This window comes from Rutilus rutilus (assembly GCF_951802725.1).
Source record: "Rutilus rutilus genome assembly, chromosome: 17".
Lineage (NCBI taxonomy): Eukaryota > Metazoa > Chordata > Actinopteri > Cypriniformes > Leuciscidae > Rutilus > Rutilus rutilus.
Genome location: NC_140230.1, coordinates 24,402,321 through 24,614,759, shown reverse-complemented (window position 1 = coordinate 24,614,759; position 212,439 = coordinate 24,402,321). Strand labels below are relative to the sequence as shown.

At 37.8% G+C, this 212,439-nt stretch overlaps 15 protein-coding genes and 1 long non-coding RNA gene across 28 annotated transcripts; 7 read left to right on the top strand and 9 right to left on the bottom strand.

Annotated features, from left to right (window-relative positions):
* Window positions 1-7,736: 7,736 nt before the first annotated feature.
* Window positions 7,737-18,921, bottom strand: sphk2 (sphingosine kinase 2). 2 transcript variants are annotated; one of them, XM_084386155.1, is made up of 8 exons: window positions 18,824-18,915; window positions 16,055-16,229; window positions 14,694-15,367; window positions 12,739-12,888; window positions 12,515-12,609; window positions 12,022-12,137; window positions 9,713-11,444; window positions 7,737-9,458 (listed from the first exon to the last, which is right to left on the bottom strand). In XM_084386155.1, exons 3-8 carry the CDS (start codon window positions 15,145-15,147, stop codon window positions 9,396-9,398), a joined length of 2,610 nt encoding a protein of 869 aa, XP_084242281.1. In that variant the 5' UTR covers window positions 15,148-15,367; window positions 16,055-16,229; window positions 18,824-18,915; the 3' UTR covers window positions 7,737-9,395. The 2 variants fall into 2 exon arrangements, with proteins under 2 accessions (XP_084242281.1, XP_084242280.1); XM_084386154.1 differs by having other exon boundaries at window positions 14,694-16,229; window positions 18,824-18,921.
* A 1,355-nt stretch (window positions 18,922-20,276) lies between these two features.
* cnot3a (CCR4-NOT transcription complex, subunit 3a) lies at window positions 20,277-29,096 on the top strand. Of its 4 annotated transcripts, none has more exons than XM_084385217.1 (19): window positions 20,277-20,425; window positions 21,040-21,100; window positions 21,254-21,321; window positions 21,439-21,513; window positions 21,763-21,852; window positions 22,052-22,180; window positions 22,275-22,370; window positions 22,528-22,741; window positions 22,860-22,987; window positions 23,132-23,182; window positions 23,443-23,493; window positions 23,580-24,495; window positions 24,880-24,985; window positions 25,082-25,223; window positions 25,398-25,482; window positions 25,746-25,944; window positions 27,267-27,399; window positions 27,485-27,610; window positions 28,262-29,096. In XM_084385217.1, exons 2-19 carry the CDS (start codon window positions 21,076-21,078, stop codon window positions 28,358-28,360), a joined length of 2,733 nt encoding a protein of 910 aa, XP_084241343.1. In that variant the 5' UTR covers window positions 20,277-20,425; window positions 21,040-21,075; the 3' UTR covers window positions 28,361-29,096. The 4 variants fall into 4 exon arrangements, with proteins under 4 accessions (XP_084241343.1, XP_084241342.1, XP_084241345.1 ...); XM_084385216.1 differs by having other exon boundaries at window positions 22,522-22,741; XM_084385219.1 differs by lacking the exon at window positions 23,443-23,493.
* Window positions 29,097-39,624: 10,528 nt separating this feature from the next.
* Window positions 39,625-45,613, bottom strand: prpf31 (PRP31 pre-mRNA processing factor 31 homolog (yeast)). The gene is made up of 14 exons (XM_084385220.1): window positions 45,476-45,613; window positions 45,160-45,369; window positions 45,008-45,068; window positions 44,841-44,924; window positions 44,635-44,732; window positions 44,383-44,489; window positions 42,809-42,978; window positions 42,412-42,569; window positions 42,246-42,335; window positions 41,344-41,471; window positions 41,140-41,212; window positions 40,891-41,019; window positions 40,229-40,327; window positions 39,625-40,066 (listed from the first exon to the last, which is right to left on the bottom strand). Exons 2-14 carry the CDS (start codon window positions 45,367-45,369, stop codon window positions 39,947-39,949), a joined length of 1,527 nt encoding a protein of 508 aa, XP_084241346.1. The 5' UTR covers window positions 45,476-45,613; the 3' UTR covers window positions 39,625-39,946.
* A 785-nt stretch (window positions 45,614-46,398) lies between these two features.
* Window positions 46,399-66,949, bottom strand: lmtk3 (lemur tyrosine kinase 3). Of its 4 annotated transcripts, none has more exons than XM_084385626.1 (16): window positions 66,482-66,949; window positions 64,149-64,282; window positions 63,805-63,943; window positions 63,624-63,694; window positions 62,917-63,035; window positions 60,724-60,811; window positions 60,146-60,294; window positions 59,928-60,012; window positions 59,555-59,676; window positions 59,211-59,360; window positions 52,495-58,819; window positions 52,242-52,405; window positions 51,787-51,923; window positions 50,748-51,082; window positions 50,554-50,632; window positions 46,399-47,741 (listed from the first exon to the last, which is right to left on the bottom strand). In XM_084385626.1, the coding sequence occupies exons 1-16, from the start codon at window positions 66,567-66,569 to the stop codon at window positions 47,614-47,616; spliced, it is 8,313 nt and encodes a 2,770-aa protein (XP_084241752.1). In that variant the 5' UTR covers window positions 66,570-66,949; the 3' UTR covers window positions 46,399-47,613. The 4 variants fall into 4 exon arrangements, with proteins under 4 accessions (XP_084241752.1, XP_084241749.1, XP_084241751.1 ...); XM_084385623.1 differs by having other exon boundaries at window positions 63,799-63,943; window positions 66,482-66,925; XM_084385625.1 differs by having other exon boundaries at window positions 51,787-51,920; window positions 63,799-63,943; window positions 66,482-66,925.
* A 1,010-nt stretch (window positions 66,950-67,959) lies between these two features.
* Window positions 67,960-70,826, bottom strand: leng1 (leukocyte receptor cluster (LRC) member 1). Its single transcript, XM_084385049.1, has 4 exons — window positions 70,348-70,826; window positions 69,911-70,102; window positions 69,240-69,541; window positions 67,960-68,478 (listed from the first exon to the last, which is right to left on the bottom strand). The coding sequence occupies exons 1-4, from the start codon at window positions 70,477-70,479 to the stop codon at window positions 68,265-68,267; spliced, it is 840 nt and encodes a 279-aa protein (XP_084241175.1). The 5' UTR covers window positions 70,480-70,826; the 3' UTR covers window positions 67,960-68,264.
* A 269-nt stretch (window positions 70,827-71,095) lies between these two features.
* tmc4 (transmembrane channel-like 4) lies at window positions 71,096-82,127 on the bottom strand. Its single transcript, XM_084384968.1, has 16 exons — window positions 81,794-82,127; window positions 78,337-78,505; window positions 78,010-78,152; window positions 77,658-77,819; window positions 76,882-76,967; window positions 76,032-76,177; window positions 75,793-75,940; window positions 75,465-75,623; window positions 74,364-74,524; window positions 73,932-74,058; window positions 73,350-73,447; window positions 73,083-73,266; window positions 72,871-73,001; window positions 72,629-72,784; window positions 72,342-72,420; window positions 71,096-72,084 (listed from the first exon to the last, which is right to left on the bottom strand). The coding sequence occupies exons 1-16, from the start codon at window positions 81,834-81,836 to the stop codon at window positions 71,914-71,916; spliced, it is 2,163 nt and encodes a 720-aa protein (XP_084241094.1). The 5' UTR covers window positions 81,837-82,127; the 3' UTR covers window positions 71,096-71,913.
* Window positions 82,128-82,980: 853 nt separating this feature from the next.
* mboat7 (membrane bound O-acyltransferase domain containing 7) lies at window positions 82,981-89,832 on the bottom strand. The gene is made up of 9 exons (XM_084384721.1): window positions 89,693-89,832; window positions 89,147-89,226; window positions 88,869-88,998; window positions 88,660-88,786; window positions 88,419-88,575; window positions 87,805-88,000; window positions 87,511-87,663; window positions 84,606-84,782; window positions 82,981-84,497 (listed from the first exon to the last, which is right to left on the bottom strand). Exons 2-9 carry the CDS (start codon window positions 89,220-89,222, stop codon window positions 84,110-84,112), a joined length of 1,404 nt encoding a protein of 467 aa, XP_084240847.1. The 5' UTR covers window positions 89,223-89,226; window positions 89,693-89,832; the 3' UTR covers window positions 82,981-84,109.
* A 564-nt stretch (window positions 89,833-90,396) lies between these two features.
* LOC311276395 (uncharacterized protein) lies at window positions 90,397-108,064 on the top strand. The gene is made up of 15 exons (XM_084386030.1): window positions 90,397-90,441; window positions 91,571-91,680; window positions 91,768-91,849; window positions 94,303-94,431; window positions 94,587-94,732; window positions 95,061-95,177; window positions 95,264-95,357; window positions 95,546-95,592; window positions 103,134-103,205; window positions 103,297-103,378; window positions 103,594-103,710; window positions 106,403-106,548; window positions 106,967-107,083; window positions 107,180-107,273; window positions 107,970-108,064. The coding sequence occupies exons 1-15, from the start codon at window positions 90,405-90,407 to the stop codon at window positions 108,017-108,019; spliced, it is 1,440 nt and encodes a 479-aa protein (XP_084242156.1). The 5' UTR covers window positions 90,397-90,404; the 3' UTR covers window positions 108,020-108,064.
* A 4,996-nt stretch (window positions 108,065-113,060) lies between these two features.
* Window positions 113,061-119,094, top strand: styk1b (serine/threonine/tyrosine kinase 1b). The gene is made up of 10 exons (XM_084384615.1): window positions 113,061-113,274; window positions 114,776-114,834; window positions 114,966-115,139; window positions 115,584-115,916; window positions 116,009-116,190; window positions 116,935-117,015; window positions 117,209-117,417; window positions 117,514-117,554; window positions 118,343-118,439; window positions 118,575-119,094. Exons 2-10 carry the CDS (start codon window positions 114,777-114,779, stop codon window positions 118,768-118,770), a joined length of 1,371 nt encoding a protein of 456 aa, XP_084240741.1. The 5' UTR covers window positions 113,061-113,274; window position 114,776; the 3' UTR covers window positions 118,771-119,094.
* A 1,834-nt stretch (window positions 119,095-120,928) lies between these two features.
* Window positions 120,929-131,478, bottom strand: phc1 (polyhomeotic homolog 1). The gene is made up of 15 exons (XM_084384614.1): window positions 131,263-131,478; window positions 130,622-130,771; window positions 130,365-130,475; window positions 129,272-129,349; window positions 128,465-128,608; window positions 128,147-128,308; window positions 127,441-127,525; window positions 125,887-126,830; window positions 125,668-125,806; window positions 124,592-124,761; window positions 124,360-124,429; window positions 124,051-124,138; window positions 123,730-123,901; window positions 122,902-123,133; window positions 120,929-122,803 (listed from the first exon to the last, which is right to left on the bottom strand). Exons 2-15 carry the CDS (start codon window positions 130,739-130,741, stop codon window positions 122,652-122,654), a joined length of 2,667 nt encoding a protein of 888 aa, XP_084240740.1. The 5' UTR covers window positions 130,742-130,771; window positions 131,263-131,478; the 3' UTR covers window positions 120,929-122,651.
* Window positions 131,479-135,985: 4,507 nt separating this feature from the next.
* Window positions 135,986-143,599, top strand: rap1gapl (RAP1 GTPase activating protein-like). Its single transcript, XM_084435647.1, has 19 exons — window positions 135,986-136,104; window positions 136,208-136,240; window positions 136,335-136,428; window positions 136,623-136,658; window positions 136,773-136,820; window positions 138,655-138,852; window positions 138,956-139,053; window positions 139,176-139,254; window positions 139,347-139,400; window positions 139,560-139,643; window positions 139,818-139,918; window positions 140,372-140,501; window positions 141,083-141,253; window positions 141,684-141,755; window positions 141,988-142,074; window positions 142,176-142,331; window positions 142,453-142,536; window positions 142,674-142,684; window positions 142,797-143,599. Exons 1-19 carry the CDS (start codon window positions 136,040-136,042, stop codon window positions 142,861-142,863), a joined length of 1,668 nt encoding a protein of 555 aa, XP_084291773.1. The 5' UTR covers window positions 135,986-136,039; the 3' UTR covers window positions 142,864-143,599.
* A 147-nt stretch (window positions 143,600-143,746) lies between these two features.
* On the bottom strand, window positions 143,747-145,655 carry rps9 (ribosomal protein S9). 2 transcript variants are annotated; one of them, XM_084435649.1, is made up of 5 exons: window positions 145,613-145,655; window positions 145,061-145,173; window positions 144,854-144,976; window positions 144,496-144,682; window positions 143,747-144,382 (listed from the first exon to the last, which is right to left on the bottom strand). In XM_084435649.1, exons 2-5 carry the CDS (start codon window positions 145,155-145,157, stop codon window positions 144,379-144,381), a joined length of 411 nt encoding a protein of 136 aa, XP_084291775.1. In that variant the 5' UTR covers window positions 145,158-145,173; window positions 145,613-145,655; the 3' UTR covers window positions 143,747-144,378. The 2 variants fall into 2 exon arrangements, with proteins under 2 accessions (XP_084291775.1, XP_084291774.1); XM_084435648.1 differs by having other exon boundaries at window positions 143,747-144,017.
* Window positions 145,656-147,059: 1,404 nt separating this feature from the next.
* rbfox1l (RNA binding fox-1 homolog 1, like) lies at window positions 147,060-159,366 on the top strand. The gene is made up of 12 exons (XM_084435646.1): window positions 147,060-147,515; window positions 151,708-151,944; window positions 155,860-156,033; window positions 156,481-156,534; window positions 156,623-156,715; window positions 156,783-156,840; window positions 156,952-157,011; window positions 157,155-157,296; window positions 157,502-157,541; window positions 158,098-158,168; window positions 158,408-158,489; window positions 158,577-159,366. Exons 1-12 carry the CDS (start codon window positions 147,429-147,431, stop codon window positions 158,619-158,621), a joined length of 1,143 nt encoding a protein of 380 aa, XP_084291772.1. The 5' UTR covers window positions 147,060-147,428; the 3' UTR covers window positions 158,622-159,366.
* Window positions 159,367-168,168: 8,802 nt separating this feature from the next.
* LOC311276167 lies at window positions 168,169-169,687 on the top strand. Its single transcript, XR_014625036.1, has 3 exons — window positions 168,169-168,345; window positions 168,744-168,816; window positions 168,985-169,687. It is a non-coding gene; the product is annotated as an uncharacterized lncRNA (long non-coding RNA).
* A 992-nt stretch (window positions 169,688-170,679) lies between these two features.
* On the top strand, window positions 170,680-177,755 carry LOC311275828 (uncharacterized protein). Of its 2 annotated transcripts, none has more exons than XM_084385080.1 (7): window positions 170,680-170,818; window positions 172,016-172,161; window positions 174,067-174,207; window positions 174,322-174,346; window positions 176,301-176,339; window positions 177,026-177,161; window positions 177,631-177,755. In XM_084385080.1, the coding sequence occupies exons 1-7, from the start codon at window positions 170,791-170,793 to the stop codon at window positions 177,674-177,676; spliced, it is 561 nt and encodes a 186-aa protein (XP_084241206.1). In that variant the 5' UTR covers window positions 170,680-170,790; the 3' UTR covers window positions 177,677-177,755. The 2 variants fall into 2 exon arrangements, with proteins under 2 accessions (XP_084241206.1, XP_084241207.1); XM_084385081.1 differs by having other exon boundaries at window positions 170,695-170,818; window positions 177,026-177,149.
* Window positions 177,756-195,242: 17,487 nt separating this feature from the next.
* atn1 (atrophin 1) lies at window positions 195,243-209,466 on the bottom strand. Of its 4 annotated transcripts, none has more exons than XM_084385045.1 (10): window positions 209,110-209,466; window positions 205,681-205,824; window positions 205,044-205,145; window positions 204,587-204,706; window positions 201,820-204,506; window positions 200,934-201,150; window positions 199,089-200,580; window positions 197,434-197,577; window positions 197,165-197,345; window positions 195,243-196,034 (listed from the first exon to the last, which is right to left on the bottom strand). In XM_084385045.1, the coding sequence occupies exons 2-10, from the start codon at window positions 205,705-205,707 to the stop codon at window positions 196,001-196,003; spliced, it is 5,004 nt and encodes a 1,667-aa protein (XP_084241171.1). In that variant the 5' UTR covers window positions 205,708-205,824; window positions 209,110-209,466; the 3' UTR covers window positions 195,243-196,000. The 4 variants fall into 4 exon arrangements, with proteins under 4 accessions (XP_084241171.1, XP_084241172.1, XP_084241173.1 ...); XM_084385046.1 differs by having other exon boundaries at window positions 204,587-204,703; XM_084385047.1 differs by lacking the exon at window positions 205,681-205,824 and having other exon boundaries at window positions 209,110-209,349.
* Window positions 209,467-212,439: the final 2,973 nt, after the last annotated feature.

The following is a 212,439-nucleotide window of genomic DNA, read 5'->3' as shown; positions in this document are numbered from 1 at the left end:
TTGTAGGCCTATAATTGTCACTTTTCTCAAAAATGTTCTCATTTTCATTTAGTTTAACTTTGTTGTACCACAATATCTTAAACTGAAATAAAAATTCATAAACTATATACACATTAAAAACAAAAAAGAGACAAATACATACAATCAACCACACTACAAAAACTTTAACTAAAATTAAATTGAAAAATAAAGACTAATTTAAAAGATTAACAAAAACTGTAATAGTAGGCTATTTCAAAGATACCAAAATAACACTTATCCAAACTGATTTGAAACCTTAGATATACATTTTTCAGAGCATCTTAACATAACTTTAACTATAACATAAGTGGTGATGCTCACTTTGTTTTTGTCTCAGGGGGAAAAGAATAAGTTAAAGTGTGGGGAACTGCTAATACAGGGGTCAAAAGAAACTGTTAAGACAAAAGAACCACGAAAAATATTATATTAAAAATATAATTCAATAATAAATATAATTATTTTTAATAAATAATATTAAAAATAATTAAATAAAAATGAAAATTAATAAAATTCATGCAAATTGAAAAATGTACACTAAACAACGACCTACAAAAACCAAGACAAAACAAGAGAAATGTTAAGTAGTGCATCAATCATTATTAACACCATTCATCACAGTAGACTATCGGCTATATACAAAAAAATTATTAAGTGGCTTGTTCACGCCACCTTGTGGTGAAGCAGTCAGATACTTCCATTATTGAAATAATAACTGGTAATTACCACAAAATACTCTCCTTCAAATAAAAAATAAAAATAAAAATCGTCAAATTTGAGATATAAAATTAGCAACTGAAAGATATGAAGTCACAATTTAGAGATGTGGGCCTAGTTTCACAGACAGAGATCTTAGATTAAGCCAGGATCAGGTTTTAGTTCAAATAGGACATTTAAGTAGCGTTTATACACGTTCTTTAGAAAAAAAACATTACTGGCGTCCATCTTGAGACAAAATGGCACTGACGTATTTTAAAGTCCCCCTGTAGTTAATAATTGTATCCCTTAAAACTCATCTTTGATCACCAAAATTAAATATTTAAATGTTTTTCCTGTGGTCATGCCTTAAAAGCTTAATGTAGCCTACACCCTTGCTTCATTTAGTATACGGACTAGCCCGCTCCATCACACCAGCTCAGAAAACTTCCTGATTCACACGGTCAACTTTTAGTTGCAGAACGCTGCACAATGGCAAGTGGAAATACAATTCAGCCATATTTGAACAGAACAGACAGCTGCCTGAAAATCAGCATCCTTAAAAAACGCTTCGAACAAACCATGAAATTTTACATTTCAATACAGGATTTAAAGGAGGTGGATCTCTGACCGTCCCTCTGAAGCAAGGTGTCCCCCAGGGATCCGTTCTCCATTAGGCTACTACTGAATTTACATAGGCCTACTACCTGGTTCAGATCTTACATCGACATGGTTTTAATTATCATATAAGGCAGGCTACGCTGCAGCGTAGATAGGCTACATCAAATATTGTGTAAGCCTAGTACTCAAGTTGATAAAATCTTCACCTGTTATTGTAACTAGTGCAAAATGCCCGTGCAAAATCAGTTTTTGTGTGTGTTTTTAGTAATTGTTGGTTAGTAATATAAATAGTGGTTGAAAACCACTATTTTCAGTTTAAAACTTTCACATAGCATCTTTAGGTTATAATAACGTAAAAAATTCAAATCCAGATTGGGATTTTCAAAGATCTATTATAAAAACGGATTATTTTCCCCAAAAAATGCAATAAATTCATGACACTTTTTTTTTCAAAATGCTATCATATTGAAACTGTTGAAATCAGCCATCATCACTAAGAAATATCTCCTGAACTTTTTTGACGGCTATCAGCTCACAAAAACTGATTTTTGCACGGGCACTTTGCACTGCTCCCTGAATCGACGCGCTTATTCATTTGTGGATGTTAACTGAATCTGTAAGTCAGCTATGCTGTTTACTTCTGAATATTATATTTCATTCTGGTGCGCTTAAAGTTATCGCTACTGTGTAAAAGTAGCCTATGCTATTCACCAACTAAACATATCCTATTCAATGCGTTCACAGTCTCTTTCACGGCCATCATTTGTAGTAGCCTATTCACAAAGCTGTTTCCTCAAGCATAGCGTTTTCTCAGAGTTCACTGTGTGCTTTCTACCATGCACAAATGAAATGTCACTGAACTTTTGCTGTGTAATTGTAACAATGAGCACTCAAACACACCAAACCAACAATTACTAAAAACACACTCAAAAACTGATTTTGCGCGGGCATTTTGCATTAGCACTTAGAAGGTTGTGGTAAACATAAACACTCAGTCAGCTACACTGTTTACTTCTGAATATTATAGTTTATTCACAGCCATCATTTGTAGTAACCTAGCCTGCTTCCTGAATTCAATGCGTTCACAGTCTCTTTCACGGGCACCAAACCAACAATTACTAAAAACACACACAAAAACTGATTTTGCACGGGCATTTTGCACTAGTTAACACTAAAACACCTAACACACTCTCAGAGAATCAATCACTCTGCTCATTATATTAATTTGGAATGGGCATGGTATTTGTGGGATAATTTTGATGTCTGATTGCCAGTTCGAATCCTATTATTTATTCATAAACAACAGAATAAAGGGTTAATTTAGGCAAATTAAGCTACTATATAGTTTTAATCAAATAAGGCTGGATTATTTCTATGTCGTGCTGCCTGTTCATGAAGCTGAAAGTGCACGTAATAAAATAATATACCATTGATGCAAACCAACAGGAATCCTTGCTTTTTCTGCTCTATTATGTTTATGTTTTATGTGGGTAGGGCCCCATATTAGTTATTGAAACGGGCCCCCAGATGCTTAAGGCCGCCGCTGCTACTCAAGTTGATAAAATCTTCACCTGTTATTGTAACTAGTGCAAAATGCCCGTGCAAAATCAGTTTTTGTGTGTGTTTTTAGTAATTGTTGGTTAGTAATATAAATAGTGGTTGAAAACCACTATTTTCTGTTTAAAACTTTCACATAGCATCTTTAGGTTATAATAACATAAAAAATTCAAATCCAGATTGGGATTTTCAAAGATCTATTATAAAAACTGATTATTTTCCCCCAAAAGTGCAATAAATTCATGACACTTTTTTTTTCAAAATGCTATCATATTGAAACTGTTGAAATCAGCCATCATCACTAAGAAATATCTCCTGAACTTTTTTCACGGCGATCAGCTCACAAAAACTGATTTTTGCACGGGCACTTTGCACTGCTCCCTGAATCGACGCGCTTATTCATTTGTGGATGTTAACTGAATCTGTAAGTCAGCTATGCTGTTTACTTCTGAATATTATATTTCATTCTGGTGCGCTTAAAGTTATTGCTACTGTGTAAAAGTAGCCTATGCTATTCACCAACTAAACATATCCTATTCAATGCGTTCACACTTCACAGTCTCTTTCACGGCCATCATTTGTAGTAGCCTATTCACAAAGCTGTTTCCTCAAGCATAGCGTTTTCTCAGAGTTCACTGTGTGCTTTCTACCATGCACAAATGAAATGTCACTGAACTTTTGCTGTGTAATTGTAACAATGAGCACTCAAACATTTTGCACTAGCACTTAGAAGGTTGTGGTATACATAAACACTCAGTCAGCTACACTGTTTACTTCTGAATATTATAGTTTATTCACAGCCATCATTTTTAGTAACCTAGCCTGCTTCCTGAATTCAATGCGTTCACAGTCTCTTTCACGGGCACCAAACCAACAATTACTAAAAACACACACAAAAACTGATTTTGCACGGGCATTTTGCACTAGTTAACACTAAAACACCTAACACACTCTCAGAGAATCAATCACTCTGCTCATTATATTAATTTGGAATGGGTATGGTATTTGTGGTATAATTTTGATGTCTGATTGCCAGTTTGAATCCTATTATTTATTCTTAAACAACAGAATAAAGGGTTAATTTAGGCAAATTAAGCTACTATATAGTTTTAATCAAATAAGGTTGGATTATTTCTATGTCGTGCTGCCTGTTCATGAAGCTGAAAGTGCACTTAATAAAATAATATACCATTGATGCAAACCAACAGGAATCCTTGCTTTTTCTGCTCTATTATGTTTATGTTTTATGTGGGTAGGGCCCCATATTAGTTATTGAAACGGGCCCCCAGATGCTTAAGGCCGCCGCTGCTACTCAAGTTGATAAAATCTTCACCTGTTATTGTAACTAGTGCAAAATGCCCGTGCAAAATCAGTTTTTGTGTGTGTTTTTAGTAATTGTTGGTTTGGTGCCCGTGAAAGAGACTGTGAACGCATTGAATTCAGGAAGCAGGCTAGGTTACTACAAATGATGGCTGTGAATAAACTATAATATTCAGAAGTAAACAGTGTAGCTGACTGTGTTTTTAGTAATTGTTGGTTTGGTGTGTTTGAGTGCTCATTGTTACAATTACACAGCAAAAGTTCAGTGACATTTTATTTGTGCATGGTAGAAAGCACACAGTGAACTCTGAGAAAACGCTATGCTTGAGGAAACAGTTTGTGAATAGGCTACTACAAATGATGCCCGTGAAAGAGACTGTGAACGCATTGAATAGGATATGTTTAGTTGGTGAATAGCTTAGGCTACTATTACACAGTAGCGATAACTTTAAGCGCACCAGAATGAAATATAATATTCAGAAGTAAACAGCATAGCTGACTTACAGATTCAGTTAACATCCACAAATGAATAAGCGCGTCGATTCAGGGAGCAGTGCAAAGTGCCCGTGCAAAAATCTGTTTTTGTGAGCTGATCGCCGTGAAAAAAGTTCAGGAGATATTTCTTAGTGATGATGGCTGATTTCAACAGTTTCAATATGATAGCATTTTGGGGAAAAAAGTGTCATGAATTTATTGCATTTTTGGGGGAAAATAATCGGTTTTTATAATAGATCTTTGAAAATCCAAATCTGGATTTGAATTTTTTATGTTATTATAACCTAAAGATGCTATGTGAAAGTTTGAAACAGAAAATAGTGTTTTTCATCTTGCCACTTTCTTGGTAAAGAAAACACATTTTTACTCAAATTAATCAAAATGGATTTATCACGTTCTGGAACCAAACTATAATATTCAGAAGTAAACAGTGTAGCTGACAGAGTGTTTATGTCAGAATGTTTATTTTTAAACCACAACCTTCTTGGGGCTTCTTTGACCGATACGACCCTCTAATGTCAGAATGTTTATTTTTAAACCACAACCTTTTAAAAATGATATATTTAACGATATCTTTAGCATTTCTCATCCGAACAACGTCAAACTTGGCACTGCACTTACTCGTGCCCGTAGCGAGACACCTGTCGAGTTTGAAATCCATCGGACTAACGGTTCGAGAGATATGCGGTTAACAGACACACACACACACAGACAGACAGACACACAGACAGACAGACAGACGTTTCTGTAATTTATAGATAGATCATCCAAACAACATCAAACTTGGCACTGCACTTACTCGTGCCCGTAGCGAGACACCTGTCGCGTTTGAAATCCATCGGACTAACGGTTCGAGAGATATGCGGTTAACAGACACACACACAGACAGACAGACACACAGACAGACAGACAGACGTTTCTGTAATTTATAGATAGACTAGTGCAAAATGCCCGTGCAAAATCAGTTTTTGTGTGTGTTTTTAGTAATTGTTGGTTTGGTGCCCGTGAAAGAGACTGTGAACGCATTGAATAGGATATGTTTAGTTGGTGAATAGCATAGGCTACTATTACACAGTAGCGATAATGTTAAGCGCACCAGAATGAAATATAATATTCAGAAGTAAACAGCATAGCTGACTTACAGATTCAGTTAACATCCACAAATGAATAAGCGCGTCGATTCAGGGAGCAGTGCAAAGTGCCCGTGCAAAATCAGTTTTTTGTGTGTGTTTTTAGTAATTGTTGGTTTGGTGTATTTGAGTACTCATTGTTACAATAACACAGCAAAAGTTCAGTGCCATTTTTATTTGTGCATGGTAGAAAGCAAATACTGATACTGACATAATGACATACAATAAATGTGGAAATTTGAACTACACGATTCAGGGAGCAGGCTACACAGTGAACTCTGAGAAAACGCTACTTAAGCTCCGTTGCTTTCTTTTTTGCTTTTTTTTTTGCTTTTCTGGTCCTGGGCTGTGCTCACTCAGTGTGCAGTGTGAGAGGCGGAGTGGCCAGCGGCTAGAGTGGCAAAAGCCAGTGTGTGCTTCTTTTATCGATATATATTTACCGATATTTTTTGCATTTCTAATCCAAACAATGTCAAACTTGGCACTGCACTTACTCATGCCCGTAGCGAGACACCTGTCAAGTTTGAAATCCATCGGACTAACGGTTCGAGAGATATGCGGTTAACAGACACACACACACACACACACACACACACAGACAGACGTTGCTGTAATTTATAGATAGATATAATTCACCCACTATATTGCTAAATGAATACGATTTTTATAGAAAAATATAGCCTACCGGGATAACCTGGCTTCAGTTGAGACTCCCCTTCGCAGCATATAGCCCGCCCGCACATTGACATGATTGGTTTCGAGGTAGAAATCGCGTTTTTGATTCACTGCAGTTTGAAGGAGAAAATACTCAGCAATGGTTTTGACTTATGAATTTGCACATGATTTGTCTTAAAGCATATTAAAACATAACATAGAGGAAAAAAACAACATTAAAATCTTAATTTTCACCACAGGGGATCTTTAAGACATGTCAGTGCAAATTGCTTTCAGTTAAAACAGTTGAAACATGCATTTAGTCTGGGACTAGGCTTAAGCCTTGTCTGTGAAACCAGGGGATGAAGTTTTTATTTAAACTAATACTGAAACAAGCCTTTATAGCTTAATGTTGGGAAAAACATCATTAAACGTGGTCACAATGGAGAGTAAGCAACAGGGAAGTCGGCCTCCAATTGCATATGAACAGTTAAGGCATGGTGTAGGCCACAGTTGAGCCACTCATGAAGACAAAAGAGCACTAAAACAATGTATCGCTTCTAAGGGAAAAGGAGAGAAGGAGAGGAGGCGAGTGGAGGGAGAGGGCAATGCTGACTAACTGTAATCTACAAGGGCAAAAGGGCAATGTAATACTAAACATGGGGAAAATAAACCGCTCAATAAGCTGATAGGAAGGCGGAGACACTACAACAAAACAAGATTGTCGCTGAACCGTGTAGTGGTATGTGGAGATTAGTAGACTGAATAGAAAGATGAAGAGCTGAAAGAAAGAGAGGAAAAGAGTCAGAGACGACGACTTCCTTGTTTACCAACTCATGCAATCCTGATAACCAGCAGGAGACAGAGAGAAGTGAAACACTGCATCAGCCCACTGGTGCCTTACTCATCTTGTCTGAGAGGAACTTGCATTGTTTTCCACCTCGGAATCAGTTTTGTATTAATTACAACAGTGATTGTGCAAAATTGTCACATGTTTTTCATAGTTCAAGCTCCTTTTTGTTCTCGTCTACCCTTGAGAATGTGCTAATCGAAGAGGAAAAAACATTCCTAAATGGACATTAAACCGGAAGAAAACATTTATCCTCAGTGTTCATAGAGTTACCTCTAAAGCAAGAGCAAAAGACAGGAGAACAAACATGCAAGGTTTCATAGTTAAATTTTATCTGAAACTAAACTTTTAAACCATACATAACTAGGAACTGTAAATAATATGTATACATGTTTAATATAATATTCTTTTAATAGTAATTACAATCTTAATACAAGCATTGTAGAATGAAGAGACATCTTAAACTGCCATTTTCAAGGTGAACAGCAGCTAGATACCAAATTTATTAGATCACTCTAAAGCATGGTACAACAAAAAGGAAGGAAATATAGGGAATGAATAACAAAAACAAATAACTGGCCATTTGATTGGAGCTGAAAATCATTTTGAGAGCGCAGACTCACAAACAAAACAACAAGATTTACACATCAGCCGATGCTTAAAAGCTGAGGACAGTCGTGATCAACAGAAGCTGAAATTATTGCACTAGAAAGAACTAAACAGCCGTTCGGAAATACCTGTCGAGTAATTAGAGTTAAAATATTATTTACTAATCATTGCAAATTCAGAAATGAGAGCAAAAAGAGGTTGCAATTGTCAAATTGTGTTCCTTTGTAAAATGAAAAGGATAGAAGAAATGCAAATAGGGCATTTCTCCAATAAATATTTAGGTAAAATTCAAAAGCACTGGAAAGGCTCCTTTGCGATCGTAATCACCTCAACAGCTGGACTTTCAACAGTTCCTCTTGCTCAAGTGACTCAGTGTTAAACATTGTTTTGAGAGAAATAGACTAAAATGTTATCAAGTTACTGATCACTAAGCATTCTTCAGGAAAAGGATTTAAAAGATGCATTGGCAGTTGATCCCTAACTTCCAGTTCTTTCTTCATTTCTCTGAATAAAAGCAAACACTATGCAAATTTGTCTTAACTCAGAAGACATGATAGCATAATGCTTCGATAATAACGTGGAACTGAAAGTTTTCCAAGCTTTCATTCTATGTTCGCTATATAGCTAGTTATCAATTAACGTCATCACCATGATTGTTGCATGCTTTTTTTTTTTTACACAGTCTAGCAATGCAATATATATCATAACAGTCCATGTTTAAAGGTTCCGTTCAATCCACACTGATTGTGTCTTAAAAATACCTGCAAAAATTGATGCAAGATGCAAGAACTGATAACATTTCTGATCAGTCTCATTAAACAACGGTTTCCAGAGCTGGACGGAGACTTAGTTCAGTGTAGAATGAACTGAATTGCTAAATGAGGATTCAGATTAAGTGTGAAACTAAGCAATTATGTAAATTACGGAGGGTTGCACTTAAAGTTCAGAGATGGATAAGGCATTCCAGGGGTACCTATTATGCAAAATGGGTGGAGCCATATTTGAATGTGGGTGTGGCAACCTAAAAGACAGCTTTTGTTTTTAGTGTTTGTCTGTGTATTTTTATCACTCTCTGAAATAAGGCAAGAGCACTATTGAGAATCTATGCACAAATGCATACTAAAATGTATACACCATTTGGACACATTCAGTTTTGCCATTTCCTTTTTATGTAGACATTGCTGCATTCTCTCTCTGACTACAGTGAGGGTAATTCAAGTGTAATCCTACAGTCATGCAATAGGCCGCAAGTTTTCATCCCTTCGTTAAATTCAAAAATACTCCTTGCATATGCAGCTTGAATAAGCAATCCCTTAGTTAATCCCAGTAAAAGCCGTGATTGCAACTGCTGGCTTTCTGTTTCTCTCTCCCCCAATTTGCGGATGGCAAAATGTTATATAATCCAGAGCGTCACGCTAATCCTTGCCCGTTTAGTTCCAAACAGGTCAGAATCTTGTAATCTTCATTCCAGAGTCTCCAACAATCAAACGGGCTATGGAGGGATGAACCTGGGACAAAAGAATGTGCAATCAGAAAAGTAAAAAAAAAAAAAAAAATTCATTTTAAATGCTTAAAGAGAATGTAGGCATCACAACATTGTTAAATCTTTATAATATATTGATTATGAGATTTGCTAGTGTTATTAAATTATCAGTCTTTAACATTGTTAATCAATGAAATATCAACATCAACTATATCTTTAATATCAGCTGATAAACTAATGTGGTACTGATATATTGTGCATCCCTATACTTCCACTTACCTGTGCCTGCAGTGGCCCATAGGGCACCAGCTCTCCATCTACAGTGAGGGTTCCTCGTGGTGAAAGAGGCTGAAGGCGGAATGCCCGGGCAGAAACATGACTGACGTAGGGAGAGCTTAGGGACATATGAGCTCCTCTCTCCATTGCTAGAAACAGTCTGAGCAGCGTTGCCCGGGAGATACCAGCCCGCACAAATGTCAGATGGATCAACCCATCATCAAATTGAGCCTGCGGCGCAGCGAGAAGATCTGCTCCCAAGTGGGACTGGTAGATGGCAAGCACTAAGACAAAATCACCCTCAATAGTGACCCAGTCACGTGTAGGGAGAGGCTGGTCCAGAGGAGGTAGCAGATCATCCTCTGGCAAGTTGATGGATGTCAAGTGATGACGGTTCTTCAAGGGTCCTGCAGGCTCTGCAAGGTCAAAGTTAAATGAAGGGGTCGGTGAATGAAAAGAAGGCGATGGGGAAGACGAGCTGGGAGTGTTGGGACGCGGTGCGAGATAAGAAGAGTGGGGAGAGGCGCAAGATGGAGACGAAGGAGGGGTCGGCGAAAGGGACAGAGAAAGGGATGGAAATTTTGGAGGGAGAGAGTTTGAATGTGATTGTTGGAGAAGGGAGAGGGGCCGTGGTCGTGAGGGGTTCTGGTTCTGGTCCATAGTTTTAGTTTTGAAAGCTTTGAAAGGAGACTGGCGGAATGGAGAGGAAGAGATGGTGAGGGCTCGCTCGCGAGACTTGTCCAGAGGAAAGGCCTCTCTCTGAAAGTAGGTGCCATTAATGTCTTCGTCTTCCTTCCCATAAGCTGCCACCTCCATGTCTTGGTCAGTGTCAGCACCAATTGGCTGGCTGAAGAAGGCATTAATAATCTGACTAGAGGGAAGCGAGTTTTTACGTAATGTGTGTTGGATGTCAGGTGGCGTTGTCTGATAACTCTCGTCACACTCATTTTCCTCATCTCTGTCACTCAAATCTCTTGCTTTCATCACTCCTTGTTCATCTATATCATCCCCACTTGATTTATTATCTTCTTTTCCATTCCCATTATTTCTGGCTATGTTGTCACACTCTTCCCTTTCGGCTGATTCAGAGCTGGTTTCTGACGTCTCTTCCATCTTTTCTTCTGCTTCCACCTCTCTCTCTCTGTCTTCTGCGAGACTGCTTGCTCTCACTACCCCAACCCCTCTTGCCCTCTCTCTCCTCCTCTCCCTCTCCCTCTCTCTCTCCTGCCTCTCCAGTTCTCGTTCCCTCTCTCTTTCTCCATCTCCTTTACGGAGACTTCTTTGTTCACTCAGGCCCATGTCAGAGCAGGTGCGGTGGATGGGCGTGCGACAAACTCCCTCCAATCCTTCGGTAATGCTGCGTGAAAGCGGCCTTCGGGGCAGCTGAGGCATGGCATCGGGGAAGGAGTTGACCATACCGGGTGGCAAATAGGAAAGACGACCCTTATAGGACCGCAGAGAAGCCAATCTCACCAGTGTTCCCAGAGTAAACCGTGCTGAGCCCAGCCCTCTGTAGCGCTCACTCTCTATGTCCACGTCAGACACAAAACCCCAGGCCACAGAAAGGAAAGAGAAAAGCCTCTTGGGAGCAGGTGGGTGCCCATTCTGATTGGATGTGGATGAAGAAGCACATGGGCTGGTTGTAACAGAGACCAAGTCCATCGGTTTAACCCCACCCCGGCACAGCAGAAAACAGCAGTTGAGGAGGAGAGGCTCCCGAAGGCACATGTCATATCTGAGAGACAAACAAGAAAATAAATAGATTCAATCACATTTAGAACACACACACACACACACACAAAAACATGGCTCAAAAAATTATTCAAATATGGAAGTGAATCAGCACAACAGATTTTTTTTGAGAGTGTAAAAGTAGGTACATTGTTACCAATACACCTACACATAGAGCAAAGCAAACAACTACTGAGAAAATTTATGAAACTCATCTTAGTAAAAGGAAAGGAGTTTTCTTTAACTGACACAAAGATTGTTTTCCTTTTAAGTAATAGCAAGCTTCAAAAGTAAGCAAATACCCATAATATGTTGCAGCATGTACATTTTTTCACAAAGCATTTTGCAGGCTTGCAAACATGCCTGAAAAACAGGATTTAAACGGATTCTCAAAAATAAAACCTCTGTCATTACACACCGTTTTTTTTTTTTTTTACAACATACGTGTTTGGAATGTGGGTGAGTAGATGTCAAATTTTACAATTTTTGTCACACAGTTCCTTAAAAAATAAGGGAGGCTCTCTGAAGAACTACAGATTTTCACACAATGTGTCCCAGGTGAGCTTAAGTACATTTCGTACCCTGCGTGGTGGTTTATGGAACCAGAAAGTGCATTTCCAGAGCCACAAGGCAGAATTCCCACTGGAGTTTTTATTGCTTGTTCCCAATCTGGCCTTTCCATAAGGCCATTTATTACCTGCAGAAAAAGGGAAACAGATTAATACGTAAATAATCTTATTTTTACATACAAAGCCAGTGGTAGATCAGTCAGCTACTACAGAAATCAAACTTGTGTCATTCAGAATGTTCTACACATCCCCGGCCCATTCATTTATTTAACATTTTGGTAAATGTTAGCATGTTTTCAGCTACCAATAGAGTATTGTTCTCAGCTATCAATAGTGTATTGTTCTCAACCATTTAATGTATTTTACCATGTTTTAATCCATTACACAGGATTCCAAAGACTTTCCAGAAAAAATACCAAACAAATTTCCTGCAAAAAGTCAATAGATTCCATCTGGGATTTGTACTAAGTTAATATATAATGTGACAGAGCCACATGATATCCACCTCGTGCAACAGTCCATCTCCAGATACAATGATTATTCCGTCCCATTCTTGTAGTGAGATCTCTCTGATAAGCTCACGTGCATGATTCTGACGCTCTGCACAACAACAAAAATACATGCATCACATCAGTTCAATGCAATAATTCAGATTCTGATAACTGTTGGTGTGAACGCTTTTATTCTGAACCATTTATAGTCAACAGCATGTGTGTGTGTTGTTCTTACCTGTCTGTATGAGGTTGTAGCTGATGTTGGCTTCTCTTATCATTGGAAGTATGTGCGTTTGACACCATTGCATTGCCTGACCCCGGCCACTGAATGGGTTCACCAGCAGCAACAGTCGACGGGGACGGGGCAACATGCTTTTGCAAAATTCTGCACAAACAAAAACAAGCAAGTGAGGATAAGACCTTCATTCTAAGGATTAATACTAACACTAAGCCAGTCATAACCCATCTGAAAGTAGACATCATGATGTTTTAGTGGATGTGAAAAATAAGTTAACACATATCTGACCATCATTTCAAAAATACTGATAAAATTCTTAATGGATCATTTCAATTCTATTTTTTACAGTATTTTTGACATTTTTCCAAAAACAGAATCACTTCTTACATTAACGGTTCAACTGTGTGGTCTCTGAGAACATTTCATTATGTTCTGGGATTTGAGAATTTGGGATAGGTCTCATCTATCCAGAGCACAGTGCATGTATAGTCCTGATCTTAACCTAGATGTTATGTTTGTTTTTTTAAGACTGAAGGCTTCTTCCTTCACACCTTCCCATCATGTGGGGCAAAGTGATGCTGTTTTCTTTTATTCAGATGACGATTCATGTATTTTGAAATTAAACTGAGGCAAGACTTTCCTGTCAAATTCCTTGATGTTAACTTTTCCCAAAAATGTAAAATTTGTTTCTCTTGATTTAAACAGCTGATTGTGAAATGTTGTGTTTCAGTTTTGCTTTAATTATAGTTTAACCAATCAGTATAACTGAAATGATTAAATGTCCTTATATTCAAAACAAAATGAACAAAATACCCAGTTTTAAAGGGATTGTTCACAAAAAAAAAAAATTGTCATGATTTACTCCCCCTTAAGATTTTCCAAACCTGTATGAATTTCTTTCTTCTGCTGAACACAAAATAAGATATTTTGAAGATTGTCGGTAACCATACAGTTGGCGGTAGCCATTAACTTCCATAGTAGGAAAAAAATACTATGGAAGTCAATGGCTACCATCAACTGTCTGGTTACAGAAATCTTTTGTGTTCAGCAGAAGAAAGAAATTCATACAGATTTGGAAAAACTTAAGGGTGAGTAAATGACAGAATTAAAAATTTTGGGTCAACTATCCCTTTAATGGAGTGCACTTACATTTTCACACCACCAGACCTGCCAATCTGAATTTCTAACACAAATTACAAGCCAAAATGTATTTTTTATCATATAAAGGTATTTTAATGATATACTGAACTGCAACGACTATCACTGACAACTAACTACAGCACAGCAGTTAAAAACAGGGACACAGCAACAACACGCAGCATCTGTTTAAGTCAATAAAGCCTGGTGCATTGCTACCGAATGATCTGCACTACTGCACTAAGGCTGTATTTTCCCTGCCACAGACCCACCCATTCTCTGACCGTCAATGACAGCATGTGGTACACATTATGAGTGAAAAAACAAAGGAAAAAAGGGAAGGGACAGTTAAAATTCATACACAAATAAATGCAGACAGACATGATTCATTCTCACATAAATTTAGCTCAATATACAAGTAATCAAAGTGGCATCCTATTTACAAGACATAGCCAACTAATTAACAACATTAATGCAACAGCACTGACTCAGACGTCATGAAGAATTAACAGCATCCAGCATCCATTATTTTCCTATTATTTATATCTTCAGTTTTCAATTGAGTTTTGAGTTTAAGTTGTAGTAATGTTGTCCTTAAAATATTTCAAGTTATCTTCAATTAACTTTTTAGTTATAGTTCTTCAACTTAAATTTATTTCAGCTAGATGGCATTGTAAACGAATTGTAATGTATATTTTTTTAGCAGCATCTGAATGCATTTTTCCATCTGATAGGCTTTCCCACAAACATAAGCACAGACACACGTAACTACCTGAAGACAAAGCATCTGTGAATGATCAAACCCTGACACCCACCTGTAGAGGAGCTGACATCCATCCCCCTTAGCAGGCTCTGTATAGCAGCGTTCCATTTTTCCGCCTCAGCTCTGCTCTCTGCCAAGTACGCCCTCACCTGTCTGTGTCTGGAGACGCCCTTCCGACGTTTACCCGGAGGGTACCAGTAGAGCACCAGCAAAGGAGGAGCAGGCGATCGTGGGCAGCTGCATCCGGTCAGCTCTGCCAGTGGCAGGAGCAGCCTGGACTGCTTGCCCGCACGTGGAGACAACCGCTGGACGTGGACGTGAGTTGGTGTAAGGGTCAGGGCATAGTTGGTGGAGGCGGGGCTGGAAGGTAAAGATATGCCTCCAGGACTGTTGGGGCTGCTGTTGCTGTTACTTCCACTTCCCCCTCCGCTACTCCAACCACTGAACTGTCCGTGCAACAGGGCCTCCTCGGTCATGGACGGGCTTTCGGGGCCTGGGGAGCGCATGTTCAATGTCTGGCCTCAAAAGTATGTTTGGACTATACAGCTTGAGTGCCTCATGCAGAGGTCTTTCTTCTGTGTTGTAGTGAGATGACTTTCTGGACGGATGCACTAGACGTTTTGAGATATTTTCAAATGTCTCAGCTTTTTTAAGCCCAGTCCATGGGCTTTTGCATAAACTTAATGTTACACAAGTTATGAATGATGAAAGTGCTTCAACAGGTGTCTATTCAAAACAAAAAGAAACTTCAGCAGGCTTTTCTATCCCTGATAGTGTTAAATCTTTCCCATCAGTGCATTTTGCCTGGAAACAATGCTAAATCCTCTAACTATCATTTGATCAAAACACAATACACAAAAGAGATTTCCAGTTTAGTATCTCAACAAAAAACAAAGATGCACAATTAAGCCAGATTATTTGCTTTTCTCAAATGTGTCTGACTTCACTGGCAAAATATGAGAAAATGCATAAGTCTTTTGTCAAGATTAAACGGAATTGTGTGTGCGTCTACATAAATAATCATTAAACGACATTTCTTAAGTTACTAACAAGATACTTTCTTACAAGTTGTTTAAATAAAATTGGAAGCATAATTTCAATTAACAATGCATTGTTTTAAGGTCAGAGAACTTACAGATGACAAAAAATAAGCACACACTAAGGTTATAATAACCCTATAAATGCTACGAAAATGTTCAGTGACAAACAAGGACAAAGAGCAGAGGTAACGGCCTGGACGAAGATAGTGTTTGAGAAGAACCAAATTAAACCTTATCGAGGTGGACAACTAAAAATACAGTTCCTATCCAGAAACAACAAAGTTGAGGAAGTGATACAGATGAACTACTGGTTTTGGTCCAAAACAGCATCAGAGATTGTAGTAGTGCTGGGAAATCATGTATTCTAGCTCACCCAATAAAAAAATGCCAGAAAATCCAGGATTTGATATCCATGAACACTGAATTCAATCCTTGCAGGATAGTCCTCAAAAAGGGAAATAAATAAAACCCAGAATACAGAAAGAGGTGGAGTGCTGGAACAGGGTTTCAAGTCATAGTCATCTTCTTTATCCACTGTTATAGGCGCCCTGAGAAAAAAGAAAAAGAAAGAAAGAAAGAAAGAAAGAGAGATTACATTTTCGAAGATTAAACGCAATATTCTACATCTTACAAAGCAATATAGCTCAAGTAATAGCCTATATTATTCTGAATAGAAGTTTAGGACCTTCTGTTATACAAGATACTACCAAAAAGTTCAAATGTTTGGACTTGGTGAGATATAATATTTTTGATCATTTCATTACAATTTTACAACAACTGTTTTCTATTCTAATATATTTTACATTTTTATTGTTCCTGTGAAGGCAAAGCTGAATTTTCAGCAGCCATTACTCCACATGATCTACCAGAAATTCTGAGCTGGTGCTTAAGAAACCTCTTATTATTTTCACAGTTGAAAAAATTTGAGCTACTTAATATTTTTGTAGAAATCACGATACATTTTCCCCCCAGAATTCTTCGACAAATATAAAAGTAAAAAGAATAACATTTATTTGAAACAGTAAATACTTTTACATTGTTACAAAAGATTTCTGTCACTTTGATCAGTCCTTGCTGAGTAAAAGTATTAATTTCTTTAAAAAAAATAAAAAATAAACACACATTTACTGACCCCAAACTTTGGTGTATCTCATGTATTAGATCTCAAGATCATCAAGATCATCTTTACTGCCCTTCTAACGGAATGTGTTGTTAATTTGACCCTTGACCTGCACCTCACCTTACCAGACTTAAGTAATCAGATAACTCATACTGCAATATCTTCAAAGGCCTGACATCAGCAAAAAGGAACATGCTGAACAATACAATTATGTTTCTCAACAGAAAAGAGTGTGGCAACTGTTAGTATGGAGAAATGTGAACAGATGGATTTAGTCTAAATACAAAGTTCATAATTCAAAAAGTCCAGGTGCCTGTGGTTTGCCACTGTTAGGTAACAAATACGCAGAGCTGTGTCATTTTGACCAAAGCAGAGAGAGGAAAAAGAAAAAAAACAGTCTGGGGTGGAATTACACACATGTCCCGCATCAATCTTGGATGACACCATATATGTACATTTCGTGATTGTGCCTGAAACGCAACACCAGGAAAGTGGATGAGTTGAAATCTAATCGCAATTTCAACTCAATGGAGACCAGGAATGTCTGAAATGCGAACTGACGACATATTCAACAGATTAAGATCTCATAGTACAAGCTTATGGCGGACAGGAAACGGCTGCAGTTGAGAGGCCCAATATATCGACACATAGTCTATAAACATCTGTGACGAGACGGACGGCTGTGTAGGATGTTTTGATTATAGTTCAACATCTGCAGACTTTGTTTTGGAAGTCAGCAAGTAATGCTCAGTGCAGAAATATGTGACTCTTATCACAGCAATCACGCACTTTAATTTTCTTCCGGTCCTGCTTGTTAAGACTCATGTGAAATCAATGCCTGGCAGATTTCCATAAATGTAAAAAAAAAAAAAAAAAAAGAACAACAACCCTGTGATGTCCACTTCGCCCCCTTGTGTCCTTGCAAAGTTGGGCAGAGACACTGTCAGGAAAGCAAGATCCATAGAAGACCAAAAGTGCATTCCTCCTCTCTAAAGCTTCACCTTTCAAGAGCCAAAAGAGTATTGTTGACTGTCTGGGCTTCACAAGCATGATTGCACACTTTGTCCCTTTTATCACCAAGACTTTTTACTGCATCAATGATAAGATAATATTCTTCATTCAGATACACCAAAGCTATTTCAAGTCCTTTGACTTATAATTAGTCAGCTCCAACCTCACAGATCATAAAAAAAAGAATAAAAAAAAAAAGGGGATGACCTTTACACAGTGTAGGTCATTCTTTAGGCGACCAGTTGTGAAATTGATAAATTCACAGGCCTACAATAAAAAAAATAAAAAAATGCTTAGCAAAGGTAAAAAAATACAAAGCTCTGTTTGTCACATTACAAATATAATAGCCACCTGAAAACAAAGTGTCTCTTGAATGAGGCAGCTGTCACAGTCACACATTCATTTAAAAGTGTTGCAAGGGGGATTTTAACATCTGAGTGAACTTGTATTAAATTAGGGATTTAAATACAAAAGGCTGCTCATATGAGATTTGGGAATTATGATGCATGATCATAAGTGGATGAAAAATCAAGCTTATATGCTTTCTTAAAGGACTATCAAATGAATTGCAAGCAAAACGTGAGTTCAAAACATCAAATAAACTAATGGCAAGGAAATTAATAAGTACAACTGCAGTTTCTTAGCAACTCAGAGCCAAACTCGCATATCAACACAGTTAGCTGATGACAGGCCAACACAGGGAACTAGTATATCATGATATTGGTATGAGTGGACTTGTTTGTGCTTAACGGAAGCAGTTATAACATTAAAGCTGACAAAGATAAAACACTGTTTTATCGATGAGAACAATGTACTCAGAAAACATGTTGTTATTGTCATTTTAAACAGCCAAGCCGACGCGGAGCTCAGAGACATCAACCTGAAAAACGGATGTTTCTGTTTAATTTCTTCATCAAATGAGGTGTCCTAGAAACTTGTATGTGTCTTACGGGGTATAATGACTTTAATAAATAGTAATAAACGACAAGGCGAAAGTAATACCGGACTTACCTGTTTTTTTCTGTTCCCCCTTCATGGCGAGTTTTCCAGCTTTCCTGAGCTGTAGGGGAGGCACGAGCGTTTTCAGGAAGTCTATCGACGCGGTGGGCGGAGAAAAGCGGATGATTGACGTGATGAACGTACAATCATGAAATACAATCCGTCTGGCCAGCCCATATCTAGGCGATAACACACTCTTTTGCTCGATACTCTCCTCCAGTACTATATTCAGTGCTGGAACGCGTTTTTGCTAACGTTACATACATTGTTTCTATTTTGATTGTTGATGAGAGAGATATTTTGCATTCATTTTATTGTAAATATACAGATACTTACAGTTAATATTTCCGTTACTTTTCACATATAACAGTTACACGTTGTGCACATTTAAAGTTAAATCACAGATATAAAAAAGAAAATGCAAAATAAATAAGAATGATATATATATGATATATGTATAATTAATACATATACATATATACATACATATATTGTATGTATATATGTATATGTATTATATAGAATATATATAGAATAAGACTAAAAACGGAACATATTTTAGATCACATTTGTTAACAGATGATACCAGAATTAATTTTATAGTTACATATTTTATACGGAAACTGAATAAAATTTGTAATAAATAGTCATTTATACAGTAACAAAAATAATATAATTAATATTAATAATAATATAAAATAATATAATAATAAAATTAATAAAACCTCTATAAAGATTTTAAGTAAATTGGTAAAACCAAAATAAGCGAGGGATTGGTTCAAGGTTTCACAAAGAGAACATTATGCAAGTATCTGCATGGGTAAAACGAATGAATTAATATTAAAGATATCTATTTTAACTCATCTTCCAAATTATGTTATTAAATAGATCCAATGAGAAATGGTGGAGGGGGTAGAAATAACATATTCTAATTTTATAATTACAATTATTTCTAACAAACAAGTGGTGTGTAAAATTTGAATGTATTATTATTAGTAGTATAGTTATAAAACAAATCCCATAGGACAAGGGCACATAACTATAAACATAGTTGTATGTTTGTTGTAAACATTTTGTATGTTGACAATAAAATCTGAGTAATCAAATAAAATTCCATCATTATTACTCCCTCAACTGTCTTACAGTAATAGATTCCTTTAACAATTATTTTAAAAAATCCTATTCCTATTCAAACTGGTCCAATTGTTACAAATGAAAATATATATATATATTATTGGAAATAAAAATTGTGTTAAGACCATGCATGGACTGTAAAGTTAAGACCCCAGGATAAATCAATTTTTGTAAAGATGACGGCCTTTTTCCGTAAATATAACCTTTGACCCAATTTTTGATCCAATTGGATCAGCGGTCCAGCGGAAATTGTCACAACTTGAGAAATGATTGACAGACATTTTTAACGAATCATGAGAACGGGAAAAAGACGAGAGGCGGGAACTTTAGCAGCGAACACTGGGCGGAGTCTGCCGTCCATCTTTAATGTACTGGACAGAAGGGACTGTCGAGCTGAAAACATTACCAAATTTGAAATAAGTAATTGGCGGATATATTGGTCGTGGCTGTCACATAGAGATACTGACGCATTTGAAAAAGGTATACGCCGAATGTGCATTCAATTTAAGAGTTGAAATCCCCCACAATTTCTATTGGAAAAACTATATGTGTGTGCTAGCAGAGCGTTAGCCGTCAGCGCTGCTCGACATCACAACAACAGCAGCTTAATCCACGTTAACTGCATAAATAAGCAGTATACGGTCTATATATACTGACAGGGTGACATTTTATCAGTGCAGATGAGATATGGCGATGAAATGCTGCAGATCTAACACGTTAGCATCAGCTTGGCTAGTGCTCAGTGATCAGAGGCTGCGTAAACACTGGTTGTGTTGGCGTAACGGTATACGTGATCTAAACCATGGGAAGGATCAATTAAAATTCTTGATATTTTCTCTTATTCTGGAGGATTGGAAAGTTACGCAAATAAATTGCGTGTATTTGTTGACCCGGAAAGCACTTGAGTAAAGCATAACTTTGAAGTTATTAATCGTTTTCGGGATTCAGACAAATAGTGTAACGTCAATGAGCAGGATGTGTTGATATCATTTTCTATTGAGATGTGATTTATCTGTCAGGAGCTGTAGAAACGCTTTCCATCTGCTTCACACTGAATGCTGTGCAAGTTAACAGTCTCTCTAATGTGCTTGCAGTGACAGAAGGCATGAAGACAGTATCATAGCGAAGCCATGGCTGATAAGAGAAAACTTCAAGGTAAGACATTATGATGTGGAAAAATCGAATGTAATTTTCTCTCTACTCTAGCCTGCCATAACTGCTTGTACACAGCAGTTTCTGTTCAGAGATTTTTCTAAATCATCAAATAATCTCATGATTTATGCATAACCATATGCTTTACACAACCAGGTGAAATAGATCGATGTTTGAAAAAAGTTGCTGAAGGTGTCGAACAGTTTGAAGACATTTGGAAAAAGGTGAGACGTTAACATCACAACAACTAATGCTTAATCCAAGTAAATGAATAAGCGAACGGAATCACGCACCTGTTGTCATATTTTACATCTTATTAATTAATTCAATTTTATACTCAGCTTCACAATGCAGCCAATGCCAACCAGAAGGAAAAATATGAGGCTGATCTCAAAAAAGAGATTAAAAAGCTTCAGGTAAGAATGTGCTCATCTGACATTTAGTTTATTTTAAGGCTTTCTGGAATGGTGTGAAAATCCACAAGCGGAATAATAGAGATGCATTCCTTGCTGTTGGACTAGATATTAGCACTCTTGGAACACAAACAATTTAGAGAAGCAGAAGAAACCGTTGAATAAGAGTAATTATTGTACACTTGCTTTAGAACCCAGGGAAAATATGTGTTCTCAATCAGTATAATTGTTCTCACCTGTTTTTCTTTTTAGCGACTAAGAGATCAGATTAAGACATGGGTGGCATCCAATGAGATCAAAGACAAACGGCAGCTAGTGGAGAACCGCAAGCTTATTGAAACGGTAAAAGCACATTGTCGGATTCCTCATGGCTCTTTTATTTTAACACTCTTGTCACAGTTCCCAAAATTTCTTTTATACTTTTGATAAAAAATATGAATGCATTGTTAAGACGTTTAAATTAATTTTTAGGAAATATTTTTCCCAAGTCTGATCCGGCAAGCTTGAAGCCCTTAACCTGACTCTGTCTCTTTCTCCTCAGCAAATGGAGCGCTTTAAGGTGGTTGAAAGAGAAACAAAGACAAAGGCCTACTCTAAAGAGGGGCTGGGCTTGGCTCAGAAAGTAGACCCAGCACAGAAAGAGAAGGAGGAAACGGAACAGTGGCTCACGGTACCAGAGGGCTCACAAATAACAGTGGGGGGGTTGAAAAACTTTTAACAGGATGTAAGTAGTGCAGTAATAACATGATTTCTCTCTCTCACAGAACACAATAGACACTTTGAACATGCAGGTGGACCAGTTTGAGAGTGAAGTTGAGTCCCTCTCTGTTCAAACGCGAAAGAAGAAAGGAGACAAGGAGGTCAACATTTCTTTTTTTTATTTCCCCTCCTTTCTTTTGACCACTTTTCTAATTTATTATAGCTTGATTCATTTTTTAGCCTTCCTTCTATTTTGCAAACACTCAACATATTCTCGTATTGTTCTTTTCTGTTGTTTGTGTTTGCCTTCAGAAACAGGATCGAATTGAGGAGCTAAAGAGGTTAATCGAGAGACACAGGTACCATATTCGTATGTTAGAGACCATCTTGAGGATGCTGGATAATGATTCAATCCAGGTTGAAGCTATCCACAAGATTAAAGATGATGTGGAATACTACATTGACTCTTCACAAGACCCAGATTTTGAAGAGAATGAGTTCCTCTATGATGATCTGGACTTGGAAGATATACGTAAGTCTGTGTGTTTTTAAGAAGGGTGTGTGGACAATTGCGTTATTTTAAATGAAATGGCTAGTTGTTGACCTACTGAACAAGATAGTCACATTTACAAATATCTCTTTCTCTCTAGCGGCAGCCTTGATGGCGACATCTCCTCAGGGCCAGATGGAAGATGAAATGTTCCTTCAGTCCAGCAGCACACCGACCTCCACCACTTCCTCTTCCCCCATCCCTCCATCTCCTGCTACAGGCACAATGGTAAACTGCTTTCTTTTATTCCGCCTCATGTCTCTGTCTAGTCTGCAAAGTATCTCCATCATTCATAATCACTCCATTAATCATGCTCTCTTAGCCACAGAATTGATTGTCTTACTATATATTGTATCTGAATGTTTTGCTCAGGAGATTTCAGAGGATAAGAGAGGTCGATCAACAGACAGTGAAGTCAGTCAGGTAAGACTGCAGTATCTGTTAAAGGTTTACACTCACATGTTGTTTTAAACCTGTATGACTTTATTACAGTGAATGGGGACTGAAACTTTCACTATTAAAGTAATTGTACGGGCACTTAATATAATATGTATTTAACACACAAGTTGTAAAGACCACTTTTATGGTTATTTTCTTCCTTTTTGAAGCTTAAAATGTCCATTACATTTGCATTGAACAGAGTGACCAGAATGTTTTCAGAATGTTCTTGTTTTGTGTTTCAGAATCATACAGATTTGGAACAACATGAGGAAATGACAGAAATGTCATTTTGGGTGAACTATCCCTTTAAATTGCACGCATGCTTAATAAAAAAAAGATATTTGTGTTTCTAACCTCGTGGCTTTCTTGCTCCGCTCAGTCTCCTGTGAAGAACGGAAACCCATCTCTCTCGTCCTTTTCTTCATCTGCCTCCTCTGGCTCCTCCTCCTCCTCCTCTTCGCTGGTTTCCATGGCTACTGTTGTCGGGGCCTGCACAGCGGTCTCTGGGGGCAGCAACCTGCTGGGAAGCTTTAGCAGCGCAGTGCAGCAGCATTCTTCTCAGTCTCAACAGCAAGCACAGGTCAAACTCTCCTCAACATCTGCACCCTCAAACAACACACCTAGCCCACCTAGCCACCCCACGCTACCTGCCTCCACTACTTCCTCTCTGCCCAGTTCCAGCACATCTGGCTCAGTTACCTCCAATTCCCAGTCCCAGGTTTCAACAGTTCCTGGGGTCGAGGGCTCTAGACTGGGTTTGGGCCTGGGGAAAGGGGGTGTGACGGTCACCAGCAGCAGTAGTGTGGCTCAGATGCCGGGTCTGGGCATGGCAGGCATGTCTGGTTCTCACAGCACCATGGCAGGGCTTCTCTCAGGCTCTACCCCTGCCCCCTATGCCCAGGCAGCTGCAGGCGGAACAGTAGGTAGTGCTTCCAGTGGTCCAGTGGGGAGCGGCAGTGGTAGTTCTGGCATATCTGTACCGAGCGGAGGTGCAGGAGGTGCAAGCACAGGCGCGACCAGTAATGGTACGGGTACAGGGGCAAGTATGGGCTTGCTAGGGTCCAGTCCGGGTCATGGAGCCCTTACCGGAGGGATTTTGAACCTGGTACCGGGACAGACGGCTCTCCACGGGTCTGCGCAGGTACCCGTAAGCCCAGTGGGCACAACACCTGCAGGAGGAACTGGAGAGAGCCTATTGGGTGGGAATGGAAGCAGTTCTGTGTCGAGTGGAGGAGTAGGGACAAACGTAGCGCCTGCAAGACCTCCCAGTGGCCTCAAACAAAACGGAGCAACCAGTGAGTGCTTTTGAGTCTGGCCAACAAATGTATCTTTATATAGGCCAACAAATTTTTTTTTTTTTTTTTTACTTGTTCAGTAATGATGATAATATATTTTTTTGTAATTTATTAATAATAATAATAATAATAAAAAATACTAATAAAAAATTATAGTTATATTTTATTATTAATCTCTTAATTGTTTATCATTGTTATTTTTTTTTTAGTTTATAATAATTATTTACCTTTTTCTTGTTTTTATTATTTTAATTTATTGGTTTATTTTTAATTTATAATTTTTAAAATGTAATTTATTCATTATTATTATTATTATTATTATTATTATTATTTATCTTTAATTGTTTGTTTTTTTAATGTAGTATTTTATTTTTCTTCATACAGGTTACAGTGCTGTGGTTGCAGATAACACACCAGACTCCTCACTCAGCAGTGCCAGCCAATCACAAAACAGCCATTCCACGTCCTCAAGCTCATCAACCAATCAAACGTAAGTATACATCCACATATCTTTGAATTGTAACTAATAACAGTAAAATGATTGATTGTCACTGTCTTTCTCTCTCCTACTTTCTCTGTATTATAGTCTGGATAATGGCCCCAGTTTATTGAGTTCTATCACTCTACCCCCCTCCTCCCCATCACCTGCTTTCACTGACAGCACACCTGGTGGTGGGAGTCTGCTAAATGGCCCACACTCCTACACACCAAACACAGAAGCCATCAAGGTGTGTTTTTTCATCCTGGCTAGACTACATTCAGTCTGTCAGTGGTGCAGAACTGACACACCTTAGCTTAAAGTTTCTCAAAAGTCACCCCCATCAAATACAGTAAAATCAGCTTCCCATAGATTGAAAATGTGCTTTTTAATTTAAAATGTAATTCCATTTTGTCTTCCACAGGCTCCTGAACCACCAAGCTCTCTAAAAGCTATGGCAGAGCGAGCTGCACTAGGATTGGCACTGGATGTAGAAATCGCACCCTTAGGTACCTTGCACGCTGTGCACCTAACTAATCACTGGAAATAGTTGCTCATTTTAGCCTATTTGACTGAGATGCATTGTTGTACGTTGTGCAGCCAACTATTACGCCTCAGCATCCTTCATTATACCAAGCTTATGAGAAAAATGACTCAACAACACACAGAACACCCTGTCTAACTGCTCAGCTGCAGTTAGTGTGCAAGATTAGACGTTACGTAAGGTACAGAGCTGGTATAATCACAAACACTAAAAATGTCTTTCCTTTAGAGCTGTTCTCAACATCCTCAGCTCCACCTGGACCCACAACGGCCCCTCAGCCAGCTGTTTCAGAGGTCAACCTGCCGCCATCTTTAGGGGCGTGTCCGCTAGGCCCCACCCCCCTCACTAAAGAGCAGCTTTACCAGCAGGCAATGCAGGAGTCAGCATGGACACACATGCCTCACCCATCCGATTCAGAGAGAATCAGGTACACATGCTGCTTGCTGGTCTAAACGTAGATTGAAGAGCCCATATTATGCCTTTTTTACAAAGTCTTGATTTTGTTTTTGTGGTCTACTTCAATAGGTTTTCATGCTTGGATGTTTAAAAAAAAAAAACATAATTTTTTACATATTTTACATTGTTGCTGCTAGGGACGCACAATATATCTGCCACCATATCGTTATCGGCCCAGCAAGAAAACTTGGCCGATATATTAAAGCTGATAAATAAAGGATTATTTCCTTTAGCTGTTATATACAGGGCTTGACATTAAAGGAACACTCCACCGTTTTTTCATATTAAACTATGTTATTCCCTTAACTAAGACGAGTTGATACATACCTCTCTCGTCTCAGTGCGTGCACTCAATCGCTCTGGCGCGTGGCGACACTTTGATAGCACTTAGCTTAGCCCAGTTCATTCATTAGGGACCAAACAGAGATGAAGTTAGAAGCGACCAAACACCTCCACGTTTTCCCTATTTAAATACAGTTACACGACCAAGTATGGTGACACAAAATAAAACGTGGCACTTTTCTAAGCGGGTAAAAAGGATAAGTATAATGTATGGCGGAATAGCACTTGGGAGCACTTCGACTCGGCGCAGTAAAAAGTCACGTTGGTTCTAATGACAGAAGTGAGAGGATTTTTCAGGCGTGACTCTTTACTGCGCTGAGTCGAAGTGCTCCCCAGTGCTATGGGAGACTGAATTGGGTGACAGTACAGTGTGTAACATTGAAGTTTGGGTTGTAGCTCATTGTCTACGTTACTGTGATTGTAAATAAGTGTAATTTGTGTTTTAACAATGTTTAGCTCATGAGTTATTGATCTGGGAAGTTTGAATCTGTGATAGCTATATATAACTCCTTGAATTAAGCACTGACCGCATTTCTTTACATTTGAGTCCAAGTTCAAAAACTATGAAACACTCTATTAACGTACAGAGCTCTGAAACACTGCCAGCGGGACATTAAACAGGAGGTGTCTGTCCGAGCTCACAACACAGGTTTTGCCCTTTGGGGGTTCCATACATTTCAGCCGTGGCGTGTAGCGCAGTCACTCCTACTAGCCACTTTGGCTGGTTGAATTTTATACATGTATATAGGCCTATACACATTTCTTTTGTGGTCTTTTAAAAAGGCATCTGAAATAGTATAATATTTATAGGTATAATAGTTCCACTTTAAAGGTAGTGACAAAGTATTTTCTATCAATGTCAAGCTATTCCAAAACACAGCAGCTACTCAAGCTGAAGATGTAGGCCTAACATGACATAAATCTCTCTTCCCCCCCCCCCCCTATCTGTAGGCAGTACCTGATGAGAAACCCCTGTCCTACACCGCCATTCCACCACCAGGTGCCCCCACATCATTCGGACTCTATTGAGTTCTACCAGAGATTGTCTACTGAAACACTCTTCTTCATATTCTACTACCTGGAGGTTTGCATTTATTACTTTTTATATGCATGTCTGTTGGATGTTGCAGTCTTCCAACTCTTTTTCTTGGTCGTATTTTTTTCCTTAGGGCACAAAGGCACAGTACCTGTCGGCCAAAGCACTGAAGAAGCAATCGTGGAGGTTCCACACCAAATACATGATGTGGTTCCAACGGCACGAGGAACCCAAGACCATCACTGATGAATTTGAACAGGTACTAACCCAACACTGTTCTCATGCTCATCACTGAAGATAAACATGGCAAACTGAGTTTAAATTTCTAATGCTCAATGTAGATTTGCCACAATACCAGTTTCAGTAGTTGATACCAATACCAGTGAAAGTGAAAAATGAAAAAAAAAATTGTTTATACTCACATTAAGGCTACAAGCCATCTTTTTTTTTTACTTTTTTTTTTAAGTAGATATTTTTTAAATAAATGTACACTTGATCAAGAGTTAAAATGTTTTTTAACCAAGGCTGCATTTATTTGATCAAAATTATTGTATATAAAATATACAATTATTATATAAAATATTGTGAAAGATTACTTATTCTATTTGAATATATTTTCAAATAAAAAAATGTCTGTGGTGGCAATTCTTTGAATAAAAATTTCGAAAGAACAGCATTTATTTCAAACAAATATTTTGTAACATTATAAATGTCTTGCGGTTGAGTTTAAGTTCATGCATCATTGCTGAATAAATTATTTCTTTAAAAGTCTTATGTAATATTTACAATAATATTTATTTGGTTTATTATATCCCTAGTTCCTGTGATGTATTGCATTAATAATATGCTTTTACTTCGTTTGGAGACCTTGAACTTGCTGTTTTAATGAATATTATTTTTCTGTCTGTAGGGCACGTACATTTACTTTGACTATGAAAAGTGGGGCCAGAGAAAAAAGGAAGGATTTACGTTTGAGTACAGATACCTGGAAGACAGAGACCTGCAGTGATTGAAGGAGGACGAGACGGAGAGAGAGCGATTGCTACGACAGAGAAAACGCTGCTGTTGACATTCCGAGATGAACTCCATGTCGTGGTTAAAGTTGGATGTGAAGTTGGCCTTTTTCTTTAAAAGAGAGAGAGAGTAGGGGGTCGAGTGCCTGTTTACATGCAAACATTTGAACCTCCTTTAACGGAGTCTTTTATCCCCGTCATTTCTGTTCTAACTGAAACCCCCCACCTAGCCAAGTGACAGAAATTAAAGGAAACGATTTGGTTTAGGATGCCACAGACAAAACATTTTGCTCGTAGTTTGTGTTTGGTGGAGTGCTGCATTAGCAAGTCTTATCCTTTTAGATGACATATACTGACTATGGTGTATCTGCACTATGCGAGAACCCGAGTTTAATGCATTCATTGGTTGTTCTTAGTTCATTGAGCCCCTCTGGGAGTGTTTAGGCACTGTGACTTTGCCTTGCGAGATAACGTGTCGACCATTAAATTGCTATGCAATTGAATTCCTCTCGACCTCCCTACCTTTATCATTACCTAAATGTGGTTTTGCTTGACCGCAAAAAAGTTGGCGTTGATAGGGTAATGTTCTGTAGCATCTATCTTACATATGTTCACAAGCAAGGTGGGTTGACGTTGTCAGCCTTCAAAGTGGCGTGTGATTATTTGTCTGTTAAACATGGCATGAGTGATCTCACTTCAGAAATATCTAATAAAAAGACAAAGATTAAAATATGTACAAGTTAAAAACCTTATTTTTCTTTATTTCAGTGTCCTTTAGGTTGTCCATGGCTGAATATTTTTGTTGTGTGGAAGTGTGCATGTAAAGTAAAACAAAACCCTTCCCCAAATTTCCTGTTATTTTTGAAGTCACATCTTGAATTTATTCTCACATACTCTGCTGGACAGTTTCCCTTATTAAAAATAAAAATAAATCATTGTTCCGTTACTCCATTTATCAGGCAAAGCTTTTTGAAACACCCCACATTGTGAAACAATCCCATGCGACTTTCCATTCATTTCAGTTTCCTCTTGTTTGGGGAGAACAACGGACTTGACCAACACACAAACTGATATAAATGTGATGAGATGGAAAAGTATTTTTGATGCACAGGGCAGCTGATTGCATTTGTCTATTTCTCTCCAATAAGAAAACAAACACCATCATCCTTGTCTTTTTGACATGGACAGGACAGCATGCGATTGTGATGTCGCTTCGTAGGTTGAGAGGAAACAAAAAAAAAAAACAGAGTTGTAAACTTTCAATAAAATACTTTTGTGATGCAGTTCTTGTTCTTGTCTCCATTAACAGGTGGCTGGACCTCATACACCGTCTTCATGTAAATAATAAAATACATCCAGCAGTTGCACATCAGGTTCTAATCACTGTATCAGGGTTTATTAAGGAAAAAACTATTCTGTTTCTTAGCCACCATATTACATGGCTCCTTACCAAATACATACTTAAATGGCCATTAAATATTATTGCGTTTCAGTTTTATGTGAGAAAACAACTAGGGCTGTCACGATAACTACTTTTTGTTGTGCGATATATTGCACCAAAATTAATTGCGATAAACGATATTATTGTAATTTTCAGACCATTTTATGCCACTGATTACATAATGACAATATGACAATATAATAGCATAATAATGCAAGTACACCCTTTCAAAGAACGTTTTATTCTTCAGAATATTTAGACATTGGAATCGGAATGTGAAAAAATGTATCAAGTGCAAGGTAACAAGAACTAGATCAAAACAAAGTAACATGTTTAACAAAGTCAGTTTAGACTTTTAAAGGTGAACTAAGTAACTTTTTTACCTTAACTGAACAGCTTCGGAGTCATTGGAATGGTTACATTACTTATTTTGGGTTGAATGGTGGTCGTTTCGCACCCCCCTGGTGCCCGTGAGCGGAAAATACGCACTTGCAACTTTGAGCCGGATATCAGATATTGCAACTTTGAGCGTGATATCAGGTCTCGCGATGTAAACAATTGCTTTAAGGCCAAAAGAAATCTGCTAAAATGCTGTCATTATTGCGCTCCCTCACGCTGTTTGAACCCGAATGAAGAAGACGTTTTAAAGAATGTCCCATCTGCTTTGATGTCGTTGATCTACTAGCCTCTGGTGTCCGAGAATCGCCTATGAGTTTTTACAACAGTGTTGTCAAATATCTATTCCGAAGCTGTGGGGGGAGCTCTAGAGAGAAACCTGCGAGCAAAAAGCGAGAATGCAGCGAAGAAATCCCGAAGTTACTGAGCCCCGCTTTAAAGTGTCTCACACAAAGGCACAGGTACATCAACAGGCCATTTCTGCTGCCAGATCAGTTTTTTAATTGTTAGGCAGATTCCGAGAAAGGAACACCAACATGTTTACCTTGTGGGGCTTAAGACAGGATCTTTCTGGGGTAACAATGTTACCAGCTGTGCTGAACATTCTTTCTGAGCTAGTGCTTGTTGCACAAATGCACAAGTATTTTTGTGCTAACTTGGCTATTAGGGGAAATCTTCTATGGTTATCACGCCACCACATCAAGGGATCAAATGATGCATCAACTGCTTCTTCCTGGAGGAACTTGGTCAGCTCCGCATCAGCTTGCACTCTTTTTGGAACCGATGCCCGAGTCTGGTGACTTGTAAGTTGGGTTCTTCTGTTCTGGAGAAGGTCACACAGCCTCTTCTTCTTGGTTGCTGGAGATTCAGATTCAGATCCTTCATTTCCTCCTGCAGCTTTAACGCAGTTCTCACCACTGGCACATTCTCCTTTTCCTTCTTCCTCGTTCATGTCTAGTAGTTCTTGCACAAGATTTTCTTTGACATCATCCAAGACCTCCGCATCCTCCATGGTACCACTATACCTCTGATCCAAGATGGTGGCCTTTGTCAGAAGGTTTTGGATTTCAGATGGGCTGTTTCTCTTTCAATACCCTGCACATGTTTGCCTTTATGCTTGCTGTCAGTGCAGTGTCATTGGGGTCTGGTGATAAAAGTTCGCCTTTAAAAGTTCCAACACAGGCTTTACTGAGGACACAGTGACATATTTTTCCCCTGAGAGGACATCCGTGAAATCAGCCACTAGCTTCATTGCTGCATTAATGGATTCCAACACAGAAACATCCTGCCAGGTTGGGTTGAAGTGGCCATGTTTTCGATCTTCAACCAGGGCACATCTCTTGTTGCTCTAGCACCCTCTCTATCATTTTTTGCATGGTACCCCATCGTGTGGCGACATCCTGTGGAAAATATACATTGGTTTCAGTCTGTGCCAGCTCAGGTTGACAAGATTCCTATGGAAGTAGGAACTATATGGGACTATAAGAAGTCCCATGGCACACGCTGTGTGATCCTTGTCACTGTCCAGTCCATGGGAAACAGCCAAATGGAGGTTGTGTCCAAAGCAATTGAGCCATGGCCAGCCAAGATTAGGAGAGGCGGTATTAACATTAAGTGACATGACATCTGACGCACAGAAGCCAATGGCACATGTCACTATACGTATTGGCACATCCGGTGGCACATCCGGTCTTCATTGGCATGTGCCAGTGGATAGTGGCATGTGTCACTGACATTATTGGCATGTGACATCGCGACACACTGACATGACACCGAGTCGCGGAACATGTCACCGTGTTGCGACCACAGATCTATATAATGTCATTCTATATAGATCAGTGGTTGCGACACCTCCAGTCGTGACTGACAGATTAATGGAACACAGCCTACTGACATAATTGTGGCACAAAATCCTAAATAAATAGCCTAATTTTGTGATATTTAAAATATCAATTAAACGAATTAAAGTGCATTAATATTTTTTCAAACGTGTGGTTTGTGTCACGTCTGTATTTGATTGGTATGTGCCACTGAATGTTTTGTAATACCAGTGCTACTTTATGTTGTTTATCTCGCAAAGTCACAAACTGCCCATTCCTCAGGTCTCTCTTCTTTAGCCAGCTCAGGTTGACAAGATTCCTATGGAAGTAGGAACTATATGGGACTATAAGAAGTCCCATGGCACACGCTGTGTGATCCTTGTCACTGTCCAGTCCATGGGAAACAGCCAAATGGAGGTTGTGTCCAAAGCAATTGAGCCATGGCCAGCCAAGATTAGGAGAGGCGGTATTAACATTAAGTGACATGACATCTGACGCACAGAAGCCAATGGCACATGTCACTATACGTATTGGCACATCCGGTGGCACATCCGGTCTTCATTGGCATGTGCCAGTGCCAGTTTTGTAATACCAGTGCTATTTTATGTTGTTTATCTCGCAAAGTCACAAACTGCCCATTCCTCAGGTCTCTCTTCTTTAGCCAGCTCAGGTTGACAAGATTCCTATGGAAGTAGGAACTATATGGGACTATAAGAAGTCCCATGGCACACGCTGTGTGATCCTTGTCACTGTCCAGTCCATGGGAAACAGCCAAATGGAGGTTGTTGTGTCCAAAGCAATTGAGCCATTGGCTTCTGTGCATCAGATGTCATGTCACTTAATGTTAAAACTGCTACTGCATTTGTCACTACGAATAACGTATTAACAGTCGCGTCCGTTACTGTAAACCTTTATTTTTGCGTGATGCTGCACAGACGCACGCCAGTAGGTGTCAGTATAAGTGTGTAACACTGGCCAGCGCAAGATTCTCATCTGTGGCTTTAATATTTCAAGTACCAAAAAGTGTAAAAAAATTTATTATTAAAAATCATTTGTTTGTTAGGCTATGTATCTGAAAAGGAGTATACCGAGCTACTAGCAATATTCTTTATTTATACAAGTGCAAAAAAGTGCTCAGTGCATTTTAAAAATTCAACAAACGTTCGGTCCTTGATCAGTAGGCTATCTTTAACATTTCAAAAATAATTTTTTGGAATTATTCAATAAATAAAATGTACAAATTAACTATGTGCATATGTTACATAATCTACATTATACTCCGGCAGACAGCTGCAGGTGTCACTACAGGAGCTGCCACAACATAAAGAGACATGTCAGTTCTCTTACGAGTTCTCGTACTGCGTAAGTCTTACGCTAGGGGAAAATCTCTTTTCCGCGAGATACTGAAGCCAAAAATTATCCTTAATTTTGAAATAATGTAAAACGCGTTGTGGCAGCATGCAGACACAGGCGAGACCTGCGGCAACTGCAGCAGCCAATCGACAAGGCCCTATCGTGACGTCAGCTCCAATGGGGGCGCTTCGCGCCTAATACGTCACGTCCCGCCGAGACGGGCGTGGCCTAGGGCTATAAATGTAGCTTCGAGAGGCTGGCTCACTGATTTTTCATCTCTTCAGCGGAGCTCACGCATCGCTGGATCCTGAGAGAAGAAGCCGCGCCGTTGAGAAAGCCTTTCACCGGGACGAGCCTTGCATCTGGAGTCGCTGGCAGCGCCGCCTTCAGCTGCCGTTCCTGCGAGCTACTGCCGATGGCGACTCTGAGGACTCGCCTGGCAGTCTTCCACGAGACTGCACTCCCCGCTGTGATGCTGCGCCGTAAAAAGCGCCGTGCTCAGCGGGTCCCTGAGCCTCCTCCCACCGAGAAAAGCTCGCCGGTTCGCCCGCCAGCTTCGCCGCCTGCTTCGCCTGAGTCTCTCACCCCCGGACAGTGGCCGCCGTTGGCCGGCGCTTCCGCTGGAGATGACGAAGAAGAAGCGGTAGTTATCGAGGAGGACAGCTGTTCTATCCTGGCTGAGCTGACGCGTCTGCTCACACAGGCCACAGAGAGCCTCGGCCTCGAGTGGTCAGCGCCCAACGAGCCTGCACGCAACCGGCTGGATGGTTGTTTCCTGCAGGGGGACCGCGTTTCGACGCCTTCAGAACCCGCCCCGTTTCTTCCTGAGCTTCATGAAGAACTCGCAAAGTCTTGGAGCGCCCCCTTCTCGGCCAGGTTACGTACTTCTGCCTCAGCAGCATTCTCCGTGGTGGACGGTGCTAAAGGCAGAGGATACCTCGCTCTTCCTCTGGTGGAAGAGGCAGTAGCAGCCCATCTTTGCCCGCCTTCTGCTGGACGGCGCGCTAAGACGGCGCTACCATCAAAAGCCTGCCGCGCTACATCAGCCCTGCACAGTCGCGCTTATACGCCGCTGGACAGGCCGCTTCAGCGCTGCACACTATGGCCACACTCCAGAAATTTCCAGGCCAACCTTCTCCGAAAACTGGACGAGGAAGGCGTGGAAGCTATCAGCGTGCCGGATCTGAGGAGTGCTACTGATCTCGCACTCCGCGCTACAAAATCCGCTGCACAGGCCATAGGGCGGAACATGGCCTCTCTCACCGTTGCTGAGAGACACCTTTGGCTGACGCTCTCTGAGATGCCGGACTCGGAGCGCTCTGCGTTCCTCGACGCCCCCATCTCTTCTGCTGGCCTCTTTGGATCGTCCGTCAAAGATTTCGCGGACAGATTCGCTGAGGTACAAAAGACGTCGCAGGCCATGAAGCACTTTCTGCCGAAGCGCTCTAGCTCCGCAACGGGCCGCTCTAAGCAGCCGTCTGCTCGCAGCTCGCAGCCGCAGCCTCTGCCCCCTGCCACCGCCTCACAGCGTCGACAGGCCCGGGACCCGAGACCGCGCTCTCGCTCTGCCGGCCGTCGCCCCCCTCTGCGTGGGCCCCGGCCGAAGATTGAGATAAAGCCCGAGGCCTCAAAGTCTTCCTAGCCCGCCTAGGAAAGCGACGGTGTTCAAGTCCCGCTACGGCCGGACTTCCACCAAAACTTCTCGCTCGTTCAGTTCCATTACATGCGACTGTTCCAGTGTATTCTGCAGTAAACAAGTCGGTTACACTGCCCGCTTGCCTGCACACAAACGCCGTTTTTACGGCGACCCAGATAAATCCCATAAAGAGTATATTTTCTGTTGTTCCGGCCACGGCCGATGGTGTTATGACTGTAGTAAAAATGCCCACTGCCCAGTGCCCATGCATTCCTACACACAGACACAGCCCGCCCCACAGGGCTCACGCACATAAAATCGACTCATGTCGATTGCGCACTAAATGTAGTGAACGTGCCCACGTCCCAGTGCCCACAAACACTACACACTGCATGTCTCTCGGTTTCTGTAAAAACGAAACCAACACACATACAGTCGGCTCAGACCGACGGTGTTTTCAGTGCAAATGTGCCCGCTGTCTCGCGCCCACATTCACTCACAGACATGACGAATCCTACGGTTTTCCTCCCGCTCGCCATCTCTCAGCTACCCACCGTGAGAGAGTCGAGCGCGGGCGGACTGCCCGCTGTTATCAGCGCACCCCCCGCCTCGAACGCTGCAAGTGCGGTGTCTATATTACAGCATACCAAAGCTCTCCGACCGCCACTATGTCACGGTCAGAGCCCAGATTTCATTCAACCCCTAGCTATCCATGCAAATGCGTGGGCAAAGCTTCCCGGGGTATCAGAATGGGTGCTAAACATTATAGAAAGAGGCTATTCGCTACAGTTCGCTCGACGCCGAACGGTTCAGAATGCTCACGACCAAGAAAATCCTCTCGCATGTTCGCCAGGGGGACTGGTTTGTGTCAATAGATCTGAAAGACGCTTATTTCCAAATACAAATAGCGTCACGTCACAGGCGATTTTTGAGATTCGCCTTCGAGGGCCAGGCATATCAATACACAGTCCTACCGTTTGGCCTGTCCCTAGCACCCCGTACATTCACGATGTGAATGGACGCAGCCCTCGCTCCCCTGAAACTTCGGGGAATGCGAGTTTTGAACTACTTGGACGATTGGCTGGTTCTAGCTCAGTCACACTCAGAGCTCATAGAACACAGAACCATTTTACTCGAGCATCTCGAGAATCTGGGTCTCGAAGTCAATTGGGCGAAAAGTTCACTGTCTCCCAGTCAGAGAATATCTTTTCTGGGCACAGAACTGGACTCGCTGTCCATGACAGCGTGACTGTCGCCGCAGCACAGACTGGTTATTCAGCGCATGACGGAAACCTTCCGCCGCGGAGCTATTAGTCCCGCTCAAAAAGTTTCAAAGGATGCTGGGTCTCATGGCCGCAGCATCAGCAGTTCTTCAGCTGGGTCTGCTTCGCATGCGCCCGCTGCAGTTCTGGCTACAAGCACGAGTACCGCGCCGAGCGTGGACTTCCGGTCTTTTTCGCCTCAAGGTCGATCAAAAATGCATCTCAGCACTGATACCTTGGAGAGCGACCGACTGGTACCAGTCAGGTGTAAGCCTGGGGACTTCCTCGAGTGTGAAGGTGGTGTCTACGGATGCCTCCACATCGGGATGGGGAGCGCTGCTCGAGGGCAGACCGTTCTTCGGCCAGTGGTCAGAACGGGAAAAGCTTCTGCACATAAACTGCCTGGAAATGATGGCAGTCGACAACGCGCTGAGGCGCTTTCGTCCCCGAATAGCAGGGCACCACGTCTTGGTCCGCTCGGACAACATGTCAGTGGTAGCATACATAAATCGCCAGGGAGGCATCACATCCCGAAACCTTTACAGATTAACGTCTGGCCCCGCTGCCCGCTCTATGCTTTTCAATAGATATCAAACACTTGTCTTTCAAAACAGTGTTTCTTCTGGCTCTCGCTTCAGTAAAGCGCATAGGGGACTTACAAGCGCTCTCAGTGAGCGCGACATGTATGGAGTTTGGGCCAAATGACTCGAAAGTCATACTCAAACCGAGGCACGGGTACGTTCCTAAATCCCTCAACACACCGTTCAGGGCTCAGGTGATTTCCCTGTCTGCCCTGCCGGTCTCTAACGAGGAAAAGGACGCCAGCTTCCTTTGTCCGGTCAGGGCATTAAGGGCTTACGTGTCTCGCACGTCTGTTTTCAGACAGACAGAGCAGCTCTTTGTTTCACTCTACGGACGTCTCTAGAGAGAACCGAGGTTACGTTAGTAACCGAGTACGTTTTAGTGACACAGGCCAACTGGCATGTGCCAGTGGATATTGGCATGTGTCACTAAAACGTGAGATGTGCCAATGGATTGCGTCATATGCCACTTGCATAACAATTTGCTTTATGCTGTCAAAAAATATGATTTATAACATCGCTAAGTTAATGTGTAGCCTACAACATACATAAAAGCCACAGATGAGAATCTTGCGCTGTACACTCACTTATACTGACACCTACTGGCGTACGTCTGTGCAGCATCACGCAAAAATAAAGGTTTACAGTAACGGACGCGAATACGTTATTCGTAGTGACAAATGATAGATTTATTTCGTGTCTTTCCTAGAATGGGCAGTTTGTGACTTTGCGAGATAAACAACATAAAGTAGCACTGGTATTACAAAACAGTGGCACATACCAATCAAATACAGACGTGACACAAACCACACGTTTGAAAAAATATTAATGCACTTTAATTCGTTTAATTGATATTTTAAATATCACAAAATTAGGCTATTTATTTAGGATTTTGTGCCACAATTATGTCAGTAGGCTGTGTTCCATTAATCTGTCAGTCACGACTGGAGGTGTCGCAACCACTGATCTATATAGAATGACATTATATAGATCTGTGGTCGCAACACGGTGACATGTTCCGCTACTCGGTGTCATGTCAGTGTGTCGCGATGTCACATGCCAATAATGTCAGTGACACATGCCAATCCACTGGCACATGCCAATGAAGACCGGATGTGCCACCGGATGTGCCAATACGTATAGTGACATGTGCCATTGGCTTCTGTGCATCAGATGTCATGTCACTTAATGTTAAAACTGCTACTGGAAGATTACGTACTGCAGCCACAATGTTAGCACGGTTGTCTGCAGTTATACTGACTGCAGAGTCCATTCAGCAGTTATGCCTATGTAGTTTATGGTCAAGCTCATATAAGGCGTTATATTTGAGCTTGACCACATTACAGATCTGTAGTGGCAGAGTAAAAGGAGATGTCTTATTATCTCCTTCAGAATGTCGTCTTTTACTTTATTGTACAAGGATGGAATGGCAGTTTGGGAGATGTAGCCTACGTTTTCTTTTGGCAATTCGTACCGTTTGTCAAAAGTTAGCAGCATATTTTTCAACCGTGTTTAATGGCTGCATCTCTTTGGCCATATAGCGATATTTACGCTATCCGTGAGTGTGTGCCATTTCGAGCTGTCACGTTTATATTTGCACTGTCTGGAAAAGGCACCTATAACAGATAACTGTCTGGTCTGGAAGACCCCTAATCCTAACCCCTCCCCCACAACTAATCCTAACCTACCAATACTAGGGGGGTAATAATAATTCGGCAGGGGTCGAAATTCGGCACGACACCGGAGCTGAAGATTGCGGCTTTGAAACCAAGTCCATTTGGACTTGTTCTTCCTAACTGGCTGTAGATGTCACGGAACAGAACACTTTAAGGTTTACGCCTTCTCTTCACCTGTCGGTGTTCTGTCCGCTCTGTGTGTGTGTGGAGACGCTGCCTGAGCCCCGCCTCCGTCAGCTTTCGAGAGAGCAGACAAGATCGACTAAAATGTTGGTGACATTCAATTTTATGTAAAAATGAATAATCATTATTTTTAATTATAAAAAATGTTCAGCCGCAATATATCGCGGCACCAAAAATGATCGCGCTCATTAACATTTATTGTGCGATAAGTCGATATTGACTATCGCGACAGGCTAATGACTAATAAGAGATGTTAATAAAGCAAAAAAAAAAATCATGATTATTTACATTTTTTCATATTCAAAAATTAGTAGAGCACCACTTCCAGTCAACTCATCTCAAATGCGCTTCTCACATAAAAACAAGACATTTTTCAAATGACATTGTGTTGGTCTACTATTATGTAAGAGTTGACACTGAAAATGTAACTAAATTCAAATGTATTTCATAAACATGAAATGTTACATAACAGGATTGACAGGTCGCTTAAGATAAATGTGACACCAGAATTTCTTTCAATATACAATTTTGTTAGTTTAAACTACTTGTACACCCAGCATTTACTTGCATTACAAAAAATTGACAGAGCCTTTTGACATTAAACATTTATTTTGAAAATTAAGTATTCAGATATTAATTCATGACATACCAAAACGTTATGTGATTGCAGAAATGTACATGGGGAAGACGGGTCTCCTCTAATAGGAAAGAGATTGAAACGCTTGCATATTCAAGCCTGTTTTATGCAAACATACTAAACTAAATGAAATTCTCTTGGGAAGCGTTTCAAACCATTTTATATGTAATACAAGTTTCCTCAGGGAAAGAAAATGCATCGCACACACACAAAAAAAAAAAAAAAAACCCAGCTGGCTTTGAACTAAAATGAAAAAGGACTAGTGACAATGTTGGTACAACTAGATGAGCAACTTTATTTAATCAAAATGTTGGCCAAAGACAAAAAAAAAAAATGCTTAAAACAACTTGCATTTACTTTTGTGATTTATTTACAGCTCACAATTCCTTTGTACACATTAAAAAAAGATAAATGAACAAAAATCTAAATGTACACCAGAACATGTTGCTCTTCATATCCTCTGCACAGAAAGATCTCCAGTCACATGTCCTTGTGCTGTCCTGAGTGGGTGTGGTGTCGGGGTATAAATTAGCGGTTGAAGTGTGAATCCGTCCTCGGCTGTCGATATTTGTGGTTTCCTCCGTCTAATGCACAGCCTCACACCTTGTCCTCCTTCTCACGCTTGATTTTGAGGAACTCTGCCATGTTGGAGAAATATTTCTGATTGGCTTCACCCACCTTCTTTTCTGCAGCCTGCGGGTTCACAATCTCGAGCCCCTGAGAGACAGCAGACAGCGAACAGATCAATCAACCAAACCACAGCTGTCCGTCAGTGTTTCAGCAAGTGAACAACACGGAAACTGCAACTCTGTGCGAGAACAATTTAAATGCGAAGGATGTAACAACTTCTAGACGTGTGATTCCCACGTGTTTGTGTACCTGTAAAGGAGTGAAGGCCACACTTGAGCTGGTTCCAGATGATCGGTCTCTGACAGTGGACTTGCCACCGTACGTCATGCTCTGCTTTTGCAGTGTCCGCTGCAAAAACAAAACATTTACAAATAAATGTATCGAACGCATTAAACAACTGGAAAAAAATAATGTTCAAAATTCTGGGGTCAGTTTTTAAAAGACATCAATATTTTTCTTTAGCAAGGACATTAAATTGATGGAAAGAGACAGCAAACAATTTTATGTTACAAAAGAGCTATATTTCAAATAAATGCTGTTCTTTTGAACTTTCTATTCATCAAAGAACAATGAAATTTTTTTTACAGTTTCCACAAAAATATCATGCAGCACAACTGTTTTCAACATTGATAACAATAATAAAAGTTTCTTGAGCACCAAATCAGCATATCAGAATGATTTCTGAAGGATCATGTGACAGTAAAATTGAATTCAGCGTTTTTACTGTATTTTTGATCAAATAAAGTCTTTTAATTAAATTATTATTTTTTAAATCTTACTGGCCCCAAATTTTTGAACGGTAGTGTATAGAAATACATTTAAGATTTTAAGTTACATTAAAAAAAAATGACTTTTGAATTAGAATTTATTTCTTACAATTTTGAGATTTATGTTACAGTAAGCAGACATACCTGTAAGGATTTGGATATTCTGGCCTTGGTGGAGTCATTGACCTGAGCTTGCCTGACCCTGCCACTGCCAGACTTTCCCAGCTGACCGAGACTGAAGCCCAGATCCTCCTGATAAGCATCATCCTCGATCTTACAGGCAGAGAGACAGAAAGTTTGTAATAAACCGTTTTGAAATTTCATGGATTAATTAACAGTTATTAATACAAATCCAAAATACTAATGGACCAATATTGACAGAAATCAACTAACCTCTGCAAATGTCATTCTGTTGGCATGTTTCCTGATTTCTGTCAGACCCAGCCTCTCTTTCATTTTACGATACCTGAGCGAATGTAAAAACAGAAAAATATTGCAATGCAAAATCTCAATGTTCCTCTGAGAATTTTTTTTTTATGAAATCACATTTTCTTGGCACCACAGGGACCCATCATTCCCACCCGTTATGACCCTCACCTTCTTCCTCCTCTCTTCTTCCTCTGTCCATCCAGGGGAGCTGGAAGAGGCTTCACCTGCTTGACTGGAGGGGGCTCCTGCCATTTATCAAACTTTCGCTCGATCTCTTCCTTCAGATCATAGCCAACCTGCACACAAACAAACACACAAGTTAATCAAGAGAAGGTAATATAGTACTTCTAAACATTTTCTTACAGCAAAGATGGTCTAACTTTAACATCTGACATGAGTTAACTGTACAGTGATGCAGACAATACGTGCTTTTACATTCTGATTACAATCAGCTTAAAAGTCCAATCCGAATGAAAATGCTCCATGTAAAGACCTAAATCGGAACAAAAATGCCCAAACTGATTGAAATTCCAATCAGTTTGAAAGGGGTGGGATAAACCTGTTCTGATCCGTTCAATAATTCATGTAAACACTTGATCGGATTGAAAAACGAAACTGCGCATGTGCAATGTAAATATGGCCTAAGGGTGCATTACGCACAGAATGAGCTGATGTTGTTGTTGAATATAGTAAATGACTGTCTTGTCAATCTAAAATTCCCCTCATTGGTGAAGTAGTGCAGGACAACGTTGTACCACAAGCGCTTGCTTTGGACTCTCATCTGCAGACACCTTGTTTTGGGAAAGGGAGTTTTTACTGCTTGACTAATACAAGTATCATGGCAAAAAGCTTTGTGTGCTCGTTGTCTCCTAATTAGGACCTGAAATGGCTAAATGTTAAGTCTGCTTTTTAAAATAAAGAAAAGGAGGATGGTTAGTATGCGACAACAGTAGGAATCTCTGTGCACATCAACCCGATCACTTTATTTAGCATTCATGCAAACACTATGTTCGGATTCAACAATCGTAATGATTTCCATATAAAACGTGGCTACTGATGCGATCGCTGACCTTGCCAACAGTACTCTCGTGAAAACTGTCCACACGAGAAGCCAGAGTGCATTTAGCTGCAACCAGACGAGCTGCTTTTCTCCTCAGATCCTGGAAACATAGAAAAATGGAATCAAATAAAAGAAATGAAAAATAATTAAGTGAAAGCAAAAAGGTTGATGCTCACTGGAGGCAGAGACTGCACTACATCACAGTGGTAGATGTAGCCTGTGTGGGGCAGCAGGGACGTGCTGCTGAATCCAGACAGTGTCCTCCGCTGGGCTCCCAGCAACATCAGATTACACGCAGGCATCTTGGACAGGTTAGTCAGCCCACCAGCAACACCTGTAATGAGTGCATGTGGCCAGAAACAGATCAGAAATAGAAGGGATGAAAAGCGGTACATTGATTGCGATCAAGCATAAGCATCTTAAATGAATAGTTCTCCCCCCAAAAAACTAAAATAACATTCTTTACAATTAACTTTCTTTGTCCAAGAAGGTTTAGAACAACATGTAATGACAATTGTTATTTTTGGGTGAACTATGCACTTTATTCAGCAGCCTCCAACCTCTTGTTCTCACCCATGATTTTGGCAGCAGTTGAAGCTCCAACAATAATGGAAAGATTTGGAGCAATAAATGACATCCTGGATTCCACATATTCATAGATCCTGTGTTTTGATTGGTTGAGCTCAAGGGCCATGTCACACGCTTCCTCCAATCGCTGGAGCTCATCATCACCAAGCATCGTTCTGCAAACATCCAATATTTTAATCCGAAAATTAGCAAAATTACACTACCTATCAAAGGTTTGGGGTTGATCATTTTTTTTAAATGTTCTTGAAAGAAGTCTCTGATGCTTATCATGGCTGCAATTATTTACTTGGCATCTTCGCTTTCTTTTTCGCAAAGTATGATTTTGCTTCACTTTAGCTATGATGAAAGAGACAAACTTTTGCATTGCATGCTTGGTAGCGGAGCAATGAAGGGAGGGGTGTGTTTGTTTAGGCTGATTTCAAATATCAACAGTTTCTCTCGGAAATCGCTTACTGCACAAGAAAAGTGCCAAGAAAAATGTCAATGCAAAATTTGAAATAAAACTTATGAATTGGTCAAAAACCTTTTACAGTCATATTTAAAGAATGAATATACAATCTAAAAAAAATAAATCTTGTTTTTTTTGTACTTTAATTTTAAAATAATTACAAAGAAAATGTTATTAATCAATTTCTTTCTTTCGTTCTACCACAAACCTCAGACAAAGTCATTATGATTCTTCCCCTTTCAAATTTGTTTTGCTAATTGTCAAGAAAAATTTATATTAGTAATATTAATATATATAGTAAATAAATATTGCAATGCTTATGGCTGCAATTATTTGATCAAAATACAGTAAAACAGTAATATTATGAAATAATTGTAAAGTAACTTCTATTTGAATTTGTATTTTAAAGGCGTGATGAACTGAGAAATCAAATTTTCCTTGAGCTTTTGACATAAGAGGTCATCATACTATAAGAATATCCTGTAAGTTTCAGAACTGAAAACTTCCCTGTTAGTCCAGTAAAAGCTTTTATTGACACCAGGCACAGCGAACGACAGGTTTTCAAAGTGGGGATCTATGACAAAAGGTATCAAACACCGCCTCCGCAGAAGATCAACACTGCCTGTTTAGCCCTGCCCACGGACTCGCACATTACATGAACCTCATTATAATATGCAAAACTTATCCAATCATAGCAGTGGGCGTTTACTTCCAAGTCTTCAATGTGGCACGCCCATAAAAACCAAGCGTTTCAGGAGCTAGGCTCAAAACCAGGGTAGAAAAGAGCCTATTACTTATTCATTTTGATGTTTTTTAATGTAAAAACCAAGCGAACGTCATAAGTTGACCTCAGACAACAATATACATTTTTTTTTTAAAAGCCACTTCATGGCCCCTTTAAGATGAAATTTATTCCTGTGATGGCAAAGCTGAATTTTCAGTAGTCTTCAGTGTCACAAGATCCTTCAGCTATGCTGATTGGTGCTTAAGAAAAAAAAATTCTTACCCCAGCTTTTAAACGTTAGCAAATATCTACAATAAAAATAAATAAATAAAAAATAATAATTGTATTATCTTCCTCTAATCATACTGAATCAATCTATCCACTCACCCTTGTGTGGTTGAGGCAGTGACACTGACCACCATGATAGTAGCATTGGTCAAGATCTGCTGGAGGGTCTCGTTGTTTTTGCACTTCTCTAGATTGTTGCCCAGCTCCTGAACACACACAAACACATGAACTTATTGTTATAACACACACGTGAACTCAGATTTAAAGGCAAAACACAGATCAGAGGACATAACTAATATGATGGCTTTTTTTTTTTGCATGAACAAATGCTTGAGACTAACAGGTTTCTACCTTAACAGTTCTGATATAATCTAGTGCATTTGGCACCAGGGACTCCAGTTCAGGAAACCTTTTGGAGTACTTGTCACGAACAAACTTGTGAATAATATCTGGGGAGAAAATAAAGAGGAAGCGGTGTTATCGTGCTGGAAAATTGTTACGAATCCTGTAATTTAACATTAAAGGAAGATATTGCAGATTAAAAATAGTAAACTCACTAAGTTCATTATCTATTTCCACGGTCAGATTGTTGGCGGAGACAATGAGTCTGTACTCTGGGTCTGCTTCGACAGGTCCAGATACTGAAGAGAATGGAAAGACGTTAAATATGTCAAATCAATATCAATATTAGGCACGTTTCGTAAAGTAGAAGGACGTTGCTTACCTTCCGAATTCTTTTTTTGATTTCCAACATATTGACCGACTTTTTCCATGATTTCAGCGAACTGAGGAAAGTCAAGAAGTTTGCATTAAGTTAGTGTACCGCTTAAGCGAGAATCCAGTTATAGATAAAGATGATTAAACACAAAAACTCACTGGCTTGCTGTGTCTTAGTTTTGCTATGGATGTGACACTCTCCGTCCCACTGTAATCCACCTCCATCTCCTCGGGTATGTCCTCCAGACCTCCAGTTTGTCTCTCGCTGGGTTCCCCATCACTCTCACCCTCTTCTTCACCGGGGTACTGCCCGTCCTCTTCTTCTCTTGCCTCCTCCAAGTCGGCAAGCAGCTCGTCTGCCAAAGACATCTACGAATAAAGCGAGAAAATAAACACCAATTATGATAATAAACACTAGTTTTTAATGAACGAGGTCTTTATAATAACTTTCAGGGTCAAATGAGCTCCAACTTACATTTTCAGAGCGTCCCCTCTTCTCACTTTAAGAAACAAGATTATGAGCTAACATGCAACGACTTACTAACGCACAACACCAAACAACGCGCTGAAGTCGCAGGTTAAATGCGTCACATGTTTTACAGCAAAGGCTTCTGGGAAATGTGTTAAGGAACGCTTTTATGGCATTTTCCACGATTAAGGTATCAAATAGACCCTGAAAATCTTAGAAAATGTAGCTTTTTTTTTTTAAATGAAAGGAATAAATATAATATAAATATTTTACATAAATATTGTAACCCTGACAGCAACATCTGAGACATCTAACATAAATACACTTTAAACCCCTAATCTATTTTCTTGAATCAAATCAATTTTCTAGAAATAAACAACAAATAAACAAAAAGTAAACAAAATAATGATAAAAAAAAACTTTATTAAATGTTTGTGCATGAAATTTGTTTGTGTAAACTAAGAAACTGAGAAAATATAATGAGATCATTTTCTTGTATGTAGACAAGTCTGTGACATTCAGTAGTAGAAAGTGTCAAGATGATTTTTCTAGAGTGCCATACTTTTAGTAATGTTTTTCTCCTTTTTGGTTGTGATGGGATAAAATCATAGGGTAACAGCTGCTTGCAAAATGTGTGACAGATCTATACAATATTTCATGTTCATGATAGTTAAAAAAAAGAATTGTAGCATTTTTTCTACTAATTTTATGCTATATAATAGTTTATAAACATATCTAATAGGCCACACAACAATAGACACAGGATTTTTGCTTCATGGGATAGTGTACAGTATTGTGAAATGTGGCAGTGAGTACACATATTTAATGATACTAATCATTATTTGAATGCCAGTTTAAGTTATATTATAGAAAATGCATAATTGTAATATTATATTAAAGTTAGTAAAGCAATATTTTACACAGATATTATAAGACAGAACAATTTATTGTCATCAAACAGTTCAATAAATGTTTCACAGTTTCCATGTTATTTTCACTCCCTCAGCTTCATACAGAATATGAAACCTCTAAATGAAACAGATGCTGAACGTGATGTTATGATCTGGATTACCTCAGACATCTGAATGAATGATAAGATTGAAACCTAAAATGAATGAATAAATAAGTCAATTAATAGTCATGTATGCTGATTTCTCTTTTTTCATGCCAAGCAATAATTACTGCTTCAAAAATGAATAAAGGAAAAGCTAATGTCAAATACATTATTAGAAAATAACACCTGCAGAGAGACACATCATAGGACAACTAGGTACAGACTGACATCTAGAAATAGCTAAATTAGAGAAAACATTTCAGTGTTTATACCTATGCAAAGATATATGTTTGTTGAGGCGGTTATTAAATGCCATAAATCCAAAATAATTTGATACAAAGTAAATATCCAGTTTACTTAAACTTATAAAGTGAATTAGGCCAACAGACAAACATATATTTAAATAAAAAACAAATGCAGAATAAATAAACAAACAAGTAAACATCTGCAATAAAAAATACAGTATAAAACAACAGTTGCAGTTTAATTTTTTCGTGCATTCTAAGAATACATTTAAAATAAAGGTTTTTAAAATGAGTTTGTATTCTGTTGCAATTAAATTTTTAGTTTGTACAAATGCTAAATGAGAACTGCACTGCTGTGCTTTGGAGGGACAATTCCCCCCTCAACCACAAACTACAAGAATGCCTGACTGCAATGAGAACAAATTTACAATGTCAATATTTCTAAGCACACAAATAGACAGGTACTGGTCAGAGAAAGTGCGCCCCCTTCATTTAAGGGGAATAAAATACAAACGTACTTCAAGAAGCCATGAAAATAGAACAGTTAAGCTGGTACATAATAAGACTCCCATTGCATAGCCGAAAAGTACATGTCAGATTTTACAGAGCTCCAAGGTTTTTGGCTGTTTTGGAAGGTACTTTCTATTTGTGGATTTACCACTCCAGCTGCTGCCGTGAGTAAAACCTGGACCGCCTCCAGCCTTTTGAAACGGGAGCCCTTCTTTTTCTCGCAGTTAAAAAAATAACCTCCAGGAGTCGTCATAGTTACCGATGACAACGGGGGCCACTCATTCACTCCAGGGGGGTTCATTTTGTCCAGATGTTGTTTAGGGAACAGTTTTCTGTCACACTAAATGTGGGTCATCGGCAGGGCTTACTGTAAACCTTGATGATGAGCCAGAAGTGACTCCGGTTGGAGATCTTGACTTCACTACATGGTCTTTACTTTTTGATGCTTTCTGGCTGCCTGATCCTGGAAAAGAAAGAAAGAAAGAAAGAAAACAATCTGACAAAATGTGATCTTAGAAGTGTAATAGGTGTACTCTGAAGATTTTTATAAAAGATAGATATATGTTTATTAGTACTATTAACTGCAGCTAATATGAATTGTGCAACAGCCTCGCAGCAGGCAGTTCATCGCAACATAAAACGGTGGAGATGCAGACAGATGAGTCTGGAATGAGCAAAAAGCATTGCTGGTTTACATTTTTTTAATATAAAAATCCATGTTTGTGATACTGATATTACCAAATGATCAATCACAAGTTTTACATTTGCTTTACGCAAATCAGGCCCAAATTATCATATCTTCTGCTGAATAGACCATTTGGGGGCAGACGTCACAGTTACGTCACTGCAGCTGTGAGCGCATTGTGGTGGCAGAAAAACAGTGGTAACAAAGGAAGGAAAATGGGCGAAATCCACGGAATAAGAGAAAAATGTCTTGTTGTGCCTTTGGATGTCAGAATCGGAACGCAAAAAAAGATGGTCTTCATTAAACGGACAGACCAGACTGATGAAACCTGCGCTATTATTTACAGTATTAAAGCATGAATATGATGTAAACACTAGATCTACACAGGGCTTAAAAACGAAAAAAAAAATCAATCGGTTCACTCCGAGCAGAATCGATATTTTAACGTTTCCGTTTTTGCGTTCCTCGTTAAACATTACCGTTCCGAAACCGGTTTGATTAGATAAAATACCGGTTAATAACGTTATTTTAATTTAGCCTATACTTTAAACAAATATGTATAAATAAGACTAATTTTCACTCAAAAATAAGATAACACATGATAATTAAACTTGAACATTTATTTCATAACATTGTTAAAACCACAACAGAAATACCTGTATTAATTACAAAGCATAAACAGCTGGAAAAATATTGACCTGTTTTACTGGACCGTTAGACAATCGAAATTGGCACTCTTATGGCTAATTCTTTTCTGAAGAGTGATACAATTATTTGTACCTATTATTATTATTATTTTTATTTTTTTTGCAACACGAATTGTTTTAGAAATTACATGATATAAAAATTATATAAACTGGACAATCATTGCTCTTTTAATGCACCGTCAACTGCTAATTTCAAAGCAAACACTGCGCAACACTGCATCACATAAACAATTTCATTCTGCGAAGCACGATCACTTAATGCAATAACATTGTAAAACTACAACAAATTTTCTACTATTTTTAATACAAAGCATTAAAAGTCTACAAAGAAAACATTTACCTGTCCTGTTTTTGGCTACCTGAAAGACTATAGAAAAAAATGTGCGATAGTTGCTAGCACTTATACGAAATCCATAAACTTTTTGAGCTTAAAGTCCGTACTGCTTGTTTAAACGTACGAAAAGAATGTCCTCCAATACCTGTGCATTCATTGAAGACCTCAGTGGGGAAAGAATGTACTTGAGGCATGAAAATGCGCGCTCTACGCTGACTTGCGTTACCGGTAGTGCAATTGCAAGTTTGTACAAATCGTCAACGTCACAATTCTGAACTACTAAATTTATGATTGGTCAATGGCAAATTAAAATATTAAAGAGAACGATAAAATAACGTTATTAACCGGTTTATAGTCATTTTAAATAAACGTTTCTGTTCAGAACGATTAAAATTGATTTTGTTTTCGGTTTCGTTTTTGTTCCTGTTCAAATTTCGTTCGTTTCCGGTTTTCGTTTTCGTTCCTTGAACCGGTTCAGAGCCCTGGATCTACATAATATTTGCATATGCAGTTCATGGGGGGCATGATTGTATTAACCCTACAGTTACAGCAACCTATAACATTTTAAAGAGATTACATTTATATACCTATGACATTTTTATTTCACAATTCAGACTTTTTTGCTCGCAATTGCGAGTTTACATCTCCCAATAGGGGTTATGCGGAACGCCCAACGTTCGAACCGGAAAACAGGTATAAGCATTTCCGGTTTGCACTACCGTACGCATCTGCAGCGGTAGGTGATCTCTGAGGTAACTTATTTTTCGCTTTTTTAGAATACAATTCTTATTTCTGTTTTAATTAAAATGTCACGAATGCTTAAGTATTAGATTTTTTTTTTTTTTATAAAAAAATAAAATGCAGTCTTCATTTGATTGTTTTAATCGTCTGCAAGCAAACATAAAAGGTTAAACTACTATGATAGCATACAAGTCTAAACTAACTTACTGATAGTTAGCTAACTCTACATCGGGTGCCATTAGCAAAAGCTACATATACTAACTTACATACCTTCATAATCATGAATAAATGAGGAGGCGTAAAAACTTAAATCCTTTATCTAACGGAGTACTCGGGGCTCTGGAAGTCCGTTTGGCAATACGATGTACATCTGAAATGGATAGAATGGGTAGCTCCTGTAAACACCGGCTATAAAAGTTCGCCATTCCTACGCTGTGTTTACCTCAGAAGCTGACGACCGGAAGTAGTTTTGTAGAACCCGGAAGTATGTTGCGCATAACCCCTATTGCAAATTTATATCACAATTCTGACAAGAAAAAAGTCTTGAGTGAATTGAGTGATATAAACACAATTCTGAGGAAAAATGGCAGAATATCAAGTTCATATCTCGCAATTCAGATTTTTCTTCTCAGAATTGTGAGATATAAACTCGGAATAGTGAGAAAAAAAGTCAGAATTGTGAAATTTATTGTTTTACTCTTTAATTCCATGGCTTTCATAGACTCCTGCTACAGAACTGTAATTTTTTCCACCGCCCATAAAACACGTCATTGCTGTTTGCAAACACCCAAATGGTCTATACACTTACCAAAACCATCAGTGCTGGGGGGCTTTCCGTGGGGAGATGAACAAGTAGATCCAGAGCTAAGTTCATTGGTTGGAGTTTCCTGGCATGAAGAGTTTTAAGATACAGAATAGTAACAAAACACACAATGTTTAACAATGTGAAACCTTGTCATTGAAGGTACTTGATGCTTTTCTGTATAAATACCCTTGACATACCTGATCGAAAAGATAGACTGTGACATCGTCAAAAAATGACACATTCCTCCCACGGTCACGATTCTCTTTGTCCACGGGTTCCTTTGGCGATTTCAGCAAACTACGTAAACCCACTCTCTTGTCAACATCTGTTTCTGTGACAACGATGACACGCCTTGGAGACTCATCTTCCTGTTCCTCTTCTTCATCTTCATCTGGATCGCTACCTGCTGATGCAGTCCTTCTCCTCCCCCCTCTATGCTCCCCCCCTTCCCAGAATCCTCCTTTGGTATTCGGTGAGAGAGGAAGAGCGAGAGAAAGCGGAGGGAGGGATAAGGAGAGACGGGCCAGCTTAGCTGGAACAGGGGTTGATGGTACAGTGGAGAGGGAAAGATGAAAGATAAATATCAAAGACGGTGGTATCTATATATCTGTATTAGGGATGCACCGAATCCAGGATTCGGCTTCGGATTCGGACGAATATTGGGCCGATTTGTCTCGTGGTGGCAAGGACCCTAAACAATACACAACATCGCCGCTGTTAAAACATTTGCGAATGAAACATCCGAAAGAATACGAGTTGTATTGATTGGATCTTGAGATAGGGTAAACATAGGCCTATGGTAATTGTCAAAGTTTTTCCCACTTGTCATCCTGGCATAATGTTGCCTATACTTTTTTTTTTTTTACAGTTAAAATAAAATAAAATAAAAATGAAAAATACATGGCTGTGGACGTTGTTTACTTCATTAATGTGTTTACTTTGTTAATGGACTGAGGATGGGAGTAGGATTTGGTATTCGATTTCAGATTCAGCAGAATCTTAACCAGTGGATTCGGTATTCGGCCGAACCCAAAAAATCTGGATTTGGTGCATCCCTAATCTGTATATGTATATGTATATATATATATATATATGCTATATGTATATATATTGGTTCATTTAACATTAAAAAATTATATTTAAAATTGTAAACAGCATAAAACAGCATAAAATGCAAAACACTAAATTAACACAAATCCAAATGAAAAAATTTCGAGTGCTTTCAGTTCACAGTACCTTTCATTGCTTGATTTGCAGCAGGTAGAGAGGAAGTAACCTCAGGCTGTTCAAGCACAGTCAGTTCTTCTGTCTGTGTTTCAGCAGATTCACTCACAGACACTGAGGGAGAGGAGGGTGGGGTCTCCTCTTTGCTGCTAAGATAGATAATTTACGATGAATTTAAGATGAAGGCTGGTTTTTACCTCATTTAACCAAGAAAAGCATTCAGTTAATAATAAATCTAAAGCAAAGACTGTGGTTACATTAAAAGCCACGATGAGACTTATGCCATGAGGAGATTAAAGCTAAGATCACATTCTCTAAAGTTTACATTGATTAAATACAGAATATCTGACTAGGATTTGTTTAATAAATGTTATTTCCAGACAGTGAAAATTGCATTAAAATAGTGTTCTCTGCTCAATTCATCACTCATTTATTTTTTATTAGTGTTCCTGTAGCAATAACCACACCTCTCATTGTCTTGGAAATCTTCCCTTGAAACACTTTCTTCAGAGGACGAAGTGGTAGAGGCTCCCCAAGGGTGTAGAATTACGCTGTCACTAACCGTAGAACCCCACAGGACATTGGTTTGAACATTTTCACAAAGAGAGTACTGAAGTCTCTCCTCACAAACCTAAAAAAATGATTGCCCAAAGACAAAAGGTTTCAGAAATAGCAGAGCATCAATAGACTACAGTTAATTTTAGTGTAATTTTTACTCACCTGCATCATCAGTCCATTTTTTGTCTGCATTTTTGAGAGTGACCTCTGCCCTTTGGAACCATCTGTAGAATGGATAGAGAGAGGCGTTGGCATATGTTGCCCTGTTCCCTTCTCCACTGATTGCTGAGTTTCTCCTGGAAAATTTGGAGAAATGTTTTCATATTGCTCTGAGTGTTGCAAGACAGCCATGGTACTTTTCGATATCCCATCAACTTCCTCTTTTAGCTCTACTCTTGTCTTCCTCTCTGAATCTGCTGAGTCATCCTGGTTTATTATACCACCAGCACCACTTGTTCTTTGCTCTGGATTTCTCTTTAAAGATTCAAGCAGATCTAAGTTTCCTAAAAACAGATCTCCAAGGTTTTCTTCATCCCCAGAAATGCAGCACAGCTGCTCTAGTTTTTCAAAATCCTCCAGAGGTTCCTCATCCAAGTCCTTCCACTCAGAGATCAACAACTCTGGGATGGAATTCAGAGAACACTGGGAGAGAGGTGGATGGGCCGCTTTCTGGGACAGGCCATTTCTGTCGTCCTCCTGTAAAGCATTTGATTCTGGGTGAATGTGGTTTTCTTTCATGAGTGACATGTGCAGTTTTTGTCCCAGGTTTGCAGTGATACCTTTGCTTTGAGTGGTTGTACTAGTTGCAAGTTCTTCAAGAGACTGATCTAAACAGTTAGCATCCTCAGAACATCCCGATGGCTCCTCATGTCCTTTGGTAGATGTTTGATTTGTGGAACAGAACAGACTTGAACTTGTCTTGATTTCTATGTGGTGTACTGTATTCGGGAAACTACTTGGACCTTGACACTTACCAACTCCTGCATATGGAGAAGCAGCACATTCTGAAAGCTCCATTGAAATCAGTGCAGGGGCTGAACACTGAATGTTGCTACTGTGGATCTTACATGGCTCTGGATCAGTGCTAATGGTGAGACTTGGGAAAGATGGAGAATCTGATCTTTCTTTTTCAAAAGAAACATCACTGATCGTGGCAGAACAGTGATTACTGTCAACATCATGTCTACTGGTTTCTATACTGTGACACTCCGGATACACTGAAATGATGTGAGAATTATCAGCCAACTCCATTGTGCAGGTCTGATGGTCTTCAAGGGCTGCAACCAACATTTGGCTTGCTTCACTCTCGGGCGCCCATGAAGCTTCGGTTTGGTCTCTTGGTACACTGTTCTTGTTACTAGAAAGAGATTCTTTGTGGTCCTGCAGAAGTTCCAACTCATTGGTTGGAGCATTTGTAATAGAAAATGAGGGAGAGTGAGTTGTACAACCTCTTTCACCTACCATGTTTTCATGACTGTCAAACTCTTTATTTTCTTCATCACTAAACAATTCTACTCCCACATAATTTTGTAAACACGTCTCAGAATTCTGAGTATCAGTCACCATTTCAATAGTTTTGTGTTGTTCAGGGGCCTCCAGCTCTGGGTTTTCCAGATTCTCAACTTCCATCTTTATATTTCTAATGTAGTGCTCTGGTGATCCATTTTCAATGTCTGGATTTTCTATGTTCTCCTCTTGCTGAAAGTCCAGCCTTTCTAAAGGTGTTTGCTGAGGTGATACAGTTCCTTTTGCTTCATCAGACAGGATCAGCCTCTCAGGTGGTGGATAATCAGCCTGTCCTACCTTCTCATCATTAAATGCATCTTCACATATTCTCTGAGCAGAGGGATGAGACTCACTATCTGCAAGCTCATCATTTGCTTCAGATTCCCAGAATTCATGACTAATCATTAAGTGTTCCTCCGCTGCCCACCCCTTTTTCCCAAAACTCGGGAAGAGCTCTGATCCGAGCTCTACTTCTGGTGTCTGAGCTTCGGCTGCAGCCCACTGGTCATTTTCCACAGGCCAAAGGTGAAGTTCTCCTTGCTGAAATGTCTGGCAGTTGAATTCCCCTCTCACAGTCTCCACCGTACCGTAATCTTCCTCAAGGGCGCTCCACAACTCCTTCTCCTTTAGTTCAAGACCCATTGACGCACCTCTGCTGAACTTTTCAGAACGTTTATTTTTTGAGAGCTCCATACTGCTGACTTCTTCATCTGCAGCATTTTGAGAGGATTCCTTGATAGTAAAACAGAGTTCCCCGACAGCTAGCTGACTTTCAGACCTCTCCTTTGCCTGCTCATCCTCACTCTCCTCTGAATACGAGAGGTTTCTCAAGCCTAGTTCATTCGCATCTGTGTCTTGGATATCAAGCTCACCCCTTTCCCCTCCTGTATGTCCTTCAGGGTTTGTCTCAGACCAGATGAACTGGGTCAGGTCGCATTTGGTGTCATCATTGCTGAGCTTTATGTTTATTTCAGGGCTGCTGATGCCTTTAGAATAATCAGACTGTAAGCTGTAAAACCGTGATAACCTAGATTTACTATTGTCTGATGACTGTTCACCAATTGGGAAATCAGGTGACTTACAACGTGCCTCTTTACACTTAGCTGTTTGCAAATATGAACAATCTTCATTGAGTTCTTCTTGACAAACTGGTCCTGAAATGGGTTTTTGAGGCTCTGAGACTATATGGGCAAGCAGTGTGAGATCAATAGCACCTGAATCATGAAGCATTATTTCTTTTGAAAAAGTGTGAGAAATGACCAGCTCACTATTTTTAACTAGAGATGAGTTTTGGAAGTTAAGGGAGCTGTTGCTAAATGGAACTCCTTTATCTGGCTCATCCTCTCCATTGGAGAACAATTTGGCAATAAACTCAGCATTGTATTCGCTCTGAGAATCTACTGAGATGACAGCACCTTGTATGAGACCCTTCTCTATATCAGATGAATCATTTGAAACCCACAGTTCTTGTATGTCCTGATTTATCTTCACTTCCTTTTCAAAATGCTCCAGTAGTCTTTCATCCTCAATCTTTTCCTCAATTCCCATCAATATTCCTCGCTCTCCAGCTCTAACACCACCTGAACGAGAAGGGCCAAGTACATCGGTGCCTCTTCTGCCTAAACCCTCTCCTCCATCCAAGTCGCTGTCTGAGAAGTAGGCTGAATCCCGATGTGGTGTTTCAGTTCCAAGGGCCCTCCATCCATTGCTTCCTCCACCCAAGCAGGAGTCTCCAGGTGTGAGGCAGTCCAGTGAACTAGAGGTCGAAGGTGACAAGACAGAATCTGAGGGGGTCATGGTGGACAATGACTGATCAGAGTTGGGTTCATGCACCATAGGCGAGTGAAAAGCATCTGTGCTTGATTCATTCAAACAGAGTGAATTGTCACTTGGAAGTATTTTCTCATTTGCTATTTCCGTGTCTTTGTCATGGCACATGGTCCTTAAACTGAGTTCCTTGTCAGTTGAAGTGGTTTGCTCAAGGGTTTTAGAGGATGTCTCCATTTCCAAGTTCTGTCTGTTGTCAGTGGGGGAGTGTTGACACACATCTGAACTGTATTCCCTTGCCTTTGTAGAGCTTGTGCCTCCTGTTGAACTTCTGTTTTGTGAAAGATCATGAGAGTTTGATTCTTTTTGCATCTGTTTTGGATGTTCTGACAGTTCCTCATTTTGTGCATCTTCTTCAAATGTTACATCATTTTGATCTACACTTCTAATCTGCGTATCACCAGTGATTTGATTTTTGTCACAACTTTGTGAACCATTAACATTGTGTATATTCCTGGTTTCTACTGGACCTTGACTTACATGGTCATGCTGATTCTGAGACTCTTTTGCATCTTGTTTCTCTTTTATAACAGGAGATATTTGCTCCAATTGAGGCCCATTTTTAGGCATTACTTCTGAGGAAGGAAAATCAATAAGGGAACTCTTCTCTATCTGTATTTCAGGTGTAAAGCAACTAGCTGGAGTTAATTTCTGACTTGATTCAAGATTTTGTAACTCAGATGCAATCTGAAGTACTGGAATTTCTGGGCGCATGGCAACTTTTATTTCACTCCGTTTTGCCCGCTTGGTGACTTGAGCATAAATTGCTTCTTTTGTGTCACCTGGTGGTTTTCCTGCTCTTGCTCTTTCTGATTCAAACTGTATTGTCTGAGAAGATTCTGGGTCGATGCATATTGACTCATACTCAGGAGACAACAGAGCAGGTGACACACTCTCTTCCTTTTTACGTTGCCTTGTAATGATTTCAGTTAGAAATGTTTCAGCAGACTGAATCTCCTTTAAAAATTCCTCTCTTGTCATTTCCCCTGTTTTTGGCTCAGGTTCAACGCTCTCATTGGATATTTCAGAGAGCAGGGAATGAGACTTATTCATCCCTGATGAGAAAGCCTCCTCAGCTTCTGCATACGTTGGCAAATTTGAGTGATGTGCAAAAGGATGAGGTGTAGTTCCAAATCTTGAAACAGGGGTGCCACCTTCGCCATCATATGCATCCTCACAATCTGACACAGATGTCTCAATCTCTGTAAGGAATAAATCTCTCTTTTTGGCGTTGCCTTCATATCCAGGCAGGAAGTCTTTGTCTGAGGCCCAAGCTTGCGAGGATGAGTCAAGTTCTGTGACAAGAGACTGGGATCGCCGCATTCCTTTGTCTTTCTTTCCATCGTTTTCTCGTGCCCATGAGCTTTCTCCATCCTTCATGTCCACAGAGTCATTGGAGATCTCGGTCAGAAACAAATGTATGGGAGATTTCCTAGCGGCTGCAACTCGCTCTCGTTGCATGACTGCATCTTCCCTCCATAAGGCTGGGAGGATGGTGGCAAGACGGGATTGGGTTCGCTTCATCCCCCTTGAGAAAAGCTCGGTTGTAGCTGGGTCTGGTTTATCAGCCAGGTTGGTGTGCTGAATGGTTGTGCCACTGGTGGGTCTGTGTGGTGACATGAAAGCTGAATCATCATCATCATCATCATCATTGTCTTCTTCGTCATCATCATCCTTTGAGAACTCTGGGCTAGAGGATGATATTCTTTCAATTTTGGGAATTGTGGATTGGGATCGAGTCATTCTGGAGTAGGGATCATTGTCTGTAATATACTTATATGGACCATCTCTTGAATTATACAAAGACTGAGATCGTGTCATGCCTCTGTCAGCATACTCCTTTTCGTCAGTATGGTCACAGCTTAGTTGGTCTCTTTGTAAGTGCATCGCATTGTATCTGGAATGCATTTCCAACGAGTAATTTTGACCCTTTTGGAGTCTATGGTGGGGAGGAAGAGGTGGAGGACAGGTTGGAGGTTGGAGGAACAGGGCCTGACAACCAGAAGATGGTGGAATGGAAGGAGAGTGTGATGGAGATGGGGGCAGTGTCTGGTGAGTGCGATTTAAGCCCAAATGGTCAAAGTTGGCTTTCGACAGTGAACTCATTAGTAAAGAATCAGAGGTCTCAACTTTGCCTGTTGGATACGAGGATCCAGGGTAGACATCTATGTATGTTCTCACGTATCCTAGTGGAGGAGCAGGCAGGGGACGTGAGTGTAGATGGCTGCCAGAGGACATGGACAGTGATCGAGGTTTAGGTGGAAGAATGGGTGCTTGAGGACCAAAGAACTTTTGGGTTGTTTCTCCAATGTCTATAACAGCATAATCTGTCACTCGGTTACAGCTCTCCTTACTAAACTCAACCAAGCCAGTGTTTGGAACCAAAACCTTTACCTCACTAGATCTGACAGTCTGAGAGGTTCCTCTTTTAAAGCCATCTTGCTGCCTGAAAGATGGTCTGTCTTTTCCAGAAGTCCCTGTTTGAAGCTCTACCAGCTCCAGATCTCCAGGACACACTGAATTTGTTCTTGACGAGCACCCATTTCCTAGACTAGGGGATTTATCCTGGGGAGTATGCTCTTCCAGACGAATGTAATACTCGCTGGCCAGGGAAGGGCTGCGGGCACTGATCACAGGGACGACAGTGGGTGTGTCCAAGGTTTGCCTGTGGCCAGAATTGGGTGTTGGTATTGGTTGAGGTGGAGGAAGGGGTTTGTAGCCTCTCCTGCCATGGGCCTTTTCCCAGAAGTATTCAAAGTTTAAGCCTTTGCTGGTCTCTGTTACAGTAAGGATGTCGTCAAGCTCAGATGTAGGAGTGATCATATTGTCCACGGGGTCCAAAAGAGGGAAGGAGTTTCCGTTTCCTCTGTGGCAACCATCCTCCCTCCCGTACTCTCGCTCCCTCAGAAGTTTGTGTGCGGCTGACTGGAAAGCTGGGGGTCGGAGCGCATCCCATCGTCTTTCAAATGATTCGTCACTCTCTCCTCTCCTTCCTTGTCCACTGTCTTCCTCATAATCCTCCTCGTCCTCATCCCTTCTAGAACTCTTCTGGCTTCCCTGTTCTGCGGCGAGGAGTGAGGAGAGGAGGAGAAATACTTCGCTGACTGTTGGCCGCTGGGATGAAGGTAGCCAGCATGACTGCATGACCTCGTACCTAATGAAACATGCAAAAATATAGTTCATATATTAGTATGTCACATTTTGTATAATACACATTCGACTTTCTTTAGATTACAAATACTGTTTTAAACGAGCATTTTTGTCTAATTTTATTGTTAAAATAAAAGAACAAGATAGAAGACAAAGAACAAGAAAATCAAAAGAACAAGACTCTTAAAACAAGATAAATAAGATATATTGACTTGAGAAGCAACACTATAAGACAAAATACACTCAAGATACATTAGTTTTAAGGCCTTTTGAATATTTTTAATGGAAAAGAGTCATTTTTGGATGAATGAAACATTACTAAACATTTTGTAGGTGAATTCCAGATCTAAGTACAGATATAATTTCATCTAATTAAAGCCATTAAAAATACTGACCAATAGTCTGCATGTGCGAGTTTGAGGCGAGGTTGAGCCAGAGTGATTTGTCGTTCCCTTATGACAAAGGTAAGAACCTCTTCATCGCTCAGGTGTCTGTGCGGCTGAGCCCCAAATTCAAACAGCTCCCATATCACAACACCCAGAGACCTGTCAGTTTTCATTTGAAGGAAGAATGTCAACGTGAATAGTATTGTATGTATTATCAAAATCCCTAAAATTTAGTTTTTTTTTATAATTAAAAACATGTAATTCCATTATTGAATTTTTTCTTCTTCTGTGCAATTATTGGATTCCTTCATTTAAATACCATTAGAAATACATTTGTCCATAATTTTTCATACCACACATTGCTGATTTTGGTTTGATCAGTGACAATCAGATTGCCACGAAACTCCTCCAGAAGTTCAGGGGCAATCCAGCGGAGAGGTATCCACAGTTTTTCTGGGGTTAGATAGTAATCCTCCTGTTTGTGTTAAATATGAATAACCACATTACCTAAGTTTCAAAAAAGTGTCTAAGTTGCTCTAAAACCATTATGCAGCTAAATGCTGATTAAGCACTATGAAATACTTTTCTGAATACTGACAAATCATCTTCTATTGTGAACAGAAAAAAAACCTGTCTATACTAAAAAACCTAAGACATTGATTGATTGAGGGCCTGATCTATAAAGTCTTTTTGAAGTGAAATGCAGTTTAGTAATTGTTTAAATACCTTATATTGATTGTGCGAGAGGCCATAGTCTCCGATTCGAACAGTAAGATCTGAGGTGAGGAGGCAGTTCCTCAGTGCCAAATCACTGGAGAAAAACAGACAAATAGACAAATGTGTCAACATTTTTTTTACCTTTCTCCATTTTCACAAATGCTGTGTGTCAATGTCAGTCACATGTTCCTGAACACTTTTAGGGTTAGAGATTTAATCAATCTAACCTGTGAATGTAATTGTTCTCATGGAGATGCAAGAGACCTGAGGTGATCTCATATGCCATTCGTTGTAAGTTCAAGAGGTCTCTGTTTAACAGGTCAGGTGTCATCCCATCAGACTTCCTCTGAGCTCTTAAATACCTCTTCAGGTCACCCTGTAGATACAGACACAAAAATTTAATAAAAATCAATATTCAATACAGAATATATTACAGAATATAGGAATATACAGAAAATAGGATCAAATTCTTTGTCCTCTAAAATGTCTTATTAAAAGCGCTAAGACAATTTATGATTACATAACGCACTGGTATATTTAAATTTATTTTAGTCTTTTGAGTGCACAGTAGGCCTTGTTTATGACACATGTGCAGAATTAATGAAGTAAAATTCATGAACTATCTAATCCAATCCATCATAAATCCATTCTTATGTAAAATTGTTCCGTTAAACTCAATCTGCCAGTGTTTCATGAATAACTGTATTTCCCTGAACTACAGATAGGAGACAAACAAATTGTCCAAGGCGGTTATTTCATTTTTCTTTAAAATTGGTCTCAATGTCCGAGATTTGGGTTTTCTCACCAGTTGACAGAACTCCATGACCAGAAGATATGGAATGCTCTCACTGCACTGGCCCAAACACTGGAGGATACTCGGATGCTGAAGACTTCTGTCAGGTGTGGAAAAACAAACCAATAAATGTTAGTTTGTGTTGTCGATATTCTTGTAAACATAAGGTGTACATGGTGAGAGAAAGAGAGATCGCAAATGTAATTAAATGTAATTAAACTAAAACTTTGTAGCATTCCACGGCCCATATATATATATATATATACAGTATATATATATATATACAGACCCTTTCCAAAAAATTTGAATATCATGGAAAAGTTTATTTATTTCCATAATTCCATTCAAAACGTTAAACTTCCATAGGTTATAGATTCAGGGCCCACAACTTAAACGATTTCAAGTATTTAGTTGTTTATTAGTACATCATTTGGGCTTCCAGCTCATAAAACCCACGAAAACAGGATTTAAATTTTTTTGAATATTACATGAAATCACACAGTAATTACACAGTGATACCATGGTCATTGAACCAGGTTTTGGTTTATTTGGCAGTGTGGGCAGGTGCAAATCCTGCTGGAAAATGAAGTCAGCATCTCCATAAAGCTTGTCTGCTGAAGGAAGCATGAAGTGCTCTGAAAATGTCCTGGTAGACGGCTGCGTTGAGTGGACAGCACAGTGGACCAACACCAGCCGATGACCAACACAGACTGTGGAAACTTCACACTGGACTTCAAGCATCTTGGATTGTGTGCCTCTCCATTCTTCCTCCAGACTCTGGGACCTTGGTTTCCAAATGAGATGCAAAATTTGCTCTCATCAGAAAAGAGGACATTGGTCCACTGTGCTTTATTAAATCCAGAGTCAACGCACCCGTCTACCAGGACATTTTCAGAGCACTTCATGCTTCCTTCATTTTCCAGCAGGATTTGCACCTGCCCACACTGCCAAAAGAACCAAAACCTGCTTCAATGACCATGGTATCACTGTGTAATTACTGTGTGATTTCATGTAATATTCTCATTTTTTTAAATCCTGTTTTCGTGGGTTTTATGAGCTGGAAGCCCAAATTATGTCAACTAAATACTTGAAATCGTTTAAATTGTGGGCCCTGAATCTATAATCTATGGAAGTTTAACGTTTTGAATGGAATTATGGAAATAAATAAACTTTTCCATGATATTCTAATTTTTTGGAAAGGGTCTGTATATATATTGAGAGGAGGTATTGTATACGTCCGGAGGTATTGTATTGTATGTCCGGAGTTCAAATGAAACCTACAACATTAAAAGCTATTATAATGCAAATATACTGGCACAAAAATAGATAATTCACTGCTAACAGGAGGAATTTAAGTGTTAGATAAGTGGGAGGAAATAGCCTCAATAAAAAGCAGCAAAAATGTCCACTAATAGCATTGAAAAACTGGTAGATTGTACCAACACTAATTACATTCAGAAATAAACACTTCATGACATAGATACCATAAAAATAACCTGAAGTTCTCATTTCCAGTAGATTTCACTATGACTGATTTCTCACCTTTTCATGCACATTGACAGATGTTGGTATGTCAAAAAACACAGGTGTTTGATCAGCATTACCTATCTCTTCCAGGGGGGATATGAATGTTTTTCTTTCTTTAAGCCGATCACATAGCGCTGAAAAGACAGCAGTTTCTCCCTGAAGTCGGACAGCAAGCGCTAATCCATTACGCCGCATCATTCTTACACCGCATCAAAGCGGCCGCTTCGAGGATATTGACAGGCAAGTGTGTCAGTAAGTAGCCGAAATAAGAAATGATGGGCCTCAATGGTGGGTAAGATCAGCTTTTTGGCGATATCCTGTGCCACATGACACATTTGCCTGTCAGTTTCTTCGAAGTGGCCATTTTTACCGTGATAAGCTTTTCTTTGACTGTTAACATTTTTAAGACTGTCTTTTCAGCTCGCCCTCTTCTAACATTACATTCCGACACTATTTCTTGGCTGCTTAATGAGAGTTGTTTGATGACTCCGCTACGTTTATCAGTCCTGGGCAGAACATTCGTTTTACCCATATTTGCCGCTCCCTATTGTTGCGGGTGTATTATTGACATTTAAAAGTTTAGACCTAATTTTTTCAGATGTATTTCCAAGAAAGAAACGTTGTCTTAAATTCGGAACAATACGGTAATAGCAGCCAGAGAAACCCAGTTTGTCTGACCTGTAAGGCTCGGACTCTGCCAAAAACTTTCGCTGTTCCAGAGGACTAGCACTGACCCTCAGCTCCTTCACCACAGCCTGATAGGAGCTGCAGTCACACAGCACCTCAGCCAGTATTACCTAACAGAGACAGATCAAACAGTTACAACAACAACAAAACTATTTGCTTCACCAAACCTGCACATTATTATCAAATGAAAGAGAGGAAAAGAAGCGAAAGAGACTAACTAAAAAAAGCCTACGTTCTTATGTAAATATGTGTGCAGTGAGGATATACAGACCAGGACGACCTACACATGTCAAACAGACTACAAATTCAGGTCAGTGTAATTATAGATGGTCATCAAGTAAGTGAGCAGCGGAAAATAAGACCATGGCCTGAAATGACATATTTTAAGTATTTAAGATCAGATATAATAATTGCTTGTGTAGACTGATCAATTTCACATATATTTGGAATATTACACAGATTCAGAAGCCTCAATATTAATCCAAGTGCATATCCATACTTGAATTAATAAAAAAAACACAATAATTACTTCCTTCCAGTTTTATGTTTACCTGAAAGGGCTACGCAAATAAAATCATAATAATTTACTTTTCAGTTTTCTTAGACACGTTTAACATCCACCATGGGTTTCCCATTATTTTTAGTTATATTTCAAGCTGTTCCTGACAAGTAAAATCTTATAATTTAAACGTGTCTACCTTCCCGAACCAGCCATTTCCAATCTCCTGCAGGTAGTTGAGAGTGTGCCTTCGGAAACATTGAGAGCTGTCTGTGGGATACAACAGGAGTGTGTTCAGAAGAGTTCATAACCTTTTCACTTAGGAACAGGTTATAGAGCAAGATGTACATATTGCCTGTAGTTAGTGGGTTTACCTGTACCATTCAGTAAGATGGTGCAGTTCTTATCCCGCAGTGGGAGAGTGTAGACCTCCGGTAGTGATGGACAGGAGGACAAACTGTCCTCAGGAACAGGGCTGGATGCCGCAGAGCATTCTTCCCCTTCGGCATTATCAAACTCCTGAAAGAGAAAAGTGGAGGTGGGAATATATATATATATATATATATATATAGATAGATAGATAAAAGAAAAGAAAAAAGAAATTCAACCAACATCAAAAGAACAAGGAAATGTATGTTTCATGCTGATTCATATCAGTAACACCCACATTATGCAAAATTCACGTAAAACCCACATGTATAAACCCCACACTAAAAATACTTACATTGAATCCCACGCCTCCTCTTTTGCAGCAAAGGCAGGTGAGAAGCAACAGAACAAAAGAGACCAACCCAGAGCAGGAGATGAGAATAATCACATAAGGGGGTGGAGAGAGAAAGTCGTCCCGGGACACAGAGACTGAGGAAAAAAAGGGGGTAGAGTTTTAAATATATCCATCCTGACAAATACTAAGAGACTGATAGATAGATAGATAGATAGATAGATAGATAGATAGATAGATAGATAGATAGATAGATAGATAGATAGATAGATAGATAGATAGATAGATAGATAGATAGATAGATAGATAGATAGATAGATAGATAGAAAGAAGTGAAAGAGAACTTGTATATTTTCCTAACAGGGAAAAATTGAAAAGGGCAGCGTTACATTCAGAACATAGCACAGGAATCCAATGAAGAGTTTTCATTGCACAAAGGGTGAAAGTACAGAGAAAAGCAGAGGAACTCAGAATAGATCACCTGCATATTGGGTTTAGGGAGGGGTTCGAGAGTCAAGGTTTAAGGGAAGCAAAGGAGAGAAACCAGAGAGTCATCATACAAGACATTCCTTGTACTCGTCACTATTGAAGAAGAAGGGAAGGTATTTGGAGTTTTGTTTGGGGGGAAGGGCCTTTTTTTTTTAGGGAAGGGACTGGATCATTGAAAAAGATTCTTGTATCTGGAGGGTTGCTGGGTCAGAAGGAAAGGTGCCATACTTGATTTTGTACCTCAATTTGGCCGTTTGTTTTAGGAGAGCCATCTGTGGAGAAGAGAAGGTGGGGAGGAGGGCAAGGAGGTTAAATACCTTTGGTATTGTGATTAACCAGATGCTAAGAATGAATATCCACTAAACTAAAATAACTCGTATAATGTATTCAACTGACTTGAAACCTCATTATTTATTAATCAATGTTAAGCACACATGCCATTGCTGGAGAATTTACTGTACATCTCCCTTTTACCTCATAATTAACCAAATCACAAAATAAATAATCTCATATAATAAAATATGTTTGAATTGAAAATATTACTAAAATAGCGAGGATAATAATGCTCTCATTTCGTAATCATTCGAAAACAGTAATGTAACTTTTAAAAGTGGTGGGCCGTGGTTTTCCTAAAATAGCATAGGCACCACAAAGACATTTTTGGGCACTTCAGAACTGACAGCAAGGTCTCGACTGAGGATGTTTAAAGCTGTTTAAAAAGAGTACTAAGCAGTCATTAGGGTCTGTTGCCTGAAAACTGCAGGTCATTTGAGGTCGTGCTCATTTTAGACACTTATAGATGCCATTTTCCTGGAAAAGAACAGAAACCTAAATGTCATTAAATCCAGTTTTCGTCATCTTTTCTCAATGATAAAGCAGTATTATTATTGTATAATAGTATATCATATATAATTATTGTGATTATTATAATATTATTATTCACAAATAAATATTTATCAGTAAAACATGTAACGTTATATTCAATCAAGAACTTTGTTTTATCGAGCCAGTTGTACAGCTTTAAAATTTCTATCACATGATGTCAGAATCTTATGTTGTTAATAATTCAAATATAAAATTAAAAATAAATAAACACCCGATAAATGCATATTAAAAATACCACAAATGCCACGCTTGCAATAAACAATAGGCACACGTTCTGTATTCGAGAATCACCCCGCGGTGTTCGTCCACTTGAACTATGAAAATATAAAGGCTAATATGCAGGTAGGTGAATGAATACATGAAGGGTGTTATTATTCATCTGGTAACCTTTTATTGTTCGAAAAACAGTGGCCAGACGCTGACAGACAGGAACCTGTGTGCAATTCCCTTCTTAGACCATATGGTTACACATACTGCATACGAGAGCACACAAACAAACACGCGGGCCTGTTGGCAAATTTGTGTTCATGGTAAGCTCCTAAAATAATGCGCGAAATAAAACACTAACACCTAGCAATTATGCGAACATTAGTTAAAACAGGGACAGATAATGATTCTGGAAAAAATCGCGCTATGTAAAATTGAATAGAGAAGAGCGGTTTTGCAGGCCCACAATGAAAAATCATACATGCGTACCAGAATAACAGCCAGACACCTTTATTATCACCAGTGCATGACTGGGCTCAATAAATAGACGCATATGGTGCGTAACATATATGTCTTAGATATATAGAGATAGATATGATTGAATTATGAAATAATATTTAATGAGCGTCACCCCCAACCAGAAATGTAAAATATTCTCCTCAGACTGACAAATTCCCCTTATTTTCATAGCGTCTCATCGCCTCCTCCCCCCTCGAGCGCATCAATAACATATGCCATCTAAACGACACGCTCACCTTCCTTCTGCGGGGCTCCCAGTGCTCTCTCCGGGTTGAAGTACGACATCAGCCCGACCAGAACAATCACCCAGCACTGTAGTGACATGGTCGCGCGGTCCACGGAACCACCATCCGAGCGATACTGTCAACGTTCCCCGCCGCGCGTCTGGATCCACGCTAATAAAGAAACGTCTCCTTGTTGTGCAAGGCTGATGCTCTCTTTTAATCCGCAATTAAACACGGCGTGAACGCTCTTTTGTGTCAGCCTAATCCCGCGATCCGCATCCTCAGCAGCGCGCTGTTACTATTCCGTCCTCATCGCGTCCCAACGGTCGAAACGGGCAGAAAATACCAGTGAAGTCATTCTATTGGTTCTATATCCTATCCTATTTTACCGTGTGCCAGTATCATGTAAGTGGTCCAGCTATGTTTTCCTCCAAGAAGCCCCTCTACGTCAGACGCAACCGAGTTTGCGCTATTAAAATCTCTGTGGAGCTGCGCGCGCCTCGCGATTTTCATAGGTAGACGTTGCCTCGCAATAGAACGATTACGCGATGCCCTTCACTCAGGTACCTGCTGCTGGCCAACAAAAGCGTTTGTTTATGAGGCTGGAGGGAACGTCAACGCCCCCGTGTCGTGGCCTTGGGTATCATTGCATCAAAATCCCCCTAAATCGGACCACCTCCACGGAGCGGTGACATGATCCGTTTGGGAGGACAGGTGCACAGAGCGAGCCATTGAAATTCTCTATAGCCTTCAAGTCAATAACATGCAAATCTTTGTGTCTGGACATGGCCAAATATTTTCACCACAAATATGCCTTCAAATACCAATGAATGCAAATGGCATTAATCTCATCCTCCTAGCATACTTTATAGCATATTTTTTATGATTTGTGTCCCACAAAAAAAATATTTGCTCAGTGAAAACAGAGCATATGAATTAATTGCACTTGTTATCATTAACGGCAAAGGATAAATAACTGAGAGAAATAATTTTAGTATTTCTTTTGGTATGTAATTCTATAGCTACAGTGTCAGCTTCAGATGCCGTTCCCACATTATGTGATTGACTGATGCATATTGCACAAAACTGTATATTATACTTTTTTTTCTTTCTTAGGTATGTCTGTGAAATAATCCAGTTATTTTCTGTACTGTACATTTTCCACTATATTTACATGCATTTTAAGTACAATTGATCATAGACTGCTACACCAGTAGCATTATTTTTTATTATGGTGTATTATATTAATCAATCTCAGATAAACCTCCCACTATCTGTCATATAAAAACTAAAAATCAATCGCTTTACTTCAGGGTCAAACAGCAAGAGGGCAGCAGGTTGCCAGAATAAGCGGAAATATGGACCAGACCTTTTGCTGTTTAATCCAGCTATGCAATACAAGGGAGTAATGAAGTATTTACATGACAGGAACAAAATATTTTATGGACTCCAGTATCAGCAGCAAAGAGATGTTCTTAGTCTCACAATAATTGCTTGTCCATGTTTTAATGCTGATGTCTCATATTTGTACAGGAAAACAACTGATGCAGATCTTACAAATCAAAAGATGACATTTTTACAACAGCTTATTTGCTTCTTGTGCTGTCAGCACAAATACAGGCAAACAAGAGCTTTTCCTGTTCACCCATTTTTCCCAAGTCATCTGATGCCAATGAAAGTCATGCAGAGGCCAGATCAATGGCTTTTAGGTAGCAATCAGTCATTTTAAATGGTCTTCACACTTTGCACCTGCTAATTTCTTGTCCGATCACAAAACGGTTCTGCATTTTGTTAGCTAATAAAACCCAAACTGATCTCTGTCTCTCCTTTGCCTCTTCCGTGCCAATTCAGGAAAGTAGGCACTGTTGTATGGTCTGTCTCTATCGCCCATCACTCGCTCGTGCTCTTTTTCCTTCCCGCCTCCACTCCTCTGTTCCAGTAAAGCCTTTGTCCTTTTCCTCTCCTCTGCTTCTCTCTGCAGTCGTTCAGCCCGTAACCTCTCAATTGAACTGTCATGAGAGTAAAATAAATCATTTCAGGATGAAAAACAAGATGTTACTACTGCAGTGGGCATCTACCGTGTGTAACTTATGTAATAGTTCCTCATTTCTTTTTCTATATCCAGTAATTCTAAACTGACTGGAAAATGACATAAGGAAAATATTTGAAAGCAAATTATAAATTCATATACACTACCGTTCAAAAGTTTTGGAAAAAGTAATTCTTTTTAGTCAGCATGGACATGTTAAATTGATTAAAAGTAACAGTGAAAACATTTCTAATGTTACGAAAGATTTCTATTTAAAATAAATGCTGTTCATTTGATGCATTAATTAAAGGATTTTCAACATTGATAATCATAAGAAACGTTTCTTGAGCAGCAATATTGTAATATCAGCATTTTAGAATGATTTCTGAAGGATCATGTGACACTGAATATTGCATTAACGGCTACTAACAATTCAGCTTTGCCATTAAAGCAACTAATTACATTTTAAAATACATTATAAAGGTTTTTTATATTGTAATAATATTTTTTTACTGTATTTTTGATCAACTAAATGCAGCGATGATGAGCATAAGAGACTTCTTGCAAAAATATGAACATAATTAAATCAAATTCTTGCAGGTTGCAAATAATCATGGTCACATTTTCACTTTCAAGAAATGGCTCAGTAATCATTATGACTTGTGAAGTATGACTAAATTGTTGTGTAGTCAGGCAAGATGCTTTACTGGTGTTGACAGAAATAGAAAAATGATTTCACACCTCTCTCCACTCCTCTTCTCTCCTCTGTCTTTCTTCTCATTCTTCTTATACTTTTTCAGCTTTCTGTCTTTCACTGCCAGTGCCTTTTTCATTTCTTTGAGAGGATCCAAACTGTCTTTCAGCTTCCTGTCTTTCTTTTCTCTTTCCTCTTCAGTCATGCTTCTTTGCTTGCTTTTGCCTTTTTCTTTTTTGTCTCTCTCTTCCTCTTTGTCTTTTCCGTCTTTCAGGTACCAGGGAGTGGCTTCTGTTCCAGGAGCGGGACCTAGAGACACTAAAATACCAATAGCACGTTCCTGCTTCTCCTAGAATAAAATATAACAAAAACAGCTTTAAAAGTACAATTTTAAGTAGACTATGTCACAATGGCAGTATGGAAAGTATATAGCTAAATCTTAAAGTCAGCATGAAACGGATTGCTGTGATCTCATGTGAATGACAGGTCATCCCGCCCTCGCGCCAGTAAACACGTCATCAGAGAAAAGATGTCGTTGCAAGGGGGAGGGGAAGTAATTTTGATGCAAGATTACAAGGGCATTTGAATTTTAAAAATATGATATGCCCGGATAAATCACTTATAATACAGAAATATTCCATAAACAAATTAAGAATTGTCAATAAATAAAAAAAACATTAAAACTGTAGAAAGAAAGTTTTTAATATTTTAGTCACACCTTCTCTTCCTTCTTCTCTTTGAGGTATTCTGCATTTCCTTTCTTTTCAGACGAGTCCTCTAGAGGAAAAAGATTTAGGTGTTCTATCTCTCTGGCTCCCCGGCTTGTCTCCGCCGCCTCTCCGTCCTCTGTCAATTCCCCTGTCTGCTGCAGGCCTGCTTGAGCTTTCTTTCTCAAATACTCGGTTCGGGCCTGAGGGATTATGGGACAGACATTCAGCTCAAAATGCAAGCCATAAAATATAGAAAGCAATGTAGATGGAATATAAACTGCATTTTTAAGCATGCATTATAATTCTGATACATGCAAAACCAACAAAGACTGACAAAAAGCACGTTTTATTTTAAACATATTATTTTAATTATTTTTCATGAGGGGCTGAGAATGTAGTAAATTAACCTAGAAACAGTGGAAGGATGCTGGGTTGCTATGGTTACCTCTTGCTCTGCGCGTTCCACTCGCCTTTGAATCTCGCGTTCTTCCTCTGCTGCATGAGCCTCGTCGCGGCGCACGCGCGCAATGTTGTCCTTATTGCGCACATGCCAGCTCTTTTTTGGCAAAATGTTCATTGTGAAATACTTAAGAAAACAGTCAAACGAACAAATATAATTGCGGGTTCGTAGCGAGTGTGTCAGGCCACATACAAGATCCAACAATTGCGGAAACAACTCAGTTTATGGCTCGAAATTAACAGCCTCGTCGACCAACTACGCAACGAAATTTAAACTCGTCAGTGCATCTCGTCGGTAAATGTCAGATTCGTTTCTTTCATACTCCCTATTCACAACAAAACACATTTAAACAGCTGTCGAAAAATACACCTACTGAATTGATATGGAAAGAGCTTCGTAAACACCGGAAGTTGTCGTAGTGTGAACTACGTCACGCGTCAAATATTTGTGACGCAGTGTAGAACGTGTAGAGTGCCACACGAGGGCGCGCTTAAAAAACCCTCAAAGAAAGTCTTTTGTTTACCAGAGATGCAATTCTCAGAGCTCAATCCATGAAATACTTTCTCATGTGACTGATGTGAGGAATATTTTTGTAGTCATCATAACGCTCACCATTCTATACTGATTGTGTATTTCATTTTTTTTTAAATGTTTTCAAAATAGAAGCAGTTTGTGTAGAGGTCCTCGTTTTTTGTGTGATGTTTTCATCATCCAAATTAACAAAAACTTGAGTAAAAAAATAATTAGGATTTTATTCTTAAGGAGGTACAGCATAACAAAGCCTATGACACTAGATCATACATAAAACATAAAGTTTTGAGTGGCAAAACACTCAAGGCATTTCACACAAAGTAAGAAATGTGTACATTGCCTCATAAACATGCATATATTGTATACATAAACATTTATACACTACTGTTCAAAGGTATGGGGTTGTTAATATTATAAAATGTTTTTGAAAAAAGTCTCTTTTGTTCACCAAGGCTGCATTAATTTGATCATACTAAAACAGTAATATTGTGAAATATTACTCATAAAAAAAAAACACTATATTTGTTTTACAGTTAAAGTAAAAAATATAGCTCTGTTCTACCATATTTTAAAATGTCATTTATTCCTGTGATGACAAAGCTGAATTTTCAGCATCATTACTCCAGTCTTCAGTGTCACATGATCCTTCAGAAATCATTCTAATATGCTGATTTGGTGCTTAAGAATCATTTCTTATTATTGAAAACGGTTGTGTTTTTTAATATTTTTATAGCAACCGTGATGCTTTTTTTTAGGATTCTTTGATGAATAGAAAGTTGGAAAAAAAAACAGCATTTATTTAGAACAGAAATCTTTTGTGACATTATTCATGTCTGTCACTTTTATCCAATTTAATGCATCCTCTTGCTGAATAAAAGTATTAATTTCTTTTCAAAATATCTTACTGACCCCAAACTTTTTAACGGTAGTAAAAGTATCATTGGATGCATTTATGTAAAATAATGGAGTGCACGATTTTCAGAATTCCAGCATACACTGCTGCACTTTATCAACTAAGTCTTAATATGGCCTTGGATCTTCATCGCGGGCAAATGCATAATTGTCATGTTGATTCCACCGTGTTGCTGTGTCAGTCCCTCTCTGGGGCTGCTGTGGTTCACGTTGTTCCTTCTGCACTGTGGCATTCAGCTCTTCAATTTGTCGGACCAGGAATTGCTTGTCACGCTGTTCCTGTTACACCCAGATACATACAGATTAAATGAGGGATTAATAATGGTTCCAGTCAGAGGTTAAACTGGAAAAAAGTCTTAGTTTAGGTAGGTAATCACACCCCTTATTTTAAATGTTATATTATTTTATCGTGGCTTTCAGTGCTAATATTTATTTTTAAATAAATATTATTGTATAATACAGTTACACAAATGACACAATTTAAATAGGCATAACCATTCTAGTCTGCGGATTTGGATTAATGACCTAGCACTTACCAGCTTACACTGAGATTTCAGGAGTGCTACACTTTTCCCATGGACAGATGTTAAAGCGCTTACATAGCACAGGAGCACACTGTGTATTAAATATCAAATACATGTAATGCATAAATGTACGTTTTTATCACATTTTCATCAACAATCATATCATAAGCAGTCCTATCTTTATAGCATTTTTTATCAACCTAAATCAATGATTTAGTAAACTGATAGAATGTATGTTGAGTAAGTTTTACATTAAACCATAAGAAATTCTGAATTGACCCATGGCTGTTTATACTGACCAGGAGAAGATGAAGAGTGGGATAGAGAATTTTTGGGAGCCGATATAAAACAGGAATTCTGTACTGGTGCTGTTTAGCATTTTGGTAGCTTCTGGTACAACCTCCCACATTGTTGGGTAAAAGCGGAAAGGCCCACAGCCATAAGATGGATGGATCCTACCAACAACAAAAAAAAGATTATACTTGAATATTCTCTCTCTGTCATCAAAACCAATACATGGAGAGTGGCAGGCCTCACTCACTTAGTCACACTGTAAAGGAGAACCATGGTGGCCAACATCCATCCAAAGAGCAGAACCAACAGGAAGAAGAAGTTGGAGGTGGTGGACCGGAAGTTTCTTGTTGCTGGTTGACAGTTCTGGAAGAGAGTTGTCTGATACAAGCAAACATGGACAAAATTAGCAATTTCAATCAATTGTACGTGTCTGAGAAGGTTGTGCTCATGCAATGGTACCTTTTTGCAGTAATAAAAGAGGATGAATTTGATGGTGTTGATGAATGGCAGCAATGGACAGAAAAAAGCTCCAGTCCAAACCACTGTTTGACTGTAAACTAGAGCAAGAACATTTGGGGCAACCAGAAACTCTTGCCGTCCCACCAACTGAGTTAGTTTACATGAGCAATGATCCACCACAATCCTGAACATGCCAAAAATAAGTTAAAGACACACATTTTTAATATAGAAATATATGATATATATGACACAAATACACAAACAGACCTGCGTGGGAATTCTACCAGGATCAGTGTAGCAATGGTAATCAGGAAGTCAAAAAGAGTCAGTTTATACATTTCCTGTCCAACTCGTGTCTCCCAGCACTATGTGGATGTGAAAGAGGGATTTGAAGTAAAAAAAGAAAAGGAAATAAGCAGCATTTATATTCTTTGGGCATTAAACAGTAAGTCATTGATTAGAACTTATACTATTCTGTTCAAAAGTTTGGTCTCAGTAAGATTTTTAAACAATTCATTTTATATAGAAATTTAAGACTTACATTTTTACAAAATATTTCTATTTCAAATAAATGCTGTTCTTTTGAACTTTCTATTCATCAAAAATCCTGAAGAAAGATACATCACAGTTTACACAAAAATACTTAGCAGCACAACTGTTTTTAACATCGATAATAATGTACACAAAATGTGCACATTTTAATGATCAAATGACACTGAAGACTGATGCTGAAAATTCAGTTTCGTCATCACAGGAATAAATTACATTTAAAAATCTTACCGACCCCAAATTTTTGAACGTTAGTGTATCTGACAAATTATGAATGAGTGCATATCTCAAGTTGTTTACCTTATAATCGTTGTAATAATAATTGCAGGGTATACAGTTTCCTTTGTAGATATCTCCCTCACAGGTAATCTGTTCCCACAGAGTGTACAGCAAAACACCCAAACTCACCAAACGCAGGAAGACTGCCCTACAATGACAAATGGAGAGAATGAGTAAAATTGAGCACGCAGAATAAGTTTCTAAAAGAACAATGACAGAGATCAAATCAAAGAGAGCAGTGGATGACCAAACAATGTGTGAGTATTTAGCGAAAATGATGGTGCTTCATTTGAAATGATTCATTTTGAAAGCTATTAAATGAACAAAAGAAACTGCAGGCTAATAGCTATCAATGAGGTTTTAACCAAGGCTAAACAAGTACTGCTCTTCATCTTTCTGCTCTTTGTTCTCTTACATATCTTTATTTGGTGTGGGTGCGAGAATTGATCTAACCGCAGCAAGGCCAGGATGACCGTGGTACTGGGAGAATACTTTTCCAGTAATGCAATCTTGTCACACAGTAAAGGCACCACAAAATTGCTTGCTGTTATGACCATGGAGGGTAAGTATTGCAACAGCAGCGCCACAAAGCCTGTTGTTTCTTTTTGTTTAATCTGAAAGAAGGAGAGATTTAATCAATTCATTGTCAAAAAAATAAAGCCTAAAAAGGTAATCAGAACCTCAACCAAATAAATAAACACATTGACATTGATTTTTATAATCTTACTTGTAAATCATCTTAAAACATCCTCTAAGGAAAAAAACAGACCTATGCTGCGTCCGAAATCATATGCTGTATAGTAGGTGCTACACTTGGTTTGAAACTTACTTTGTGACTGTTAAAAAAGTGCATTCTATACAGTATTAATGTGTGTAGTATGAAGAAATTCGGACGTACTACGTCCGCCATGTTGTCACTGTCATGTGATCAGTGCTGGATAGATTACTTACAAACTGTAATCCATTACTGAATACAAATTACATGATGAAAACTTTGTATTTAGTAATTTAATCTGTTACTGTACATTTCACATTTTATTAATATAATCTGTTTACTTTTTGATTAATTTTGACCTAACTCATTTGTCAATTTGAATAGAATCATCTAGTAGCATATTGATTTAAAAAAGCAAAGAAAAAGAATAGGTATTCCACTCTTTATCACCAGCGTGAAGTGCATTCAACATATGTCAGGCTGTCTCAAACTGCCGTTTGTGTAGGAATTGCAGAGGGTTCGGAAACTGATGAAAAGCTAATAATTAATTTGATCTAAAAAATGGTAAATTGACCTAAAAATATTTTTCTTGTTTATGCTGTGTGGCCTCTCAATTTTCCATGTAATTATAGCTGCCTAACTAGCGGCTATTCTTGTGTCCGCAATTCCACAAAACTGGAAGACTTTCCGAACATATAAATAAGATGTTTATGCATGTTCTACAGTAGGGAACTATTTGATTTCAGACGCAGCGCTAGACAAATTCATCTCTTCATAAGTTTTAATGTGACTGTTTAGTTTTAGCTACTGTTTTTGGATCTTTTTTAACTTCTGCTAACCTGACTGAACTGTGTTGCCTTAGCAATGCCATAGAAAGTTGCACCGATGAGAATTAAGACAACTATGTTGAGGAAAACACGGAGCGTGTAGAGAGAGACTGTTTGGCCCAAAGTCAGGGAGGCAGCCTTTTTTTTTAGTCTTTCCTCTTCTAGATCCACCTGAGGGAAAGAGAGACAGTGAGAAAGATAAAAAATATATATGTTGTCAAGATAATGATAAACATAATTCTGCACTAGCAGTTTCCTTTTAATGATTTATTTTCCAAAAGGAACCTGCTCCTACACAATACCTGAAGGTATTTAATTTAAACTTGTTTTCCAAACAGACCTGTAACCGGTTGCGAAAATTGCTCTGTTTAAGATTTGTCGTACGGTCTCCTTGGAGACCGTGATCCCATCCTGTAAACACCAGTGTACTGTAACCACCTGTTGCTCCTCCACCCGTCACAACGGCAACACGTGCCGTGCCGCCCATTCTGTTGGTCAATCAGGGATGTCGGCTTAATACTTCAGCAATGTTCTTATAATATGCTGGTAGAACATTCTGAGAAAGCTGACAAGACTCACCTAATAATCATACAAATGAAGCAGAAGAGGAAGTAGAAGGCTGCCGTCAACAGATACGCCAGAGGGATGTTGTAAGAGAAGCCATCACTCTCAACCATTGAATTGTTATAGTAGCCATAAAACAGGTATGAATACTCCATAAATCCCTGAAGGAAGACATGACTGTGATGAGTGAAGATCATTTAGAAGATATTCACAATAAAAAAAATAGGATGTGGCAGACTAATAAACAGGGATTATTTTCTATTTGTTTTCTATTCAGAGTGGCTTCTAAGTAAGTTTCACATTATTTAAGAACAGGCTCAAAAACAAACATAATAAACCCTAAAAAAAAACATACACACAGACACGCACTGAAAATTTCAAAAACGTTTAGCCTTTTATGTTCAAACCGGAGTCAGACAAAGATGGAGAGACTCAAGAAGAAGTGACAACATGTAGAAAACATTTCTGAATGATTAGTTGGTGAATTTATGTAGCTTATGAGTAGTTATCTTCAAGTCATTGATTAGCATATTCTGTCTTGATAATCTATAAATCCTGTTCCGGGGGGGCGGGGTTTATGTAAATTTTAGGGTTTGTGATGTCACTAACATGGGAGGAATGTCGTGTAGTCCCTACCACCCGTTTGTTGTAGTCCTTAAAAAGTGATTTCTTTAAAAGAAAATATCTCCCTTTGCTTTGAACTGTGACCGTCGTAACTTTGCAGATGTTGTTTATGCTCAAACGGCAACATTACATACTAACTAAAGTTAGAAAAGTGAAATCATAATCAACCACCCCTTTAGGCTTTGTCTGTGAAACCGGGGGTAAATGTATTTAGAAATGTGTTAATTAAGTGTGTCCATACCGTTCCTGAGATCAGGTCCAGAAAGTATGTGATGAAAACCATCAGGGTATCAGGTTTTGGATCATACTGCAAGCATATTTCCACACCTGTTTCAAACAAATTAATATGAAAATTTGACTGCAGAATTTTTTTTTTTAAGTGAACTGAATTAAAACCAGTTGATTGTATTTAATGTGAACAGTATTTCAACAAAGAGGGTTATTTCCTGATAGTGTTGTGTACCCTGAATCCAATAATATTAGGAGTAGAGGGTTAGTAAAATGACAGCAAACTATTAATAACTACAGAAAACAACTTTTCCCATTAAGATAGCTGAACTGTTTCTAAAGTGATCAAAGGTTTTCTTTTAAAGGATTAGTTATTACAATGAATTATTAACCAAATCAACAAATGCATTTGAACAGCGCCTGGGGACCCACCGTCCTGCAAAGTTTAGCTCAAGCCCTATAATTAAACACAGATGAACCAGCTTATCAAGCTCTTCAGGATCTCCTGAAAATCACAGGCAGGTTGAAAATAAACTTTGAAGAACAGTGGATCTCCAGGAGCAGGGTTGAAGACCTCTGCTTATGAACATGACATCAGCACTGTTTTATTTTTTTTAGACTGTGAACGTACTAATGCTAAACATGTTGTCAGGGTCTTGCAGCTTTACCAGATATTATAAAGAGTCTCAGTCCAGAGAAAGAGGATTGTGTTATCCATTAACCAGCTAGAATGTTCTCATTCTGAAGCATGGAAATTTGTCTCTTATACTAGAGAGACAGTGTTCCTACCGGTTAGATTGACTGTAGGGATGGTGGAGTTGAAATTCATAGAGCGAAACACAATGCTGGGAATAAGGACAAATGCTGCGATTAACAAGGAGGACAGGAAGTTGAGAATCACAAGAAATCTCAGGAACAGGAAGTAGGATTGGACTCCTCCACCAAAGTGACCTACAAGAAAAACAATTTTTTTATTTTTGAATACAACGTTTCTTTCATCTCCACTAGGCTTTTATATTATCTTGTTCTTGGCGTCTTTTCTTAGATGACCAGTTGATTTACAAAAACATGTGCTGATGAGAGCAGAATGTCTATTTTATATTGTTATGTTTTTTTGTTTTTTGTATTTTTTTTATTTCACCTCCTATCATTTGGATTCCCCTTTTCCACAGAACAAAATAGCTGAGAGCATATTTGGCAACCTCACAGAAACGGCGAAATGTCTGTGACTGTTTGATGTTCCAAGAGCTAGAAACAACTGGAATTCTCATCTGTTGCACCTGCCTGGAATAAAGTGAGAGAGAAACAAGCCCTATTACGATTCAACTTTCTGAAACTAAAAGTTTCAATGGATAATTCTGTCTGAAACTTTTGGGAGCTAGTGTTAAGAGTACAGCTGAATTTTGGTAATGTAAAAATGTAAAAGTTGACACTGGTACATTTATGTAATGAGATAATGTATTTATACCATACTGCTCTCTTCAGGCCCATGTGCAGCGGCAGCTCGCGGAGATTTCGAGGCTCATTAGAGTCTTCAGCATCTTCAGTGGGGGTGGCCCAATCAAACTGAGCCGCACTGGTCTCTTGGGCTGGAACTGTCCGTAACCTCAATGAATGCTGGGAAGGACTAGGGTAGTCTTTTGGTGTTCAGAGAAAACAGATGTATTTCAGTGCAATAACAATTACAAAAGTTGGTATATTCAAATTATATATGGCAAGGAAACTATAATACTGACGTTTAACTGTACCGTGAGACATTACAGTATAAGGTACAGTAATGGTTGTGTTAAAAAATAGGACTGAGAACAAACTAGAGCAGCATTTTCCCATCAGCTCTGAAAATATTCTATGCACCACATTTCTATACATAGCCATGACCCACATATCCCTGCCAGTTCTCCTTATCACTTGTAAAATCATAGACTTCACACTGAACAGGACATACATCTTTAGTCATTGTAATAAATAAAGAACATAAAAAAGCAACAGTAAAAAGCTAATTAACTGATTAGTTACCTCACCAAATACAGTCATTGAAAAAAAGTAGTTAGTAAATAGTATGATTATTTACACACACACACACACACACACACACACACACACACACACACACACACACACACACACACACACACACACACACACACACACACACACACACACACACATATATATACAGTGGTGGTCAAAATTGATGGCACCCCTGATAAATATGATAAAAAATGGCTGTAAAAAATAAATCTGCATTGTTTATCCTTTTGATCTTTCATTCAAAAAATTCTCAAAAATCTAACCTTTCATTGAAGTAAAAGAATTGAAAGTGGGGGGGAAATCACATTATAAAATAAATGTTTTTCTCCAAAACATGCTGGCCATAATTGTTGGCACCCTGTTATTAAATACTTTTTGCAACCTCCTTTTGCCAAGATAACAGCTCCGAGTCTTCTCCTATAATGCCTGATGAGTTTGGAGATCACCTGACGAGAGATCAGAGACCATTCCTCCATACAGAATCTCTCCAGATCCTTCAGATTCCCAGATCCATGTTGGTGCTTCTTCTCTTCAGTTCACCCCACTCATCAGGTCAGGTAACTGGGACGGTCATGGCAGAAGCTTCATTTTGTGCTCAGTTACACATTTTTGTGTTGATTTTGATGTTTGTTTTGGACCGTTGTCCTGATGGAAGATCCAATCACGGCCCATTATAAGATTTCTAGCAGAGGCAGTCAGGTTTTGATTTTTTATCTGTTGGTATTTGCTAGAATCCATAATACCATGTATCTGAACAAGATGTCCAGGACCTCCAGCAAATAAATAGGCCCACAACATATAAGATCCAGCAGTATATTTAACCGTAGGCATGGGGTACTCTTCATCCCTGTTTGCACCAAACACATCTGCTGGGTTTGCTGGCAAAAATCCCTTTTTTTTTTTTTCATCTGACCACAGAATCCGGTCCCTTTTGAAGATCCAGTCGTGTCTGACAACTGAATATGCTGGAGTTTATTTTTGGAGGAGCGAGGAGGATTTTTCTTGAAACCCTCCCAAACAACATGTGGGGATGTAGGGGTTGTTTGATAAAAAATGTTTTAGGCTTTCTGACCCCCAAGACTCCAGTAATCTCTGCAATTCTCCATCTGTGATCCTTGGAGAGTCTTTGGCCACTCAAACTTTCCTCCTCACCGTCCATTAAGACAATATAGACACACGTCCTCTTCCTGGCAGATTCGTAACATCTTTAGTTTATTATAACTTCTTAATTATTGCCCTGATGGTCAAAATGGGGATTTTCAATTATTTAGATATTTTCTTACAGCCACTTTCTATTTTGTGACGCTCAACAATCTTTTGATGCACATCAGAACTATATTCTTTGGTTTTACTCATTGTGATTTGGCCTTTGTGTTTCCTCATATTTAAACTCCTGTGAAACAAGAAGTCATAGCTGGACAATTTCATGTTCCTAGTCACCCTGGTGTGCTAAAAAAGGTAAATATTAATGGGAATATACTTCAGAGATATTTTTCTCATAAAAAATTCTAGGGGTGCCAACAATTATGGCCAGCGTGTTTTGGAGAAAAACATTTATTTCATAATGTGATTTACCCCCCAATTTCAATTCTTTTACTTCAATGAAAGGTTAGATTTTTGCGAATTTTATGAAGGAAAGATCAAAAGGATAAACAATGCAGATTTATTTTTTACAGCCATTTTTTATCATGTTTATCAGGGGTGCCATTAAATGTATAGGCTTATTTTAAATACATTTTGGCATAGGTTTTTTTTTTCACTAGGGCAGACTTTGCATCCATTGCCTCTGACATGTTTTCTCACCATCACACACCTTACTCAGAAACTCCAAAGTTACCAAAACTCACTAGTTGTTCAGGAAGTAAGACAATCAGGAAGTAAGTTTTATAATTATGACCTTGACCTTTTCAATAATTTGCCTACACTTTGAATATCAGGTAGCACTTTTATTTTATATCTATAGCACTTTTCACAATTTTGCATGGTTGCAAAGCAGCTTTACATACTGTACAGAAAGTAGTTGCAAAAGTAAATATAAGTAATTATGACAAATAGGTAAAGAAACAACATATAGCCAGTTTGAAATGGTGAAAGAAATTCACGTAGGCTACCTGATCAGAATTTTTATTAGGCTACTTTAGTGTATTCTTAATACACTCAATGCACCTACTGTAATAGGCCTACACTTTTCCCATTAATGGTACTTTAATGGACCGTTGCACTTTGAAATATGGACTGCAGCCCTTTGGACTGTCAAAATATTATGAATTATTAAACAAATTATTAATATTATGGTGGCTCAACTGGTAAACCGAGTGCGACCCAGGTTCAGATCCAGTCTGTAGTGTTTCCTACATTCAATAATATATTCCCATTGTCTCACTGATGTTCTCCGGATTTGTGAGTATGGGGGTGTCAGTAAAAGGCAAATTCTTAAACTGTGCCATTATTTATAAAGATTACGTATGTATGTTCAACACTCTTACAGTGTAGGCTAACTGAATTGCAATTGTACCTAAATATATTTTAAGTTTATGCTTAGTGAATTCTGCATTTGAAAACTTAAATGCAAGACTCAAGAGTATATTTAAAGTGTACTTCCTGTACTGGAATATTTCCACTGCTTTTGGACTAAAATACATTTAGTTCGCAATTAGTTGTTCCAATTTAACAGACTTAAAGTATACCAATTTATAATGTAGGCTACCACTAATACATTTAGTTATTATAAAGTTATTAAAAATTGTACTTAAGTATAGGCTACTATTTTTACACTATAGGTTCTTTCTTGTCCTCAGGGGACTAATTGCTAGCTAACCGTAAATAAACTCTATCCACCCCTTAAGCACATATCACATTAGCTCTCAGTTGGACGTAGCTGCGTACTCTCTTACCTGGAGCTGGATGGACTTGATTGTTGAATTCTCTCAGCTCCATCAGAAATCAGATACTATAAACATAGATTCCACATAAAACAAACACGAAAACAACCAACACAATCCAAAAAAGGCAGTAGTCAGATGTGCATATCTACGTATTTTCGCAAATTCCCACTGACGGAGAAGAACACAGGTGTGTCTGGACTTTGTATCTCATGAAAATAAACTTTGGAAACACTTCCTTGTACTTTTTGCCATCTGAACACCAGCTTCACACGCTATACGACTAACTGTGACAAAGAGACAAACAAAGGCAACCGTGACAGATCCCGTTTCCATGAGTAAAGACAACAGTCTTCAATCGGAAAATTTCCTTTCTATGTGGACTGATAGCAGATTTACTAAATTTGCTGCTTTTTTTAATACTGAGTTATAATTGAATAATAAAGTTTTAAATCTGTTGAAAAATAAGACTTGCTCGTTATGAGCCTTGGTAAGCATATTCCTGTGGTGTATTGCCTGTTAATAATGTTGTCATGGAGACGAAGGGCATAACCTTTTTTGTCGGATAAACAGACTTATCAAATCTTATAACTAAATTTACACACCATTACTAAACACGAGAACTAAATAATAAAAAAATGTAATTACATATGAATATTAATTACATGTTAATGTCAGTAATAAAAAAAAGAAGAAGAAATTAATACCTTTATCCAGAAAGGCCACATTAAATTGGTCAAAAGAGACATTATAGACATTTATAGTGCTATAAAACATTTCTAATTTAAATAAATCCTGTTCTTTTGAATTTTCATCAAAGAATCCTAAAAAAATATTTCACGGTTTCCACACACACAAAAGAAAATTCGGAAGTAAAATTCAGCTTTGCATCACAGGAATAAATCACATTGTAAAATATATTAGAAAATAGTTTTATATAGTTAAATATTACAGGTTTTTTTTTTTTTATCAAATGCTTTGGATTTTTTTTAATACAATTCATGCCCGCCTTTGAAAAGTAGTGCAAGTCAAGGCAGAATGTGAGCAATTACAGCAAGAGAAAAATAGGAATAACAAAAAAAATTGAGACAATAATGAAAAATCAGGTGATAATTTTTAATATACTTTGTATCCAAACACAGAAATTACATCAGGAGAAGGAAGTTAAAAAAAAAAAAAAAAAAAAATCAAAACCAACATTTTGGGGATAAAAAACACTTTTTTTATTGAAAACACAGATTTTTCAAACAAAACCTGGAAGGATATGAGTGGTACATCCTGTGTTAAATATACTCCAGAAGGTAAACATTAGAGATAAAATATAGCAGGTAGACATTACAGGAACCAGCATACAATCTGAAATTATCAATAAACTAAACACCAGCACTATCCTCCAGTGTACAACAACAACAAAAAAAATTCAGAATGTTTTGGAATTCATTTTGCAGGAAAGATTTTACATCGGATCTTTTGAGAAGATCTTTCATACTTATTCAGACTCAACCAGACTTTAATTGCTCTTAGTAATAACATATTACTTTGTTGATTCAAGTTTAGCAACACTTAACATTAGGTTGCACTTTACATCATATGGCATCAAACTACAGATCAAACATTCACTCCTACTTTCTGAAAATGTGAGAAAAGAAAGTTTCCAAATACTTTCACATTCTTTGTAGGATAATACAAATAATAGTTATACATAATCAATGTATACTCAGAATGGATGAAAACCAAGGCAGACCAACTTTTAATATCCCATTTATACAACTTTGTTATCACAAAGGTTGTGTGACCTCATTGACACTATTACATAAAGAGTAAATCTCTACAAATTTGCACTCAATGTAGTGATAGGGCCATGGTCTAACATTCATCAGTTTTGTGTATGTGTGTGTGTGTACGGATGGATTCAGTTCAAGTCCTCTGTGTGGGAGCTGAATTCGAGTCCCATGGCCACTGATTAGCAGAAAAACTCTATTAATATAAATACAATACTGACCTGGTCAGGATGAATCTATAAGGTTGCACTGTTTTTCACCGGACAACAAAAATAAGCATTTTCCAATATATGTAATAAAAAAAAACAAGTGATAACATTAAAAGTATGGAAATTAATTGAAAGCTATTTTCACTGTTAATAAAATAAAGATTGATATCCTTAGGTTCATCACATATTACTCTTCTCTCTGTGTTCCTTTTTAAAAAACAAAATCCGTTAAATGGCAGTTGATGGCTATTACAGTGCATGTTGGGAAATGTTTTTTTGTGTGTGTAAACGTACAAACTTTCCAGTAATCATTACAATCATCACATCACACATTTGTTTCACTCAGCCTTCTCTCTTACCACATCCTGTTTCTCTCCTTCAGCTCCTTCCCTCCTCTCTCTCTTTTTCCCTCCTTTCAAGATTTGTCCTACTCCTATACAAACAATGGCGATGATATGAATTATAAAGTAAATGGAGCTCCAGTAGTTGATGGTGTCGCTGGCCTTCAGGAGAACAAATCCCATGCACATGCAGTCGTAAGCCCTCATCTTGAGGAACCAGTGGATCCAGTCGAAGATGTTCTGGCCCTTCGGCCCCAGACGGGCTCTGACGGAAGCCTCCATGGCCGATTCTGCTGCGATACACAGTGGGATGGTGAGAAAAGAGAGGTAGTAGCCAGCATGGAGGCCATGCCAGTAAGCGCTGATTAACATTGTCCATCCAGCCCTGCCACAATGTGAGAAAAGAGACAAAACACAGTTGAAGATTATGATGGTCAATAACCGAGCATTTTAACCACAATGCAGTTGAAAGGTCAAATGTACATGCTCGTACCTGAGAGCGTACGCTCTGAAAGGGGCATTGGGGTAGATATAGTGGTGAAGCCACCACTGCACCGTCATGTTCCAGTAGCGCATGCCATGCCGAACCTTGACGCAGAAATCTGTATTATAACAGTCAATGTTCTGGATAGTTTTGAAGTCATACTCCACAGCTGTGTCTGGATCAGGACTGAAACATACAACATTATCAACCACATGATCAAACCTCAAATGAGCTTGTCATTTCCTGTAGATAATCTTATAGGCACAGGCTGAAGAAACATGGACGTTTTTTTATTGTGAGTACCGTTTACACTAGTGATTCACAATATATCGTTACCAGTGACTGTCTGATATTACTTTATTTAATTTTCAAGCTAATCTTTAAAAACGCAATTCATTTATTAACACTGTTAAATATAATCTTCAGCAATTCTGAAAATGACTATACATTCTCAGAATTTGTAATATCAATTTTAAATATATTCAACTTGGAATAAGTTTTGGAGTAATTTTTTCTATATTTTCACAGTTGAAAAAATTGAGATCAGTTAGAAATGTCCTTGTTTTCCATGGAAACACACATGAAATTAGTTTGAAGAGGAAAAATAGCAAATGAATAGGAAATGCAGTCATTTACAGATTTTTAACTGAAATAATGATTGTATTCTACAACCTTTGCTTTCATCAAAAAAGCCACCTTTTGCAGCATTTACAGCCTTACAGATCTTTGGAATTCTAGCTGTCCATTTTTTAAGGTAATCTGACAAGATTAAACCCCATGCTTCCAGAAGCATCTCCCACAAGATGGATTGGCTTGATGGACACTTCCTCCGTACCATACGATCAATCTGTTCCTACAACAACTCGATAGGGTTCAGATCCGGAGACTGTGCTGCCCACTCCATTACAGACAGAATTCCTGCTGACTGCTTCTTCCCTAAATAATTCTGGCATAGTTTGGAGGTGTGTTTTGAGTCATTATCCTGTTGTAGGACGTAATTGGCCCCAATCAAGTGCTGTCCACAGGGTATTGCATGCATGACGTTGCAAAATGATAGCCTTCCTTCTTCACGGTCCGTTTTACCCTGTACAAATGTCCCATTGTACCACCACCAAAGCACCCTCAGACCATCACACTGCCTCCACCATGCTTGACAGATCCTCTTGCATCCATTCCTTTGTTCTGCATCTCACAAATGTTCTTCTGTTTGGCCCGAAAACCTTAAACTTGGACTCACCGGTCCACAACATATTTCTCCAGTCCTCCCCAGACTCTGTGCTCTTTTGCACATCTTAATATTTTCTATTTATTGGCCAGCCTGAGATATGGCTTTTTGTTTGCTACTCTGCCTAGAAGCCCAGAGTTGCCTCTTCACTGTTGATAACACTTGTGTTTAGAAGGTACTATTTAGTGAAGCTGTCATTTGAGGACCTGTGAGGAGTCTGTTTCTAAACTAGAAACAGTCTGGTTTTTAAACAACACTCTAAGGTATTTGTCCTCTTGCGCATTTGGGCACCAGGGCCTCCCACTCCTCTTTCTATTCTGGTTAGAAGCAGTCTGTGCTGTTGAAGGAAGTAGTTCAATTTCTCGCATTAAATAGCCTTCATTTCTCAGCACAACAATAGACTGACGTGTTTCCAAAGAACGTTCTTTGTTTCTGCTCATTTTGAGCCTGTAATCAAACCCATAACTCATGATGCACCAGACACTCAACTAATCTAAAGAAGGCCACTTTTATTGCTTCCTTAATCAGTGCAAAAGTTTTCAGCTGCGCAAAAGGGATTTCTACTGATCAATTAGCCTTTTAAAATGATTAACTTGGATTAGCAAACATAACATGAGATTAAAAAAGGACTGATGGTTGCTGATAAAGGGCATTTGAGCAACTGTAGATCTTTCTTTAAAAATCAGCTGTTTCCAGACACGATTATTATTTACAACATTATGTCTGCACTGTATTTGTGATCAATTTTAAGCTTTTGTAATGGATTAAAAATTGCTTTGCTTCTGAAAATTCTCCTATTCTAATGTATCATGGTTGTCTTGACATGTACAGTTATTGCCTAACTGTAACCCTGCTGACCTCTGATGCTGTGCTTTACTGGATCCTGCTTCAAATCTATTACTGTAACATGTACATTTCTATTCTTGGATAATTAAAGTTCTATCATATCCTTTTTTTAAAGGAGTCATAACCTAGTATTACATTGGATACCTACTGCTGTATTATAGTCTTTCAGGCCCTTCTAAAAAAGAAAAGTGGAAAAAAAAAATAAACACAGACCTACTTTTACCCTTATTTCTGAAGGCATTATTGTCTCGCGAGATCAATGCGATGTTTTGGCTGTCGTGGACGCTCTATATGGCTCTGCACGCCAGTTGAAAGGGTTGTTGGGACAGCGTCATTAAAAATGAATTTCATCCACTGGTCCCTGATAGTTTCGTCCGATTTTGGGAGATAAAACACATTTACATGTTTTTTATGGCAATCAACCACAGAGCAAGTCCGGTGTGCACTCGATCGGTTTCTCCATCTTTCTCGACTGAACTGAATATGAGGGGGAGAGGGGAAGGCTTCCTGCCGCGGTGTCCATATATGGTATATCCTACTACCTCATGACGTCAAGAGGGAGCTGAAATCAAAATCTCGTATTTGAGTGCGCGTGCACGCGCGCTGGTTTATTTACCCTGAGGTAAACAAACGCTTCACTTTTAAATATCGGCTTCCCGGCCAGTGTATAATCGTTAGTCGATCATAACATACATTGATTCTCGTGGAAAAGTGAAAATTGCAGGTTATGACTCCTTTAAATGTTTTCCCTGATGTAAAGTTCAAGTCATCATATTTACAAGTTACAGTCAAACTGTAAAAGCACATTAAAAAGCTATCAGGTAATAAAGTGAATCACCCTACCTATATTTCACCGTTGGTCCTCCACCAGGTTTGGACAGCGCCCCCTGGGGGTAACAGCCTAGACCTGCGCTGATGCAACCTGCCTCTGCCCCACACCATGCAGAGTAGAAACGCATCCGGAATACAAAGAATATTGCCACCATGTAGAAAAATCTGAAACATAACCACTATGATTCTCAATATGGTAAAAAAAAAAAAACAATTGAGATAAAGTGTGATTTAAATATAATTATGTCCTTTGGACTTTACTTTTAGACTCAGTCTGGATTGGTCCTTTAATCCAGTAAAACGAACCTGTAAAAATAGTTGTGCTCCAGGAAATCTTCAGTGCGGACATAGGACAAGGGAAAGACAAAGTTGACAGCCATAAAGAGAACTCCGTAAATGGGCACCATCTTCAGCCTCTGCAGGCAGGGCTCTTTACCCGGCAGCGACAGGGGACTGGACTGCTGCAACCAGTCTGCATACGTCTGATAGCGGAAGAAGGGACCTGGGGGACACCGGCAAGAGTGGGTGGGACAAAGAATGGAAAATGAAGGAACGTGAGGAGAGCATGGTAAGAGTTATCAATGAAGACATGGCGTAGATGGGCAAAGATGACACATGATATTGGGATAGAATGGAGTATAGGTATGGAATCGAATGCAATAATGAGCCATTTCAATGTGCCACAGGGGATGACAACATGAAGCATATGGATGTATGGTTTGGGAGGACAAATCATGGTAAAAGAGGAGCAATAATAACACAATCAGTTATAAAAAGAAATTGGACTCACACATTACTGAACTAGTAGCAGAGAGAAACAGAGAAAGACAAGTTAGCTTACATGCAAAACATACAGCACAGAACGTTAGAACAGACTCAAAACAAGCATTCCAGGAAATTAAAATCAATATGCAAAATACCTGTCATTATGCCCACATAGCAGTAGCTATATGATATAATGTCATAGAGTGAAGGCTCATGGGAAAGTCCTCCCACAACTGGGGACTTAGTGAAGGCGCTCACTTCCTTTTTCTTCTCCAAGTAATAACTTTGAACCTCATTAGCTAAACTGACCATCTGTGTATACAAAACAAAACTCATTCAATAATTATATCAAAAGATTAAAACATGGAAAATGTGTCTAATTTTACTGCGTTTTACCTTCAATGTTAAAAGAAGCTGAATGGCATTGGCAAAAGGTGTTGGCTGAGGGAGGCCAAACCAGGTGACCAGACGGAAAAAGAGGAGGTACAGAAACGTCCAGCCCAAAGACAGAGCAGGGGCACTTCTAAATAAAAAAATAAAACAGAGCACAGGGAAATAGCTCCGAATCTAATGTAAAATTCCAGACAGCTACATATCACACTAACCTCCAATTGATCTTTATAATCAGCCATGTTCCTAACACTGTAAAGAAAGAGTGTAGAGTGTGGATCCCACAGGTAGCAATGGAGATGATCAAACCCAAGAGCAATGCCGCCCCCTGCTTGACCGGAGGGCCTGGTAAATATTGCACACAAAAGTGATCAAGAGTTGTTAAAATCATGATGAAACAGACGTAGTGACCACCCCACCCCCGGCCCCGCCCTATTATTAACACATTTTAATATGTGGGCTCTAACGTAAAGAAAGACATAGTCAGACTTACTTAGGTAGCGGAAGAGGAATCCTACAGGTATTGATGCACCAAGGATTCCTAGGTAGACTAATTCATCTGGTGACATCTTTCTGTTTACACCAAGAACAAGCATAACGATTATCTCACTGTTTATTATGTTATATTCATATTCAAGCTTATCCATCCAATATTAAAATAGTGCTTGGGTTAATCAGTTTATAAAACTCCCAACATTTAGCCAGCTATCCCATCTTTGACTATCTCATCCCTGAGCATATTTAATCTTTTCTTAGATTCAATTAATGATTTTATTGAACCAAACATTTCCAACTTGTCATGGCAGGAGCAGGAAGGTCTGTAAATCATACAGTCACTTCCTGACACTATAGTCATCCAACACTTCTTAACAACATCAAAATAGTTTTTAGAAAACTGACATTTGAAAAGTGATTTGAATCATATGGGATGCATCTAATAGACTGGCCTTACAGAAGCAGATAGCCTTTGGCACAGTGAGACTGGATAATATATAGGCCTATACCACCTATAATTCTTATAAACCACAGCAATACTTACAGCAGTGAGGTATGGAGGTGTGCAGTCAAAGACTAGTTATTCTGACGGATATTGTATTTCCCAAAGTCCCCTTTAACCGCCCGAGCACTAGCCTGTTCTCTCCTCATTCACCACTTCCTACTACCGCATATGTGCACTGCAAGCATCGCATTTGAGTTGCCAGATATTCACAAAAACTGCAACAGCAAATAACTGTCTAAAACATCACAGCAACTGATTAACGAATCATATTGATTTTTTATACTGGTTTTTTTTTATCTGTTTTTTATGCTTTAAAGAAAGTGCTGTTCATAACAGTAACATTTCAACAACACAATTTTTTTTTTTTTTTAAATACGTAAAGAACCTTCATGGTCTTATAAAAATAGTTTTATAAAATGTTTTGTAATAAATGTTTAATTGATCCAAGTCCTTGTGTATTGTGGTAGTTTGCATTTCTTTTACATTTTCTGCCTGTAAAAGAGACTACATTTTAAAATATATTAGAATATCAGAAAAACTGCAGGTTCACAATTTGCAGTACATTTCTGCTTATGGTATTTATGATGTTTACAATATAAGCGTCATTTATTTTATCCGTTTATTTCATTTTATTCCATATATCCAACATAACAAAACGTACTAACTGAAAAAAATCTGGCGACCACTTTAACAGACGGGAACCTTCACTTTGACTGCTTGGGGGTGGAGCATCGGTGAAGGAGTTCTGTCTATGGTTCAAGCACTACGGAAACATTTGGAATTCGTTGGTAATAAACTAATTCCATTTAACGTTACTTAAATTGTAACTGCATTCGTTCAATCTCAGCACTGTCATGTTATTATAATAAAAATGTATTAAAAAAATTATTTAAAAAAAATCTTGTTTTAAATCGAAGGTTTATCGTGCAAAAAAAATGGCTGACGATTAGTTTTTAATTAGAAGCCAGTTCTTTTTATTGCATTTACCTTTTACTTCAGCAGGTCTAAAAATTGTTTTATAAATTCTGAACTTTACGTGCTGCTCACGTCTATTTCGGAAGATGTTATGGGAGAAACGAAGCTTTTTAAAGCTTCGAATCAAAGTGAACCAATTGCTTCGCAAAATGATTCACTGTTTCGAAGCGTTCGAAACACCACACGCTAGTGAACCCTGCTGGTCAGAACAGTGGAAATGTAACAAGAACTCAGGCCAAACATGCATAAAACACCTTTTACAAACACATTGCAAATGTTTTATTGAAAGTAAAATCTATCAAATGCAATGACCTAATCATCTAATAAGATTAAATATCAAGTGTCTATGTAATATGTGCTCGTTTTGTTTGTTGCATCATGGATTGCTCATCTAATCACAGGCCAATAAGAGACTAACCAGTACTATTATTCCTTTTAATTATACTAATATGTTTAACGTTAACAAATGTATACATCTAATCAGAGATTAGGTAAAATGGGTAAAACCCATAGACACTTGAGGGCGATCTAAGTTAATCCGCATTATTCATGAGTTTATGTTTATAGAGTTTATAGAGATCGCCCCCCAAATCACGTGACTTTGTTTGATACACGCTCCGAACCACTGATTCGAAATAAAAGATTCAAAATTGTTTCGAAGCTTCAAGCAGTGTCAAATGCGAAATCGCCCAACACTACTTGCTGAAGGTCGTGCACAATTTAAATACAATTTATTGTACTTAATATAATTTAAACAATCGTTGCTAGACTGTCGTAGCAAATGAGCGACATTCTGCCATAAACAGTGGGTCTATTTGTTTCTCGATCTAATTGTGTTGAACTTTCACAGTTTCTTTTCAAGTACAGCAGTGAGACTGACTGACGCCAAGGGTAATGTGTACTGCGCATGCATGTAAATGACATTGTTTGAATACTTTTTAGTGTATGTTGGGAGGTACGAATATACTTATTCGTTACAGATGTCCAGTCCCAGAAAAGTGGTCGAGTTGTTTTATGATGTCGTTTCTCCGTATTCCTGGCTGGCATTTGAGGTACATTATGTTTTCGCCCCTTGGTATAGTTCATTGAAATTCATCCTGCTTAATGTTTTCATGTTTGTATTGATTGTGTGTTTTAAGGTGCTGTGTCGCTATAGAAATGTTTGGAACATCGACCTCAAATTTAAACCAGCATATTTAGGGGGAGTCATGCACGGCTCAGGTAATAAAGAAATAACATGTCCACAATCACAAAATAAACAAAAATCATAATCAGAAAGCTATATTGCCAAGCGTGCTTGCACATACAAGGAATTTACTTTGGCATTGAAGCATTCAGTACACACATATAAATATAACGAGACACATAATAGCATTTAAAAATAACAAATATAAAAAAGTATAAAACATGTATAGTGTAATTTTATTAAACATTAAGATATGTTTGTAGAAAAGTCTGGGTACTATGGGAATAAAACCAGGAGGCTTTTGGCCTCAGTCACTATGACCCACAACTGTAGGTCAGAGTACAAACTTGCACCTGGACAATGATAATAGCATGGCCTTCAATGTTCTCTTGTGTAATGTTTCTTTTTAAAAACAGACCAGCTGGCGGCACGCCACTATTAAAAAGAAGCCAGAATGATAGGAAATTAATTGGGCCAGGCGAAGGAAGATGGGCTACGAATGAGATTGTCAGATGTTCTGCAGGCATCTCAGCTTTGTTGTCTCAACCAATAAAGTCTAAGTTTTGGCATCTGGAACTCCTTGACTTGGGTACCTTTTGCAAAGAGAAGAAGACTTTTTCCACAACACGTCACATTAAAGGGATAGTTCACTTTGAAATTAATTTTTGATATGTTTTAGCTTACCTCAAGGGCATCCAAGATGTAGGTGTCTTTGTTTCCGCAGTAGTTTCAATTTTGATATTTTTAGGTCAAACCGTTCTTGTCTGTCAGTCATATAATGCAGGTCTATGGTCACTGTCTCAAAACACAAGCACAGAGTCCAAATTAAAACAATTCCCCACGTCCAAATGAAACAATTCCCCATCATAAGTACACATTGATGGCCTAAGACACGAAACGAGCGGTTTGTGTGAGAAAACGAACAGTATTTATATCGTTGTTATCTCTTGAAAACAGCACACGTCCAAATGATCTGACGGCGCGGGCGGGTATAGATATATACATAGATGTCGCCTTGGCTACGGTTTCGTTCCAATGAACTGCAGTAGCGAAGGCGACATCTAGTGTATACATCTATACCCGCCAGCGGGCGGGTATAGATATATACACTAGATGTCGCTTGGCTACGGTTTCGTTCCAATGAACTGCAGTAGCCAAGGCGACATCTATGTATATATCTATACCCGCCCGCGCCGTCAGATCATTTGGACGTGTGCTGTTTTCAAGAGATAACAACGATATAAATACTGTTCGTTTTCTCACACAAACCGCTCGTTTCGTGTCTTAGGCCATCAATGTGTACTTATGATGGGGAATTGTTTCATTTGGACGTGGGGAATTGTTTTAATTTGGACTCTGTGCTTGTGTTTTGAGACAGTGACCATAGACCTGCATTATATGACTGACAGACAAGAACGGTTTGACCTAAAAATATCAAAATTGAAACTACTGCGGAAACAAAGACACCTACATCTTGGATGCCCTTGAGGTAAGCTAAAACATATCAAAAATTAATTTCAAAGTGAACTATCCCTTTAACCTTCACACCGTCATGAGAACGTTGCGTCACCTACCTGTGATCATTTGGGCAAATTTGTCTCAACCTGAAAACCATTACAAACAACTAGATTCAGTTAAAGTTTTATATAGTTTTAAAGGTGACATATTATGTCCCTTTTCACAAGATGTAATATAAATCTGTGGTGCCCCCATATCATTTATTATAGCTTGTCAAAAAGGTTGTGAACAAAAAAGCGCCGTTTCTGTGTGTGTGCCCCTTTAAAAGCAAATGAGGTGCTGCTCCCGACCTCCCTTAACAAAACACGCAAATATCATCCAAAATTACAGAAATAATCAGTACCAGAGTGCAGCCTTATGGAGAGACTCAGGAAGAGGTTGCAACTTTTAGACTGCACCTGGACGTTTCTCAATGGTTAGTGGATATGTTAATGTAGTTGTTGTGGAGTTACATTGATTCATCTCATCGACTTTCAGACATTCATGTTTAACTTTTACACAAGTTGACACAGTCCCCTGAGATCTTTATAAGACAGCTGTGACATTTGTTTGGTCAAAATACCACAAGGATGAAGCCTGAGAGAGATCCTGTGCTTGAACTTTTGCCATTGCAGTAGAACTGGTTACGCTGTTGTCGCTTGCAACAACCAAATGGAGGCGCTGTGGGTGGAAACGTGCAGATTAAGGGGCGGTAGCGAAATCTGATCCGCTTATCTTTTGACATGCTTGATGCAAAAGGCTTACCAAAACAAAGTTACTGTGTTGTCACTTTTCACATTTTCTGGGTTGGTAGATGCACTGGGGACCCGATTATAGCACTTAAACATGGAAAAAGTCAGATTCTCTTGATATGTCCCCTTTAAAATGTATTATTATATATATTTTTCTAAATGAATGTTGATGGATGTATGTGACATTGTGCTTTGATAGATGACAAGATAATACATTATCAAGTTTCTTCTATTTCTAGATAACCGCCCCCCTGGAGTGGTCCCTAATAAGTTTTATTACATGAGCACCGATCTGAAACGTCTGTCTGAGTACTTTGCGGTCCCTTTGAATCCACCTTCAAATCCTTTTGAGGCGATGTTTGAGAAAGGTATTCAAACTACTGTTTCTTTACGATGACACTGATGACCACATGCACAATGCAAGCCATACTTGTGTTCTAAAACAAGAAGTTCTAAAAACTTGTGTTTTTAGGTAAATCACTTTACTCTTTTATTTTCTCTTGTCCTCCATCTTTCCATGTAGGCACTTTGAATGCGATGCGTTTTGTGACAGCTGTTGCAGAAAAGGACAAAGAGGGAGACGTGGTGGTGGAGAGGGTGTCTAGAGAGCTGTGGAAAAGAATCTGGAGCACTGATCAGGATATTACCAAGCCTGCCTCATTCATTGAGGTATCAAATACCCTAGATTAGTGCTCTTTAAAGTCAGCATGAAACACAAGTTGCGATAGACTTTTCTTCCCAATTGTTACGTATATCAGAATGTAGGCCGGGACTTGATTTTGTCTTTTGGGAATTGATTGGATTTTAGGAAGTTGGGCGTTGATAACTAAATGGTGGCAGATCTGAATGCGTTTTCAGTCAGTAAATTGACATGTTAATCTTCTAATACTTCATAAAACTATATACATGAAAACATTTCTTGATATCATCCATTGTACTTCACCACTGACTTGACTTCAGTGTGTTCACTAATGTCATGCCTGTCTGTTTTGCACAGGCGGGATTAAAGGCAGGTCTCTCAGCCAACGAGGTGGAGGAAATTCTGACCCTCGCCAAATCTCAGCCAATCAAAGACAAGCTGAAGAGTGCCACACAGGAAGTACTGGAGTATAGAGTCAGTGCCTTTTACCTGCATCTTTGCACCCTTTGTCTTTTTAACTAAAATGTTCCTTACAGTGATTTTCCCTTCCGTTTTTGTAGTGCTTTGGTTTTCCGTTTATTGTGTGTCATGTGAATGGAAAGGCTGAGGTCTTCTTTGGCTCTGACAGATTTGAGCTCATGGCTCATTGCATCGGTAACTTTGGATTTCTACTTCTTTTATTAGATAGGATAATGGTTATATTTATCATACCCAGTTTACTTGATGGTTTATTGCACTTTAGCATGTTTTAAACCATAAATTCTGAAGTAATCTTGGGATATTAAAATCTTAGGTTATATACTGTTCATTGTCCAATCACTTTCTTTCTTTTTGTGTCCCAGGGGAGAAGTGGATGGGGCCTCAGCCTCTCAAAACCACAGCCAAAATGTGATCACTACTCCTCCATACTCCATATTTCAACAACTTCTAAATAAAATTTTAATTTGATGTAAATTCCCTTTTTTTTATTTAACGGCAAACATAAACACAAAATCAGAGCCGTTACATAGACTGTGCGAACTGTGCAACCGCACAGGGCCTCGGGCCACTAGGGGGCCTCGCAATCCTGCTGGTTTTTTTTTGTTGTTGTTTTTAAAATGTTTTTTTGTCCCCACCACTTTTTAAAACATCTCGCAGCACGAAATGTACCAATTCTACAAATAAATAAAACATCTGGGACGCAGCAACAGTGTTTTCTCGTGTGGCTCGCGCATTGTCTTCACTCGGCTTCAATCCGTTGCGGATACTCTCTATTCGTTCTGGAACATAATGCACACAAACGTGTCCCTGCTTGAAATACAACCACTTATGAACATAATCGGATTCGATGAGGGAAATAAAACAATACGAGAAAAAAAAAACTATACTATACGAGTGCGGATTAGAACCCAGAACTTCCGCGTGCTAGGTGAAAGTTCTACCACTGTACCATTTAGATAACCATTGGTTAGGTAGGCGGATCTATGTATGTATTCACACGAAAATTCTCGAGCTGACTTGATGTAAAGCTACTCGTTGCACAGTTGATTTTTTTCCCTCTGAAATAAATAGCAAAAAGTCATAGACTATGTGCATGATTATGCTGTATTATTCTACTTGATAAAAACGTATTGCGGCGAGATTATGCGTGCAATAGAACTAGAACAGATACGTCCGTGTGACTGTTATTCATGCGCAACTGAGCATCCACATCAAAGAGCAGGGCCTCGCATTTCAAGTTCGCACAGGGCCTCGCACCCCACCTGCGACGGCACTGCACAAAATAATAAAGGAACGCCATTGAGACAGAAATAAGATTTATGTCTATAATGCTTATCAAGGCTGCATTTATTTGATCAAAAATACAGTAAAAACAGTAAGAATGTGAAATGTTCTTACAATTTAAAATAAATGTTTTCTATTTTAACATATAATTTATTTCTGTGATGGCAAAGCTGTATTTCAGTTAATATGGGTAATATACTATCCAACATTGTCGATCCTTACTCCAGTCTAGTAGGTGGCAGAAAAGCACTATAAACTTGTCTGACAACCACTATTGAACAGAATCAGAAGAAGAAACCGAATAAGAGGGCGAAGGGTTACTAACGCTAGCTAAGGGTAAGTTGAGGACTATGCATTTAAATACCATTTTCCAGTTTTCAAGTGTGAACACCGTAACCAAATGCAGCTGCTACAAAATCTCAGCACATCAGCCATGGTTCTCAACTCTTATGAACATCAGATTCAAGGACATATTCAAGGACACCTTCAAATTTCATATCAAGCAACTATCGAAATCACAGCAAAATATTTAATATGTGAACAACTTTTTTAAAGCTTAGTATCTTATTCTTAATGCTTACAATTGGTCAATGTTTTCAGGTCAACTGTAGAGACAAAATCATGCCACGTATATTTGCAAAAATAAATCAATAAAATAAAAGTATCTTAACTTCACTGCGTTTCATGGTTTAACTGAATTTAAAACTGCACACTAGCATAGATTAGTACTCTATTTCTTCCATATAAATACATGACAGAAATAGTACAAGCAGCATGCTAGCATGTGATTTGGATTTTAGCCAAGGGAACGGGTCGAAACGTACCAACCTGGAATTTGCATCAGTTTTGGAAGCATACCGACCCAGTACATTAAATCATGGAAAAAGTCATGGCAATCAGGTTTCGAGTGCACTTAGTGCAAATATGCATTGCTTAAAATTATTGTTTATAACAAACAAGGTAAGACATACATTTCAGAGAAATGCTTTCCCCAAGATTTTTTACTGATGTTATTTCTGTGGGTTGAAGAAAGAGAATGTTGTTCACTCTTTTATTTTTTATCTTGGAATGTTTTAAAGTTCATCTTTCTGAAGAAGATGCATTTTTCTTATTTCTGTTCAACTGAATTTTGAAGTTATGGTAATTGTGTTAATTGATTATAATTTAACTGCCAATAAAAAAACATCATGATAAAAATCATGGCTGAGTGGAGATACAGTTGTTGTTTTTTTTCAACTGGGATACAGACTCACAAAGCAGATAAATCCACATATACATATTTAACAGTTTCACACTTTTTCTCTAGTTATTCCAACAGAGACCATACTTCTCTTAAAAGTCTTGCAGGGATCTTGAAGGATTGTAGTTGTCTTTAAACGGATGATGAAGGAATTCTGCATGACAAAATGAAAATCCTACGGGTAAATTCCTGATGGAGTCCTGTAGGTTGATCCACATACTTGTCCTGCAAGATTGCATAATGTTATATTTATTATGATTTATTATATACCTGTAAGACTTCAGTATTGACTGGTGCTTTTTAGCAATAAAAAAAAAAAAAAAAGTAAATGGCCTGCAGAGAAGTCAATGTCCTAAGAGTAAAGAATCAAGAACTAAAGGGCCTGAACTTTTTTTTTTTTTTTTTAATAAAGCGGATAATTGCAAAAAGGTACCATATTTATAAACATGATTCTAGAACTTTTCATGTGAACACAATTTTTTTACATTTAGAGATTATTAACAGATTTGAACAAAAATTATTTTGACATCGCATTTTTAACATTGCTTTGTCTCCTGCACATCCATAAAGGCTGGTTTAAAGTACTTCTTCCTGCCTCTATGTATTAATGTTCATGGGTAGCCTAAATGGGTTCCATTTAGACCTTAACATTAAGTATTTAATTTTACTGTTATATGTCAACAAGATTCAACAAGACATTTTCACCTGGCTATACCCAATGTTTAGATCTGTTGTGGTATTTATGCAAATTAGCACATACGTAATTAGATTATGCATCGTTTGTCCATGTTAACAAACAATAAAAAAAAAACTTGTAATACAATTTTTGTTTGTCTTGAAGTAAGTAATCATCTCAGTAATTTTCATGGTGATATCTAAAGGTTAAACTTTTTTGTTTTTACCCTATTCACGTAAGAAAAAGAATGAACAGGCGTATGAATAGGCTATATTTGGGTCTTTTTCGAAACTTTCCCCTAATGGGATTTTTCGGGGCTTTTTTTTCCTTACTCAGGACATATTGAGGATACAAAATCAGTTGAGTTTGCTTCTGTTGCGCTTAAAATGACTGGGCTATGTCTGGGCTGATAGAACTTACTTTTTGTTTACTATTTCGAATATCAGTAGCTGTTGATAGTGTTAGTCTATAGCTAACACTTTTACAATGCTCTTTCCTATTAAAATAAAAAATTGCAGTACACACACATACATACATACATTATGTTTTATATATATATTAGAGCTGTCAAACAGATTAATAGCTGTGTATACAGTATATTGTATAGACACACACACACGCACAAATATATATATATATTTATATTTGTGTGTGTGTATAAAAATATATAGAGAGAAAGAGAGAGAGTCCAGGATATATATATATAAATTTATACTCAAATGTACACGTCATATAAAAAATATACAAACAAAAGACAAGAGCCTCGTCATTAACTAGTTCATCTAACTAGATCTATACTAACACACCAATATGATTCTGTAGCGGTCATGTGGTCCAGAAAATGTTGTAATTACGAGTTCTACAAGTTTTGCAAGTTCTGAGGGTATTTTTGTAGGCCAAAACCCAGAAACGAGTTAGCATTTTAGCACTTTCGTTCCATTGTCTTGAAGTCAATAGATTTTTTTAATGGGTTTTTGGTTAAATGCTTGAAATAATGTTTGTGGTGAACACAAGCTCAAGGTATTTTCACAATGTATTCTACAATATAAAATACATTAGTAAAACCCTCTTGTAATTCTTAAAAGCTTTTACTTGATTTGTAAAAGGCGTTTGCTAACAAGTGGCTAAATGGGACTATAGAGGTTGTCGGGGACATTAAACGTCCTCAAGCTGAACACATAATATCATCTACTCACCAGTCTGCTTTCATATCCTCGGTGTGTTCATAATTGTGCTCTTGCAAACTATTATAACTCGAACTCTCAGGGAACATGTTTTTAAACAAAGTGATGGTGACGTTGAAGTCATGTGGCAGTGGTGTATTTTTTTTATAGCCTACGTTTAGCTTTTGACTACTGCCGATTGTATTTACTCTTCAAAATTCGAAATCCTGTTTCTCCCATGTTCTAACTTCCAGATTGGCCTACAAAAATACGTCATCCCCGCACCACTCTATTGCTGATGACTCGTTTCAGCAGTTCAGAATCTATTCTTTTTTTTAGGAGACAATAACTTTGTCATACACTTTGATCTTGAAAATATTGCAGACCTTTTACATTCACAAACAGCTATTATACATGAAAGGTAATATTTAAAAAATAAAGCATAATATGTGCACTTCAAAATATCTATATTTCTGCACTAACTAATAAAATATAGTCTGGTCTTAATTTAACTCACAATTTGGCAAAGCCTCCACCAAATATTTTCTGTAGTTGCTTATTTACCTCTTGACCAATTTTGGACCAATGGTCCCCTCCCTTCCCATCCCATCCATCCCGCACACTCAGTCCTCTTTATGTTATTCATGAACACCCAAGTCTTCATGTAGCCTTTTTTCAGCCTGCACTGTAAATGATAACCCAATGTTTTCAACGTTTTGAAAAGTACAACTGTGTGTTTTATTTGTCAAGCTGTTAGTAAAGCCAGAGCGTTTGTGTCTATAATTGTGACATAGATGAAAATAAGCTCACTTTTGATCAATGTAGAAATCCAAATATTTTCAAAGGGTACACAAACTTGCCACTATAGATGATTATGAGGATATGTTTACAAATTACCCATTCATATCCAAATATTTTTCAAGCAATACTTTCAATTTTTATGTACTTTTCATTTTTGCTTTTGTGGTGCATATCCAATACAAATTTACTGAGTCTCAGATTTTTAAGGCTGGTAATGTGCACTGAGGCACCATCCCTTCTTCTTCTCTCACCAAAAGTAAACCTAAAAGAGTAGCCTATTAACAAATTACTTTGATAGTAGGCTAGTACATGAATAACCCCCAAAAACTCTGATGAATCTTTCAGCAGCAGTTTTACGGGCGTGGTAAATATAACCGCAGTGATACACTTATAAAAATAAAGGTGGCAAAATAATTTTCAGTGATGCGAATAATCATTTTTGGTTCCCCAAAGAACTTTTAACATTATTAACATTAACGATATTTTAACATTGCGCGATATTTTCACAATGCTTTCCGTCATTTTGACATAACAAATAACGATTTTCCCATTTGAAACCTTCCCGTTAACGCTGGCAATATATGGATTAGAAGTGAAAAGGAGGAGAATATTGCGACATAAACCGGGGGAAACGTGAGTGAGGATTTGGGGAGAATAACAAGATTCTTAGTGCATTCCGGTGATTTATTCATGGATACATGCACATGCATATTAAATCTGAAGAGCGTACCACAGTGCGCAGTGCCTGTTGTCTTTTTCATATTATTACAGCGGAAAAGGAACAATCAGGAGAAGCAGGAGTGCAGGACACAGAAAATAACTCTTACCATAGATAATAGGTGATCATCTGTCTTCTTTTTTAAACCTTAAAAAAGTGTTTCATGTAGCCTAAAATGTCCCAGATTTATTTTCCTATTGACGTGCTCTCTGCGACCCTTATCTGTCAAATGGTATTTGTCTAATGGTATCTTCAATACGTAGACCGTTCTCTGTAGAATCCCGCCTTCTCGCACGACACAATTGGTCGATTGTGTACAATGCCTGGACGCTATTGGTCAAAGAACTTTTCAATCATTACCCTCGGTGTAATGCTGGATTTACATACGTTTATATACTGTCTATGTTTACATATTACAGCTTTGTATACTATTGGACCCGGGAGCATGAGCTGTGTGTTGTGCAGAGGTGTAAAATACCTGAAAACCATACTTGAGTAGAAGTACAGATAGCCTACCTTATGGCGCAAATGACTCCATTACAATTTACAAGTCACCAAGTCCTACCCCCGGTTTCACAAAGGAGGCTTAAGCCTAGTCACAGGCTAAAATCCATGTTTGAACTGTCTTAATGGGTCAGTTCACCCAAAAATAAAAATGATCCCATGATTTACTCATCCTCAAGCCACCCTAGGTGTGTATGCCTTTCTTCTTTCAACCAAAAACAATCAGTTATATGAAAAAATATATCCTGGCTCCTCCAAGCTTTATAATGGGAGTGAATAGAGTCTGAGTTTTTGAAGCTCCAAAAAGCGCTTCCATCCATAAAAAAAGTAATCCACACAGCTCTAGGGGGTTAATAAAGGCCTAAAAGCGAAGAGATGCATTTTTTTTTGGAAAAATATCCATATTTATAACTTTATAAACTATAATCACTGGCTTCCGGTAACAGCCGAACACGAGTCGAGTACCGGTGGAAGAGTGACCTCTGACACCGGAATACCAGTGATTAGTTATAGTTATAAATATGGATATGTTTCTTAGGCTCTATAACTCCCATTATAAAACTGATTGTTTTTGTCTGAAAGAAGAAAGTCATATACACCTAGGATGGCTTGAGTTTGAGTAAATTATGGGATAATTTTCATTTTTGGGTGAACTAACCCTTTAACCGAAAGCAATTTGCACACCAAAGACAAATCTTAAAATATGTCAGTGCCATTGTTTTGTCTCAAGATGCACACCAGCAATGTTTTTTTCTAAGGCATGTTTATAAAAGCTATTTAAATGTCCTATAACTAAGGCCTAATCCTGGCTTAATCGAAACCCTTTCTGTCTGTGAAACCAGGCCTTAAGCCAGGGACACACTTAACGACTGCAAGGCCGATTATGAATGTAATTTGATCCTTACGACTGATCATGCCCAAACGCGCCAAAGTCAGAGACAGTTGCATTCAGTCGGTGTTCACAGTCGGTGTTTCAAGTTGTTGGAAACAAACTGTAAGTGTGTTCAGTTCAGTCTTAGAATGTTTCAGCTAGTCATTAAGTGTGTCCCCGGCATTAGTTTATCTGATTTTAAAAAACAAGAAAAAGTTGATTTGTGAGAAGAGCAATCAAGTTTATTTTCTAAAGTCGAAATAAAACTGAACACCAAAATTGCAATAAATGAAGGTCGATACAACAGCTTCTTAAACGTCTCAGTTAAGCTTATGTGCTCAGAAATGCCAGAAGTAAACCAATATCCTTCAAAAATGTCTCTTCAATATGACGGACAAATACAACCACATTTCCAGAAAATTTGGGACATTTTGTAAAATGCAATAAAATCAATAATCTGTGATTTGTTACTTCTCTTTCAACTTTATTTAACTGACAAAAGAACAAAGAAAAGATTTCCAGTGTTTTCACTTCATTCAACAATTTTGATGACATCATTCTACACTTCAGCTTCTCATCATGTCCAAATGCTCTGTAGAATCTGAAGCATCCCTACATTGCAAGGAAAATTAAATTGTCCACATGCTAACCTATTAATGTTGGTGATTGTTATAATGTGCTTATTTATTACAGATGTTCAATTCCGGAAAAGTGGTCAAGTTATACTATGATGTTGCCTCTCCTTACTCCTGGCTGGCATTTGAGGCACGTTTTTATTATGCGTTTATTAACATGGTTAATTGAAATCTAATACGCTCAAGATGTTTTAATGTATTTGTTGATTGTGTGTGTTAAGGTGCTGTGTCGCTATAGAAATGTTTGGAACATCGACATCAAATTGAAACCAGCATATTTAGGAGGAGTAATACACGGCTCAGGTAATGGGGAAATACATAATAGATATTCCAGACTGCAAATGTATCTCTTTTATAATTAATCACTTTATAAAAAATATTTAAAAAATAATAATAAATGTGAATCTACTGGGAGCAATAATCCAACCGCTTAAGTAGAACTTGTAACATATATTTGTCAACTGTATGTGACACTTTGTATTTTTTTATAGATTGATCAAGTTTGTTCTTTTTTCTAGGTAACAAGCCCCCTGGACTTATCCCTAATAAGATTCAGTACATGGCCTCAGATCTGAAGCTGCTGTCTGAGTACTTTGGGGTCCCTATGTTTAAACCTTCAAACTTTTATGGGACAGGTATTCAAGCCACTGCTTCTCTATGATGGCACTCATGACCAGATTTATAATGCGCCATTCAAGCCATACTTGTTTTTTTTCTCTCATAAATAAAAATAATTTTGTGCTGTTTCCAGGGAATTTTTTATTGTTTTACTGGAATTTCTTTTTGTGCAAGTAGTGCCAATGCTATATTTTGTGCAAATTTAAACTTAAAGGGAACGTTCCCTCCAAAATTAAAATTAGTCCATGATTTAGACACCCACAAACCATCCTAGGTATATATGACTTTCTTCTTTCAGACGAAAGAAAAAATGTCTCTTCCAAGCTTATAATGGCAGTGAATAGAGGACAAATTTTGTTTTTTTGTTTGTTTAAACACACACACACACCAGGAACAAAAATACAAAATGCAGTATAGACACATATTGATGTCTTCGCATCATTACAACTTAGCATATCTCAATTTGTACAGGACTCACATCCTCAAGACTAATGAATTAAAACACACACACACACAAAAAAAACACATACAAACTATTAAGGCCTCCTAATACAAATACATCCTATAATCTCACATATCTTCAATTGTCTCCTTAAACATGTCACTATCCTCCTTCTCTATGAAGGATCTAAATGGATTCCAAACATCTTCAAAAGTCTTACCCTTTCCTTTAATAATATATGTTATTTTCTCCATTGACATATTCAGTACCATCTCCCTGAGCCACCTTTTTATGCTGGGTGGTTCTAGATTCTTCCATTGTAATGCAATGAGGCGTTTAGCTTGTAAGATACACATAGAAATAAAGATACATTCCTTTGACTTAAGCTTAGGATACAAATGCAGTAGAAAAATCCTTGGTCCAAAAGGAAGACTCACATTTATTATTTTACCAATCATATTATGCACTTCTTTCCAGAATTTCGATATTTCTTCACATTCCCATATACAATGGAAATAGGTACCTTTACAAACATTACACTTGGGACATGTATCTGGTATATTTTCATTAAATTTGTTTGATAATACTGGAGTTATGTATCCTCGCATAAGCCAATTATATTGCAACAACTTTAATCTTGTATTAACTGTTTGTACTTGAGCATCTTGACAAATCTCACTCCATTCATCTGGTGTGATCTCCTCGTTAAGATCCTTACTCCATGCTCCTAAACGAGAGCTAGAAGACTCCGGGGAGCCCTCTACCAACATATTATACAGAAGTGAAATCCGACCTTTATCATAACAATCTTTAGTGACTACTCTTTCCAAAACTGATAATGGTGGTATATTTCCAGTACTTTTTTAAAATGATAAAATGAAACTTCTTATCTGTAAGTACCTAAAAAAATGACTTTTAGGTATATCAAATGTATTACTCAATTCTTGAAATGACATAAGATTGTCTTCCTTATATAAATCTTTTATACTTTTAATACCTTTTTCTGCCCACGTCTTAAAACCTACATCTACTTTTCCGGGACTAAACTTAGGATTTCCCCATATTGGACAGTAGTGAGATATCTCACTTATATAGGAGATATTCAAATATCTCTGCGTCTCATGCCATACCCTTACCATATTTAAAACCATTGGATTCGTAACATTACCCTTCATTTTCTGTAAAATTTTACGATCTAAATCATATAAATATGATTCCAAGGGTATTTTATTCAGAATAGAGTTTTTTTCCATTTCTACCCATACGGGTTGTTCATTAGATGTTGAGAAGAAAAACATAATAGATCTTAACTGGGCAGCAGTATAATACCCTTTAAAATTAGGGCATTGAAGCCCACCCCTATCAAATGGCAAATATAAAAGAGATAATCTAATTCTGGATCTTCTATTGTTCCATATGAATTTAATAATGAACTTTTTAAGTCTAGAAAACAGATTACTAGGAGGTGTGATTGGAATATTCTGAAATAGGTACAAAAATGTAGGTAAAATATTCATTTTTAAAATATTAATTCTTCCTATTAAAGACAACGGTAAAGAAGCCCATCTTTCAACCAGCGTCACTGTATTCTCAAAAATTGAATTATAATTTTTTGTTACTATGTCTTCCAGTTTTGGAGTAATTTTAATCCCCAAATATGTGAAAATTTCCACATTATTAAACATATCTACCTTACTGATAGGACTTTTCCTTTCTTCTTCATTCAGCAACATAACTGAAGTACAACATAACTTGAATTATTGATCCGATACCCTGAGATTTTCCCAAATGTCTCTATAATTTGAATTAAAGCCGGAATGGTTGAAGAGGACAAATTTTGAATCCCAAAAAGTGCATCCATCCATCATAAACGTTCTCCACACGGCTCCGGGGGTTAAAAAAAGGCCTTCTGAAGCGAAGCGATGCGTTTGTGTAAGAAAAATATCCGTATTTAAGACTTTATCGACTAAAGTAACTAGCTTCCGGCAGACGGCCATTCACTGCCATTATAAAGCTTGGAAGAGCCAGGACATTTTTTAATTTAACTCCGATTGTATTCGTCTGAAAGAAGAATGTCATATACACCTAGGATGGCTTGAGGGTGAGTAAATCATGGGGTAATTTTCATTTTTGGGTGAACTAACTTTAAGTGCTACATTTTGGCACTAAACTCGTCCAATTAGAATGTTTTTACACTCTAAAACAGGATATTCTTGTGCTTGTGAATCACATCTCTTTTTTTGTCCTTTTTTGTCTTGACATTTTAGACTCTTTGTTTCCGATGCGTTTTGTGACAGCTGTAGCAGAGCAGGACAAAAAGGGAGATGTGCTGTTGGAGAGGGTGTCTAGAGAGCTGTGGAAAAGAATGTGGCGCACTCATCAGGACATTACCCAGCCTGCCTCATTCATTGAGGTATCAAATAGCCTACCCAAGATTAAGAAATTAAATCAAATTAATAAAATAAAAAATCACTGGTACAGTGATTTAAATTATTACTCTCTACCAGTGGTTTCTTAAATCTGTCCTGGAGTACCAAGAGCCCTGCACATTTTGTATGTCTCCCTATATCTGAAACACCCATTTCAGGTCGTGCAGTCTCTACTAATGAGCTTATGAGTTGAATCAAGTGTGGTAGATGAGGGAGACATACAAAATGTCTAGGGCTGGAAAGGTTTGAGAACCACTGCTCCATACAATTATACATGTGACGAAATTTCACAATATATGTTAGCACTACGATGGAGACGTCATTTCTATCTCGTGAAGACAATAAAACAAATTACTGTCTGGTAATTTATAGTTTTCTCCAATGTCTTTCTGTTTTGCACAGGTGGGATTAAAGGCAGGTCTCTCAACCAATGAGGTGGAGGAAATTCTGAACCTCGCCAAATCTCAGCCAATCAAAGACAAGCTGAAGAGTGTCACAAAGGAAGCACTGGAGTTTAAGGTCAGTCCTTTTACTTGCATCTCTGCACCCTTTGTCTTTCACAGCGAAATGTTTTTGTGGTAAAAATCCTTACACAGTTTCCCCCCATTTCTGCAGTGCTTTGGTCTTCCATTCATTGTGTGTCATGTGAATGGAAAGGCTGAGGTCTTCTTTGGTTCTGACAGATTTGAGCTTATGGCTTATTTCATCGGTAACTATAAGGAATCTAGATGGTTAACTGATTAACCCATTAACCAACAACTTGTTTGACTACTGCCTTTTTTTAATAACACATTTATGTTTTCCTTTTTATTTGTATTTTTAGAAAGGCTACTCCAACTACTGTCATGATCAAAATAATAAACAATACGATTATTTAAAAAGCTGTTATCTCTTGCAAGATGAGCAAAGTTATTCATGCTTCGTTCTTCATTATTCAGTGATATTTTATGCCCATGTCACTTTCCAGCTTTGTTTAGCACTACAATGACCTAGACATGGGAAACCTGACTGCAAATGATGAACAGCATTTTGAATTATCCATCTGTGTTTTTGACATTCACAGAGTAAAGATTTGTTGACAAAAAATTGTCCTTTGTCATGTTTGTTTGATCACACACGTTTTATCATGTATTTATGTCTTGCAGGTTAACGGATTTTAACTGGTTAAATATGCTAATCGGTTGCTAATGCTATTGATGATAATCAAAGAATTTGCCAAAATGTGCATTCATAGAAAAACAAAATTTTATTATATATTTTTTTATTTACCATACAATTTTCTGGATGTTTATTGTGCTGTGTCATGTTTTAAACCATAAATTCCTAACTAACTTTTGGATATTCAAATCTTATGTGATATACTGTTTATTGTCCAATTTCTCTCTCTCTTTTTTTTGTGTTCCAGGGGAGAAGTGGATGGGGCCTCATCCTACCAATCTCACAGCCACAATGTGATCACTACTCCATACTCTTATATATTTTACCAACTTCTAAATAAAAATAGTAAAAAAAACAATGTAAATTCACATTGTTTTTATTTCAACAGCACACACACAAGCTAGTGAAACAGAAATAGTAAAGTAAGTTACAACCCCAAATCAAGAAAAGTTGTGAAAAGTTTGTAAAATGCAAAATCAAGAATGTGTGATTTGTCAATTCTCTTTCAACTTTATTTAACTGACAAAAGTACAAAGAAAAGATTTCCAATGTTTTCACTGAACAACTTAAAGGTTGTATCAGTGATTTCAGGCCCCCAAAAAAATGATCACATTCATCTAATCTTTCCTAACGATCCACTAGCTGCACGCCCCATAAGCATGCCGTCAAAAAAACGTGTCTCTGTAGGCAGCCTAGGCTCTGAGATCTGCACACAAAAACAATTGGTTTCACCAACCACTCAAAACCAAAACAAATAGTGTTCCAACCAATCACCGACAGGGGGTGTGTGTTGTGAGGTTTTGTGCTCGTGCACGGCTGCACGCGAAGTCGGAGCTGAAGAAGAAGCTGGCTCAAAACCTCACAACACCCTCCAATCAACGGTGATTGGTTGGAACACTATTTGTACTTTTGTTTCAATAAACATAACAAAAAGAAACACAACAAAACAACAACCCATTTACCAATCCCTCCCACCCCACCTTGCGGTCTCTTTATAATGGGGTACAAAATGGACAAATAAGTCAACAGAAAAACAGTGACAGGAATGATAAAACATTTATAAAAAACAATCAAAAATAAAAATAAAGAAATGGGATAAAGTGTTTAAGTGTTCAAACTGAGTCCTGAACATTGCTTTGCGCAATATACTTGGAGACCTTATCAGCAGCTGTTGTCCATATTTTTAGTGTTGAGATTTGAGCCAAGTTCACCCAAGCTGTGGATATTTCTAACATTACAATGTCCCGAAGTTGAAACAACCACTTGAATATATCCAAGGTATGTGGTGGGAGCCAGTGTTGAGCTATGAGTTTTTTTGCAGACGTTAAACCGGCCAGGTAGACAATTTTTTGCAGCTTAGAGAAGTCAAACTGAGAGTCATCATTCAGTAATAATACAGAGGGTGTCACCGGAATCGGATATTCAATGATTTTCGATAAGATTCCAAAAATGTTTAACCTTTTCACATTCCCACATCATATGGAAAAAGGAACCAAGTTGTTGGTCAGGACATTTATCGCAAAAAGGACTGAAGGAGGAGTCAATACGATGTCTTTTGAGTGGGGTCCAATAAGTTCTGTGACAGAAGTAGTGAATCAGTTGGTGATTAGGAGTTCTAGATGAAGTAAAAATGTTCTGCCATACTCTTCCCCAGTCGGTGACATCCTCCTGTTGTTCACAATCTCTTTCCCATGCATGCTTTATAGCTAGGCGATTTGCTGAAGCCTCTAAGGCCTTCCTGTACATCCATGAAGTAAAGTGACTAGAAGAGGACGACTCAAACCAAGCAATGATCGGATGTATAAGAAGTGTTTCCCCCTAGGGCACCCCATAGGCCTTCATGGCCGACCTTACTAAGTCGAGGTAGAGTAAGAGACTGCAAAAAGGCAGTACAATTTGAACTTGAGGGATTAAGTTCAGACGTATAGAGTTTGGAAAAGAAATCGGAAAATGAGGAATTAATTTCTTTGCTATTCCCAACCAGTCCTTTGGAAGGGTGCTTAATTTTTTCAATGTAGGCTTTTGCCTGATTTTGCTTCAGTCTTAAGGCTAAAAGTTTGCTCGGTCTGGCACCGCTAAAGTAATAGGACTGTCTGGTTCTGTGAATCACAAATTCTGCTTTCCTTCTCAAAAGATCGTTCAATTCCGCTTTAAGGGTCTGAAGCGACTTATAATTTGAATTAGAGAAAGAAGATTTTAGTGACAAATCAAGTTTTTGACATTCTTTTTCTAAATGGTCAATTCTCTGATTATGTGCCTTTTTTACGTTAGTATAGCAAAGGCTATAGAAAAATCTTTGATAAAACCTTTCGTAGCTTCCCAGACAAAAATAGGGTCTTCAACCGAACCAATATTAAATGAAAGAAATTTGGACAGACCGGCTTTGAAGTCTTCATCGAACTGATTGTTCTGTAAAAGAGAGATATTAAAACGCCACCGCGGAGATCTTTCAACAAATGGAGCACGTTCAAATTCTACCATTAAAGAATTATGATCTGTAAGAATAGCTGGTAGTATAATTGTCTGGTCAAAAGAGTTCAAAAGTTCCTTGGAGAATAGTAGATAATCTATTCTAGAAAAAGAGAGATGTCGTGCCGAGAAAAAGGTATAATTTCTACTTGAGGGGTTCCCCGATCTCCAAACATCAACCAAATTCAGCGTTTTTACGAAATCATTAAGCGCAGCCGAGGAATTAAGCTGAACTTGACTGCAGGAAGAAGATCTGTCCAATACAGGGTCAATCACCGCATTCATATCCCCTCCGATAATCAGAGAATAGTCGATCAATGAAAGTAAATGATTAGTTACATGTGGGAAAAAAATTGTCTCAAATATTGTAGGAGCATAGATTGATACAAAAGCTATTTTCCTCCCCTTAGTGTTTGTACAAAAATATGCAAGCCTGCCAGATTGATCTTGACTTTCTCTGTCAATCCTGAGGTTACAGTTACGTGCAATCAAAATAACTGTACCTTTAGTTTTAGTGTTATCAGTAGAAAAGGCTACAACTTTATAACATTTATTCTGTAATCTCTGAACATCTGCTCTCTTTAGATGAGTTTCCTGAATTACAGCGATATCAATCGCTTTCCTGCGCAAGTAGATCAAGAATTTAGCTCGCTTATTTGGACTGTTAAGACCTCTAATATTAAGTGATATAATTTTTTATTTATCCATAATCTAATGAAACAAAGGTACGAATTTTAATACGATTTGCAAAACCAAAATGTATCTGTTTAACCTGTGACAAAACTAAAACATTGTAAGAGGTAAATAGTAACATGAACAAAAAAAATTACAAACAAATTCCCCCATCATTATAAGGGCCCGTGACAACATCCACCGTCGTTCAACAGAACGTCAAACACTCTCTTCCATTGAACATGAAGTATGTAGTATATAACAACGAAGTATACATAGTATAAACAGTAGTGACAGCCGTATATGTATAAAATAAATAAAACAAAATACAAATGTTTGACCGATTTAAAAAAAATGGTTTCAGTAAGCATTTTATATGTGTTTTACCCCCCAGTAATACACACACATAAGCTATGCAAGTGTTTCATGTAGGCCTATTTATGGATGAGTGAATTTTGATCGCCTAGATGAAGTGTCACATCAGGTCTGGCTTGCTTTCACTCGCTGCACGGGTATAAAATGTCCTCTCACAAGACGAGTAAAATGCTGAATGTTATGCTTAAAGGGATAGTTCGGCCAAAAATGATATTTAACCCATGATTTACTCACCCTCAAGCCGTTCGAGATGTATATGTCAATCTTTTTTCAGACGAACACATTTTCAGTTATCTTAGAAAATGTCTTAGATTGACAGATTAACATATACATCTCGAACGGCTTGAGGGTGAGTAAATCATGGGTTAAATATCATTTTTGACCGAACTATCCCTTTAAGTTATTTGTTAGTTGGCAATAATCTAGGCCTATACTTTCCAGTCATAGTCTATGTTTAGTGCTAATAACCTGGAAATGGATTAATTTGTGGATGACTGACAAGCACGAGTTCGGAGAAACAGGTGTTGTGTTTATTAATACTTAGTGTTGAGGAACACGTCGTCCTTCCATCCATCCATTCTCCTCACCGCTTGTCGTATGTTGGGTCTCTTTCTGAAGGCACGAAAACCACACCATGGGCAGGTGGCCAGTCCATCACAAGAACAGCGTGTCCTAGCCAGACACACAATAAAACCACAGAGGTCACTGTGTGCACACATTCACACACAAACTGACACCAACGGGAAATGTTGTATCTTCATTTCAGCTGTCCTGCATGTGTTTGGAATGTGGGGGAAGCCCTGAGCACGACAACACGGGGAGAACACAGAAAGGCTTTACCTCCAACAAGGGATCTTCAATGAGAAGCATATTATTGCGTCACAGATACCTAAACTAATCGATTATGCAACATATTTACTTCGTATGGAAAGTAGAATGCTTTTTTCTGGAAAGCATTTTGAATTATCCGTCAGTAAAGTTGAAAAAAAATTGGCCTTTGTCATGACTGTTTGATCACACGGTTATTTATGGCTTGTCAATTAACCGATTTTAACAGGTTGATGATGGAACCGAATGGTATTTTCCTACTAAGGACAGTTACATCATAGATGATTTTTTATGATTTATTGAGCTGTGACATGTTTTTAAACAAGAATTCCTAAGTTGGATATTGAAATTACAGACTGTTCATTGTCCAATCATTCTTTCTTTTATCTTCCAGGGAAGAAGTGGATGGGGCCTCAACCCACCAAGCCCACAACCACAATGTGATCACTCCTCCTCCATACTCTGTATATTTCAACAACTTCTGAATAAAATTGGTGCAAATTCACATTGTTTTTAAGTCATACTTGAAGCCATCAGCTGTCATACACGGAATACAATGGTTGAACAAACCTTTTTTGTTCCAAATTACAAACACTGAGTGAAAGGTAAACCTGTATATCCTCTTTAACTCAGTCAGAAGTTGTGTCTGGATGTCTGACCCTCCTAGAGAAACTCGAGGAGCTGGATAATCAGGTTTCAGTTTGGTTTAATGCAGGAAAAAGAAACTGCCACATATGCACAACTTGATAGATGATTAGGTTCATACAAAAACAGTAGAGGCGGGGTCTGAGCATTTCATCATTCACAGGGTTTGATGGCTGAAAATGATACACTGTAAAATGTAAAAAGGGCTTGGCATTTACCCTTTGATGGGTAAATAATGTTATTGGTAACCCTACACAGTAAAGGAGGGTGTTAACAACAACAGTAAGTAGCACAGGTGAGGAGGGTGGAGCTAAGTAACCAACAAAGGTGTGACAGACAAACACAAGCAGACTTAGTTACTACAGTACACCATAAGGAAATTCTCTAGAAACGAGGAAGGGGACAAATAAGAGGGACCGATGACACTGCATAACATTGGGAATACAGCGGTGATGTATTCAACAATGGGATATTATTTTCATCATGGAAAAAATATCTGAATAGAGAGAATCTGAAACTGAACATCACGGACTAAGATCACCTACAACCACAGTGACCAGCAGGTAGGGCAGTGGAGACCTGAAGACAAAATGACCACGGTTCTTATGGGTTAGCAAGACGTGACTTGGTGCTTGTGTTTACAAGGCGGGCATAGGCTATGTGTTGAACTAGCAGTCAGATGATTTGATAATGTATTTATTGTCAATTGAATTCAAAACACATCTCATTTATGTAAAAGAATGACAAAAGGCACTATAGAGAGTATTACATTACCATTTAAAAGTTTGGGATCGGAACAAATTTTTAACTGGTTTTGAAAAGTCTCAACAAGGCTGCATTTTTTAAATCAAAAATACAGTAATATTGTGGAATATTACAATTTAAAATAACTTATGTTTACATTTATAGTGTCATGTGATGGCACAGCTGAATTTTCAGCATCATTTCTCCAGTCTTCACTGTCACATGATCCTTCAGAAATATTTGTAATATGTTGGTACTGAAGGAACATTTCTCATTATTATCATTGTTAAAAACAGTAGTGCTGCTTAATATTTTTGTGGTAACTGTGATACATTTTTCAGGATTCTTTGATGAATATATAAGGTTCAAAAGAATAGGATTTTATTTGTAATAAACCAACATTTTTAATGACTTAATTGTCATTTTAGATCAATTTAATGCATCCTTGCTGCATAAAAGTATTGGATAATTTTTAAATACACTACTTAAAATACACTTTTTAAATACACTTACTCAGTAAAGATATTCATGCACAATATATCTCATTTGCTTTTGTGAGTTGTATGTGACGTGTCGTTGTGTAGTCTTCGAGAATGAAAAATGCAGACAAACAGGTTGAGCATCATAATCCAAATGAAAAGGCTGTTCCGTGTATGTGTCAGAGACGGAGCTAAAACAGCTGCCCTTTACTTCACAGTCCGAAATCACACTTATGGGCCTAGAAAGAACACATTCACCTTTTAGCACATAAAAGATGACAATTACAGCCATGAGCACATACAAACTATGGCAAAAGTACTGTTGTAATGACCTCATAAAAAAATGCATTGGGTGTGTTCACTGTTTGTTCACAAATGAGGTCATCTCATATTGCACTTAAAACTCAGGTGTGTAGTGTAGCCTGTTTGAGAATATACTAAAAAGATACCATCATTACGTACACATATTTCACTTGTGTATATAGTAAATATTTACATGTGAAGTGTATTTTCTATTATTCTCTCTGTGGTTATTCTAGAAAAACCCTTCTCTGAGCACTGATGATGCGAAAAGATGCATCTTAACTGCCCAAAGCCTTTTTATGATAAAAAAGACTGATCATGTTACACTGACCCGGAACTCAACATAAGTTTCATACTGCCATTATAAGAGGTCCTAAGGAGACTTTAATTTTTTTAATTGTAAAACCCACAGCATATTGTTTCAACGTTCTCTGCATTTGGAAATGGTGAACAAGTAGGTAGCTAATAATAAAAAATAAAAAAACTCTCCAACCTTTTCTAAACTCTCATACCTTATACATATTCTGTCTCTGCACAGGATGGCGACGACTTCTACTTCTGCACATTCGGAATGTAAATCTGGAGATAGATTTTGTGGTGAGTAGATCATGTCTGCCAGATAAAACACAGGCATCATCAACATTAGACAGCTGTGTAACAAAAGTTGTAAGCGGAAATTTCAAACGTCTCACTTATATTCCTTGTGAACATGTGATCCGCTCCCTCAGAGATACGGGTGTATGAACAGGAAGTGATAATCGTACCGGTGCTGTTTTTGATGGCTTTCTTGGTCACGCTGGTGTTTCTGCTACTGCTGAGGTTCTGTCCTGAGAAGGTGGATCGCCTGCAAACCCCCTCAAAACGAGCAACCAGGACTAGGAGAAATTTGCAAGGCATTGATGGTGAGTGTCTGCTACTATATATTTAAGAAGCAACATGCCAAGTTTTTTGTATATATATATGCATGTATGTTGCATAACAAAATGGATGTGTACCTATCACAATTTAATAAAAAGTTGATCACAAAAAACATTTCTTAATAACAAAATATAATGTCTGTACATAATACAGGGATTAAATGTAACTGCTGCACACAAACTACTGTGCTTACAGCAAGGGCGTAGGAAAATATTTTATGCTGCATTTCAGCACACCTCTTTTCTACACAGTGGAATTGTTTGCAAAGTGGCATGGTTTTGATACTCATTGCTTTCACTTAAGTAAACATACATGACATTTGACTTTATATTTTATTAAGAATCCTAGTCTGCCTTTTTCATACTTTTGATTCGTCACACCCCACCTAAACAATCTCTTTCACCCTCTTTCTATCTCCTTTTGCGTAGCTCCTATTGGTCTGAATGCTCTGGAAGGTGAGCCAATAGCACTGGACACTACATCTTACATGACGTTCAACCCTGCATCACAAGTTCGAGACTCCTATAGGCATGACCCTGCCTCCTTAAATGCACACGTGGACTTTATCGATGGTGGAGGCTCTTTTGGGACCGCAGCTTCAGCCTTCTCAAAGCCCAGGGAACTTCCACGTCAGCGACTGCCAGAGAACTTCAAAGGGGTGTCTCCTCTCCCAGCATCATACTCTCTGAAGTCAGACAGCTCCGTCTCACTCTATAGGGCTCGTATGGAAAACAGAAATGTGGTGCTGCGTGTACTTAAAGGTGCCCGAGGGGTTTATTATGACATGATCATAAAGTCTGACTGAGATCTTGAATTCCAGTTTCACTCTCTCTTTTTTCGTTCTCCTATTCAGATTCAGCCAATAACCAGGAAAGTCAGTCATTCTTGGGCTTTGCGGCTTTCCTTTCCCAGTTAGGGCCTCATCCCTTCTTACCGGAGCTTCTGGGAGTAATATCCCTGCGGGCTCCTCTCATTACTGTTATTGAAGAGATGGAGAACAGAGATCTGCTCGGATTCCTGTGGAGGTGTAGACAGGTGAGAGGTTGGACCAGGATGTTTTCTAGCAGTGGTTCTCAACTGGTGTGTAACAGCTTTAGGCGACAGGTCTGGTAGGTCACTGACAACGAAAAAGAAAAAAAAAGCTAAATCCAGATTCAGGAAATGCAGATTAGCTAAAAATAATATAGAACATAAAAAAATATCAAGTAAATTGATATGGAACCCCGCAGATGACACAAAAGAAAAATAAAATCTAATAATAAAATAAATTGGTACAGAGCGGGAAAACTGTTCCCGCTGGTGGGAAAACTAAGTAAATTAATACATTTTGGGAACAAATTGATAAGTCATGGGACCAATTGTGGCCACAATATCTTTATTTTTTTGCATGTCATGTGTGGCGTGCCATAAATTGGCTCACTGACTTTTGTTTTAAAATGCTTTTAAAATATATTTTTACATTTTAAAATGCTGTTGTTGACCTCAAATATTGTGCATCTAAATAAACCTAATGGTTTTTTGGTGCAAATTCATTTGGTACCTTGTTTACTTCTTGTATTGGCTGTTGTTTATGCTTGATGGCAATATAAAATATGGGGGATTTGAAGCAAAACAAGTTGAGAACCACTGTTTATAGTGTTCAACAGGTCTGCTGGTACATTAACCAGTGACTAATTTTCTCAAACCATGGTTATTTCAATATCATTTTATACTACTAATTTTATTTTCAGAAATTATGGTTTTAGTTTTAGTTAATGATAATAACACTGTCTCAAATAGGATAATGTTGGACCAGACGGCATGCATCAGATGACAGAGAGAAAGATCTTCACCATGGCCTCACATGTGTCCTCTGCACTGGTGAGTACAAAGCTGTTATCGCCACTATCTCAGGGAAAGATTCAAGCATTTTGGCATTTGAATTAACAATATAATCCCTAGCAAATTAAAAAATCTTGGCCAATCATGGTGTCATTTGATATTTTTGCTCAGTTTCAAGGTTGGACATCATGGCTACACACCTTCTCACCTTTTTTTTCTTCTTTCTCTGTAGGACTTTCTCCATGGCAAAGATCTTCTCCACTGCAACATAAAGGCTCGTAGCGTACTGGTCAGCAGGATTTGTACCGCAAAACTCTGGGGTTTGGATGATTTATATGCAAGGACATTAGAAAGTGCTAATCACAGTGAAGATCCTGGAAGAAAAAAGTGGCAGGCTCCTGAGCTATTGGCCAAGAGACCTGCCACTCCAAAAAGTGATGTGTAAGTAAAAAGCACAATACATGTCATGAGGAAAAGCAACTTTCAAGTTTTCAACTAAAATATCTGTATTTCTTTTTTTTCTTTTCTTTTTCACAGTTGGTCATTTGGGCTGCTGCTGTATGAAATGGTGACTCTTGGTGAGTCTACGGTCTGGTTCTTTTGAGATGATTTAAAGGGTTAGTTCACCCAAAAATGTTTATTCTTTCATTAATTACTCACCCTCATGTCGTTTCAAACCTGTAAGACTTTCGTTCATCTTTGGAACACATATAAAGATATTTTTAATTAAATCTGAGAGCTTTCTGTACCTCCATTGGCAGCTACACAACTACGACTTTGACGCTTCAATAAGTTCATAAAGCAATCAGTGAATATAAACAGAAGCTAAACAACCGAACCTGTTTGACGCACGAGAACAAACCTCATTGGTTCTTTTGGAAGCTCAAACGTGATGCGTAACAAATGAGAATTAACCTCATTGGTTCTCGCACATCAAGTGAACATACTTGATGAGTGAGTTGATAAATGTAAATATGTGAATAAAAGACTAAATTCAATCTGTTCATCATATAAAGCGATCGTGTCTCTTCAGAAAATTTTGACTAAACCACTCAATTCATATGGATTAGTGTTACGATCTCTTTATGAACTTTTCGAAGCATCAAAGTGGTAGTTGCGTAGCTGTCAATGGAGGGATAGAAAGCTCTGATTTCATAAAAATATCTTCATTTGTGTTCTGAAGATGAACGAAAGTCTTATGGATTTGGAACGACATGAGGGTAAGTAATTAATGGCAGAATTATCATTTTGGGTGAACTATCCCTGCAAGTCAACTGTATACTGATAGAATGATTAACAAATCTCCCTTTAAGTTCTTTCTCACATTTTTGTTTATCCTATTTTTACACTCTTTCCATACTTTCAGGTGAGGTGCCTTTTGCTGAAATCCCTGCAAAGGAACTTCTACAGTATCATCAGAGAGCCAAAACACTGAAGAAACCAAACAACTGCTCCAACTCACTGTAAATGCAACTTTAGAAACATTTGCTTAATAAAATTATTGTATTTTTAATTTATTTTGTTGTATTCTAATTTACTGTTCATTCAGTGCTTGTTTTGTACATTCAAAATATTAATTTGCTACTGTTTTTCTCCAGTTACTCAATTATCAAAGCCTGCTGTCAGTGGAAGGAGCACGACCGCCCCTCATTGGCTGAGGTCAGGCATAAACTCCAATCTGGAGAGAAGAGTGCCAATGACAGCAGTATTCTCCGTGTGCCTGAGCCAGTCAATCTTGAACAGTATCTGAAAGAGGCGGGATATGGAGAATCCAACAACTACACAGTTTTCTGAACTCCAGATGGCTCCACATACAAATACATCACATCTATATGAAAACTCTATTTTGTTTGTGGTGTACACTAACACTATGCATCTCCAGCAATTCCTAAAGAGTGAATTGACTGTCGACCAGCCATACATACTTTAAAAAAGTAACGTATGAAATGTTAATTTTAACGAATGCTTTCAAATATAATCGTACTTTCTTTAATGTTGTCAAATTTTATGATTTTATTTGTTATCAAATTACTATTTTATTGTACGGCAAGATATTTGAACCTGCTGATGCTGTGGAAAGCTAGAATTTAAAGTAATGAACCGAGAAGCCTCAACCTTATTGGACTGGTCTGATGAAGCAAAATTGAGATCCAGGACAGTCCAGAGCCAGTTTAATGATGCAGCCTTGTTTAAAGGGTAACTCAACCCCTGGTCAGAGCCTGACTCCACCCACTGGCAATATTTGAAAAATGCTAGAAAAGTGAGATGGTCCTCACTGCAGAAAACGAAATCCAGGGGGAGGAGTTGGATCCAGATCCAACACCTCCCACCTTACATATACCTAAACCATGGCTCTGACCTAAACGTACCCATCTCCACCCCCTGATCCCTAAACCCACCCCTAAACCTACCAATCTCCACCCCTTAGATCTGGATCCAACTCCGCCCCCTGGATCTCGTGTACTGCAGTGAGGTGCTACTGAGAAAAGTAGACAGGGCCCAGCGGAGATATTAGGGGACGAACCCTTGGTTGCTGAGGAGGGGGTCGTGCACCTGAGACCCGCGTTTCTGCGCGCTCTCTGTAGGCATGTTTACATATAATGAGCAGCCATGAGAACGACTGACATCTCTATATTTTCATACAGATTACATAAACAGAGAATATTTGTTTTCGTTTTGAATTAGATAATTTAATAGTAGAGACTTAAATGTTTATAAAAAATATATTGCTTATGCCCGTGTGACTAGTATTCGCTGAGTTTTGTTTAAGTTTAGAGACGTGCTCCAGAAAAAAAGTTCAAGGAGACGAAGAGGCAGAAAGCACACCCTTTTTATTTTATTTTTATTTTACAAAAGCACAATGTTTTTTTCGACTTTAAGTGGACGCATTAAAAAAGTAGACATTTAACAGTTTATTTTTTCATATTTCTTAAGTCTGTATGACCATAAATGACGGAGTATTTTAAGTCTAATTTGCTGCTATGTGACACTGACAAAATCCAGCAAAACGCGCCGGCGAATTTGTCGACCCCCAGAGGGTTAACTTTAGCCTAATAGGAAGGAAGATAAACTGTCATTAAAAATATAACGTTATGCCCACTCACATCAAGACGCCGCTGCGGTGGTGGAGTCCATGCAGGAGGAGCAGCGTTTGCCACTCAGCGCAAGCTGTTTGGAGAAGCCCATTTTACCTAGACTACACGAAATAATCTAAATAACTATGTCAAAAAATTTACTCGAAATCGAATCAATGAACAGCACTAGTAAGTTTAGTATTAGTAATAAGGTTTAGTTAGCCTTTAAAGACACGTGGCAGGTCCATTTGCACATTTACTGTATCATAATACATAAATAGTTCTGGAAGTCACTGAAAAATGACTATTTGACTCTGCTTTTTAAAGCACTTCCTGTACGGGCAATATTGTTCCGAAAAACAGTCATGCTTATATTCAAACCAACATTGGTTGTGTGATATGCTTTAATAGAAGAGTTCAATAAATAAAAGTTAAATATTGAGTTACTTACTTTTTAGATATAATACTGCCAACGAAAATACTTCCAAACGAAGCCAAGCCGGAATCGACGCGCGTGGCGGTTCTTGCTGAATTGAATAAATCCGTTATTTGAACGAATCGGTTGAGTGAATGGTCAATTTGACTCACTTCTGGTCACTCGTTTCCACCTACTGGCATAACGATGTAACCTGCAGAAATAAGTAATTGAAAAATCACTATAATATACACAAACTGACATTATACATACATTTAAAGATATTTCTTTAATTATAGCAAATTCAGAAATTGAAACAGAGTATTGTTTTTACACAATATTGATTACAAATTCACAAAAAAGAACAGAAAATGTGTATTATACATGAACAAAGTTGTCAATACATTTGGAACAGACAGGGGAAATATAGCCAAACAGGAAATAAAGACTTGAGATGTGAATGTCACAGCATCTTCTTTATTCATATTTATGCATACAAAGAAACTCAGCCATGTTAAGAGAACCAGTACACAGCTTTCTCAGGCACTCTCTCTCTCTCTCTCTTATACACACTCACACTTGCTCTCATGTGCTGCAAGGCTCACAGGTAAAGCTACTAATACTTGTCTATGAAGCTGGTAAACTGTACCCAAAAATAATGATGCTATTTTTAATACAATTGAAAATTGTCCTACAATCATCTACTGTAGAAAAAAAAAGAAGAAAATAAACAATTTGTGGTTCTAGGATCAGTTATCCAAGCACTCCTTCAGTCTGTTATTTAAAAAAGAAACAAAAAACCTACTTCCATTCAGTAATACTGTGTAGTAAGAACATAGCTCCAGGTTTTCCATCTCTCAGTCTCTGACCCATTAATAGCAGTGATACAGGAATGGACACAGAAAGCTGCAGTATGAGATCACTAACAGCTGAAATGACTGTTTATGTTGCCACATATTGACAGACAAGTTATTTAGTGTAGGGGAATCTAATTGTAATAACTTCCAAAATAGCACACAAAGACAACCGACAGTCCTCTAGTCAAGTGCTGATCAACCGAAAATAACAGATTTCCCCCCAAAAAAAGTAGTGAAATGATGCTCAGGTGACTATTTGTGTGTGTGTGGGCGGGGGGGATGCAGCTGTCAGAGGCAACATACTGTTATTTTTAGAAAGGCAACTTATTCACGTCTTTGACTCTGATAGTCAAAAACACTACAGGAATAACATTGATTACTGTCTCTAATGTCATCTTCAGTCATACTTTGATTACAAATGTATAAAATAACTAACAATCACAAAAGAACACAAACATACTGACTTTAAGACAACACATTTACAGTGACGGCAAAAAAAAAAAAAAAAAAAACAGACGCAAGACTCGCATGCCCATTCAAACAAGTCCCTAATATTATACATGTAGCACATTCAAAATACAGGACTGAGACGCATTTTATCATCTCCAAACAAATCGATCTAGTCATTTAAAGATTATACATGATCATATTTGTGCTATTTTTCCTTTAGGATAACTTCCAATATTCTTTCTCGAAGTGTTTGAAAACAGGACAAATTAAAGTGAGAATTAGTCAGGTACAATCTAGCCATCGTTGAAAACAATATTAATAACGCAGGCTTTCACATCTAAACAAAAATACTAAGGTAAATTGTTTGCTTTTAAAGGGATAGTTCACCCCAAAAGGAAAATTCTGTTATCATTTACTCACCCTCAAGGTGTTTCTTTTGTCGAGTTTCTATCTTCTGTTAAACACAAAATATTTTAAAGAATTTTGGTAATCAAGAGTTGATGGTAGCCATTGACTTCCATAGTAGGAAAAAAAAAATACTATGGAAGTCAATAGCTACCTGGTAACTATTCTTTAAAATATCTTTCTTTGTGTTTAAAAGAAGACAAAAAATATATAAAACATCATACAGGTTTGGAACAACATGAGGGTGAGTATATGATGACAACATTTTCATTTTGGGGTGAACGATCCTTTTAATAAGGCATCACTTATTATTTTACCCTTCAGATGACATTCTCTCCCGTTCTTCCCTGTTGTTTTGATTAAACTTTAGGTCAAATCTAAAGTCTTTTCATCCCCATCGGTTTCAGTTTCTCAAGCTGGTGACAGAAGTATAAAGCTTTAATCCTGCAACTCATTTCTCTCTCCAACCCTCGCTCAATCCCTCAGGCTGTTGATAGACGCGCAGATTTTGAGAGCAGGACCGAGTTTGATGTTCATAGTGGACATGAGATGCTCTTCTTTGAGAAGCAACAGCGCCTGCCCATCAATCTCCTGTGACAGGAACTGGGATGCCAAGTCCTCACAACCTGACAAGAGATGTCACAATGAAGGAGTACATTAAATAATATCGTAAATATACAGGAGAGCACAAAGCACACCTCACGTTTGGCATCAGAATACTGACCTTGAAGAGAAGAAATGAACTGACACACTTCCTCCACACTCCAGCGAGCAGGGTTGCCAGATAAGAAGTGGTTCTCGTCCACTGGGAGGCCACTTGGTGCCGTGTCATCCAACTGAGGGCCACAGTGGATTGGTCTCGGGCACGAGAAGGACGAGCTGGGAGAGAGTGAGAAGAAGTCTTCTTCTTCTTCACAGCTGGAGATGTCCTCAGAACGACTAGATTCCGAACGACACTGCGAAATAGAAAAAGTCATATTTATTTACTTTGTTTTGAAATTTCAAACAATAAACTTAATTATTTAAAACCTAGAAGCTGTAAAACCATACATGTTTAATTTCAGTTCCCTTTAGATTAACTTTGGGATCAGTAGAATTTTTTAAACAAGTCTCTTACGCTCAATTCTTACGCATTTACTTGATCAAAAATGCAGTAAAAACAATAATATTTTGAAATATTATTAAACATTTTCTTCTCTATTTTAATATATTACATTTAAAATTTAAAAAGTTTATTCCCATGATGGCAAAACTGAATTTTCAGCATCATGATCTTTCAAAAATCATTCTAATATGCTAATTTTGTGTTCTTACCATTGTTGAAAACAGTTGTGCTGCTTAATATTTTTGTGGAATTTATTTATTTATTTCAGGATTCTTTAAAGAACAGAAAGTTCAAAGGAACTTTTTTGAAAAGTTATTTTTTGAAACATTTTAAATGTCTTTACTGTAACTATTGGTCAATTCAATGCATCCTTGCTGAATAAAAGTATTAAATTCTTTAAAAAAAAAACATTGTACAGACCCGAAACTGCAATGTCCATCATCTCACCTTTACTGGAAGATGCCTGCCTGATATTTTAGCACAGGCAATCTCAGAGCTGCTCCTGCGAGGACCCCTGCGCCTAGCGATAACATCCTGCACCACAGGGCTCCCTGGTGGCCGTTCAGCACCCTCAAGACCCCTACTAACACGGTAGTGGTTGCTGCAGCTGACATTGTACCTGAATCAAAAGGTTCAGAAGTCAGCGATAAATCAATACACACTCAATCAGGTTTATTCATAGTTAATTACATTTTTTCTATATAATTTTTTTTAAATTAAAAATCTTTTTTAGAATCTGTCAATGATATGGGATGATTTTGGTCTTACCTCTTGGCACAGGTTTTGGAACAGAAGCGCTTGGATCGCCTGAACTGGTTGGCTGGTGCAAACCTTTGACAGTATTCACACTTTAACTCTGTAAACAATATATAGACACAATGTGTTAGAGAGAGAGAGAGAGAGAGAGAGAGAGAGAGAGAGAGAGAGAGAGAGAGAGAGAGAGAGAGAGAGAGAGAGAGAGAGAGAGAGAGAGAGAGAGAGAGAGAGAGAGAGAGAGAGAGAGAGAATAAAAATAATATGTCTAAACAACTTAAACAGTTTTCCACAAAGCTTTGTTTGAAACACACGGCCACTCACTATCACGGATGTTCTCTCGGTGTAGGATGGGTGGAACAGCCACAGGAAGTTCTTTCACTGGCCCAGTCACCTGTCAATCAGCAGAAAAATGTCATGTGTGTTCTATACCTCTCAGACCATTGGTCCATTAATTAATGAACGTTTTAATGCTTGATTATCTTTCTACAGTGGTCTGAAAACACATTTTGCCTCACCATGAAACACTAGATTCGTATTAAGTAGAAAGACTCACAGGGAAAGGTTCGGCTCCCTCCTGGATAACAAAGCCCTCAATGAGGTGAGTGAGAACCTGAGGTTTGACCACAGCCTGTGGGACAGGTGCTCGATCGCCCTGTCCTCCAACACGAGGAAGAGGGAGAGAAAGAGAGAGAGTAGGAGGAGAAGAGAATGCCATCTCTGGGGCTAAATCAGAAAATAGACAGGGAGAAAAAAAATGTTCAGAAAAGCAAAAACGTTAATAAAAAGACAGAAGGGAAGAATAAATACTGCTATTCATACAGATAATAAATTGTAATATATATAAATATATATATATATATATATATATATATATAAGCTATTAGTATTTTTAAAGATTAACTTTAAGTGAGTGTTGTTAAATGATGGCAAAGGTAAAAATAGGGGGGAATTGATTATGAGTTCAAAGTCTGTGTAGCGAGAATGGTGTCGTCTTAGCGGACCCTAATTTAATAACAAATGATCGTTGCGACGGAAGAGAATAAATCAAAACTAACTTTAGCTGGAAAATAACTTTATTAAAGAACCGCTATAAAGCCAAAACAATCTCTGTTACCTTAAATTATACGTTTATCTCTGTAAAGCTGCTTTGAAACAATCTACATTGTTAAAAGCGCTATATAAATGAAGATGACTTGACTTGAGCAATTAAATATCCAGTATTTACCATTAAGATGACAAAAAAAATGGATTATAACCAATTTGGAACCGATATTATCTGTAATCATGACAGGCTGGTTGTACATTTGATAACATGTAGGTAAAGATGCAAATTTGCGATGAAAGATGAAAACGTGATACATTTTTTTCAGAATTTGTTGATGAATAGAAAGTTCAAAAGAACAGCATTTATTTGAAGAAGAAATTCTTTTGTAACAAAAAAAGCCTTTACTTTTACTTATGATCGATTTCATTTTTTTTTTTCTGAATAAAATTATTCTTAAAAAAAAAAAAAAAAAACTTACTGACCTCAAACTTTTTCAATGGTAGTGTATAATTTTGGGCATTTTTTGGGCACTACAAAAACAGCATTTTGCGTCTCAGGCATACCATCCCTTGCCTATGGCTCACCTGTATCTAGTGAGGGAGCTGGTGAAAGAGGAGGGGCGGAGTCTTGCATTAACAGACTTGCATTGATGGTCTCGGCTGACATCTCATTGGGTAAATCGGATTCTGATTTCCTTTTTAATGGACCAATCACAGGCTTTGTCTATGAGAGAAGGAAGATTACACAAGTGTCACAGCATAAACACACCATGAGGAAATACAGTTCACCTATTATCTACTAACCTGAACTGGTCCAGACTGAACGAACACGGAGTCTCCAGAGTTATTCTGTCCATCCATCGAGTGTGTGACGGATGCAGAATTGCCATGACTCAACGCTGCGCACTGATTGGTCTGCATCTGAGACATTGGGAGGGCACTTTGGGCTGTTTTAAGGCACACGCCGGCTCCGCCTGTTTCCACGGGAGTCATCATAGTAACAACATTGCTACCGGAGTTATTGACGGGCACGACACCTGTGGCATCCTGCTGGGCGCAACAGGTACGAGCCTGGGGCACTGCTAATGCCTGGGAGTTTCCTAGCGTGCTCTGCCTTGCGCCAACCAGCTGAACTGGGACGTGGGGAGGGTGATGGCCCCCCGTGGCCTGGCCATTGTTGGGTGGTGCTGGGAGAATGGGCGGTGGGTGACGAGGGGGCATCTGCACTGGCAGCCGATGCCCCTGAGCCGTTTTGGGTTGAATGGGCACATGCCCTGTTCCATGACCCAGTTTTTCCGAGCTCAGATTCACCCCCGTCTGCTGGAGTGGCTGCACCACTAACGTCTGGGCAGTCATGTTGGATTTGGTTGCCACCGTACCCATCGGATAGCCTTGAGAAGATGTGGGAACATTGGATGTGGGCACCAGGATGTGGGTTACGGTGGCCGCAGCAGCTGGTACTCCTCGAGCTTGGCACAAGCCAGATTGAGAAAGGAGGAGCTGGGAGAGAGGGAGCGAGGGGGAAGGCGAGGAGGACGGAGGGTTGGAAGAACCTCCTGCTTGCTGTGGGGTGACAGCGGATTGGTTGGAGCCCTTCACAGTGAGGCCAGACATATTGGGATTGGTGGTGTTGGAGTAGTTTTGCAGTTTGGTGTTGGCGAGCGGTTGAGTCTGCGCTTGGATCTGCTGAGCTGACTGACCAAACTGCTGCTGCTGAGTCTGAGGCTGCTGGGTAAGTGGGTATGAACCTTAAAGTCATAGAAAGATAGAGAAACTACAGTTAATTTCATAGCTAGTGCATTTGGAAATGACTGCAGCAGATGCATACATCTAGGAATTTGAGAGGAAATGTATAACAATAAGCAACATTTGAAAATTAATAGTCAATATTTGTCAATATTTAAATATTATGCAATATTCTGTCAGATAAGGTAAATTATCTAGCTGGCTGACATGAAGTATTGTAATAGCCCTGGTAGTATCATTAAGAATAGGTTGAAAATTACAAGCCAATCTGAAATGTTTTGCTCACCAAGACTGAATTTATGTAATCAAAATTACAGTAAAAACAGTGAAGTATTATGACAATTTTAAATAACTTTACTATTTGAATCTTTTTTTAAATGTCATTTTTTTCTGTCATGGAATAAATAAATAAATGTTCAAATGTCATGGATAGATATATGTGAATATATATGTGAATAATAAATAAAACATGTAAAGATTAAACATTTGAAATTAGAATACATTTATATTTTTTGTGTTGGGGCAGGGCAAGCGGAAATCTGAACTACTGGCTCAACTGGGCAAGCAGAAATAACCTGTTGAGGCCTGTAATATCTTAATTTTATTCCTCACCACTCGTCTCTTTTCTGTCTGCAAACTCGGTCTTCACAGTAGCCACCCTTGGAGTGGACACGCAACGCATTGCCAAGTTCTGTACCTAAAAATGGGAGAGACAAAAGAAATAATGCAAGAGGCAAAACAAATGAAAAGTGTGAATGGTCTAAACGGGCATGATATGACAGGTTTTACATAATTTGTCTTTTTAAAAGCTGACAGTGAAATTCTGTAAAACAGAATTACAGGCAGTAAGAATATCTTTGATGTTTAACAGACGCTTTTCACATTTCCGGGGTTCACCATAGTTGGGTAAACTTCTATAGCGGTAAACGGGAGCAAATACCATTTTTGTATTTCCATTTGCTCCAGTAGAAAAAGAAAGAATCTGTGATTTCCAAAGAGGGAAAAAATATAGAGAGATTGATAACAGCAGTGAGAAGAGAGAAAGATGTCAAATTTGCCATAATTCCCTCGTTGTATTAGAAACGCCCTCTCATCAGTGTTAATTGATTTTTTGTAATTTAATGCAAAGGTAATATAACACAAAGTATAGCGTTATAAATTGATTACAAATGAAAATATGAAAAACCACTAGATTTGTGATGTGGAATGAGATTTCTCTGTTGAAAAAGAAAGACACAAAAACAAAGCAACCTAAAGAATGTCTTGTTGCATGGTGAAGAGTAGAGACAAAAATCACTCAGAAGGCCAGATGTCACACCTGATCATTGTCTGACTGGTTACTTGAGGATGTAGGAGTCGTTTCCTGTTGCTGCTGCTGCTGGGTTTGCTGTTGGGCAACCGTTGCCACAGCAGCTGTCGCTGTACCACCAGGCATGAAAATGAGCTGAGGGGTGAGAGGTGTCTTGAGAGAGCGGTTTACCTGTGGGGTGGAAAGACCAGTTAAATCACACCCTTAGGAAAAGAGCGAGCTTGGATAAATATTATATTAACGTTCACCCGGTGAACAGTTTCATACTGTTGTTATGACAAGTTGTAAAAACATATGTTAGGTTTATGTCTGGATTTAAGTACTTACTCTCAGGTACATCTGACCCTGTCCACCAGAGTTTCCACCTAACAAAACTGACTGGCTAAGGGCTGTTGATGTTGCCAAGGTGGCAGGTCCTATCGGACGGGGGTTTGACATGGTCCCCCCACCAGAAGTGGTACTTAAGTTCACCTAAAAAAAGCACACCACAGATCAGCTTTTACTTATTTAATAAAACATTCCAAAAGAGAATCAGAAACTGAGGATAGTTATCATACTTAGTTATGATACTCATACATACATATTTATGACACCAATCCACAATTTGCTTTCTGACTTGTGATTAAACCACATTATGTTCATTCGTTGGACAGAGGAGAGCTGGACCCTGACTGAGCTTGGTTTCTCCCAACCTGATGATGACATGGAGTTTGGGTTCCTTGCCACTATCACCTCTGGCTTGCTTAGTTGGGGACACTTAATATGCAACAATATTATTGATCTGACTGTACTGACACTATCGCATGAGAACTGAACTGAGCTGAGCTGAATAATGGCATCACTGTTTTCTGCAGAGCTGCTTTATAGCTGAATTGAAGTAATTTAATAATGAATGATCTTCATAACGGAAATAAATCAACACTAAACTGACTTCAGCTGAGCGATGACACTTAGTTTCTTTTTAAAGCTGCTTTACAGATTAATTGAACTCCGTTTGCATCACTGAATCATTTTCCTGTTGATCACTGTAAAGCTGCTTTGAAACGTTCTATATTGTATAAAGCGCTATAAAAATAAAGGTGACTTGACTTGATTTGCAACACTTATTTGATAGATTTAAAACCAGAGACTCACTGTGCATTGTGCTGTGCTTGTAGCTTGAGAGACACTGTTACTGGGAGAGCTGGACTGACGACTGGCTGCAAGAGTTGCCTGAAAGTATAAAAAGGAAACCTCTAAACAACATTTGCAGAATGACACTACAAGCAGTGTCAAATCTTTAAAGGGTGGTGCATTTTTAGATCTGAAAACAATTAGCAACATATCATCACATTTAAGAACCTAAACGAAAGAATGTTTTTCCATTGAATGTTAATAATAATAATAATGGTAATCATAAATAAAATAACATCAATACAAATAAATAATAAAATTATTAGTAATACATATTATTTTTTTGCAATAATTTAGGTAAATCATACAACTACAATGTTACATGTAAAATAATTACATATGATCCAAAACAATGCTTATATATAAACCAGATTATCTATACTACCATTCAAAAGTTTGGGGTTGGTAAGATTTTTTTAATGCTTTTGAAAGAAGTCACCAAGGTTGAATTTATTCAATTCAAGAACACAGTAAAAACCGTAATAGTGTGAAATATTACAATTTAAGTTTTCTGTTTTAATACATTTTGAAATGTGATTTATTTATACTGAATTTTAAGCATCATTACTCCAGTCTTCAGTGTCACATGATCCTTCAGAAATCATTCTAATATGCTGATGTGGTGCCCAAAAATAATATTTCGTACTATTATTATTATTATCGTATACCCGCCCAGTATTCTTTGATGAATAGAAAGTTAAAAAGAACAGCCCTTTTTTTGGAATATAAATCTTTTGCAACATTATAATTTTCTTTACTATTACTTTTAATCAATTGAATGCAACCTTGCTGTAAAAAAATATACATTTCTTTCAAATAAATAAATAAATAAATAAAATACTGACCCCCAAACTTAATTTATTATTTTACTTATAATACTTATACTTATAATAAATTAATTACTTCTTTTTTTCTTTTTTTTTATACTTTGCATAACTTGGTTGTTTTTCATCATTCATCAGGGCAAATATCTCTAATCATTTTTTTTTCCCCTGCTGAACTGAAATGATTTTTTATAGATTTTGCATGACATGATTGACTGAATTAGCCAGACCTGTTGCACAGCGGCCAGGTTGTGGAGTTGAGCGCTGTTGATCTGCTGCTGCAGCATCAGCTGCTGGAAGTACTGAGCTGCATTGGGCTGCCTCTGTAATGCCTGCAGAGCCTGGAAACATATTTAAGTGTACAGACAACTACATTTCCCAAAAATCAAGACATTCAAAGTCAAACCGAGGCACTGAGGTGAATAAGTGATTTAATCTTCACTGAAATTTGGCTGTAAGTCTAGTTTGCTGTGGCTTTGTGACCCACCTGCACAGCTTGCCTTTCATAAAGAGACATTTGAGCTATCTGAGGGGGGCGGGAGTTTCCCCCTGATGCTGCACTGCTATTGGCTGAGCTGGAGTTGGTCTGGTCTTCTCCTGTCTCCATGCTCACTGGATGGACGACCAGTCAATCAAACTTTGTAATAGAATACCAGAGAAAAATATGCATAAACAAACAATTTAGAGCGGGGTTTTATGCTTAATACATTTCATAAAATGTTAATTAAAACAGTTAAAAGTCGTTTGAACACTTTCGCACAGACACACTTGTTAACTTGTAAGACCCCCTAAGTCTTTTAAAATCTTGAGTAGAATATCTTTAAAATAATGCACCGATATCAAGTAGTTTTAATATACATAACAGTAATAACGAACAAGTAGTTGTTTTAGTTATCTGTCATCTGCGGGTGATCGAGGTTCTGTGCAATATTTACGTATCAGCAAGTTGCAAAGCAGCTTACTAGTCAAAATAACACCATGCACAATCATTTATTTTACTATGTGTATGAGCAGAAGCAATGCATAGGGTGAAAATAAACACCATGTCCACTCCCAGTATCTCAACTGCAGCTGCAAAAATGTTGGCGGACTGGCGACTCCTAAAGTGCCAAACAGACATAATTTTACCTCTCTGCGATCGGCAGTGTTTTTGCTTCCCCCTCTCGTAATGGAAACAACCACCTGGAAACGTTGAGTCCACAGTTGCTGTAATCGAAGTAATATAGTTCCGCTATGTGTTTATTTTTTTGCTTTTTTAAGTATTGTTGGAATTCTTCAAACAACGGTGATTGTGATGAGGCTAAAAAAAAAAAAGCGATGAAACACCTCCCCGCCCCCCGTACTGTTTACTATTCTTTTTCCGGCGCCAAAAATGACGTACCAGATAGAAGTCTGAAGCGTTGTCAGAGAATGGCGTTGTCTTGTAATTACATAATAAAAGTCTCGTCCGTCTTTCTGTCTGCCCGTCCACCTATCTATCTGTCTGTAGTCTGTACATATCTATCTATCTATCTATCTATCTATCTATCTATCTATCTATCTATCTATCTATCTATCTATCTATCTATCTATCTATCTATCTATCTATCGTATGTGTGTACTGTTGTAGGCTATGTATTTATATAAATCGAATGGTGAATTTTCCTTTTCTACATGTGAGTGTAAATGCTATAGCATTACACAACAATTTAAAATATTTGTAAACATTTTAAGGTAAACTAGTTTTTATAAAAATAATGAATTTTTGAATATCAGGGCTATAATTTTCTAACTATATGTTTTCTTTTTTAAGTCACATTTATGTCAGTTATGCCTCATTGACTTTGATTTGGCCAAGCAATGTATTTCAAATGTTATTATATTTTATAATATTTTTTTTTTCATTATTCTAATTTATTTCTAATTAATCTAACTTTTATTACAGAAACTCCATCTTTAAAGAGATTTATGCAAGCCATTTTTATATGACTCACCGTGATACTTATTGATTTACGAAAAAGAAGAACACACTAAACACACATGAAGTCATCTAGAAAATGAAAGTATGCCTGAAAAAGGGCTCATTTACAATCTGGACTGACCTGTTTTTCAGCTGACAGATCACCGGAAAACAAAACATAAGCACAGGTAGTCATGTTAGCCTGTATGCGCATGAAGTCTTTACATGATTTGACTGCTTGAACCAGATAAAAACCTCAGTAAGTATATATTTTCTCCACTGTTTTAGATAAGACACTTATGTATGTTTTATATATAAGCAATATGAGTACTGTCAGACTTACTGTGTAAGAAAATAGATGTAGTCTACCTAAACAAATGCTTCAGATGTACCGGTAATTACAAAAACACAGAAATGGTTAACATATTTTAACATGATTTACTGAACAAAAGTGAAGTGTTAACATTTTAAAAGAAGTTTACACTTTAAGACTAATAAAACAAAGAGATCACATGACAGGTTGTGGCATATGCAAATTTCCAGATGCCATATTGGTTTACCCTAACAAGATTAAATCAGATTTTTAAATAGACATTTATATTCCATTATAACAAGGTGTCTACAGATATAAACAAGTTAAATTTAAGACTTTTAAAGACCTTTTTAATACCACCTTGTATGAAATTTAAGACCAAACATGTAATGGAAATACACGTACATGTAATATTTAATGTTTAATATAAAAAGAAAACAAATTATAAACGGTGTCATAAATGCTATTTATTATTATTATGATATACAGTGAACTTTCATATCAACAGACAATATCCCACACAAAAAATCCCCACAAAAGCACAGCATCACCAATATTTTTGGTTGTGTAAACAGCTTATTCTAAAGAAATATTTTTTATCAGCTTTTCCATACACTGTAAAAAGTTGCTGCCTTAATTTTTTAAGTGCAATCAACGCAATGCTCATGTTTTCCAGGAATAAAGAATTTAAAAGATAAAAAACATGAAGCCTACAAGATCCAGAGTGTGGTGTACGGAAGCAGAGGCTGGTGCAGGGAAAGATGGGAGATGGAAAAGGGAAAGTTGGTTGGATAGGCAGAAGGGATGGAATGATGTTGGCGAGCTAGAACTGAAAATAAGGATGGAGGTCGGCTTGACTGAAAATACAGGTGGAAAGAATGAAAGACGAACACAAAATCAGGCTTTAGGCCATGCTACAAAGGGACAAAGTCAAATGAAGCATTCAAGAGTTTGTGTATCTGGGAGTGGAAAGACAACTTCTAAAGAACAGATGAGCAAAGAAGCAAAGGGACAATGGAGGAATGAAGACTTACTAAAAGAACATGTTAGTGTAAAAAGTCCCACTAAAAGACCACAGCTGGATGTCAGTTCCCATTTTTCCAGTGGAGCTGATGCTGGAGTTGGGAACATTTCGGAACCAGGATTTGGGCTCCCGAATAGGGTTTCTTTGAACGAAAAAGCGCATCCTGGTTCCAGATTGGTTACCAGCTCTAGCACCAGCCCCAGTGGAATGTCTGTAAGTGACTACCTAGTACTTCTAAAGTCACTCCGGATTAACCTGCCCAAAGGTGTTTTAAATCCTAAAGTCATCAGACTATCACAGAATGCAGGCATCATTCAGAAAGCCCAGGATATTGTAAAAGAGCTGGAAAACCTCAAGCTTCAGTTTAACAGCATTCCACGTCTTGGCTGCCGGGAAATTAAGAACTCACTGTCACTGAAAGACAATGGAAAAGTTCTTGAAATCACAGTGATGATTTTCTTTGAAAAAAGAGAAGTTTCCGAGGCAAATCTGAGAGCACAGTGGAGAAAGAATGTATCAAACACAAGCTGTGGATTCAGGTTCAGAGACAAATACAAGACAATGGCCATCTCCACACCCGCTATATACGCTACAACACAGACAAGGAGCTGGAGACAGTTAGAAGTTGGAGACAATCTTCCAAACATTTCTGAGGGTGTGACAGTGAATGTCCATGACATTGAGAACAGAGACTATTGTGACGAGTCGGCTCTCTGGACGACCTCCCCTCCTCAAAGGTTCGGCAAATATTTCCAGAACCCAGCAGATGAACGTGAATGCCTCAAGTTCTACCATGAGCTGCAAACAAACAGGACAGTGAGATACACCAAAGGTAACAAAGTAGAGTTCGGATTCCTCACTGGAAGACTAGACTTCTTAGCAGAAGTAAAAGGGGGAAAAAGAGAAAAAATGGTGATTGAGTGTAAAGGAACTACTGGAGATATGATAAGTAAAGTCTTCACTAAACCAAAAAATGGTGGTCGTTGTGCAGACCTGAATGAAACACATGAGTACTGCTATCAAGTTCAGGCCTACATGTACATCTTAAACAGGGTAGCAAAACAAACAAAAGGCTTTAACTCTGACAGGGCCATCATGGTGTTTAGACACTACCACAAGAATGGTAGAGAACCCAGAGATTTCTACTGGAATTACCTGAGAATGAATGAAGCAACACAGCAGAAAATCAACGAATTGCGTGTTTTCTGTGAAGAAGAGGTTCTGGCCTGTTTCCTGGCTGTTCTACATCTGGTATTCCAGAAAGCCACATAAGTGAAGAACTTCTAGAAGTTATGTCTCAGTGCTGTGAAAAGCATGACAGCTATTACAAAATTAAATGTGCTTGTAAGGACAGTGTGTTGGGTAGAAACATGACATGTTACAAATCGTGATGTTGCTAAATTAGATATTATTAGAATAAGGAACTATATATATAAAAAAGCAGTTATGGTTTTATTTCTCCATAGGTCAGTAATTCACATACCGGCCAGGATTAATATAGTTTTGAATATAAAGAAATAGACAATACCATTCTGAAGTAAGATTTTTGCTGATTATTGATTATTGCTGACGTTTAGGGTCAGGGTTCCAAACTTCCAGTTCAAGTGGGCAAAAAAACTTCGAAAAAGCAGCAGCCCGAATTCGCTAATCCGTTTTCATCCACTCCTTCAAGTGGACTATGTTAGTGACTGCATGTTCTGATGTCGGTTAACATCACATGATATGTAGGCACAAAAATGAAATATAATATTTTTAGTAAGTGTTTTATTTTAAAATAATTGTTTTTAATGTCACATTTGTATGATTTGACAAACCCATGAACCGCCAGCAGTTGCAAAATATAAAATGCATTGTAATGACTTTGTATGATATTTCCATTGTACATTTGAAGTAATATGTAAATAAATTGCTTTAAGATTGATTCATGTAAAAAATTGTATGCCTTTACAATTTAACAACATAAACTAATAAAGATTCCTGTCAGACAAACCTTATTTGAGTGTCTGCCCCTTCTCAACATCACTTTTTCATTTCTCTATTCTCTCGTTGGTTACGTCTCTTGACCCCCCACCCATCTCTCTCTCTCTCTTCCTCTTTTTCCTGCTCCCTCCCTCTCTCCCCTGCTGCCTTGCCTCCTCTCTCTAAGAGAGTTTGGTCAATAATTGATGAACCTTGCTTACTGAAAGGGTAACAGGTCTATAGCAGTAGTCCATTGCCCATTCATGTATCTGTCCCTCCTCCCAGAGCAGGTTTTTTGAGAGGCTGTATAAACGCTCCACAAACAGTTTAAGACAATTTCAGCGAGCAAATATTCACCATTTTATCTATTTAAAGCCTTTTAGTTGGTCTGTATATGTGCAGTAGTTCACCAACCTCTGATGTCAATGGCAGGAGATAGGCATGCAAGAGTTACTCCTGTCAGTCAACAGGCAGCAGGAGACAAGGAAGGATGTAAGGAGAGATTAAATGAGAGAGTAGCAGGGGGCAGAGAGAAGAGAGAGAGAGAGAGAGAGAGATACATGTACACACACACACACACAGAGAGAGAAGCAGTTAATTCCCTATCAGGAGTGATGGCCTGTATGCCTGGTTAGCATATTTCTGTGGCTGTCTGTAATAAACACTTACCATGGAAGGGAGAAACGAGAAGTTGTTCTCCAGAAAAAGAAGTTTCACATTCGGAGCTTACGGAGGGTGAGTGAATAAGACATATAGCATTCAGTCACTACTGTAATTTGAACACAATGTTGTCTGAATTAGGGATTTTTTACATGTTCCGTCTTTATTCTGTGCACAGGATTGACAAGTTCATCACTGGAAATGAGAGCAGGTCAGCTTACAGTTTGGGTTTGTTGCTGTTCTCAGGTGTTTGAACTCAGTCATCGCATACAGACTTTTCCATGACGCTTGTCTCTGTGTTACAGCTGTGCAGAATCTGTGGGTCACAGCATACTGGATATTTTGGATTCACCCTCCAGTGAGGCTAAGCCACTCACTTCTGCACCATCCAGTCAGAAGGTAAGAAATCTCCCGTTTTAGACGTTCTGAAGATGTTGAAAATGAAAATATGGAGATGGTTAACGCATCATGGAAACATTGAGGAGAAACTGGACAAATGACATTTTATATTGATAATATTCTGATTATACCTTGCAGGGTGCATTATCTGAAACATTCACTGTCTCTGTCATTCCCTCATCATTTCTCTGCAGGTCACTGAGTTGTTTGCAATCATTGAAAAGCTACAGGTAACGTCATGATCTTTCTTATCCCACATTCTTATTCAGAGTAAACAACGCAGTGTAAATACAGTATGGTTGCAATGATGATGATGATTTCACTGTGGTTGTGTTTGTCTGCAGGGTAGCAGATTGGATGAACAACGTTGTGAGTTCCCACCACCTCTGAAGGTAGGGGTTTTACTTTTACCTAAAAAAATATAAATGAGTGCTGGTTACCCAAAACTATTTGTTTATGTGAAAGTTTCAGTCTATAGAGAATTATTTTAGCATATCATAAGGGGTGTTTCTTCAGCTTTAACCACTTTTATGTACCAGTTTTGTTTTTTTGATAAATGAAGGTCACATTTAAAATGTCATATATTTTTTATTTTAGAAATGCCATTTTCATCACAAAATACTATTAAACACAGTATACTTTGTGGTGGAAGTTTCACTGTGGTGGAAATTATGTTTTAAAAAGATGAAACTTCTAGTGATGCACATATATACACTGTTAGAGGAATTTTTGTATATTTAGTGAGAGAGTAAAAAGCATGATTTAAAAGAGTTTATTTTCTAATAGTCCAGAAGGCTAAAAGTGCCCGTAGATGAAGAAACACCCTGATATGCATGTACATGTTCCATACTTGTACTTATAAAATACAAACATACCATTCAAAAGTTTGGTGTCAGTAAGATATATATACAGTGCTATGCATAATTGAATACACCCATGCTAAAGTTGACTAAAAAGAGGAATAAAAAATCATATTTTGGAAATTGAACTTAATGCCTTAATTTAAAAAATTAGGAAAAATCCAACCTTTAAGGACACCAATTTTCTTTGTGAATGAATAATGTATCGTAAATAAATAAATGTTCTTCCTTAAAATACAAGGTGCATAAGTGTGTACACCCCTATGTTAAATTCCCATAGAGGCAGGCAGATTTTTTTTTTTAAGTATTTTTTTTTTTAGGATACTATGCATCCTGATAAAGTTCCCTTGGCCTTTGGAATTAAAATAGCCCCACATCATCACATAGCATTCACCATACCTAGAGATTGGCATGGTTTTATTTCAGTTAGCCTAATAGCTAGTTTGATTTGCATTGAGAGATGATCTTATGGAAAGTACCCCATGCCAATCTCTAGGTATGGTGAAGGCTATGTGATGATGTGGGGCTATTTTAATTCCAAAGGCCAAGGGAACTTTATCAGGATGCATAGTATCCTAAAAAAATTTTTTTTTAAATACTTACAAAAAAAAATCTGCCTGCCTCTATGGGAATTTAACATAGGGGTGTACACACTAATGCACCATGTATTTTAAGGAAGAACATTTATTTATTTACGATACATTATTCATTCACAAAGAAAATTGGTGTCCTTAAAGGTTGGATTTTTCCTAATTTTTTAAATTAAGGCATTAAGTTCAATTTCCAAAATATGATTTTTTATTCCTCTTTTTAGTCAACTTTAGCATGGGTGTATTCACTTATGCATAGCACTGTATATATATATATATATATTTTTTTTTTTTTTAAGAAATTAATAGTTTTATTCAGCAAGGACACTTTAAATAGCCTGGTCCTACCAGACTCTCGTACATTTCATTTGTACAGAGCGGAAGTACGTAGCCAGGCTACACTTTAAATGGATCAAAGGGGATTTATAATGTTACAAAATAATTCTATTTCAAATAAATGCTGTTCTTTTGAACTTTCTATTAATCAAAGAATCCTGATAAAATGTATTACAGTTTCCAACAAAATATTAAACAGCTGTTTTCAACATTGCTAAAATAAGAAATGTTTCTTGAGCAGCCAATCAGCATATTAGAATGATTTCTGAAGGATCATAATATGACACTGAAAACTGGAGTAATGCCATCAGAATAAATACATTCAAAAAGTTTTTTAGTAGGCATCTTTAAAAAACATTAAAAAAATTCTTACTGATCCCAAACCTTTGAACCATAATGTATATAGTTTCAAGTTCCCATAATCACTATTGATCACTCAGACACGGCTGTTAAAGATTGGAGATGGCTTACCTCTCATCCTGCCCCCTAAATCTGGAGGTTATTGGATCGACCCTCCCCTGGATAGACATGTGGAGACCAGCCCAACTCTCTCACAGGGGGGATTCGGTCTGGAGAGCTATGACATCATGGAGAGAGATAGTGAAGCTAAAGTCTATCAGGAATTCTTCCGCCACAGAGTCAGTGATAATTTTTTCTTTTCTTTTTTTTAATGTGGAAAACTTCATCAACTCTAAATATAGTTAGAATTTTTTTTATGCCTTTCTTTCATCTTTGCTGCAGTATCATCATTCGTTCACTGCCTGTGACCCCTCTCTTGGGCCCCTAGTTTTATCTGTTTGTCTTGAGGAAGAGGAAAATCGCCTAAGAGTCATTCTGAGGTTTGTATTTTGTAACCACCTTACATGTCATTCATTATGATGGTGTGCAGTAATAACTGCCTGTACCAGATCATCCTGATTAGTTTTCTTTCTTCTTTTTTTTTTTTTTTTCATTTTATCAGAATGAAGGAGTGCTCAATTAATGGCACATTCTCTGTTTCTCTCTTTCAACAATTTCCAACGGCAGTGGAGCTGGCAAAGGTATCTCAAAATCACACAACCGGTTTTACTTCATTCACATATAAATGAAAGTGAATAGAAGTTTAAATAGCTTTGATTTGTTTTTATTTAAGATGCTGTGCTCAAGTATCAGCGTGTCATTTTTTGAGGCTGTGAGTTACTTGAAGGTACATCTTCACTTGTCAAATCTGTCTGTACTATGATCTGGTGGAAGTGCTAACTTCCAATTCTTATTTTATAAACTGATAAATTCCATTAAGTAAAAACTTTTCTGACACAATCAATGCAAATGTCGTCCATCATCTCTTTTCTTTCTGCATCGTAAGGCCCCAGAGGTCATAATGGCGTTTGATGAACACAGGGTGTCTCAAAACTTTAAATTCGGTGTCTTATACCAGAGAGAAGGACAGGTATGCAGATACAAAAAATATGATGCCTTGTTCACCGATTCACCTGACATGTTCACCAGTTTTCTAATGCCAGCCTTGTTAGTTTGACTAGGTTTGATGAATAAATAGCCTAAATGGATATTTGTAATTTCTTGTTACAGTAACATTATTTTGTTTTCGATGTATGTGATGTAGTTAACAGAGGAAGATATTCTCAGTAACAATGAGGAAAGTGAGGAGTTCTTGGAGTTTTTATCAATACTCGGACAGACAGTCAAACTGCAAGGATTTACTGGGTAAGAGGGTTACGACTCGCTCCTATTGATATTTATTGATATCAATGTGCCATATCTCGCAACATGATTTTACCAAGTACAACATGTTCCTGGATCAACATCTTTGATGATCCTGGAACAACATTTCAATTTATGTTTACAGTTTAAGTCAAGTCTAGGCTTATATTCAGGGTTTGGTGCTTCTACTTCAGTGTTTTTCACCTATTATTTCCCTCGGATGTTAGGGATAACTTATTGTTAGGGTTAGATTTAGGGGTAGGGATTGGGTTAGGGCTGTATTTTTGGAGAGGAGCACTGTTTCTCTAGTTTCTCGACCTGGATCAATAAAATATGTTGACCCAGGAACGCGTCTAACTCTGCAAAATCAGGACGTGCATCGATATCAATAACAAAACACTACTTTTAAATATGTTGTCACCTGCCAAAAGAGCATCAACATTTTCCATCTCTTAGGTTCAGGGGAGGTCTGGATGTCTCTCATGGCCAGACAGGAAATGAAGCAGTTTTCACTTCCTTCCATGGACGAGAGATTATGTTCCATGTTGTCACCAAACTGCCGTTCACAGAAGGAGATACACAACAGGTTAAATTTAATGAAAGTGTGTGTCGTTTTAAAAAGAAAAAGAAAATAATCAATTAACCTCTTTTACCAAACTTCTGTAAGCCTCATGTTATGTATGCTAACATTCAGACCAACAGCAAGACTCTGATGGGTTTTTTTTTAAGCAACAGTTCAACAATAAACAAGAAGTTCATATTGAGTAACTTACATTTTAGACGCAACATTGATGGTTGCTTAATGTATATTTGCATCGGCAATGAAAATATTCCCCCCAAAAAATTCCAATCTGCGTCTCCCATCAACACAAAGTAACTGGTGGTGATTCGTTCCCAAATGAATCAGTGTAGTTGAACGAATCTGTCGAGTCACTGTTTCGTTCATGAATTAATGATTCACTAAATAAGTCAGTACTCACGCTACCTACTGGTGTATCGATATTACTTGCTAAAAGAACCCCTGAAATCCTCACCACTAATACACAGAATGGAACAATCACAGACAAGCTGAGTGATATGTGCTTGAATATCCTTCATAAAAATCTTCTGTCTTCTTTTCAGTCTTTTCTTGAATTACAACTCTACTCTTCTGTTTTTCCTCCTCAGTTGCAGAGAAAGAGACACATTGGGAATGATATTGTTGCCCTGGTTTACCAAGAGGGTCACACTCCCTTTATTTCGGATGTGATCAGATCCCACTTCTTGCATTGTTTTATTGCAGTGCGGAGAATAAAGAGAGAAAATGAGGGAGAAGGTGGAGATGGAGGATCATTTCAGGTAAAAAAAAAAAGAAAGAAAGAAAGAAAGAAAGAAAGAAAGAAAGAAAGAAAGAAAGAAAGAAAGAAAGAAAGAAAGAAAAGAAGCAGCTACATTTAGCTTTATCAACACTCTTTTTTAATTATTTTATTTTATTTGTAGATTTATATTTCAGTAAAAAATACAAACATTAGAGAACCAAAAAAGAGCAAGTGAGGAATAAGGTGAAAAAAAATATATAATTTGAAGTGATGATAATAGTAAATGTAAATCAGAAGAAAATACGTTACAGTTAGGTTTAAATTTAGGATCCTTTGCTTTGTCAATGTGGCATTTAACCATCATCAAAAAATAATAATTATCATCTAGCACCTTATTGTCAGAAACATCAGATTTAAAACGCTTTATCATCACTCACTGTGTACTTCAAAATCTCTTGTTTGATTGACAGGTATCTATCACTGCTAGGGAGGATGTGCCTCCATTTGGCCCACCCCTTCCTACACCGCCCATTTTTACTGAGGTGAGATCACATGACTTATAATAATTCAGAGGTTTCAGCAAGGCAGCTTTCAACTCTCTTACATCAGTACAATTATTTACCATTTGGTCTCAAATAAGAAACATGATAGACCCACTACATTTCCTTTGCCATACGTGAATGTTTATAAAATATAAAATCAACAATTTAAAAAAAGTATTAAAATAATACTTTTTAATTAGTCCCTGACAATGCTCTGAATTTCTACTTCCAGGGCTCAGTTTTAAGAGAGTTCCTTTTGACCAAACTTATAAACGCTGAAATCTCTTGTTACAAGGCAGAGAAATTCAGTCGACTAGAGGTAACCAACCAGACATAAAACACCTAAACTAACCATTCTCTTGTATCACAGCCTTATTTTATAACACTTGTGCTTCTATTTCTCTCCTTTTGTGATCTCAGTCACGTACTCGTTCGTCTCTCTTGGAAGCACTGCGATCTGAACTGTCTTCCCGTTCCCAATGCATGCTGGGAGAGCCGTCACTGCCCAGCGTCCCCCTCACTGAAGGGGGGAGGAGTGTTCCAGAGGGTGGTGGAGGATTCATTGAGAACTTTAAGGTAGATAATCTCAGAGCAATATACAGTAGGCCTTGATATTGTTACTGGATAGTGTTTGTTACTGTTTGACATTAAAATGAGCATCAAATAAATCACTTTATGTCTCCCTTTCCATCTTAAGAGAGCTATTAGAGTGCGAAGCCACTCATTCGATACCTTGGGAGTACCAAAGAAGGCAGGTGGTGTAGCAGGGCAGCGACCAAAGGTCAGCAAATACCAATAACACACTAATATTCTCTTAACACATGTGACATAATATATTTTATCATCATTTTTGTGGTTTTGCTCAACTATGACCATCTTTTCATTATTTTTTTTTTTACTGCTAAAACACTGGAAAAGGATGGTGAAAGGTAAGAACAAATATATGAAATATTTGATAATTTTCCTTTGATGTTAAGTGCAATGCAACTCACAGATTCTCACACAAGTTGTGTATAGTTTTATATTTTACTTCACTCACAGCGAACAGACAAGCGGAGTGGGATACACTGAAATGAGAGGTCAAACCAGTCCCCAGGATGAACTATAGATGAAGGATGTGTCGCTATTTCGAGACTAAGCACAAAAATACTTCCAAGACTTCAAGATAGGTGCTTACCATCCAGTAAAGACTGCAAAGCACAATTAACTAAATAGATAATTTAACTTAAACTTTGTATTAAGGTAAGTTGTGACTAGCTGCAAGTGCAATCATAAAGATATGAATATATAAGATTTCATATTATGTATATTATCATTTGAATGTCTTCTTTGAAGTGGCATGGAGTAGATTCAGTGGCTGCTTATAACCAATGTACCCCAGTGAAGGTGGTTTTCATTTCTGGAATTGGAACAATTTTTCTATCCAACTGTGATTAAATGTGTATTTAAAATACTTTTCAGTTTGATCTGCAACAAGAAACCCAATAAATTAGAACATTATATATTACTCAACCTGCCAGGACCAGGTTGGGGAAAATGCAGTATTTTCTATCCACCCCATTTTCTTCTACATCAAATATCTATAAAAATCTATACACCTTATGTGCAAGATGTCAGTCACTTCCAGTTTTTAGTTATACAAGTGTCATGTTGCTTTATTGCAAACTCTGATATTTTTAGGTAAACTGATTTATAGCACAAATAGCTTTATCATACTGCACTTTAGACATTTACTTGGCTAATAAACCAGAAATCTCACATTCACATGAAAAATTTGGTGGATTCAGTAGGAACTTAGACCATATTCCACAATACACTTAATTTAACTCAAGTCACAAAATAAAACTGCAACAAATCCCTTTGGGTCCATTTAGAAACCTTTGTGGTAAATAACTGCATCAGGAAAATGTTGAAGCTCATGTAACTATGGGTAATTCATTAACGGTAACATTAAACAAAATGTTACACTTGAAAAGGACAAGCAAATAGAATTTGGAATAAACCATTTTTATTGAAAATTTGATGGAGAAGAGAAACAAAAGCAAGCACTGCTGAGTATCTCCACCCCACTGAAAGGTAAGAGTTTAATCCTCCTCTTCATCATCACCGCCTCCACCGCCACCCTGGGCCTTCTTGGCGTTCTTTCTCTTCACACGACCAGGGCGACCACCACCGTATGGAGAGCGGAGAGAGAAGTCGATGTGCTTCTGGCTGTCCAGCCTCACCACAAAGGAGGGGATGTTCACAACTTGCTTGCGCACCCTGCAGAATAACAGAAAAATAAAATGTAGCCACATGCACTGAAGGTTATTCACATTGAGAACTGATGTTGCTGCTCTCGAGGCCTCATTGACGAGGAATTCTTGACACCACTGACAATCTGACAGTTTTAAATGGTTTTAATCACTGGCCAAGAGAATTGTAGCAACATTACAGTACAAGACCTGCCAAAGTGCCCACATACGTTACCTGGTAGACTCTGTTTCATGCAATAAAGCACCCCAGACGTCATGGAAAGCTCTGGGTTTTGGGCTTTTATTACAAGCAAAGGTATACGGTTTAATCACCGAATTGACCTTGCAGAATATTTCATTCCCACTCACCGGGAGGAGTTTAAACATGGTCAACTAATGAAAGAGGAAGAAAACCTCAATGCACAAGTGTTCAGGGAAATGTTTACAATGTTAAAAAGTCCTAAACTAAGAGGGTTCTACACATCCAGCATGCTCCTGAATCTTACCGGATGTGCCTCTGACGGATGAGCACACGTGCGTGGTGGATGCTCTTGGCAAGGCCAAGTTTGAAGACCTGGGTCTGCAGCCTCCTCTCCAAGAAATCCTCCACTTTCAAGCCCAGAATGTAATCGAGCTTCATCTTGCCCTCATCCAGCACTCCAATACGCACCAGACGCCTAAGCAAAGCATTACCTAGAATAAGACGATAAAATGGTGAGAAGGAATAGATACAATACCAAACAAAGTTAAAAGCAAATAAATGGCCTCATTGACGAGGAATTCTAGGCAGCACTGACAGTCAGACTTGATAAACATTTTAATCATTGGCCATTCAGTTTCAGATACAAGTCACATTTCATCTACCTTCAAACAGACGTCTAGCATCCTTCTCATCCAGAGTGAGAAGCTCTCTGGCAGCTTTGCGGATTTTGGCCAGAGTGAACTTCACACGCCAGACTTCTCTCTTGTTTCTGAGTCCATACTCGCCTGTGGAAAAGAGGATTTTAAATGTATACTCCCATCACAGTAGGGACACAAGTCAAAATCTTTTTTCCTTAATTTTGTTCTCACCAATGAGTTTCAACTCCTGGTCGAGACGTGACTTCTCGAAGGGACGTCTGGGTGTGACGTATGTCTTACTACAAACCCAACTCCTGGCAACCGGCATGGCGACTTACTGACGCCTGTGAATAAAAAAAATTTGGCAATTAAAAATAAATAAAGTAATACATTTAAGGTTTAATAATTATCCAGCACAGTATTTCCTCTTATCTTTGCAACCGCGTAAGCCTTCGTATCAAAACATTTTATACTATAATATGGCTTTAAAATCTACTTTAAGAACCATGATGTAACGTTAGTCAACCGTTTAGGCGTAAATTAAATGAACAAATGATGAGTATGAGAGATCACTTCATGACTAGGCCGGAACGCCTTATGGAAACACGTTGCGCTACACCACGCGATAAAGCTCATTTCTCTGCATAATGTAGCCAACTAAAATACTGGAAGTGAAAATCGGCACCTTACTATGCACACGTTTATTAATGTTATATTAAAAACCTTCAAAGCACGAACGGTGAGAAATTATGACAGAAATAGTGAGGACCAGGCCGCCATTACCTGTCTGTGTCAGGCTCGCAGAGTAAAGAGAACGTGTTCTCGGCCTGCCGGAAATTTATATACGGTTTTTAAACTACAGTACCCACAACGCTTTGCGCCTTCCGTTTAAATCACTATTTATGAATTATTTGCTTCCCCCTACTGGCCAAAAGGCGCATTTCTATAAAATGGCCACTTCTATAAACAACAGAGAAATTATTTGATGTCCATTATTCACAAAGGAATTAAAAACACCTCCAGAAGTGGGCGAACAGAAGACAATCGCCCATGAAGAATATATGGTCTTTAAGTGGAACTGCAACAGTTTTCCAAGCACATGAATGACTCAACGAAGTCATGTTACAAGTGGGGAAACTTGATTCAAGTGTTGCCGCACTGTTGTGACCTTGGTAATGAATTAGCCACTATGAACGAAAAGGCTTCTAGACATCAAATCTAAAGTTGGTCACTCTTCTTTCACTGTTTGCTTTATGTGAAGTAAACATTTTTTTTTTTAGATACCATATAAGTAATATAAAAATAATGATGTATAAGATACAATGAGCATAAAGGCAGCATGCAATAAATGAGACAAATTCAGTTTTTTTCTTGACTAATTCTTACAACAAATTTGTCTTGACTAATTCTTGCATTCAACTGATTTAGTAACCTAACTTCTTTTTTTTCTTCTTTTTTTTTACAACCAAAGCTTCTTTTTTTCACACAATACATTTCTCAAGTGTTACCTGAATTATTTATTTATTTATTAAATAAAATTATAAACATATATTGAGTGGGTTTGCATAATAATAGTCCAGTGATTTGAATATATGACACTTTGTTCAGTATTCTTGTGAAATAATTGATGATATACCGTATGTAGGCCTATTCTTAAACTTTCTGATATTGGCCCGAGCATTAGAGCATAATTCATTGTAGAAGTTAATAGAAAGTTTTAACAATTAAAGATAATATTAGTTTAACAATGGTGATAAAAGAAAATTAAAACGTTTTTTTGTTCTGATAATAATGTAAAATACTTAAATTTTCATTTACATTCAATGCTTTCAACATGCAGTTCTGGTTAGAGGTGGAGTTAGGAGTTAAAATTCACTTTTATCACACTCACAGATATTTTCCCTTTTTCCAGGCACATTTTTTAGACAAGTATGACAACATTCTAACCAAATACGTCAGATTTTCAAAACAAAGTGACTCATGTCTGTGGTTTTACATTTTGGCCTTTTTATGTAGCATTTGCTTGTGTCTTATTCAGTAAGACATGATGAGAAACATACGTGTTATTAAATTTGGACTAAATTATGAATTACTGCATGGCTTGTTGTTTCATTTCTATTGGTGATACTAGCACAACTAAAGGAGGAAGGGGGGACTATTTATAAAGGAGTGTAACCAACGTGTAACACAACTCTGAGCATGTGTTTCTGTCTATCAAATATACCGACTGACACACACACACACACACACACACACACACACGGGGTGTCCCCCAGATATCTTTCAGTACTGATCTCCTCTGCCATTTGTGAGACAGACTAACTCGGCACTCTTAACTTTTGGAGAAGGTCTCATTTTTGCCTTTTTAAATTCTTGTTTTGTTTATTGCTTGTTTGTTTTATTAGTGCAGTGAAACCCACTCTGCTTCACCTTTTCTTTTCCACACCCCTGGATCTTTTTCCTCCTCTGTTTGGATTCTAAAACTTCTCAGTCTGGTACTTTCTTGATTCAGAAAGCTCTCCTTTCCCTCTCTCTTCTCCTGGTCCCCCATCCCTTGTAGTGGTTCCTTTTTTTCTGTCCTTTTCTCTGGCTATGCACCATGCTGTCCTCCCCTACTGTGATCCTTCAGCCCTATGGACTCCCTGTTTACCCCCAGACAGCCTCCTGCTACCCCAGCATTGTACAGGTAAACGTGTCCCTTTCTCTATCTGTCTCTTCCTCTTTCACACTTTCTCTGGAATAGTTTTTTTTACATTTATTTATCTACTTACTTATTTTAATTTAATTTTAATTTATAGATTTAATTGTTTATTTATTTTTAAGAATTTTAAGAACTTTCCTTGTGAAGTTTCTGTCACATGTCTGGTAAAATGTTGAACAAATCAACCAATCACTGAGCAGCAAGAGGCTTTCCTTTGTACTAAAGTAAACGGTCGTCCACTAGTGGTTCTGCAGTGAGGACATGAAAGGCGTTTTTGTCTCTGTCAGTGAAGGACGCTGCGTCCCTCTTTTAGTTATATTTGTCCCTGAGAGGTGGCAAGCTGAAAACAGGTTCAGTGTGTGTGTGTGTGTGTGTGTGTGTGTGTGTGTGTGTGTGTGTGTGTGTGAGAGAGAAAGATTCCAGGACAGCTGATAAACGGTGTGCCTGCTCTTTCTCCCCGTCACACTCGCTGTATTTTTAGTCTGTTCTCACTGCCGATTCCTTCAAACATACAGATTAGAGATATAGAAATAGATGTAGAGTCTCAGATTGCCTCATTGTTATACACAGTGATAGATTATATCTAAAGCGTAGGATTTATGAGATGAGCTCGTAATCACGACTTCAGAAGTGGGAAGTAGGAAATTTCCGATAGCACGTGAAGGCAGCATTAATTAACATTAATTAGGAATTTTCTTAGTTGCTTCTGCTACCTTGAAGGAATAGTTCACCAAAAAAATAAAATTCTGTCATCATTTACTCACCCTGAAGTTGTTTCAAACCTGTCTGATTTTTTTTTCTTCTGCTGAACACAAAAGAAGATATTTTGAAGAATGTTGGTAACCAAGCAGCCATTGACTTCCATAGTATGGAAAATAAACAAATAAAGTGTTTGGTTATCGACATTCTTCAAAATATCTTCTTTTGTGTACAGCAGAAGAAAGAAATTCAGACAGGTTTGGAACAACATGAGGGTGAGTAGGCTAAAATGATGACAGAATTTTCTTATGGAATGTTATAGCCTACATATACTATATTAGAAAAGCAAACACTTGCACACATTGTATAATTTGTCCTCTTATGTTTATGTGTGCATTCATTAATGGATCAATGAATATGTTTGGAATAATGTGCAGTCATTATCATAAAATAATCCCCCCAAAAGACCATGATGTGAATCTGAGGAGTAATGTATCATCTTAAAATGGTTTATTTTGCAATAATAACTTGCATAGGCTAACCAATATTGCATGGCTAATAAAGAAATACATTTATGTAAAATGCTGATTTGAGTTAAAGAGAGTGAAATAATGTTAATACTTGGAATATTCTCATTTTAATATTGCTTTGGATCAGTTAATTGAAATAAACCTGAAATAAAATGAAATATACTTATTTGATGAAAAACTTAATCTTAAATGACTTAAAATATATATCAATTTGAGTTTTAGTTTTTAATAGCACATAATAAAATGACAAAAACTAAAATGTACAAATAAAAGCTACTTTAAAATAAACAATATAACAGTATATTAATAATAAAAAAATAACACTGCTTTGGACAAAACTGATATTGTTTAGCAGTCAATATATAAATATCTCTGATCCCAGAATTCCACAGTTGGCCAACTAGAATCAAGTATTCCAAAGAGCTTTGTAATACATGAGTATAGACTACATACACAGTTCTTGTCATCAGGACTGTGTGTGTGTGTTTGAATGATCCCACAGCTGTTAGATGAGCACCTGGCATCCTGCCGCTGATCTTTAACCCCGAACCTGACAGCTGAAGAGGCCACAGTGTGTGTGAGGGGGAAGAAATCTCGTGTCAGTGTGCCTGAAAAGACCCTTTATCTGCTAAATAGAGGCATTGTTTAAATACTCTTACAGTAACAAAGAATTAGGATGGCAAACTGAACAGTTTATGTTCAGATCGCGCAAGATGGCGTTTTTGAACAATTTTATCATGATTATTATGATTGTTCTCCACAACCCGTGTGCCAGAACATGGTTTGGTATTGTTTATTTAAGTTATTCTGTTGCGAACAAAAGCAGTACTTGTTAAATAAAGCTTCCAAAGTCTAAAGGTACTTGAAGTCTGGCATGCACTTCTTAATTTTGATCTTTGATTTGGTTTGCGGCCAGCAACAACAGCACACCGAGTGACATTTTGAGTCAGCAATCTGTAGTGTTTCAGTTTGCAGGTCTGACAACACCTGTTGCATCTCGTAAATCTTGTTAAGGGGTATCAAGTTGTTCCCGGGGTTTTTTTTTTTTTAAGAATGAAAGTATATATATACTGTACAGTGGTTACAGAAAACATTGTAATTATGGTATATAATACCACAATGCTGATTAGCTGTGATGAGAAACTGACACTGATGCAACACGAAACCTTTGTTTCTTTTGAAGGAATCTAAGTGTAGCTGTGATATTGAATCAGCGCCGTGTCTTTTAGTGTCACAGTTTATCAGTGAAGTCTAAATTTACTCTGCCTTATCTGCTTGGTGATAAAGAGTAAACACTATGTGTAAAACAAATTACATAAAATTTGTGGCTAAAGTTGCTGCCTCAAATTTTTAAGTACAATCACCTTGGTCAAAGTCATCCCACCTTAAATTACATTAAACTGACTTAAAAAATGAGTTGAATCTTGTATAACATAAAAAAAAAGTTGAAAATTGCTGCACTTATTTTGAGTTAAGCGATGTAAAACCATATGTTGTCATAACTTATTAATCATATAATTTTTTACAGTGTAGAAGAAAGTGTGTGAAGAGCTTCATATCAGCTTTATCTATTATTTTGCCAATCATTTTATTTTGCCTATTTTATTTTTGAAACCTAAAACCTTTTTATAAAGATCTTTTTTTGTCACAAAACACCAAAGCTTGACAACACTATCAATATAATTACAATTTCTGCATAAAATATGTTATAGTTTATATTTGAGTGAATTTAATGTCTTAAGTTTCCACATTTCATGCATTTTTTGTTCTATGTTTGACCGAACAGTTATTTTAATGTGTTTGTGTGATCTTACCTGTTTTTACCTTATCTGTTTTATACACACTGTTACACACTTTCAATAGTCACAGAAATCTGGTTGGTCTGGTATAAATAAATCAAGGTCATTGTATTCCATGCATTGAACGTGCTTAAGATCACTGAGTTTTACAGAGCAGGAACATTGAGGAGTTTGTATGTAAGAATCAACTTTTTGAATCCAAAAAGTGTGTCTACAGTGTAGGAGGGGGAAATGGGTTGATGATTGACATGAACAAATGAACACAGCTGGCGTAAAGACCCCCCTTTAGACAGGTTTGGTGCTCTGTGATTGGTGGGTTCGAGGGACTTATGGTGTGGTGGGCGGGTGAAAGCTTTGCATTAAAAGCATGCTTCAGTTGTTGGTGAGTATTGGGCCGCCTGTGGAATGTACTGAAGGGGTGAGATACATCATTTATACTACATTTATACTCCTTTTTTATAAATTGCGTCTTTGCTAAGACTTGTATGTGATGTCTATTTTAGCTGTGTTTAGTACTTATGATATGTGATGTGCAGTATGCATTTCTGTAAACAGACTGTAACAGGCTTTTTAATTCTAGTTGGTAAATTCAGGTCAGTTTTATTTGGCATTTTTTAAAGTAAATTTTTGCTATCTTCCAGAAAGTATTTTTGTGAAAAAACGAATAAGAGTACTTATATTGAATATGAAGGCCTACTTAAATCAAAATATGAAAAAATCCTGCATTTAAAGGGATAGTTCCCCCAAAATGAAAATTGAGTCATCATTTACTCATCCTCATGTCCAAACCTGTATGAGTTTATTTCTTCTGCTGGACACAAAAGATATTTTGAAGAATGCTGGTATAGACAATTGATGGATCCCATTAACTTCCATTGTTTTTTTTATTCCTAATATGGAAATCAATGGAATCCATCAATGGTCTAGTTACCATCATTCTTTAAAATATCTTCTTTTGTGTTCAGCAGAAGAAATAAACTCATACAGGTTTGGAACAACATGAGGGTGAGTAAATGATGACACAATTTTCATTTTTGGGGGAACACCAGATCTTTTCTCTAATTTTACCTAATTCTTAAACAGTTTATGAACAGTTTGAACAGAACTTATATATTTCTGTTAGTAAACAACATCTCTATCTCATTATAGGGTGCCGCCGCCCAAGAGGCGGGGCCAGGCAGTGGTGATCCTTCACTTCCTCAGGTCTATGCCCAACCCCCTTCATACCCTCCACCTGGACAAGCCCCACCCACACCTGCTGCCCGACTGCCACCCCTCGATTTCACTGCTGCCCACCCAAACCCTGAATATGCAGATCATCATCAATTGAGAGTCTATCAAGGCCCTCAGCACGACGGGACGGAGTCTATACCTGCCAATAACACAGTAAGATTGATTGCCTGATCAATAAATGACTGGATAAAGAGTGTTTTAGAGAAGAATATGATCTTAAACATCAGTTAACACAGGGAAGTATCTAAAGTAGAGAAATAACTTAAAAAATAGAAATAGCTTTAAAGTGAAAATGCATTTGTTAGTTTACGCAAAAATTTTAATATTACACAAAACAAAAAAAACAAGTGAATATATAAATCAAGCACAAACATTTATTTAAATAATCTAATTCTGCAACAGTCAAGCAGTGCCCATATGAGTATAAACAATTATTATTTTACAGTGGGCAACACTATGCAACTGCTGTGAATTCTGTATACACACAGTAAAATCAGCGTATATTCAGATGTATTTGCGTCAGAGAAGGTATGTCAGGAATATGTATGGGCTGTTGATATATAATCTCATGCTTCGGTCCTCTGGGATCTCCTGTCTGAGCTAAAAATATCTCTCCTTTACACATCCTTCCTTTGCCTTGTCCATGTATGGCAATTCAGCTGGCTCAGGGCACCATATAGAGTATTTAAGTTTACTATGGAAGAAAAACTTCCCTCTTCTTCTGGTCTCTAGTTCTCTTTTCAAGGAACGTTTAAATTTTGAAGTTTTAATCTTAAATGTTTATATACTATGCTTTAATAAGCAGAAATGTTATGTTTATCTAATTCATTCTTCTCTGTATTTACATAGTAATAGATTCTGAGTAATGTGTTGATATACTGTAGGGGTTTTCAAAATGGGAATCCAGGAACCAAAATGTATTTTAGGTTAGGTTTTAAGTTAACAAGCTAACTTAAGATATATAGGATAATATTATGGATTCCCCCTTCCATATGTAAAGTGCTTTCAGTACCTAAAGTGCTATATAAATGTAACAAATTATTATTATTATTATGTGTATACATAGGCTATAATTTGATATTATTACTGTTTAATTTGCATTCTTGCCTGGTTGAAATTCACCAGATTAATTTACCATTATTAAAATTGTAATTTAGTTAATTTAGTGTATTAGTTTAGATGATTTTAGTAAAAAAATTAACAGTAAGAAATGATAATAATTATATATATATAGCCAACTTATCACAAAGTAAATATTCTCCAGATAATATAATAATAATATGCTTTGGCTTCAGTAAAGACAATATCATTTTGTACGTTGCATGTTGTAACATATAATATGACGCTTAATATTTGAAATACATGAAATGATATAGCTGTTTATATTTTAGCATGATGATAATCATATTTTTGAGTTCATGGCATCAAAAAGTTTGAAAACCCCGAAAATATATCCCCAGTGAATCAACCTGAGATACATTCATTTAGTTGAATAACTCAAATAAATTAGTATTACTATGACTGTGACTTTTTTTTAGTTTTTCAGTGTGGTCAATGCAATGAAATGCATTTACTAATATTTTTAAGGCACCAGTACTGTAATGCCAGTCATGAGCCCAGATGTAAATATTGTCTGTAATTCTGTAAATCTGTAATTGCTGAAATATTGTCTCTTGGACCCATGCCATAACTTTAAGTTCTTTAATGTGTCACCATGGACATGTATGATGTGTTTTTTTAGAATGTGTTTTGGGTCATAACTAATGGCTCATCGGGTATAGTAGAGGGCCATTTTAAGTTTAACAAAGGAATTGTGGGAAGGACTGAGAGTAATAATTTCACAATGAAAGTTTTTTTTTTTTTTCACTGAAAAAGTTCATGCAATGAGTTCTCTCTTTCTCTGTCACACCATCTTCTGTCCACATTGCTTATATCACTAGAGAGCGCCAGATATTGGGACTATGAGACGCCGCCGTGGAGGGAGGGGTCAAGGGGGGGAGTCAGACGGGATGACCCCTCCCCCCTCATCTATGTTAACCAGGTCCAGTTCAGAAAAGCACTCTGCATCGTGACGTGATATCATCACATACCTTCCCATCACACCTTCCCTCAATCTGTCACTTTTCCCAAAACCCTCCCTGGCCTGTGTCTCTGTATGAATGTAATGATGATGATGATTCAACAGTATTTTCTGTGTGACTGTCTGCTGTCGTAGTCATTACAGCTAGCAATCAGCCCGGCCAGCTCAGAGTTAACCATAACCATGATCTGTTTGTGTGTGTGTGTGGATGTGTGTGTGTGTGTGTGTGTGTGTGTGTGTGTGTGTGTGTGTCTGTGCGTAAATCTCTCCTACCTCTTTCTTCCTTATTAATACACTGTTCTGTGTTGGTTCCAAAAATGGCACAATGTTGCAGTTTTGCAATCAGCCTGTAAAATGATATGCTGAAATGCGTAAGCTGCTTGAATTCCCCTGTTTAGAGCTTCTGTCTTTTACTTTCAGTTTTGGGGTTCACTCGGTTCTTGACCCTTCCTTACCTTCTTGCCCCATCAGAACCCATCATTTCTACTTTTGTGCTCTTTTTATTGTGATGATTCTGTAGATTGTAGAGTTGAGGGAACACTAAGGAGGGTTAGTCATCACAGTGGAATTTATTTATAGGAATTATGCAACTTCTGGTGAAATGCACTGAAAATGATGAATTAAAATTTCTGGCTGAGACTGATAAACAATACATATTTTTATGTTATGGGCAACAACCGATTAATGGCAGATAATATAAATTATATTTTGATAAATACATTTTGAGAAGTATACAGTCTGAATCAGTCCTCTAGAGGAGGGACCTCTGGGATGATGGTTAGATAAAATAAATAAATAATAAATAAAAAATGTATGTAGAATCAAAGGAAGGGAACATGATGAACCGAATGCACCCCCTTTTTCTGCCCACATTAGAGCTGTTTTGTTGCCCTTTACCCTTTATACCTATTATATCAGATTGCAGATCTGTAATGGATGAGTTAAAGCAGAGGTCATTTAGCCCGTCTGCTTTAACTTTTTCCATCATTATAAAATAGATATGGAATTGGCCATCTGTCTGTCCTTCTTTCCCGTTCTAATGACTCTATCATTTGCATAACAATTTTTTCCACTGCTTTGAGATTCACTTCACATAATGCGTTGTGCCCTCACATTTCCTTTTTTTTTACCTAAACTTCTTTTTGACCTTTATCACCATTTTCCCTTCCTCTTTTTCACCATTTTCCCTTTCACTCCTCTACTTTGTCACGCTATGCTCGCCTACTCTTTTTCTTCTAGCTATTGGCTCTTTCTGTTTTTGAACATTTTTAATACACTTTCTTTTGACTTCTTAATCCATTTTTTAATGGTAACAGTTTTGTGCCGTTTGGTGAGGTAGGCTGTGCAGACATACGAACTGGCATCGTGATGCATTGTGGGATAGTGTATGTGTTGGGTTTGAAGCACAAAACACTCCTATGTATTGATCTGCATGGGGGCATTTTATTCACAGTCATGTACAATCAGTGCAATAGGAAATGCTGTGTAACCATGCATTACATATGACAATATTTCAGTTGCAGCACACAGAAAGTTACACGTTGTTAAGTATGCTAGTAATCTTTAATGACTTAAAAAGCTGGTATTGACTTCACTGAAGTTAAAATGGACTGTGCTCTATTTTCAAATGCAAATTGTGTTTTTTATGTCTAACAGGCATGTACTTAGACAGCTCACTAAAATGGGAACTTGTTCACATTTCCTCACTTTTGCTTGAGAGGAATCACTGGATGAGGAATGCTCCTTTACGTTTTGTTGTGGTCACTTTATAAAACCAGTTTTCTCCCAATAAAATGTTAGATTGCAGTAAGTTTAATAAGAGATCTTATACCATAGATAAGAACTAAAGGTTTGTTGTCATGAAATGCATACTAATGTTTTTTTCTATTCTTCTCTTTAACTTCCTCCTCACTCTTTCTATGTCTGTTCCCTCTTTCTGCTCCAAAATTTTCTCCCTTCCCTATCTTTCATTCCTGTCACCCTCATAGGATGATTCTTTGGCACCTGTAACATCGGACCCACAGTCTCTTACTGTGGCATCTGGAAGTGGAACAGGAAGTGGAAGTGAGGAGGAAGGAGCTGGGAAGGCCCAACCCAAAAGGCTCCATGTTTCCAATATCCCCTTTAGGTTTCGGGACCCAGACCTGAGGCAGATGTTTGGGGTAAGAGCATATGCGTTTGTCCCAAATGTAATGCATAACTCTTTTTTTTTTTTTTTTGGGCTATTAAATATCGCCCAACAATGAACATTCAGTTATCATTTACTCAGTCTCATGTCATTCCAGATCTGTATGACTTTCTTCTGCAGAGCGCAAAAGAAGATGTTTTGAGAAATGTTTGAACATTTTTATATACAATTAAAGTCGATGAGGTTTAAAATAACATTCGAACCACCTGACTTTCATTGTATGGACAAAAACAAATACTAAGATATTTTTCAAAGTATCTTCTTTTGTACTTAACAGAAGAAAGAAATTCATACAGGTTTGGAACAACATGAGAGTTAGTAAATGATGCTCATTTTTGGGTGAACTATCCCTTCAGCTAAACCCATTTCCATATGTGTAACTGTTTAGTCAATATATGTTTTGTTTTTTTCTATCTCTCAGCAATTTGGCAAGATTCTAGATGTGGAGATCATCTTTAATGAGAGAGGGTCAAAGGTCAGTATGTCTAGCAGTTGTGTTGAGTTAGTCACTTCTTTATTTGAGTTTCAACTCTGATTCATTTTGATTTCAATCCTTTCTTTAGGGTTTTGGATTTGTGACATTCGAGAGTGCAGTGGAGGCAGATAGAGCGAGAGAGAAGCTCAACGGAACGATCGTCGAGGGAAGGAAGATTGAGGTATGTGGATAAGTTACTGTGTTAGGGAGAAGGTGCAACTAAACAACTAAATGACTCTGATCCTCAGGTGAATAATGCCACAGCGAGGGTGGTAACAAAAAAGCCCCAGACGCCATTAGTGAACGGTGAGCTTCCTTCATAATGTTCTGCCAAAAAAAACTTGTAACTCATTGTTACTAGTATAAAAATAAAGGGTTGATAGAATTCAGCTCTCACTTATTTGTCTATTCCTGTAGCTGCTGGGTGGAAAATCAATCAAGTAATGGGGGCCATGTACGCCCCGGAACTTTACACAGGTATGGGTATTTTTAATCCTAACCTTTATTCCATTTTCGAATTAAAAAATGTATTGGTTATCAGAAATGTCCTGTCCTAAATTGACTTTAGAACATGTGATTTTTTGTTTTGCCCTCTGATATTCACTCTTTGGGTTTAATAGTCGCCAGCTTCCCTTATGCTGTTCCCACACCGACCTTGGCCTATAGAGGCTCTGGCCTTCGTGGACGTGGTCGGGCAGTCTACAATACAATCCGCTCCGCTGCAGCCGCAGCCACACCAGCTGCAGTACCAGCCTATCCCGGGTCAGTCACTCTCTCAGTGGCCATGTTATGACTACAAAACGTTTAGTTAGTATTTACACTATACTGGAATTATTGAACTCATTTTATTATATAATATACATTAAATGAAATGAAACTTTCATTAAATGTGAATTTAATTTTAAATGTATATGATTTAATTTTATTTATGGCGTTATGTAATGTGCCTACTTTCTATCTCCTGCAGAGTGGTGTATCAGGACGGATTGTATGGTGCCGAGGTCTATGTACGTTACCAGTCAACCTTTACCTTTGTTCCAGCACATTTCTGAGAGTTTACCGTTACTTGGTGTAGTCAGATCTAGCCTTAACCATAAAGTACTTACCCAACCATAGGTTTAAGTTCTTTAGGAATGAAAAGACACATCTAGGCCTACATAGAAATGTGATTGCTTAAAATGAAAGTCATGAGATGCGTTACATATGCAGTGGTGGTGAGTGTGGTCATTAGCTGGAAAAGAACAAGAGGATGTGACTCATCATGCACATGCAATCCAGGATCCTGCAAAAGCCTAAATATAGATTTCTAGGTGAAATGTCCACTGAAAGGACTCATCCAGGTTTATATGATGGCTGACTCCTAACACAATCAAATTTAAACCTACCTGGAAACTTTATGTTGAATTTTAAAATCCAAGCACAAAGCATTTTCTGATGCACTGAAGGTTTCGCTGATAACACCAGAGTGCTCCATGAGGACTGTCCCTCTAGCAAACAGGTTTTGCAATTGAAATAGTTTTCTGAATGAATAGCAATGCAATTCTTTAAACTTCCTGTCTTTAGGGAGGATATCCAGCTACATATCGAGTGGCCCAGTCAGCCTCAGCAGCTGCAACAGCCACATACAGTGATGGGTAAGAACATCCATCTATCTATCTATCTATCTATCTTTTTACAGAAAATCTGAGGTGCTTTCCTTACTGATTTTCTCCTGTCATTTCCTGTTACGTCATGCTGTTCACCTTCTTTTTTTCTCTGTTCATTTTCTGCTGTGGTTCAAATGCTGTTTTAGCTCCTATCTGGTTTGGATCTATCTATCCATCCACCCATCCATCCATCTTTTCTTATTTTTTTATTTATTTTTATTTTTAAGATACGGAAGAGTCTATACTACAGCAACAGACCCCTACCATCACTCAGTGGGACCCACCACCACTTATGGAGTTGGAACAATGGTAAGTTACTGAAAAATTGCGTATGGCGAGTACTTGTTGTACCGATTGATATGACAGAATGTCTGATTTATTCTGTTTTGTTTACAGGCAAGTTTGTACCGTGGAGGCTACAACCGATTTACTCCGTACTGAACGAAAACTACTCTTTGACTCACTTCTGCTTATATTGACTGGGAAATGATGAGACTTCATGAACCACTGTCTTCAGAGGAACCATTTGACCTTAAGATTGTAAATACTGCTGATATTTATTGAGGAAAAAAGACAAATCCAGCCTGAAAATATAATTATTTATATTTAGGGACTTTTTATTTAATTCCTAATTTAAGAAAATATCCCATCAAAAAAGAAAAGTACATACATACTCATCAGACTGCACAGTGTCTAGCTCATTATGGTGTTGTTGTTATCTACAGTACATACTGATACTATCATAATAGTGCCATGATCTGGAAGTCATCATGTGCTCATAAAGCCTCACAGGTAGATGACAGGCTTCACCAAGCGGCCCAACACTGTAATTTTATTACAACCTCTGGATCTGTTGCACTGCTGAATGCTGATTTTATACAATAGACAAAGACAAATAGCCTACCTCTAGTGGAACTTCCCCCTGAGAGAAATACAAAACTCTGAACTTGTCTAGTATGTATAGGACGGTGTGTGTGTTTGTTGGAGTTTCTTTGGAGTGTTTGAGTGTGTGTAATTTTTCTGCTGTCACAAGCATTACTGTGAGATACAGCAATGGCACTGGGGTGGGTGATATTTTTCTCACAATGTATCTACCTCTGAGCTAAACATCTCTTTATTATATCTATCTATCTATCTATCTATCTATCTATCTATCTATCTATCTATCTATCTATCTATCTATCTATCTTTTTACAAAAAATCTGAGGTGCTTTCCTTACTGATTTTCTCCTGTCATTTCCTGTTACGTCATGCTGTTCACCTTCTTTTTTTCTCTGTTCATTTTCTGCTGTGATTCAAATGCTGTTTTTGCTTCAGCATATTACTTTTGTATTCTTATTCTGTCTTTATTCTTCTCTTTTACCACTTTCAACTTCTTTTTTTATGCTTCTTTTATCCTCTTTTGTGCTTTATTTCCCATTACTGTCTGCTTTTAATGACTTTCTTCTTTCTTAAAGGCTTAGTAGTGCATTAATGTCTGCTTAAGATCATTTTTAAATTCCAAATTACTGATTCAAAAATTAATCAAAATGTATGAATCAAAAGACTATTTAGATGTTTTCTCTCTCTCTCTAGGGAACTGTTCTGTGCCTTTCTTTCTTTCTTTCTTTGGCTGGTTGGCATGATTGTTTACTTTTACTATTAAATGTTAGTGTCCCCACTTTTAATATTAAATTTTTATTCTCACACAAGTCATGCCATCTTATTTCCATTTTACTGTTTTTCTATCTCTCATTTCTTCTCTGGGGTGATATTGTTGTTGTGCACATGCTTTCACTCATGTATATGTCTGTGATCTATCTTATTATCTGATTGTTACTCTTCCTTCACTTTGACTCTCACTACGCTTTTAAGGCTTATTTAATATTCTTACAGCTGATTTCTTTTCTCCTGTCTTCTTTCTTTTCTCCTGTCTTCTTTCTTTTCACCTATTTTTCAAATTTTTCCTCACTTCCTTTCTGCTCTGTGTTCTTTGCTTTTGCATTTTACCTGTTTGTTATCTTTTAGATTTCCGTGCATTTCTCTTAGTGTTGTTTGCAGAGTTTATTTTCCTTAGTTTAGTTCACTTAATAATTTCCTTCTCTCTTTCTTCCAGACAGTTTGATTATTATTTTATCTCACATCCATTATAGGACCCTATAATGTCATTGCTGTATCTTTTTTTTTTTTTTTTTCTCAACTCACTGAAGTGTAAGCTTTAACTCTGTGGTTGAATTGTACATTAAAAGAGTTTAATGATGTTTAAGATTTGTGTCTGATCATTGAGCAGTAATTTTGAAACATGACAGCAAATAACACTTTTCACACACCTTCTCAGATTTCAAGTTTTTTTTTCTTTATGTTCACTTTAGTCTTTTTCTCATGTAGCGGATCACTGGTCACACCACAGCCTTTTTTAAGGTGTTTACTGCAAGCATACAATGGGACAGGTTTACAACAATCATCTCTCTGTTTCATAATCTCTACTCAGAATGCTTCACTCAGACAAGGGTGGATTAGTGTAATGTGAGACACTTTCTAATGTGGGACACCTAAGCTTCAGTGCATTTAACTCTTCTTAAACAACATCAAAGGGAACATGATGTTGAATACAAGCAGGGGTGTCAAGTAAATTAAATCACATGACTTTCTGAAAATTATGTCATAAATGCAGCCATGAAAATGATCAAACAGGAAGTACGTTTTGTGAAGTCCATTCAAAGGTCAGTCACATGGGATTTTCTAAATTGTTATCAAATTATATTTGTGATGTATTTGTACAAATGTTGCAATAATATTGTTAAAATCTTATATTTAAAGCAATCTTTGTCGTCACACTTTAGAAAATGTTGTTTTAAAATTGGGACAGCATGATTTGACTAATGTGGGGCAGTCAAATGTTATTCAATTGAGAAAACGAGCATTAAAAGAATAGTTCACTTCACAATGAAAATTCTGTCATAATTTACTCATCCTCAAGTTGTTCCAAACCTGAATGAATTTCATTCTTCTGCTGAACACAAAAGAATATATTTTGAAGAATGTTGGTAGCCAGACAGTTATTTTCCATCAACTGTCTTTCCATCTTTAAGTGAACCATTCCTTTAAGAAATTTAAATGCCATAGCCTATGTATTTTTGTTAAAATGTTGGGCTTATAATGCAGAAATATTATTTGTTTTAAGATCAGGATTCAAAACCTAGACCAGAGGACAATGGGATCCTGGGCCATGCAAGGACTGCTTATTTCTGTGTTTTTATCATTACAGTTTGCCTAACACATGATTTTGAAAAAACATGTTCCATATTCTTACCATGTTTAGAGTAGTAGTTTAATAGTTTTAAAGACATTCAATGTTCCAAAGTTTAAATCTTTTAAGAAATAATTTTTGCTATTTATTAACGACAATTTTAAATATTTGACTTACATGTTTGTTTTTATTATTGTTGCTGCCAGAAATCTGACATATTTCTAATAAATTATTTTAAATGGTATTTAAAATACTAAAGCAACGTAATCATTGGCAATTAACTAAAGCTAAAGCATTGAAATCATACATTTAAGGAGAACAGGCTAAGGGTTTCATTCAACCATCCACTTCACCAGCAGCAGCGGGATTCTTCTCCGTGGGAAAGGAGGATGGGGGTCTTCATCCCTGCATTGAATATCGTGGTCTAAATGATAGTATAACAGTCCCATTCAGATTTTATACTAAGCTCGATCTATGTTCCGCCTACAACCTCATTCACATTCGAGAAGGGGACGAATGGAAAACTATCTTCTCCACCAGCAGCGGGCACTACGAATACCTTGTTATGCTGTTAGGCCTGTCCAATAGTCCATCCGTGTTCCAATCCTGCATCAATGACATATTCAGAGACATGTTAAACCAGTGCCTAATCGTATATATTGATGATATCTTGATCTACTTAGACACCATAGAGGAACACATCAAGCAGGTCCGGGCAGTCTTGCAGCACCTCATCAACCACCAACTGTATGCCAAGGTGGAAAAGTGAAAAGTGAGCTCCATCAATCCTCAATTTCCTTCCTTGGTTACATCATCAGTCCTGAAGGAATGTCTATGGACGAGGGAAAGGTACCAGCGGTTCTAAATTGGCCTCAACCCACTACAGTAAAAGAACTACAAAGATTTTGGGGATTTACCAACTTCTATAGAAGATTTATCAGATATTTCAGCTCTGTCGCCGCTCCACTCACTGCCATGGTAAAAGGGGGAATCACCAAGCTTCGCTGGGCTACCGACGCCTTTCAAGCCTTCAATGAACTAAAGAATCGTTTTACCTCTGCTCTCATTCTGCATCATCCTGAGCCCAACGTACCTTTTGTGGTGGAAGTTGACGCATCCAACACTGGCATTGGAGCAATCCTCTCTCAACGCCAAGGTAATCCACCTAAACTCTTCCCATGTGCCTATTACTCCAGAAAACTCACCTCGGCTGAACAGAATTATGATGTGGGCAATCGTGAACTATTAGCTATGAAAGCAGCATTTGAAGAATGGTGACACTGGCTGGAGTGGGCTAGACATTACTTTCTGGTATTAACAGATCATCGCAACCTGAAATACCTACGCTCAGCCAAAAGACTAAATCCCAGACAAGCCGAACCTTTGTTCCCCTAAGACTACGATAAAAGGTAATCCACTGGGTGCACTCCTCCACAAGCTCCGGCCACCCAGGTATCACTACCACATTTCGGCTCTTAAGAAACCGGTTCTGGTGGAAGACTTTACAGGTAGACACCAGCACTTTCGTGAACTCTTGTCACACCTGCTGCAAAAACCCAGACAGACCACAACCAGCAGGACTACTACAACCCCTACCCATCCCACAACGGCCATGGTCCCACATCACCATTGATTTTGTCACCGATCTACCATTCTCTCAGGGTAACGCTACCATATTAACTGTCATTGATTGTTTCTACAAAGCATGTTGACTAATACCACTGTCCATGTCCACCTACAACATGCCATAAACGGGGGTAAAGAGCAAGCTGTCCACCATCCCAATGCACTCCTGGACAGTGGGTGTGGCTTTCAACCCGAGACCTCCACCTTCGATTACCGTGCAAGAAACTCAGTCCCAGGTATGTGGGCCCTTTCAAATTTTTGAGACAAATCAATACTGTGTCATACCACCTTGAATTACCTGCCACTTATCGCATTTCTTCTACTTTTCATGTCTTTCTGCTGAAACCTGCCGGTGGCTCAAGGGTGGAGGAGGAAGGCGGTGACTCAGGCCCCCCACCCATGATTGTGGATGGCGAGGAGGCATTTCAAGTGCAAGATTTGCTAGATTCCAGACGTCTGGGACGCTAGATCCAATATCTGGTAAACTGAGAGGGGTACGGCCTGGAGGAGAGGTCCTTGGTCAATACGGATGACATCCTCGACCCCAATCTCATCGCTGAATTTCATAGGACCCACCCGGAGAGACCGGCCCCACGACCTTGAGGAAGACCCTGATGACAGATGTGCTCTCAGACTCACGTCAGGAGCCAGCTTGTTTGCCCTGGCTGCATTTCTGAGCGTTATTCTATCATTGTATCTTCTGCCTGTGTTTTGACCCTGCATGCCTTGGATTACCGTTTACGGCTCTTCTTTGCCTGCCTTTGATTCAGTTAGTACATGAATGTCCCATCTCTCTAATATGCAGGCAACTATAATACCACAAAGTCACAACTCACAGTTTCAGGTTTCAACCAGGTATATATGTTTAAGCCATGAACTACATGATGCATTGCCAATTACTGGGGCGCAACCTTCACTCTGTGACTCAACAAATTAACCACATGTAGCCTATTTTTCAAACAGAATGAAATAAAACTGTTTCTTACTTATGACAATGAACACAGGAAGTGATTTAATACTTGAGGTCCTAAAATACAATAATCTCACATACACCTTCACATAACAGGGTCAACAACAATTTTGCCATTATATTTGATTTAGATCTCTTCATAAATTAGGCTATATTTATTTTAAGCGTGCTCTAAGAGCTTGTTTGAGTTGTTCATTAACTGAAACACCCAGACAGTGCTTCCCGAAGATTGAGAGCAGCACACAGGGATTTTACCACTGAAAAGAATGCAGTATGCCAAAATTCCAACAAAGAACATAGCAGTACTGTAATAGCAGTAATTACAGTATTCAGTAACCACTAAGACTAGAATGCTGCGTAAAAACACTCACATTTCCATATATATTCATACTCCTACATAGGCCTATACTCTCACTCCCTATTGAAATTAATCGTCCTCTTTGCACCAAAAACTGCTTATCTATTTAATAAAGTTTAGGCCTACATTTTTTGGGGTTAATTTAATTTCAATTCCTTTTTTTGACCACGTCTGTGGGTTTTAAATGCCTTAAGCATTTAAAGTGTAGTGACTTTGAGAGACTAGAAATTTGACAAAACCTGCTCACTCCCATTGATTATATTACTTTACTGTATAAATATGTCTGTAACTTGATATGACCATTATTTGCCAGCAGCCTGGCAAATTTAAATGTAAATTTTTAAACGTCAAAAATTATTTGCCGAATCACCCTGTAGCCCAAAACTGGTTGCCCACTGAAGCTAAGCAGGGCTGAGCCTGGTTAGTACCTGGATGGGAGACCTCCTGAGAAAACCAGGTTACTGCTGGAAGACGTGTTAGTGAAGCCAGCAGCTCACCCTGTGGTCTGTGTGGGTCCTGTGTGGGAGTTTTTATATTTATAACAAATTATATGATACAGTTAAGCAACATCACACGACCACGATTGCTGAATACCATCACGATTGAAAATGTGACACTGATTTCATTTGACAGCTCAATAAACATGTAATTAGCCTAATATCAAGTCATTTACATTTTAGACACAATATTAACTGTTTTTGTTCTATTTGTGCAGCGAAAATAGTTCCAAACAAAGATCACAGAAGAACCACAGCACATCTCACCGGCACACAAAACCGCATTACTGAATGATTCAGCGCTTTGAACGAATCATTTGAATAAATGACTCAATAACTCACTCATTAAGACGGTCACGTGCCGCCCTTGTCAAATAATGGTCATATCAAGTTACAGAAATATTTATACAGTAAAGTAATATAGCTAATCAATGGGAGTGAGCAGGTTTTGTCAAATTTCTAGTCTCTCAAAGTCACTACACTTTAAATGCTTAAGGCATTTAAAACCCACAGACGTGGTCAAAAAAAGGAATTGAAATTAAATTAACCCCCAAAAATGTAGGCCTAATCTTTATTAAATAGATAAGCAGTTTTTGGTGCAAAGAGGATGATTAATTTCAATAGGGAGTGAGAGTATAGGCCTATGTAGGAGTATGAATATATATGGAAATGTGAGTGTTTTTACGCAGCATTCTAGTCTTAGTGGTTACTGAATACTGTAATTACTGCTATTACAGTACTGCTATGTTCTTTGTTGGAATTTTGGCATACTGCATTCTTTTCAGTGGTAAAATCCCTGTGTGCTGCTCTCAATCTTCGGGAAGCACTGTCTGGGTGTTTCAGTTAATGAACAACTCAAACAAGCTCTTAGAGCACGCTTAAAATAAATATAGCCTAATTTATGAAGAGATCTAAATCAAATATAATGGCAAAATTGTTGTTGACCCTGTTATGTGAAGGTGTATGTGAGATTATTGTATTTTAGGACCTCAAGTATTAAATCACTTCCTGTGTTCATTGTCATAAGTAAGAAACAGTTTTATTTCATTCTGTTTGAAAAATAGGCTACATGTGGTTAATTTGTTGAGTCACAGAGTGAAGGTTTGCGCCCCAGTAATTGGCAATGCATCATGTAGTTCATGGCTTAAACATATATACCTGGTTGAAACCTGAAACTGTGAGTTGTGACTTTGTGGTATTATAGTTGCCTGCATATTAGAGAGATGGGACATTCATGTACTAACTGAATCAAAGGCAGGCAAAGAAGAGCCGTAAACGGTAATCCAAGGCATGCAGGGTCAAAACACAGGCAGAAGATACAATGATAGAATAACGCTCAGAAATGCAGCCAGGGCAAACAAGCTGGCTCCTGACGTGAGTCTGAGAGTACCGCCGCCCCACGTGCCGGTCACGATACGTGCAAAAACGTATGCCAAAAACAGTCAATATTGTGTCTACTGAACACGGCCTTAGTTCCGTGTTTAAAAGTAGGCTATCATTCTTTCCAATATTTTATATTTGTATATTCAAAAATATTTAATAACAATCTCATAACATTATTTAATGCAGTTGTAATTTTTCAGTGTAAATTAATTAATTTGATTGGTAAAAGCCATATAGAGTCTTATTATTCCAACTGGATTTATTGATCAAATTTAAAATAAACAATGAAGCATATATTTAAAACGATTAGGGAAAAATGCTCTTTATAAAGGTTAAAATATCATACATATGCAGATTTAAATATGTAAAAGCTGACTGAACACGGATGAGAATATTGCTTCAGAATAAATTATTTTTACAACACACACATTTTGAATTTTATTTTTGTGTTGTAAAAAATCATTTATTCTGAAACAATATTCTTGGACAAGTGAATGACCGATTTACTTGTTCGAAGGATAAGCACATGAAAATTAGAAGGAAAATTATAAGCACATGAGCCCTGAGTTATATTTTATATAGGCCTAGTATTATGGTTATGTGGTGAGCCTGGGTATAGTTTTACACATCAGCCCAGTCTATTCTGTAAAGTTAGTGATAAGCCAGGTCAGGTTGTTGATTTTTTATTTTTATTTTTTTATTATTATTATTTTTTGCTTTGCTTTTTAATCTGATTATAAATGTGGTAAACCCAGTTTTTCTTATGCACACCCAGAGACGCTTTTCTGGCTGTAGTGCTCTGTGATCATTAAAAATCCCATGGCACTTCTCGTAAACACTAGCGGTGTAACCCCGGTGTCCTGGCCACATTCCACCCATTGGCCCTTGCCAATCATGGCCTCCTAATAATCCTCATCCACTGAATTGGCTCTATCACTCTCTCTCTCCTCTCTCCACCTGTGGTGTGTGGTGAGCGTACTGGCGCCGTTATACTGTGTCTGCCGTCGCATCATCCAAGCGGATGCTGCACACTGGTGGTGGTTGAGGAGAGATTCCATGATATGATTGTAAAGCGCTTCGGGTGTGTTCAGTAGTAGGCTACATGAAAGCGCTAAATGCCTAATTCATTATGGCATGTGGTATCATGTTGTTCAGCCAAACATTCTGTCACTTCAAACTTTCACTCTCAGAGTTATCATTTATAAAGTTATCATTTATGCAAATTTAGCCAAAATCATGGCACAGCCATTGTCTTAAACTCAAGTATAGGGCCTATTATGATTTTGTCAGACCCGCCGGCACATGATCCGACCTTCAAAGTTGAAATATGGTTGAAATAATATCAGTTGTTGTTTCAACGTTGAAACAACTTTGATATAACGTTTAATGCTAAATGGTTGAAAAAGGTTAACAAAAACACTTCTAAATCAACGTTGAAATTTTGTACAAGATCTGTAGCCTATACGTTTAAACAACGTAATGTTTTCAACAAGATAGGCTACAACAGAAATATTTGCCTTTTACAGTATGATCATTAATTAGCATTTAATGATATGTTGATCATAACAGCCATTCAACTTATATGTTAAAATATAATTATTGCAGCAGAAACTTTTTGCCTTATGTGATTTTGTGTGGATTTACAATTTTGTCTGCTTTCCTAATAGTTTATCATGCATTATTATATTTTTATTCATACACTGCCATGTCATTTGACCAATTAATTAAATAATAAAGACTTCAAATAAAACTTAATACACTGAGCACATTTCGCTATGTTAACTTTTTACTTTTACTTTGAGCATGATTGGTTAATCTGTCTGTCTTTCAGGAAACTGTCCAATGACAATGTGCGCGCCTATTTTAAGTTTGAAAATACGTCCGTTACTATTGGTCGGTGTGTGAGCAGCTGCTGCTTGCAATGATTACTCGGTCAGAGTCAGACCCTATTTTTTACAGTCTATGGTCAGACCTGGATTATTTTATATCTGCCTGTTAAATTCTTATTTTAGCGAATTTGAGCTGATATGTCAATGAAGAATAAAAGCTGGAATGTGAACAGAGGAAGGGGTCGTGGTCTGTAAAAATACTGGTAATATCACGTAAGAAAACATTTTTCAGTCCTTTTTAACAGTCTAACGTTTAAGGACACGGGTAACGGTCATAAGTTAGTAACCTCTTAAGATAAATAAGTTAACTTAGCTCTGTGTGTGTTTTTGTAACGTTACTGCTTCACCATTAGCGTAGCGCGCTAGCGATATTAGCAGGTATTTCAGTGTAACGTTAGTAAGTTACCATCTGACGTTGCTGTGTGTTATTGTGTTTAGCTAATGTTGTCAGCTAGTTTAAAACTCAAACGCACGAGTAAAAAAGGGTGAGAATGAGGAAAGTGATAAAAGCGTAATTTATTCGTTAGAAGTATGTTTACATAACCTCTTCAAACAATGATAACTGCCAATGAAAAGATATTTGTTTAAATTTTTTTTATTTATTTTTTTAGATCAAGCATTAGAATAAGATTTTTATCGGGGAGGACATCAAGCAGAGAGACAAATCCACCAACTAACGTTACAGTAAGTTTGTTTTATTAGTCAATTTTACCCACTGTTTCGAAAACCTACACTGGGATTAATATATAACGTTAGTATTATTAAGTATGATTTTCATCTTCAAAGTAAGACATTTAGCGCTACTGATATAAAGTCTGAGTAACTTTTTGTCCTTTTGTCTTTCTTCCGCAGAGGTGGCGCACTGAAAGGGGATTCATGTCACTTTTATCAGTCCTTTCTTTAATTCACTGGAAAAGACCTTTCTTTTTCTTTCTGTTGTGGAAAAAAAAGCAACCCATGCGCTGTTTGTGCCACTACGCGTGGGTTGCTTTCCCCTCCCCATGTCTTTTAAATTTTCTACCATGAAATAGCCAGTTAAATAAAGGCTTTTTAAATAATTTTGAAGAAGAGTGCCTTGGATCTTCTCTTACATTTATTTGAATTCCTGACCCCAAAGAGCACCTTCAAACACTTTTTTGCACCCTGGACATTTTTTTGTATTTCTAATAAAACTTTAAATATTCCATTTAGATTTCTACTTCTACAGGTTTTTAACATTACTTCGAAAACGCAATTTAAAGTTTTAGACGTTTTTCATCTGTTTTAGAAAGTATTTTTATTTATTTTTTATTATTTTTCTTTAAATAAAACTTGTTTTACAATCTTAAGCATGTGTTAACTCTTTATTTAATGTGTTTATTTAAGCAATTGCTGCCAGTCATTTGACAGTTAACAATTTTTAGTGTACAGTTAATCACAAAAATCTTCCAACTGCAAACGAATGTACAATTGTATTCTCCCATGATGAAAGGTATAAGACAGTGAAAAAACGTCACGATATCAACGTTGATTCAATTTGCACAACCGAAGCATAATTCAACATTGGTTCAACGTCGACATGCAACCTTTATTCACCCATATTGAAAGAAGAGACGGTGAAACAACGTCACGATATCAACGTTGATTCGTTTCGCTAAATCGAAACATGATTCAACCTTGGTCCCATCAACGTTGAAATGCCGGCTGGACGTAGGCCTAGCTGTTATTAATCAGTAGCCTACGCTGTGCAGAAAAGCAGCTGACTCATTTACGTTTCAGACAACATATCGTAGGCTATTCGTTTTTTTCTCCTGACCATATGGCACAAAATCTCATGTCAGCAATTTTGATGATTATGGCTAGGCTATTTTTAATTTTGTCATTTAATCTGAATATCAACATTAGTGAGATTTGGTCAGTCGAAACAATTTTGAGGTTGATTGATCTATTGTGTCTCTGGAAAATATGATCTATTGTATTAGTATGTTAAATATCAAGTTTTTTTTGTGTCTATTTGTTAGTGGACACATTCATTTTTTTTAATTTGACATTTTGTGCTATAACAACTAAATTAGCAGATTTTTCTATTTCTTTCCTATAATAACACAATGGCTGATGCATCACCATCTTGCCCATGCTAAACATATAGGCTATATTTTACAATTAAAAAGTAAATCCACATTGTTCTTACATGTGGAACAATTTTGGTATCTTCCCCCAACATGTGAGCACAGTGAAGTAGGAGAGAAGCAAACTGACGTAATGGGCTGACAGTTGCATAATGCTTATTGGTGTCATGATGAATATGGTGACATCATTCAGATACTTTCCGAGTGAGGGTATCCGCGACTAGGCTAAGTATTTGTATCATGTAGCGCATCACCCTTCCACTACATGATAAATAACAAAGGCATACATTTTTTTTAAAGGTTAGGTGGCGTGAGTCGTGACCAAAAAGGTTTGAGAACCACTGGATTGGCAAAGTCGTAGCAATTTACCTTTCAGCGCGCCTCCTTTGTCACGCCCAATGTTGTGCCTGTGCTGTTCTCGCACCGTAACTCTTTCACTGCTGCTCTGAAAGTAGGCTATAGTAAGCAACTTTTGTTATCCGTCAAACGACAGTTGACCCGTGTCCGGAACTTATAAATCATTAAATCGTCTCTACGTCAGTCACAAACTATGAACCCAATGGATTTTGTGAAACTCTGTAAGTAGCCTACCTTAAGATTCTATATTTTGTTAGAATAAACTTAATCCTATTCATTTACGTTAATTTGCGTGCACTAACACGTCTTTATTTTTCATCTTCAAAATCTTTCCAAAAGTTAAAGTGATTTTTGTAGGCTAATGCCATTTTGTCTAAGAATTTGCTTTCCAATTAGTTATTACATTTCAGTTATACATTTATCTCAATCAAAGTGACAAAAATGGTGCACTATAATCACATAAATGGTTTCGAAATGGGAACACGAGGTCTGTTATGGCTGTGAGGTCTGCTTGCATCTGGAGGTCCGCCTATTTACTTTCGGAAATATAATAATAGAAAATTACTCTTTTTGTATCTATAATAAATAATAGTAGGCTATAGAACTTTGTTTAGGCTATCAGCACGAGAGCCAGGTAAGCAACGCTTTTTTGTTTAAATTTTTTTAATAAATTTTTTTGCGGATTGATTATCATTTGTTACTATATAGGCTAACCACTAATTTTACTACAAATACCATAGCTAAACTATGGCTAATAGCAAAACCATGTTTAATTTGTGGGTTTTTTATTTTTTTATATAAAGTAAAACCATGCAGGTTAATTTTCGTCAGGGTAGATAATTAAACAGTTTATAGCCTATATTCTGCAGTTTGGGATTTAGTAGTCCTACGCCAATATTTTTTAAATCAAAATATATAAACATAGAACAACATAGAACAAAAAAAAAAAAAAAAAAGCATTTAACTCTTTGGCAGAAGCGAATTTACAGGTAGTAATTTACTGGCAGTATCTCTTTACAGCCAATGTGTGATTCCTGGAAATAAAACCCATTTCCTTCCCTAATTGTGAATATTTGCTTACATCTGTTGCCTAGGATATTTTTTTTCTAAAGGTTAGTTAATGTTTACTTTATATTAATATAGCCTATAGCTAGTAAACAAATAGCCTAGTTAAAATCAATCTTTAAAATAGATGAATCATATATTTGTCACATATAAAAAAAACGAATCAGTCAAATGTTTCTCTAAATCTAAAGGTATTATGAGTTTTATCACAGAAATATGAAAATAGCCATTTTTAATGCACATTTTAAAAACAATCTTGTATTCTGATAATTCTGTTCTCATTTTTTTAAATTGTTTTAGTAACATTGAGGGTTATTAAGGACACTATCAGTTTTCCTTTTCTCCATGAACAGGCTGTATTTCCATTCTCTTGAATTGCTCAATGAAGGGATTGGGTTCAAGCTTGAAGTGCTGTTTTGAGATTTTGAGAAACCACTCGGTTTCCTATAATCTTAGCGAGCCACCTGGAGCCTTCTGCACACCAACATGGTCAACAATGGTGAGTAGCCTACTGATCACTATCTCAATATTTTCATAGCCTATTAGCCTATATTTTCAAAAAGTCATAGCCTAATAAACCATTTGCTACCAGGCATTGTGTCATGCATTAAAGGCCAAACAACAACAACAACAACAAAAAAACAAAAACAGAATTTACTCACTCTCATGTCGTTCCAAACCCGTAAAACTTTTGTTCATTTTCAAAACACAAATGAAAATCTTTTTGATAAAATATGAGCTTTATTCTGTCCCTCTGTTAACAGCTACACATCTGCAACGATAACTTTGACGCTTCAAAAAAAAAAAAGAAAAAAAATATATATCGTAAAACTAATATGAATTGAGCGGTTTAGTCCATATTTTCTGAAGAGACTTGATCGCTTTATATGATAAACATTATTTTATGCTTTTATTCACATAAAAACATTGATCAGTTAACAAAAACAGAAGCTCAAGATAAAGCAATCACTTCTCTTCAGAAAATTTGGACTAAACCGCTCAATTCATATGGATTAGTTTTACGATCTCTTTATGTTTCGAAGGATTAAAGTGGTAGTTGCTTAGGTCAGTAGAAGCAGAAATCTCTCAGATTCCATTAAAGAGATGTTCATTTGTGTTTCGAAGATGAACGAAAGTCTTACGGTTTCGGAACGAAAGCAAGTAAATGATACCAGAAATGAAAGCTATTTCCCTTGCAAGCACATGCAATCGAAACCAAATTTCTTCGAATTTTAAAAATAATTCGCGACCTCCCAGAGGATGTGTAATTGTGGTCTAATTTTCGGCTTGGTAAAATTGAAAGTGATACAGATTTAGAACAACAGGAGGGTGCAAATCCATAGTTCGAATTACGGTGGGTATTGGGGGGGATCCGACCCCCCTAGATGAGACTTGGACCCTCCCAAAAGGGATGAAAATAATAGTTTGGGGGGTACTAAAAAAAATGTAATAAAATATAATGTTAGCCTATCCAAAATTGTATATATTTAAATGCAGTATTACCATCACATACCAATAATAAAAAATCGAATGAAATACGTTTTTCAAACCCTCACTCCCCATTGGGCTGTAGGCCTATACCATTTCTCTGGTACGTTCAGACTGTATTCTTTGCATGGTTCTTTGCATAGACAGTAGGGTTCTTAGATGTCACTTCTTCACTAGCGGTCAAAACTTACGTACCGGGTACAGGCGCAGGCGCTAGTGTGTCAGCGAAAAATTAAGAGTAATTGGCTGAATCAACTATAATCTCTGCCTATGGTTTTGACTGCCATGTATCATGCGTTGTGCTTTGTGGTAAATGTTATGAGCAGCTCGGCGTCACTAGGCCTAGGTGCCCCCTAAACATCTGCCTATAGCCCCCCTAAAAAATGTGTAATTGTGACAGTGTAGGGCAGGCTACACACATTTGTATTCGCTTCAGTCTTGTCTTCAGGTGCGTTCTTCATCTTCAATCCGCAGCAATTTCATTCGTAATGTCTTAACAAAAGGGAATCTGCACGAATATTCAGGGAATTTCGCATATAGATTAGTGGTTCTCATGTGTGTAAACCTATGTAAAATGGAGAGTGACGTCCCCGGTCGAAACAGCTGTAGGCTACCCCCCTAAGCTCACGGTATAATTCGAACACTGATGTAAATCACAACAGAATTTTCATTTTTGGATGAGCTATCCCCCTTTAATTCACTTAATATAACATTTGTTTAACTACAGTCATGATAAAACACAAAGTCTGGAGGATACAGAGAACAGATACAAACACTGCAGCACGTTTCAAAAGACAATCAAAAACACTGTGAAGTGGCGTATATCAGCAGTATAAAATGGGAACGATATGGAAAGAATAGAGGGAAGCGCAGACAATTAAGCATTGTTTGTGTGTGTGTGTGTTTTTTTTTTTAGGAATTTGTTGTGGTTGATGAACATGGAAATGTGGATGAGACGAAGGTAGTATATCATGAATCCCAGAAGTTGATTCTCAAAGGAATCATTGGTGAACAGGTCAAGCAGGTCACATACCGGAAGGACTGTCTACGCACTGGGGTAAACATGCCTAGCATAAATGGAATTTTTTGAATGAAATATGAATGTTGTTTTGTCTTCAGAGATTGTGTTTCTCTTCTTCTTTCTGTGTTCCTCTTTCTTTTGGTTCAACAGCAGGCTCACAGTGCAGAATGTCATGGTAAGTTGGGTGTTTTTTATTCCATGATTTAAGATCATGTTCAACAAATCAACATTCAAACAATGTTTTAAAACACGTGTGACACCATCACACACTTTTATATTTTTAATAAAGCAAAGTATAGGCTTTCAAATTATGTCTATTTTATTACAATATTCAAATAGGTATCACCTCTCATATCCAATTAGTTCTTCAACCCTAGACAAAAAACAGCTTATGAACAATGCGTCATCTTGCTAGAAAACCTAGAGAAGAGCATATTGCAATAATTGTACATATATTGTTAAATATACACTCACCTAAAGGATTATTAGGAACACCTGTTCAATTTCTCATTAATGCAATTATCTAATCAACCAATCACATGGCAGTTGCTTCAATGCATTTAGGGGTGTGGTCCTGGTCAAGATAATCTCCTGAACTCCAAACTGAATGTCAGAATGGGAAAGAAAGGTGATTTAAGCAATTTTGAGCGTGGCATGGTTGTTGGTGCCAGACGGGCCGGTCTGAGTATTTCACAATCTGCTCAGTTACTGGGATTTTCACACACAACCATTTCTAGGGTTTACAAAGAATGGTGTGAAAAGGGAAAAACATCCAGTATGCGGCAGTCCTGTGGGCGAAAATGCCTTGTTGATGCTAGAGGTCAGAGGAGATTGGGTCGACTGATTCAAGCTGATAGAAGAGCAACTTTGACTGAAATAACCACTCGTTACAACCGAGGTATGCAGCAAAGCATTTGTGAAGCCACAACACGCACAACCTTGAGGCGGATGGGCTACAACAGCAGAAGACCCCACCGGGTACCACTCATCTCCACTACAAATAGGAAAAAGAGGCTACAATTTGCACGAGCTCACCAAAATTGGACAGTTGAAGACTGGAAAAATGTTGCCTGGTCTGATGAGTCTCGATTTCTGTTGAGACATTCAGATGGTAGAGTCAGAATTTGGCGTAAACAGAATGAGAACATGGGTCTATCATGCCTTGTTACCACTGTGCAGGCTGGTGGTGGTGGTGTAATGGTGTGGGGGATGTTTTCTTGGCACACTTTAGGCCCCTTAGTGCCAATTGGGCATCGTATAAATGCCACGGCCTACCTGAGCATTGTTTCTGACCATGTCCATCCCTTTATGACCACCATGTACCCATCCTCTGACGGCTACTTCCAGCAGGATAATGCACCATGTCACAAAGCTTGAATCATTTCAAATTGGTTTCTTAAACATGACAATGAGTTCACTGTACTAAAATGGCCCCCACAGTCACCAGATCTCAACCCAATAGAGCATCTTTGGGATGTGGTGGAACGGGAGCTTCGTGCCCTGGATGTGCATCCCACAAATCTCCATCAACTGCAAGATGCTATCCTATCAATATGGGCCAACATTTCTAAAGAATGCTTTCAGCACCTTGTTGAATCAATGCCACGTAGAATTAAGGCAGTTCTGAAGGCGAAAGGGGGTCAAACACAGTATTAGTATGGTGTTCCTAATAATCCTTTAGGTGAGTTTATGCACTAAATTATAAATGCATTGTTTTTTTTACTTATGTATTAAATATATGTTGTAAAAAATATTTATTTTATCTCTGTTATGGTGCTGTAAGAAATACACATGAACAACCATATACAGTCATTGCTTACTTTAGGGGAAAGTTTGGGAATCTCCCAACAGGCACAAACATGCAGAATTCATGCATGTCCTCATCTTTTTGATCCTCAAAAACATCCTCCCTATCCAGGAATTATTTTGTTGAATAATTATAATTAAAAAAGAAATAATGAAAAATAAAAAAAGTGTGCCAGCAGCAATATTGAAGAATGTTGTTAAATGAATGCAGATTGTTACGGTCTGATAAGAAGTTTGCCCTGGCCGGTAAAGGCTTTTATGTTTACTGATGTATTAGATTCATTGTCTGAGTAAACAATACAAATCTCTGTTTTGCATGCCAGATCCTTGTGATGCTTTGGATGTCCCAAGAACTACTCTAGGTAAGTTAAAATAAATAAATACATTTTTATGTTGCATGTAATGGATTTATGAGTAGTTTGAGGCTCTTGATACATTACAACATTTGTATTTGCTATTTAGAGAACAATATTTTTGGGGAAGGTTTTGTGGTGTTGTAACATTAGTGTTTCAGGAAATACAGTTAGAATCAGACTTGATTATGTAAGTTACTCATGCAGAGATATTTATAATGTTACTTCAATTTGTCCTGCATAATTATTTCATTATACTGTATGCAGACTAATTAAATACTTATAAGAGTTTTAATCTTTTGTTTGATACAAAGTAGCATTGTTTAAGCATTTTAATAGGAGAGGACTGTGCTTCTGTTTGTATACTTTTCAGTATACAACATATTAGGCATGTTTCCACAGGTAACGGGAAAGCAGAGATTAAAAAATTTCAATAGCAATACTAATCTCATATCGTTTTGGCCAATTCTAATAGTTATAATGTGAAATAATTTTCACACTATTACTAATAAAGAATTGTAGTATTTTAGTATAGTATTTAAATAATTTTTACTATTAAAGAATTCTAGTCTCACCAGCTAAAATTTAATTGACACTGTTGTTTTTGTTGCTATAAATAAATGTGATTTATTTTTATTTTTTACCTGCTTCTGCATAAAGTTTAGTCTAAATCCTAGTTTATATATCTTTTCTAGCCAGTGACACCACTCAAGTAACAGTCAGAGATCATGGCATTATGTATACCATTGTCAGCATCATCACCATCATCATCATCATCATCATCATCATCACTGTCATCTGTCTCCAAAGAAATAAAAGGTGGGCTTTAAGGTAAAAAATGGTTTTATAATATCACTGCAGAGAATTAAAAAGATCTTAGACAGACCAGACTGTAACAATAATTATGTCACAATAAAAGATAAAGCATATCAGAACTTTTGAACCTTTAATGTAAAAATATTCCCTATGCAATGCCCTGAAAACAAAAGTGATACATTTCAGAGAAGAATTTTTTTTTAAAACCTACAGCATAAGTGTGCACATCCTTTTATAATTGGGTATGTGGTGGTGTTCAGAATGACCTAATCATCAAACTCATGTGTGAATAGTTTACTCCTCTATTTTCAATGAATTAATTCATATAAATCTCAGCAGGTCTTGTAAGATCTTCTTGGTTGCATTCTAAAAGATCTGATTTATCTTTGTTATCACCAAAACTAGCTGTTTTAACAGGGGTATGTATATTTTTTATATCCACTGTATATTATATTCTAACTTCTGCAATTTTGAATGTTTTCAGGTGCATTTGGAAAGCAGTGCCAAAGAATGAAACCCCAACTGTCTAGGTCACTAATGCCTCCAGAACAAGAAGTATTAATGATAACACTTAAGAAAAAAATTAAAATAAATTCTTGCTCACTTACTCATAAGTAGGAGTGAGTTTTTTTTTTTTTATAGTAAAAGCTGTGGAAGCAAATATTATTATTAATTGATCATTATATTATATTATATTATATTATATTATATTATATTATATTATATTATATTATATTATATTATATTATATTGTATTATATTATATTATATTATATTATATTATATTATATTATATTATATTATATTATATGTAAGCAATAAGGTACAAGAGGCTGTGCTGTATCGTGAATAAGTCACGGCTGAAGGCCGTTGTTTGGCATGACGCAAAGCGGAGTTTCGCAAGTGCAACGCAAGACACAGGAGAAGATATCGCAGCGGACATTCAAACGGATATTTAATTGCGAATATAGGACTGGCCTGAAGGAAAATGCTTTATACTGTAAATGCAGGTACACTTGCTTACTCAATCTCTCACAACAATACTCTTCTTTATAAGCTTCAATGAACAATATAATTGAGAACTAGTTTGTGTTGCTAAGAGTGGTTGTTAGGGGTGTTGTGTACATAGAACTATAATTATATTATATTATATTATATTATATTATATTATATTATATTATATTATATTATATTATATTATATTATATTATATTATATTATATTATATTATATTTATTATATTATATTATATTATATTATATCTTTATGCCACTCAGTCTATATTGTTATATAATAATTAACCTATACAATATTAAAGTATTTTTAACAAATATTTATCACACTTGTTATAACAAAATAACTGTTAGTATAGTTGACAGATATATTCTCTCTCTCTCTCTCTCTATATATATATATATATACACTACCGTTCAAAAGTTTGGGGTCAGTAAGGTTTTTAAAATAAGTATCTTCTGCTCACCAAGGCTGCATTTATTTGATAAAAAAAAAAAAAAAAAAAAAAAAACAGTAATATTGTAAAATATTATGATCATTTAAAATGACTGTTTTCTTTTTTAATTATATTTTAAACTGTAGTTTATTCCTGTGATCAAATATGAATTTTCAGCATCATTATTCCAGTCTTCAGTGTCACATGATCCTTCAGAAATCATTCTAATATGATGATTTGATGCTCAAGAAACATTCATTATTATTTTCAATGTTGAAAACAGTTGTGTATAATTTTTTTTCAAAATTCTTTGATGAATAGGAAAGTGCTACATCTGCGTATATTTTATATATGAAGAGTTCAGATGCAAAAGCCTCTAAGTGCCATCTGAAATTTTCTTCTAGAATGATCATTTTTATCAAGCTTGTATATTTAAGTTCAGTAATTTCACTTAAATTGCAATGAAAATGACCTATTAATTGTCATTTAAGTGAAATTACTGAACTTAAATATACGAGCTTGATAAAAATGATCATTCTAGAAGAAAATTTCAGATGGCACTTAGAGGCTTTTGCATCTGAACTCTTCATATATATATATACAGTGAGGAAAATAAGTATTTGAACACCCTGCTATTTTGCAAGTTCTCCCACTTGGAAATCATGGAGGGGTCTGAAATTGTCATCGTAGGTGCATGTCCACTGTGAGAGACATAATCTAAAAAAAAAAATCCAGAAATCACAATATATGATTTTTTAACTATTTATTTGTATGATACAGCTGCAAATAAGTATTTGAACACCTGTAGATGCACCTGTTTGAGGTCGTTAGCTGCATAAAGACACCTGTCCACCCCATACAATCAGTAAGAATCCAACTACTAACATGGCCAAGACCAAAGAGCTGTCCAGAGACACTAGAGACAAAATTGTACACCTCCACAAGGCTGGAAAGGGCTACGGGGAAATTGCCAAGCAGCTTGGTGAAAAAAGGTCCACTGTTGGAGCAATCATTAGAAAATGGAAGAAGCTAAACATGACTGTCAATCTCCCTCGGACTGGGGCTCCATGCAAGATCTCACCTCGTGGGGTCTCAATGATCCTAAGAAAGGTGAGAAATCAGCCCAGAACTACACGGGAGGAGCTGGTCAATGACCTGAAAAGAGCTGGGACCACCGTTTCCAAGGTTACTGTTGGTAATACACTAAGACGTCATGGTTTGAAATCATGCATGGCACGGAAGGTTCCCCTGCTTAAACCAGCACATGTCAAGGCCCGTCTTAAGTTTGCCAATGACCATTTGGATGATCCAGAGGAGTCATGGGAGAAAGTCATGTGGTCAGATGAGACCAAAATAGAACTTTTTGGTCATAATTCCACTAAACGTGTTTGGAGGAAGAAGAATGATGAGTACCATCCCAAGAACACCATCCCTACTGTGAAGCATGGGGGTGGTAGCATCATGCTTTGGGGGTGTTTTTCTGCACATGGGACAGGGCGACTGCACTGTATTAAGGAGAGGATGACCGGGGCCATGTATTGCGAGATTTTGGGGAACAACCTCCTTCCCTCAGTTAGAGCACTGAAGATGGGTCGAGGCTGGGTCTTCCAACATGACAATGACCCGAAGCACACAGCCAGGATAACCAAGGAGTGGCTCTGTAAGAAGCATATCAAGGTTCTGGCGTGGCCTAGCCAGTCTCCAGACCTAAACCCAATAGAGAATCTTTGGAGGGAGCTCAAACTCCGTGTTTCTCAGCGACAGCCCAGAAACCTGACTGAGAAGATCTGTGTGGAGGAGTGGGCCAAAATCCCTCCTGCAGTGTGTGCAAACCTGGTGAAAAACTACAGGAAACGTTTGACCTCTGTAATTGCAAACAAAGGCTACTGTACCAAATATTAACATTGATTTTCTCAGGTGTTCAAATACTTATTTGCAGCTGTATCATACAAATAAATAGTAAAAAAAATCATACATTGTGATTTCTGGATTTTTTTTTTTTTAGATTATGTTTCTCACAGTGGACATGCACCTACGATGACAATTTCAGACCCCTCCATGATTTCTAAGTGGGAGAACTTGCAAAATAGCAGGGTGTTCAAATACTTATTTTCCTCACTGTATATATGCTATATGGAATAATATGAATCAGCATGTTTTCTTAATTACTTAAATATATAACACTCAACAGAAGCATATAAAATATGAGCAGATGTTGCACTTTCCCATGTGCTTCTATTGATGATGTGATGGGAGACAGTTTATGCTGTTGATTATTTTGACAAAAAGTTGATTTATGACTGATTAATGTCACAATTATGTTCAGTTAGTTTCACTTTCTAATGGAATTTTAGTTTGTTTATCATCTGTTTCCTTTGTTCTAGTTTCCCAGCCATAACATATTAATCTGCCTCTGATTGGTAATAGCCTAAATAAAACAGCAATTGTATATTCATTTAATTATCACAGCTGATCATTATTGAGTTTGTTATCATTGAGTTTAAAGGTATAGCGGAGGATTTTCTTTTTCCGGGTGGATCATCAAGACTATTGGTCCTCCTAAGTGTCAATCATTCTGGTGATATGTTTACGTAAGGCCGCCGTACGTGCTCGTGCACACGATTGCGTGCGCTCAAAACACAGGTTGGGCTTCCCCACTGATGCCTCAGTCGCGAAGTTTCTACTCGACAGGTAAACTTTGGCATGCTATTTGGAGAAATACATTTAAAATCACTGCTAGTAAAAGTTAATGTAAGCTATGATTAGCTCGTGCATGCTCTCTCGTGCACACGTTTAATAGGCGTTCCCTCTCGGGAGCAGGTAGAGTGTTGCGCATGTGCATTTTTTCAAAAAGTGGAGAGGGCGGTTCTTTTCTAAAATTCTGGAAAATCCTCTGCTATACCTTTAAGTTCCTCATTTCTTTTCTGTCTTGGGTCGGTATTGTCATTTGCTATACAGTATGTCTCGAGTTGTGTGCTTTTTTTATTTTTTTATTAAACCTTGTTACCATTTTCAAACTCTTAACCTTGTTATCATCTTTGAACATTAAACACGACAATTAAGAGTCACTTTTGGTAAGAACATGCAATAAACAAATTTTCTATTTATGGAGCTTGTCATGTTAATTTTTTCTTTTTTGTGATTTTTATTTATTATTTTTATTGTTGTTGAGTACCATCGAGCTTTTTGCTCAATGTGCAAAAAGCACATTGTGGATGTCTGCACTTTAATTCTTCATAATAAATATTGGTATAGTTTAACTACATAATAACTTGCAAAGAAAAAAATCTTGCAAAAAAAAAAAAAAAAAGTCTTCTATATTACAACCCACCCTGATATAGTGAAGGCTGTAACAACTGAACTGTTAATGACATGACATCAAATTTAAATATTTAAACAGATTTCTAAAATAATTGAATTTGTAGCAGACAGAAATATAGCATTAGAAATATATTAAAGTTTGAGACACATTTAAGATGTAAAGGGATTCCACTGGAGGCAAGTTATAAAGAACCCAAGTGCAGTTTATTACAAATGAAACAAAAGCATTTTTCTGAGAAACCAGCTGCAGCTACTTCCTCAAAAAACTACGTATATGAGAAATAGTGAATTCAGAAACTGCACCGCCTGATGGTAATAAGATAATTCTACAATTTCAATAGAACTCCCTGCTGCGTGTCGAGTCGACCAGCCAAAAAGTCTGGGAAAAAAATGCTCCGGTAAAATAAGCAACCCCTGTGAATGTCCAATGCAGGGGTGATGTGAAACGATTAGGATAGGACAGTGATACAAGACAAAAATTGTGACATCCATTCTTTTCATCCTTTTTCAAAGCAATTCACAAATAGGCTACAAAACTAGCTAATAATCAAGCCTCTTCTACTGTGCACAGACACAAACTGGAAATCACAAGGACTAATGAGTCATCGACCGAGGATGCAGAAGTGAACATTATGACTGTACAACAAACCATGACACTACCTTGATGTGAAAAGTAAACGTCAAACTTTTCAAAGAAGGTCAACACCTTGTAGGCAACAGAAGAGACAATGATAACAACAGCCGTCTTTTTTGGTAAGTGCATTTTATGCACATGCAGTAGACGAGGCATTGGCTGTGTAGCCTAGTAGGGGAGAGCACAACCTAACGCTTTCTGACTTTCTGAGTTTGTGTAAACCTACTACTTAGGGTTCAGAGTATTTATTTTTTACCGCATTAATTTCACACATGTCAAGTAGGCTACTATTGTGTGGTTTTGTTACATTAATAGCCTACGGTGTAGCCTATAGGCTACTTTTTTCTTGATTTACCCCTAAAGAATGGAAGTGAAATGTGACAACCCTAAAATATTTACTCAAATTAAATTATTAACTTTTTCATATAAAATGATGGCATTTGTCAATAAAAAATATAAAACTAAAAATAAAGTTTTAGTTTGACAACAAACACACCGCAAAACACACCTATACAGCATCGTTCAAAACATACAAATAATCAATCATTTTGTGACCATTGACTCTCAGTCTTTATTCACCCTTTTCTAATGGTTTCTCAATAGAATTGAGAATAAACCGCGCTTGTTGTTGTGACTTTATAGATTTCCTAGAATTATAAAGAAAGACGGCTCAGAAGGTCATTTCTCATTCATTGACACCACAGAGTTTACCGGTATTTTGGGACTGATGTGTGAAGAAACATGCTTCCCAGTCGAGAGCATTGCTGCAATTTACTGTAATTTTACTGCACATTTAAATAGTCTAAACATTCATGCAGGTTTTCTATGCAAAAAAATATGGGGGCCCAAGGCTTTACATTATCTTCCGTTCTTTTGAAAAATCTTGAGAATCTTGATCTTGATTTGGAATCATAGGGTGTCACTTGGAAATTATAAGTATGTTATTATGGAAAGTACATTAATATGGAAATACTGAAAAAGGGGATATTGTAAAATGCAGAAATAATGTTTTTAATATTTATATATATATATATATATATATATATATATATATATATATATATATATATATATAAAATAATATGAATATTGAGTTATTGTTTATTTATTTATTTAGTGTACTTTTCCACCTCAAAGGTGCCCTTTTCTTTCTAAAGGAAATTCCTGCCAATCCAAAGTGTAGTGTGTCAGTGTTCCAGAACAAATCTGTGGCTTATATTATCTCAGAGCCGACTGGACCTGGCTGCTTACCCGAATGGCCAGTTTCTTTGTTCTTGTGTGTTTCCAAACTTTTGTTCCAAGTGGAAGAATAACCATATTTCAAATATATTCATTGTTTGGTGAGCAGAACACTGTGCTTGTTGATGAGAAGGGGAATATTTACCGTCCAGTTGTTTTGCATGCTGAACCACAAAGGATTCTCACCATAGACTGTCAGCATAATGTCACATATCACACGGAATGTCTGGAACTTCGGGTAGGCCAGTGAAAGATTTCTAATCTGATGTACTTGTGTAACTAGACAAAACCATCTATGTGTATTATGTGGATAATGTTTCTATGATACATACCAATTCTACATAACAATGATAACTGATGATGCCTAACTTTTTAGTCTAAATGCCTAATGTTTGACACCATAAATGTGCTGCATTTTTTCCCTTTTTTCCATTTTTTGGTGGTCAAATGTGACTGTGAGTACTGCTTCTTTCTGTTCATTTAAAACAGCTTGGAGCTATTTTCAGCACTAATCAGTGATCTAACCTGTGATTTAGATTAATTGAGTGCAGTTTTTTATTTTCATTTGTTAATTTAATAATGTTAATTATTAAATGGATTTTGTGTTTTATTGGAATTGTGCAAGATTTGATTATTTGTTCCATAATTTTTTTCCCATTTTGTTCCCTAGATAAGTGTCCCAATGCACCTGTTGTAGCAAGAAGCTTGACTACAATGTGCGAAAAGATTTTTTTCATTGTCACTCACACAGAAGTGCATACATTCACTTACTTTTTGTACTCTTTTCTTCTTCTAGATACAACTATGGTAAAGCTCCCATACACAGGCAGAACTCATGTTGTGACATTTGCTGTCAGTGGCATTTCTTTACGGCTTTGTTATTGTGATAATCATAATCTACAAGTACAGACTTGATCTTGAATCATCTATGAATCATGACCTCACATGACCGCTCTACGTTAGGTATACAGTAGACATTTTTTATAGTTAATACACTCAAAAAGGGCAGTTCCCACACAGAAAAAGGAAACGGCCACAGTTGCAATAATGAAGGGAGTGGTACATTTTCAAGCAAGAATGAATTGCCTGGGGGAAAGGAGACCTTCTGTAACAATTTTGGACGTTTCCCTCCACAAAAGACGATTTGTAAATTGTTTATCGGACAGATATTCATGTTCTCATTCTACATTACAAATAATAGTGATACAATAGTGAATAGTGTCAATGTATGTATGCTAGCAATTGCATAACCCCTTTAATTTCAGTTTGTGCAGGGTTTAATTCTATTTTTGTTTGGCCAACTTTTTTAATCCTAATTTTTCATTCTAATTTTCTTTTTACCAAACCACTTCTGCACTTCAGGGCATCGGCCATATTTTTTCATGAGCTTTTTGCTTTTTTGCATTTTCTGTGGTCATAATTAGGCTATTAGATTAGCCTATATCTGTAAACCTCAGAAAACTAGACTCACTGTTCTTCACATGAGGGGACCACATTAGAATAGCTAATCCTTGCTTAGTCACAGTTTGTGTCTGCCGAGTATACATGATGACACAAACAAATATTTGAAGGATTAAATACACTTTGTGCGTGACATGTCTTTGCGCAAAACGCAAAGATCGGTACTAACTGGTGCCATACAATTTAAGATGAATTATATTATAATTCAACACTATCGAACAGATTTTCACACTCAGATTGATAGTTGAGAAGTACCTCACACTGCAAGATAAAGAACTTTAATTGATCTTTATTGATTTCAAGAAAGTCTTTGATCGAGTGTGGCATCAAGGCCTTTGGAAAGTACTACACCACTATGGAATCCATTCCAAGCTGATCAATCTGATTGACAATCTGTATAAGAAAACGCAAAGCGCTATAAGATTCAGGAAAGATATGACAGATTGGTTCCAGCTGCCAAGTGCAAAATCTGAGCACGCTGTGAGAAAAAAGGAAGGACTCGTGCTCAGAGGGAAGGAACTGCATACTGTCACTGCTCTACGGACATCAGAACAAAAACAACCATGGCATTGAAAGTGATGAGCAACAATAACTGGAAAAACAAAAATATCAAGAATGAGATCAAAATGAGACTGTACAGATCCCTCATACTCCCGATTGCCTTGGACTGTTGTGAAGCATGGACACTTAGGAGTGCTGAAGCAGAGAAACTACTTGGAGTCCGCATCATGGAGAAGATTAGAAACGATGACATCAGAAAGGCCCTCAATCAGATAGAAACGATCGTGCAAAAAGTACAGTACTGTGCAAATGTCTTAGGTATGTTAATATCCCCCCACATCTATTTATGTGAGAAAACGAACAGTATTTATATCGTTTTTACCTCTTGTACACAGCCACGTCCAAGTGATCTGAGGGCGCGGGCGCTTCGGTCTGCGCAAGCGCAAGCGCCGGAAATGATCTCTCGCAATGGAAAACGATTTCTTGGATCACTTGGACGTGGCTGTGTACAAGAGGTAAAAACGATACTGTTCGTTTTCTCACACAAACCGCTCGTTTCGTGTCTTAGGCCATCAATGTGTACTTACGATGGGGAATTGTTTAATTTGGACTGCTCTGTGCATGCTCTTTGAGATAGTGACCATAGGCCTGCATTATATGACGGTTTGACCTAAAAATATCAAAATTGAAACTACTGCGGAAAAAAAGACACCTACATCTTGGATGCCCTTGAGGTAAGCTAAAACATACCAAAATTTAATTTCAAAGTGAACTATCCCTTTAAGTCAGTTATTTATATCTTTTGCTGTAGTGTGTCAGTAGGAAATATCAGTTTACATTTCCAAACATTCTTTTTGCCATTAATTGTAATAATCCAGTGAGATTTCTGTATGCACAAGGAATCTGACAACAGCCGGTATGATCTGATCTCACCATAACCGAGTCCGTCTGTGATTACATGAAGAAACAGAAAAAATTGAGACAGACTAATCCAGAAGAACTACGGGAACGTCTCCAAGATGCTTGAAGAAACCTTCCTACGTTGAAGTGTAATAAACTGCATAGGGATTTGTAAAAGACAAAAAAAGTTGTTTTTTTAAGTGCATGCTAGCTCACTTATTTGACAGCAGTCGATGCTATAACATTGGTTGTGGTTATTTTGAACTTTTCTCACTCTCTGCTACAGATAGATCTCTTATCATCAGGATAATCACAGGGCTTTCCTCAAATGCATTCATTTCCTATAAAAGGGACATTTACTGTCACATGCAGGGCTGCCAGGAGCCTGATGTGGTCACAGTTGCACTGCCCGGGTTACGTGGCTGAGGCACACTTACAGGAATTGACATGTATGCTAGTGTGCTGCAGCTCAGAGTATGTAGCTAAATCATAAGAGGACAGAAACGGTTAAAGAGAGTACACTTTCAAGACTATATCTTAACAGTCTTTAGTAGACTACACTTTTAAGTGCCTTTAATTTAAAAATGTTCAAAGTTGTACTTAAAGTACATTTTAAATGATTATGTTTTAATCTTTTGTCCTGCTTTAAAAACGTACACTTATTTTGATGTGCATTACTTTTAAGTGGGATTTCATTTCAGAAATAATATATTATCTGCAAGTACATTTCACAAATATAATAAAGTTTTAAGATTCAAACTTAATTGTGTACATTTAATACAATTAAGCATAATTCTTTTTTACAAGGGGCAACAGATGTATGTGTTTGTTTACAAGCTGAGTCATGATGAGGCTGTTGAGCTCACCATGTCTTCTTTCGACACATTCCTGTAAACTTTGTCATTGTGGTTCAACTGGATTTATGTCATGTCTCATCATGGAGATTTCCAACTGGAAGACAATGGAGGAGGAAGACTTCTTGGGAAAACAGAAAATAGCCGTACAACTGGTGAAATGATTTGCTTCATCAGTTGCTGTTATTCTGTAAAAAAAGAAAAGAAAAATGTATCAGTGTTATTTACCGAGTTGGATTCCGAAAAGAACTGACCACACCCCACAGGAAGTTCAACTGGATATACAGTGCAGGGTGAAAATAAAGAATTTCAAATCAAAGATGAATCATAAGAAGTTAGTTTAACAAAATGAAGAAAAACAGACAAGTTAAATTAAAGGCCATGTTTACAGTTACACCCTGAAAATGAAATGTATTATTAAACATCTAAATTCAAGTTCAATTGTCCATGCGTTCTGTAGAAGGCAATCAATCATTCATTTATTTTATTTGGTAGCCTAAATTTATTTTTATCACTTTGCAACAAATCGTCCACATCTGAGTTATGGTCTTACTCATCTCATGAATAAAAAGGGGGTATTAAAAGGATGAAATTCATGGAAAAATATTTTTTAATAATCTTTTTAACATTTTTATTTGATTTTTTTAAATGAAGTAGTGAAGTAGTGAGGCAGGTTGGTAGTGAAATAATATTGATACTTCAAAATCTACATGAATTTAGATGAAAATAGGAAGCAGAAATAGGAAGTCTCTTAAAAATTTAATCATCAGGGCCCGTATTCATAAAGAATCTTAATGCAAAGAGTAGCTCCTAGTGACAAAATTCTAAGAAAATTCTTCGAAATGTGGGCGTTTACTCTTAAAATTAAAGAAAAAATCCTAGTAAAGAAAAAAGTAATTCAGAAAGCATCTTAACCCTTAAAAGAGGTCTTAAGGTCCAAATTGTTAGGAGCACGGACGAGGACTTTTAAGAGGCTTAAGAGTTTCTTTAGCAGAGGAGAAAATGGCAGAAAGACGAAGAGGGAGAAGAAATGTGTTGCAGACAATGGATGACAGTGAGTTAATAAGACGCTATAGATTAGATCGTGCAGGGATCATGTTTGTGACTGATCTTTTTAGAGACACGCTAATATCTCCGACACAGCGCAGAAATGCCATAGCGCCTGCAATGAAAGTAATCGCTACATTACGATATTTGTCAACTGGGAAAATTCCATGTTTGATACATTAAAACCAACATTCAAACCACCGCTTAAATAGACATGCCAACAATCAGTGTAACTGGAAAGAGTGGAACAATTTTTATCATTCTAAGCCAATCAAATACCTTATAGGAAATCAACAGCATGGTAAATAAAAAAAGGATTTATATACACATATATAATGTGTGTGTGTGTGTGAGAGAGAACGATCAAATAGGAAAAATTACGCATGTAAGTTCAAAGTGGAGGCTTAGAATAGACCCTATACTTAAAATCACCTTTTTTTTTTCTTCTTGGACAACCAACCAATCACAGTCTTCAAAAGATTGTGTCATACATAGCAACGGGGTCAACCCCGCCTCCTCACTAAGATAAAAGTTTTTGTATTTTCCTTACTCAGAGTTGCTCTCAGATCGGTCCCGAATCGCTCTTAAGCTAAGACTCCTACATAAAAGTTTTTAAGCTAAATTAAGAGTTTTCTGAGAGGATTCTTAGAATCTTTATGAATACGGGCCCTGACCTTTTGTGAAATGGCATACCCAGCAAACACAGAACGTTGGCACAACGTACCCAACTTTCTAACAACGTTTTAACAACATGGCCAAAAGGTTGCTATAACTACGTTGTGTGGTGAAGGTTGTTACAGCGTTGTCACAATGTTGACATCAAACCACCGTTCAGGGCCATTGCTTAAAGGAGAACTCCGGTCAATTTTAACATTGAGCTCATTTTTGAACACGAGTGGATCTGACTGCAGTAGATGTTAGAGATATTAATAAAAATGAAGTTAATTCAGCCAGCGCTCATACCTTTGTTTACATCCTGTTTTCGGTGTCGAGTTCACGCGCGTGATCATAGGTACTAAACCTATGCGCGTGAACTCGACAATCGATTACTATGGCCTTCCACCGAAAACAGGATGTAAACAAAGGTATGAGCGCTGGCTGAATTAACTTCATTTTTATTAATATCTCTAACATCTACTGCAGTCAGATCCACTCGTGTTCACTCGGAAGGAATCACTCACATTTTCTGTGCACTTGTAATGACACTTAAAGGATGTTAAGAGGCTAAAAAGCAGGCTTACTACTTGCCCCATTGAAGTCAATAGGGTGCAAATTTTAAAAATAGAATAACTCGGTGTAGGCAACACCGATTTTTGTCGTTGTTCTCTGTATTGACAGCACTCCAAATGTACAAAAAAATGAGCTCAATGTTAAAATTGACCGGAGTTCTCCTTTAAGGTTGTGCCTAGGGTGTCTGGACAACCACTGGACAACATATGTACTCGTCACTGCCCTGAAGCGCGAAAATCAGCCTTTTAAATTTCAAATGATCGTTGGGCCGTCTCATTCTTCATCAAGCAATCCATACGTGAGAATTGTGTTTAATTCACTTCAGCTAAATAAGATACGTAATTATTCAAACACAACCTACAACTTTCTTAACTGATGTGCCATTTTTTGAACATCTTCTGGTCAGGTAGGCCCTATGACAAATATTTAACTTTATGCCAAAAGTATGAAGCCAAAATTACTTTAATGATGAGTAATGTTAATTGATTTCAGCACTCATTGAACAGGCAACGACTAACGTTACTTGTTGCACGGTAATGTTTTTTACTTTTTTTTTTTTTTTTTTTTGTAAACGCACAGAGAGAAAAATGTTTGTAACTGCTCGCACACCTGTTTATTTTTTTCTTTGATTTGTCGTCTCATTCGTTTCTTTGCCAGATTTTCGCATGTTTGCTCATTAACGTTAGTCCACCCTGTATAATATGTTTGTTTGTTTTTCTTCTCACAAATGTATGACTTTTGGAAGTGCAATTTGATTACCATATGCAGTTTTAATAAAGTTGAATTAGTTAACCTTCTATGTCATTTTTACTCTTCAAAGTGTACTGTAAGAGCCAATTTGCGCTCTTAGTATAAAAAGGAATCAATCTTTGGTTCCTTAGATGTTACCCGGAAGCACAAACAGTTTTTGACCATATCCACCTCCACCTACGCACACATTATACTATACCAGTACAAAGTCACACACGTGTAATGAAGTTTGTCTGGAAACTATGGAAGCTTGTTTCCGCCACAAAAAAAAAAAAAAAAAAAAAAAAAAAGATAATTGCGACTTTTTTTCTCGCAATTGCGACTTTATATCTCGCAATTCTGACTTTATATCTCAGAATTCTGACTTTATATCACGCAATTTGGAGATATAAAGTCAGAATTGCATGATATAAAGTCGCAATTGCGTGTTATAAAGTCAGAATTGTGAGATATAAACTATTCTAAGAAAAAAAAAAAAAGTCCGTCTTTTTTTTTTTTCTTAGAATTGGACTATATCTCACAATTCTGAGAAATAAAGTCAGAATTGCGAGATGTAAACTTGCAATTGTGAGATAAAAAGTCGCAATTATCTTTTAAAATGTTTTATTCAGTGGCGGAAACAAGCTTCCATAGGAAACCAATGGCGATGGATGGAAATAAACTGAATCCATGGTTTTAACTGCAAATACGACTCTGACTTTCATTCATCAAATAAGGTAAAAGTGCGTCAAATACTCAACCCCCGGGATAACAGCTCAGGGTAGGGATGGGGAAATAAAGCCTCATGAATCACTGAAGCTTTCCCCTAACTGTTCCGGGAAAAGATTCAGTTTCGAGAGTGTCGAGAACAGCGCCATCTGGTGCTTATTTAAATTAAAGCAGCCTGTGTTAGAAGCTCTGGTAGGTGAAGCAACCACAACACACTCCATAGTTTCAATGTTATGTGTACAAATAAAAACCTTACATGTTTGTGTTTGTTTTGTTCATTAAATAAGTTATTTTACCCATTAAAATGTGACAATTAAAATATGAGCTTATATGATTCAATAAGATCTAATGTAGGCCTTCTCTCTCTCTCTCTCTCTCTCTCTCTCTCTCTCTCTCTCTCTCTCTCTCTCTCTCTCTCTCTCTATCTCTCTCTCTCTCTCTACACACACAATGAATAAGGACATTGTCTGATAGGATCATCTGTTATTAAATGTGCTTATGACACTTGTTACTGATAGTGCTTATGTAACTGTAGGAATGACAGAAAGTTGATAGTTTTTAATTATTTGTATTATTTTAGGCTGTTGCCATTGCTAAAATACAAACCATTCACCAAACACCAACACCCCTCTCCCCTAATCCCACCCTAAACCCAAATACCAACACCAAATTACCTAAAATCACCAAAAAGTGCAAAGATTTTACAAAAACAAAAAGACACAACAACAAAAATAATAACCTAAGTAGCGAAAAATACATTTTGCTTATTTAAATGTAATATATTGATTCACTTTCAAAGTACAGCACTCTCCTCACAAACCCATCAACCAGACTGAGGCAACACTCGTTAAATACGATCTGGAGTTCGAGCCTTCTAAAAAGCGAAACGCGCACGTGACTGGAGAGAAAGTGAGGCTTCGTTTGTCATCGATCACGTGACTCTAGTAAACCGATACGGGGCTTCACTAGAAATTGTTTCGCTTGTGTGATACGCGCATCGAAGCTTCAGTGTCATAATGTAACTAACATCACTAGCTCAGGGGTTTTTAAAGCTTGGTCTTGGCCTCTACATGTACACTTGCAGGTGTTGATTATAATGAATTTACTGTTAGGCCCATAAATAATAATAAGGATAAGCAATATTTAAAAAGTATATAATTATATAACATATGACTAATTAAAAATTAACCACAAAACATAACATGCTACATGGGGGATATCTATAGACCTATCTAGAATATAAAAAAATAATTGTCAAGAACTCGTCTCTCAGTTGCTGAATGTCGCGTAGCAACGTTGCGACAGCCCTGTCAAGTCTTACAAGTGTTACAATGTTGCGAGCACGTAGAAATGCAACGTGCCACAGACGTTGCCACAACGTAAATGTGTTTACTGGGTAAAGACTTAAAAACAGTATTTAAGGGTTAGTTACCCAAAAATGAAAATTATGTCATTAATTACTCACCCTCATGTCGTTCCAAACCATAGACTGTAAACAGATGACTTCCCGCCCGGGCTCCGTACAGCCTATCTAGAAGGCAGCAAGTGAAAAAACTCATGTAGGCTATTTCGAGCTCTTGGAATCTGGAGTTACAAATAATTCATTAAAACCAATTCTTAGTACTAAGAACTAAGAGATAACAAAAGCTATCAACTTTTACCATTGAACAAGCGAAGTTCTTCCGATTAACTAAGGAGCATATGCCTTTGTTGCGTGCCGCAAATCTTAGAAGAATGTTTATATGTGAATAAAAGCCTATATCTGTTCATCATATAAAGCGATCAAGTGTCTTCAGAAATATTGGACTAAATCACTCAATTCATTATGGATTAGTTTTACGATCTCTTTATGAACTTTTTAAAGCGTCAAAATGCTAGTTGCCTAGCAGCAAATGGAGGGACAGAAATCTCTCAGATTTAATTTAAAATGTCTTTAATGAGTTCACACTAACGTTACATTAAATGAAACAGAGTAAAGATTATTAGCCTATAGGCTACTCGGAATTTCGGCCCGAACCCAGAGTAGCCTAGCCTATTAATGATCTGAACGTACTCCTCCCCAACTTTGTTAATAAAACATCCTTTCTGTTCCGAAGAAGAACGAAAGTCTTGCGGGTTTAGAACGACATGAGGGTGAGTAATGACACAATTTTTGGATTCAGAATTTTTGGGTGCATTAACCCTTTAATTGTGAGCAGTTGATTTTGCTTCTACATAATGGGGTAGTGATGCCATCTAGTGGTGTAATAAGTGAGATGATCCAGATCAGGACAGGGGTAGGCCTACCTCACCTCAACATTCTGTTGTATAGGTTTGTAAGGGTGCGTGTTTTTCACCATGGTCAAGCAGTTTCTGTCCATTGTATTTAAGTGTACACGTGTAAATTTAACTCTCAATTGAAAGTATTGGAATTTTTTTTTTTTTTTTTTTGCATAAAGGTTTCAAAGAAATGCTCTAGTCTAGGCTACATGATTTGCTTTTAAGACTTTGTGAATTTTGTGAGGTTTCTGTAAATTCTTCACTAACACAGAACAAAAGATTGTTTTTCTAATAAGGTGCAGACTTCTAATGATACACCTATGTATAGTAGCCTATGTAAGTCTTTCTGACACACTTATTCAAGGTGACTGAGAACTGATTGACCCACTTTTCAGTTTGCTCTTCACAGAGAGGGCAGAACAAATCCCGAGGCTCATAAGTGTCATATATGATGCGAGTATGCTCAAATGACCTGCTTAATATTGATTCAGTTTTTTAAAAATGAAACACGATTGATTTTACTGGAAGCTGAACATGCCATTTGTTACATTAGGCCTATGCATCCGGGTTAAATTTCATTTGAATTGTAGGCTAATGATGATTTTATTTGTCCTTGAAGTGTTTGACAGTCCTCATCTAGCTTAGCAAAATGTTCCAATAACATTTAGCTGACGTTCCCATTAAGTTATGAGAACATGATTTCTGAACGTTCCAAATAAAAACACTTTTTTTCTATAGGCTACTATGCGAACGTCAAAGAAAACGTGAATTTTTTATTTTATAATTTTGCAAACATTATGGGAATGTTACTTTAGAATGTTCTCCAAACGTTACGAATAGTCCCCCCACCCCCACAATGTAGCCTAAGCTATAAATAGGCCTAATGTTTTTTTGTGCGAACGTTTTGAGAACATCTTTGAAGACAAGATAACAATGCACACTTACCCATTATAGTAACCACACAAAAACACCTTTTGAGCAATTGAACATCCGAGGAGGTTAATGTGCGTTGCAGAAAAAAAATGACTAGGCCTACTGGAAAGGACTGTCAAATGTCTACTTTTTCAAGATGTCCAGTGTTCAGTGCATTTTTGTATCAGTGCTTTTCTGGGAAGAAGTCACTTTTAGTCAGAGTAAGGCTTAAAGCTGAATAACTGTATAACATTCCTCCTTTATAAACAACTCTGCTGCCTGTCTTTCGTTCTATTCCTCCCACACTCACTGACTGCTGCTCACTGCAGCGTTACGAGTCTGTCTCACGCTTGCTGCATGTGTCTCTTATTAGCCACACTTATGCAATTCCTTATGTGTATGCTGCGAGGGAAACAGAACAGAGAGAGACAAGAGCTTCCTAAGGGATGCAATATATTTTTTAGTGTTTAGAAAAGGCCTGTTCTTTTACTACAGTGGCTTGAGGCTCTCTGTGGCTGAGACTGCAACTTCCCATAATGTACAAAACAGGAACAGGAAACCATACACTGGGTTTGCGACTTTGCGTCACCAAACAACAGCACTGGTTAAGACAAATGAAATGAAATGACAATGTAACAATATTAAATGAGAAGGCTATACTTTCATGTCAGGTGTTACAATTTCAATTTTGGACGAGGTAAAATACCCTATTTTCATTATGAACAAGCTATAAATCAAGTTTAAATAATTTTGGGGTCACCTTGACAGTCTCTGTTAAACATAAATGTCTCACACAGACACAAATAAAAGGAAACATTAAACTGCACACATAAAGAAATGGTATTTTATTTCCAGATTTTTCTTTTTCATTATTTTTTATCTTGCATTTCCCCCCCACAAGGTAAATTCAACATAAAAAATTAAAAATAAACAGCGGTACCATGAAAATGTAAAAAAATAATAAAAAATAATGTTTATATAATCATATAATTATTAACAAACAAACAAACAAACAACATTAATAATTTGAATAAGAACACGATAAAGAAACATTATGAAGGTAAGCTGTTTATCTCATGCACCCTTTCATAAACACTCTTTCAGAGTGGTAATGTTTTCCAAAAACAAACAAACAAATAAAAACAGATCAATAATTTTAGCCCATTGGGCTTTTTGTATCTAGCTACATGCAAAGACATAAAAGTGAACTTGATTTTTACACATTTTCTCTGGCATAATGTACACAGACTGAACCCCAGCCTAAATGCCTCTGCCTGGTGTTATGAAACAACACAGCGAGAAATCCTCCGGGGCGGGACGCTTGGGAATATCCATTCAGTGCCACAGTATCTAGGCTGCGTGCCAGAGTTATACATCTCACCTTTTTGGAATATACACATTGTTTGTTACTCCTGTATTAAGGTTAGTTCAGATTTAATGATATGTGTTCTGATGTCACATCCAAACTTGAATCCATATGTTGTCTTTCAGTGCTGAAATTTTGAAATGATTGTTTTATTGTTTTATTTATTTTTTATTTGCACTTCATCCCTTCTTCATTTTCTTGTCTTCATGTCCTCTGTTTTTCTCACAGCGTTTTGTCACTCTCTTTCTTTAGGTGGCTGCAATGGAGGGAAAAGGTTGTATCAGGTCAATGATGAAAGAACGAAAAGACTGCAATGTAGTTTTCAAATGTGCAATTTTGTGTGGGGACAGGTGACTCGTGCCTAGAACTTTGATGATTTTGATCAAATATTTGAAAACTGACAAAAATATTGGCCTTAAGTGTTAAAAGTGTTCATTTTTGGGTGAACTATCCCTTTAATGTGGAATAATATTTTATACATAAAAGTAACAAATTTATGGCTTTCAAATATAATACTAAATGTCAATAATTAACCATTATTTCCCCTAAATTTAATCAAATATAATAAAATAAAATTTAAATGGAGGCATTGCTATAAAACTCTATCCAGCTGACTTTTCCCATTTATTGTTTCCCACAGGGATTTCAAAAAGTTCCTCAATAATGAGTTATAAACCATGAACCATCCAGCTCCAAGATGAATCACAACTTTACAAACTTTGATTTGCATCACAATATTACACAATATTACTTAAAGACAAAAGGTACAAGATCGAGTATTTGACATTATTATTATTATTATTATATATTATGAACTACATTGTCCAGTTTATGAACTGGAAATTGAACTACAGAGCCCATGAGGCATTGCTAATGAAAAAAATAATGGTACAACATAAAATTGTTGACTTAGTCACTGATTATTAGTATGATGTCGTTTTAATGCGAAATGCTCAAATGTATAAGTTGTTTTATAGTTTTGGGAGACTCGATTAAATCATTGCATTTGTTCACTACTTATCTATTTTTGTGCAGTTCTCTTTTATATGGTAACAGAAAAATCTTTACCGGGTGAATGCAAGGATCTCTCTTTAGGATTATGGGTGGAGTAGTTATTCACCGGAATTTGGATATTAAAAAAAATACTGAAATCTCGCTGACTTGTGGCTTCCGCAGAAGCATGCACTATCGTTTAATCTCAGAACTCATGGTAGGCCTGTCTTTAAAGGGTTAAACGTTATAGTTAAAAATCAATTTCTCTATGAAAAAAAAATGAATGCGATTTTCACAGGTATCAACATTATTGATACAGTTGAAAAAACTGGTATCGCCTATTGCTAGTGTTGTTCATTCACATCTATGTACAGTATACATATTTGCGCTCACCTGTAGTACTCGTCCTGTGCAAGGGAGTGATGATGGTGGTGGTGGATCCACTGCTGTTCCAGGGCGAGCCTCTGGAACTGAATCTCGGCACTCTGAGCCTGCTGCATTGCCTGGAGCTGGTGTGCTGCAGACATTGACCCACCCAGAGACGAGGACTGGGGCATCTCACGGAAAGGACCACCTGCACACAACATGCAAGCAAATGCAGAAATCATGTAACACAGAGAAAGATAAAATGCATCGCAACAGAACATCATTACACCTCTTACCAAAGAGCTGCTGTCGAAGCACCTCGCTGTCAGTGAGGGATTGTGCCAGAATGGGAGGCCCAAGAGCAGCCCCTGGGTACGGCAGACGGGCCAGGGGAGACCCTGATGCCAGCGGATCCATCAGGGGGTGTACCCCTCCCGCGGCTGCCACCCAAATACGTAACAAAACAAAAGTGGGAAATTTAATAAGAGTAGCAGATTTTCCCAATGGCACTGTAGTTAAAAATGCTTGTTGTGTACAGGAACAGTGCTGCCATTATTCTTGGCATTCGTAACCCATTTTAACCTGGCGTATTTCCGAATGAAACTGGACATATCAGCCGACAGTAATTGTATTGTTGATGATGGTGCTGAATTTGTTACAGAAGTGCTGCTTTTGTGATGCTGACAGCATAAATGTTACATATCTTAAAGGGAGAGTTGACTCAAAAATGAAAGTTTAATTTAATTTACTCAACTTCATGTTGTTCCAGATCTAGATCACTTTTTTTAACTGTTTTGTCCACACAAAAATGTATGGGGTATCACTGGACCCTACTGCATTTCATTGAATGGACTAAAAAGTACTTGAGACATTTTTTAAATGATCATATTTTGTGTACCACAGAAGAAAGAATTTGATATACTGTAGATCTAGAAAGTGACATGGGAGAGTAAATAATTTTTTAATAACTATCAATTTAATGTATTCCCTTTAATTGCTACTAAATACATATTAACACTAAGCAAAATTAGATAAACACTCTTGTCAAGTGGGTAATTGTAGCCATTTAACATCATATATGAAATTGTTTAGGTAGTTTATTTTGTTGTAGTCACATTTTTCATAAGGTGACAAAAATGGTATGTCATTTTCAATGATAATATTTTAGTTGATGAGAATGTGCAAAATTAAACTAAATATTGAATATATTGTATATATTAAAACATGTATCAACATTTAACAAAAATATGTGAATATTTGTCCACTGTTAATATATTGTGTGTTGTTTTTTCTTTGTCGTATTTTGTGTCTGGTTTAATCTTTTAATCTGGTTGATTATCTTATCATGATGCACATTTTTTAGCTCGTCTTTGTTATTTGTTGACAATCCAAAAATATTTCAACAAACACTTTCGACAGTTAACACTGTTTGAACGCAATCAATTACAGGTGGTCTAGTCCAGTGGTTCTCAAACCTGTCCTGGGGACCCCCCACCCCTTCACCTTTTGTATGTCTCTCTCATCAGACACACCCAATTAAAGTCTTGCGGTGCGTCTCCATTTGCATACTATCCGCCCTGAATAGTATTCGAAAATAGAATTAGCACGTCCCAAATCGTAGTATGTTGAAATGAGTATTCTAAAGATACCCGGATGGTCTACTTCTTCCGGTCAGAATCCGAAGTGCAGATCCGTGAACACTCTAACGGCTAATATTGCACACAACCCATTGGGCGTTGGACGAGGATTCGATTAGAACTAAAAAAAACTACAGATCAGGTGTGTTAGGTGAGGGAGACAAGCAAAATGTGCATGTTTGAGAACCACTGTACTCTAGTCAACCACCTTGACCCATCCCTAATAGTGACAGAATCATATTTTGAATTTGCTGAAATGTTTATGCTGTAATACAGAGTACTGTGTAAAGTGTGAGTGTCTGTATGGTGAATACCTGTGTCCTGCTGGTGCAGATGTAGGTGAGAGTGAATGTGTGAATGCTGGTGATGATGAGGAGTCACGTTCAGCATCTGTAGCCGGCCGAGAGAATCTCCTCCTCCTGTGCCTCCTGAGGCAGCCGTGCCTCCTCCTGCTGCTCCTCCACCTGTCCCTGCCCTTTCCCTGTCCCTCTCTCGCTCCCTCTCTGCGGCTGGTATCGCTCTCTCTCTCTCCACGCTCCTTGCACGTTCAGTGCTGGGAGGAGTGCGAACGGGGGTGGGATATCGTTCTGAAGGCGGAGCCTGGGTTGGGAGGGATGGGGGCTGACAGGAAGGGTGTGTATTTGGAAAGGTAGAGTGTGGAGAGGGGTGATTAAGAGATGAGGCTGTTGGAGGAGGAGGAGGAGGTGGTGGTGGTGGTGGGGGAGGAGGTTGAGGGGGAGGGGCGGGGGCTGCTGGTGTCACTGGGGCTACGGCAGGAGCCTGGTGGGTGGGGAGTGAGGCTGGGAGAATAGAGTTGGGTGGGACTGACAAAGGTGGAGGGACGGGATTTGGATTCCTAGCTGCTGCAGCTAAAGCTTGAGGGGGTGGCGCAGGAGGTGGAGTTGTACCATAAAGGGCAACCTCACTACCAGGAGGCCCACCTCCAGCTCCACCCCCTAGCAGCAAGGAGTGTGAGTGTGCGTGCGAATGTGCGTGTGACAAAGCTATTGCCGGGTCGGCTAAGGCTCCAGCTGTGTAGACACGCTCCTCGCTCTTAAACTCAAATCCTGGCTTCACACGCTCTCTTTGAGCTGCTACAGCATGAGGGAATCCCATTCCTCCAAGCCCCGCCCCAGCCAACCCCCCTGGCCCGGGACCATGCCCTGGGTGGGCAGGGCCTCCCTCCAGCCCGCCCCCATACAAAAAGCCCAGAATGGCAGCAGCCGTGGCAGCGTCGGCTGGAAGGTGGTGGGGGTGTGCGAGGGCTGGGTTTTGGAATTGGGACAGGAAAAATGAAGGGTGCACATGGGGATGAGCGTGAGCATGAGCGTGAGCGTGAGCGTGCGTATGCGCATGTGGGTGAGGGTGGTGGTGAAGGTGGGGATGGTGTGCCTGTGCCCGGCTGACAGCGCCCAACGGAGACATGGCGTGAGGACGGGCATACTCACTCAGGGTTCTGAGGGCTGGGGTATCAGGGCCCAAGTATGGACCCCCAAGCCCGATGCCAAGAGCACCCTGAGGGCCTCCGATAACTTGAGAGCCCCCTGCCATGGAAGGGAGAAGAAGAGAATGAGGAATGCTGTGAGAGAGAGAGGGATGCAAATGATGAGAGGGGTGAATGGAGTGGGGGTGTGAGGCATGGTGGCCAGGGTGGTGCTGTGGATGGACTGCTGGGTGCGAATGGTTCACAGAGGATGAGGAAGATGAAGGGTCTAGAAGGATGGAGGATGAAGAAGGAAAGAAGAGTGAAGAGCCCTGGCGTGCGCTTGCAGCTCCTAACCCTGCACTTGCGCCACTGTCCTTCTGCTGAAAAAAGAGAAAAATGTTTGTAAAGAACCTGACAAGTAATGTGTAAATAATCTAATAACTACAAGGAAAACACAAACTCCACTGCCACGACAATAACTTTTTTTTGCCATATTTTGTGGTGGGAAAACATTTCCCCCACTGAGTAAAGTTTTTTAACTTAACTGGCACATAGTTTTTTTTGTTTTAAGCATAAACCTCACTAAATTGCTAGATTTCTATGAAAACAAGTCGGAATATCACATGTAATTTAGCTTCTGAAGTAAATGCATCTATAATGTTAATGTTAAAACTAGATAAAAAAAATAATTTTCTTTGCAGTGCTTCGAACATACTTCATTGTCTTTTTTTACCTGCAGATGTCTGTCCAGGTCTCTCTCCCTCTCCTTTTCTCGCTCTCGTTCCCGCTCTTTCTCTCGCAGGTCTCTCGCTCGCTGTTCGACCTCTCTACGAGCACGTTCTATTGCCTCATTTCTCTTCTTCCAAAGCTTAGAACCATCAAGCGGAACAAATAGAACGTCACTACGGGCACAAGAGTTCCCACTGCCCCGGTCAAGAACCCTGTGGAACCTGAAAGCAAAGATGCATTGTCTTTTCCACAATATATTTATATTATCATGTGGAACCAAATTGTGTATTTTAATAAATGCAATTCATTAAAAAAAATCTGGTATACAAGAACCCATGCAGACATTGCTGATCTGAATTTAACATTTATTTTAGGTAGGACAAAGGGTTATCTCCTAATCCCTTGTGTTTTACTGACAATTGATTATTGCTTTCCATGCAAGTCAAAACCTGTTTTGCACCCAAACAATAGCCATAAAAGTAGTGTTGTAAGATTTGCCTTCAACTCTTAAACACAATCATTATAAGTTAGCTTTAATTCCATTAATTGAGAAACAAAGTAAGGTTGAAACTACGCAGTTATGTGTAATCACCTGATGAGACATATAGTACATTAACCTAACAATTTTTTAAATTTAAGCCTGTGCAAAACAAAATTTGTGCATAATGGCAAAGGTAATCTATATGTAAAAAAATTAAACAAATAATTAAATATCCAATATTGATAAAAAAAAAAAAAAAACTCTAATATCGGCGAATAATGTATATGACACCATTATAGAGTGCATATCTAATTTTGATATCAATGGCATGATAGTTCTGATCTGTTTGTGTTCGCATTTACATTTTTATGATGTTTTATTACATTTAATTTTAGTGAGCTGGTCTTACCGAGCTGATTGGCTGGCATGGATTGGAATGTCAACAGGTTTAGGTTCTGGGGAAGGACTTCGGAGAACTGGAGGTGGGCTCTCCAACTCCTCCGTCTCCTCTACTGGCTCCTCCTTGATGACAGGTGGTGGCACTGGGCCAGAAGATGAGTCAGAGTGACCATCTCCTCCAACAGATGTGCTGGGGGTTGAAGCAGTGTTGTTATGGCCAGGGTTACTGAGATGAGGTTGTATTTTAGTGTTTTGAGGGGAGTGCAATAGTGATGGAGTGCTAGTGCTGTTGCTGTTGTTTGGAGCATTGCCACTGGCATTTCCATGGCTACTGTTGCCATGGTAAGAGCTACTGAAAGGAGTATGACTGCTTAAAGTGCCATGGTAAGGAGTAGGTCTGCAACTTGATGTACAAGAGGTGGACACACCTGATGCAGGAAGTGGTACAGAAGGAGCAGAGGTTGATGGAAAAGGAGTAAACCCTCCCATCGGATTGGTTGAGGGACTGAGAAGAGGTGAGAGCGGGGTTGATGGAGTCTGATTGGATGAAGAATATGGGCCCTGTCGAGCATGACTGCCAGGAAGGGATGTTATGGGTGAGGGCTGACCATGTGAACTAGTGGAGGGTGGAGGAGGTAGAGGGGGATAAGTAGTAGAGGGGGGATGCCCATGTCCAGAACCACTTGATGAAGGAGAAAGGGATGGAGGGTGACTGCGATTTGAATGAAGAGCAGATGTAGTGTTGTCCTTTTCCCTGTCTCTGTGCTGCATAGGCAATGCTGTCTGGCCAGGATAGTGAGAGTGATGCGGAGGTCCTCCAGGATAATCCCGAGTAAGATTTGGGGCCAATCCAGGTGGGCTCGGGAACTCCCTTGGTACACCAGAAAGTGGGACAGAGGAAGCGGTCGATCCAGGGGGTGGGTAGGGATCCTTTGTCCCTGGAGGAGGGTACTCTCTTAAATAGTGCGGAGGGGGAGGAAGGTCTGCAGCATTGGAGGCTGCTTGGGGAGTATGTCCTTGCAGTGTCTGCTGTACATTTGCATCCAGAGGAGAGGGATAGTCTCTACTTGGGGGGATCGAATTGGCAGAGGAGAAAGGAGGATGACCAGAGCTGTTTTGTGGTGAACTGGCTGGGTCACGGGTCACCAGGGACGTTGAAGGTAAAACAGATGATGGGGCACCTACAGGCGGTTGGTTGGCATTACCAGCATAACTGTTACTCCCTGTCTCCCTAACCTGGCCTGCTAACTCTCCCCACCTACTGTCCTTGTCTCTTGGATGACATCCTACCCCTCCAGTGCTTTCAGGTCCAAACTCCCGGCCTTGTGCTTGAAGCTGCTGGTTCTGCAAAGGAAACTCCCTCCCAGTTCCACGCTCGCGATCTCTAAACCCTGGTCCATATTCCCGACCACTCGTTGGTCCTGCAGGTCCATCCCGGTTTGAGCCATATTCTCTGCTTTGTCCAGGTAAAGAGTTCCCAAAATCCCGGCCCACATTAGAGTTGGGTCCACCACCACCAGAAGTACTACCACAGATGCTACCGCTGCTGCTGTTTGCATTGCCACTGCTATTACTAGCAGGGAAGTCTCTGTTGCCAAACTCTCTCCCACCCCTCTCCCGCTCAGCCGTAGTGCCATACCTTGGCAGATACTCTTTGTGAGGGTGGGGATGAGGGTGGGATAGGTAAGGTGGGTGGGAGGAGTGTCGGGTGGACGAAGGAGTATTGTACACAGAGGGCAGCTGTTGCTGCACTGGGGGCTGCTGGCTTGGATGTGCATGGTGGTTACCTTGGTAACGTACATATCCCCAGTTGCCAGGACAACTAGAGGGAGGTCCCCCTGACCAGCTGGTAGGGGTGTAATGGTGAGTGTTGGGAGGAGGAGGTTGTTGAGTAACGGTACTAGTTTGTGGAAGCAATGAGGGTGGAACAGACTTATCACCTTTCTCTGGTTTGTCTACTTTATTTTCCCCACCTGGAGCATTCTGCCCCACCTCTAGAGGTTTCAGGGCAGGTGGAGGTGGGAGAGTCGGTGCATGGCTCACATTTGAATTCCCATGAGAAAACTCAGCTCCTCCCACCCCAGGTTTCCCACATTGAGGGCCTGCTTTTGAAGGGATGCGACTGCAAGTGTGTAGTGTCTCTGGACCACCAGGACCTGTATACTCAATTTTGCTCGCAAGTTTGGAATCTACGGGGAAGTACGACTTCCTGTTGCTACTTGTATCACTTGTATTGTCCACCCTTCCACAATGAGATGTATAGAGGGATGACGAGGACTTCAAGGAAGACAAATCCCCCTCATTTCCTACCTCACTGTCCCTCTGGTCGTCTGGTCTGCCATCCTCACCCCTCCCTGTGCCTCTCCGGTCTTCTGCTACACATTTTGATGCCCCTCCATCTTTGTTTTTATCACCCTGCTTTGGGGAATCTGGAGAGTCAGATTCAGAATCCAAACTTGCCAAGGGGGAAGCAGAGAGACTCGGAGAAGAGGATCGATTGTCCTGGTCAATGTCCCGACCACTGCTTATGCTGCTGCTACTATTGGCTAAGCTGCCTCCAACTGAGCTCCGACTGCCTTGTGATTGGCCATCCTCATTGTCGCTTTCTCTTGATTGACTGTTGCTTGACGTTGGAGGTGGAGCAGAAGTCGGAGTGTTAGTTGAAAGGGGTGGGGCTGGGGGATTGGAGGAGGAGTCCTGATGGCAAAATCAAATATCAATATATATATTTTTTTTATCTAATGCAATTGTATTCATAGTTTTAATTTTACCAGTACCTGGACTTTCTGTCTTTTGGGTGGAAGCACATGCTCCTCCCCCTCACTTTCTGATGAATCATGACCTTGAGATCGTCGGTTGAAACGTCCAGCAGCCAATTCCTCTCCAGCGGTTCTCTGCTTAATAGTATAATTTTAATCATGATGTGAGACAATTGCATATATAGTATAATTTTTTTTTTTTTTTATTCCCTAGAAGAGAAAGAAAAAATAACCAACCAAACCTCTTAACATAAAATATAGTGTGAAAAATGACTGATCATGAACATTCAGAATAAGATCATCTAAACTTAAAAGAGGAGACATAAAATAATACAGTGACAGGGATGGTAAAAATTAGATGAGGTATACCAAGGATGACATAATCAAAGATGAAGAAACTACGACAATGGAGAAGATCACAAAAATAAATACACAAGAAGAAATAAAGAGCAAGGAAAAATACAAGAATTCTTACTGTTTGCCTTTCGTTGCGCTCTGCTCGAGAGGGGCTGGGGTGCGGACGTCTACCCCTCCTTTCCTCGCTGCCCCCCCTCCTGCGTCCACTGCGAGCGGGCATCTGTGGCAATGCCCGGCATGACCGAGGGAGGGCAAAGACAAACAGAAGAAAGAGAAGGAAAGTAAGACAGCATGACAAAATGATAGCACAAGACAAAGACAGAAAAGGAGTAAGAACTAAAAGCATAATTTGTTCAAATACTAAGTGGTAAAGGTAACACTTTATTTTACAGTGTCCCCGTTACATATGTTACATGTACTTACCATAGTAATAACAGTAAATTATGCATAATTACAAGTAACTAACCCTCAACCAAATCCTAATCCTACCCTAACCCTATAGTAAGTACATGTAGTTGCTTAATATTACTCAGTACTTAAATATATAATTACACTGTAACAATGACACCTTAAAATGAAGTGTAAATGTAGTAAAATACAATTCTAATGAAGGGGAAATTTACTATGCATATCCATATACTTTGTAATAACACATAAAAGTGCACTTAAATGGTTCTGACTGACTTATTCTATGGCACAAATCAGTAAAGACTATATAGTCCACATTTGAGGCTAATCTCAAGTAATGCCCTCACCGATTCTTTGTGGGTTCGGGTCTTCATGACTAGCTCTCTATGTGGTCCATTCCTTCCACTCAGCCATTACAGAAAGCGGGAGCGTGACCACAAATGGGATGGTTGGCCTACAGGCTGCCTATCATAGCACTGAATCTTTGAAACCTGGGAGAAACAGAGTGAATACCACTAAAGTCAAAATAAACTTTGCCATAGCATTAATATATTTAATACATATATATCCATTTGTTATCAGATATTTAATCAGTAAAGTTATTAATATCTTGATCTTGCCGGGAAAAAGTAAACTGTCAATTGAATTCCCTTTTGAAGTAATATGAATGAGTGATGAGAGTGGTCCACTGTTCTGCATTAAACTGGCTAAGAGCTAAAATTATAATCTAATGTTTTCTGGTAAATTTATCATAATAAATGATGAAAAGATCTGTGATTAAACAATCTGTAATAATGATCATGATATTATTGTTTTATAAACAAACAATTCTACTATTTGCAGTGGGGAACAGTATTGCTGTACTGAATAAGAATTAAGAAATGTATTTTTATGTTGACTGCATGATACTTCAGAGGGTTTGTGGTACTCTGAAGCTGAGCTTTAGTCATCAATGTTGAATGGAGTTCTGCAAAAATCATCTACTGCAGCCAACATAGGGAGAAGCACTGCTTTCAAGATCAGCAATCTCTAAATGCAAAATGCACAGAAATACATGCTTAATATTTTAAGCTAACACACTCATGTGCATACATAGCCATGAATACAAATGTATTCTATATGTAAAAAATAGTCACGAAAAGTTTCATTCACATTTCAGGTGTTAAACGTTAATTCAAACACCCCTTTAATGTCATAGAAACAATCTTAATTTTCTCTGTGCAGAATTCTTACCACTGTCAGAGAGGATATTTTGACTGGAAGGTTCTTTACAGCACACATTTAGTTATTTTTTCTTCCATCTTTCCATCTCTTTCCTGCTTATGATTTCTTTCTCTTGTTTCTAGCCTCACTGACAGTAATGTATTTTTTAATTTTGAGGCCTATTTTTCTGTTTCAATTATAGTCTGATAATATTGGGATAATTCAAACACAATCGCTTAGCAGAGATGCAATAATCCACTGATATACAATAACATTGATAATTAACCTCATCACAGTTGAAGTGAATCCATTTTTTTCTTTTTAAAACATTTTCAAAACTTAACCATGAGAAACAAAAAAAAATTCATGACAAAAGACCAACTGACACACTATATAACTTGCTTGAGAGAGAGAGAGAAGAAAGATGATAAAATAATTGGTTTTAAAAAAGACATAACTCCTTTACCAGCCATAGTGTAGTTAAGACGTTAACTAAGTCACAGTATTTCAAGTCAGCCTCTACTCGTTCTCTTACACACACTTCATTTATTGTGAATGAGACTATATATAGCACACTAACAGACTGAGTGAAGCCAGTGAGTGTATTCAGCGCCACCTTCAAAACTGCAAAATGTACATTTACACCTAAACCACTGAACACAAGAGAAGAACCACAGTGCTGATAAATATTACATATAAACAGATTTACAGGCTACTGACAACCAACACATTGAATACTCAGGCTATCATGGCCACAATTAACAAAATACTAATTTGTAAAACAAGAATTAATAGTAGTGCCAAACATACAAAGACTACACCTTGCGCATATCCCATAAATGTAAAATCAGCATATTTGTGATCCAATTACGGTGTACACAAGGTAATATATCCAAATGACAAACAATAAAGGCTGCCAGCACTCTGTCTACAGGTGAAACTTCATTCATCAGGAGTCCATTACCCAAAACTTGGCCAGGCTCCATGCATACCAAAAGCCTTCCACTCTCCCACTGCAAACACATGCATCTAAGGAATCAGCAATACCGTCACTTACAGTATATACATACAGTCACACACCGTATGGCAAGCAGTTTGAACAATTATTCTGTAGACATAACTAGTACCTATTCCATGTTACTAGTACTTGTTTGGCAATTAATAATAATCATTAGTGAATAGTATCTTTTCAGTTTAGTAACTATTCGTTAAATACTAGTACTCATTATCTATTAAATTAGTCATATTCATTACTCTTATTTTGCTACTAGCCACAATCCCCATTGTCTGGTAATAATGAAAAAAAAATTTTTGGTCACCGAATTTTATACGGAACAGTAGTTTAGATATCAACTATTCACTTCTGACTAGTATGTATTCCAGTTGTGTCTGTAAGTACCGAAATAGATTTGAATATTTACTTTGTTTCAGTTTTACTAGTACATGGTTATAAGATATTATAATCAAGTCAAATTTTATTTGTCAGTAATGACTAGTAAGAAGTAGGGTTTTTTTTTTTTTTTACAACAAATGTACACTAGGCCTATTTAATAAATAGGTTATAGTATGTATTCAGGTATAGTACTAGAAAAAGAATGAAATGATTTAAATACATACTAACTAGTACCTAATAAATAGCTACTAGTAAACCTGAAATGGGTACCAGCAACAACTGGAATACATACATACAAGAGAATAGCACAGAATCACTGCAGTTCTCCACAGAAACCATGGTAAAAAAATAAATAAAACAAAACTGTTAGCAGTAATAATGGAATAGTTACTTGTCACTGCTAAGATAATACTAGTAAGTAATGGATAATTACTAGTGCGTGTAGTACCTACTACCAAAACTGAAAAAAGATACTGTTCACAATATTGGATTACTTAGCCTACTAAGTAATGCAAATGCAAAAGGTAGGCCTATAGTAATAATAATAAAAAAAAACCAGATAGGCAACTAGTTAGTTATAATGAATAAATGTTATAATGGCTTGCCACACACACAACAAATCATACACTCTGTCCCCTTCACATGCACATAAAAATATAATTAGACATAATTAGCTTTGATTTTGAATTCTTTAGCACGCAAATGCACAATGCGAAGAGGTGGGGTGAGTTAGACACCAGAACGTGCATCATCTCTCGGCCACGCACCGCAACGTTCCTTTCTTCCATTCTTCTGCTGCTTGTTATTGATACGCATGCAGAGGCAGTGCACTACTGTACTAACTGGACGACCTCTGGATTACAGTTCTCAGACAATGCACTGCACATTCGATCCTGACAAAACGAGGAGAGGGTCGCAACTCCCCCCCTTTCAGCCTTTTCCTTCTCATATGGGGAAGATTTGGGATCAGAATGGCGAATGGCATTCTTGTCGAGCTCCATGGAATGTGAGCACTCGAGACCTGAGTGGTTACGCACCCCGATTTGCAATATGATTTTTTAGCCCAATATATGCACATACGTAAAGCACAACGACGGGAGTGCGAGGAAAGGGGAACCATCTGAACATGTCCAAAGAAGAACGAGTCAAATATAAGCATCCATTTTCTCCCCCTTCTTACCTATAATATCCAGCGATGCGTATCTCCCTTTCTTTCTCTCTCCTGCTGCCGTTCGTACTGTACATTGACCGACACGCGTTCAAACATACAGGCAACTCGATGCACGGAAAGATTTACATTGTTGCGGCTTCGCAAATAACGCAGTGTTTTCCCAGCCGCTCCCCCTGAAATCGGCGCAGAAAACGGGGTGCAGCTGAAGACTGTACAAATTGATGCGTACGTTTGATTCTTCCCCACCCCCTTTTCTTTCTGCCCCTCTCCCGCTCCTCTGTCAAGACGACTTGCACTCTTTTGCAGTCTGTACGGACACAAATCTTCACGGAGGGGTGAGCGAGGGACGCACGACCACTCGAGGGTGAGAAGGGGCGTGATTTTCCTTATTCTTCATGGAAAAGAGGGAAGGTGAGGAAAGGAAAGCAAAGGAAATAGGAAGGATGAAAGATGTCGAGATAAGGGTATTTATTCATTATGTAAATTACTGCTTACTTAATTGTCGATTTACTACACTTCATTAAGGAAATTAACCTAGAACTGCTTGATTAGATAATGGGCGCTAATTAGGCTTTAATTGTAGTACCTTAATGAGGTGGGGGTGTCATTTCTCCTGCAAAGTTATTATTTGAAATAAGCAATTTTGTTCATTAAAACCTGAGCATCCATGTTTGAGGCTCCCAAAAAAAAAAAAAACCTACAGATTTCCATAAGTTAAAGTCAACATGAAATCAAAATGGACCCTGTTTACCTTCTTAAAAATACATTCCTGGTATTAATGTGAACGATGAATCGGCACATATAATTTCAAAGAAGAAAATAGTCAAAATATAATGGCCCAGTTTCACAGACAGGGCTTAGACTAAACTAAGATTAGGCCTGAGTTCAATTAGCATTTAAGTAGCTTTTATATACGTGCCCTAGAAAGAACAAAAAAACATGACTATATACATCTTGAGACAAAACAATTGCACTGACATATTTTAAGATATGTCAGTGGAAGATGCCTTCAGTTAAAACAGCCAAACGTGCATTTTAGTCTAAGACTATAGTAGCTTTGTCTGTGAAACCAGGGTAATGTCTTCCAATGTCATGAAGGCCACATCAGCTATTGGATGATATTAACCAATTAGCTATTTAGGCATTGTTTTAGCAAAGCAATTGGTCTGGCTTCATTCTGATATATAACACAGACTTTTCTCCATCCAAGTCCCACCAACATCCATAAAATCTGACAACAATAGTATGGAAAACTGCACTTCTTAAGCCAAAATCATGCATTTAATTTTAATAATAAAAATGTATTTTAGGCTGGTCCAGCTAACGCGTGTCCTAGTAAATAAACAGGCCTTTTCCCTTACGAGTTCTACCTTTTATATATGTATGAGTGGACCATCTCTGACTTATAAATTCTCACAAGTTACACTTGGAAATATGTCACATTACAGAAGCAAAGTTGAAAATAGCAATTCCCACATGCTTTAAGGCATCTTTACACTCGCTAGGCTCTAAGGTGGCTCTGTGCCTGCTTCAAATTGTGTGAAGTCACATAAACAAAATATATTAAAAAAAGGTTCTTTGTCATTGTCATGATGGAGCATATATATTGTAATTAATTTCATGTTTCTATATTGATTATATTATTTTAGAAATAATTTCATAACATTATTTTGTAAATGCATTTATCCTGCCTCTGTGTAGCATTTAACATATAAGTGCACCTTTTTCTGGAATATAAGCCATTTTAGATGCAGCTTCTCTATTGCCTTTGCATTGTAAAATGGCATTAGATTAAAAGAGATTTCCCAAATCTGTACTTTCTTGTAAGACCGCAATGGAGTGACCAGTCAAGCGGTCTCTCTCTCTCTCTCTCTCTCTCAGACACACACATACACAATTCATCTCCCTCAGTCTCTCTCTCCTGCAGTTTTTTCTTCCCTTTCGAATAGACCTCTGTCCCGGCTCCCATTGTGTTGTAACCATAGAAACCAACCTTGCAGAAGTGCGCATGCGTTATCATGTCTGACGTCAGACTATGAGCGCTCCATCTACTGTTTGAAGCACGAGAGGCTTAGAGTCTGGCTGCAGAGGTACTTTGCATTGATTTACTGTTGCAGGTGTGTAACACAGAGCGGTGTTCACTTAGTCCTACTGGTTGGAGTTTGTTACAGCTCATCATCACACGATTACCATTCAATAAACAACTGGCAAACCTGTGACAGAAAGGAAAAAATATAGTCTACATTAAAAAAAACAAAAATTTCATATTAGGCATGTTCATAAATCTGTAGCAACTGATAAATTGTATACATCTATTTACCCTATTCATACTTAGTCTAATTTAGTAATTGGTCTATAAGTGTAACGTTGTAGTAAATAACCAAATAAAAATGGTTATTATTTTTTTCTGTTCTGTAGGCTACTGTAAAGTGATTTGAATGAATCTGTTCAGTGAATGATTCAATGATTCATTTATAAAAACAGTCACTTGTTGCCATTTACAGGTGTAATTTACACAATTTCTCTCATTGGGAGAGATGCAGCACAGGTCCGAAGTGGCCCTGATGCAGCATGTGTGTCTTATGGTTTCAGAATCAGATAGAGCACACGTTGGGTTTCCATGTTGTATGCGGACTTTGGACCGAATGACTTTTATACTGTACAAACTATATTCTAACCCCTAACCCTGAACATACCCATCACAGAAACAAAAGGTTTACCAAGACCACACACAAACAAGTTAAAGGTACACTGTGTAACTTTGCATGCATTTTGCGTAAGAACATTGTTTTGGTTGTGCTTTGGCTTTATATGACAGTGCGTCCGACTCTCTAACCATTAGGCCACTTATTACGAGCTCTGTCGTGTTCTTTTTTTGCCAGCAGACTCTGCTCTGTTCGGCAGGTGATTCTCCAGAGGTTTGAGATTTAGCTGCTCCATGTCAACTTTTCTCGCTAGTTGTGACAACTAACCTATGCCACTCCCACACCATACATGCGTCAAAGTAGCCGGAGCAACTTTTCTATATTTACAGATATGATGACGCGATGATATGACACGATTTCCTGTGAAAACCATTCATACAGTATAGGCTATAACCACAGTGAAACAGGGTACGACAAAAACACATTTGAAAGAAGGATAGATGATGTATTGACTTTGGTTGAATTTTGTTACAAAAAAAAAAAAAAAAGTTACAAAAAAAGTGTACCTTTTAATGTTCTCCTCAATTACTTAATGTCCTGGACAGCAGTGTTTCAATAGTCTTTTTAGTTTCCCTTGTATCTGTCCCAGAGCTGATCATACTGACCTTTAGCAGTATGATCAGCAGCAGAGCTT

Coding starts and splice junctions, on each gene's coding strand:
- sphk2 (XM_084386154.1), bottom strand. CDS start 15,147: ATGCGCTCCCCAGGCCCCGAAAGCCCGTCCATGACCGAGGAGGCCCTG. Junction 11,445..12,021: donor TCCATAAACCACCACGCAGG/GTACGAAATGTA, acceptor TTTGTCTCTCAG/ATATGACATGTGCCTTCGGG. Junction 9,459..9,712: donor ATGGGCCACTGCAGGCACAG/GTAAGTGGAAGT, acceptor CTTTTGTCCCAG/GTTCATCCCTCCATAGCCCG.
- cnot3a (XM_084385216.1), top strand. CDS start 21,076: ATGGCTGATAAGAGAAAACTTCAAG. Junction 22,988..23,131: donor CTCCTGCTACAGGCACAATG/GTAAACTGCTTT, acceptor TGTTTTGCTCAG/GAGATTTCAGAGGATAAGAG. Junction 24,496..24,879: donor CAAACAAAACGGAGCAACCA/GTGAGTGCTTTT, acceptor TTCTTCATACAG/GTTACAGTGCTGTGGTTGCA.
- prpf31 (XM_084385220.1), bottom strand. CDS start 45,369: ATGTCTTTGGCAGACGAGCTGCTTGCCGACTTGGAGGAGGCAAGAGAA. Junction 44,925..45,007: donor TCAAAAAAAGAATTCGGAAG/GTAAGCAACGTC, acceptor CATTCTCTTCAG/TATCTGGACCTGTCGAAGCA. Junction 41,213..41,343: donor AAGAAGAGAGGAGGAAGAAG/GTGAGGGTCATA, acceptor ACATTCGCTCAG/GTATCGTAAAATGAAAGAGA.
- lmtk3 (XM_084385623.1), bottom strand. CDS start 66,569: ATGTCACTACAGTGCTGGGTGATTGTTCTGGTCGGGCTGATGTCGTAC. Junction 63,944..64,148: donor GAGGAGGCGTGGGATTCAAT/GTAAGTATTTTT, acceptor TTTCTCTTTCAG/GAGTTTGATAATGCCGAAGG. Junction 51,083..51,786: donor TGCAAATCAAGCAATGAAAG/GTACTGTGAACT, acceptor CCCCTGTTCCAG/CTAAGCTGGCCCGTCTCTCC.
- leng1 (XM_084385049.1), bottom strand. CDS start 70,479: ATGAACATTTTGCCAAAAAAGAGCTGGCATGTGCGCAATAAGGACAAC. Junction 70,103..70,347: donor TGGAACGCGCAGAGCAAGAG/GTAACCATAGCA, acceptor ATAATCCCTCAG/GCCCGAACCGAGTATTTGAG. Junction 68,479..69,239: donor GAGAAGAGGAGTGGAGAGAG/GTGTGAAATCAT, acceptor CTCTCATGACAG/TTCAATTGAGAGGTTACGGG.
- tmc4 (XM_084384968.1), bottom strand. CDS start 81,836: ATGGAGCTGAGAGAATTCAACAATCAAGTCCATCCAGCTCCAG. Junction 78,153..78,336: donor GGCCTGAAGAGAGCAGTATG/GTATAAATACAT, acceptor ACTTTATTCCAG/GCAGGTGCAACAGATGAGAA. Junction 76,968..77,657: donor CCCTACAGTCAATCTAACCG/GTAGGAACACTG, acceptor TGTTTGAAACAG/GTGTGGAAATATGCTTGCAG.
- mboat7 (XM_084384721.1), bottom strand. CDS start 89,222: ATGTCACCAGATGAATTAGTCTACCTAGGAATCCTTGGTGCATCAATA. Junction 88,999..89,146: donor ATTCCTCTTCCGCTACCTAA/GTAAGTCTGACT, acceptor AATATTTACCAG/GCCCTCCGGTCAAGCAGGGG. Junction 88,576..88,659: donor AGCTTCTTTTAACATTGAAG/GTAAAACGCAGT, acceptor TTGTATACACAG/ATGGTCAGTTTAGCTAATGA.
- LOC311276395 (XM_084386030.1), top strand. CDS start 90,405: ATGGTTCAAGCACTACGGAAACATTTGGAATTCGTTG. Junction 95,593..103,133: donor TCAAAACCACAGCCAAAATG/TGATCACTACTC, acceptor TATTTATTACAG/ATGTTCAATTCCGGAAAAGT. Junction 107,084..107,179: donor AGGAAGCACTGGAGTTTAAG/GTCAGTCCTTTT, acceptor CCATTTCTGCAG/TGCTTTGGTCTTCCATTCAT.
- styk1b (XM_084384615.1), top strand. CDS start 114,777: ATGGCGACGACTTCTACTTCTGCACATTCGGAATGTAAATCTGGAGAT. Junction 117,418..117,513: donor GCCACTCCAAAAAGTGATGT/GTAAGTAAAAAG, acceptor TCTTTTTCACAG/TTGGTCATTTGGGCTGCTGC. Junction 118,440..118,574: donor AACAACTGCTCCAACTCACT/GTAAATGCAACT, acceptor GTTTTTCTCCAG/TTACTCAATTATCAAAGCCT.
- phc1 (XM_084384614.1), bottom strand. CDS start 130,741: ATGGAGACAGGAGAAGACCAGACCAACTCCAGCTCAGCCAATAGCAGT. Junction 126,831..127,440: donor AGACAGAAAAGAGACGAGTG/GTGAGGAATAAA, acceptor TATGACTTTAAG/GTTCATACCCACTTACCCAG. Junction 125,807..125,886: donor TTCAGTCTGGACCAGTTCAG/GTTAGTAGATAA, acceptor CTTCTCTCATAG/ACAAAGCCTGTGATTGGTCC.
- rap1gapl (XM_084435647.1), top strand. CDS start 136,040: ATGGAAGGGAGAAACGAGAAGTTGTTCTCCAGAAAAAGAAGTTTCACA. Junction 136,241..136,334: donor ATCACTGGAAATGAGAGCAG/GTCAGCTTACAG, acceptor TCTGTGTTACAG/CTGTGCAGAATCTGTGGGTC. Junction 139,401..139,559: donor AGGCTGTGAGTTACTTGAAG/GTACATCTTCAC, acceptor CTGCATCGTAAG/GCCCCAGAGGTCATAATGGC.
- rps9 (XM_084435648.1), bottom strand. CDS start 145,157: ATGCCGGTTGCCAGGAGTTGGGTTTGTAGTAAGACATACGTCACACCC. Junction 144,977..145,060: donor CCAGGAGTTGAAACTCATTG/GTGAGAACAAAA, acceptor TCTTTTCCACAG/GCGAGTATGGACTCAGAAAC. Junction 144,018..144,495: donor ATCCGTCAGAGGCACATCCG/GTAAGATTCAGG, acceptor GTTATTCTGCAG/GGTGCGCAAGCAAGTTGTGA.
- rbfox1l (XM_084435646.1), top strand. CDS start 147,429: ATGCTGTCCTCCCCTACTGTGATCCTTCAGCCCTATGGACTCCCTGTT. Junction 147,516..151,707: donor GCTACCCCAGCATTGTACAG/GTAAACGTGTCC, acceptor ATCTCATTATAG/GGTGCCGCCGCCCAAGAGGC. Junction 158,490..158,576: donor CTTATGGAGTTGGAACAATG/GTAAGTTACTGA, acceptor TTTTGTTTACAG/GCAAGTTTGTACCGTGGAGG.
- LOC311275828 (XM_084385080.1), top strand. CDS start 170,791: ATGAACCCAATGGATTTTGTGAAACTCT. Junction 174,208..174,321: donor AGGACTGTCTACGCACTGGG/GTAAACATGCCT, acceptor TTGGTTCAACAG/CAGGCTCACAGTGCAGAATG. Junction 177,162..177,630: donor AATAAAAGGTGGGCTTTAAG/GTAAAAAATGGT, acceptor GAATGTTTTCAG/GTGCATTTGGAAAGCAGTGC.
- atn1 (XM_084385045.1), bottom strand. CDS start 205,707: ATGAAGACCCGAACCCACAAAGAATCG. Junction 205,146..205,680: donor CCCGAACCCACAAAGAATCG/GTGAGGGCATTA, acceptor GCATTGCCACAG/ATGCCCGCTCGCAGTGGACG. Junction 197,346..197,433: donor GCTTCGACAGCAGCTCTTTG/GTAAGAGGTGTA, acceptor TGTTGTGTGCAG/GTGGTCCTTTCCGTGAGATG.